Source organism: Phyllobates terribilis, unplaced genomic scaffold (genome assembly GCF_046119375.1).
Source record: "Phyllobates terribilis strain yellow unplaced genomic scaffold, ASM4611937v1 Scaffold_5__5_contigs__length_657084704, whole genome shotgun sequence".
Classification (NCBI taxonomy): domain Eukaryota; kingdom Metazoa; phylum Chordata; class Amphibia; order Anura; family Dendrobatidae; genus Phyllobates; species Phyllobates terribilis.
Genome location: NW_027362765.1, coordinates 623,403,052 through 623,691,409, shown reverse-complemented (window position 1 = coordinate 623,691,409; position 288,358 = coordinate 623,403,052).

Here is a 288,358-nt window from a genome sequence, read left to right as displayed (position 1 = left end):
GTGGTCAGGCTGGTAGTTTTGTCACCCCTGCTGATGCGGGCATGGCAGGTGGTACAAATGGCCTTTTTGGGGTTATCAGCAGAGTCTTTAAAAAAATTCCAGACTCTGGAAGACCTACCGGTTGTACTGGCAACGTCCCTCATGTTGGTGTTACGGGGAACTGTTGCCTGCCTTCTGTGTGCGGCCACCACACTGCTTCTTCCTGCCTGTTGGGGTACTCTGCCTCCCTCACCCTGTGTGCTGCTGGCCTCGCTCTGCAAGTCCTCCTGCCACATTAGGTCAGTTACTAGATCATCCACCACCTCCTCCTCTTCCACTTGCTCACTACGATCCTCCTCCTCACTTCCTGGCAATTGTGTCTCGTCATCGTCCACCTCTTGTGACAAATTGCCAGCGTCGACTTCCTGTGGCCGTGGCTGTTCAAATATTTGGGCATCGCTACATGGGATCTCCTCTTCCACCACTTCAAGCGAAGTAGGCGAGGGACACAAATCTGGAAATGGACCAGTGAACAGCTCTTCAGAGTGTCCAAGTGTGGGATCAGTTGCTGTCTGACGACACTCGGCATGGTGGGAGGAAGGAGCATCAGGGTGAGGAGGAGTATGCGGTTGAGACTCACGGCTGCTAAGATTTGACCATGTGGAAGACAGACCGGAGGTGGTGGTGCCCAGGTAACTGGAAGTATTATCTGCTATCCAATTAATAACCTGTTCACACAGATCAGTTCGCAATACTGGTGTTGTTCTGTGCTTCCCTAGTAATTCGGTCAAGAAGAGGGAGCGAGAAGATGTGGCTGTTGGTTGAGGCACATTTTCACTTTGGCCACAGCCCCGTCCTCTGCACGCACCATCACCAGAACGTCCAGTTCCACGTCCCTTGCCATGCGCCTTGCCCATTGTAAAGGAAGTAAAATAGCTTACACTCGCACTATCAATGGAAAAAGGGTAACAAAAAGTAGATTAGAACCGTGGAAGAGGAAAACCACAGTTCTATTTCTCTGGCCTACACCCGACTCTTTTAAACAATCTGAACAATCAGGGAGAAACTATTACTGTTTTTCTTTACGGAAAAAATACCAAAAGCTGAATAATAGAACGGCAAAACCACAGTTATAATTTACTGGTGTATACCAGACTTTTTTAAATAGATATATTTGCGGCTGAACAGTGAGTGACACACTCAAACAGTTTTTTTTTTAGGTAAAAATGGCCCAAAAGTGGATAATACAGAGGTTTGAACCGTGGAACTGCAAAACCACATTTCTATTTCTCTGGCCTACACCAGACTCTTTTAAAAAAAATATATTTGTATCTGAACTGTCACAGACACACTTTTTTTTTTGGGGGGGTGGGGGGACCAAAAAGTTAATAAGATGGGTATTTGTACAGTGTGAAGGAGGAAAAAAAAAAAAGAGGATTTACAGTAGATGAAAAAAAAAGGATTTTTCTTGGCCCCCGAGACCTGGAGCTAAGTCCAGCAATTTCAGCAACAGGAGCACACAGGACTGTAATGCAGCGTTTGCTGGTATAACCACTGCGTCTCCTATACAGCTTGCCTACCTGCCTGCCTGACATCTGGGATGGATATTAGTCCTGAGAAGGACTGTTTGTTTGATCTGACAGCCTTTACAGACCCTACTCTAACTATTTCGCAGTATATATCTCTCCCTAAATCAGCAGCGCTGTCCCTACACTGTCTGATCCCAGCCGTCTGTGTCCAAGATGGCGGTGCCTGGTTTTAAATACTCGAGGTGACGCTGTGCGGCCAGCCAATCAATGTAATGCCCACAACCAACATGGCTGCGGCATTACAGTGACTGGCTGGCAATCCCTGCATGTTCATTGGCTCTGTAAAAAGCGCCAAACATGCAGGGCGGAGACCCGAGCTCCCGCCCGAGTAACCCGGAAATGCTCGGTGCTCGCCAAACATCCCGAGTAGCGTGATGCTCGGGCGAGTACCGAGCAGTGTCGAGCATGTTCGCTCAACACTAATTATAACCAATAGATGCATCCGCCTGTCAACTGAAAATGCTGACAGGCTGACTTTTATAAAAACTAACAAGGGCTGGATTGGGCCAGACTTCTCAACACCACTGAATGATAGCAGCGTAACATAAACTCAAATACAGTTTTTTTTTTTTGGGGGGGGGGTCTAACTCTTTTCCCATGCACCTCTGCCTTCACAACCAGACATGGGTATACGCTTGAGGATTTTGTCTATTTGCTCTTGTCCTCCTTCTCCTCATCCTCATCCTCCACCACCGTATCACCTCCATATCTACCATATCACCATATCTACATCTCTTGCAAGGGGCATTGGAGTTCCTCCAAGTTTTTGGCAGCCGTTGCTTCACTGCATAGGCAAACAGTATGGGAGATAAACTCCTTTTTAATGAGAACATGTCGTACTTGTTACTGTAGCCCAGCTCTATATGTCTTTAAATTGTTAGTAGGGTTTTTCCTAAATTTTGGCAGCCGTTGGACTCACTGCATACCCTATAACTGGATAGCAGAGCCTCTCCTTTCTAATGGGAACATGTCATTACTATGGCCCAGCTATATGTGTCTTTAAATTGTTAGTAGGGTTTTGCCTATATTTTGGCAGTCATTGGACTCGCTGCAAACCCTATAACTGTATAGCAGACGCAGTCCTTTCTAATGGGAACATGCTGTTACTGTGGCAAAGCTCTATGTGTCTTTAAATTGTTAGTAGGTTTTCCATAAATTTTGGCAGCCTTTGGACTCACTTCATATCCTTTAACTGTATAGCATACCCTCTCCTTTCAAATGGGAGCATGTCATTACTGTGGCCCAGTTCTATGTGTCTTTAAATTGTTATTAGAGTTTTTCCTAAATTTTGGCAGCCATTGGACTCATTGCATACCCTATAACTGGATAGCAGACCCTCTCCTTTCTACTGGGAAAATGTGTTACTGTAGTCCAGCTCTACGTGCCTTTAAATTGTTAGTAGGGTTTTCCCTAAATTTTGACAGCCGTTGGACTCACTGCATACCCTATAACTGGATAGCACACCTTCTCTTTTCTAATGGGAACATATCGTTACTATGGCCCAGCTCTATGTGTCTTTAAATTGTTAGTAGGGTTTTTCCTACATTTTGGCAGCCTTTGGACTCACTGCATTCCCTATAACTGGATAACAGACCCTATCCTTTCTAATGGGAACATGCCGTTACTATGGCCCAGCTCTATATATCTTTAAATTTTTATTGTGGTTTTCCACAAAATTTGGGTAGCCTTTGCAGTCACTGAAAGGGCATTACCACTATAGGAGACCCTCTCTTTTGTAATGGGAACATTTTTTACGGAGACCCTCCTCTATGTCTCTTCAAAGAGGTATTGAGGTGCATCCAAATTTTTGGCAGGTCTTGCAGTCACTGCATACACAATAACAGTATAGGAGACCCACTCTTTAATAATGGGAACAACAAAGCATAGCAGACTGCTGGCACTTTAAGAATAGTAAGACTGTAAAAATAGGCTTTGTGACTTTCAGAGTCCCTCCTTCATAAATGAAACAGGATGTTTCTGATGATGTTTCACACACCACATGGCCAGACAAGGTTGTTAAATGTTAAAATGACATTTCCCAGTGAATGCATTTTTCACCATTGAAAGCAATGCAAAAGTGCAAAAATGCATCAAAAGCGCTACGTGTAGTGATTAGTGATGAGCGAGCACTAAAATGCTTGGGTGCTCTATTCTCAGGTCGAGCACCCGAGTATTCCAATGTGCTCGAGCAACGAGCCCAATGTAAGTCTATGGGAAACTCGAGCATTTTTCAGGTAGCTCCCTCCCCCCCGGCGGTCTGCAGAGGGCCTAAAAATTGCTCAAATCGATGGGAACAGTGCTCAAATGACATGGGAACAGCAAGGGGGAAGACCCTTGGAAGCATTTCTGACTCCCAGGTCACTTCTGTCAGCAAGGTTGTCAGAGGTATTACGGCACTTTTACAGACTCACAATAAAACATACCAAAACAAAGCCAAAATGGATTTTCCTGGGAAATATGTTAAGGAACATCCTTTCCAGGGTAATGACTTGTATATAAAGCAAAATAAATAACCAAAAACAAAAATGCTCCTCCACAGCTTGGGCTATGTTCACATGTAGCGTTTTTGATGTGTTTTTTTCACTTTTGCATTGCTTTCAACAGTGACAAATGCATTCACCAGGAAATGTCATTTTAACATTTTACAACCTTATCTCACACACAACAAGGCCAGATATCAGACACATCATGTTTCATTTATAAAGGTAGGACTCTGAAAGTCGCAAAGCCTATTTTTATAGGGCCATAAGGCGGCCTTTACTATTCTCAAAGGACCAGCAGTCGGCCCTCATTATTCTTAGAGAGCCATCAGCCGGCTATGTTTTATTGTTCCCATTACTAAAGAGTGGGTCTCCTATACTGTTCTTGCATATGCAGTGAGTGCCAGGGCTGCCCAAAATTTGGATGCACCCCAATACCCCTTTGACGAGACTTAGAGGAGGGCCTCTTGAAAACAATATTGCCATTATTAGGAAGTAGGTCTCCCATTGTGTTTGGCCAAGCAGTGAATGCAAGGGTTGCCAAAAATTTGGAGGCACTCCAATGCCCCTTGGAAGAGAAGTTGAGGGCCTTATGAAAAAATGTTCCCATTATTAGGAAGTGGGTCTCCCATAGTGTTGACCTATGCAGTGAATGCAAGGGTTGCAAAAAAATTGGAGGCACTTCAATGCCCCTTGGAAGAGACATGGAGGTCAGAGGGCCTCCTTAAAACAATGTTCCCATTATTAGGAAGTGGGTCTCCCATAGTGCTGGCCTATGCAGTGAATGCAAGGGTTGCCAAAAATTTGGAGGCACAATGCCCCTTGGAGGAGACAGAGGGCCTCATGAAAAATGTTCCCATTATTAGAAAGTGGGTCTCCCATTGTGTTTGCCTATGCAGTGAATGCAAGGGCTGCCAAAAATTTGGAGGCACTCCAATGCCCCTTGGAAGAGACGTGAAGGAGGGCCTCATAAAAAAATGTTCTTATTAGAAAGGAGCGGGTTTCCTATACTTGTAATGCCCATGCACTAAGTGTATGGGCTGACAAACATTTACCCCTGGGGGGTATACATGAATATACTGTATAAAAAATTTTTTTACTAACATCATAAACACCCTTTAAAAAAATTATGTGGGTGTTGCATCACGGACCATGCTCACGCTGGTGATATAGTGGGGGAGGATGAGGAGAAGGAGGAGGACAAGAGCAAATAGCCAAAATCAGGAAGCGTATACACATGTCTGGGTGTGAAAAGGTGCATGGGAATACACCGCCCAAGAAAAGACACTGGATTTCAGTTTATGTTACGCTGCTATCATTCAGTGGTGTTGAGAAGTCTGGCACAATCCAGCCCTTGATCATTTTTATAAGAGTCAGCCTGTCAGCATTTTCAGTTGACAGGTGGATGCGCTTATCAGTTATAATTCCACTAGCGGCACTAAAAACCACTCTGATTAAACGCTAGCGGCAGGGCAAGCAAGGACCTCTAAGGCGAAGAGAGCCAGTTCATTCCACGTATCCACCTTGGGTACCCAATAATTATAAGGCACAGAGGAATCACGAAGGACGTTGGTACGGTCAGCAAGGTACTCCCTCAGCATCTTCCCAAACTTTTCACTCCTTGTGAGAGTACCCCGCGCCTCAGGGCCTGTGTGATGGGAGGGGCTGAGAAAACTCTCCCAGAAATTTGACAGTGTTCTCCTGCCTCTGCTGGATTGAAGTTGTGTCTCTCTCGCCTGTACTCCTTGGTTGTCCACCGAAGTGTGTCCTCTGCCGCCAGCGTTTTCAGATGGGAATTCTTTTAATAATTCCTCAACAAGGGCCTTCTGGTACAGCCTCATTTTTGTAGACCTGTCCTCCTCAGGAATAAGAGATATAAAGTTCTCCTTGTAGCGAGGGTCTAGAAGTGTCACCAACCAGCAATGACTATCACCCAAAATTGAGAACGCGAGGGTCATGGGAAAGACAGCGTAACATAGTAGTCTGGCACACATGGCTGAGTTTAACAAGCAAGACTTCCGTGTCCTCACCAAGAGGATGACTGACCATGCTCTCCTCCTCCTCCTCTCTGTCCTCTGGCCATCCACGCTGAACAGATGGTATGACAGCTGTGCAGGTAGTACCGTCTATAGCGCATGGAACTAGCTCCTGTTCTTCCTCCTCCTCTTCCTCATTGTCACCCAATCCATGATGGGATGAGATGAGGTCGGGTTGTGTGTAAACACCCTGTATGGTTCTTTTCTCCATCTCATCGTGCTCCGTCTGCATTGCATCCTCTTTGATTGTGAGCAGAGAGCGTTTCAGAAGACAGAGAAGCGGGATGGTGACGCTAACTATGGCGTCATCGCCGCTCACCATCTTGGTGGAGTCCGCAAAGTTTTGGAGGATGGTACATATGTCTGACATCCATGTCCACTCCTGAGGTCTTATGTGTGGAGTCTGAACTGAGTACCGAAGGTCTTGTTGATGCTGGTACTCAACAACTGCCCTCTTCTGATCACAAATCCTTCCCAACATCTGCAGTGTAGAGTTCCAATGTGTGGGGACATCACACACCAGTCTGTGAGCTGGAAGCTGCAAACGCTGCTGAAACATGGCAAGGGCGGCGCAAGATGTAGGTGACTTTCTAAAATGGGCACGCAGGCGGCATACTTTAACAAGCACATCCGGCAGCTCCGGGTAGGATTTTAGAAACCGCTGAACCACGATGTTAAGCACATGGGCCAGGCATGGTACGTGTGTGAGCTCGCCTCGCCTCAGAGCCGCCACCAGGTTCCGGCCATTGTCACCCACGACCATGCCTGGCTATAGGTTCAGCGGTGTGAGCCACAGCTCTGCCTGCTCTTTCAGAGCTGTCCACAACTCTTCAGCATTGTGCGGTTTGTCACCTAAGCATATTGGCTTCAGCACAGCCTGCTGCCTCTTGGCCGAGGCAGTGCTGCAGTGTTTCAAGCTTGTGACTGATCCGACTGGGTCCCGGCTTCCACTATGTTAAACCAGTGTGCTGTCAGCGAGATGTACCATCCCTGCCCACAAGCACTTGTCCACGTGTCCGTAGTTAGGTGGACTTTCCCGGTAACTGCATTGTTGAGGGCACGGCTAATGTTTTGGGACACGTGCTTGTGTAATGCGGGGACGGCACACCGGGAGAAATAGTGGCAGCTGGGGACCGAGTACTGAGGGATGGCTGCTGCCATCAGGTTGTGGAATGCTTCCGTCTCCACGAGCCTAAAAGGCAACATTTCGAGCGCAAGCAGTAGTGAAATGTGAGAATTTAGTAGTGTGGCCTGGGGGGCGTTGGCTGCGTATTTGCGCTTGCGTTCCAAGGACTGGGGTATGGACAACTGAACTCTGTTCTGGGACAAGGACATGGACGTGCTTCCTGATGCTGCTACTTGGAGAGTGTGCAATGACAGGTGCAGGGCAGGAGGCATCTTTGCATGCACCATGGACAGGGGATTGGCTTGCATGCACAACAGTGGAAGAAGCAATGGTGCCACTCGCAGACACTGTTCCTGGACCCTGGGGTTCGGCCCACAAAGTTCGGGTGCTTTGCTGCCATGTGCCTGATCATGCTGGTGGTGGCCAGGATGGTCGTTTTGCCACCCCTGCTGATGCTGGCCTGGCAGGCGGTGCAAATGGCCTATTTGGGGTTATCGACAGTCTTTAAAAAACAACCAGACTCGGGAAGACCTAACAGTTGTACTGGCAACTTCTTCATGTTGGTGTTACGGGGAACAGTTGCCTGCCTTCTGTCTGCGGCCACCACACTGCTTCTTCTTGCCTGTTGGGGTGCTCTGCCTTCCTCCCCCTGTGTGCTGCTGTCCTCGATCTGCATGTCCTCCTGCCAGGTTGGGTCAGTTACTATATCATCCACCACCTTGTCTTCCACTTCCATACCCTGGTCCTCCTCCTGACTTTCTGGCAATTGTGTCTCATCATCGTCCACCTCTTGTGACATTTTCCCACCATCACCTTCGTGTGACTGTGGCTGCTCAAATATTTGGCCATCACTACATGTGATCTCCTCTTGCCCCGCTTCAAGTGGACTGGGCAAGAGGCCCGAATCTATAAACAGAAAATTGAACAGCTCTTCAGAGTGTCCAAGTGTGGGATCAGTTTTCTCCGGGCACTCGGCATGGTGGGAGGAAGGAGGATCAGGGTGAGGAATATGCGGTCCAGACTCATGGCTACTGAGACTTGACCATGTGGAAGATAGGGTGGTGGTGGTGGCGGCTAAGTGACTGGAAGAATTATCCGCTATCCAACCAACAACCTTTTGACACTGCTCTGGGTTCAATAGTGGTGTGCTGCGGTCCCCTAGGAATTGGGACAGGAAGGTTGGGCGAGAAGATGTGGGTGTTTGTTGTGGCACAATTTTAGCTTGCCCATGCCTTGTCCTCGGCCTCTGCATGCACCATCACCATCACGTCCAGTTCCCTGTCCCTTCCACGTGCCTTGCCCATTTTAAATGGAGGATAATATCTTCCACGCTGTGTGACGTGATTTGTGTGACGGAGAAAACCCAGTTTTAAATACCAGGCCTGTAGGTAACAGCAAACTGGTGTCAATTGCTTCACTGACACACTGAAACAAATTTTTAATGGAGGCCATAAATGGCAGGATTTTCTGACAACGTATACGTGATCCGTTTGACGAGGAAAACACAGTTTTAAATAGCTGGATTTCTAGCGCTGTAATATGGAAAGGACCTGGCCGTATTCTGCAGTGCCAAGAAGCAAGTGGCGCAGAAAAACAGTGTTCTCTGGATTGCTTTTTAAGCAAATAATTAGGATTAAGATCCAAAAAAAAGTATTCCTGGCCCCTGAGACCTGGGCCTTTGTCTAGAAATATCTAACAGCAGCAGAAGGCAGAATTGGAATGGAGCCTCTTGTGCTATATGCACTGCAGTCTGCTATATACACTGCCTGCCTGATATCTCTGCCGATGGATTAGTCCTCAGAAGGACTGTTTGTTAAGATGGATATGTGCAATGTACAGTTTTTCTCCCTACACTACCTAATACACAAGCAAATCTCTCCCTAGCTCAGCAGCACCTCTCCCTACTCTGCCTGATTCCAGAGTGACTGACGAGCACAGCGGCGCCAGGTCTGATATAGACCTGATGACGCTGTGCAGCCAGCCAATCACTGTAATGCCACAACCACCATGGCTGCGGCATTACAATGACTGACGAGCACAGCGGCGCCAGGTCTGATATAGACCTGATGACGCTGTGCGGCCAGCCAATCACTGTAATGCCACAACCACCATGGCTGCGGCATTACAATGAGTGGCAGGCAATACCTGCATGTTGATTGGAGCTCTAAAGAGTGCCAAACATGCAGGGAGGGGTCCTGACCATCCGCCCGAGCATCTTGCATGTACTCGGCAAGCTCCGAGCATCTTGAGTACTGAGATGCTCGGGCGAGTACCGAGTACTTGCAAGTATGCTCGCTCATCACTAGCTACATGTGAACATAGCCCAAGGTGTGGAGAAGCATTTTTGTTTTTGTATATTTATTTTGCCTTATATACAAGTCATTACCCTAGAAAGGATGTTCCTTAACATATTTCTCAGGAAAACCCATTTTGGTTTAATTTTTATATGTTTTATTGTGAGTCCGTAAAAGTGGCGTAATACCTCTGACAACGTTGATGACATCAGTGACCTGGGAGTCAGAAATGCTTCCAGGGGTCTTCCCCATGCTGTCCCCATGTCATATGAGCATTGTTCCCATAGTTTTGGGCAATTTTTAGATGCTCTGCAGACTGCCGGGGGATATTGGGGGGCCACCTGAAAAATGATCGAGTTTCCCATAGACTTACATTGGGCTCGTTACTCGGACAGAGCACTCGAGCATTCCAATTTGCTGGACTCGAGCAACGAATACCCGAGCATTTTAATGCTCGCTCATCACTAATACTGACAGCTTCAGCACGCCCCTCTGCCAGATTGGACGGCTGAACTGTCAGTAACTGCATCCCAGACACACTGAAGGGTTGAACCGTGACATATATTTTATGTAGTTACTTATCATTAATCCTATAATGATGTTATAATATGATTAAAGATTTTGATTGTTATTAGTGATGAGCGAGCATGCTCGCTACTGCTTGGTACTCGCCCGAGCATCTCAGTACTCGAGATGCTCGGAGCTCGCCGAGTACTTGCTCGATGCTCGGATGGGAGCTCGGGTCCCCGTCCTGCATGTTTGGCGCTATTTACAGCACCAATCATGCAGGGATTGTCTGCCACTCACTGTATTGCCACAGCCATTGTGGTTGTGCCATTACAGTGATTGCCCAAATCGATGGGAACAGTGCTCACAGTGAAACGTGAAAAGCCGGCAATTCATCAGCGACATACAGTAGAGACCAAAAGTTTGGACACACCTTCTCATTTAAAGATTTTTCTGTATTTTCATGACTATGAAAATTGTACATTCACACTGAAGACATCAACACTATAAATTAACACATGTGGAATTATATACTTAACAAAAAAGTGTGAAACAACTGAAAATATGTCTTATATTCTAGGTTCTTCAAAGTAGCCACCTTTTGCTTTGATGAATGCTTTGCACACTCTTGGCATTCTCTTGATGAGCTTCAAGAGGTAGTCACCGGAAATGGTTTTCACTTCACAGGTGTGCCCTCTCAGGTTTAATAAGTGGAATTTCTTGCCTTATAAATGGGGTTGGGACCATCAGTTGTGTTGTGCAGAAGTCTGGTGGATACACAGTTGATAGTCCTACTGAATGGACTGTTAGAATTTGTATTATGGCAAGAAAAAAGCAGCTAAGTAAAGAAAAACGAGTGGCCATCATTACTTTAAGAAATGAAGGTCAGTCAGTCCGAAAAATTGAGCAAACTTTGAAAGTGTCCCCAAGTGCAGTTGCAAAACCATCAAGGGCTACAAAGAAACTGGCTCACATGAGGACCACCCCAGGAAAGGAAGACGAAGAGTCACCTCTGCTTCTGAGGATAAGTTTATCTGAGTCACCAGCCTCAGAAATCGCAGGTTAACAGCAGCTCAGATTAGAGACCAGGTCACTGCCACATAGAGTTCTAGCAGCAGACACATCTCTTCAACAATTGTTAAGAGGAGACTTTGTGCAGCAGGCCTTCATGGTAAAATAGCTGCTAGGAAACCACTGCTAAGGACAGGTAACAAGCAGAAGAGACTTGTTTTGGCTAAAGAACACAAAGAATGGACATTAGACCAGTGGAAATCTGTGCTTTGGTCTGATGAGTCCAAATTTGAGATGTTTGGTTTCAACCACCGTGTCTTTGTGCAATGCAGAAAAGGTGAACGGATGGACTCTACATGCCTGGTTCCCACCGTGAAGCATGGAGGAGGAGGTGTGATGGTGTGAGGGTGCTTTGCTGGTGACCCTGTTGGGGATTTTTTAAAAATTGAAGGCATACTGAACCAGCATGGCTACCACTGTTATGATGTGCTACAAGCACTAAGGAAAGACATGAGATCTGTCCCTACAATAGAACTAAGCTAGATCCCTACGATGTAACGGGGAACCTGATCCTGCGATCAGACCCGCTAAAGTCCTCAGCTAGTCTGAACGAAGACCTATAGATGTGAGGGAGGGATCCCTACAAGAACTAGGGACTGGGAGAAAGATGGACACCTCCTAGCAGAAATTGTAGCAGTAAAAAGACAAACAAACAACATAGAACATAGAGGTCAAAAGATCTAGCTAAACTGACTGAGTAAGGTAACAAAGCACCTGGCTAGCTTAAGAGTAGAAATTAAAATGAAGTCCAGCAAGGCCAGAAGGGCGGAGCAGGATTAAATAGGCAAAAACGGTCATGTGACCAGCATAATAGAAAAAACCTAACAGGAGAGTTCTAACAACCACAGCATCTTGCAGCGGCATGCTATTCCATCCGGTTTGCGTTTAGTTGGACCATCATTTATTTTTCAACAGGACAATGACCCCAAACACATCTCAAGGCTTTGTAAGGGCTATTTCACCAAGAAGGAGAGTGATGGGGTGCTACGCCAGGTGACCTGGCCTCCACAGTCACCAGACGTGAACCCAATCGAGATGGTTTGGGGTGAGCTGGACCGCAGAGTGAAGGCAAAAGGGCCAACAAGTGCTAAGCATCTCTGGGAACTCCTTCAAGATTGTTGGAAGACCATTTCCGGTGACTACCTCTTGAAGCTCATCAAGAGAATGCCAAGAGTGTGCAAAGCAGTCATCAAAGCAAAAGGTGGCTACTTTGAAGAACCTAGAATATAAGACATATTTTCAGTTGTTTCACACTTTTTTGTTAAGTATATAATTCCACATGTGTTAATTCATAGTTTTGATGCCTTCAGTGTGAATGTACAATTTTCATAGTCATGAAAATACAGAAAAATCTTTAAATGAGAAGGTGTGTCCAAACTTTTGATCTGTACTGTACATCGGTACCCGACAATTTAGAACAAAAAGAATAGAGCATCACACCTAGATTAGATAGATAGAAACATGTCAGTCACATACATAAGTACAGTGACATTGTTGGTTACTGTACTTGTCATTTAGTGTTAAAATAAAGGATTTATTAAAAAAAAAATTGGCGTGGGGTTCCCCGTAAATTTAGTCTCTAGCGGAGGTTAAGCAGATGGCTGGGGCAGATGTTTGAAGCCTGGAAAGGGGGTAATACCCACGGAGATTCCCAGGCTACTAATATCAGCCCCCAGCTGAATACCTAGCCTTTACTTGCTATTAAAATGGGGGACCCCCCAAAAAATGACATGGGGTCGCCCCTAATTCAATATCTAGCAAAGGCTAGGCAGACAGCTGGGGGCTGATATTAATAGCCCAGGAAGGGTGTCATGAATATTGGCCCCCTCTCAGGCTAGAAACACCAGCCGTCAGCCGCCCCAGAAATGGCGCATCCATAGGATGTGCCAATTCTGGCACTTAGCCTCGCTCTTCCCACTGCCCTGTAGCGGTGGCAGTGGGGTAATAGGGTTGGGGTTGATGTTAGCTTATAATGCCAGCTGACATCAAGCCCAGGTTAGTAATGGAGAGGCGTCTATAAGACACCCCCATTACTAACCCCATAGTGAAAGTTAAAAAAAACACAAACACCCAGAATAAAGTCCTTTAATTGAAATAAACACACAATACTTTAATGTTCTAAATTAAACACTACTTACCTTATCGCCCATTCCAGCTGAAATCAACGATCTCCTGCAATAAAAGTAAAATAATAAACCAACCTCATCCTTACCTTTCCATGGTTCCCAGGACGGCTTCAGCTCTGCTACATTGACATGACAGGCTGGATCGCAGCAGGACACTGCCATCCAGCTTGCCAAGCCGCAGACACTGAGAAGCGCAGGCATGCTTGCGCTCCTCAGTGTCTCACTGTGACAGCATCCAGATGAGACGAGTTCATGTCCAATGAACTCAGCTCACCTCATGCACGTCACTGACAGCGTGGGAGAATTCTCCTGCACATGCGGTGCCGGCAAATGACGTCACCGCTTGAGCAGGAGAATTCTCCCACGCTGGGATGGCATTGAGATGGATGGCTGGATGGTAGCAGAACGCTGCCATCCAGCTTGTCATCCTTCAGAGACACTGTGGAGTGCAATACCTGCTCTCCGCAATGTCTCTGAAGGATGACAAGCTGGATGGCAGCATTCTGCTACCATCCAGCCTGCCATCTCAATGCCATCCCAGCGTGGGAGAATTCTCCTGCTCAAGCGGTGACGTCATTTGCCGGCACCGCATGCTCAGGAGAATTCTCCCACGCTGTCAGTGACGTGCATGAGGTGAGCTGAGTTCATTGGACGTGAACTCGGCTCATCTGGATGCCATTACAGCGAGACACTGAGGAGCGCAAGCATGCCTGCGCTTCTCAGTGTCTGCAGCATGGCAAGCTGGATGGCAGTGTTCTGCTACGATCCAGCCTGTCATGTCAATGTAGCAGAGCTGAAGCCGTCCTGGGTAGTGTTGAGCCACCCCCGTAGAGTTCGAGTTCGGTTCGGTTCGTCGAACACCCGTGTGTTCGCCGAACTGTTCGTCGAACTGTTCGTCGAACACCTTCGAATACCGTTAAAACCAATGGCAGGCAAACAAAAACACATAGAAACACATAGAAAACACCTTCAAAGGTGACCAAAAGCTGACAAACTGCTCAGAAGACACAGCTAACACATGGAAAAGTGACAAGTACATATAGTCATGCGAAAAGAAAAGAGGTGGAGGAGTAAAAGGAGGGGGAGACACAGATATAGGCATGTCATGCCCTTCTAAAATCCAAAAAGTGAGAAGCCGACACGGCCAGTCCGCTCCTGCCCGTGCCACCTCCATGTCGCCGGGTTTGTGCCAGAGCCGCGGTGAACCCTGACGGCCAGCCCCCCTCTCCCAATACTGGTGCCTGTCCGCTGGTGGGTCGAGCGAGCCCCCCTGTGGTGGAGGCAGCTCTAAGCTTTTTAAATTTAAATTGTCTCTCTAATTTGAATGAATACACTTTAAATCCATTTACAAGGATCTATTGGAGGGCAAGTCTCATGCCAGCAGCCGCGTAATTCCAGCTCCAGTAGCGTCCACTAAAGCTGCTGCAGTTAAAAAGCTTTTATAAGTATCGAGCTCGGCTGTCCACCGCAAGGCATCCTACTGCCAGTCCCAGCCCCTATGCCTTGGGGTGCCTCCTGAGGCTCTTCACTGAGTATCCCGTGGTCCCGAAGCATTTCCTTTGAAAAAATTAAGTGTCCAAACTACAGGTGGTGTAGCTTGCTTAACAGCTGGGATAATCCGCTGACTAGCAGACACTGCTACTAGGCACAAAGTATTTCCTGGGCTAGATGCAGTTAAAAATTTGTAATTAGATACTCTCGTTGGATGCTGAGAAAGCATTCCATAGAGTCTCCTGGCACGCCATATATGATTCTCTTAAAAAGCTTTGGGTAGGGGTCTACGGAACCCTTTTATAGCCAAAATCACGGCCCTGTATTGCAATACGTCACCTAGGCTGAAGATAAATGGAACTGTAGCACCCTGAGGGCTCGGTTGCTACAGAGGTATTGCACCTCACCCAGAGGTGTGATATCTCACTCTCAAGTAAGGATGGAGTGTGGATCAGGACCCGACACCTGCATGCATTACACCACATTGCCGTGGGGCAGGGCGACCAATATGCCCCTGAGATGGGCACGACAGTCCCTGTCCCTGGCTGGAGTGGGGGGAGGGAACACTGAGGAAGGGGAACCCTGTAGTGCAGGAGCAGGGAGGAAGCAGTTCCTGGGTGCATTGAGAAGGGAGTATAAAATGTGGGCACCATCTTAGTTCAGTGCAGAGAAGTCTGAGCAGAAGTGACAGGGAGCAGGGGCTCTGCATGAGCTCTGCTCCGGAGGCGGGCCTAGTAACAGAGGCCCAGGCCTGGAAGAGGGAGAAGGAAGGAAGAGGAGCGGAGAAGGCTCCAGGAACGAGGAACGAAGGGATCCCAGGGGTGCGGACGGGCGAGTCGCCACCGCACGCCCGAATCCACCTGCGTGGAGGGGTCAGGCCAAAGGGGGAGACCGGTCCCCGAAACTAGTGGAGGCAGGAAACGACCCTCAGCTAGAAACCGGAGGCTGTGACATATTATGTGGCGCAGCCCCTCACTACACCCGCTAGGAAGGCACCACATAGGGTCAGGGAAACTGGCGCCAAGTTTACCAAGAGGAGGCCCGAGGCAGCCGGACAGAAGGGTTGGTAAGAAAGGCCAGACAAAGGACACACAAAGGGGGTCCTGTGAAGTGCTCCAAAGTTATCTGGGAGTTGTCTGAGCCCCTCACCTGGTGAGCACAGTACGACGTGGGCAGCCGTTACCTGCAGACGTGGTCTGGATAATAAGAACTGTGAGTAAAGGCCCTGGACTGCATCACTGACTCCGTGTCGTTACTGCTGCTGCCCTGCACCATCACCCCCATCCTCCGCATACACTGCCCTGAGGCTATACTCCTCCCGTGGGGAGTTATGCTATGCTCTGCTGCACCCACAACACCAGCCTCAGCGGTCTGCCCTGCAGCGGCGGTTCACTCTGACCGCAATCCACGGGTGGCGTAGTCGGACATTTAAACATCAAAACCACATAAATAGTTCCGCCACTGGTTTGACCGACCTGAGCCACGGAACCGGGTCGCCGCCACGGAGACTACAACCACCAGCGTCCACCAAAAAGGGTCCGGCTCCGGGTGTCCCAAGGCCCAGGGGGTGCATCAGAACATTTTCATCACCTTTCACAATCACCAATGGGACAAGGCAGGGATGTCCTCTGTCCCCTCTCTTATACATCCTAGTGACAGAGCACCTGCTCTCATCAATTCGCCATAACCCCAATATTAGGTGGATTGAGGTGGGAGGCACCGAGTACAAGTGCTCTCTATTTACTGATGATGTCCTAGTATATATCACTCAATCACATATATCCATCCATGCTGTTATGGCTGAAATAGATCACTTTGTTACATGGTCAAATTTTAAAATCAATGCAGCGAAGTCTGAGGCCCTTGATGTCTCCCTCCCCAAATCCATACAGGATTCCATCCAGTCCAACTTTCCCTTTGCCTGGCCCTCACAGGTTATCAAATACTTAGGAATTCCTATTCATAGAGACCTCTCCCATCTATGTTATCTTAATTTTGGTCCCTTTATGGAACAACTCCATACAGACCACGGATGGCAAGTTAGAACTGTAAGATTCACTACGTGAACCACTGGTGTTTTGTGGAAAAGCACATGTACACTGTGTTCCAAATTATTATGCAAAAAGTGGTTAGGAGTGATAAGGGAAGAATTTGTTTGTTTGTCAGTTAAACTCATTGATGGTGACGTGAGTCAGGGCTCTTTATATCACTGTAAGCAATTGCAGACACCTGTGCTAATTAGTTTGGCAGGTGTGTCCAATGAAAGGCAAGACTACTTAAGAAGGCTGTCCCACATTATTAAGCAGCCTACATTTTCTGCCAAAATGGGAAAGAAAAAGGATGTGTCGGCTGCTGAGAAGCAACAAATTGTGGAGTGTTTAGGTCAAAGCATGGCTACAATCAACATTGTGCGATGATCAGGATGAAGTGTCTTGGCAATCAAGAAGTATGTAGCTGATTCACAGTACACACGTGTGCGTGCTGATAAGGGCAAATTGAGGACTCTTTCCTACAGGCAATTACGTCAGGTTAAAAGAGCAGCGGCAAAAAAGCCTTGTCATAGCAGCAGACAAGTTTTTGAAGCTGCTGGTGCCTCCAATGTCCCCCGAACAACAAGATGCAGGGTCCTTCAGAGGTTTGCAGCTGTGCATACGCCATCCTGTCGACCTCCTCTATCCACTTCACACAAGCAGAAATGGCTCCAGTGGGCCAAACATTACATGAAGACTGATTTCAAAACTGTTTTGTTCACGGATGAGTGCAGTGCAACGCTCGATGGTCCAGATGGATGGAGTGGAGGATGGCTGGTTGATGGACACCCCACGCAAACACGGCTACAGCGCCAACAAGGAGGAGGTGGAGTAATGTTTTGGGCTGGAATCATGGGGAGAGAGATTGTCGGCCCCTTTAGGATCCCTGAAGGGGTAAAGATAAACTCCATAATGTATGTGGAGTCTCTCAAACAGCACTTCCTGCCATGGTTCAAGAAGAAGAACCGTGTATTCCACAGCTAGATCATTTTTATGCATGATAATGCACCATCTCATGCTGCACATAAAACATCTGCATCTCTGGCTGATATGGGCATAAAAGGGGACAAACTTATGGTGTGACCCCCATGCTCCCCTGACCTCTACCCCATTCAGAACCTCTGGAGCATCATCAAAAGGAGTGTCTATGATGGCGGGAGGCAGTTCACAACAGCTCTGGGAGGGTATTCTGTCCTCATGCAAAACAATTGAAGCAGAAACCATCCAAAACCTGACAAATTCAATGGACGAGAGAGTTCAGAAGCTCCTTTCGAACAAGGGGTCCTATGTGAAAATGTAACATCACCTAGAATAAAGTTTTGAGTTGAAAACTGTTTGATTTCAGTTTCTAATAACCTGCTAATGCTTATAATTTCAAAAATGACCATTTTTTTGGTCTTTATTAAAATGAAAAGGTTGATCGAAAAGTTTGGGGGATCTAAGAGTGTGGCAACCCAGTAGTCAGGATTACTTTGAATTCTGACAATATGAGGGTCATGTTGCAGGTAGTGCAGCAAGAAGGCACTTATGTGTCTTGCGCATCTCGGAGCCCCAAAATTATTTTCCGGGCTAGATGCAGCTAAAAATTATTATTAATTTTAAATCTGGTGGAGCTTAGTATAGATGGCCTAACAGAATCAGTGCTGCACACTGCTACAAAGCCCAAATTATTTTCCAGCCAAGATACAGATAAACATGATTAGTAATTTTAAATCTGGTGGAGCTTATTATAGATGGCCTAATAGAATCAGTGCTGCACACTGCTACGAAGCCCAAATTATTTTCCAGCCAAGATACAGATAAACATGATTAGTAATTTGAAAGCTTAAAACGTTTGGTGAGGTGATTTTAACCAATCATCAAGCTTTTACTCTCCCCAGGATGACACAGGGGTAGAAAAGTCATTTCGGATCCATGATTTGTTCATCTTTATGAACATGAGTCTGTCTACATTATCAGTGGAGAGCCGCGTGCGCTTATCTGTCAGCACACCACCAGCAGCGCTGAACACACGTTCAGACAGAACGCTGGCTGCGGGGCATGACAAGATCTCCAAGGCGTAAGTGGCTAGCTCCGGCCATTTATCCAGATTGGAAGCCCAAAAAGAGCAAGGGTCCAGTGACACAGTCATGGCTTCAATGTTTACTTGGAGATACTCCTGTACCATCGTCTCTAGGCGTTGACTATGTGTCAGACTTCTTGTCTCCTGTGGCCTTGCAAAGGATGGGCTAAAAAAGTGGTGAAATGATTCCGCAAAATTGATGTTACCAGCAGATACTGTGTTTCTGTTACGGTTTGAGTGCTGAACACTCGACGGTCCCACGGTTGGCAAGTTGGAACTGTGAGATTCACTACGTGCACCACTGGTGTTTTGTGGAAAAGCACATGTAAGATTCTGCAACAGTCTCTGCTGATACTCCTGCATGCGTGCATCCCTTTCTATGGCAGGAATAATTTCTGCAAATTTACTTTTGTACCGGGGATCTAACAGTGTGGCCACCCAGTAGTCAGGATTATTTCTAATTCTCACAATTCGAGGGTCATGTTGCAGGTAGTGCAGCAAGAAGGCACTCATGTGTGTTGCGCATCCAGGAGCACCAAGTCCCTGTTGTGTTGGTGGCGAGGTAACAATCATGCTTCCTTCCTCTGTCCTCTCCCCCCAACCTCGCACAACAGAAATGTGATCAAGGTCTCCCTCATCTGATGAGTCTTCCATCAGTTCGTCCTCCACTTCTTCCTTCTTCTTCAGTTTGGCTGCTACCATGCGCCCTGGTAAAACCATCTCCCCCACCCTCACATGCCTGCCGCCTTGGTGCTGCCGACCGTCTGGACCTTGCAGATGTTAGCCCTTCCGCATACAACTCCTCCTCCTCTACTTCCTCCACCTCCTCTTGTGCCACCACCTGACTCCGAATACTGTTTAACATGTGCTCCAGCATGTAAATCACCAGAATAGTCATGCTGACAATGGCATCGTCAGCACTAAACATCTTCGTCGCCATTTCAAAACTGTGCAGAAGGGTGCATAGGTCCCTGATCTGAGACCACTCCTCCAGCGTGATTTGCCCCACCTCTGGATCTCGTTGGCCCAGGCTATACGTCAGAACGTATTGCACCAGGGCTTGTCGGTGCTGCCACAGTCGCTGCAATATGTGCAGAGTTGAATTCCACCGGGTAGGCACATCGCATTTTAGCGGGTGAAGTGGCAGGCCCAACGACTTCTGTAGAGATGTAAGTCACTGAGCTGCGGGATGCGAACGGCGGAAGTGAGCACACAGCGACCGTGCCCTCTGCAGAAGGCCATCTAGTCCGGGATAGTGGGCTAAAAATTGCTGGACAACCAGGTTCAACACGTGAGCCATACAAGGCACGTGTGTGACATTGCCCCGGCGAAGGGCCGCACCCAGGTTTGCAGCATTGTCGCACACGGCCTTCCCTGGCTTCAGGTCCAGTGGAGACAACCATTCATGAAATTGGTTCTCCAGAGCTGACCACAACTCCTCAGCTGTGTGATTCACATTTCCCAGACATTTCAAAGTAAAAACCGCCAGATGACGTTGAGCCCTACTGCCAGCATAGTAAGGAGGTGTGCAGGATCCCTTCTGTGCAGTAAGAAAGCTTGTGGCATGACCAGACAGGCTTTGGGTGCAGGTGGAGGACCGAGAGGAGGTTGAGGAGGCAGAAGCAGTGGAGGAACATTGAGATAAAGAGGATTGACGCACAACTCGTGGGGACGGCAAGACTTGGACAGCAGCCCCTTGTCCTGCTGTCACCATAGTTACCCAGTGCCCAGTCAGCGACATGTAACGTCCCTGTCCATGCCTACTCGCCCAAGTGTCTGTGGTGAAATGCACCCTGTCAAACACAGAGTTTCTCAAAGAAGCGGTGATGTTGTGTGCGACATGCTGGTGGAGCGCAGGCACACCTTTCTTTGAGAAGTAGTGCCGACTGGGCATCTGGTACTGGGGCACTGCGATGGACATAAGGTCTCGAAAATCCTCTGTGTCCACCAGGCGGAAAGGCAGCATTTCTGTAGCCAAGAGCTTGCAGATGGTGAAATTCAACCTCTTAGCTTTCTCATGACTAGGAGGAAATGGTCTTTTACTTGTCCACATCTGATAGACCGAGGGCTGGCTATTGTGCTTAGACAGAGTTGATAAGGGTGTCCCCGGCAAACTGCCGGTCTGTCAGGAAGATGCAGGCGGACATGTTAGGTTGCCTTGATCCAAAGGTGGTGCTATCGATGTCGGACAGCGCTCAACACCAGCTGGTGTTACCACCTCCAAAGAAAATGATGACCTGCCAATCACGCTGGCTGTTGCGGGTAAAGAGGTGGCAGGTCTGCGCCCCAAAACAGGTGTGACTGCTGTCCCCCCAGTCACAGAGGATGAAGAGGCCGCGGATGCACAAGATATGGCAGACGGTGGTTGGCCCGGCCGGCTAGGCCGCATTGTAGCAAAGTCAGCTTCCCACTGCAACTTATGCTTCATGTCCATGTGCCGGTTCATGCATGAAGTACTCAAACTATGTATTTTTTGGCCTCTACTTAGCTTTTGCTGACAAATATTACAGATAACACGAGTTGGGTCATCTTTATCGATCTGAAAAAATGCCCAGGCTATGCAAGGCTTAGCACCCATGCGACCTGAAGAGCCACCACGACTTGTAGTGAGAGGCAGAGTTGTGTTTGAGGATGCAGTTGTTGACGTGCTTCCAGTACTACGTCTCTGTCCAGGAAGGCGCAACCTGACCTCGTCATCACTAGCATCCTCCTCCACCTCCTCTGCTGACCTCATCTCTTGGCTGACTGTGGGTTGACAGTAAGTGGGATCTCCAACCTCATCATCATCACCCTGTGCGTTATCACACCCGTCGTCCTCAGAGCCAACCTGTTCCTGCCCTGACAAAAAACTAAAGTTGTCGCTCCAATCAGGTATTTGAGTCTCATCATCGTCTTCCTAATTGTCTCCACCAACAGGAGATACAGTTTGGTAATGAGGGTCTACATTATGGTCAGAACCTTCTGCGTCTGGTCCTGGATCCGACTCAAAGATTCTGGGCATCAGTGCAGATCATTTCCTCGTCTGGATTCACAGAAGCGCTGGAGTCGACCTCTGATTCCCAGGCTATAGTATGAGTAAACAGCTCTGCAGACTCAACCATCTGTTCTACCTCATACTCAGATGGGCAGCTGGAGATTTGGGAGCTGTGAGGAAGCAAGTGCGATTGGGGTGACACCTTTGATGACTGGAGTATTTGTGATGTTGAAGTTGATGTGGAGGAGAGCCCACTTAAAGGAACACTTGAAATCCGTTGAAGCACCTGCTGTTTTTGTGCCTCATCTGGAATTTGTAGCGATTTGCGTGGCCGTAAGAAAGGGATCTTATCACATTGTCCGCTAAAAGAAGTAGACATTTTAGTTTGGCTGGAAGATGGTCTTTCTTCTGCAGATGTTACTGTTGCTTTAACACCTACCCCACGGACACAACCTTTTTTCCCCTTCCCAACATGCCTATTCCCCTTTCCACCAGCAGCAGGCCTTTTTCCACTTATTTTGGTGGTTAACTAATTCACAACTCTGGAGTTGTTTGCACAAAAAAACAATGGATGGGAACCGAGCAGAGCTGAGTGGCCAAACTGTGGTATTAGGCCAAAACTATTGGCTGGGTTAGATGCAGAAAAAAATTATATTCAATTTGCAACCTGATGGAGGTCAGTATAGATGGACTAATAGAACAAGTCCCACACACAGCTAGAAGCCCAAATATTTTTTCAGAGGTAGATGCAGAAAAAAAATATATTCAGTTTGCAACCTGATGGAGGTCAGTATAGATGGACTAATAGAGAAAGTCCCACACACTGCTAGAAGGCCAAATATTTTTTCAGAGCTAGATGCAGACAAAAAATTATTTTTAATTTGCAACCTGATGGAGGTCAGTATAGATGGACTAATAGAGAAAGTCCCACACACTGCTAGAAGGCCAAATATTTTTTCAGAGCTAGATGCAGATAAAAATTATTTTTAATTTGCAACCTGATGGAGGTCAGTATAGATGGACTAATAGAGAAAGTCCCACACACTGCTAGAAGGCCAAATATTTTTTCAGAGCTAGATGCAGATAAAAATTATTTTTAATTTGCAACCTGATGGAGGTCAGTATAGATGGACTAATAGAGAAAGTCCCACACACTGCTAGAAGGCCAAATATTTTTTCAGAGGTAGATGCAGAAAAAAAATTATTTTGAATTTGCAACGTGATGGAGGTCAGTATAGATGGACTAATAGAACAAGTCCCACACACTGCTAGAAGGCCAAATATTTTTTCAGAGCTAGATGCAGAAAAAAATTATATTCAATTTGCAACCTGATGGAGGTCAGTATAGATGGACTAATAGAGAAAGTCCCACACACTGCTAGAAGGCCAAATATTTTTTCAGAGCTAGATGCAGACAAAAAATTATTTTGAATTTGCAACCTGATGGAGGTCAGTATAGATGGACTAATAGAACAAGTCCCACACACTGCTAGAAGCCCAAATATTTTTTCAGAGCTAGATGCAGAAAAAAATTATATTCAATTTTCAACCTGATGGAGGTCAGTATAGATGGACTAATAGAGAAAGTCCCACACACTGCTAGAAGGCCAAATATTTTTTCAGAGCTAGATGCAGACAAAAAATTATTTTGAATTTGCAACCTGATGGAGGTCAGTATAGGTGGACTAATAGAACAAGTCCCACACACAGCTAGAAGCCCAAATATTTTTTCAGAGGTAGATGCAGAAAAAAAATATATTCAGTTTGCAACCTGATGGAGGTCAGTATAGATGGACTAATAGAACAAGTCCCACACACTGCTAGAAGGCCAAATATTTTTTCAGAGCTAGATGCGGAAAAAAATTATATTCAGTTTGCAACCTGATGGAGGTCAGTATAGATGGACTATTAGAACAAGTCCCACACACAGCTAGAAGCCCAAATATTTTTTCAGAGGTAGATGCAGAAAAAAATTATATTCAGTTTGCAACAACCTGATGGAGGTCAGTATAGATGGACTAATAGAACAAGTCCCACACACTGCTAGAAGCCCAAATATTTTTTCAGAGCTAGATGCAGAAAAAAAATATATTCAGTTTGCAACCTGATGGAGGTCAGTATAGATGGACTAATAGAGAAAGTCCCACACACTGCTAGAAGGCCAAATATTTTTTCAGAGCTAGATGCAGAAAAAAATTATATTCAATTTGCAACCTGATGGAGGTCAGTATAGTTGGACTAATAGAATGATGCTATGCCCAAAAGATTTTACTTTACTAGGTGCAGTAAAAAAATTGGTATTCTATACACAGGTGGTGTATCTTGCAACACAGATAGGCTACTCCACTGACTAACACACTCTGCAATAGGCCAAAAAGGATTAGCTTTGCTAGATTCAGCCAAATGCTGTGAAAAAAACTTGCACAGCACTGGCACAGACCTGCCTGGCAAAAACTGATAGGAACTGATGTAACCTAGTCCTGAAAAGGACAGCAATTACAATTAGTCTTTACTCCCACAACCTATCTATTTAAGAGCACAGACCTGCCTGATAAAAGTCGTAGGAAATGATGTAGCCTAGTCCTTAAAAGGACTGCAATCACAACTATTCCCTACTCCCAAGCTATCTGTAGATTTGTGCGAAAATTGGCTTGAAATAATAAGGTATAGCGCGCACAGCAACAGCGGTGCCGTCTAACACGTAGCTGCAGCAGTGAGAAAATGGTGGCGACGGGGAAAATGGCTTGGTCTTATAGGGCAAGGACTTGTGACATACACTGCCAATGACACATGCCCTTGCTTGTGTGAAAAAAAGCAGTTTGCTCCATGTGTGCGCTGCTGATAGGCTGATAGATTGCACCTCCCCACTGTAAATGCGGGAAAGAGAAAAAAAAATGGAGATCTTCATTATTCCTGCAGAGATCAATCCCCTGCAACTCGCCCCGCCCCGCTGTACACTCAAACTGTGTATTAACATTAATTTTCATCATTACTGAGAAAAAATCCAGTTATGATTTTGGTGCACGAACAGTTATCGAACATAACCTCGAACAGCCGAATTTTTCTCAAATCGTTCGTGTTCGCCGAACGGCTCGAACACCGCCCAAAACAGCTCGAATTTGAGATTGGCGAACAGTTCGAGTCGAACAACGCTCATCTCTAGTCCTGGGAACCATGGAAAGGTAAGGATGAGGTTGATTTATTATTTTACTTTTATTGCAGAAGACTTTGGCTTCAGCTGGAATGGGTTATACGGTAAGTAGAGTTTAATTTAGAACATTAAAGGAATGTGTGTTTATTTCAATTAAAGGACTATATTCTGGGTGTTGTGTTTTTTTTAAATACTTTACTAGAAATTCATGGTGGTCATGTCTAACATTGGCGTGACCCCATGAATTTCGGGCTTAGGGCCAGCTGATAATACCAAGCTGGCCCAAACCCCTTTATTACCCAGTGAGCCACTGCACCAGGGCCCTGGATGAGTTGGGTACAGCGCCAGAAGATGGCGCTTCTATGAATGCGCCATTTTCTGGAGTGGCTTCGGACTGCAATTCGCAGTGGTGGGGGGGGGGTCAGAAAGCTTGGGCCTCCCTGCGCTGCGGATTCCAGCCCCCAGCTGCCTAGTTGTACCTGGCTGGACACAAAAATAGGGCGAAGCCCCACGTCAAATTTTTTAAAATTATTTCATGAAATAATTAAAAAAAGGCTTCCCTGTATTTTTGTTTCCAGCCAGGTACAAATAGGCATCTGGGGTTTGGGGGCAGCCCGTTCCTGCCTGCTGTACCTGGCTGGACACAAAAATATGGCGAAGGCCACGTCAAATTTTTTGGTGAAAAATTCATGAAAAAAAAAAAAAAACACATTTAGGGACTGCGTCTTTATTAACCCCTCCACTTGAGGGGTTAATAAAGATGCAGTCCCTAAATTATTATTTTTTTTATTTTTTAATTAATTTTTCCCAAAAATTTTGACATGGGCTTCGCCCCAGAAATGTGCCATTTCTGGGGTGGCTGACGGCTGGTGTTTCTAGCCTGGCAGGAGGCCAATATTCATGGCACCCTTCCTGGGCTATTAATATCAGCCCCCAGCTGTTTGCCTAGCCTTTGCTAGCTATTAAAATAGAGGGGACCCCACGTCATTTTTTTTTTTGGGTCCCCCATTTTAATAGCTAGCAAAGGCTAGGTATTCAGCTGGGGGCTGATATTAGTAGCCTGGGAAGTTCAGTGGGTATTACCCCCTTCCCAGGCTTCAAACATCTGTCCCAGCCATCTGCTTAATCTCTGCTAGAGACTAAAATTACGGGGAACCCCACGCCAATTTTTTTTTTAATAAATCCTTTATTTTAACTCTAAATGACAAGTACAGTAACCAACACTGTCACTGTACTTATTATATATGTGACTGACATGTTTCTATCTATCTAATCTATGTGTGATGCTCTATTCTTTCTGTTCTAAATTGTCGGGTACCGGTGTATGCCGCTGATGAATTGCCGACTGGCTTTTTTAAAGAGACGGGTGCATGAAAATCGGAGGGCACTAGTGTGTTCCAAGTGCCCTGCTATGTTTTTCATGTGTGTCACCCTGACCTGGATGCCACAAGTGTAATTAAAGCTGTGTCTGAGAGCAAGGGGGAGGTTCTCTAGTCAGGGGAATATTAGCATGCAATGCCTCCTGTCTCAGGCCAGTAGGGGGAGCAGGCTGCCCCTATAAAAGCTGGTACTGGGGACAGGGTTAGAGAGAACTGGATTGCCTGTCTCAGCTCTGAGACGTGTCCCAGAGTGGAGCAGGGACAGAAAGTTGATTGCACCTAAGAGGAAGTGTGGCAGTAGGAGAGAGCCACAAGCCAGAGACAAGAGGCGAAGAGAGCCTGTCTTGGCAGAGAAAGACTTAGCTTTACCAGACTTTGGTGTCTGAGGCTGGAAGGATTCCACATCCCCCAGCAGAGAACCAGTCCGCAAGGGACTGTACATTCCTTGGCCTAAGAAGCCTGGAGGCCCTGCCACAACCGAAGGGACCAGTAAAGCCGTACAAGGCTGGGAGCAGAAAGGAACCCACGTCGCAGGCCATACAGGCGAGAAAGCACGGAAAGCTCGGAAACGTGGGCTGTTATCCTATCAGGAGGAGATAGCCAGAAGGAGCGCAGAAAGCACGGTAGGCCTACACCCTCACCCTGACCAGGGCCAATTTTTCCGTTGCTCTCAGACATCCAGGTCCCCTCCTAGCTGGGACTGTTTATGGGTCAGTTTACCTGTTTCAGTAAAGACCCTGGACTGCAACCTGTTGTCTGTGTGCTCCTTGCTCCTCCAGCACTATCAGCACTGGGACTCCCACTACCATCACTCCCACCATCCACTACACTGCCCTGGGGCCGCACTCTTCCCGTGGGGAGTCACACTACCCTAGCTGCACACCTCATCAGCCCGAGCGGTCTGCATGCAGCGGCGGTTCCTAATAACCGCAATCCACGGGTGGCGTAGTCGGACATTATCAATAACACATAACGGACTACCACTGGCCTGACCACCCTGAGCCACGGAACCGGGTTGCCACTACTACTCCCATCGTTTCCCTAATTGCCCGGATCCGAGTGCCCCACGGCCCAGGGGGCGAGTCAGCTTTGGCGTAGTCGGCAGGATTTCGTGCCCGCAACCACAGGGTACTGCGTGCCTGAAAATGACTTTTGTAACTTACCTGTGGCAAAGTTTCCCGCCGTCCGGAGTCGTTTCCCGCCATCAGACGCCATCTTGGACCGTTTCCCGCCGTCTTCTGCCGTCTTCCCGCCATCGGACGCCATCTTCAGGACGCCGCGCGGGAAGAAGAGGGGCGTGGACGTCAAAACCGCGCGAGATCCGAAGCTCCGCCCCACGCACCGACGCTGCGCAAGGTCCTGGAAGGGAGAGAGAGCGACGCTGACGTCATCGGAGTGCAACGCCAGGTCCTCGTCCAGAGCAGCAGCGGAGCCGCGGCCTACAGAAGAGGATTGTCGGAAGGTAGGCCGCACTTCACTAGGGGGGGAGGAAGATGTCGGACACAGAGGCGCCCACTACCACCAACGCAGCTGCAGCAGCGGTGATGCCCTTTTCCTTGCCCTACATCCCTGGAGCGGCCTGGCTGCCCAAATACTCAGGGGAGCCCCATGCCCTAACTGACTTCAAGGAAATACTGTATAGTTTGTTCCAAGTTTACCCCCTGACAGAGGAACAGAAGGTCAGCATATTGACAGGGCAGTTAACTGGCGCAGCCCAAAGGGAGGTAAAATCATGGCCCATTGAGGAGAAAGGGACTGTGAAGGGTATTCTGGCCCGGCTGCGGGGTACCTTTGATACACGTACCTCCGCTGAAATTAAAATGAGGTTCTATGGATGTAAGCAGCGGGCACAGGACAGCATCAGAGACTATGCCCTAAATCTGCAGGAAGCCTTGAGGGCTATTCAACAAACTGACCCTGGCAGTGTGCAGGAAACCGATAAGCTGCTAACAGAACAATTCATAGAGGGTCTGCTGTCCAGCGCCCACAGGGCCCAGCTGCGCCTCATGTTCTTTCAGAACCCCGACCTGACCTTTGCCCAATTTAAGGACAGGGCCATAAGGGTGCTCCGTGAATCTGCAACCAGTGGCGCTATAAACCCCCGGCGCCCTGCTATCACCTACCACCAGGAGGCGGCGCCCTCCTCTATGGACTCCGTGGAGGCTGATGCACAGGCCCTGAACCAAGCCCCGTCGAAAGGCCTGCACCACCAAGTCCAGGAGCTGACCAGGAGCGTCGCGGCGTTGACCAGGACCGTCCAGGCGTTGCAAGTGGACCCGTCAAGACCAATCGAGCTGGCTTCAAGTCCGGAGGATGTCCCGTGGCGTCGACAGAGGAGGATCCCGTCGTTCCGAGGGAGGCCCACAGACCGCTACGCAGAGGATGGACAGCCCATTTGCCGTCGATGCAACCAGCCCGGACACATTTCCAGGTACTGTAATTTAAACGGGTCCAACCTGGGACAGAGGGCCGACCCCCAGGCATAAGATCACCAGGCCCTTATAATTGGCGTGATAAGTACGTTGGGGGGCGCCCGGTTTTACCCGTGGTGCTGGACGGTATCCCCATGAGCGCCTTGCTGGATACTGGGTCACAAGTAACCACTATCCCTTATGTACTTTTTAAGCAGTATTGGACTGATGCTGATATCACACGGTATCCAGACAGTAACTTGAGCATCATCGCCAGTAATGGCTTACCCGTGCCGCAGATGGGGTTCAAGGAGATGACCATTAAAATTGGTAAAGTTGAACTGCCGGCACAGGGAGTGATTATTGTGGACATTGACCGTCATGAAAGTCACCCTAAAATAACTGTGGGTACTAACATAATTGAAAATTGTCTTTCAAAGGTAATTGTAATTCTACAACAGGTGGCGGTGAATGCTAGTTCCAGCCAACAGAGAGTCCTCAACAAGGAGATAAAAGCCCTGATGAGACGGCAGCAGGTAGAACTGTCTGGTGGTGAGATCGGTAGCGTAAGACTCAGTGATCCATTCCCCATTTCCATGCCTCCCAAAAGTGAAATGATGATCTGGTGTCGGACTGCAATCGGGTTGAGAGGTAGAGACTACCAAGCCATGGTAGAACCCGTGTACTCAGACAGCAGGCCTACCATTTTGACAGCCCGGGGGGTGGTTGATGTCCGTCATGGGAGGGTGCCCGTCCGCATCCTCAACATTGGGGAGAGGGAAGTACACTTACCCAGGTACGCTACACTCGCCAAACTGTTTGTCGTCGAACACCAAGCTATCAGGGCCGTGGAACCCTTGCCTCCATCTTCTCAGGCGGAGGGTAATGGCTCCCAGAAGCAAAAGGAGGACTGGTGCCAGAAACTCCATGTGGGTGCTGACTCCACTCCCCTGCACCAAAAACAAGGAGTCTACTGGGTGGTACAGGAGTACGAGAGAGTCTTTAGTAAGCACCCGCTAGACTTCGGCAGAGTAAAGGGGATAGAACACCACATCCCCACCGGGAGCCACCCACCAATAAAAGAGAGGCACAGACCTGTACCCCCTGCACATTATCAGAACGCCAAGGGTATGCTAAGGGAGATGAAAGAAGCTGGGGTCATTAGAGACAGCTGTAGCCCCTGGGCAGCCCCTTTGGTTCTGGTCAAAAAGAAAGGCGGCACCATGAGAATGTGCGTGGACTATAGACAAATCAACCGTATCACCCACAAAGACGCATATCCGCTGCCTAGAATAGAGGAGTCTTTAGCCGCACTAAAATCTGCTAACTTCTTTTCTACTTTGGACCTTACTAGCGGGTACTGGCAGGTTCCTGTGGCAGAGGCTGACAAGGAGAAGACCGCCTTCACCACCCCGATGGGACTGAGTGAGTTCAACTGTATGCCTTTCGGGCTCTGCAACGCACCAGGGACCTTCCAGCGGCTGATGGAATGCTGTCTAGGGCACCGAAACTTCGAGACGGTCCTCCTTTACCTGGGCGACGTGATCGTCTATTCGAAGACCTACGAGGACCATCTCAAGCACCTGGCCGAGGTGTTCGAAGCCCTGGCAGGCTATGGCCTGAAGGTGAAACCATCGAAGTGCCACCTGCTGAAACCAAAGGTCCAGTACCTAGGGCACGTGGTAAGTGCGGAAGGAGTGGCCCCCGACCCTGACAAGGTCACGGCAATCAAGAGCTGGCCAAGCCCCTCGAACATCAAAGAGGTGAGACAGTTTCTCGGGTTGGTAGGCTACTACCGAAGGTTCATCCCCGGGTTCACCAAAATGGCAGCTCCTATGCAGGACCTCCTGATCGGACAGTCTAAGTCCAGGAGTCAAAATCCACCCTTCAAGTGGGATAAACCGGAAGAGGAGTCCTTCCGTCAGCTAAAGTTGGCCCTCACTGGGGATGAGATCCTGGCCTACCCTGATTACGGCCAGCCTTTCATTCTCCACACAGATGCCAGTAATGTGGGACTGGGAGCCGTACTGTCCCAAAACCAACAGGGCAGAGAACGGGTGATCGCATACGCCAGCCGGAAGCTGAGGCCCACCGAGAGGAACCCGGAGAATTACAGCTCCTTCAAGCTCGAATTCTTGGCGGTGGTGTGGGCCGTGACGGAACGCTTCAAGCATTACCTGGCCTCCGCAAAGTTCATCGTGTACACGGACAACAACCCGTTGACACACCTGGACAATGCAAGACTGGGTGCCCTGGAACAGCGGTGGATGGCCCGTCTCTCCAACTATGACTTCGTGATCAAGTACCGGGCAGGCAAAACCAACGCCAACGCGGACGCCCTATCAAGAATGCCTCACTTACCTGAAGGTGACGAAGACCCAGAAGAGCTGGAAGAGGTAGAACTCCCCGCGTTTCACCGGTATGGAGCCGCTCAACACTCTCACCGCGTGAAGGAGGAGGATCTAATAACTGTGATGATGAATCCCCTACCTCACCACAGCTGGGCCGAGACCCAAGATAGTGACCCTGCAGTCCGCCTGGTGAAAGATCTGCTGACCCAGGAAGACGCCCGCCTAGATCCAGATGCCCCAGAGGAAGCCAAGCAGCTATGGAAGGAGAAGAGCAAGCTGTTCCTCTACGAAGGCAAGTTGTGCAGAAGGATTGTCAACCACCGGACGCATGAGCTGACCTGGCAAGTCGTGGTCCCAAGGCGAGATGCAGCTATGGTCCTGGGAGCTTACCATGACAGAGCGGGACACTTCGGTTGGAAGAAACTGGAGTTCCTACTAAGAGGAAGGTCCTTTTGGGTCGGCATGAGAGGAGCAGTAGAAAAGTGGTGCAGAGACTGTGGCCCTTGTCACCTGAAGAGGAAGGACCGCACCAGCCAGAAGACACCCTTGAGGCCCATCGTCACCACGCAGCCTCTTGAGCTGGTAGCTCTGGACCACGTCAAATTGGCACCAAGCCGGTCCGGATACATCTACGCCCTGACAATCGTGGACCACTATTCCCGTTTTCTAGTGGTGGTCCCGGTAAAGGACTTGACAGTCCAAACAGCGGCCTGAGCCTTCCAGCAATACTTCTGCCGTCCACACGGGTATCCGGAACAGGTCCTGACAGACCAGGGTCCAGCGTTTGAAGCTGAAATCTTCCAGGAGTTCTGCAACCTCTATGGCTGTAAGAAGATTCGGACAACGCCTTACCACCCCCAAACCAACGGGATGTGTGAGAAGATGAACAATATAGTCATTGATCTCCTGAAGACGTTGCCCCTGGAGGAACGCAGCCTGTGGCCAGAAAAACTGCCGGACCTGGTAGACATGTACAACAATATCCCGGTGAACGCTACAAACTGCACCCCGGCTTACCTGATGCGAGCCAGACCGGGTAAGCTGCCCGTAGACCTGGAGATGGGAGTCCTAATACCTGAGGACACCTCCCCGGATGCGGACTGGGATACGGAAAGGCAACTGCAGTACAAGAAGGTACAGGAGAGTGTGGAGAAGAGCCTGGCCCAGGTGAGAGAGAGGCAAGAAAAACTCTTCAATCAACACGCCCCTGCTGGTCCCCTAGAACCTGGTGAGCAAGTCCTAAAGCGAAAAAGAAGGCTACATAAGTTGGACGACCAGTGGGAAAGGGAACCCTACACCGTACTGCAGTCTGACCACGACAACCCAAAGGTGTGCGTAATCACCAAGGACGGAGGAGAAACCACTAGTGTCGTCTCCAGGGACCACCTCAAAAGATGCCCCGAGCAACTCCGTAGTGCAGAAGAGGATCAGAGTGACCTTGAACCCGCAAAGGACAAGGAAGAAATGATCAGCACCGTTCTCGGAGAGTTCCCTCAGTCCTGGACTCGCATAAATGATGCTATAGTGGTACCCGTCCTGCATTTCCTGCAACCGGCCCAGCAACAACCAACACCAGAGCCAGAAGGTGAAGAGGAGCAAGCGGTTCCAGAGGCAGAAGAGTCTGTTCCAGCAGCCCAGGAGAGTCAACCCTCTGCTGACAGTGAGCCTGCCATGCCTGCGGTAAGCCAAACAACCCGCAGACAGCTGCCTGCCCTACCTGTACACCCAGCTGGTAGGTGTACCCCTAACGCTAGTGGGGAAAACCAGGTTGGTCCACCACCAGACAGTGGGCTACGTAGGTCAACCAGGAGCACAAAGGGACAGATACCCGCTCGCTGGAGAATATAGTGTGCAATAAGACTGTAAATAACCCTGTTGCCAAATGTTAAAATGTTTGCCAAAGTTACCTGCATGTTTATTGATAGTGTGTTTCAGTTTCTTGCAGCTATCGTGAGGACTCACAGGTTATGGACTTTTTATAACCGGGACCTTGTGTGGACTGCATTCTGAGCCTAACGCAGGAATGAACTAAGACTGTGAAGGACTTGGGGTAGGACAGACCCCCACCTGGTTAAGGCTCCCCGTTGTGCTGGTGATATGGACACCTGGTCACAGACCACACTGTGACCTAAAGAACTCAATTTGTGCGTCGTCTGTCTATTAATGTTTTATTGTTATGCATATTGTCTTTGTTTGCTGTTTAGTCCCGGAGTACTAAATTTCACTAGGGGGAATGTGTCACCCTGACCTGGATGCCACAAGTGTAATTAAAGCTGTGTCTGAGAGCAAGGGGGAGGTTCTCTAGTCAGGGGAACATTAGCATGCAATGCCTCCTGTCTCAGGCCAGTAGGGGGAGCAGGCTGCCCCTATAAAAGCTGGTACTGGGGACAGGGTTAGAGAGAACTGGATTGCCTGTCTCAGCTCTGAGACGTGTCCCAGAGTGGAGCAGGGACAGAAAGTTGATTGCACCTAAGAGGAAGTGTGGCAGTAGGAGAGAGCCACAAGCCAGAGACAAGAGGCGAAGAGAGCCTGTCTTGGCAGAGAAAGACTTAGCTTTACCAGACTTTGGTGTCTGAGGCTGGAAGGATTCCACATCCCCCAGCAGAGAACCAGTCCGCAAGGGACTGTACATTCCTTGGCCTAAGAAGCCTGGAGGCCCTGCCACAACCGAAGGGACCAGTAAAGCCGTACAAGGCTGGGAGCAGAAAGGAACCCACGTCGCAGGCCATACAGGCGAGAAAGCACGGAAAGCTCGGAAACGTGGGCTGTTATCCTATCAGGAGGAGATAGCCAGAAGGAGTGCAGAAAGCACGGTAGGCCTACACCCTCACCCTGACCAGGGCCAATTTTCCCGTTGCTCTCAGACATCCAGGTCCCCTCCTAGCTGGGACTGTTTATGGGTCAGTTTACCTGTTTCAGTAAAGACCCTGGACTGCAACCTGTTGTCTGTGTGCTCCTTGCTCCTCCAGCACTATCAGCACTGGGACTCTCACTACCATCACTCCCACCATCCACTACACTGCCCTGGGGCCGCACTCTTCCCGTGGGGAGTCACACTACCCTAGCTGCACACCTCATCAGCCCCAGCGGTCTGCATGCAGCGGCGGTTCCTAATAACCGCAATCCACGGGTGGCGTAGTCGGACATTATCAATAACACATAACGGACTACCACTGGCCTGACCACCCTGAGCCACGGAACCGGGTTGCCACTACTACTCCCATCGTTTCCCTAATTGCCCGGATCCGAGTGCCCCACGGCCCAGGGGGCGAGTCACATGCACCCTCCTATATACCCTGCCTGCCTGTCTGCCTATATATTGTGCCTGTCTGATGTTTAGTTGAGCACTGTTCCCATCGATTTGGGCAATTTTTGACCTTCTGCAGACTGCCAGGGGGGACAGCCAGAAAAATGCTTGAGTTTTCCATAAACTTACATTGGGCTCGCTGCTTTGCCTCTGACAAGAACAGTTTTAAGATGGACACTGGATGAACACTTTAACCTCTCCCTACCCAATACACAATCTCTCCCTCCCCGTACTCTGACTTTGTTGTGTGTCTTCAGCTCTGAAAAGAGCTATTTTTTGGTGGTATTATGGAGCTAGTGAGCGGCTCCTTTAAACTGTCCCTGCTCGAGTATCTCTCCCTCCCTTCTCTACAGTGAACTAGTATACACTGCAGGTAGCACTGAAAAGGGCTTTTCTTTTATCTAGAGGCCTAAACACTCTCCCTAGCAGCTCAGCGATCTCTCCCTATGCTTGTAGAACGCAGGCTCTGGACGCAATGTGCACAAAATGGCGGCGGCAAGGCTTAAATAGACCCTATGACGCTGGGCGGCCAGCCAATCACAGTAATGCCACAACCAAGATGTCTGCGGCATTACTGTGATTGGTTAAGTAGCCCAGCATGTTTAGTGGCTGCAATGGAGGTGCCAAAACTGCAGGGCGGGACATCTGAATATAGCGAGGCGAGTACACAAATACTCACAATATAACGAGTAACCCGAATACCGTACTATCCGTGCGAATAGCAAATAGTAACGAATACACTCGCTCATCACTACTTACAAATACTGATGTAAAAAACTCACCATAGACTCAGCTAACTTACCATAATGAATGTTTGGTGAGTTTCTGATGTTGCAGATTTTCTGCTGCATTTCTGTGCCTACTAGGTAAATTAAGTCAATTGTGTATTTTCACTGCGTTTTTTTTAAAGCGTGTGTGTTCAAACATGCACTGCAGGTCATTTTACACAGTTTGAAAAAGCACAGTGGGCATGACATTTCTATAAATCCGATCCACTTTGCTCGAACTGTAAAAACTCACCAAAAATCTTTTCATGGGAACTACTGGACAACTTAACTGCAGGAGCATTGATGGTCCTGAATATAAATATATGATTTTATTTTATGGGGGAAATTAAGCAATTAGGGAGATGTCCAGTAGTGGGCAACCTATTTAACATTTTCTGGCTAATATGATTCTATGCTATTTTTTTACTGAACATCATACTCTTCACAAAATAAATGAAGTTTATAGGCATTGTCTACAGTTTGGAAAACTCATTCCTAAATATTGTATTATAAGGTGTAAAAAAAAAACCTGATTCCTCCTTCACCGGCACCTTTCCAGCAATGTCATTTGTGGATGTACTTGTTATGATCTGCAACATGAACTAAGGAAAGATAGGGGAAAGCTGTCCCTACAGAAAGACTAAGCTGAATCCCTACGATGTAGCGGGCTACCTGTTCCTAGCGAACAGACCCGCCTAAGTCCTCGGCTAGTCTGAACGAAGACCTATAGCATTAAGGGAGGGGTCCCTAAAAGAACAAGGACTGTGATAAAAAATGGGACACCTCCTAAACAGAGAAGTAGTTGCTGAACACAAAAAGACAAATTGACAAAAAGGTACTAGAGGTCCCAGAAGGACCAATCGAACTGACAGAGAAAGGCAGAGAAAGGCAGAGAAGCACCTGGCTAGAGAAACAGTCAAACACTGAAGTCCAGCACAGCCAAAAGGGCGGAGCTGGAATATAAAGGCAGATTGTCACGTGACCGCAAAACACAAGATGGAAAAAACAAACAGGAGGGTTCTAACAGTACTGGTGCTTGTGTGACATTATTATTTCTTGGAGTCATGCAGTCTATCAGCTTGCACTAATAGGATGTTTTGCTCACACTACCCTCATGTGAAACTCTAACATCCAAAGGATGTGTGAGAACTATGAATAGAATTATAGAATGTTAGAGCTGGAATGGACCTCCAGGGTCATCGTGTCCAACCCCCCCCTAAATGTAGGATTCACTAAACCATCTAAGGCAGATGTCTGTCCAGCCTCTGTTTGAAGACTTCCATTGAAGGAGAACTCACCACCTCTCGTGGCAGCCTGTTCCAATCACTGATCACCCTCGCTTTTAAAAAGTTTTTTCTAATATCTAATCTGTATCTTCTCCCATTCAGTTTCATACCATTGCTTATAGTCTTTCTTTGTGCAAATGAGAATAAAGAAGATCCCTCTACAATGTGACAGCCCTTCAGATATTTATAGACAGCTATTAAGTCTCCTCTCAGTCTTCTCTTTTGCAAGCTAAACATTCCCAAATCTTCTAACTGTTTCTCATAGGACATTATTTGCAGACCGGTCACCGGCCTGGTAGCTCTTCTCTGAACTTGCTCCAATTTTTCGGTGTCTCTTCTTTAAAATGTGGTGAGCAGAACTGGACACAGTATTCCATTGGGGCCTGACCAAAAAGGACTAGAGGGAGATAATTACTTCATGTGAGCTAGACTCTATGCTGCTGTTATTGCAACCCAAAATTTTGTTTGTCTTTTTTGCTGCTGAGTCACACTGTTGACTCATTTTCAGTCTGTGATCTATGTAAGGCGGCGGTGTTCACACCGTGCAGTAACTGAGGCAGTGACCCAAGCAAGTCCAACATAAACAGCTTTTATTTCAGCAACTCACGGGTTAACAGAAAGTCCTCCGGTTCGCAGCCGGGTTAACAGAAAGTCCATACACAATGGTTGCCGAGGGCGCCGGCCGTGCCGGCTGCTCAGAGCCTGACAGGTGCAGAGGGATCCCAGGCAGGGGTTCAGCCACCCTCTGTCCTGCTAAGGTTTCCTGCTGTGCTCCCAGCAGGTTCCAACATAGAACAACACTAATCCTTAGTGCAGGGGTTTTAAAGGACTTGTGGCAAGAGCCACTGTAAAACTCGGGTTGGAGGGAGGAGGCCGCCCCACTGCCTCCGTTGACCTCCTCCCAGAAATGAAGGCCCTGCCGGGTTTTTACTAATCTGCCTTAGCCAGATAGACTGACTAGGTCCATGCTCACCTTCATTCCTGCATTGCAGCCGCAGGTGTGTCTGTGACTGCAATGCACTCCAATGGATTTAATAGGTCTCTGTGCACATTCTGGGGGAGATATAACGTCCCTCGTATACGATCCCGGTCACTGCCTCACATCTATTAGTATACCCAAGTCTTTTTCACATGTACTGTTGCTTAGCCCTATTCCTGACATTCTGTATATGCTTTTTTATTTTTCTTGCCCAGATGTAGTACTTTTCATTTCCCCTGTTAAAAAACATTCTGTTATTTGCTGCCCACAGTTCCAGTTTATTTAGATCTTTTTGAATCCTCTCTCTCTCTTCTCTAGTATTAGCTATCTCTCCTAGCTTTGTGTCACCAGCAAATTTAATCAGTTTACCCTCAATTCCTTAATTTAAATTATTGATAAAGACGTTGAACAACGCAGGGACCAGAACAGAACCTTTTTCCCCCCACTTGAGACATTCTTCCAACTGGATGTGCAACCATTTATGACCACTCTTTAGGTCCGGTCACTAAGCCACTTATGAATCCACCTAACAGTTGCCTTTACCCTACATTTCATAGTTGCTCATTTTTTCAATAAGGATGGTGTGAGATACTTTGTCGAATGCTTTTCTGAAGTTAAGATATACTCTACCTACTGCATTTCCCTGATCCACCCAGTCATTGATTCTGTTTATAGATAGTGTGTATTCTTCTATTCCTTCAATAGTACAGTGAAGATCAGTGGATGTTATATTTACTTTCTAAGAGAAAACAGATGTAAAGTAGGAATTTAAAACTATGGTCTTCTCAACATAATTTTTTACCACTTTACCATTTTCATCCTGTAAAAATACTATAGCATCTTTGAAATTTTCTTTTACTTTTGACATACCCCAAAATCCTTATTGCTTTTAAAATCTTTTGACAGCGTTCCCCTGCCTCTGCCGCATCTGGTTTGTGTCTCCCTCACCTGTACTCCTTGGTTGTACACCGGACTGTGATCTCTGCCACCATCGTTGTCAGATTTGAATTTTTTAAATAATTCTTCAACAAGGGCCTTCTGGTACTGCAACATTTCATTAGACCTCTCTGCCATGAGAAGGAGAGATAGAAAGTTCTCCTTGTAGCGTGGGTATAGAACCATACACACAGAAATCTACGTGCCATCAATACCCAACAGTTTATGAACAATCTACAATCATCTTTAGCTCCCATCCTCTCCCTCTCCTGTCCAGAATTAGTAACACTATAAAAACACAGTCACACTATAAAAACACATTGCAGAGTGGCCTGGATGAAGCAGCACCTGCCAGAATGACCAGGCATGACATGTCTGTGGAGAAAATCACTTTTAGAAGAAGACTTCATCCACTATAAGTTCATACTCAAAACATATAATTCTGCTCTCCATCTAGCTAAACAAGTTTAATTTACCACCCTCATCACATCTCTAGCTAACAATCCTAATAGACTCTTTGAAACCTTTCACTCCCTCCTGAGTCCTAAAGTACAGACCTCCATCATCACCAACCTAAGCACTGATGATCTGGCCACTTATTTTCTACAAAAAAATCAATCATATCCGTCAAGACATTTTTGCACAATCCCCTCAGAGTTTGGATCCCCTTCTCTCCCGCACCTCAAGGTCACTTTCCATCTACGAGCCTGTCACAGAAAAAGAAGTCACCAGACTCCTCACTTCTTCTCGCACTACAATGTGCAACAGTGGCCCTATTCCCTCACATCTCCTTCAGTCCCTTTTTCCAGCTGTCAATATCCACCTAACTAAAATATTTAACCTCTCTCTTTCTTCGGGTATCTTTCCCTCTTCATTTAAACATGCAATCATAACCCCTTTTCTTAAAGCCATCTCTGGACCAGAACTGCACTGATAACTACAGACCGGTCTCTAATCTTCCTTTCATCTGTAAACTCCTGGAACTCCATCTCATCCAAAATCTTTCAGATAACACTCTTCTCGACCCTTTACAAATTTTTTTCCGCTCTTCACATTCTACTGAAACTGCCCTCAATAAAGTCTCTAATGATCTACTAACAGCTAAATCCAATTGGCAATACTTCCTGCTGTTTCTCCTGGATCTCTCTGCTGAATTTGACACTTTGGATCACCAGCTCCTCCTCATTGTGCTCCACTCCATATGCCTCAAGGACACCGTTCTATCCTCAATATCCTCCTCATTCTCCCTCTCCTCAGGCCATCCATGCTGAACAGAAGGTATGAATGTGGTCTGGGTAGTACCATCTGTAGCGCTGGAAACCAGCTCCTGTTCCTCCTCCTCCTCCTCATTATCACCGAATCCGCTTTGAGATGAGATGAGGCTGGGCTGAGTAGCATCACCCTGTATAGTTCCTTTCTCTATCTCATCTGCCTGCAATGCCTCCTCTTTAATTGTGAGCAGCGAGTGTTTCAGTAGACAGAGAAGTGGGACGGTGACACTAATTATAACTTCATTGCCATTCACCACCTTAGTGGAGCCGTCAAAGTTTTGGAGGACGGCACAGATGTCAGACATCCATGCCCACTCATCAGCTCTGATATGCAGAGGCTGACCTGAATTCCGACGGGCGTGTTGAAACTGGTACGCAACAACTGCCCTCTGCTGCTCACAAATCCTTCCCAACATCTTGTCACAGGTATGCCAGAAGTGACAGACAGTTGCCCTGCAGTTGGTTGCAGGAGATCTCTGCGTTTGGTATTACAGACATCTTTTTAGATGAGAGGCTGTCTTTAGGACCCAGCGGCTACCTCCCTCTGGCTAATTAGCTCTCTGGTCTGGATGTATAATACCTGGTGTGTCTGAGAGGGAGGTGCCAGCTATATTCATTTCTACTTGTGAAGGCTTAGCAATAGCAGTACTTCATCCTCTCTGGAGCTTGAGGCCGAGTTCGCATTTGTCTGGAGTCATCTAAAGCTAAGCCATCTCCACCTGTTTGTCTACCCTTGTTGTCTATAGAGTTTAGTGGGGATCGACTAGTGCTTATCTCCTCCCATCCCTAGCCTAGGCCATACACCAGGGAAAGACAGGGCGAGGCAGGCGTGCGGCTATTGCTGAAGAGGCAATATAGGGATGGTAGTTGAGACAGGGTGGCACTAGACCAGTCTAGGAGGTCTCCACTCCCCCTTTTCCCTAAACTCTGGGCTCCTCCCTTTCCCTCTTCCCTCTGTGTTACACTTAGTCTTTTCCACACCTAGCGTGACACATCTGCAACGTTAATTTCCAACGCGTGGTCACATCACACACCGGTTGGTGAGCTGGAAACTGCAAACGCTTCTGAAGCACTGCCAGGGCAGCGGAAGCTGAGGCTGACTTTCTGAAATGTGTACAAATGAGGCATACTTTCACAAGCAGCTCAGGCACATCTGGGTATGTTTTGAGGAACCACTAAGTTGAGCACATTGGCCAGGCATTGTACGTGTGCTAGGTTGCCAAGGTTCAGAGCTGCCACCAGGTTCTGGCCATTGTCACACACGACCATGCCTGGCTGTTGGTTCAGGGATGAGAGTCACAGATCTGCCTGTTCTGTTACAGCTTTCAACAACTCTGCAGCGGTGTGCAGTTTGTCAACTAAACATATTAGCTTCAGCACAGCCTGTTGCCGCTTGGCAAAGGCAGAGCTGCAGTGCTTCCAGCTAGCGAATGATGTGGTCATTTCAGAGATGGAGGCCGAAGAGAAGGAGGAGGTGCAGGAGCTGTAGAATGTGGGGACAACCCTGATTGAGGCAGGGCCCTCAATCCTCTGCGTTGGGAGGACGTGTTCCGTCCCAGGGTCCGACTGGGTCCCAGCTTCCACAATATTAAACCAGTGTGCCATCAGTGAGATGAACCGTCCCTGGCCACAAGCACTTGTCCATGTGTCTGTGGTTAGGTGGTTCTTCCCAGTAACTGTGTTGATGAGGCTAAGTGTTCTGGGACTCATGATTGTATAAGGCATGGATGGCACACCGGGAGAAATAGTGGCGGCTGGGGACCGAGTACCATTGCCTCCACGAGCCTAAAAGGCAACATTTCTAGTGAAAGCATTCGAAAAATGTGGCAGTTTAGTATTTTGGCCTGTGGTGGGGTGGTTGCGTATTTGCTCTTGGGTTTCAAGGACTGAGGTAGGGACAATTGAATGATGTGCTGGGACTAGGACGTGGACGTGGTTGCTGACAGTGATGGTTGCAAGTGTGCAATGACAGGTGCAGGGTGGGAGGCATCTTCACCTGCATCATGGACAGAGGCTTGGCGTGCACGTACAGCAGGGGAAGAGGCAGTGGTGTCACCCGCAGACACTCTTTCTGGACCCTGGCGTTCGTCCCAACCAGTCAGGTTCTTTGCTGTCATGTGCCTGAGTATGCTGGTAGTGGTCAGGCTGGTAGTTTTGCTGCCCCTGCTGATGCTGGCATGGCAGATGTTGCAAATGGCCTTTTTTTGGGTTAACTGGACAGTCTTTAAAATAGAGCCAGACTCAGGAAGACCTAGCAGTTGGACTGTCAACTTCTCTGGTATTGGTGTTTTGGGGAACAGTTGCCAGCCTTGTGTCTGTGGCCACCCCACTGCTTGTTCCTGCCTGTTGTGGTGCTATGCCTCCCTCCCCCTCTGCGCTGCTGTCCTCGCTATGCATGTCACATTACCAGGTTGGGTCAGTGACTTCATCGTCCACCACCATGTCTTACACTTCCGCACCCTAGTCCTCATCCTGACTTACTGTCAATTGTGTCTCATCATCATCCACCTCTTGCGACAGTAATTGTACTTTCCCACTGTCATCTTCGTGTGATCATGGCTGCTCAAATATTTGGGCATCGCTACATGCGATCTAATGTTGCCCCTGTTGAATTGGACCGAGTGAGAGGCCAGAATCTATAAATGGAAAGATGAACAAAACAGCTCTTCGGAGTGTCCAAGAGCGGGTACAGTTATCTCCGGGCACTCAGCATGGTGGGAGGAAGGAGGATCAGGGTGAGGAATATGCCGACTCGAAGTAAAAAAAATCTCCCAGATCCGCACATTCCTCAAACAAGAATCTGAAAAAACAATTGTGCATGCCCTCATCATCTCCTGCCTCGACTACTGCAACCTCCTGCTCTGTGGCCTCCCTTCAAACACTCTCACACCCCTCCAATCTATCCTAAACTCTGCTGACCGACTAATCCACCTATCCCCTAGCTATTCCCCGGCCTCTCCTCTCTGTCAATCCCTTCACTGGCTTCCCATTGCCCAGAGACTCCAGTTCAAAACCCTAACCTTGGCATACAAAACCATGCACAACCTGTCTTCTCCATACATCTGTGACCTAGTCTCTCGGTACTTACCTGCACACAACCTCCGATCCTCATAAGATCTCCTTCTCTACTCCCCTCTTATCTCCTCTTCCCAAAATCGCATACAAGATTTCTCTCATGCATCCCACCTACTCTGGAACTCTCTACCCCAACTTATCAGGCTCTCGCCTATCGTGGAAACCTTCAAAAGGAACCATAGGGTTCTGTTGCACATGGGCCGCCTCATGATTGCACGTGGTGGGACACTATATAAAGAAACATATATGAAGCATTAACACTACTACTCCACCCCCTGAGGAAGATTTGAAACATGCGTTGGGGCATGAGACTTTGATACACATGGTCTATGGGTAAGTAGGACTGCCTCTACTAAAATGCTGAGGGTGCAATTTGCACGGTACTAACATTTTATTTATACATGTAATATCCAGTGCATCTCTTCCCATGGCCTGCATACTTGAGCACTGCAAGCTGGACTATCCCTATATATATATATATTGACTACTCCTACTTTGGCTAGCGTTATTGCTCTGTGGCAGATCATGTGACTTGCTTGCACTGGTATCAGCATTTGACTACATATTAGGTTTATACCCATACTTTATCTTGTTTTCGGCCGTCATTGTTTTTTGGGCTTTTCTTTAATCACCTTGTGTCTACCTAAGGTAACTGTTCCTTTATACACTTAGGTTTAATTACCAGTGTAAATGTTTTTATCATGTTTGTCTTTTTTGTCATTAATAATATTTATATTGCTTTTTTGATAACAATTGAAGTAGTAAAGATTCATTTTCTCTTCAACTGAAACTGTATAGGCTTTGAGTCTGCTTTGTCTATAATGCAGCATGTCGTCCTGAACTTTGGGTTTCCAAACCTTCAAAAGGAACCTGAAGACCTACCTCTTCCAACAAGCCTACAACCTGCAGTAACCACCGCTCCATCATATTGCTGTACGACCAGCTCTACCCTCACCTACTGTATCCTCACCCACCCCTTGTAGACTGAGCCCTCGCGGGCAGGGTCCTCTCTCCTCCTGTACCAGTCGCCATCACGTTTTTGCTGAAGATGATTGTAATTGTTTTTGCTATGTATACCTCTTTTTCACATGTAAGGCGCTATAATAATAAATAATAATGTGGTCCAGACTCACAGCTGGAAGACAGGGTGGTGGTGGTTGCAAACTGACTGGAAGCATTATTGTTATGCTGAGTCACTTTTCACGGCCAGGCTGTGAGACGGGATAGTCAAGAAGTCCGAAGTCAAAGCCAGGAGGGTACGTCATAAACAGAGGTAAGAGGCAAAGGCTTAGTCAGGTAACGTACCCTCGGTCAGAGCAGAAGGGGTTAAACAGATGGATGGTCAGAACAAGATCCAGGCAGCAGAAGATCAATAAACAGAACGCAAGGTACAGAGCACAAACCACACACTAGTTTAATGTACAGTACAGACCAAAAGTTTGGACACACCTTCTCATTTAAAGATTTTTCTGTATTTTCATGACTTTGAAAATTGTACATTCACACTGAAGGCATCAAAACTATGAATTAACACATGTGGAATTATATACTTAACAAAAAAGTGTGAAACCATCTGAAAATATGTGTTATATTCTAGGTTCTTCAAAGTAGCCACCTTTTGCTTTGATGACTGCTTTGCACACTCTTGGCATTCTCTTGATGATTCAATGTAGGCTAGATTCTTGTGATCAGTGACCACAGCAACTGGATGAACCGCCCCCTCCAAAAAATGCCTCCATTCCTCAAAGGCTAATTTTACAGCAAGTAACTCACGATTCCCAACATCATAATTTCTTTCCGCCGGCGAAAATTTTTTAGACAAAAAAGCACATGGACGCAAGTTAGTCAGAGTTTTGGGCCCCTGTGACAAAACCGCCCCTACTCTGTCCACCGAAGCATCAATTTCTACAATGAATGTCTCTTGGAGATCAGGTTGGATCAGAATGGGGGCAGACATGAAATACTCTTTTATTTTTTTCAAAAGCCCTGTAAACACCCGGCGACCATACCTTGAGATTAGCCCCGCTACGTTGTAGGTTAGTAAGAGGTTTAGCAATCTGAGAGAAACACTTGATAAATTTCCAATAATAGTTGGTGAATCCAAGAAATCGTTGCAAATCCTTAAGATCACAGGCTGAAGCCAGTCAATTATGGCCTGTGCCTTCCCAGGGTCCATCTTAAACCCTTCTGCTGACAAGATGAACCCCAAGAATGAAATTTCCTGAACAGAAAAAACACATTTCTCTAGTTTAGCAAGCAAGGAGTTCTCCCTTAATCCTTGTACCACAACCCAGATATTTTCCTGATGAGAATCCAAGTCTGGAGAGAAAATTAGAATATCATCCAGGTAAATCACAACATATCTTCCAAGGCAATCAGAGAAAATATCATTCATAACATTTTGAAGCACAGCAGGTGCATTGGATAACCCAAATGGCATGACAAGGTTTTCAAACAGACCCTCAGACGTTAAAAACGCTGTTTTCCACTCATCACCGTCCCGGATGCGTATCAATTGTAAGCCCCTCTAATATAAAGTTTAGAGAACACCCTGTCCCTTAGAAGCTGATTATATAGATCGGGAATTAGTGGAAGTGGGTAAGTATTTTTAACCATGATATCGTTTAGTTCTCGGAAATCGAGGCAAGGATGGAGGCCCCCATCTTTTTTTTTACGAAGAAAAATCCGGCAGCTACCGGAGAGGAGGAAGGACGGATATGACCCTTCTGTAAACTTTCATTAACATATTCTTTCATGGCGGCCCATTCAGGCCCAGTCAAATTGTAAAGGTGAGCTTTAGGCAATTTTGAAACTAGGAATAAGATCAATAGCACAATCATAAGGACGGTGGGGAGGTAGTATCTCCGCCTCTTTCTCCGAGAATACATCTCCGAAGTCCTTCTGCTACCCCGGCAGACCCTTCAGACTAGCGAAGCATATTTGTACAGTTTTTAGACATTTCTTGCAACAATTAGAGCTCCATTTAACAATCTCCCTCTGACACCAATCAATCACAGGGTTGTGAATCTGCAACCATGGAAGCCCCAGTACCAACCCAGCAGGCAAATTATCCATTACAAAACATGAGATGGATTTAGAGTGGATAATGGTGTCTTGTCAAGGGCGAAGATTAGCATACGTCTTTCTAAACTAACTGTCCCTAACCCTAACTTCAGAACCAGACCCGAATCAATAAAGTTAGCAGCAGACCCACAGTCAATGAACGCCAATGTTGATAACACCTGGTTCTCAAAGGATAACACAGTATTTATCAGTACTTTAGTAGAGGAAGAAAAAGGTACCTGGGAGTCTGGGTGACCTCCTTGACCATCACCCAGACTCAGATGTTCTCCTGATGGTTTGCCAGCCTGAAGACGAGTTGGGCAATTCTTGAGAAAATGTCCAGAGAGACCACAGTATAGACAGGGTCCGAGATCTTGTCTATGTTTTTTCTCCACAACACAAACAGTGGCGACTCTAATCTACGATGGCTCCACCTCTGGTAAATGGACCTGCTACGGGAAAGTATAATGGGCAACCTGCTGTTCATCCCGTCTCTCACAGATTCTACGGTCCATTCATATTGCCTGGGTCATGACCTCCGCCAGAGAACAAGGGGCATCATGCAGGAAAAGGGCATCCTTAAGGGTTTCAGAAAGGCCTTTGTGGAACTGCCACCTGAGAGTTGCACCGTTCCACAGAACTGCAGTGGACCACTGCCGGAACTCAGTACAGTAGTCCTCAGCTGTGTGACTCCCTTGTGCCAGGTTCATGATCTTAGCCTCAGCGACCGGGATCCTGTCTGGTTCGTCATATATCAGTCCTAAACTGTCAAAGAAGGCGTCAACAGAAAACCGTTCTGGGGCTTGTGGGGACAAGGAATATGTCCAGGTCTAAGGGCCCCCTCGCAGTAGGGACATCATTATTCCCACCCGCTAGAACTTCTCCCCTGACGATCGGGGGCGCAGGGTAAAAAATAACCTACAGCTCTCCCTAAAGATTCTAAACTGGTCTTTCTCTCCAGAAAATTTATCAGGGAGGGTTATTACAGGTTCGGGAGAGACCAACTGTACATCAGAGGGTACTGATGTCACAGCCACTGCTAGCAGTGGAGGGCTATGGGAGTTCTTCATTAAATTAGTTATCTGACCCTGCAACTGACATTGTGATAACTCCAGATTCTGGCATTCTTTAGCCAGATCCTGAGTCATCTACTTCAGATTCGCCACCTGATCACAGAGAGTGTGGACAGTCTCCATACTGGCGAAAAAGAGAAGCTTATGGGCCAGATGTAATGTGACGCTGAGTCACTTTTCATGGACAGGCCGTGAGACGGGATAGTCAAGGAGTCCGAAGTCAAAGCCAAGAGGGTACGTCATAAACAGAGAGAAGAGACAAAGGCTTAGTCAGGTAACGTACCGTTGGTCAGAATACCAGGAGGATTGCAGATCAGAGCACAAGGGATTAAACAGACGGTTGGTCAGAACATGGTCCAAAGTCAGGCAACAGAAGATCAATAAACAGAACGCAAGACACAGAGCACAAACAACACACTAGCTGAATGTATGTCTGGCAGAGATCTGGGACAAACAGCTCAGTTAAGTAGCCAGGCATTCACCTGGGATAATGAACACCTGAAGATAGCCAGTGCCTCCCAGTCTCAGATTGGACAGCTGAGATGTCAATCACCACACTGACCGCTATTGCACGCCCCTGTACCAGATTGGATGGTCGAGCTGTCAATCACAGTACTGACAGCTCCAGCACACCCCTATACAAGATTGGACGGCTGAGCTGTCAGTAACTGCGTCCCAGACACAGTGAGGGGTGGAACCGTGGCAATTATCTATTTATCTGCTATCCAACCAACAACCTTTTCACACTGGTCTGGCTTCAAGAGTGATATTCCGTGGCACCTAAAATATGAGACAGAAAGCTAGGTCGATATGATGTGGGTGCTTGTTGTGTTCCCTCAGCAGGTACAGTTTTATCTTGCTCACGGCCTCGGCCTGTGCGATCGCCATCACCATTGCGTCCTCTTCCCCCTCCCTTGCCACGAGCCTTGCCCATTTTAAATGGAGTTTAATATTTGTCACATTGCCAAAAATTACTGTATTATTACCGCAGTAATATAGGATCATGTCTGATGACAACGGTTTTAAGCAGTTACCTGGGTGTCAGAGATGCTTCCAGGGGTCTTCCTCATGCTGTTCCCATGTCATTTCAGCACTGTATGTATGTATTTTATCATGTCTCATGGCGAGATAAGGTAGTAAAATGTTAAAATTTCGTTTACTGGTGAACGTATTTTTCACCGATGAAATAAATGCAAAAGTGCAAAAAAACGCATCAAAAACATTACGTGTGAACATAGCCCAAGGTGTGGATGAGCATTTTTGTTTTGTGATATTTATTTTGACTTATATACAAGTCTTTAACCTGGAAAGAATGTTTCTTAACATTTCTGCCAGGAAAATCCATTTTGGCTTAGTTTTTGTATGTTTTATTGTGAGTCTGTAAAAGTGGTGTAATACTCTGACAACATTGTTCACAGCAGTAACCTAGGAGTCAGAGATGCTTCCAGGGGTCTTCCCCATGCTGTTCCCATATAATTTGAGCACTGTTGCCATCCATTTGGACAATTTATAGACCCCTTACAGACCTCTGGGGGGGCCGCCGGAAAAATACTCGAGTTTCCCATTGACTTACATTGGGCTCATGTCGGGCACCCGAGCATTACGATTTGCTCGACCCGAGCAACAAGCACCGAAGCATTTTAGTGCTCACTCATCACTAGTGATTTCCAAAGTAATACATAGAGATCAATCAGGTTTTATGCCAGCTAGATCTACAGCGATAAACATCCGTAGGCTGCACCTTAATTTACAAATTCCAGTAGACAACTCGGGATATAGAGCAATATGTTTATTGGGTGCCGCAAAGGCGTTTGACTCCTCTGAGTGGGAATTTTTATGGGCAGTACTTGATAAAATGGGTATAGGCTCTGTTTTCCTCTCATGAAAGAAATTTCAATATTTGAGACCAGTGACTAGGCTAAGGATAAAGGAACAAATCTCATCAGCTTTTGAACTTGGCAGGGGCACTAAACAGAGATGTCCCTTGTCCGCCTCCTCTTTGCATTAGCCATTGAATCTCTTGCCACATTAGGAGACATCCGGGCATAATAGGTTTCCATTGTGGAGTAATGGATGAGAAGGTGGCCCTTTATGCTGACAATACATTATTGCTTTTTGGCAGAGGCTTCTAATACCTTACCAATGGCAATGGAAATTATTGAGAGATTTGGGGAATATTTGGATTTAAAGATTAATTGCAATAAGTCAGTCTTACTCCCACTAGATAAGAGAGATAATCTACCTTCCAATGCAAACTCCGGCCTACAAATTGGTTTATGAATTTAAATATTTAGGTATCAATATAACGGCAAAAATAAATGATTATGATAGACTAAACCTCACCCCAATCCTTATGAAATTTAAACATAAAGGGAAACTTGGCCCAAACTACCACTGTCAGTTGTAGTAGTAGTAGTGGGATAGGCAAACTCCAAGAATTAAACTAGAAACACTGCAAAGAGAGAAAACAGCAGTTTTAAATGAAGGACTTTATTATTACGGGAAAAGGAAATCCAATCCTACAGGGTCCTGTGTGATAAGTAATTGCCACTCCCCCTTAAAAACAAAAAATTAACCATGGTTTATCACATCTTTGGGAAGCTGAGTTCAATTTCTCTAGCCACACACAGGCCTGATTACTGACACCTATACTCAATCAAGAAATCACTTTAATAGGACCTGCCTGACAAAATGAAGTACATCAAAAGATCCTCAAAAGCTAAACATGCTGCGATCCAAAGAAATTCAGGAATAAATGATAAACAAAGTGATTGGGATCTCTCAGTCTGGAAAAGATGATGAAGCCATTTTTAAAGCTTTGGGACTCCAGCAAACCACAGTGAGAGCCATTATCCACAAATGGCAAACAAATGGAACAGTGGTGAACATTCCCAGGAGAGGCCGGCGGATTAAAATTACCCCCAAAGCACAGTGACGACTTATCCAAGAGGTCAAAAAATACCCCAAAACAACATCCAAAGAACTGCAGGCCTCACTTGTCTCAGTTAAGATCAGTGTTCATAACTCCACCATAAGAGAGAGACTGGCAAAAATGGTATGCGTGGCAGAGTTCCAAGATGAAAACCACTGCTGAACATAAAGGCTTGCCTCAATTTTTCCAGAAAACATCTTGATGATCACCAAGACTTTTGATAAAATTCTCTGTGGACTGATGAGACAAAAGTGGAACTTTTTGGAAGGTGTATGTTCCATTACATCTGTCATAGAAGTAATACAGCATTTTAGAAAATGAACATCATATCAACAGTAAAATATAGTGGTGGCAGTGTGATAGTGTGGGGCCTTTTTTCTACTTCAGGACCTGGAAGACTTGCTGTGGCAAATGGAGCCATGATTTCTGCTGTCTACCAAAAAGTCCTGAAGGAGAATATCCGGCCATCTGTTCGTGACCTCAAGCTGAAGCGCACTTGGGTTATGCAGCAGGAAAATGATCCAAAACACACCAGCAAGTCCATCTCTGAATGGCTTAAGAAAAACTAAATTAAGACTTTGGAGGGGGCTAGTCCTTTTAAAAGGCAGTTCATGCTTGGAAATCCTCCAATGTGGCTGAATTGCTACAATTTTGCAAAGATGAGTGAGCCAAAATTCCTCCAGAGAATTGAAAAACACTCATTTGCAGTTATCGCAAATGCGTGATAAAGACCTTCATTTAAAAAACTGCATTGTGTGTTTACTTGTGTTATCTTTGTTTAATATTTAAATTTGTTTTGTGTACTGAAACATTTAAGTGTGACAAACATGCAAAAGAATAAGAAATCAGGAAGGGGCAAACACTTTTTCACACTACTGTATACGAGTCTGGAATGATCCTGGGGGTGGGGGAGCTTCACACTGCATATAACAACATCACTTTAACTCACCTAGACTATATTAAGTTTTAGATGCATCCAAGTTTTAGATGCTCACTTGGGTTCACTCCCTACTAGTGATGGGAGAGCACTAAAATGCTCAGGTGCTCGATGCTCGGGTCGAGCACATTGGAATACTCGGGTGCTCGACCCGAGCAACGAGCCCAATGTAAGTCTATGGGAAACTCGAGCATTTTTCAGGCAGTTTCCCCCGGCGGTCTGCAGAGGGCCTAAAAATTGCCCAAATCGATGGGAACAGTGCTCAAATGACATGGGAACAGCATGGGGAAGACCCCTGGAAGCATTTCTGACTCCCAGGTCACTGCTGTCAACAACGTTGTCAGAGGTATTATGCCTCTTTTACGGACTCACAATAAAATATACAAAAACTAAACCAAAATGGATTTTCCTGGGAAATATGTTAAGGAACATCCTTTCCAGGGTAATGACTTGTATATAAGGCAAAATAAATAACCAAAACCAAAAATACTCCTCCACATCTTGGGCTATGTTCCCACGTAGCGTTTTTGATGCTTTTTAACACTTTTGCATTGCTTTCAACCGTGACAAATGCATTCACTGGTAAATGTCATTTTAACATTTTACAACCATATCTGGCCATGTGGTGTGTGAGACATAATCAGACACATCCTGTTTCATTTATGAAGGAGGGACTCTGAAAGTCACAAAACCTATTTTTATAGGGCCATCAGGCGGCCTTAACTATTCTTAAAGGGCCAGCAGTCGGTCCTCGCTATTCTTAGAGAGCCATCAGCCGGCTATGCTTTGTTGTTGCCATTACTAAAGAGTGGGTCTCCTATACTGTTATTGCGTATGCAATGAGTGGCAGGGCTGGCCAAAATTGGAAGCACCCTAATACCCCCTTGAAGAGACTTAGAGGAGGGCCTCCTGAAAACAATGTTCCCATTATTAGGAAGTGGGTCTTCCATACTGTTTGCCTATGCAGTGAATGCAAGGGCTGCCAAAAATTGGGAGGCACTCCAATGCACCTTGGAAAAGACGTGGAGGAGGGCCTCATAAAAAAATGTTCCCACTAGAAAGGAGCGGGTCTCCTATACTTGTAATGCCCATGCACCAAGTGTATGGGCTGACAAACATTTAACCCTGGGGGGTATACATGAACATACTGTATAAAACATTCGTTTTACGGGCATCATATACACCCTTTAAAAAAAATGATGTGGGTGTTGCATCACGGACCACGGTCACCCTGGTGATATGGTGGTGGAGGATGAGGATGAGGAGAAGGAGGAGGACAAGAGCAAATAGCAAAAATCAGGAAGCATGTGAAAAGGTGCATGGGAATACACCTCCCAAAAAAAGACACAGGATTTGAGTTTATGTTACGCTGCTATCATTCGGTGGTGTTGAGAAGCCTGGCCCAATCCAGCCCTTGTCCATTTTTAGAACAGTCAGCCTGTCAGCATTTTCAGTTGACTGGCGGATGCGCTTATCAGTTATAATTCCACCAGCGGCACTAAAAACCCGCTCTGATAAAACGCTGGCGGCAGGGCAGGCCAGGATCTCCAAGGCATAGAGATCCAGTTCATTCCACGTGTCCAGCTTGGATACCCAATAATTAGAAGGCACAGAGGAATCACGGAGGACGTTGGTACGGTCGGCAAGGTACTCCCTCAGCATCTTCCCAAACTTTACACTCCTTGTGAGAGTACCGCTCAGGGCCTGTACGATGAGAAGGACTGAGAAAACTCTCCCAGAACTTTGACAGTGTTCCCCTGCCTCTGCTGGATTGGAGTTGTGTTTCTCTCTGCTGTACTCCTTGGTTGTCCAACAAGGGCCTTCTGGCACTGCCCCATTTTTGTAGACCTGTCCGCCTCAGGAATAAGAGGTATAAAGTTCTCCTTGTAGCGTGGGTCTAGAAGTGTCACCAACCAATAATGACTGTCACTCAAAATTTTGAGAACACGAGGGTCACGGGAAAGGCAGCGTAACATAAACTCAGCCATGCATGCCAGACTCCTAACAGGCAAGACTTCTGTGTCCTCACCTCCTCCTCCCTGTCCTTATGCCATCCACGATGAACAGACGTTATGACAGTTGTGCAGGTAGTACCATCTATAGCGCATGAAACTAGCTCCTGTTCTTCATCCTCATCCTCTTCCTCATTGTCACCCAATCCACGTTGGGATGAGATGAGTCTGGGCTGTGTGTAATCACCCTGTATGGTTCCTTGCTCCATCTCATCGTGCTCCGCCTGAAATGCATCCTCTGTGTGAGCAGAGAAAGTTTCAGAAGACAGAGAAGCAGGATGGTAACGCTAATTATGGCATCATCGCTGCTCACCATCCTGGTGGAGTCCTCAAAGTTTTGGAGGATGGTACAGATGTCTGACATCCATGTCCACTACTGAGGTCTTATGTGTGGAGTCTTAACTGAATTCCGACGGCCTTGTTGATGCTGGTAGTCAACAACTGCCCTCTTCTGCTCACAAATCCTTCCGAACATCTGCAGCGTAGAGTTCCAATGCGTGGGGACATCACACAACAGGTAAGCCGGAAGCTGCAAAGCTGCTGAAGCACGTCAAGGGCGGTGGAAGCTGTAGCTGACTTTCTAAAATGGGCACACAGCCGGTGTACTTTGACAAGCAGATCCGGCAGCTCCGGGTAGCTTTTGAGAAACCGCTGAACCACGAGGTTAAGCACAAGGGCCAGGCATGGTACATGTGTGAGCTCGCCTCGTCTCAGAGCCACCACCAGGATCCGGTCATTGTCACACACGACCATGTCTGGCTGTAGGTTCAGTGGTGTCAGCCACAGATCTGCCTGCTCTTTCAGAGCTGTCCACAACTCTTCAACATTGTGCGGTTTGTCACATAGGGATACTAACTTCAGCACAGCCTGTTGCCGCTTGGCTGAGGCAGTGCTGCAGTGCTTCCAGCTTGTGACTGATGTGGTCATTTCGGAGATGGAGGCTGAAAGGAGGAGGAGGCTGAGGAGGATGACGTGCAGGAGCTGTAGATTGTGGGGGCCACCCTGATTTACCTAGGGCCCACAACCCTCAGAATCGGGGGGATGTGTTCCGTCCCAAGGTCCGACTGGATCCCGGCTTCAACTATGTTAACCCAGTGTGCCGTCAGCAAGATGTACCATTCATGCCCACAAGTACTTATCCACGTGTCCGTGGTTAGGTGGACCTTCCCTGTAACTGCATTGTTGAGTGTACGTGTACTAATGTTGTGGGACACGTGCTTCTGTAATGTGGGGATGGCACACCGGGAGAAAAAGTGGCGGCTGGGGACCGAGTACAGAGGGACGGCCAACGCCATCAGGTTACGGAAAGCTTCCATCTCCACGAGCCTGAAAGGCAACATTTTGAGCGCACGCAGTTGCGAAATGTGGGAATTTAGTAGTGTGGCCTGTGGGGCGTTGGCTGCGTATTTGCTCTTGCGTTCCAAGGGCTGGGGTATGGACAATTGAACGCTGGGCTGGGACAAACACGTGCTTGCTAATGGTGCTAGTTGAGAGTGTGTAATGACAGGAGCAGGGCGGGAGGCATCTTTGCATGCACTATGGACAGGAGAATGGCTTGCACATACATCAGCGGAAGAAGTAGTGGTGTCACCCGCAGACACTGTTGCTGGACCCTGGGGTTCGGCCCACAAAGTCGGGTGCTTTGCTGCCATATGCCTGATCATGTTGGTGGTGGTCAGGCTGGTAGTTTTGCTACCCCTGCTGATGCTGGCCTGGCAGGTGGTGCAAATGGCCTTTTTGGGATTATCAGCAGAGTCTTTAAAAAACAACCAGACTCGGAAAGACCTAACAGTTGTACTGGCAACTTCTGTCATGTTGGTGTTACGGGGAACGGTTGCCCGCCTTCTGTCTGCGGCCACCACACTGCTTCTTCCTGCCTGTTGGGGTGCTCTGCCTCCCTACCCCTGTGTGCTGCTATCCTCACTCTGCATGTCCTCCTGCCAGGTTGGGTCAGTTATTATATCATCCACCACCTCATCTTCCACTTCCGCACCCTGGTCTTCCTGACTTTCTGGCAATTGTGTCTCATCATCGTCCACCTCTTGTGACACTTTCCCACTGTCACCTTCATATTTCCGTGGCTGCTCAAATATTTGGGCATCGCTACCCATGTTCTCCTCTTCACCCGCTTGAAGCTGGCCAGGCAAGAGGTCCGAATCTATAAATGGAAAAGTGAACAGCTCCTCTGAGTGTTCAAGTGTGGGATCAGTTGACTCCAGGCACTCGGCATGGTGGGAGGAAGGAGGATCAGATTGAGGAATATGTGGTCCATACTCACGGCTACTGAGACTTGACTGTGTGGAAGACAGGGTGGTGGTGGTTGTGGCAAAGTGACTGGAAGCATTATCTTCTATCCAACCAACAACCTTTTGACACTGCTCTGTGTTCAATAGTGGTGTTCTGTGGTCCCCTAGTAATTGGGACAGGAAGGTCGAGCGACAATATGTGGGTGTTTGTTGTGGCACAATTTCAGCTTGCCCATGGCCACTGCCTCGGCCTCTGCATGCACCATCACGTCCAGTTCCCCGTTCCTTGCCACGTGCCTTGCCCATTTTAAATGGAGGACAATATCTTCCACACTCACTACAAATGGCTGAATTTGGAGTGAACTTATATGTGATCCATGTGATGGAAAAAACACAGTTTTAAATAGCTGGACTGTAGGTAACTATTTTTAACAGCGCCGACCTCGTGTCAATAAGTTCACTGACACATTGCAACAAAATTTAAATGGAGGCCAGAAATGGCAATATTTTCAGCGCAATTATATATGATCCATGTGACGGACAAACCACAGTTTTAAATAGCTGGCCTGTAGGTAACTATTTTTAACAGCAAACTGGTGTCTATAACTTCACTGACACACTGAAACCAAATTTTAATGGAGGCCAGAATTGGCAGAATTTTCAGCGCAATAATGGAGGCCAGAAATGGAAATATTTTCAGCTACCGCCGAGCAACCCCGAAAATACTCGGCGAGCGCCAAGCATCTCGAGCAGTGAGATGTTCAGGCGAGCACCAAGCAGTAGTGAGCATGCTCTTTCATCACTGCTCTCTACAGTTCTGTTAATTTATCGGTTTTGGTAGAAAGTAAGAGAGATGTCAGATATACAAGGGAAAACTCAGTTTACCTCCCTTTGAGAAACCCCACGGAGGCTGCAAGGATTTGGGACTTCAAAATTGAGAGGGATACTCAGACTATCCCAAATTTTAACAGACAACCTATTCAATGAATTTTCTCAACTACAAACAGAGTTTGGGCTACCTCTTTCTGAATATTATAAACATCTTCAATTAAGACACATATATCAAGCCGAAGGGTTTAATCAAGACACATCCCTATCTAAAAACATGATTACACACAGAATAGCCATTTCACACTACTCTGGTGGGTTGATATAAGTACTGAAGAGTGCCCTTTTGAATCTAGTATTAGTGAATTACTCTATACATTCTAAAGTAAAATGAGAAGGCATAATTGAAGATGAGAACTGGCAGGATATTTTGGACAGGACTCCCCAATAGAGATGAGCGTTGTTCTACTTGAACTGTTCGCCAATCTCAAATTCGAGCTGTTTTGGGCGGTGTTCGAGCCGGTCGGCGAACACGAACAATTTGAGAAAAATTCGGCTGTTCGAGGTTATGTTCGATAACTGTTCGTGCACCAAAATCATAACTGGATTTTTTCTCAGTAATGATGAAAATTAATGTTAATACGCAGTTTGAGTGTACAGCGGGGCGGGGGGAGGGGCAGGGGATGGATCTCTGCAGGAACAATGAAGATCTCCATTTTTTTTTCTCTTTCCCGCATTTGCAGTGGGGAGGTGCAATCTGTCAGCCTATCAGCAGCGCACACACGGAGCGAAGTGCTTTTTTTCACACAAGCAAGGGCATGTGTGATTGGCAGTGTATGTCACATGTCCTTGCCCTATAAGACCAAGCCATTTTCCCCGTCGCCACCATTTTCTCACTGCTGCAGCTGCGTGTTAGACGGCACCGCTGTTGCTGTGTGCGCTATACCTTGTTAATTTCAAGCCAATTTTCGCACAAATATACAGATAGCTTGGGAGTAGGGAATAGTTGTGATTGCAGTCCTTTTAAGGACTAGGTTACAGCATTTCCTACGACTTTTATCAAGCAGGTCTGTGCTCTTAAATAGATAGATTGTGGGAGTAAAGACTAATTGTAATTGGAGTCCTTTTCAGGACTAGGTTACATCAGTTCCTATCAGTTTTTGCCAGGCAGGTCTGTGCCAGTGCTGTGCAAGTTTTTTTCACAGCATTTGGCTGAATCTAGCAAAGCTAATCCTTTTTGGCCTATTGCAGAGTGTGTTAGTCAGTGGAGTAGCCTATCTGTGTTGCAAGATATACCACCTGTGTATAGAATACCAATTTTTTTACTGCACCTAGTGAAGTAAAATCTTTTGGGCATAGCATCATTCTATTAGTCCATCTATACTGACCTCCATCAGGTTGCAAACTGAATATAATTTTTTTCCGCATCTAGCTCTGAAAAAATATTTGGGCTTCTAGCAGTGTGTGGGACTTGGTCTATTAGTCCATCTATACTGACCTCCATCAGGTTGCAAATTAAAAATAATTTTTTTCTTCATTTAGCTCTGAAAAAATATTTGGGCTTCTAGCAGTGTGTGGGACTTGTTCTATTAGTCCTTCTATACTGACCTCCAGCAGGTTGCAAATTGAATATAATTTTTTTCTGCATCTAGCTCTGAAAAAATATTTGGGCTTCTAGCGGTGTGTGGGACTTGGTCTATTAGTCCATCTATACTGACCTCCATCAGGTTGCAAATTAAAAATAATTTTTTTCTGCATCTAGCTCTGAAAAAATATTTGGGCTTCTAGCAGTGTGTGGGACTTGGTCTATTAGTCCATCTATACTGACCTCCATCAGGTTGCAAATTAAAAATAATTTTTTTTTTCATTTATCTCTGAAAAAATATTTGGGCTTCTAGCAGCGTGTGGGACTTGTTCTATTAGTCCATCTATACTGACCTCCATCAGGTTGCAAATTAAAAATAATTTTTTTCTGCATCTAGCTCTGAAAAAATATTTGGGCTTCTAGCAGTGTGTGGGACTTGGTCTATTAGTCCATCTATACTGACCTCCATCAGGTTGCAAATTAAAAATAATTTTTTTCTGCATCTAGCTCTGAAAAAATATTTGGGCTTCTAGCAGTGTGTGGGACTTGGTCTATTAGTCCATCTATACTGACCTCCATCAGGTTGCAAATTGAATAAAAAAGATTTCTGCATCTAGCTCTGAAAAAATATTTGGGCTTCTAGCGGTGTGTGGGACTTGGTCTATTAGTCCATCTATACTGACCTCCATCAGGTTGCAAATTAAAAATAATTTTTCTCTGCATCTAGCTCTGAAAAAATATTTGGGCTTCTAGCAGTGTGTGGGACTTGGTCTATTAGTCCATCTATACTGACCTCCATCAGGTTGCAAATTAAAAATAATTTTTTTCTTCATTTAGCTCTGAAAAAATATTTGGGCTTCTAGCAGTGTGTGGGACTTGTTCTATTAGTCCTTCTATACTGACCTCCAGCAGGTTGCAAATTGAATATAATTTTTTTCTGCATCTAGCTCTGAAAAAATATTTGGGCTTCTAGCGGTGTGTGGGACTTGGTCTATTAGTCCATCTATACTGACCTCCATCAGGTTGCAAATTAAAAATAATTTTTTTCTGCATCTAGCTCTGAAAAAATATTTGGGCTTCTAGCAGTGTGTGGGACTTGGTCTATTAGTCCATCTATACTGACCTCCATCAGGTTGCAAATTAAAAATAATTTTTTTCTGCATCTAGCTCTGAAAAAATATTTGGGCTTCTAGCAGTGTGTGGGACTTGGTCTATTAGTCCATCTATACTGACCTCCATCAGGTTGCAAATTGAATAAAAAAATTTTCTGCATCTAGCTCTGAAAAAATATTTGGGCTTCTAGCGGTGTGTGGGACTTGGTCTATTAGTCCATCTATACTGACCTCCATCAGGTTGCAAATTAAAAATAATTTTTTTCTGCATCTAGCTCTGAAAAAATATTTGGGCTTCTAGCAGTGTGTGGGACTTGGTCTATTAGTCCATCTATACTGACCTCCATCAGGTTGCAAATTAAAAATAATTTTTTTCTGCATCTAGCTCTGAAAAAATATTTGGGCTTCTAGCAGTGTGTGGGACTTTCTCTATTAGTCCATCTATACTGACCTCCATCAGGTTGCAAACTGAATATAATTTTTTTCTGCATCTAGCTCTGAAAAAATATTTGGGCTTCTAGCAGTGTGTGGGACTTGGTCTATTAGTCCATCTATACTGACCTCCATCAGGTTGCAAATTAAAAATAATTTTTTTCTTCATTTAGCTCTGAAAAAATATTTGGGCTTCTAGCAGTGTGTGGGACTTGTTCTATTAGTCCTTCTATACTGACCTCCAGCAGGTTGCAAATTGAATATAATTTTTTTCTGCATCTAGCTCTGAAAAAATATTTGGGCTTCTAGCGGTGTGTGGGACTTGGTCTATTAGTCCATCTATACTGACCTCCATCAGGTTGCAAATTAAAAATAATTTTTTTCTGCATCTAGCTCTGAAAAAATATTTGGGCTTCTAGCGGTGTGTGGGACTTGGTCTATTAGTCCATCTATACTGACCTCCATCAGGTTGCAAATTAAAAATAATTTTTTTCTGCATCTAGCTCTGAAAAAATATTTGGGCTTCTAGCAGTGTGTGGGACTTGGTCTATTAGTCCATCTATACTGACCTCCATCAGGTTGCAAATTAAAAATAATTTTTTTCTGCATCTAGCTCTGAAAAAATATTTGGGCTTCTAGCAGTGTGTGGGACTTTCTCTATTAGTCCATCTATACTGACCTCCATCAGGTTGCAAACTGAATAAAATTTTTTTCTGCATCTAGCTCTGAAAAAATATTTGGGCTTCTAGCAGTGTGTGGGACTTGGTCTATTAGTCCATCTATACTGACCTCCATCAGGTTGCAAATTAAAAATAATTTTTTTCTTCATTTAGCTCTGAAAAAATATTTGGGCTTCTAGCAGTGTGTGGGACTTGTTCTATTAGTCCTTCTATACTGACCTCCAGCAGGTTGCAAATTGAATATAATTTTTTTCTGCATCTAGCTCTGAAAAAATATTTGGGCTTCTAGCGGTGTGTGGGACTTGGTCTATTAGTCCATCTATACTGACCTCCATCAGGTTGCAAATTAAAAATAATTTTTTTCTGCATCTAGCTCTGAAAAAATATTTGGGCTTCTAGCAGTGTGTGGGACTTGGTCTATTAGTCCATCTATACTGACCTCCATCAGGTTGCAAATTAAAAATAATTTTTTTCTGCATCTAGCTCTGAAAAAATATTTGGGCTTCTAGCAGTGTGTGGGACTTGGTCTATTAGTCCATCTATACTGACCTCCATCAGGTTGCAAATTAAATAAAAAAAATTTCTGCATCTAGCTCTGAAAAAATATTTGGGCTTCTAGCGGTGTGTGGGACTTGGTCTATTAGTCCATCTATACTGACCTCCATCAGGTTGCAAATTAAAAATAATTTTTTTCTGCATCTAGCTCTGAAAAAATATTTGGGCTTCTAGCAGTGTGTGGGACTTGGTCTATTAGTCCATCTATACTGACCTCCATCAGGTTGCAAATTAAAAATAATTTTTTTCTTCATTTAGCTCTGAAAAAATATTTGGGCTTCTAGCAGTGTGTGGGACTTGTTCTATTAGTCCTTCTATACTGACCTCCAGCAGGTTGCAAATTGAATATAATTTTTTTCTGCATCTAACTCTGAAAAAATATTTGGGCTTCTAGCGGTGTGTGGGACTTGGTCTATTAGTCCATCTATACTGACCTCCATCAGGTTGCAAATTAAAAATAATTTTTTTCTGCATCTAGCTCTGAAAAAATATTTGGGCTTCTAGCAGTGTGTGGGACTTGGTCTATTAGTCCATCTATACTGACCTCCATCAGGTTGCAAATTAAAAATAATTTTTTTCTGCATCTAACCCAGCCAATAGTTTTGGCCTAATACCACAGTTTGGCCACTCAGCTCTGCTCGGTTACCATCCATTGTTTTTTTGTGCAAACAACTCCAGAGTTGTGAATTAGTTAACCACCAAAATGAGTGGAAAAAGGCCTGCTGCTGGTGGAAAGGGGAATAGGCGTGTTGGGAAGGGGAAAAAAGGTTGTGTCCGTGGGGTAGGTGCAGAAGAAAGACCATCTTCCAGCCAAACTAAAATGTCTACTTCTTTTAGCGGACAATGTGATAAGATCCCTTTCTTACGGCCACGCCAATCGCTACAAATTCCAGATGAGGCACAAAAACAGCAGGTGCTTCAACGGATATCAAGTGCTCCTTTAAGTGGGCTCTCCTCCACATCAACTTCAACATCACAAATACTCCAGTCCTCAAAGGTGTCACCCAAATCGCACTTGCTTCCTCACAGCTCCCAAATCTCCAGCTGCCCGTCTGAGTATGAGGTAGAACAGATGGTTGAGTCTGCAGAGCTGTTTACTCATACTATAGCCTGGGAATCAGAGGTCGACTCCAGCGCTTCTGTGAATCCAGACGAGGAAATGATCTGCACTGATGCCCAGAATCTTTATGAGTCGGATCCAGGACCAGACGCAGAAGGTTCTGACCATAATGTAGACCCTCATTCCCAAACTGTAACTCCTGTTGGTGGAGACAATGAGGAAGACGATGATAAGACTCAAATACCTGATTGGAGCGACAACTTTAGTTTTTTGTCAGGGCAGGAACAGGTTGGCTCTGAGGACGACGGGTGTGATAACGCACAGGGTGATGATGATGAGGTCGGAGATCCCACTTACTGTCAACCCACAGTCAGCCAAGAGATGAGGTCAGCAGAGGAGGTGGAGGAAGATGCTAGTGACGACGAGGTCAGGTTGCGCCTTCCTGGACAGAGACGTAGTACTGGAAGCACGTCAACAACTGCATCCTCAAACACAACTCTGCCTCTCACCACAAGTCGTGGTGGCTCTTCAGGTCGCATGGGTGCTAAGCCTTGCATAGCCTGGGCATTTTTTCAGATCGATAAAGATGACCCAACTCGTGTTATCTGTAACATTTGTCAGCAAAAGCTAAGTAGAGGCCAAAAAATACATAGTTTGAGTACTTCATGCATGAACCGGCACATGGACATGAAGCATAAGTTGCAGTGGGAAGCTCAGTGTGCTACAATGCGGCCTAGCCGGCCGGGCCAACCACCGTCTGCCATATCTTGTGCATCCGCGGCCTCTTCATCCTCTGTGACTGGGGGGACAGCAGTCACACCTGTTTTGGGGCGCAGACCTGCCACCTCTTTACCCGCAACAGCCAGCGTGATTGGCAGGTCATCATTTTCTTTGGAGGTGGTAACACCAGCTGGTCTTGAGCGCTGTCCGACATCGATAGCACCACCTTTGGATCAAGGCAACCTAACATGTCCGCCTGCATCTTCCTCACAGACCGGCAGTTTGCCGGGGACACCCTTATCAACCCCGTCTAAGCACAATAGCCAGCCCTCGGTCCCTCAGATGTGGACAAGTAAAAGACCATTTCCTCCTAGCCATGAGAAAGCTAAGAGGTTGAATTTCACCATCTGCAAGCTCTTGGCTACAGAAATGCTGCCTTTCCGCCTGGTGGACACAGAGGATTTTCGAGACCTTATGTCCGTCGCAGTGCCCCAGTACCAGATGCCCAGTCGGCACTACTTCTCAAAGAAAGGTGTGCCTGCGCTCCACCAGCATGTCGCACACAACATCACCGCTTCTTTGAGAAACTCTGTGTGTGACAGGGTGCATTTCACCACAGACACTTGGACGAGTAGGCATGGACAGGGGCGTTACATGTCGCTGACTGGGCACTGGGTAACTATGGTGACAGCAGGACAAGGGGCTGCTGTCCAAGTCTTGCCGTCCCCACGAGTTGTGCGTCAATCCTCTTTATGTCAAAGTTCCTCCACTGCTTCTGCCTCCTCAACCTCCTCTCGGTCTTCCACCTGCACCCAAAGCCTGTCTGGTCATGCCACAAGCTTTCTAACTGCGCAGAAAGGATCCTGCACACCTCCTTACTATGCTGGCAGTAGGGCTCAACGTCATCAGGCGGTTTTTACATTGAAATGTCTGGGAAATGTGAGTCACACAGCTGAGGAGTTGTGGTCAGCTCTGGAGAACCAATTTCATGAATGGTTGTCTCCACTGGACCTGAAACCAGGGAAGGCCGTGTGCGACAATGCTGCAAACCTGGGTGCGGCCCTTCGCCGGGGCAATGTCACACACGTGCCTTGTATGGCTCACGTGTTGAACCTGGTTGTCCAGCAATTTTTAGCCCACTATCCCAGACTAGATGGCCTTCTGCAGAGGGCACGGTCGCTGTGTGCTCACTTCCGCCGTTCGCATCCCGCAGCTCAGCGACTTACATCTCTACAGAAGTCGTTGGGCCTGCCACTTCACCGGCTAAAATGTGATGTGCCTACCCGGTGGAATTCAACTCTGCACATGTTGCAGCGACTGTGGCAGCACCGACAAGCCCTGGTGCAATACGTTCTGACGTATAGCCTGGGCCAACGAGATTCAGAGGTGGGGCAAATCACGCTGGAGGAGTGGTCTCAGATCAGGGACCTATGCACCCTTCTGCACAGTTTTGAAATGGCGACGAAGATGTTTAGTGCTGACGATGCCATTATCAGCATGACTATTCCGGTGATTTACATGCTGGAGCACATGTTAAACAGAATTCGGAGTCAGGTGGTGGCACAAGAGGAGGTGGAGGAAGTAGAGGAGGAGGAGTTGTATGCGGAAGGGCTAACATCTGCAAGGTCCAGACGGTCGGCAGCACCAAGGCGGCAGGCATGTGAGGGTGGGGGAGATGATTTTACCAGGGTGCATGGTAGCAGCCAAACTAGTGAGGAAGGTGCAGGAGCCCAGGAAGAAGTGGAGGACGAACTGATGGAAGACTCATCAGATGAGGGAGACCTTGATCACATTTCTGTTGTGCGAGGTTGGGGGGAGAGGACAGAGGAAGGAAGCATGATTGTTACCTCGCCACCAACACAACAGGGACTTGGTGCTCCTGGATGCGCAACACACATGAGTGCCTTCTTGCTGCACTACCTGCAACATGACCCTCGAATTGTGAGAATTAGAAATAATCCTGACTACTGGGTTGCCACACTGTTAGATCCCCGGTACAAAAGTAAATTTGCAGAAATTATTCCTGCCATAGAAAGGGATGCACGCATGCAGGAGTATCAGCAGAGACTGTTGCAGAATCTTACATGTGCTTTTCCACAAAATACCAGTGGTGCACGTAGTGAATCTCACAGTTCCAACTTGCCAACCGTGGGACCGTCAAGTGTTCAGCACTCAAACCGTAACAGAACCACAGTATCTGCTGGTAACATCAATTTTGCGGAATCATTTCACCACTTTTTTAGCCCATCCTTTGCAAGGCCACAGGAGACAAGAAGTCTGACACATAGTCAACGCCTAGAGACGATGGTACAGGAGTATCTCCAAGTAAACATTGAAGCCACGACTGTGTCACTGGACCCTTGCTCTTTTTGGGCTTCCAATCTGGATAAATGGCCGGAGCTAGCCACTTACGCCTTGGAGATCTTGTCATGCCCCGCAGCCAGCGTTCTGTCTGAACGTGTGTTCAGCGCTGCTGGTGGTGTGCTGACAGATAAGCGCACGCGGCTCTCCACTGATAATGTAGACAGACTCACGTTCATAAAGATGAACAAATCATGGATCCGAAACGACTTTTCTACCCCTGTGTCATCCTGGGGAGAGTAAAAGCTTGATGATTGGTTAAAATCACCCTACCAACCGTTTTAAGCTTTCAAATTACTAATCATGTTTATCTGTATCTTGACTGGAAAATAATTTGGGCTTTGTAGCAGTGTGCAGCACTGATCCTATTAGGCCATCTATAATAAGCTTCACCAGATTTAAAATTAAAAATAATTTTTAGCTGCATCTAGCCCGGAAAATAATTTTGGGGCTCCGAGATGCGCAAGACACATAAGTGCCTTCTTGCTGCACTACCTGCAGCATGACCCTCATATTGTCAGAATTCGAAGTAATCATGACTACTGGGTTGCCACACTCTTAGATCCCCCAAACTTTTCGATCAACCTTTTCATTTTAATAAAGACCAAAAAAATGGTCATTTTTGAAATTATAAGCATTAGCAGGTTGTTAGAAACTGAAATCAAACAGTTTTCAACTCAAAACTTTATTCTAGGTGATGTTACATTTTCACATAGGACCCCTTGTTCGAAAGGAGCTTCTGAACTCTCTCGTCCATTGAATTTGTCAGGTTTTGGATGGTTTCTGCTTCAATTGTTTTGCATGAGGACAGAATACCCTCCCAGAGCTGTTGCTTAGATGTGAACTGCCTCCCGCCATCATAGACACTCCTTTTAATGATGCTCCAAAGGTTCTGAATGGGGTAGAGGTCAGGGGAGCATGGGGGTCACACCATAAGTTTGTCCCCTTTTATGCCCATATCAGCCAGAGATGCAGATGTTTTATGTGCAGCATGAGATGGTGCATTATCATGCAGAAAAATGATCTTGCTGTGAAATACACGGTTCTTCTTCTTGAACCATGCCAGGAAGTGCTGTTTGAGAAAATCCACATACATTATGGAGTTCATCTTTAGCGCCTTCAGGGATCCTAAAGGGGCCGACAATCTCTCTCCCCATGATTCCAGCCCAAAACATTACTCCACCTCCTCCTTGTTGGCGCTGTAGCCGTGTTTGCGTGGGGTGTCCATCAACCAGCCATCCTCCACTCCATTCATCTGGACCATCGAGCGCTGCACGGCACTCATCCGTGAACAAAACAGTTTTGAAATCAGTCTTCATGTAATGTTTGGCCCACTGGAGCCGTTTCTGCTTGTGTGAAGTGGATAGAGGAGGTCGACAGGATGGCGTATGCACAGCTGCAAACCTCTGAAGCACCCTGCATCTTGTTGTTCGGGGGACGTTGGAGGCACAAGCAGCTTCAAAAACTTGTCTGCTGCTATGACAAGGCTTTTTTGCCGCTGCTCTTTCAACCTGACGTAATTGCCTGTAGGAAAGAGTCCTCAATTTGCCCTTATCAGCACGCACACGTGTGTACTGTGAATCAGCTACATACTTCTTGATTGCCAAGACACTTCATCCTGATCATCGCACAATGTTGATTGTAGTCATGCCTTGACCTAAACACTCCACAATTTGTTGCTTCTCAGCAGCCGACACATCCTTTTTCTTTCCCATTTTGGCAGAAAATGTAGGCTGCTTAATAATGTGAGAGAGCCTTCTTAAGTAGTCTTGCCTTTCATTGGACACACCTGCCAAACTAATTAGCACAGGTGTCTGCAATTGCTTACAGTGATATAAAGAGCCCTGACACACATCACCATCAATGAGTTTAACTGACAAACAAACAAATTCTTCCCTTATCACTCCTAAACACTTTTTGCATAATAATTTGGAACGCGGTGTACATGTGCTTTTCCACAAAACACCAGTGGTTCACGTAGTGAATCTTACAGTTCTAACTTGCCAACCGTGGTCTGTATGGAATTGTTCAATAAAGGGCCCAAAATTAAGATAACATAGATGGGAGAGGTCTCTATGAATAGGAATTCCTAAGTATTTGATACCCTGTGAGGGCCAGGCAAAGGGAAAGTTGGACTGGATGGAATCCTATATGGATTTAGGGAGGGAGACATCGAGGGCCTCAGACTTCGCTGCATTGATTTTAAAATTTTACCATGTAACAAAGTGATCTATTTCAGCCATAACAGCAGGGATGGATATATGTGATTGAGTGATATATACTAGGACATCATCAGCAAATAGAGAGCACTTGTACTCGGTGCCTCCCACCTCAATCCACCTAATATTGGGGTTATGGCGAATTGATGAGAGCAGGTGCTCCGTCACTAGGATGTATAAGAGAGGGGACAGAGGACATCCCTGCCTTGTCCCATTGGTGATTGTGAAAGGTGATGAAAATGTTCTGACGCACCCCCTGGGCCTTGGGACACCCGGAGCCGGACCCTTTTTGGTGGATGCTGGTGGTTGTTGTCTTCGTGGCGGCGATCCGGTTCCGTGGCTCAGGGCGGTCAAACCAGTGGCGGAACTATTTATGTGGTTTTGATGTTTAAATGTCCGACTACGCCACCCGTGGATTGCAGTCAGAGTGAACCGCCGCTACAGGGCAGACCGCTAAGGCTGGTGTTGTGGGTGCAGCAGAGCGTAGCATAACTCCCCACGGGAGGAGTATAGCCTCAGGGCAGTGTATGCGGAGGATGGGGGTGATGGTGCAGGGCAGCAGCAGTAACGACACGGAGTCAGTGATGCAGTTCAGGGCCTTTACTCACAGTTCTTATTATCCAGACCACGTCTGCAGGTAACGGCTGCCCACGTCATACTGTGCTCACCAGGTGAGGGGCTCAGACAACTCCCAGATAACTTTGGAGCGCTTCACAGGACCCCCTTTGTGTGTCCTTTGTCTGGCCTTTCTTACCAACACTTCTGTCTGGCTGCCTCGGGCCTCCTCTTGGTAAACTTGGCGCCAGTTTCCCTGACCCTATGTGGTGCCTTCCTAGCGGGTGGAGCAAGGGGCTGCGCCACATAAAATGTCAGAGCCTCCGGTTTCTAGCTGAGGGTCGTTTCCTGCCTCCACTAGTTCGGGGACCGGTCTCCCCCTTTGGCCTGACCCCTCCACGCAGGTGGATTCGGGCGTGCGGTGGCGACTCGCCCGTCCGCACCCCTGGGATCCCTTCATTCCTCGTTCCTGGAGCCTTCTCCGCTCCTCTTCCTTCCTTCTCCCTCTTGCAGGCCTGGGCCTCTGTTACTAGGCCCGCCTCCGGAGCAGAGCTCATGCAGAGCCCCTGCTCCCTGCCACTTCTGCTCAGACTTCTCTGCACTGAACTAAGATGGTGCCCACCTTTTATACTCCCTTCTCAATGCACCCAGGAACTGCTTCCTCCCTGCTCCTGCACTGCAGGGTTCCCCTTCCTCAGTGTTCCCTCCCCCCACTCCAGCCAGGGACAGGGACTGTCGTGCCCATCTCAGGGGCATATTGGTCGCCCTGCCCCATGGCAATGTGGTGTAATGCATGCAGGTGTCGGGTCCTGATCCACACTCCATCCTTATCTGAGAGTGAGATATCACACCTCTGGGTGAGGTGCAATACGTCTGTAGCAACCGAGCCCTCGGTGCTACAGTTCCATTTATCTTCAGCCTAGGTGACGTATTGTGATACAGGGCCGTGATTTTGGCTATAAAAGGGTCCCCTAGACCCCTACCCCAAGCTTTTTAAGAGAATCATATATGGCGTGCCAGGAGACTCTATGGAATGCTTTCTCAGCATCCAATGAGAGTATCTACTTACAAATTTTTAACTGCATCTAGCCCAGGAAATACTTTGTGCCTAGTAGCAGTGTCTGCTAGTCAGTGGATTATCCCGGCTGTTAAGCAAGCTACACCACCTGTAGTTTGGACACTTAATTTTTTCAAAGGAAATGCTTCGGGACCACGGGATACTCAGTGAAGAGCATCAGGAGGCACCCCAAGGCATAGGGGCTGGGACTGGCACTAGGATGCCTTGCGGTGGACAGCCGAGCTCGATCCTTATAAAAGCTTTTTAACTGCAGCAGCTTTAGTGGACGCTACTGGAGCTGGAATTACGCGGCTGCTGGCATGAGACTTGCCCTCCAATAGATCCTTGTAAATGGATTTAAAGTGTATTCATTCAAATTAGAGGGACAATTTAAATTAAAAAGCTTAGAGCTGCCTCCACCACAGGGGGGCTCTCTCGACCCACCAGCGGACAGGCACCAGTATTGGGAGAGGGGGGCTGGCCGTCAGGGTTCACCGCGGCTCTGGCACAAACCCGGCGACACGGAGGTGGCACGGGCAGGAGCGGACTGGCCGTCTCGGCTTCTCACTTTTTGGATTTTAGAAGGGCATGACATGCCTATATCTGTGTCTCCCCCTCCTTTTACTCCTCCACCTCTTTTCTTTTCGCATGACTATATGTACTTGTCACTTTTCCATGTGTTAGTTGTGTCTTCTGAGCAGTTTGTCAGCTTTTGGACACCTTTGAAGGTGTTTTCTATGTGTTTCTATGTGTTTTTGTTTGCCTGCCATTGGTTTTAACGGTGTTCGAAGGTGTTCGACGAACAGTTCGACGAACAGTTCGGCGAACACACGGGTGTTCGACGAACCGAACCGAACTCGAACACTACGGGGGTGGCTCAACACTACTCCCCAATTATCCTTAAAGCGCATCTGTCAGCACGATTGTGCTCAGTAAACCACATACACTGTCAGGTGGACGCCGTTACCCTGAGTAAAATGGTACCTTTGTTGATGAAATCCGTGCTGTGGTTCTTTTAGAATCTTTATTTTCATTTCTGACATGATGATATGCTTGTGCTTTGTAATGGCCTTTGGGGAGGGGCTGTAACTGTTGCTCTGCTTATGTATTCATATTTCTGCCTTCTGACAGGTCACTGTGATTTCAGTTACCTGCCTACTATTTTAAATACTGCCTGTGTAATTTATGTGGCATACACATGCACCAAAATGGCTCCCACTGCCCGCGCATATACAGTAGCATCTCTCGGTTGCCGAGAGTTGCTAGTGCGCACACACGGGTGCCATTTTGCTAGAGTAACAAGTATTTGCCTGCAGCAATATGGCGCCATGCAGTACCATCTCTCGGCAACTGAAAAATGCTACTGCGCAAGCGCGGGCGGCGGGGGCCATATTGCTGCAGGCAAATGTAATTTTCCTCCAGCAAAATGGTGCCCACTTGTGCGCAATAGCATCTATCGCTTGCTTGACATAGGGCTTAGACCACATCCGCTGTGTGCCAGATGTAAGACACACTCAGCAGATATATGCTTTGGTCCTGCCCTAAGTTGGAGTCTTTTGGAATGGCATACTGGACATTATTTAAAATGTCACAGTACAAATGGACAAGACAGCTTTGGTATGTATACCGGGGTACAGTGAAGATTTAGCTACTGGTGAATACAGTAAAATTGCTGTTTCTCGAATGTTGTATATGGCAAGGAAATTAATAGTTCTATATTGGATAACTGATTAGAGCTCTACAGTTCCAGAATTCATAAATAAGATTAACTGGTTATTGAATTTGGAAAGAGGCAATTATTTAAGGAAAAATGCAACAACTAAATTAGAAAAACTTTGGGCCTCTTGGATTGATGGATCCGGTTTGGCATTGCAAGAATTACAGAGCTACCACCTTGGGTCTATTTTAAATTCATAAAACCTGTAATACAATAATACTTGTGATTGCATACGTAGTGGTATTCATCCTCACATTACTTCAGCAACTGTCAAACCTCATTATACATTCTGTTAAGCTGAATATATTTAACCAAATAAGTTATTCTTTTCTTTACTGAACCGTATTTTAAATCTTCATTCCATTACTATGCTACGTTTTGTTGAACTTTGTTGGGATGGGATTGTTTGTACCATAAACCATGAATACAAATGTATGAAAGGCCAAAAAGCATCAAAAACAGTTGTATGTATGTATGACTGAAGTGATGTCAAGCTTATGACCAGCCTTAGCCTGTTGATGAAAGGGAAGATATTTTCTTTCTGTTACTATTCAAAACTACAGGCCAACTATTGTACCTCTGTTATGTACACCTTTTTATTCTATAAATTGCAATATACAAATTATATAGTACAATATAATACCGCTGAAATGTATTCATATATTCTATATCATAAATTCTGCTCCACATAACAGTGCAGTGGATTTTTTTATATGTTTTATCAATTGCTATGTAGAATGTACTATGACATTAGGCAGATTTCATGGTTTGTCAATTCCATCCTAACACAACAAGACAGACCGTAAATCCTTCCTTTAATGCTATCATAGGTGACTTTTGTACTTGCAGTCTGGACATAAATTTCACTTATTCAGGTCATTTGTATATTTAAAATCCCCAAATCCTACTCCCAACTCCACGCTCAGAGTGATATGATTAATTGTTGCCATCCATCATGCCTCTCTAAAGTATTAATCATTTCTCAAATGTGACATCTCATTCCCCACAATATACTGCCAGCACAATGTGTGGCACAACTTACAAACAGGTCAGGGCCCAGGGGAGCAGATAGTAGATACGCCCAAATCCTTATTCATTGCAGCTGTCAGAATCTCTACTCACTCAATAAAGCACTCTTAAGCCTCACTACATTGGACATTTCAATCTGTTAACATTAAATAAAATCAGCATATGTTCAAACATGATAAAATGCACTTATTATCTTTCATATTTAAGGTAACATAAATGTATTTAAGTGGGCCACATAAAAAATATGTTATAGTATACATTCTAATACCTTTATTCACTTAGGATCTTTATTAAGGCTATGTGCCCACGTAGCAGATTTGATGCAGAGTGTTTTTGCCTCTCTCTGGCAAATTTACATGCGTTTTTCTGCCAGAGAGAAGCGTTTTTACATGCGTTTTCGCATGCGTTTTTTCAAGCACTTTTCCAAGCGATTTTGAGCATCACTTGGAAAGTGCTTGACAAGTTGATCAAACAATATATATCCATGCAACCGGCATGGATTTATAATGTGTGAACAACTTAGATGCTTTAAATGCAGCATCTATAGTAAAAAAAAAAGAATTAAAACGTTAAAAATAAACAAAACCTGTATACTCACCTCTCCGGCAGCCCCCGGTCTGCTCTTCGGTCTCCTCCAGTCTGCTCCTGGCCGCGTCTTCTCTCTTAAGCGTCCCGCAGTGTACTGTCAGGACCTGCGGTGACGTCATTTAGTCAGCTGATGGTCATGCGACCATCACCTGAACGTCGACGTCAGCGGTCGCGCGACCATCAGGTGACTAAATGACGTCACCGTAGGTCCTGACAGTACACTGCGGGACGCTTAAGAGAGAAGACGCGGCCGGGAGCAGACTGGAGGAGACGGGGGCTGCCGGAGAGGTGAGTATACAGGTTTTGTTTATCTTTAACTTTTTTATTTCTTTTTTTCACCGCGTGGTAGCCGGGAAGAAGAGGAGTTGTAGTCTCCTCTTCATCCCAGGTACCACACGCACCGCGATTACGCTGCAGCGTAATCGCGGTACAAATGGTCATGCTGCGTTTTGCAAACCAATGCGAATTTGGCGCGCAAATTAGCGCATCATGTGCACAGCACATCCGAATTCACATTGCTTTGCATGGCAGACTGTTTTACAAGCGTTTTCGCGGCCGTAAATACGCCGTAAAAACGCTACAAAAACGCTACATGGGCACATAGCCTAAAGGTCATCATGTTTTTTGCTAACTCATTTGTGAGCAGCATAATGTAAGGACAGAGAACCCTCATTTGAGCGATGTGTCACTTATTAGGCTGCTTACTATCATTTTGATAAAATACCTGGTGTTATTTGCTGCATATAAGCCAGCTCTCTGAATGCTGAGATGTATATAACCCCGTCCACACCACTGATTGGCAGCTTTCTGCTTACACTATGCATATGCAGAAAACTGCTAATCAGTGGTGAGGGAGGGGTTATACAGAGCTCATGAATATGGAGGACTACATGGCAGCAGGTTTACTAGTCCTCTTGTGATAATCTCCTGCTGATAAAACAGTGATTTTATCAAAACTATAGCAAACTGCACAATAAATGACACACTGCTGGAATCAGAGTTTCTGCCTCTACATTATGCTGCTCTCAGAATAGAGGTGGCAAAACCTGGTAACAGATTCCCTTTAAAAGTAGGCAAGTGTTTAAACACTACCTATCATGAAATTGTGGCTGTCATTATGATTCTACTAAAAAAAATATCTAGCCAATTAATCAATATTTTTTCTAAATAGGTTTAAATAAAGAAATCAACCTCTGGTTGCTACATAATGACAGGTAATTTCCAAAATGCTGAGATTGGAATACCCCTTTAATCACCTAGTGATTCATATTGATCTACCATACGTTTGAGAAGAACAGTTTTGTTGTATCCAAAGGTTGCAAGTGAAGTTTATTTTTAGTCTAATTAAAATTTTGGAGGATAAAATTCAGAATGGTGTACTGTTCTAACATATTTTTGCTATGGCCAGAACTTTTTCAGTAATGCAGTGTTGTAAATTAATTCCTAAATTTGGATTAATGCTACTTTTGGGGAAGGACATTTGGAGCTTTTTTACACGTTTATTTAGCAGCCATATTTTCTAGCATGTTTTAAGCTCACTCATAACACAAATTGGAAAATAGTATGCTATGTGGTCAGGTAAATAAGCCCTCAACATTTGTTTTTTTTGGTTCACTGATATCTGTGAGATTTCTGTGCAATATTAGACAGCTTGTGCAATCTCACAGATTTTAAATGGGTTTACACAGATAGTGTTTGAAAAAGAAACTAGCTTACCTAAATCGGCTGTCGGCATGCAGAAACCAGGAAGCGTGCAACCTCGCGTGGTTAGTAAAAAGGAAATGTTACGTGCACGCCGATAGGTTCAGATAGGGGTGAGATAGGTTTCATGAATTCTTTGGAATGCTGGGGGAACCATATACTGTAGCTCTCTCAGACACAAAGGGAGGTATTGACTCCCAGACACACAATGGATTTACTTGCTGACCAGACACACTTGACAGAGTCCTCATAACAGTTGAGCAGTAGAGTTTAATTGCAACAGTACGGTCGGTCCAAAACACTAATCTCTTAAAGCAACAGGCTTCGATAACAGTAACAGCTTCTTCTTGCCAGGGCACAATAATTCACAGTCTCTTTACAGCACAATGATACTCTCAGTCTTTTAATTTCACTACAACAGTGCTCCCTCCAGCAGTCCTGGTCCACAGTGCCACACGCTTTACCTTCTAGTGCAGTGAGGTACGGGGGGGTTAGAATGGAAGGATGAGTCCAGTCCTCAGATGTGGTGTTCCATCCTTGTTTCTGTTAAACAACAGTTAACTCCTGCTTCTGCTTCTTTCTCCTGTAGATACTACTAGCAACTAAATGGCAGTCACAGTGAGAGAGTTCCAGAACCTTCATCACCCTGGTGAAGAGGTCAGCATCCTTTAAGCTCGCTCTCCAGCTCAGAACTGACACTGCTCAGTCTCTCTGAGGTAGGTCTGACCACTCCCCCTAGCTGCACTCTACTAATCCCTCTAGTTGCTGGATGCTTAACAACATCATGTGTAGTATCTACCCGTCACATTCTTCCCTTCTATTTGAATGTCGTCCTCGACATTGGCCTTCGACCTGGTTACCCTGAACCAGCCCCTTCGAGTTGTTCTCCTCTACTATCATAGACAGTGTACCCCAATACTGCCCCTTTAAATAAAGGTGAGGTGGGGGCTGGACACTGTGGACACTTAGTTACCCATCTTAGCACTTTACACATGCAACACATGTTTATCACAGTTATTCTATCTATCTCACTTGTTGGTTGGTCTCACGCAAGAAATAAGTACTGAAACAACAATATGAACCAACAGGCACTTCTTCAGCCGGAGCTTTTCGTTCATCTTCAACCGGCTTTTCCTAACTATCGCTAACATTTCTATCAAATTCAAGTATAAAACATTTGAGGACTGCAACAGTTTACAAATTAGGTGGCAGTCAACTAACACATATCATCAATACATTCAATGTTCCTGAGAAGGTTTGTGCCACTTAAGAACACAGTCCTTTGTTTCCTAAGGCACGGGGTCCTCAGTCCTTCTAGGTAAGGACCCTGAAACAGGCAAGGGAGACAGTCCTTTAAAACAGGGGCAGAAGCAATGTCAGTTTCTTGTAAACTATCAAGGCACAGTCCATAAAGTGCAAGCTCCTGGACACAATATGGCATAGTCCATAAGTTGAGAGTGAAGGCTCCCCAACTTGCTTGAGGTGCCCGCATATCCAGCAGAAAAGGGCACAACATGTCAAATAAAAAGAATGAAAAACAAAATAAATGGCAGCTTGTCCAGCTACTTAAGTAGTGTAGTTCACTTCACACAAGGGCCTATCCAGCCCACAGGGAAAAGTTCAGCAACATAGTCCTGTTATCGCAATTGAAACAACAGCTTGTCCAGCATTGACAAATAACACATGTAGATTTGTGACCTGGTCACTCTTTGGGATGGGGAACTATCCCATCAACATTATGTGCAACTAGCACAAGTTTAGTAATACACAGGTGAAGTCCCACACTACAGTCCATTTTCTCCTTCCCTTTGACCGGGGTTGGCATCACTTCACAGCAATTTAACACCTGACTGTGGGTGGCGTTGAGAGTAGGGAGCTGCACTGAAGTTGGAGGGGATTCCTCTTTAACTCCACCGGCCGACTCATGTGGTGTTGCCTGCGGGGTCGACTCACCTTCCCAGTTAGGTCGGAATCCGAATCCCTTTAGTTGGTCAAAGTTAATGACCGTTCCTTGGATCATCTAGTCCTCCAGGCTGTCCCTCCCCAGACTCTCTCTCCAGTCCCGGGACCACTCCACCCATTTCTTCTTCTGAATTATCTTCTCTTTCCACGATGGCAGGCGTTGTTGGAAGCGGTGTTCCCCCTCTTTCCGATAAACAGGATAATCAGAGGCTGACTCAGCCTTGCCAGGCTGAGCGACAACAGTAGCAGGTGGGGCAGGGAAGGTGCTACAGGCCGAGTAGATGGCAAGACAGGTGCTGTTTTCCCAGTTTTGACTGATATAGTAAACACATAGGACTCCTGTTCCTTCCAGGCCCCCATCCTCTCACCTGCTCTGGCAATCCAGTTGACATCATTCATTTCTCTTATCCATCCCCTAACCCCTCATACTGTGGGTTAATAAAATATGCACTAGGGGTGGGAATGGTCCTCCTGGGTGTGGTACTATGGTCACCCACTGCTCTGTGGATAATGCCAGGAAGGAATAGTCCAGCTCCTCCTGGTCCAGCAGTGACTCTGCAGTGGGTCCCGGACAGGTGGTAGTGGACATAGGACAGGGGGACAGGGCAGGTGGTTTTCTTGCCCTCTGCGATGGTAGCGCTACAATCTCTGAATGGACCGGTACTAGCGGTATGGTTGGGAATGCTGGGGCCAGCGACTCATCGTCCTGAGAGCTGGGCTCCGCCATCCTGTTTCTGGTACCGCCATGCATGCTGGTCGCGACCTGAAGCCCCGCCCCTCTCACAAGTGCTGCGGTTGGGACGGGCATCGCGGCCGCAAAGGTGACTTCTGGTGCGGTAGGCGGAGTCGCGGTCAGGGTACCTTTGTGTTGCGGTCCCTCTGGTAAGTCTTTTAATTGTACAACATGTGCCAAGTCTTGCATTTTGTAGGTGTCTGATTTTCTGTACTTTATCTCCTATTTCTTCCTTTGCCCTTTTCACTGGTGCAGCAGAGTTGAGTTGAGGTACTGTGCTGCTGTGTTTTCTAGACACTTCTTTCTAGCCTCTTCTCCCTCTACACCTTAATTCCCACTCAGGATTCCCCGTATGGGCCACCAATGGGCTATGCTGCTAGGTTTATATAGGTGCGAGACAGGTTTCATGAATTCTTTTGAATCCTGGGCGAACTGTTACTCGGGGCAACAATATACTGGTGTTCTCTCAGACACAAAGGAGGGTATCGATTCCCAGACACACGATGGATTTACTAGCTGACCAGACACACTTGACAGAGTCCTCATAACAGTTGAACAGTAAAGTTTAATGAAACAGCATGGCCAAAACATCATTAATCTCTTAAATCAACAGGCTTCAATAACAGCAACAGCTTCTTCTTGCCAGGGCACATTAATTCACAGTCTCTTTACAGCTAAACAGCATTCGCAGTGAGAGAGGTCCAGAACCCTCATCAGTCTGCATCCTTTTAGCTCGCTCTCCAGCTCAGAACTGAAACTACTCAGTCTCTCTGAGGCAGATCTGACCACTCCCCCCTAGCTGCACCCTGTTAACCCCTCTAGTTGCTGGATGCTTAACAACATCATGTGCAGTATCTACTCATCACAGGTTCTTAAAATTTCAAACATTTATTGAATTACATCTTTAAAATTTGAATACATAAATGCAAACATGATCAAGAGCAACGCGTTTGAAACGCTCTCCGGCATTCTTTCTCAAAGCTAACAATAGTAGCTCACAATGGAATTAAATGCACAGGTATAACCAATGACAACTAACTTTTGAATTAGTTTTAATTGGTCATACCTGTGTATTTAATTTAATTGTGAGCTACTATTGTTTGAGAAAGAACGCCAGAGAGAATTTGAAACGCGTTGTACTTGATCATGTATGGATTTATGTACTAAAATTTTATAGATATAATTCAATACATTTTTGAAATTTTAAGAAGCTGGAAAAATTCCTTTCCTTTAGTCCTTGAACTACCCACTCTGCTTAAGATCATGCTTACATGTTGCATATTTGCAGTAGATTTTTTTGCATAAAATTCTGCAATTTTCCCACTCTGACACAACCCCATTGTGACAAATGGAGCTTCAAGAAAAGTCGTAAAATTATGGAAATCACAGGATCAATAGACATGTTAATGATATGTAAATGATGAAAAAATTAAAAAAATTAAAACAAACAAACCTTCACAAAAGAACTTGACATTGGTCCAACTTTAGGAATTATTATGTGGAGTAATAATGAGGAGGCATAATAAACAGTATCCTGACCTTTTTAGGCCACGTGCACACGTTTAGTATTTGGTGAGTTTTTTACCTCAGTATGTGTAAGTCAAATCAGGAATGGTTAAAAAAATTCAGAAATGATGCACGTGTTTCTATTATACTTTTCCTTAATACCCAATGTGTGCACATTCCACTAGCTCAACGTTACATTGATTTGGCCATGGAACCAATGTTATGGCCATTTCTACAAAGTGTCCCAGGAGCCGTTTTTCAACACAACAGCACCAAGCCATAAGATCATTTTGTTACTGTGAGCAGCCTGCATGGCCTAAATGTGCTACCATAATGCCAGCATTTCCTTACTTATTGAGCACATCTGGGATGTCATTGGTCGGTGATTACACAGGCAGCTGCGAGAAGCGGATCTTGATCATTTGCCTAAGTACATTCAGCATTGCAGAACATTCCTGAGACAACCATTAATAACCTCACTGATACCAACCCGAAAGTAAGTGGGGGATTTTTATCCATACTGCTCATACATTCATGCTGAAAAGAGAGATGTTTGGAAAACATTATTTCTATTTTTTTTCATCATTAACATGTCTATCTGTAAGATGCACAGGATAGTAGCCATGGGCGAGCTGCTGCTCCATAGCGCCCTGGCACTTTACAAACATATTGTGTTCCATTCCATAAGTGTTGTACTGTGTACATTGAATTGTACTCACAGGCTGCAGGCCTTCGAGGTCTCCACGTCCTCAGTTCTATGACCAGTAACACACACATTAGGGGACACCCTGTTAGTTTTAAAAAGTTCAACTTTACTGGACAGTTCAAGTACATCAGTATGTCTTTAACACGCAGTATCGGACACAGCACCCTCCAGTTCTTGTTCCATCAACACAGTACATTTCAATCATTTTCTTATGTTCTGCTCGGACTGTCCCTACTTTAACAGATCCTGTTATCCATATGGTTTCCACATCTGGCACCCCAGTAATCCTGAGATCCACTATGCTTCCCTCTTGCGGTTTCATGTCCTTCTTTCTCTGCACGTAAGGTTTGTCGGTGCTTTCCATAGCCCCCAACTTGAGCCTTGAGCTCTGGACATTAGAGGAACATCCGCTGGACGTTTTGTATGACCTCATACTACCAGAACGTTTTGTCCACAATGTGCTTCCAGCCCAATACACCTTGAACTTCACCTTGCCTTCAACAAACACTTTCACTATCACTTTCTCTAATCGAATAAACCAGGAATTCATTCCCTTTTCTACTTGTCCTAGCCTCCTCCCAATCGAGGCTAGTCTCAAATTTGGAACTGTATCTTGCCCTACTGTATCTACAATCACAATCTATCTATAACCTAAGCTCTAAGCTATATCCTATACTTTCCCTACACCTGAGCTGAAGTGTATATTACTCACACTAGGCATTTCTTTACAGTATTCACACAGCAGCATCAGTACCTACAACACTACACATTAGTTACACTATATTAGTAAAAACTGCAAAAAAAACTACACAGTACACACTTGACATGGCAATATAAAATGCAATAAAATTTCATAACACTATTCTCGTGGTTCTACGCTGTCTTCAGGGGCAGGGACAGGGCAGTCCTTACCCTTACATATCTGTCATGTGATTTCCAGAATTTTACGTTTTGATGATGCAATTTCAATGTTGACGAGTGTATTTAAGTTTAATTATTGGAATTGGACAACTTGGTATGGTCATAACTCACATTGATTATTACTATTTCTAACAAGTAAGAAGAATACACGTGTGTGAGATTCCTTTATATAGGAACAAATTGATATATTGAACACATTTCTATTTTGTAAAATGTATTCTGTCCTCAGTTCCCCACCTTATTGCACATATGTGAAATCTTTCCCTTTTGGCATTAGTTTTCAAGGAGTGTCTATGTTGATGGTGCTTATGACAGGGTAATCAGAAGGGAGTGCTCATACTGGACTGGTGCCTGAAAAATAATCACTTTTTAATGCAGTTATATGTATGATATGCTGAGTAGTCACAGGCCACCAGGGAAGTGAATGACCATCCCACGCTCCCCATAAACTATTACATTTCTAGATCAGGAATTCTGTAAGGATTCAATATCCAGTGTTTGTAATTTATATTTCCAGCAAAAAGCATCTAGTAGAAGTTAAGGTTTCTGTTTTCTCAAAATATGGACATACAAGAAAAAACTTTGTAAACACATCTGCTTATTAGTGAATTCCGCGCTTAAATGAGGGTTAATTAATGGAGCATTGCTCGAATGTAGGAGATAAAAATTGGGTGAATGGACAGAAGTGTGGGGTTACTCCTGACTGGAAGAATCCTGAAAGAATTTGCTACAATCTTTGCAAGCAGATGGGGGGTTTATTTTATGTCTTGTGTTAACCCCTATTTCTTCATACATTGCAATCTCTAGAGAGAAGGACAATCATTCTTCGTCTGAATTGTTAATTTGCCTATTACTCAGTAATTTCTGCAGTTTATTATAATGTTAAGCACTGCAGAATCTGCTGTAATGTAAGAAACCATTATAGTTATATTTAATACAGTCTTTTATGTGTTTGTACAGTTATGAGATTTGTGAATAAATTCATGTCAAAAGTTCAAGAGCGTTGATTAATTAAAAATCCTGTCTACATAGATGGTCTCTGTCTGTGTATAGACCCCTGACATTCAGGACAGGCCAAGTGCAGAGAAATATGGTTTACCTTAACATTCCGAGAGTAAAACAGACCCCTCTAATGATTTTTTTTAAAACAAAAATAATGCTTAAGCTGGAAAAATAAAGCTTGTTTGGGCTTTCAGATTAATATTTCAAAGGAAATTCATTGCTTGTCTGCCTGCTGTATCTTTCTAATGTACCAAACTTTTGCACTGATACTTTAAACATTAATATTATTTTAGGATGATGTTTGGGACAATGAGACATTGTGATTTGGCTTTTGCTTATTCTACAAAAGGCAAATGATCCTTTTTTAAATAAATATCCTAAGTATATTCAGCCTTTTGTCTTTATATAATAGAAACAACTACATATTGCTCTGTTCTATAGTGATTACAACTTAAAGCTAAATTTCTCATTACCTTTACTTTTATTCCACCTAGTTCCATCGGATCATTCAAAAGTACACTGCTAGTCAAAGAATGAACATACTAAATTAATTCCCAGTGCATTTTACAAAAGCTTTAACTCTTTAGCTTAATGGGCAAGGAAACAGTTATATTCAGCACTGTGGTTAATTATTTAGATGTATAGCACAGATACATCCTAACACATTCACATAGCCACACAATGAATCTTCTGCATATTTTTTTGCCACATTCATGAAAATATCCATTAGAAGAAAAAAAGGAAAAAATGTTCCTAGTTTCCTGTAATGAGAGCCATTACTATTTCTCACAAAAGTTATGTGGATGAAATGTAAACAAAAAATATGATTGCATGAATACTGATTTAAAGGAACGTTATATCTAGAAATTCATGTTTTCATTAAAGAAGAAATATAGTTGTCCTCTCTCTTGTCTGGACCATTTACGTCATGATCCTGAATAATTAATTTCTGCAAAGAATAAAGGTTCAGGATAAGATACACCAAAATCCTTTCAAGGCATAAATCACTCATTGAATTTGGCACAACTTATCAGACTTCCCAGAAATGATGGTGACTGGATTAGCATTTCTGGCATAATGAACACCACCACTTTGAAAGAAATTGTGAGACGGCTAGTATCTTGTTCCACCCAGTTTGGCAAATCTGACTGAAAAAGATGTAAAAATGCCAAAAGTCTCATTTTTTTGCGCAATATTACAATGCGCAAATTTTTTTTGCGCCTTTTCAAAGTGTTTATGCCAGAATTCTGGTATAAACACTTTTGATCAGTCTTAGTCTTTTACTGATAAGTTCCATTTTCAAATGATGGCCAGCTTAAGATCCATCCACCTTAGCCAAGAGGGTGGGTTTAAAGATTTATTATCAAACAACATATGGGGCACAACAGTGAAGCTTCTGTTGCAGTTAGTTGTTTTACACTGAGAAAAGAAGAAGGGAGGCATAGCTAAGCCCCAGAGCCACACAGAAATATCTTATATTTTTCTTTTACAAGTTTCTCAGATTTCATTATAATATTAGACAAAATAGGATTAAAGTATTTTTTCCATGAGCAAAGTACATTTTAATCACTAGATCTTGGAACAAAAATACGTTCCACAATTGGATATGTTAACATCAAATGTCCCTGGTCCCTGTGCTGAGATAATCTTATAAATGTGCCCCTGATACATACTGTGTAATGGCTGTGTCTCACCCAGGGCCGCCATCAGGGCATTACTGCCCTTACTGACGTATGGCGCCCGGTGAGCAGAGGGGACCCAGTCTTCTGCTCACCAGACCACAGCAGGAGGATCTATTGCCACCAGCCAATCACAGCCGCCAGTCAATCACAGGCCGGTAGCTGACATCAGCGCACACGTTGCTGACGTATAATGTCACTGTCATACACCGGTAACCGTGCTTCTGGTGATGGGAGAGCTGGGTGCCGCTGGAGCACTGCAAGGTAGGAAGAAACTCTTTTTTTTTGTAAAGACGCATTATGGGGACAGGATGGAGAGACATGGGGACGGAATTGAGAGACATTTGGGGCAGAATATAAAGACTTTGGGGGCAGGATGGAGAGACATGGAGGCAGGATGGAGACATTGGGGGCGGAATGGAGAGACATTGGGGGCAGAATGGAGAGACATTGGGGCAGAATGGAGAGACATTGGGGGCAGAATGGAGAGATATTGGGGGCAGAATGGAGAGACATTGGTGGCAGAATGGAGAGACATTGGGGGCAGAATGGAGTCAAATGGGACAGGATGGAGACATGGGTGCAGGATGGAGACATGGGTGCAGGATGAAGACAATTGGGGACAGAATGGAGTCAAATGGAGACATGGGGCCATTTTTTTTTGTATGCGATTTTTTTTTTTTTATATCACATTTTATTCTATGTTTCAGTATGACGAAAAGCTATATTTTTGGAGTGTTTTTTATTTATTTATTTTACGGTGTTCACCAAAGAGGTTAAATAGTATAACAGTTATATAGATTGTTTCATTTACAGATATGACGATACCAAAGTGTACTTTTTTCTTTTGCTTTTGTTTTTATTGAAAAACAGCAATTTTACTTAAAAAATTTGTTTTCCTTTTAATTGTTCTTTACCTTTTATTTTTTAACATTTTTAAAAACTTTATTTCACTTACTGTACTTTTTTACCTAGTCCCAGTATGAGACCGCAACTTTTCCTGGTCTGATCGCTGATCTAATACTCTGCAATGCTTTTGCATTAAATGCCAGTAATCGGTGCTAGCACCAATTGTAGGTATTACTGCAGGGTGTCAGCTATGATCAGGGGCGGATTAAGAGTAGCAAGAGCCCAGGGCAGTTTAGAAGGTATCCCATCCCGCACCCGATTAGTCATATGACTCATCACATGATTCCCTTGATAGATCATATGATTTTTTCCCCTAAGGTACAGTGCTTTACATGATAGAGAAGGGTTGGGAAATTAATTTTCCTGAGGGGACACATGAGACCATGACTGTTGTGGAGGGCCGAACCAATAGGCTGAAATGAATGCTCAGTATTAATATTTACATATTAATTGTAATTATTTTATATTAATTGTGTCACTTAACATTAAGAAGTATGGTGATACCTCCATATACCATATTAGCCCACACAGCCACCCTATAAACAACATGAGCCCTAACATAACCCCAATATACAGTATGAGCCCCAACATAACCCCCTATATACAGTATGAGCCCAAAATAACCCCTACATACAGGATGAGCCCTCATATAGCCTCCTATATAAAGTATGAACCCTCACATAGCCCTTTATATACAAGAAGAGCCCTCACATAGCCTCCTATATACAGGATGAACCCTCACATAGCCCCCTACATACAGGATGAGCCCTCGCATAGCCTCCTTATAAACAGTTTGAGTCCTCACATAGCTCTATATATACTGGAAGAGCCCTCACATAGCCCCCTATAAACAGGATGAACCCTCACATAGACTCCTATATACAGGATGAGCCATCACATAGCCTCCTATATACAACATGAGTCCCACATAGCTTCATATATACATTATGAGCTCTAACAAGCTTCCTATATACAGGCTGAGCCATGACATAGCCCCTTATATACAGGATGAGCCTCAACATAGCTCCATATATACAGTATGAACCCTCACATAGCCCCTTATATACAGTATGAGCCCTAACATAGTCCCCTATGTACAGAATGAGCCCTCACATAGCCTCCTATATATAAGATGAGCCCTCACAAAGCTTCCTATACAAAAGATGAACCCTCACAAAGCTTCCTATATAAAGGATTAGCCTCTACATAGTCTCCTATACACAGTATGAGCAACATAGCTCCCTATATGCAGCATGAGCTTTCACATAGCTCCATATAAACAGTATGAACCCTCACAAAGCTCCCTATATACAGGATGAGCCCTCACATAGCTCTCTATTTCCAGTATTAGCCCTCACAAAGCCCCCTATATACAGGATGAAGTCTAACATAGCTCTTTATATACAGTATGAGTTCCCATATAACCCCCTATATGCAGGTTGAGCCGTCACATAGCCATCTATATACAGTATGAGCCATCGTATAGCCCCCTACATACAGTATGAGCCCTCACATAGCCTCCCATATACAGGATGAGCACTCATGTATCTTCCTATATAGAGGATGATCCTCCACATAGCATCCTATATACAGTATGAGCCCTCACATAGCTCCCTATATGCAGCATGAACTTTCACATAGCTCACTATAAACAGAATGAACCCTCAAATAGCCCTCTATATACATGATGAGCCCTCAAATAGACCTCTATATTCAGTATGAGCCCTCACATAGCCACCTATATACAGTATGAGCTATCATGTAGCCCCCCTATGTAAGTATGAGCCCTCACATAGTCCCCTCTATATACAGGATGAGCCCTCACGTAGCTTCCTAAATATAGTATGAGCCCCCACATAGCCTTTTATATACAGGATAAGCCTTCACATAGCTCTTCATATACAGTATGAGCCCCCACATAACCTCCTATATGCAGTATGATCCACATATAGCCTCCATTATGCAGGATGATAACCCATATAGCTCCTTTTATACACTATAAGCTCTCTTTATATAGTATGAGCCCTCACAGAGCCCCCTATATAGAGAATGGGCCCTCACATAGCCTCCTATATAGAGGATGAGCCCTCATATAGCCCGCTATGTACAGTATTAGATCTCAAATAGCCCTTGTATATACAGGATAAACCCTCACATAGCCCCCTATATACACATAGCCTCCTATATACAGGATGAGAACCCACATAGACTTATGTATACAGTATGAGTCCTCACATAACTTCTTTTATAAACTATGAGCCCTCAAATAGGCCCCAATACACAGTATGAGCCTTCACATAGCCCCTATATACAGGATGGGCCCTCATATAGCATCCTATTTACAGGATGAGCCTTCACACAGCCCCTATATACAGAATGAGCCCCAACATAGCTCCATCAATACAGTATGAACCCTCACATAACCCCCTATATACAGAATGAACTCTCACATAGCCCGCTAAATACAGTGTGAGCCTTCACATAGCCCCCTATATACAGTATGAGTTCTCGCATAGCACCCCTACATACAGGATGAGCTCTCACATAGCTTTCTATATACACATAATTCTCTATATACAGTATGAGCCTCCACATAGCCTCCTATATACAGTATGAGAACCCACATAGTCTTATATATACAGTATGAGTCTTCACATAGCCCCACCTATATACAGGATGAGCCCTCATGTAGTTTTCTATATATAGCATGAGCACCCACATAACTGCCTATATAAAGTATGAGCCCTCACATAGCCTCCTATATACAGGATGAGCCCCAACATAGCTCCCTATAAACAGTATAAACCTTCACATAGCCTACTATATACAGTATGTTCCTACACATAGCCTCCTATATACAGGATGAGAACCCACAAAGTCTTATGTATACAGTATGATTCTGTGACGGGTGTGTCAGATGTGACAGACAGTCGCCCTGCAGTTGGTTGCAGAAGATCTCTTCGTTTGGCATTACAGACACCTTCTTAGTAGTGATGAGCGAGCACTAAAATGCTCTGGTACTCATTGCTCGGGTTGAGCAAATTGGAACGCTTGAGTGCTCCGTCTAAGTAATGAGCCCAATGTAAGTCTATGGGAAACTTGAGCATTTTTCTGGTGGCTCGCCCGGGCGGTCTGCAGAGGGCCTAAAAATTGCCCAAATCGATTGGAAAAGTGCTCAAAAGACATGGCAACAGCATGGCGCAGACCCCTGTGTTAGGCGTCGGTCTGTGGCTGGATTTGAAATGGGTCCAGGACCTTCTGTGGTCTCCCATTTCAGTCCAGCTGGGGCTGATGCTGCTCAGGATCGTCACCAGCCCCAACACCTAGCTGGTCCACGAGACGTACAGATTGTCTCCTGTGTATTGGTACCTAGCAATGTTAAGCATAGGTCGCAGAGGGAGACAGGGTGCTTGGAATCTAAGTACAGGATTCGCCGCACTGAGCATGCCCGTGACCTGGCGGATCGTGATTGGTGGTTTGGCACCCACCTGACCCGGTGACCTGACACCGCCTGATTGGTCCACGGGTGGCATCATCAATGGCGCGTCGGTGGGCAGGGCTTAGTCTTTAAAAGGCCCGCCCACAAACATGGCGGCGCACTCTGATCATTTGAGCAAGTGATGCTGCTGTGTGGACAACTGTGTTCCACGTGCTCCCTAGCTGTTCGCTCCGTGACCTGCCGATGCCAGAGTTCGCTCGGCTAATTAGCACAGGTCGCTTAGGCAGGCTAGTTCCATAAAGGCAGGCTAGTTCCATAGAGGCAGGTAGTTTCGTCTAGCAGTCTGGCTCTGCCAAAGGGGTCGCCTAACACCCTGAGCAGCCTGCAGACGTCCTATCCTCGGCTATCGCCTGTCAGCCACGTGGAGTAATACCCTTCAGTCCGGTAGCACGCTGGCTGGAGGCACGTGTACCTGTTGGCGTAGTCGCACACGCATCCTAGCGCCGCCACTGTAGTCCCTGTGCTGTAACAGGACTACAGATAGTTTTTCTCCGCCTATCTCCCGTGCTGTTTACGGAGATAGTGCGATTTGCTATACCCATTCCAGTGTGCAGAAACACGGATGGGTTTTACATTTAAGTTAGTTGCTTTCCTTTCCACCCAGAAAGTGTTCGCAGCAGTCCACCAGGCTGCACCGCGGACCCCGGGGTCGGTTGCGTTCCATTATATTAAAGTTGTCTGCAACCGCCCTCCTCACAGTATCAGAGCGCCAGGGTCTTGCCGAACATGGCCGACAACCAGCAACTGCAGCATTACATACAGCAAATGGAGACCAGACTTAGGTCTCTGGAACAAGCTCCGGCCGCTGATATCACTGCAGTAGCTACCCAGGCGGCTTCGCAAGCAGCCAATCTGGTTAACTCGGCTGCGATAAATGCTGCGACAGCTGCAACTGCCCCATTACCCTGTTTTGCTCTCCCGGAAAAATTTTCTGGGGACAGTAAATCCTGCAGGGGTTTTATTAATTTATGCTCCATTCACTTGGAGATGATGGAGGCACGGTTCCCCTCCGAAAGAGCCAAAGTGGGATATGTCATCTCGTTACTCTCCCACAGAGCTCTGGAGTGGGCTACTCCCCTGTGGGAGCGCAATGACCCGGTAGTGACTAATGCGGGTCTCTTTCTCAGAACCCTAAAAAGTGTATTCCTAGGTCCTCAGGTCATGCATGATACAGCTCTTAAGCTTCTTGCTTTGATTCAGGGTTCGGCCACAGCCAGCCACTATGCCATCCAGTTTAGAACCCTAGCGGCTGAACTGGATTGGTCTGAGCGGTCGCTTATCCCGGTGTTCTGGAAGTTTCTGGCTGGTCATGTTAAAAATGCTCTATCTACCAGAGAAATCCCAACCTCCCTGGAGGAGTTAATATCTCTCGCTAACCGTATAGACTTGCGTCATGCAGAACACAAGTTAGAGCTGGAGGTCGCCAGACCTCAGTATCAGTTGGCACCATCCTTCTCTAGACCCATTTCCAAACCCGAGACTCCCGACCCGGAGCCTGAGGCTATGGATGTATCTCGAACTGAGTCTAACTCTTCTCGTTCCCGACCTGCTCATCTCTTGGAGTCCCCCGTTAATAAGGGTTCCAAGCAGTCGGGTAAACGAGTTGGTCTTACCACCGTTGGAGGAGGTGTATTAAATTCTGGGACTTCTTCCTCCAAATTATTATATAATGTGTCATTGTCCTTTGGTACATCTGCAGTTACTGCCAAGGCGTGGGTGGACTCTGGTGCTGATGGCAATTTTTTATCATCTACGTTTGCCCAGAGGCATGCCATCCCTTTAGAGTTACTGGTAAGACCCATGAACATTAATGTTGTCAATGGTTCACTCCTGGATGCGCAAATCACCCACCAGTCGATTCCCCTCACCATGTCATTTCCTCAGGGCCACCGGGAGGTCATCTCATTTCTTATTATTCCCGGTGGATTAGACGAGGTGTTATTGGGTCTCCCCTGGTTACGTTGTCATACTCCACACATTGACTTGAATACGGGGGAGATTTCTTCCTGGAGTGAGAATTTTGCGTCTCAGTGTATGGTCGCTGTCACCCGGAGGGTAGTCTCTGATCCCTCTACCGTTGTGGCTTCCGGTACAGATTCTTTGTCTGTCCCCAGGACCCGGGTCTTGTCAGACTATGTCAAAAGGAACTCTCAGGTAGAGAGGGTGGCTGCTGTGTCCTCTAACCAGGTTCCATCGGGGAGGACGTTTGTTTCCCCTAATCTACAGAATATGGTGCTCTCCTGGGCTCATGTCCCTAAGATCGGAGCGAATGAATGCAATTAATTGAACAATTTGAAATTCTATTTATTATTATCCTTTTAGCAATCCTCACTTACCCTCCTCAGTGAATCAGTGCAATGGGTTTTTAAATTTCCGGTCTCCCATACTGTTTGCCTATGCAGTGAATGCAATAGCTGCCAAAAATTTGGAGGCACTCCAATGCCTCTTGCAAGAAACGTAGAGGAGGGTCTGCTGAAAAAAATGTTCCCATTATTAGCAAGTGGGTCTCCCATACTGTTTGCCTATGCGGTGAATGCAATGGCTGCCAAAAATTTGGAGGCAGTCCAATGCCCCTTGCAAGAGATGTAGAGGTCAGAGGGCCTCCTGAAAACAATGCTCCCATTATAAGATAGTGTGTCTCCCATACTGTTTGCCTATGCAGTGAATGCAACGGCTACCAAAAATTTGGAGGAACTCCAATGCCCCTTGCAAGAGATGTAGACATGGTAGATATGGTGGTGGAGGATGAGGATCAGGACAAGGAGGAGGACAAGAGCAAATAGACAAAATCAGGAAGCGCATAATCATGTCTGGGTGTGAATACAGAGGTGCATGGGAATAGAGTTAGACCTCCCAAAAAAAGACACTGTATTTGAGTTTGTCACGCTCCTATCATTCGGTGGTGTTGATGTTGAGAAGTCTGGCCCAATCCAGCCCTTGTTCATTTTTATAAGAGTAAGCCTGTCAGCATTTTCAGTTGACAGGCAGATGCGCCTATCGGTTATAATTCCACCAGCGGCACTAAAAGCCAACTCTAACAAAATGCTTGCGACAGGGCCAGGACCTCCAAGGCGTAGAGAGCCAGTTCATGCCACGTGTCCAGCTTGGATACCCAATAATTATAAGACACAAAGGAATCACGGAGGACGTTGGTATCGTCAGCAAGATACTCCCTCAGCATCTTCCCAAACTTTGCACTCCTTGTGAGAGTACCCCCCGCCACAGGGCTTGTGCGATGGGAGGGTCAGAGAAAAATGTCCCAGAACTTTGACAGTGTTCCCCTGCCTCTGCTGGATTGGATTTGTGTCTCTCTCACTTGTACTCCTTGGTAGTGATGATCGACTTTGCTCAACGAATGTTCTAATGTTTCAAATTCGTCATGAATATGGCACATTCGGATTCGTAATCGGAAAGGCGAGCAAAATTTCTTAAAATCGGAAATTGTTCGACGAATAAGAGAGGGAACGCGAATATGGGGCAACCACAGCATTTTGAACAGTTTTTGTAGCATAGTGCAAGAGTATGTTGAGCAGGGAGATGTGGTAGCTTAGTGTGGGGGCTGTGGAGAGCTCAGAACAATATGTAGAAAACCGTAGCACTGCCGGGTGGGTGCTCAAATAGGGTCCAAAACCAGTCATTTAGTAAGCAAAACTTGTCACTCCAATTGAGTAATTTAAATACATTTTTTATTCTTCAGTGCAGCACTGGTGAGAAAAACAAAGACGTTTTGGTCGGCAAGACCTTCATCCACTGCTTGTCCAGGAGCTGCCATGGCAGCTCCTGGATAAGCGGTGGATACCGCATTCTATGCCTCCTTGCCTCCTGTACTACTTTCTTTAAGGGGCATCTCCCTCTTTGACTGAGACACTGTGTCCTCACTCTTCTTTATCTATACAATCTGCACATGCTGATGAAGGTCTCGCCGACTGAAACGTCTTTGTTTTTCTCACCTATGCTGCACTGAAGAATAAAAGATGTATTTAAATTACTCAATTGGAGTACCAAGTTTTGCTTCTAAATGAGAGCTCAGAACAAGCCAGATCAGCGGCTTGTTTTTTTTTTTTTTCCGGTAGGCGGTAGCTTTAAGCTAGGAGAGCGCGGCCAGCCAATCAGAGCGCAGGAAGCATCCACACTGTCCAGACAAAAGGGCTTGTGCAATTGGCTGCTGAAATCACACGTCCTCCCTATATAAAAACCGCCCATGTTCCCTCAGCGCCATTTTATGCATGTCAGTGAAGGAGATAGACCCTGCTGAGTGTGCTCTGTCCTGTGTAATGAGAGATATTAGCTAGCTAGATGGGCGCTTGTGTGGAAGTCAGATAGTGTAGATAATTCCTGGCCTGTGTATCTGTGCAATCGATGGTGCAGCCCTTTTTTTTTTCTTGTGCAAGTACTGCGATTTATGCAGAAAGAGAGCGCCCATGCCATACAATAGCGTTCTGCACCGCTTATATTGAGCTCCACGCATGAGTATACCTTCAATCTATGTTTGCACTTGCTAATGTGATCAAGCAAGCAAGTCCAGCTCACCTTTTCATTTTGTGGGATTGAAATTCTGCTCTATGCAGAGCACAAAAACCTTTTTTTTTCTGTTGCTAATGTGATAGTAGAAGCTGTGTGAGGCTATGTGCCCACAATGTAGAAATGCTCCGGATTTTTCCTGAGCGTTTCTGCATCTCCCCTGACAGAAAAAAACGCATGCGGATTGTACATGCGGATTGTACATGCGGATTGTCCATGCGTTTTTCCTGCCAGGGACATGCGGATGTGAAGCGTTCTTCACATGCATTTCCGCATGCGGGTTGACAAGCGCTTTCCAAGCGATTTTAGCATCACTTGGAAAGTGCTTGACAACTTGGTCACACTATATAAATCCATGCAACCGGCATGGGTTTATATAGTGTGATCCGAGAGAATGTCAAAAAATAAAAAATAAATCTATACTTTCCTTCCTGTGGCCCCCGCAGTCTTTCTTCGCTCCTTCCTGGCTGCCGGCAGATCGCGGTACACTGAAGGACCTGCCGACATCAGCGTCGCTGACTATGACGTCAGCGAAGGTCCTCCAGTCCATCGCGATCTGCCGGCAAGGGAGGAGCGCACCGGGGGCCGTCAGAAGGTAAATATGATATTTATTTTTTATTTTATTCTTTTTTTTTTTACAGTTTCTATGGTACCTGGGTTCGGAGGAGAGTCCCCTCTCCTCTAGACCTGGGTACCATCCGCACATTGAATGCATGTATTCCGCGTGTGCTTATCTAGTGAAGCGGAATACATGCGTTCTAATGCAAGTCAATGGCGGCGAAAATGCAACACTTCCGCAAAATAATTGTAGTGCTGCATTTTTTTCCGCAATGACAATCCGCAGCGGAAATTTCTGCAGTATGTGCACAGCACATGCGGATTATCATTGGGGAACATGGCAGGCCTTCTACCATGCGTTTTTTAAGCGTTTCTGCCGCTGCAGAAATGCTTAAAAAACGCATCGTGGGCACACATCCTTAGCCCAGTTTTTCCTTTTTTGGCTGGGTGAAATGCAGCTGTATGCACAGTAAAACAAATCTATTTTTTTGGTTGGCAGGCACAGTCCACAAAAGTTTTGTTTGTGTCGTAAATGTGATCCAGTCTGCTAAAAGCCAGATACTATTTTAGTGGAGTTGAACTTCAGCTAGTTCAGAGTAAAAAAATACATTTTTTCTCCTGCTAGGCACAGTCCAAAAAATATTTTTTTTGTGTGACAAATGTGATACACTGTGCTATAAGCCAGCTACTATGTCAGAGGCGGTCAAATTCAGCTGTACGCACAGTCAAACAAATATATTTTTTTGTTGGCAGGCAGAGTCTACAAAAGTTTTTTTTAGTGTGGCAAAGGTGATCCAGTCTGCTAAAAGTCAGATACTATTTTAGTGGCGTTGAACTTCAGCTGGTTTCAGAGTAAAAAAATATTTTTTCATGTGAAAAACGTGAAACACTGTGATTTTTGGTCTGAGTAACGTCATACAGCAGGCTAGATCAGAGTTTGAAATATTTTGGAGCATATATTCTATGTCATACTGGGCTCATCCACAGTAAAAAAAAAAATTGTTCTATTCCTAATGTGATACAACAGGGGACATCTTAGTTTGAAATAGTTTGGATAATATTTCCTGTTATTCAGGCCTCATCCTTACTAAAAAAAAATACTTTCTTCTGTTCCTAACGTTATACAGCAGGCGACATCTCAGTTTGAAAGTGATCGCTTCATATCTTTTATATATCATAAGGCCTCATCCACAGTAAAATATATACTTTCTTCTGTTACTAATGTGATAGAACAGGGGACATCTCAGTTTGAAATTGTTTGGAGAATATCTCTCATCTGTTAGTAACGTTATACGCAGGCCATATCTTACCTTGTCATTTAGTGTCGCTGAAATTCAGGTGTGTGCAGAGCTGTTGCAGAGGAAAAAATCTAATTTTTGTTTAGTTAATAGCATGCTCCTACCACAGTATCTGAGCAACATGACCGGGAAAAAGAGAGATCGTGGTGGAAGGGGGAATAGGCTTGGTGTTCAAGGTATACGTGGGGTAGGTGGTAATCTTAGTGAAAGCACTAGTGAAGCAACACAAACAGATCCCATCCAAAGACAACTGATTACTTCTGTTACTGGACGGCCTACTCCACTCCCTTTCTTTGGCAGCCGTACAGCGATACGCCTTGTTGATAAGGGCCAGAAAAAGCAGGTGCTCCAGTGGATGGCTAGCTCTGCTTCCAGTGCCCTCTCCTCCTCTTCCTCCACCTCAAAATCACACACAGTACAGTCCACAGAGGTGGCACCCCAATTACCCATGCTTTCCCCCCGCGTCACAGCAGTCCAACTGCCCAACTGACTGTAGCAAACCACAGATGGGCAAGTCTGTAGAACTGTTCACCCATTCTATACCATGGGCATCAGAAGTGTACTCCATACAGTCACAGAGTCAAGAGGAGGAAAGCATCTTCACCGATGCCCAAAATTTTTTTAGCTTGGATTCGGGGCAGGACGAAGTAGGGTCTGAGCAGGTTCCTGACCCTCGTCACCAGACATTAACTGCAGGGGAGGGAGGTGATCCCAATGAGACTCAGATACCTGAGGCTGATGCGAACTGTACTGTGCTGTCAGGGCAACAAGAGGAGAAGGGTCACTGTGAGGGCGAGGAATGGGATAACACAATGGATGATGACGAGGTTGAAGATCCTAATAGGTGTGAACCCAGAGTCATGCAGCCGAGTAGCTCATCTGAGGAGGTGGAGGAGGAAGACGAGTGTAATGCACACGCCCGGGCTGAGCGCCGTGTGCGAGTATATGTAGTGATTCCACTGGACCGTGCCGGAGAGTGAATGCCTGGAGGGGCGTAACTAAGTATTCACCTGATCCAGGGTCGCACGACGGCATACGACGCCAGTGCACCAAGGAGGAATCGAGCAGAGGGACCAGGTGCTACTCCAGGACAGACCCCGGACATGGCTGTTGACCCACACCGGGGAATACAGGAACAGACAGGTTAGGCTGGCACACAGACTGGTGGGTATAGGCAGGCACGACTGGTATGCAGGCAGGCGGGTATGCAGGCAGGGGGTACAGGCAAGCATGGTTAGAGTGCAGACAGGGAGGCACTAGCAGGGTGGAACACAGGCGGGATAGGACCCAGTACACACTGGGACTCAGGAACAGAACCACAGATGTGGCGGACAAACACAGTAGAGTGAGGCCGCCCAGAGTGGTGAGTGAGAGCAGGGCAAGACGAGACCGCCTAGAGAGGTGAGCAAGAGAAGAGCAGGACGAGACCGCCTGGAGCGGTGAGCAAGAGTAGAGCAGGACGAGACCGCCTGGAGTGGTGAGCAAGAGTAGAGCAGGACAAGGCCGCCAGGAGCGGTGAGCAAGAGTAGAGCAGGACGAGACCGCCTGGAGCGGTGAGCAAGAGTACAGCAGGACGAGGCCACCTGGAGCGGTGAGCAAGAGTCAGAGCAGAGCGAGACTGCTGGAGCAGCGAGCAAAGGGTCAGAGCAGAGCGAGTCTGCCGGAGCAGCGAGCAAAGGGTCAGAGCAGAGCGAGACTGCCGGAGCAGCGAGCAAAGGGTCAGAGCAGAGCGAGACTGCCTGAGCAGCGAGCAAAGGGTCAGAGCAGAGCGAGACTGCCGGAGCAGCGAGCAAAGGGTCAGAGCAGAGCGAGACTGCCGGAGCAGCGAGCAAAGGGTCAGAGCAGAGCGGACAGTGCTCTGTTCACACGGAACAGACAGGAAGGGAAAGGCAGAACCAGATACCCACAGGGTACTTGCAGTGAAGTAGCGAGTGGACCACAAACTCACAAACGGAAGTACAGTGACAACGAGCAGGAGTTAGGTACGAGTTCAGACTCTGCAGAAAAAGGAAAGGTACGGACATAAAGAAAAACAGGAAACAGGCTAGAAGAGTATTCAGACAAGAACAGACACAGTAGCAAGATACAGGAGCGGGTCTAGGTATGCAGCCCCTAGAAGGCGGAAGGAACAGGCTAGGAGCGTGTTCAGACAGGACAGACGAGATACAGGAGCGGGTCTAGGTATGCAGCCCCTAGAAGGCGGAAGGAACAGGCTAGGAGCGTGTTCAGACAGGACAGACAAGATACAGGAGCGGGTCTAGGTATGCGGCCCCTAGAAGGCGGAAAGAACAGGCAAGGAGCGAGTTCAGACAGGCCTGGAAATACAGCCTCCAGTAAAGGCAGGCAAGCAAACACAGAAAGGGACCTGGCACATTCAGAGTGAAAGAGCACACTGAGTGAAACACAATGCTCAGGCAGGGTTTCCTGGGAGGAGCTGGGTTAAATACCAGGTGACAGACAGCAATAGGCTGAGGACGCACAAGGGGTGTGCCCGCAGCAGGTACAAGAAACAGGAAGTGATCGGGCGCCACCCTTAAGCAGCAGAAACAGAGGCAAGCAAACAGCATGGAGGGAAGCCAGGCTAGCAGACTGTACTGGAGATCAAGTGCGCGCTCGTGCACAGTGGGAGATGGACCACTATGCAAGGACGCCGCCAGGTATGTTACAACGAGGAGGTTACATTTCGCCATACGGTGAAGACACGGAATGATGCAAGCACGAGGAGCACTGCATCCTTAGCCACAACCGTGGCTGTGGCCAACAGCTGTCACGCATCTGCAGTTCGCAGGGGCGGCAAGGGTTGCCTAGCATGGGCCTTTTTGTCACCGCAAAGGATGAGCCAACTCATGTTATCTGCAAACTTTGCAATAAAAACTCAGTAGACCCAAAAACTGCAATAATTTGATTACTACATGCATGAATGTTCACATGATCAAACAACATGCGTTACGCTGGGAATCTCAACGTGCTGAAATGTGGACCAGCGGGCCTCAATGACCATCAGCTGCCCCATCAAACGCATCAGCTGCTTCTTCCTTCTCCTCTGTTACCGTGCCAAGTAATGTTACGCAGGTCTCCCATTGCAGAAACTCTGGTTCTTTACCTGCTCCAGTCAGGCTGAGTGACAGCCCGTCAGCTGTAATGGAAGCAGACATGCCTACTGTGTTTGTTTCACCAAGCACACCGCATGTTTCTCAATCCACCGTATCATCTGCACCTGCACCCCACTCGCGGTCCAGCAGTTTGTCCGGTTCACCATACCCAGTCCTCTCTCAGAACAGCAGCCAGCCCTCGGTCCCGCAGTTGTGGTCAAGTAAAAGATTGTTTCATCCTACGCATGACACGCATGACACAGCTAAGAGGCTGAACTCCACCATCTCCAATCTGTTGGCCATGGAAATGCTGCCTCTCCACCAGGTAGATACAGATTGTTTCCGAAAGCTGATTGTCGTCGCAGTCCCCCAGTACCAGTTGCAAATTGCCTTTTCTTCTCTAAGAAAGTTATGCCTGCGCTACACCAGCAGGTCGCAGACAACATCACCCGTGCCTTGCCTAAATATACGTCTGCTAGGTTGTATTTCACCATGGATGCATGGCCAAGGGTGTTACATCTCACTAACTGGGCACTGGGTGACTCTGGTGGCTGTGGGGGAAGGCGGTGAAGGGGCTGCTCCACAAATCTTGGAATCCCCAAGGATTGCACAAGAAACATCTATATTTCCCACTTCCTCCACTGCTTCTGCGACCTCCACCTCCTCTAGGGCCTCCACCTGCGCACTCAACCTCTGCCTTAACGAGAAACGCATTCCAAGGGTACAAAGCGAATCCACACCACCACCTAATTTTGGGAAATGTGGAGAATCCTGACTGGGTCTCCATCCATTGAGTTGGCTGTAGGGGGAGAGGTTTGGGTCTCTGTTAAACTACTTGTAGTCTGATGAAATTGATGCCACTTCAGGGGTGTTAGGCTCTCATTTAGGGAAATGTGAACACTCCTGGTTAGGTTTCCATCTCCTGGGTTGTCTGTACTGGAAGATGTGTGGGTCTTATTACACTATTTCTACTGTAGTGAAATTGATTACACTTTACTGGCGTCTGCCACTATATTTTGGAAATGTGGAGAATCCAGGTGGGTCTCCATCCATTGGGTTGGCTGTAGTGAGAGAGGTGTCCGTCTCCTTTACAATAGTTATACTGTAGTGAAATTGATGCAACATCGGTGGTGTTAGGCCCTCATTTAGAGAAATGTGAACACTCCAGACTGAGTCTTCTTCATCTCCTGGGTAGGCTGTACTGGAAGAGGTGTCGGTCCTAATTACACTATTTCTACTGTAGTAAAATTGATGCCACTTTGCTCGTGTCTGCCACTAATTATTGGAAATGTGGAGAATACAGATTGGGTCTCCATCTATTGGATTTGGCTGTAGTGGAAGAGGTTTTGGTCTCCTTTGCAATACTCATACTCTAGCGAAATTGATGCCACTTTGTTGGTCTTAGATCCTAATTTAGGGAAATGTGAACACTCAAGGTTAAGTCTCCATCTCCTGGGTTGGTCGCAGTGGAAGAGGTTTTGGTCTCCATCCATTTGTATAGTTATACTGTAGTGAAATTAATTATTTGGTGCAGATATTGTTCTCCACAAAGGGGTACACAAACATGATAAACTCAAAATTGGTTTTCAATAAACAACCATCAGCTGCTCCATCAAATGCATCTGCCGCTTCCTCCTCCTCCTCTGTTACCGCGCCAAGTATTGTCACGCAGGTCTCCGACCGCAGAAGCTACAGTTGTATACTCGCTCCAGTCAGAGTGAGTGAGAGTCCGTCAGCTGTAACAGAAGCGGACATGCCTGCTGTGTTTGGGTCACTGAGCACACCACATGTTTCTTAATCCACCGAAAAATCTCCACCTGCACCTCACTCACGGTCTAGCAGTTTGTCCGTTTCACCGTACTCCGCCCTCTCTCAGCACTGCAGCCAGCCCTCGGTCCTGCAGTTGCGGTCATGTAAAAGATTGTTTACTCCTCCACATGACAAAGCTAAAAGGTTGAACTGCACCAACTCCAATCTGTAGGCCATGGAAAGGTCTTCTTAAGCCCTAATTTTCTTAAATGTGAAGAGTCCTGATTGTGTCTCCATCGACTGGGTTGGCTGTAGTGGAAGAGGTGTCGGTCTTAATTATACTATTTGTACTGTAGTGAAATTGATGTCACTTTGCTAGTGTCTACCACTAATTTTTGGACATGTGGAGAATCCTGATTTTGTCTCCATCTATTGGGTTTAGCTGTAGTGGAAGATGTTTCTGTCTCCTGTAAGGTAGCGCTATTCTTCACGCTGGGGGTACTCGCTTCACCGGATCAATTAAAGCACACATGCAACGTTTTCCGGTAATATGTAGTCCAGCAGTTTATTACACATCATAAACTGCACATAACATAGTCCATCTCAGTGGCTCGCAGGAATGTTACACATGTATCCTAGAGACTTTTCAGAGGCAGCTATGCCCACTTGGCTCCAGATACAGCTGTCAGCAAGGTAACAATATCAATGTCCACATCAAGCAGTCTTTTTACCTTTGCCGGGTCTTAGCTGCTTCTCTCAGCTCTGTTCTGCCAAAGCTGTCGTTTAAGGCTCACCAGATGTGGCCTCCCGGCCTCGTACCTTCCAGGGCTAGTGGTGTCCCAGACCCAGGGATCAGCCTCTGCCTTCCAGGCTTCACCAGGCCTCACCAGGCCTCTCTCTCTATTTTCAAAAACCACAAGGATTTATATATCCTTTTGTGCACACAGGACCAGTGATGATGTCACAGTCACCTGAGGGGGAGGTATATGGTCAGCCAGAACACACTCCCTGGACATTTTAGCAATGCAGCAAGCCACTGCATTACACTCCATTAAAATACTTCTACTCTGGTAAAATCGATGCCACTTGGATGGTGTCTGCCACTAATTTTTGTAAATGTGGAATATCCTGATTGGGTTTCCATTGGGTTTGGCTGTAGTGGAAGATTTGTCAGTCACCATTATACTAGTTCTACTCTAGTGAAATTAATTCTTTGGTGCAGATATTTTTGTCACAGGGGTACACAAGATAGAATCGAAATTGGTTTTGTTAGTATCATGGTATATAAAGCAGGATATATTTCATCTTTCAATTTTTTGGTGCTGATATTATTCTCCATACTGAGTGTAAGGTAGCACTATTCATCACTCTGGGGTACTCGCTTCACCGGGTCAATTAAAGCACACTTGCAACGTTTTCCGGTAATATGTAGTCCAGCAGTTTATTACACATCATAAACCGCACATAACATAGTCCATCTCAGTGGCTCGCAGGAATGTTACACATGTATCCTAGAGCCTTTTCAGTGGCAGCTATGCCTGCTTGGCTTCAAATACAGACTTTGGCAAGGTACAGCAGCAATATTCACCTATAGCGCCGATTTACCTTTGCCGGGTCTCAGCTGCTTCTGTCAGCTCAGTTCTGCCACAGCTGTGGCTTTAAGGCTTCCCAGACGTAGTCTCCAAGCCACGTGCCTTTCAAGGCTACTGGTATCTCAAACGCTGGGATCAAGCCTCTCCCTTCCCGGCTAGTGGAGTCCCACACAGGGACCAGGCCTCCTGCCTCCCAAGGCTAGAGGAGTCCCACACAGGGACCAGGCCTCCTGCCTTCCAAGGCTACTGGTATCTCAAACACAGGGATCCAGCCTCTGCCTTCCAGGCTTCACCAGGCCTCCCAAGGCCTCTCTCTCCCCGACTCTGTTTCAGAACCACCAGGATTTATATATCCTTCTGTGCACACATGACCTGTGATGATGTCACAGTCATGTGATCAGTCACCTGAGGGGGAGGTAAATGGTCAGCCAGAACACACCCCCTGGACATTTTAGCAATGCAGCAAGCCGCTGCATTACAAGGGTTACACATTAGTAATGAGAGAGCACTAAATGTGCTCAACTTAGTGGTTCTATTTCTCAAAACCTACCCAGATCTGCCGCAGCTGCTTGTGAAAGTACAATGCGTGTGTGCCGATTTGAGAAAGTCAGTTATAGCTTCCGCCACCCTGGCAGTGCTTCAGAAGCATTTGCATCTTCCAGCTCATTGACTGTTGTGCGATGTCACTACATGTTGGAAATCAATGTTGCAGATGTTGGGAAGGATTTGTGAGCAGCAGAGGGCAGTTGTTGAGTACCAGCTTCAACACACCCATCGGCATTCAGGTCAGCATAGGCACATAAGGGCTGATGAGTGGGCATGGATATCTGTGCAATTCTCCAAAAGTTTGAGGACTCCACCAAGATGGTGAGTGGCGATAATGCCATAACTAGCATCATCATCACGCTTCTCTGTCTACTGAAACGCTTGCTGCTCCCAATTAAAGACGAGGCATTGCAGGCGGAGCAAGGAACTATGCAGCCCAGCCTCATCTCATCTCAATGCGGATTGGGTGATAATGAGGAGGAGGAGGAGAACATGGACAGTTGTCCTCTTGGGGAGGACAGCGAAGTCTTGCCTGTCTTACCTGTCTTGCCTGTCTTGGAACCCCTCTTTCAGTCTGTGGTAAAGCTGTATGTGTTTCGCTTAATGACCTTCAGTGGCCTTTGCTTATGCACGTTATTTCTCAAAACGCATTGCAGATCAGGCCATTGTCGAACTCTGTAGTGATTAAATTCAAGGCGTAAAGAAAGATCTTTGTCTGTGGCTAAGCACCAACGAGAAGTGTGAGCTGATGTTGGAAGGGCTGCCATTGCTTATTCAAGAAGATACATTAGATGACTTCCTGGGGGAAATGACAGCTGGAGTAGATACGGTTTCTCAAGTCCTTTCACCGAGCTAAAGAATATGGCTGTGGTGAAATACAACTCTCACCGACAAGCTGTGGACTGGCTCCGTACCGCGCCTGGCCACATTCACTTGTCCACGTGTTTGTGGTTAGGCAGTCCTTCCTAGTGAGTTCACTTGGGAGGGTACGGGTAATGTTCTGGGACACAGGCTTTTCTCCATCTACACCGTCGGCCTGGGACAGCTCATGGTCTCACGGCTTTCAGTATCACCTCTATGCTGATAACACACAGATCTACATCTCTGGACCTGATATCACCTCCTTACTAACCAGAATCCCACAATGTGTGTCCTGTATTTCATCTTTCTTCTCTGCTAGATTTGTGAAAAACTTAAAATGTATAAAACGGAATGTATCATCTTTCCACCATCTTATTCAACCCCCCCCCAACTGACGTATCCATCAAAGTGAATGGCTGCCCACTCTCCCTAGTCCCGCAAGCTTGACTCTGATCTGTCCTTCAAAAGTCAGATCCAAGCCCTTTCCACTTGCTGTTGACTCCAACTCAAAAGTATCTCGAGGATCCACACATTCCTCAACTATGCATCTAAACAAACACTACCTATTTTACTACAAGCTCCTGCTCTGTGGCCTCCCTTCTACCACTCTCGCACCCCTCCAATCTATCCTAAGGTGTACTGGCCGATTCATCCACCTGTCACTCCGTTATTCCCAGGCTTCTCCCCTCTGTCAATCGCTGCACGGGATCCCTGTTGCCCAGACACTCCAGTTGAAAAGCCTAACTTTGGCATACCAAGCCATCGAAAACCTGTTTCCTCCATAGATGTGTGACCTAGTCTCCCTGTACTAGTTACCTGCATGCAACCTCCCATCCTTCCAAGATCTCATCCTCTACTTCCCTCTTATCTCTTCTTGTCACAATCGCATACAAGATTTGTCCGGTGCATCTCCGCTACTGTGTAACTTTGTACACTAACATATCAGACAGTCGCCTACCGTGGAAACCTTGAAAAGGAAGCTAAACACCTACTTCCTGTGACAAGCGTACAATCTGCGGTAACCCTCGCTCCAGCATACCGCTGAACGACTAGCTGTACCCTGACCTACTGTATCCTCCCCCATCCCTTGCAGATTGTTTGTGCGCCCTCTCAGGCAGGATCCTCTCTCCTCTTATACCAGTCGGTGACCCCTTTCGACTGGTAAAGCGCCATGGAAAAAATGTGGCTGTCATAGTAATAATAATTATAGTACTTGTCAATTAATGGCACTTCCCTGGTGTCTACACCTAATTTGATGTGTTTTGACAGCTTTTGGGCCCATTTGTAGGTGTTGTATATGCATTTTTGGTCCTCCAATTGACTCCTATGGGGTTTGGGAATGTTCGTTGAATGTTCGACGAATAAATTCGGCATATGTCTATTTGTTTGCCTAGCTTATCTGAACCGAACATTGAAATCTTCACTCATCTCTACTGCTTGATTGCCCAACGAACTGCGACCTCCACCACCAGCGTTTCAGATGGGAATTTTTTTAATAATTCCTCAGCATGGGCCATCTGGTACTGCCCCATTTGATTAGGCCTGTTCGGCATGGGAATAAGAGACAAAAAGTTCTCCTTGTAGGGTCGGTCTAGAAGTGTCACCAACCAGTAATGACTGTCACACAAAATTTGGACAACGCGAGGGCCACGGGAAAGGCAGCGTAACATAACCATGTGTGCCAGGCTGCTAACAGGCAAGACTTCCATGTCCTCACCAAGAGGACAACTGACCATGCTCTCCTCCTCATCCTCCTACTCCTCTTCCTCCTCCTTCCTGTCCTCAGGCCATCCTCGCTGAATAGACGGTAAGACAGTTGTGCAGGTATTACCATCCATAGCGCAGTAAACTAGCTCCCGTTCTTCCTCCTCCTTCTCTTCCTCATTGCCACCCATGAGATGAGATGAGTCTAGGCTGTGTGGAATCACCCTGTATGGTTCCTTGCTCCATCTCGTCATGCTCCGCCTACAATGCATCCTCTTTAATTGCGAACAGAGAACGTTTCAGGCGAGAGAGAAGCGGGATGGTGACACTGATTATGACATCATCGCTGCTCACCATCTTGGTAGAGTCCTCACAGTTTTGGAGGATGGTACAGATGTCTGACATCCATGTCCACTTCTGAGGTCTTATGTGCGAAGTCTGACTTGAATACCGACAGTTTTATTTATGCTGTGTAAGGCAGCGCTAGACATCATAATGGGGGATACTCGCTTCGCTGCGACAATCAATGCACACGTGCAATGTCTTTCCGTTTTTTCCACAATGCTGCAGTTTATTACTTCATAAACCGCATATGACCGGGTCCAACTCAGTGGCACGCCGACACACATATATACAATATTCATGAGCCAAGTGACACACAGGCCCACTTGCTCCAGGTACAGCCTTCAGCAAGGTAATCATATAGCAATGTCCATAGCAATGTCCATATAACACAGGGTATTACCTTTGCCGGGTTTAGCTGCTGCAGTCCATTAGGCTTGCCACCACTGAGGCTTTGCGGCTTCCCAGGTAGGGGTCTCCAGCCATCGTTCCCTCAAAGGCCACTGACATCCACACAGGATCCAGGTGCTGCCTTTCAGGACTCTTCTTCAATAATCCGCCACGACTGTGGCTTTGCGGCTTCCCAGGTGGGGGTCTCTAGCCGTCGTTCCCTCAAAGGCCACTGACATCCACACAGGATCCAGGCTCTGCCTTTCAGGACTCTTCCTCAAACCTCTGCCTTCCAAGGCCACTAGCATCCACACAGGATCCAGTCTCGACCTTTCAGGCACCAGGCTTCACACGGCCTCACTAGGCCTCACAAGGTCGGTGTCCCACACACACGGGAACAGGCCTTACGCCTCTCTCACAGAACACACCTGTCTCCCATCAAGCAGGGTTTATATATGCATCCTGTGCACACACACACATACTGACAGGACCTTGCTGATGTCACAGTCATGTGATCAGACAGACATTCTGTGCGCGCAGGACCTGTGCTATGTCACAGTTATGTGACCAGTCACCTGAGGGGGAAGGTACATGGTCAGGTAAAACACATCCTTGACCATTACCGTAATGCCAGCAAGTCGCTGCATTACATATCCCCCCCCTCTGTTCAAACTTGTGGGGTTGAACACATAATATACACAATCACTATAACCCCCAGCTCTGTTCAAACTTGTGGGGTTGAACACATAATATACAGAATGACATTATAACTCCCAGTTCACATAGAGACCATGTACTTTACAATTGTGCTACTCAGCCCCTGGAACATTAGTCAACGACATTAGCCCATTCCTTAGGGACCTACTATTTGTCACTGTCACTGACTTCGTCAGGTCACCTTTCCGGGTCGTAACCTTGTCAGGTCTCCCCGCTCCCAGTGGTCAGTCGTAACCTTGTCAGGTCTCCCCCGCTCCCAGCGGTCAGTCGTAGCCTTGTCAGGTCTCCCCCGCTCCCAGCGGTCAGTCATACAGCGGTGTGACTCACATGCCCTGGTATCTAAGGTCCGGTTCGACTCCGTACTGTCCCGTCCTCTATTGGGTCGTTTGTATGGGCTGCTCAAACCTGAGTTACTGGAGGTCTCACTACCTCTAAACCCACGCCCACTACTCTCAGGACATCTTGAAAGGTCCCTAACTCCAGCTATAGCTGTTCTGTTATTTAGGGGGCCCTTTCTCTGTCTGGTCTCATAATTTCTAGACGGCTGCCATCTTCTGCTACTCAGATGATGCTGTCTATCCACTCGCAGTCTAGCGAGATTCAACTGTTCTACCTCTCACAGGTAGGTCACTCGGTACTCCAACAGCATGCGCATATATCCCAGGCTTTCTTCTGTTCCTACAACGGAGAATGATACCATGCCGTCTTCGTCTGGTATCCAGTCCTGACGATCACGTGGACTGCTTATTTTCACCACACCAGACTTCTTGACCATCATCTGCATGGCTCGACCATTTCTCCCAACGAGCTTCCTCACCAGAACATGAGGCACCCGGATGACCTCTTCACGCATACTGTGAGCTTTCCTCATCCACTCCAGTTGTCTAACGGCTTGTTCCGTCTTCAACCGGAGAAACCGCTTCATGCGAATACATCGCCAGTGCATGTCACTTAGGATAGCCACCCTCTTCACTGTGACTTCGGTCGTGGACAGGACCACCAGCTGTTTAGCTTCTGAGGTCAAGTACGCCTTGCAGGCTCCCACGGTCTTCTTAAATTCCTCATGCACAGACTCACTGGTGCATTCTTCCCTCAAATCCTCGGGTACATCTACAAGGCACTTGTACCGAGACGTTTCGGTCTCACCAGTGGTTTCCAGACGATCAACCAGCTCAGGTTTCAGGGGCAACTGACCTCCAGCTTCTTCACCCTGTATGCTTCCCCTGAGCTGACTCACAGCTACAAATTCACGAATTTTCGTCTTGACCACTTCCATCTCATATTTATCTGTGGTTAACACTCTCTTAGCTCTCCTTAGGTCCACCTTCTCATGGTATAAGGGAGTGACTGCAACGTGTTCGCTCTTTTCCTTCTCCAAGAAGGCCTCGTTCACTGAGTGATACTTTGTCAGGCGACTTTTGAGCCCGGAAACTTCTTCCTCTAGCTCCGCCACTTGCCTCTCAGCGGCCCGTCTCTGAAGCTCTTCCTCCTTCAACTGCTCTTCCAGCAGCAGAGCTCTCTCAGACCTCTCCATCTCCAATGCGCCCACTCGGCTCTCAATAGCCAGTCTCTCACGCTTCTCTTGCGTCCCCTGGGTTTGTACCAACTCCTTGAGCTGCTTGATCTCGGCTTCGACATCCACCGAACCCTCCGAGCCCACATCACTCGTGGAGGTATCTGCTTCATACCTCCCATCACCAGCGGTCAACTCCTGGCCCTGGTCTGTGGCTTTTCCGATGGACTCCTACATCCTCTCTCGCTCAGCTTCCATCTTGCTGTTTCCTTAAGGTACGTCTCCGCCTTCTGGAGAGTATCACAGGACATCTGTAGCTCCTTCACCTGAGCTTCCAGATCTAGGGTCTTTCCCCGGAGATCATCATTCTCCTCACGGGTGTCTTGCAGAGTGGTCTCAACCACTTGGCGCACTTGCTCTGCACCCGCCTTATCCTCCTATAGTTTTTTCTTCACCTTGAGGAGATCCTCATAATCTCTCTTACTCTGTTGCAGTTCCCTACTGCATTCACCACACTCCTTTTTGGAGTCACACAGCTCCTGGTTGAGCTGTTTGCGCAGTCGTTCTAGGATTTGTTCGCGTCCAGAAACACCATCCTGCCGCGCCTCCTTCTCAAGCTTCAACTGCAAAACCTCTTCCTTGATTTTGCGGCGGTCCTCCTTAATTGCGTAGAACATTTCCTTCCAGTTCTTCACAAGCTGGTGTATTTTCTGCTGTTCAGACTCCAGGATCAACTGGTCTGAGGACACGTTCCCCAGGTTTTCACATAATTGCTGCACGTCACTCTGACCCTGCTGGCCGATAGGCTCCAGCTCTTGGTCACGACTGGCCGCATCCTCTTCTACCTCTAATGGAGGATCCACACTTGAAGCAAAGGCACACAGTACTACATTCTCTTTATTTTCATATTCAGCCAAGTCTACAGGAGCAACCTTTTTGTGGCCCTTGCGCCGTCTACGAGATGGGGACTTTCTCACCTCGTCTAGCCCCTCCTGACTGACCTCTCCTTCTACTTTCGTAGTGTCACCGTCAGTTACGGGGTCTGTGTCACTCCCCATGGTGTTGTGGACTAACAGGTCACCTCCCACTTTGAAGTCACCCCCTTCTACTGGAGCTACCCCGTTATCAACGGTCACATTGTCATTTTTAGGAGGTACCAACCCACCACCAGTAATTTTTTTTGATTTTCTATCCTCCACGTTGTTTTGAACAACCGCCCCTTTTTTAGACTCCGCCCCCTTTTTAACAACCACACCGGCAGGGAAATTTTACAAGAAAAATCAATAATAGCCTTAGGACTCAGTTCACAACAGCTCTTACCACCTCCCCGGGCACTCTGGGACAACACTGGCACCCCCGGTGATTTCATAGAATGGTCCACTATCGCCATTCCATATGGTGCCCACCGCTCCTGTGGTTCCCGCACCATGTCCAGTTTCATGTCCAGTAGACGTTTCTCAAATACCTGCTCCAGTTTTAACAGGCACTTTAATCGCTCTAATCGCTCAATAGCTTCAGACTCAGTTGCTGCTCCTTTCAGAGCCATTTTTATCTGCTCCTGCATTTCCTCAGGACACTACTCACACATCGCTCTCCCCGGAAAAATTTTCGTGGCCCCGCCGAGCCACAGCAAAACCGGATTTGAGTGCGACGACAACCTTCACAACCCCGCCGAGTTGCAGCCAGATGCTTTAAACTTCGGGAGCCCCACCGAGCCACAGCAAACCAGGTTTGAGTGCGACGTCAATCTTTGCAACCCCACCGAGTTGCAGCCAGATGCTTTAATCCACACTCGTCCTGTGCCGTTGCCCCTAGCAACCGGGCTGCAGTTGCCTCAAGCAACCAGACTGCAGTTGCCCGCATTCTCCACCATATGTAAGGCAGCACTAGACATCATAATGGGGGATACTCGCTTCGCTGCGACAATCAATGCACACGTGCAATGTCTTTCCGTTTTTTCCACAATGCTGCAGTTTATTACTTCATAAACCGCATATGACCGGGTCCAACTCAGTGGCACGCCGACACACATATATACAATATTCATGAGCCAAGTGACACACAGGCCCACTTGCTCCAGGTACAGCCTTCAGCAAGGTAATCATATAGCAATGTCCATAGCAATGTCCATATAACACAGGGTATTACCTTTGCCGGGTTTAGCTGCTGCAGTCCATTAGGCTTGCCACCACTGTGGCTTTGCGGCTTCCCAGGTAGGGGTCTCCAGCCATCATTCCCTCAAAGGCCACTGACATCCACACAGGATCCAGGCTCTGCCTTTCAGGACTCTTCCTCAATAATCCGCCACCACTGTGACTTTGTGGCTTCCCAGGTGTGGGTCTCTAGCCATCATTCCCTCAAAGGCCACTGACATCCACACAGGATCCAGGCTCTGCCTTTCAGGACTCTTCCTCAAACCTCTGCCTTCCAAGGCCACTAGCATCCACACAGGATCCAGTCTCGACCTTTCAGGCACCAGGCTTCACTCGGCCTCACTAGGCCTCACATGGTCTGTGTCCCACACACACGGGAACATGTTAGAACTCTCCTGTTAGTTTTTTTTTAGTTTGCTGGTCACATGACCATTTTTGCCTATTTAATCCGGCTCCGCCCTCCTGGTCTTGCTGGACTTCATTGTATTTACTACTCTTGAGCTAGCTTGGTGCTCTGTTGCCGTTCTCTGTTAGTTTTGCTAGGTCTTCTGACCTCTATGCTTTTTGTTGTGTGTTTGTCTTTGACTGCTACTATTTCTGCTAGGAGGTGTCCAACTTATCCCAGTCCCTAGTTCTTGTAGGGATCCCTCCCTCACATCTATAGGTCTTCGTTCAGACTAGCCGAGGACTTTAGCGGGTCTGATCGCAGGATCAGGTTCCCCGTTACATCGTAGGGATCTAGTTTAGTTCTATTGTAGGGACAGTTCTCCTGTCTTTCCTTAGTCCCTGTAGCAGATCATAACAAAACAGGCCTTATGCCTCTCTCACAGAACACACCTGTCTCCCATCAAGCAGGGTTTATATATGCATCCCGTGCACACACACACATACTGACAAGACCTTGATGATGTCACAGTCATGTGATCAGACAGACATTCTGTGCGCGCAGGACCTGTGCTATGTCACAGTCATGTGACCAGTCACCTGAGGGGGAAGGTACATGGTCAGGTAAAGCACATCCTGGACCATTACCATAATGCCAGCAAGTCGCTGCATTACAGCTGGTAGTCAACAACTGCTCTCCTCTGCTCACAAATCCTTCCCAACATCTGCAATGTAGAGTTCCAATGCTTGGGGACATCACACACCAGTCAGTGAGCTGGAAGCTGCAGATGCTGCTGAAGCACGGCAAGGGCGGCGCAAGCTGGAGCTGACTTTCTAAAACCACGAGGTTAAGTACATGGGCTGGTACATGTGTGAGCTCGCCTCACCTCAGAGTCGCCACCAGGTTCAAGCTATTTTCATACACGACCATTCCTGCCTGTAGGGTCAGCGGTGTCAGCCACAGATCTGGCTGCTTTTTCAGAGCTGTCCACAACTCTTCAGCATTGTGCGGTTTGTCACCTAAGCATATTAGCTTCAGCACAGCCTTTTGCCGTTTGGCCGATGCAGTGCTGCAGTGCTTCCAGCTTGTGACTGATGTCGTCATTTTGGAGATGGAGGCTGAAGATAAGGAGGAGGAGGTGCAAGAGATGTAGAACGTGGGTCAAACGCTGATTAACCCAGTGCCCGCAATCCTTGGCGTTGAGAGGACGTGTTCCACCCAAAGGTTTACTTGGTCCCGGCTTCCACTATATTAACCCAGTGTGCCGTCAGCGAGATTAGGTGGACTTTCCCAGTAACTGCATTGTTGAGGGCACAGCTAATGTTGTGGGACACGTGCTAATGTAATGCAGAGACGGCACACTGAGAGAAATAGTGGCGACTGGGGAACGAGTACCGAGGGACTGCCACCGCCATCAGGTTGCGGAAAGCTTCTGTCTCCATGAGCCTAAAAGGCAACATTTCGAGCACAAGCATTCGCGAAATGTATGAATTTAGTAGTGTGGCCTGTGTGGCGTTGGCTGCAATTTTGTGCTTGCGTTCCAAGGACTGGGGTTCGGACAACTGAACGCTGCGCTGGGACAAGGACTTGGACGTGCTTGCTGATGGTGATAGTTGAGACTGTGCAATGACACGTGCAGGGTGGGAGGCATCTTTGCATGTGCCATGGATAGGGGATTGATGTGCATGCACAACAGCAGAAGGAGCAGTGGTGTCACTCGCAGACACTGTTTCTGAACCCTGGAATTCGGCGCAGTTTTGCTACTCCTGCTGATGCTGGCCTGGCTGGTGGTGCAAATGGCCTTTTTAGCGTTATCTGCAGAGTCTTTAAAAAATAATCAGACTCGGGAAGACCTAACAGTTGTACTGGCAACTTCTGTCGTGTTGGTGTTACGGGGAATGCTTTTCCGCCTTGTGTCTGTGGTCACCACACTACTTCTTCCTGCCTGTTGTGGTGCTATGCCTCCCTCTCCCTGTGTGCTGCTGTCCTCGCTCTGTGTGTCCCCCTGCCAGGTTGGATCAGTTACTATATCTTCCACCACCTCATCTTCCACTTCCGCACCCTGGTCCTCCTCCTGACTTTCTGGCAATTGTGTCTCATCATCATCCACCTCTTGCATCAGTAATTGCACTTTCCCACCATTGCCTTCCTGTGACCGTGGCTGCTCAAATATTTGGGCATTGCTACACGCGTTCTCCTCTTCACCCGCTTGAAGCTGACTGGGCAAGAGGCTCGATTCTATAAATGGAAACGTGAACAGTCCCTCTGAGTTTCCAAGTGTGGGATCAGTTGTCTCCAGGCACTTAGCATAGTGGGAGGAAGGAGGATCAGGGTGAGGAATATGTGGTCCAGCCTCACGGCTACTGAGACTTGACCGTGTGGAAGACAGGGTGGTGGTGGTGGTGGCAAAGTGACTGGAAGCATAATCTGCTATCCAACCAACAACCTTTCGACACTGCTTTGTGTTCAATAGAGGTGGGCTACGATCCCCTAGTAATTGGGACAAAAAGGTCAAGCGACAAGATGTGAAGATGTAGGATTTTGTTATGGCACAATTTCAGCTAGCCCATGGCCACGGCCTCAGCCTCTGCATGCACCATCACCATCACATCCACTTCCCCGTCCCTTGCCACGCACCTTGCCCATTTTAAATGGAGGACAATATTTTCCGCGTTGGGGAGAAATGGCTGATTTTGGAACGCAGTTGCATGTGATACGTCTAAAGGAGAACCACGGTTTTAAAAAGCAGGCTTGTAGTTTACTAATACTATTATTCACAGTGACCTTGTGTGAATAGCTTGATCAACACACTGCAACAAAATGGAAACCAGAAATGGCTGATTTTGGAACGCAGTTGTATGTGATACGTCTGACAGAGAACCACTGTTTTAAAAAGCAGGCCTGTAGTTTACTAATACTATTATTCACAGCGACCTTGTGTGAATAATATGAATGACACACTGTTCCAAAATGGAAATGGAAGCCAGAAATGGCTGATTTTAGAACAGTTATATGTGATACGTCTGACAGAGAATCACAGTTTTAAATAGCAGGCCTGTAGTTTACTATTACTATTCTTCACAGCGACCTCATGTGAATAGCTTCACTGACACTCTGCAAAAAAATGGAAATGGAAGCCAGAAATGGCTGATTTTGGAATGCAGTTATATGTGATTTGTCTGACAGAGAACCACGGTTTTAAAAATGGGCCTGTAGTTTACTAATTCTATTCTTCACAGTGACCTAGTCTGAATAGCTTGACCGACACACTGCAACAAAATGGAAATGGAAATCAGAAATGGCTGATTTTGGAACAGCTATACAACCCCTGGCAAAAATTATGGAATCACTGGGCTCGGAGGATGTTCATTCAGTTGTTTAATGTTATTAAAAAAAAGTAGATCACAGACATGGCACAAAACTAAAGTAATTTCAAATGGCAACTTTAGGGCTTTAAGAAACACTAAAAGAAATCAAGATTAAAAATGTGGTACTCAGTAAGGGTAATTTTTTTCAGACCAAGCAGAGGGAAAAAATTATGGAATCACTCAATTCTGAGGAAAAAATGATGGAATCACCCTGTAAATTTTCATTTCCAAAACTAACACCTGCATCAAATTAGATCTGCTCGTTAGTCTGCATCTAAAAAGGAGTGATCACACATTGGAGAGCTGTTGCAACAAGTGGACTGACATGAATCCAGCTCCAACACGAGAGATGTCAATTGAAACAAAGGAGAGAATTATGAAACTCTTAAAAGAAGGTAAATCATCACGCAATGTTGCAAAACATGTTGGTTGTTCACAGTCAGCTGTGTCTAAAATCTGGACCAAATACAAACAACATGGGAAGGTTGTTAAAGGCAAACATAATGGTAGACCAAGGAAGACATCAAAACGTCAAGACCAGAAACTTAAAGCAATATGTCTCCTAAACAGGAAATGCACAACAAAACAAATGAGGAACGAATGGGAGGAAACTGAAGTCAATGTCTGTAAGAAACCGCCTAAAGGAAATGGGATTTACATACAGAAAAGCTAAACTTAAGCCATCATTAACACCTAAACAGAAAAAAACAAGGTTACAATGGGCTAAGGAAAAGCAATCGTGGACTGTGGATGACTGGATGAAAGTCATATTCAGTGATGAATCGCGAATCTGCATTGGGCAAAGTGGTGATGCTGGAACCTTTGAGATTTATAAAGATGACTGCATGAAGACAACATGCAAATTTCCACAGTCATTGATGATATGGGGCTGCTTATCAGGTAAAGGCACTGGGGAGATGGTTGTCATTAGATCTTCAATAAATGCCCAAGTTTACATTGATATTTTGGACAGTTTTCTTATCCCACCAATTGAAAGGATGTTTGGGGATGATGACATCATTTTTCAAGATGATAATGCATCCTGCCATAGAGCAAAAACTGTGAAAACAATCCTTGAAAGAAGACACATAAGGTCAATGTCATGGCCTGCAAATAGTCCGGATCTCAATCCAATTGAAAATCTTTGGTGGAAGTTGAAGAAAATGGTCCATGACAAGGCTCCAACCTGCAAAGCTGATCTGGCAACAGCAATCAGAGAAAGTTGGAGCCAGATTGATGAAGAGTACTGTTTGTCACTCATTAAGTCCATGCCTCAGAGACTGCAAGCTGTTATTAAAGGCAGAGGAGGTGCAACAAAATACTAGTGATGTATTGGAGTGTTCTTTTGTGTGTTTGTTTTTCATGATTCCATAATTTTTTCCTCAGAATTGAGTGATTCCATAACTTTTTCCTTCTGCTTGGTCTGAAAAAAATTTCCCTTACTGAGTACCACATTTTTTATCTTGATTTCTTTCAGTGTTTCTTAAAGCCCTAAAGTTGCCATTTGAAACTACTTTAGTTTTGTGCCATGTTTGTGATCTGCTTTTTTTCAACAACATTAAACAAATGAATGAACATCCTCTGAGCCCGATGATTCCATAATTTTTGCCAGGGGTTGTATGTGATACGTCTGACAAAGACCCATGGTCTTAAAAATTGGGCCTGTATTTTACTATTACTATTCTTCATAGCGACCTCGTGTGAATAGTTTCACTGACACATTGCAACAAAATGGAAATGGGAGCCAGAAATGGCTGATTTTGGAATGTAGTTATATGTGATACATCTGACAGAGAACCATGGTTTTAAAAAGCGGGCCGGTAGTTTACTAATGCTATTCTTCACAGCGACCTCATGTGAATAGCTTGACTGACACACTGCAACAAAATGGAAATGGAAGCCAGAAATGACTGATTTTGGAACGCAGTTATATGTGATAGATCTGACAGAGAACAACGATTTTAAGTAGCGGGCCTGTAGTTTACTAATACTATTCTTCACAGCAACCTCATGTGAATAGCTTCACCGACACACTGGAACAAATTGGAAATGGAGGCCAATATTTTCCACATTTAATTCAAATTTCTGGCTGAATTCTGCAGTGCTAACAAGCAAATGGAGCAGAAAAATGGTGTACTCTGGATTGCTTTTTAAGAAAATAATCAGGATTAAGATAAAAAAAAAATTATCCCTGGCCCCTGACATCTGGGACTATGTCTACAAATATTTGTCATAGCAGAATCAGTCAGAAGTTGAACGTGCAATGGACCCTCTTGCACTATATGCACTGTAGTCAGCCACATACACTGCCTGCCTGCCTAACTCCTGCTATCACCTCTGAATATATGCAGCTGAATTAGTCCTCAGAAAGACTATTAGTTAAGATGGATATACTGTATGTACAGTTATATGAAAAATGTGGGCACCCCTATTAATCTTAAGCTTAATGTTTTCTTAAAATTGGTGTTTTTGCAACAGCTATTTCAGTTTGGTATATGTAATAACTGTTGGACACAGTAATGTTTCTGCCTTGAAATGAGGTTTATTGTACTAACAGAAAATGTGCAATCTGCATTCAAACAAAATTTGACAGCTGCATAAGTATGGGCACCCTTATCATTTTCTTGTTTTAAATACTCCTACCTACTTTTTACTGACTTACTAAAGCACTTTTTTTGGTTTTGTAACCTCATTGAGCTTTGAACTTCATAGCCAGGTGTATGCAATCTTGAGAAAAGCTACTTAAAGTGGCCACTTGCAAGTTGTTCTCCTGTTTGAATCTCCTCTGAAGAGTGGCATCATGGGCTCCTCAAAACAACTGTCAAATGATCTGAAAACAAAGATTATTCAACATAGTTGTTCAGGGAAGGATACAAAAAGCTGTCTCAGAGATTTAACCTGTCAGTTTCCACTGTGAGGAACATAGTAAGGAAATGGAAGAACACAGGGACAGTTCTTGTTAAGGCCAGAAGTGGCAGGCCAAGAAAAACATCAGAAAGGCAGACAAGAAGAATGGTGAGATCAGTCAAGAACAATCCTCAGACCACCTCCAGAGAGCTGCAGCATCAACTTGCTGCAGATGGTGTCACTGTGCATCGGTCAACTATACAACGCACTTTGCACAAGGAGAAGCTGTATGGGAGAGTGATGCAAAAGAAGCCGTTTCTGCAAGCACGCCACAAACAGAGTCGGCTGAGGTATGCAAAAGCACATTTGGAGAAGCCAATTTCTTTTTGGAAGAAGGTCCTGTGGACTGATGAAACCAAGATTGAGTTGTTTGGTCATACAAAAAGGCGTTATGCATGGCAGCAAAAAAACACAGCATTCCAAGAAAAACACTTGCTACCCACAGTAAAATTTGGTGGAGGTTCCATCATGCTTTGGGGCTGTGTGGCCAATGCCGGCACCGGTAATCTTGTTAAAGTTGAGGGACGCATGGATTCCACTCATTATCAGCAGATTCTTGACAATAATGTTCAAGAATCAGTGATAAAGTTGAAGTTACGCAGGGGATGGATCTTTCAGCAAGACAATGATCCAAAACACCGCTACAAATCTACTCAGGCATTCATGCAGAGGAACAATTACAATGTTCTGGAATGGCTATCCCAGTCCCCAGACCTGAATATCATTTAACATCTGTGGGATCATTTGAAGAGGGCTGTCCATGCTCGGCGACCATCAAACTTAACTGAACTGGAATTGTTTTGTAAAGAGGAATGGTCAAAAATACCTTCATCCAGGATCCAGGAACTCATTAAAAGCTACAGGAAGCGACTAGAGGCTGTAATTTTTGCAAAAGGAGGATCTACTAAATATTAATGTCACTTTTCTGGTGAGGTGCCCATACTTATGCATCTGTCAAATTTTGTTTGAATGCAGATTGCACATTTTCTGTTAGTACAATAAACCTCATTTCAAGGCAGAAACATTACTGTGTCCAACAGTTATTAAATACAGTATATCAAACTAAATAGCTGTTGCAAAAACAAAAATTTTTATAAAACATTAAGCTTAAGATTAATAGGGGTGCCCAAACTTTTTCATATAACTGTATATATATGTTGTGGAATACCTATACTAACTATAAACAAGCAAATTTTTCCCAGACACAGCAGCAGCTCTCCCTACTCTTCCTATTTCCGGGGTAGACTGTGATGAGCATAGTGGCACCAGGTCTTATATAGACCTGATGACGCTGTGCGGCCAGCCAATCACTGTAATGCCCACAACCAACATGACTTCGGCATTACAGTGTGTGCCAAGCAATCCCTGCATGTTCATAGGTGCTCTAACAAGCACCAAACATGCAGGGTGGGGACCTGAGCTTCTGCCTGAGCAACCCGGAAAACTTTTGAGCACCGTGATGCTCGGGCGAATACTGAGTAGTGGAGAGAACGTTCTCTCATCACTACTTCTTAGCTGTTTCACTCTAGGACCCAGTGGCTGCCTCCCTCCTGCTTTAATTGACACCCTTCCTAGGTGTTTAAATAGTTTCACTTTGCTGCAGGGAGGTGCAGGTGATATTCACCTGTTTCCTTGTGAAAGTTTGGAGCGAGTGCTGTCTGTTTACTTCCTCTAGGGTGCTAAGAGGACGCATGTGTTATCTCTTTGAAGTCGGGTCAAGCTAAGTTATTTTCCCTCCTGTGTCTGTCTACCTTGTTGTCTTAAGTTGTTAGTGGGGATCGACTAGTGCTCATCCCGCCCTTCCATATTCAGGGCCAAGCGCTAGGGAAATAAAGAGGTAGGTTCCTGTGCGTCGATTGGTGAAGAACCAATATAGGAATGGTAGCGGAGACAGGGTGATATCAGATCAGCCTAGGAGTTCTCCACTCCTCCCTTTCCCTACAGTCTGGGCTCCCTTCCCCTCTTCCCTTTGTATTGCACTTAGTCTTTCCCACACCTTGCGTGACAGAGTCCTCACATAACTTCCTATATAAACTATTAGCTCTCAAATAGGCCCCTATATATGGTATGAGCCCTCACACTGCCTCCTATATACAGTATGAGCCCCCACATAGCTCCATTTACACACAATGAGCCCTCACACAGCCCCCTCTGTACAGAATGAGCCCCAACATAGCTCAGTATATACAGTATGAACCCTCACATAGCCCCTTATATATAGTATGAGACTTCACATATTCCCCCCATATACAGGATGACCCCTCATGTAGCTTCCTATATACATTACTCTCTTTACTCAGTGTTGGCTTTCTACTTACTTTAGTGCATCGGGAGGCAAACAGGAGGCATGTTCCTTTAAATGTCCATGTCGGTTTATTGCTTTATAAACTCGGCAAAAAGCAAAGGAAAACAAACAGCCTTTTGTGCAGGCAAAATAAAGTAAAGAATATTTAAGGCAAAGTCTCTGGTTAAGCAGTCTGGATACAGCAACACACAGGAGGCCTTCTCCCTCCAAACACAAACCATGTGAGAAACAACAGCCTCCATTTTATAGGTTAACCACACCCAGAGGTGAGGTATGTGGGTAGACAGACTCGCCCATCTCTCATGGCTACCCATAACCTGGTCCCAGGTGCACCAAACAGTCCTCTTAATGCTTATGTGCACTAGAGCAACACTTTGGGTTACATCACAGAGGAAAGCCATCTCTGTGATACATACTTTCCGTCCACTATGTGTCCGTTAGCCACCTTACAACAGTATGAGCCCCCATATAGCCTCCTATATATAGGATGAACCTCCACATAGCTCCCCATATATAGTATGTGCCCCCACAAAGCCTCCTCATATACAGGATGAGAACCCACAAAGACTTATATATGCAGTATGAGTCCTCATATAACCTCCTTTATACAGCATGAGCCCTCACGTAGCTTCCTATATATAGGATGAGCCCCCACATAACTCTCTATATACAGTATGAGCCCTATTTAGCCTCCTATATACAGGATGAGAACCCACAAAGCCTTATATATGCATTGCGTCCACTTATAACCTCCCATATACAGTATGAGTCTCAATATACTCATTGATTGTCATGTTCTCGGGTATGCAGCACGGTTTTGCTCCTCTTCTGAGTCATTTGAACGTAGTTTACACTCTCCAGATCACATTGTGTTCTGTGAGTGAGCCGTAAGCCTGTTTTACAATGAAGCTCCAGCTTCATTCTGAATCTCCATATACTTGCATTGTAAACTCCACTTCTAGGTCACACAGAGCACAGTGTGATCCAGATAGTTTGACAAGTGTTGGCTTTACTCAGAAAAGGCGCGGATACCGGAGAACACATCTAAAGGTGAGTATATTAGCACACTACACTAACACTACTCTACATTGAAGAAGTTGGCTACAACTTTTTATTATGCCCCAAATGTATCCCCACCGGGCCCATAAGTGTCTTTGCAATTACCTTCTATTGCAGGCCGCTCACAAGCATCACGTGACCCGCCACTGATGTCACGTCAAATGAGACGTGACATTAGTGACGCGGTCCCCGCGGTGGCTGCTGGGTTGTGGGCGAGGTTTCCCCATGCGTCACACCCAGCATCCACCGCACGCTTTCCCGATGAATGAGGAGAGGGAGAGCGCGCGGTGGATGCTGGGTGTGACGTGCGGGGTAACTCCACCCACAACCCAGCATCCACGGGTGGAACACAGAAGAGGGACTACCGGCTGCATCTGGAATCATGACGTGACATCAGCGGATGTCAAAGCCGGCTGCAGCCGGAGGTCACGTGATGCCGGTGAGAGGCCAGTGATAGCGCCGCTCACAGGCAGTAACTGCAACAGAAGGTAATTACAAAAACACTTATGGGCTCCAGGTAGATACATTGAGGAGGGGATAATAAGTAGTGGACAACCCCTTTAACATTTACATGGGTTAATGGAATAAAAAGGATTTCTTCTTTAAATAAAAAGAAACTTCACAAGTCTGGTATCATTATAATCATACTGACCTGTAGAATGATATTTCGAGACAATTTTACCACACAAGGAACCCCATAAAAACAAAACCCAAATATCAATGGTGGAATTGCATTTTCATTTTTTTTTATTTTTCCATTTTTACCACACTTAGAATTTTTCCCTTTATCCAGTACATTGTATGATAAAATGAATGCTGTCATCAAAAACTACAACTTATCCTACAAAAAACAAGCAAACATATGACAATGTTGATAGAAAATGTAAAAATTTATGGCTTGTGGTAGAAGAGGAGGAAAAGTTGCCCAAACATTTCATTTGTAGAAATCAGTATTGAATCATTTCCGAAGTTCAATCAAGCTAATAAATTCTCCCATGGTTATCTATGGTTTTCCACACTAGTAGAAGGGATGTTTCAAAAACATAATAGTTACACACAATTATCTAGCCTATATCTTCTGTGTATCTCATGTATAAACTTTGAAGTTTTCACAAGCTGATATATCTAGAAATAAGTTTTCTTCTTATAATTTCTACAGTTATTTTCTGCATGCTTTTAAAAACAAATACTATCTCCATCCCTCTTTTTTAAAGGTGATAGCATGTATAATGTATTTGTAGAATGCCATGTGCAGAAAACACGAGTCGAGTGCTGACTCCATAAAATGTCTCCATAAACCCTATGACAAATCCTCAGCCAGCCCTGTGGCTTCCCAGGTGTGAAGCCTCCCCGAATTAGCACCCAACCTTTTTATGGCTCAGGCATACCAGGAAGGGCAGAAGCAGGTCTAATCACCCCCTCAGGTAACAGGGCTTATCTCTACCAGGTACAAGTGTCCTGTCCAGTTGCATCCATCACCTGCTGAGACAAGCTATGCTTCAGGGTTCTATATTCACAAAGTGGCTGAGCAAGGTTATGTACAGCATTATTTTTTCATTGCGACACACATAGTTGCCTGCGCTAAATCTGTCTTTTTACCTGTGCAGATTTGTCAATCCACAAATGAGCATCTAGTCAAAATCCAGTGAAATTGTGTGAGCATTACATACTTCATTATATTACAAATTACAATGGAACAAGCAGACATTCTGACAAGAGAGCAACATTGAGGGAGCTGTTCCCCTTTATTGTCTGGTGTTTTTTCAACTATGTGGAGATGTGTACCATGGAAATCCCTGGTTACAGCCATATAAAGGACACACTGCAGCCTCAAGCAACTCCTATACCCATTTGATACTTACTAAGAGGGAAATGTGAAATCTTGTATTAAGATATCTTTAGTTTAATGAATGGGTCCATTAATGACAAGACTCAGTGTGCTGTCTGTTTGCCATTGGATTTAAAATCAGATAGCACACATCTGATTTATACACTCATCTGCAGGTACCCTAAAAGTCAATACCATTACAAACAATGATACCAATATTTTACAGTTATTTAATATTTAAGTAATTAAAAAAGATTCAAAATTTTGTAAGCAAATTTTCTGTTTGTATTTCCATTTTCCTGTAATTTTTTTTATAGATGCTAATCAATAGATCTTGGAATAATAAGTTCCACAATTGGATGTTTTTAAATAAAATGTTCCTGTGATGAATGTTATAAATGTTCTCCTGTGTAATGGCTGTGTCTGACCATGTACGGAACATGGTCTGATCATACCACATCTCCTGGGCAGGGGAGGAAGCAAAAGACTATACAGACATTACAGCACAGGATCACAGCTGATTCTTTTTGTGAGGTAAAACTTTTTCACTGTATGATTTTTAAACAATGTTTTACTTCAAAGAAAGAATCAGCTGTGATCCTGTGCTGTAATGTCTGTATCCTCTTTTGCTTCCTCTCCTGTCCAGGAGATGTGGTATGATCAGACCATGTTGCTGCACGGTGAGACACAGCCATTACACAGCACACAGCAGGGGCACATTTATAAGATTATCTCAGCATAGGAACATTTTATTTAACACATCCAATTACGGAATTTATTATTATTCCAAGATCTATTGATGAAAATCAAATTTTGTTTGTGGGAAAACCCCTATAAGTTTTTATTTTCACAGATCAGACTTTTACGGACTTGGAAATATCATATATGTGTATTTTTTATTTCTTTATTTTTGATCTAAGAGAAAAAAACAGGGTGATTGCAGCATTTAGATTATTTCATTTTTAACACCTTAATGCCATAATCAGTTTTCACCTTCCTGACCAGCCTACATTTTTCAAATCTGACGTGTCACTTTATGCAGTAATATTTCTGGAAAGTTTCCACATATCTCAGTGATGTTTTTTAGTGACATATCACTTCATGATAAGATGAAATGTAGGGCAATATGTTTGTGTTCATTTATGAAAATATCTAAAATTTGACAAATTTTGAAAAATTTACAATTTTCTAAGTTTCAATTTTTATGCCCTTAAAAACAAACAGTCAAAACCAAACAAAATTGTTAAGAAATAACACTTACCACATACTTACGTTACATCAGCTTCATTCTTGAAACAAACTTTTATTTTCTTAGATTGTTACAAGGGTTAATGTTTAGCAGCATCTTTTCATTTTTTCAATGCAATTTATAAAACCTACAGTGGGTACAGAAAGTATTCAGACCCCTTTAAATTTTTCACTCTTTGTTTCATTGCAGCCATTTGGTAAATTCAAAAAGTTCATTTTTTTTCTCATTAAAAGTACACTCTGCACCCCATCTTGACTGACAAAAAACAGAAATGTAGAAATTAGCTTCAGCACAGCCTGTTGACGCCTGGCTGAGACAGCTCTCTTTTCCTGGCGTCACGAACGGGATTTTGTGCCCATTGCCACCGGGTACTGTGCCGTAATTGAACTGTGTTTTTACTGTGGTGAACATCGCCGCCATTACCGCATTGCCGCGTGGGAAGAAGAGGGGGGTAACCGTGGGAATCGGAGAGGCGTGACTGCTAGAAGTGCGCGAAGCTCAAGCCCCACCTTGCGCTCTGACACAGCCCCAGGAAACATCAGGTCCTGGAAGGAGACCGTCGTCTGCGGAGCTGCGGCCTACCCGAAAAAGAAACAGGAGGTAGGCTACAGTTTAATAGGGGGGCGCAACCATGGCCGACGACCAGCAAAATGCCGGAGCACCGGTTAACGCTCCTGATGCTCAACTTGCGCCCGGTGCTGCTCACGCCGGAGCAGCCGCCCCACCAGCAGGGGTCGTGTCTCCATTAATACCCATGGCCCTGCCGTATATCCCTGGAGCAAATTGACTTCCCCAGTATGACGGCTGTAATGCACACGCCCGGGCTGAGCGGCGTGTGCGTGTGATTGTAGTGATTCCACTGGACCGTGCCGGAGAGTGAATGCCTGGAGCGGCGTAACTAGGTATTCACCCGATCCGACCAGGGTCGCACGACGGCATACAACGCCAGTGCACCAAGGAGGAACCGAGCAGAGGGACCAGGTGCTACTCCAGGACAGACCCCGGACACGGCTGTTGACCCACACAGGGGAATACAGGAACAGACTGGTAGGCTGGCATACAGACTGGTGGGTATAGGCTGGCTCGACTGGGATGCAGGCAGGCGGGTATGCAGGCAGGGGGGTACAGGCAAGCACAGCTAGAGTGCAGACAGGGAGGCACTAGCAGGTAGGAACACAGGCGGGATAGGACCCAGTACACACTGGGACTCAGGAACAATACAGACAGAGGGGTACAGGCAAGCACAGCTAGAGTGCAGACAGGGAGGCACTAGCAGGTAGGGACACTGGCGGGATAGGACCCAGTACACATTGGGACTCAGGAACAGAACCACAGATGTGGCGGACAAACACAGCAGAGTGAGGCCGCCCAGAGAGGTGAGCGAGAGCAGGGCAGGACGAGGCCGCCTGGAGCGGTGAGCAAGAGTAGAGCAGGACAAGGCCGCCAGGAGCGGTGAGCAAAGGGTCAGAGCTGAGCGAGACTGCCGGAGCAGTGAGCAAGAGTAAAGCAGGACGAGGCCGCCTGGAGCGGTGAGCAAGAGTGGAGCAAGACTGCCGGAGCAGTGAGCAAAAGGATAAGAATGGAGCGAGACTGCCGGAGCAGTGAGCAAAAGGGTCAGAGCGGAGCAAGGCTGCCGGAGCAGCGAGCAAAGGAGCCAGAGCAGGCTAGAACCGCCGGAGCGGTGAGCAAAGGAGTCAGAGCAGGCTAGAACCGCCGGAGCGGTGAGCAAAGGAGTCAGAGCAGGCTAGAACCGCCGGAGCGGTGAGCAAAGGAGTCAGAGCAGGCTAGAACCGCCGGAGCGGTGAGCAAAGGAGGCAGAGCAGGCTAGAACCGCCGGAGCGGTGAGCAAAGGAGCCAGAGCAGGCTAGAACCGCCGGAGCGGTGAGCAAAGGAGCCAGAGCAGGGGGGACAGGGCTCTGTTCACACGGAACAGACAGGAAGAGAAAGGCAGAGCCAGATACCCACAGGGTACTTGCAGTGAAGTAGCGAGTGGACCACAAACTCACAAACGGGAGTACAGAGACAACAAGCAGGAGTTAGGTACGAGTTCAGACTCTGCAGAAAAAGGAAGGGAACAGACATAGAGGCAAAACAGGTAAAGGATAGGAGAGAGTTCAGACTGGAACTGAGTGTACGGAGAGACTGACACTGCAGCGGGATACAGGAGCGGGTCTGGGAATACTGCCCCCAGAGAGGCAGGACGAACAGGCAAGGAGCGTGTTCAGACAGGACAGACAAGATACAGGAGCGGGTCTAGGTAATCGGCCCCTAGAAGGCGGGAGGAACAGGCTAGGAGCGTGTTCAGACAGGACAGACAAGATACAGGAGCGGGTCTAGGTAATCGGCCCCTAGAAGGCGGGAGGAACAGGCTAGGAGCGTGTTCAGACAGGCCTGGAAATACAGCCTCCAGGATAGGCAGACAAGAGAACACAGAACGGGACCTGGCACCTTCAGAGTGCAAGCACACACTGAATGAAACACTATGCTCAGGCAGGGATAGATGGGAGCAGCTGAGCTATATACCAGGTGACAGACAGCAATAGGCTGAGGACGCACAATTGGTGTGACCCACAGCAGGTACAAAAAGCAGGAAGTGATCGGGCGCCGCCCTTAAGCAGCAGAAACAGACACAAACAGACAGCATGGAGGGAAGCCAGAGAGACATTCTGGACTGGAGATCAAGTGCGCGCTCTTGCACAGTGGGAGATGGACCACCATGCAAGGACGCCGCCAGGTATGTTACAGTACCCCCCCCTTACGCCCCCTCTTCTTCAGGCCTGCCAGAATCTTCCGCAGGGAATTCGAGGACCAGTCGTTCACTTCAAGGAGATCACTTCCACTGTCCACAGGAAAAACTGATCTCATCTGGTTAGCTAGGATGCTACCTCCTATCCAGCCATCCTCAGCAACAGATGAAACGGGTGGAGTACCAGGAACAGCACACAAGGAAGTCTCTCTCCACATATTTTCAGGTGGCACCCCAGAGGGTACAGGAGACAACTGGAAGTCCTTCACCGGGTTGGAGGGGGACAGAGACTTGGGGTAATCTCTGCTTCGAGGTACATCTTGTCAAGCTCACAGGAAGAAATAGACGGGTTATCAGGTACATAATGAGGAAAAGTCACTGTCTCTTTGTTAGCTGGTGGTACCCCGGAGGATTCAGGAAACAACTGGAGGTCCTCCGCCGGGTCAGAAGAGTGCAGAGGCTCAGAGAAAACATCTGCTTCAGAGTACACTAGGTCGGACTCACTGGACGAAGCAGGCGAGGTATCGGGTACCGAGTATAGGAAAGTCTCTGTCCATTCACCACCAGGTGGCACCCCGAAGGGTTCTGGAGACAACTGGCGGTCCTCCGCCTGGTCAGAGGGGTGTAGAGACTCACGGGTAACCTCTGCTTCAGAGTACACTAGGTCGGACTCACTGGACGAAGCAAGCGAGGTATCAGATCTAGGATATAGGAAAGTCTCTGTCCATTCACCACCAGGTGGCACCCAGAAGGGTTCTGGAGACAACTGGAGGTCCTCCGCCTGGTCGGAGGGGTGTAGAGACTCGGGAGTAACCACTGCTTCGGAGTACACTAGGTTGGACTCAGTGGACGAAGCGAGCGAGGTATCAGGTACAGAGTATAGGAGAGTGTCTGTCCTTTCGCTACCAGGTGGCACCCCGAAGGGTTCTGGAGACAACTGGAGGTCCTCCGCCTGGTCGGAGGGGTGTAGAGACTCGGGGGTAACTACCACTTTGGGGTACCCATTGTCAGGCTCACAGGACGAAGCGGACAAAGTATCGAGTACCGGGTGTAGAGAAGTCTCTCTCCATTTGTCATCGAGTGGTATCCCGGAGGATTCAGGAGGCAACAGGGGGTCCTCCACCAGGTAGTAGAGGTGCACAGACTCTGAGGTAACCACAGCTTTGGAGCATCCTTGGTCATGCACACCGGTTAAAGTGGGTGAAGCATCTGATGCCGGGTGCAGGAAGTTCTCCTGTGTGGAGTCTGGATGGGCAGAAGTCTCTTCGGGCAGGAGAACTGGTGCACTACCCACGCACATTACCCGTTGGGGCTTCTCCGGGATACAGGGAGATGAAGCTTCAGTAGGGACTTCAAGGTTGGGGTCAGGAGGTCTCAGGGAGGACAGACCCTGGCGTGACGGCTTGCCTCTACGTCTAGCACGTCTGGACTGCCTCTTGAGGTTGGGAGAAGTATTCCGGAAAGCGTAGTCACCCTGTGAGGATTCTGGGTGGGCAGTAGTCTCATTGGGCTGGAGGACTATTGCGCTACCCACACACATTACCCGTCGGGGCTGCTCCGGGATATTGGGAAGTGAAGCTTCAGCAGGGGCTTCAGGGTTAGGGTCCTCGAAGACCATACGGAAGGCCACCAGGAAGGCCTGCAGGTCAAGGACGACAGGATCCCATGCTTCCCATAGGGGGGTGACCCATTTCAAGGCATCACCCGCTAGGTAGTCAATCATAAAGGCCACTTTAGCCCAATCGGAAGGAAAATAGAGAGGGTAGGCCTTAAAGTGTAGCATGCATTGCTCCACAAATGCACGACACTGTCTTGGATCCCCATAGTAACGTGGCGGATCCGCAGGAACGAGAGCTGATAGATCCATCTGGACGGTGCGTAATTCGCCTGGAACTCAGCTAAGGAAAAAAAAAAAATTTATTTATTTATTTTAATGCATGTATTCGCTGGAAAACTTCTCAGAGAGCGAAGGCTGTGGGGCTCAACGGGAACCATGGCCTGAGCATGCTGTAATGCACACGCCCGGGCTGAGCGGCGTGTGCGTGTGATTGTAGTGATTCCACTGGACCGTGCCGGAGAGTGAATGCCTGGAGGGGCGTAACTAGGTATTCACCCGATCCGACCAGGGTCGCACGACGGCATACGACGCCAGTGCACCAAGGAGGAACCGAGCAGAGGGACCAGGTGCTACTCCAGGACAGACCCCGGACACGGCTGTTGACCCACACAGGGGAATACAGGAACAGACTGGTAGGCTGGCATACAGACTGGTGGGTATAGGCTGGCTTGACTGGGATGCAGGCAGGCGGGTATGCAGGCAGGGGGGTACAGGCAAGCACAGCTAGAGTGCAGACAGGGAGGCACTAGCAGGTAGGAACACAGGCGGGATAGGACCCAGTACACACTGGGACTCAGGAACAATACAGACAGAGGGGTACAGGCAAGCACAGCTAGAGTGCAGACAGGGAGGCACTAGCAGGTAGGGACACTGGCGGGATAGGACCCAGTACACATTGGGACTCAGGAACAGAACCACAGATGTGGCGGACAAACACAGCAGAGTGAGGCCGCCCAGAGAGGTGAGCGAGAGCAGGGCAGGACGAGGCCGCCTGGAGCGGTGAGCAAGAGTAGAGCAGGACAAGGCCGCCAGGAGCGGTGAGCAAAGGGTCAGAGCTGAGCGAGACTGCCGGAGCAGTGAGCAAGAGTAAAGCAGGACGAGGCCGCCTGGAGCGGTGAGCAAGAGTGGAGCAAGACTGCCGGAGCAGTGAGCAAAAGGATAAGAGCGGAGCGAGACTGCCGGAGCAGTGAGCAAAAGGGTCAGAGCGGAGCAAGGCTGCCGGAGCAGCGAGCAAAGGAGCCAGAGCAGGCTAGAACCGCCGGAGCGGTGAGCAAAGGAGTCAGAGCAGGCTAGAACCGCCGGAGCGGTGAGCAAAGGAGTCAGAGCAGGCTAGAACCGCCGGAGCGGTGAGCAAAGGAGTCAGAGCAGGCTAGAACCGCCGGAGCGGTGAGCAAAGGAGGCAGAGCAGGCTAGAACCGCCGGAGCGGTGAGCAAAGGAGCCAGAGCAGGCTAGAACCGCCGGAGCGGTGAGCAAAGGAGCCAGAGCAGGGGGGACAGGGCTCTGTTCACACGGAACAGACAGGAAGAGAAAGGCAGAGCCAGATACCCACAGGGTACTTGCAGTGAAGTAGCGAGTGGACCACAAACTCACAAACGGGAGTACAGAGACAACAAGCAGGAGTTAGGTATGAGTTCAGACTCTGCAGAAAAAGGAAGGGAACAGACATAGAGGTGTAGCACCCTGAGGATTCGGCTGCTACAGGGGTATTACACCTCAAGCCAGAGGTGTGGTATTGCACTCCCGGGTAAGGATGGAGTGTGGAACTGAGCTCAGTAGGCTGCATGCACTACATACATCCCATTTCCGGGGGACAGACCAATGGTACTCCCACTAGAGAAATGTGCAGGTACGACAGCGTCTGTCCCTGGCTGGAGTGGGAGGGGGGTGGAACATCCCAGTAGTGTAGGGGCAGATAGGGGGAGCAGTCTGGGTAATGCTAGGAGCTCATTGGGTGCTGGTCACCTGAGCTCACACATAGAGGGAGTATATAAGGTGGGAACCATCTTAGAACAGGGTCTTTTGTAGAGGTTTGGTCAGACAAGCAGAGCAGCTCAGCCAGCTCCAAGGCCAAGAGAGTGAGAGAGAGGAGAAAAGAAGGACCCAGAGGGGGAGAAGAGGGAACTCCAAGAACCCAAAATTAGACCAGAGGGTGAAGAGTTGGCACAAGGGTACCGGATCCCAAGCTGGTGGAGGGCACTAATCCTTAGCCAGAGACCGGAGGTCGTGGGCAGGATCTGCCACGACCACCCACTAAATCCACCCGGAAGGCAAACCAAGAATAGGGTCAGGGAACCCAGAGACAAGGGTTTTACCAACAAGAGGCCCGAGGGAACCGGACTTAGGTGGATCCCTGGTGGGGAAGGCCAGAGAGAAGGACAAGTCAGAAAGGGAGCTCAGGAACACGCTCCAGAATCACCTGGGGGTTGGCCGAGTCCAGGACCTGGTGGACGCAGCACGGCTCGGGCGGTCACTCAAGGCCGGAGTGACCAATACAAAAGCAGTAAGTAAAAACCCTGAACTGCACAGCCCGACTCTGAGTTTCATTACCATCCTCACTGCACCTCCACAACCACCATCCTCTGCAACTGACCCCCTGAGGCTATACCCCTCCCGTTGGGGGTTATACTACCTGAGCTGCACACACACCACCAGCCTCAGCGGACCCTGCTGCAGCGGCGGCCGTAGTGACCGCAAATCAACGGGTGGCGTAGTCGACACTAAAGAACATCCAGTAACACCTGTAGGACTGCCACACACTGAGCTTGACACCCTGGGCACGGACCGGGTCACCGCCACTCGGAGACTACAACCCCCATCTGATCCGGCTCCGGGTATCCCCCAAACAACACTGGCCCAGGGGGCGCGTCAGAGGCAAAACAGGTAAAGGATAGGAGAGAGTTCAGACTGGAACTGAGTGTACGGAGAGACCGACACTGCAGTGGGATACAGGAGCGGGTCTGGGAATACTGCCCCCAGAGAGGCAGGACGAACAGGCAAGGAGCGTGTTCAGACAGGACAGACAAGATACAGGAGCGGGTCTAGGTAATCGGCCCCTAGAAGGCGGGAGGAACAGGCTAGGAGCGTGTTCAGACAGGACAGACAAGATACAGGAGCGGGTCTAGGTAATCGGCCCCTAGAAGGCGGGAGGAACAGGCTAGGAGCGTGTTCAGACAGGCCTGGAAATACAGCCTCCAGGATAGGCAGACAAGAGAACACAGAACGGGACCTGGCACCTTCAGAGTGCAAGCACACACTGAATGAAACACTATGCTCAGGCAGGGATAGATGGGAGCAGCTGAGCTATATACCAGGTGACAGACAGCAATAGGCTGAGGACACACAAGGGGTGTGACCCACAGCAGGTACAAAAAGCAGGAAGTGATCGGGCGCCGCCCTTAAGCAGCAGAAACAGACACAAACAGACAGCATGGAGGGAAGCCAGAGAGACATTCTGGACTGGAGATCAAGTGCGCGCTCTTGCACAGTGGGAGATGGACCACCATGCAAGGACGCCGCCAGGTATGTTACAACGGCAAACCAGACACCCTGTCTGGATTCAAAAGGAAAATATGCGGTGTACTGGATATGTACTCAATGACTGGTAAGCAGGGAGCCGCTGTTGTGCTGGGACAATTGACTGGTGCCACAGGGCGGGAAGTTGAAAACTGGCCATCCGCAGACCAGGAATCAGTATCCATTATCTTTAAGAGACTGCAAACTGTGTTTGAAAACTGCACTGAGACAGATCTCCAGATGAGGTTCTACCACTGTACCCAGAAACCTGAGGACAGTATCCGGGACTATGCCTGGCGTCTACAAGAGGCACTGCGGGCCCTGAAACAGGTTAGTCCAGCCAGCATACAAGATGAGAACAAAATGCTGACAGAACAATTCATCCAGGGGTTGAGGTCCCAGGAGGAGGGCAGAACTGTACGGTGGTGGTCTTTAGATCATCCAAATGCCACTTTTGACGCCCTGAAGGACATGGCTACTAAGGGTCTGCAGCCCCTGGAACCATCAGATACTGCTATCCAGCGTAACCAGGGTGGGGCCACCCCAGTGCCCGCAGCACCTACTGCTCCTTCATTAACGGCTGAAACAAAAATGCAAACAGTGTCCCCTACGAGCTGGACAGCCTGCGCTCTGAAGTGCGTCAGCTGAGTAAAACCCTGGCCACTGTCCTGAGCACCCTGCAGCTACAGGCGGAGCCTGAGCCGGAAGAAAGGATCCTACTCGCCGACAGTCCTGAGGATGTCCCCTGGATGAGGAGAAGAAGGAGGACAACGCTACCCCATAGGAGGACAACGCCACCCCATGGGAGGACCAACGACCAACGTCGCCCTCCGGGAGAATTCATCTGCTACCGTTGCCACAAGGCAGGCCACACCGCGCGGAACTGTCCTTTAAACGGGCAAACCCTGGGGCCGAGGGCCAACACCCAGGAGTAGACCAACCAGGCAAATCAAGCTGGTACCACCTGTTTGTAGGAGGAAGGCCTTTCCTGTCCATCGTGCTGGACGGGATAGCAACACCTGCACTACTGGACACCGGGTCACAGGTAATCATCATACCTGACATCCTCTACCAAAGCTACTGGTCCCTAAATGAACTCCATTAGCCAGCCCCAAATCTCTCTGTGTATGCATCCAATGGCCTTCCTCTTAACCTAGTAGGGGTTAAGGACGTGACAGTGAAGGTGAGGAGAGTGGAACTAAAGGACCAAGGGCTGATTGTAGTGGAGTCTAACCCTGGTGATACAGACTTGTATATGATACTTGGTACAAATGTTGTTGGTAACTGTTTGGGAGAAGTGTTGTTCTTACTCCAACAGATGGCTGACACTGCCAAACCGGGGCAGAGGAAGGTGCTCCAGAAGGAAATTCGAGCCCTCATGTACCAGCAACAGGTAAAACTAACAGGTGGTGAGATTGGTAATGTACGGGTAACAGACCCAATAACCATTGTGATTCCCCCAATGAGTGAAATGCTGATTTGCTGAAGGGCTGCAATAGGTCTCAAGGGACTGAACTACCAGGCGGTAGTGGAGCCCATTAGCTCAGAGCAAAGACCTACACTCCTAACTGGTAGAGGGGTAGTTGATGTACGCAATGGGAGGGTACCTGTACATCTCCTAAATTGTGGGGAGGAGGAAGTCAAATTGCCAAGATACGCCACTGTTGCCAGACTGTATACTGTGAATAATGATGCCATACACACAGTGGAATCCTTGACCGCACCAGATACAGTGGAGGACAATGACTCCGAAGCTCAGCTGGAGGATTGGTGTCAACAGCTCCATGTTGGAACTGACGCCACTCCTGTCCATCAAAAACACGGTGTGTACAGAGTGGTTCAGGAATATGAACAAGTGTTTAGTAAACACCCACTTGATTTTGGAAGGGTTAAAGGGGTACAACACCACATACCCACCGGTAACCATCTACCCATTAAAGAGCGTTACAGACCCATGCCACCAGCACATTACCAAAAAGCCAAAGAAATGTTACATGACATGAAAAAGGCTGGGGTAATAAGGGATAGCTGTAGCCCCTGGGCAGCTCCCCTGGTCCTCGTCAGGAAAAAGGACGGTAGCATGAGGATGTGTGTACATTATAGACAAATTAATCGAATAACACATAAAGATGCATACCCTTTGCCCCGTATAGAGGAATCCCTGGCTGCACTAAAATCCAACAATTACTTCTTTACATTGGATCTCACTAGCGGGTACTGGCAAGTCTCTGTTGCTGAGGAAGACCGGGAGGAGACAGCCTTCACCACCCCGATGGGACTGTGCGAATTCAAAATCATGCAGTTTAGACTCTGCAACGCACCCAGAACGTTCAGGGGTTGATGAAGTGTTGCTTGGGACACCGGAACTTTGAGACAGTGCTGCTGTACCTGGATGACATTATCGTGTACTCGAGGACGTATGAAGACCATCTGAAGCACCTGGCAGAGGTATTTGAAGCATTGTCTCGGTATGGGATGAAACTAAAACCTTCTAAATACCACTTGCTCAAGCAGAAGGTTCAGTACCTGGGACACGTGGTCAGCTCAGAGGGAGTAGCACCAGACCCGGAGAAGGTCACTGCCATCCAGAAGTGGCCTGAACCGAGAAGTATCAAAGAAGTACGGCAATTCCTGGGACTGGTCGGGTACTACAGGAGGCTCATAAAGGACTATACCAAAAAGGTAGCACCTCTACAAGATCTCCTGGTAGGACAGTCCAAAAGAGGGAAAAGTCCCCCATTCCAGTGGGGCAAAGAGGAGACTGAGTCCTTTGCATCAATGAAGGAAGTCCTAACCGGTGAAGAAATCCTGGCTTACCCTGACTACAGCCAGCCTTTCCTGTTGTATACCGACGCCAGAAACGAGGGACTGGGAACTGTGTTGTCCCAGAAGCAAAACGGCAGAGAAAAGGTAATTGTGTATGCCAGCAGGAAGCTTCATCCTACTGAGAGGAACCCGGAGAATAACAGTTCCTTCAAGCTGGAGTTCCTGGCCTTGGTCTGGGCTATCACTGAAAGATTCAAGCATTACCTAGCCTCAACTAAGTTCACAGCCTTTACCGACAATAATCCCTTGACACACCTGGAGACAGCCAGGTTGGGAGCCATGGAACAGCGTTGGGTGGCCAGACTGTCGAATTATCAGTTCACAATCAAGTACCGGGCAGGTCACAAGAATACCAATGCTGATGCCTTGTCGAGAATGCCCCACCAGTCGGACACCAAGGATGAAGTGGATGATCTCGAAGAAATTGAACTACCTGCTTTCCACAGAAATGGAATGGTCCACTAGCAGCACGCCTTCAGAAGATGTCACGGTAGGACGCCAAACCTTCTACATCATCACAGCTGGAAGGAGACCCAGGACAGTGACCCGGTTGTCAGCCTCATCAAAAGACTGATAACCCAAGAAGGTTCTCACCTGGAGAAGGATGCTCCCCCACAAGCCAACCACCTGTGGAATGAGAGAAGCTGGCTGTTCATCTACAGAGAGAAGCTGTGCAGAAGGTATGTCAACCCCAAGACCCATAAAATGGTGTGGCAGATTGTTGTACCCAGGACAGATATCCAGATGGTGTTAGAGGCCTACCACGACCAAGCAGGTCACTTTGGCTGGAAGAAGCTGGAAACCCTGCTGAAGGACCGGTTCTATTGGGTTGGAATGCGGAGTAAGGTGGTGCCGGAATTGTGGACCCTGTAGCCTCAGAAGGAAAGACTACGGAAGCCAGAAAGCATCAAAACAACCCGACCCCTGGAGATTGTTGGTCTGGATCACGTCAAACTGTCACCCAGCAGATCAGGCTACTCCTATGCTCTGACCATGGTGGATCACTATTCCCGGTTCCTGGTGGTAGCCCTTGTCAAGGACCTGACAGCAAAAAACTGCAGCAAGAACGTTCCAAGACTACTTCTGCAGACCCCATGGATATCCGGAAAAGGTGCTCACAGATCAAGGCCCTGCCTTCGAAGCTGAGCTATTCAAGGAATTCTGCCACCTGTACTGGATGCAAGAAGATCCGAACTACGCCATATCATCCGCAAACCAACGGTATGTGCGAGAAAATGAACAACATCGTTATAGACCTGTTGAAAACCCTACCTTTAGAAGAAAGGAACTAGTGGCCAGAAAAGCTACCTGACCAAGTGGACCTGTATAACCACATACCTGTGAGTTCTACTAATTGTACCCCAGCGTACCTCATGAGAGCAAGACCTGGAAAATTGCCCATGGACCTGGAGCTCGGAGTGGTAGAACTTGCTGCAGATACATCCACTGAAGATTGGGACACAAGTTGGCAAGAGCAGTACAGGAAGGTACAGGCCTGTGTCGAAGACAGTCTAAACAAGGTGAGGGAAAGACAGGAAGAGCAGTATAACAAAAATGCACCAGCAGAACCCTTGGCACCTGGAGAAATAGTGCTAAAGCGGAAAAGAAGAGGTCACAAGCTCGATGACCAGTGGGAAAAGAGAGCCCAACACTGTGCTAAACTCCAGATTTGACAACAGTAAAACCTGCCTGATTAGTAAGGATGGAGGTAAGACAACCGCAACAGTCTCAAAAGACCACTTGAAGGTGTGCCCAGGTCTACTGAAGACAACAGAGGAAGAAGTACCTCCTATAGCACCGGAAGAACCCAAGAAAGATGTGCGTCACACAGTTCTACAAGATTTCCCTGCGGACTGGCCTCAACTTGATGGAGCAGTTATTATACCAGTAATACACTTCTATCAACCACAAGAAGAACCTGTAAGCGCCATAGAGGAACCTGCTCAGGAACAGGAAGAGTCCCCAGTCAGAGGAGGATCACCCATTGAAGCAGAGCCTGAAGGCCCAGTAATCAGTGCACTTGCCAGTCCCATAGAGAAATTGAGGCAGTTTTATAATCTACCAGCATGTACACCAGATAGATTAGCAGAGAGTGCATGCACAGACACCAGTATCACCCCAGTGCTACGAAGGTCCACACGCAGCACACAAGGACAAATCCCTGCCAGGTTTAGGGAATAAGCACAAAGTGCCTACATTATAAATAGTTACCCAGTTGGGTGTTGCCTACTATTGTTTATTGTATGAACTGAAATAATATGTTTTCATTTAGCTACCCGTCAGGGTACAAAGACTTGTAGGCTGAGGACTGTGAGCAGCCAAAAACTGTCCCTGTAAATAGTTGCACTCCTTAAAGTGCCCCTTGACTTTATTCAACAAAAGACCACTGAACAAAAACTCGTTTGGCGTGGCCGAAGACGTGGTCCAACACCTGGATCACCTATGCCCTGCAGCCACGTCCAGGGCCTACGTTGAGGGTTTTCAGACGGGTCCCTCATGTTGCATCTTCACCAGTGAGATGGACACCTGGTTATGGGACTCACTGTAATTTATATGTGTTAATGATATTATTATTGTTATTGTAACCTGTTACAAAATGCTTCAGTCCAGGAGTACTGAATTGTACTAGGGGGGAATGTGGCACCCTGCTGTTCACAGGTACCACAGGACCCAAAAGGGTGCATGGATGGACTTCTCCACAAGAGGCCGTCGTTACAAACAAACACCTCCACCCTTCCACCTCATACCACCAGAGGGAGCCCGTTAGGGACATATATATATGGAGGGTGGAGTCAGGCAGTTCAGTTAAGTCAGAGGAGAGCGTGCTGACACTGAGAGCAGTGAAGACGCAGTACTTCTGCTGCTGAATTGAGGGCCCTGAGTGTGGCCGGTGGCAGTAAGGAGAGGAGAAAGGAGTTGAGGGGGCAGAGGAGCATCATAGGCTCACCCCAAGACACGAACCGGACACTGGGTCGCCGCCTACAGGGTCCTTTATACCCAATAGGGATCACTGGCATACCAGGAAGACTACAAGTCCCAGGTCGACCTGAAGCTAAACCCTTGACAGGACTAGGAACTACGAAGGCCCCGGCGTCCAGGGATAGTGGTTGCCAGAAAAAGGTCCTACTACCAAGCGACAGGTGAAGGAACAGCACGACACAGAAGCTAGGCCCAGTTGCAGGCTGGCCAGGAGCTTAGAGAGAGGGAGACATGGACCAGGAGGCCTTATACCCGCTCACTGGGGAGAAGTCCTGAAGTGCACCCTTCCTACCGAGTACCCTGGACTGTACCTGATGTCCGCACCAGTAAAGGTACAGAAGTGAATCCCCTGTCTCTGTCAGTTACTCCTGCTGGACCATCTCTCCTGCACTACAAGCCCCAGCATCACCACCATCTGCACCTACACTAACCCGGGGGCCCGCTCCACCTGTGGGGAGCAGAAACATGCCAGCTTCTATCCCATCACTGCTGGAGGTCTGCAGCAGCGCCGGTAACCATTACCGGAAACCACAGGTGGCGTCACGAGACAAACTGTATACTAAAACCCCTTTTTAAAGAGAGACCCACAGTACGGGCCAGGGAGCCGAATGCCGTAACCTCTTAAACAAGGTAACTGGCCCGGGTACCGAGTCCCCTATATCCTCCCTGGGTGACACACTGGCAGGGGGACATACAGAGCGAGGACAGCAGCACACAGGGGGAGGGAGGCGTAGCACCACAACACGCAGGAAGAAGCAGTGTGGTGGCCGCAGACAGAAGGCAGGCAAGCGCTCTCCGTAACACCAACACGACGGAAGTTGCCAGTACAACTGTTAGGTCTTCCCGAGTCTAGTTGTTTTTTAAAGACTCCAGCGATAACCCTAAAAACGCCATTTGCACCACCTGCTAGGCCAGCATCAGCATGGTTAGCAAAACTAGCAGCCTGTCCACCACCAGAATGATCAGGCACATAACAGCAAAGCACCTGACTAAGTGGACCAAATCTCAGGGTTCAGCAACAGTGTATGCGGGTGACACCACCATTACATTGCTCCCACATTCTACAGCTCCTGCACCTCCTCAGCCTCCTCTTCAGCCTTCATCTCTGAAATGACCACATCAGTCGCAAGCAGGAAGCACTGCAGCACTGCCTCCGCCAAGCGGCAACAGGCTGTGCTGAAGCTAATATGCTTAGGTGACAAAGTGCACACAACTGCAGAGTTGTTGACAGCTGTAACAGAGCAGGCAGATCTGTGGCTGTCACCGCTGGACCTAGAGCCAGGCACCTGGTGGCGGCTCTGAGGCGAGGCGAGCTCACACACGTACCATGCCTGGCCCATGTGCTTAACCTCGTGGTTCAGCGGTTTCTCAAAACCTACCCGGATCTGCAAGATCTGATTGTCAAAGTATACCACCTGTGTACCCATTTAAGAAAGCCAGCTACAGCTTCCGTCACCCTTGTCGTGCTTCAGCAGCGTTTGCAATTTCCATTTCACTGATCTGAGAAGTCCCCACTAGTGTTGAGCCACCCCCGTAGTGTTCGAGTTCGGTTCGGTTCGTCGAACACCCGTGTGTTCGCCGAACTGTTCGTCGAACTGTTCGTCGAACACCTTCGAACACCGTTAAAACCAATGGCAGGCAAACAAAAACACATAGAAACACATAGAAAACACCTTCAAAGGTGTCCAAAAGCTGACAAACTGCTCATAAGACATAACTAACACATGGAAAAGTGACAAGTACATATAGTCATGCGAAAATAAAAGAGGTGGAGGAGTAAAAGGAGGGGGAGACACAGATATAGGCATGTCATGCCCTTCTAAAATCCAAAAAGTGAGAAGCCGACACGGCCAGTCCGCTCCTGCCCGTGCCACCTCCGTGTCGCCGGGTTTGTGCCAGAGCCGCGGTGAACCCTGACGGCCAGCCCCCCTCTCCCAATACTGGTGCCTGTACGATGGTGGGTCGAGCGAGCCCCCCTGTGGTGGAGGCAGCTCTAAGCTTTTTAATTTAAATTGTCTCTCTAATTTGAATGAATACACTTTAAATCCATTTACAAGGATCTATTGGAGGGCAAGTCTCATGCCAGCAGCCGCGGTAATTCCAGCTCCAGTAGCGTCCACTAAAGCTGCTGCAGTTAAAAAGCTTTTATAAGGATCGAGCTCGGCTGTCCACCGCAAGGCATCCTACTGCCAGTCCCAGCCCCTATGCCTTGGGGTGCCTCCTGATGCTCTTCACTAAGTATCCCATGGTCCCGAAGCATTTCCTTTGAAAAAATTAAGTGTCTAAACTACAGGTGGTGCAGCTTGCTTAACAGCCGGGATAATCCGCTCACTAGCAGACACTGCTACTAGGCACAAAGTATTTCCTGGGCTAGATGCAGTTAAAAATTTGTAATTAGATACTCTCGTTGGATGCTGAGAAAGCATTCCATAGAGTCTCCTGGCACGCCATATATGATTCTCTTAAAAAGCTTGGGGTAGGGGTCTAGGGGACCCTTTTATAGCCAAAATCAGGGCCCTGTATCGCAATACGTCACCTAGGCTGAAGATAAATGGAACTGTAGCACCCTGAGGGCTTGGTTGCTACAGACGTATTGCACCTCACCCAGAGGTGTGATATCTCACTCTCAGGTAAGGATGGAGTGTGGATCAGGACCCGACACCTGCATGCATTACACCACATTGCCGTGGGGCAGGGCGACCAATATGCCCCTGAGATGGGCACGACAGTCCCTGTCCCTGGCTGGAGTGGGGGGAGGGAACACTGAGGAAGGGGAACCCTGTAGTGCAGGAGCAGGGAGGAAGCAGTTCCTGGGTGCATTGAGAAGGGAGTATAAAAGGTGGGCACCATCTTAGTTCAGTGCAGAGAAGTCTGAGCAGAAGTGGCAGGGAGCATGGGCTCTGCATGAGCTCTGCTCCGGAGGCGGGCCTAGTAACAGAGGCCCAGGCCTGGAAGAGGGAGAAGGAAGGAAGAGGAGCGGAGAAGGCTCCAGGAACGAGGAATGAAGGGATCCCAGGGGTGCGGACGGGCGAATCGCCACCGCACGCCCGAATCCACCTGCGTGGAGGGGTCAGGCCAAAGGGGGAGACCGGTCCCCGAACTAGTGGAGGCAGGAAACGACCCTCAGCTAGAAACCGGAGGCTCTGACATTTCGCTACACCCGCTAGGAAGGCACCACATAGGGTCAGGGAAACTGGCGCCAAGTTTACCAAGAGGAGGCCCGAGGCAGCCGGACAGAAGTGTTGGTAAGAAAGGCCAGACAAAGGACACACAAAGGGGGTCCTGTGAAGTGCTCCAAAGTTATCTGGGAGTTGTCTGAGCCCCTCACCTGGTGAGCACAGTACGACGTGGGCAGCCGTTACCTGCAGACGTGGTCTGGATAATAAGAACTGTGAGTAAAGGCCCTGAACTGCATCACTGACTCCGTGTCGTTACTGCTGCTGCCCTGCACCATCACCCCCATCCTCCGCATACACTGCCCTGAGGCTATACTCCTCCCGTGGGGAGTTATGCTACGCTCTGCTGCACCCACAACACCAGCCTCAGTGGTCTGCCCTGTAGCGGCGGTTCACTCTGACCGCAATCCACGGGTGGCGTAGTCGGACATTTAAACATGAAAACCACATAAATAGTTCCGCCACTGGTTTGACCGCCCTGAGCCACGGAACTGGGTCGCCGCCACGAAGACTACAACCACCAGCATCCACCAAAAAGGGTCCGGCTCCGGGTGTCCGAAGGCCCAGGGGGTGCGTCAGAACATTTTCATCACCTTTCACAATCACCAATGGGACAAGGCAGTGATGTCCTCTGTCCCCTCTCTTATACATCCTAGTGACGGAGCACCTGCTCTCATCAATTCGCCATAACCCCAATATTAGGTGGATTGAGGTGGGAGGCACCGAGTACAAGTGCTCTCTATTTGCTGATGATGTCCTAGTATATATCACTCAATCACATATATCCATCCATGCTGTTATGGCTGAAATAGACCACTTTGTTACATGGTAAAATTTTAAAATCAATGCAGCGAAGTCTGAGGCCCTCGATGTCTCCCTCCCCAAATCCATATAGGATTCCATCCAGTCCAACTTTCCCTTTGCCTGGCCCTCACAGGGTATCAAATACTTAGGAATTCCTATTCATAGAGACCTCTCCCATCTATGTTATCTTAATTTTGGGCCCTTTATTGAACAACTCCATACAGACCACGGTTGGCAAGTTAGAACTGTAAGATTCACTACGTGAACCACTGGTGTTTTGTGGAAAAGCACATGTACACTGCGTTCCAAATTATTATACAAAAAGTGTTTAGGAGTGATAAGGGAAGAATTTGTTTGTTTGTCAGTTAAACTCATTGATGGTGATGTGTGTCAGGGCTCTTTATATCACTGTAAGCAATTGCAGACACCTGTGCTAATTAGTTTGGCAGGTGTGTCCAATGAAAGGCAAGACTACTTAAGAAGGCTCTCTCACATTATTAAGCAGCCTACATTTTCTGCCAAAATGGGAAAGAAAAAGGATGTGTCGGCTGCTGAGAAGCAACAAATTGTGGAGTGTTTAGGTCAAGGCATGACTACAATCAACATTGTGCGATGATCAGGATGAAGTGTCTTGGCAATCAAGAAGTATGTAGCTGATTCACAGTACACACGTGTGCGTGCTGATAAGGGCAAATTGAGGACTCTTTCCTACAGGCAATTACGTCAGGTTGAAAGAGCAGCGGCAAAAAAGCCTTGTCATAGCAGCAGACAAGTTTTTGAAGCTGCTTGTGCCTCCAACGTCCCCCGAACAACAAGATGCAGGGTCCTTCAGAGGTTTGCAGCTGTGCATGCGCCATCCTGTCGACCTCCTCTATCCACTTCACACAAGCAGAAACGGCTCCAGTGGGCCAAACATTACATGAAGACTGATTTCAAAACTGTTTTGTTCACGGATGAGTGCCGTGCAGCGCTCGATGGTCCAGATGGATGGAGTGGAGGATGGCTGGTTGATGGACACCCCACGCAAACACAGCTACAGCGCCAACAAGGAGGAGGTGGAGTAATGTTTTGGGCTGGAATCATGGGGAGAGAGATTGTCGGCCCCTTTAGGATCCCTGAAGGCGCTAAAGATGAACTCCATAATGTATGTGGATTTTTCTCAAACAGCACTTCCTGCCATGGTTCAAGAAGAAGAACCTTGTATTTCACAGCAAGATCATTTTTCTGCATGATAATGCACCATCTCATGCTGCACATAAAACATCTGCATCTCTGGCTGATATGGGCATAAAAGGGGACAAACTTATGGTGTGACCCCCATGCTCCCCTGACCTCTACCCCATTCAGAACCTTTGGAGCATCATTAAAAGGAGTGTCTATGATGGCGGGAGGCAGTTCACATCTAAGCAACAGCTCTGGGAGGGTATTCTGTCCTCATGCAAAACAATTGAAGCAGAAACCATCCAAAACCTGACAAATTCAATGGACGAGAGAGTTCAGAAGCTCCTTTCGAACAAGGGGTCCTATGTGAAAATGTAACATCACCTAGAATAAAGTTTTGAGTTGAAAACTGTTTGATTTCAGTTTCTAACAACCTGCTAATGCTTATAATTTCAAAAATGACCATTTTTTTGGTCTTTATTAAAATGAAAAGGTTGATCGAAAAGTTTGGGGGATCTAAGAGTGTGGCAACCCAGTAGTCATGATTACTTCGAATTCTGACAATATGAGGGTCATGCTGCAGGTAGTGCAGCAAGAAGGCACTTATGTGCCTTGCGCATCTCGGAGCCCCAAAATTATTTTCCGGGCTAGATGCAGCTAAAAATTATTTTTAATTTTAAATCTGGTGAAGCTTTAGTATAGATGGCCTAATAGGATCAGTGCTGCACACTGCTACAAAGCCCAAATTATTTTCCAGTCAAGATACAGATAAACATGATTAGTAATTTGAAAGCTTAAAACGGTTGGTAGGGTGATTTTAACCAATCATCAAGCTTTTACTCTCCCCAGGATGACACAGGGGTAGAAAAGTCGTTTCGGATCCATGATTTGTTCATCTTTATGAACGTGAGTCTGTCTACATTATCAGTGGAGAGCCGCGTGCGCTTATCTGTCAGCACACCACCAGCAGCGCTGAACACACGTTCAGACAGAACGCTGGCTGCGGGGCATGACAAGATCTCCAAGGCGTAAGTGGCTAGCTCCCGCCATTTATCCAGATTGGAAGCCCAAAAAGAGCAAGGGTCCAGTGACACAGTCGTGGCTTCAATGTTTACTTGGAGATACTCCTGTACCATCGTCTCTAGGCGTTGACTATGTGTCAGACTTCTTGTCTCCTGTGGCCTTGCAAAGGATGGGCTAAAAAAGTGGTGAAATGATTCCGCAAAATTGATGTTACCAGCAGATACTGTGGTTCTGTTACGGTTTGAGTGCTGAACACTTGACGGTCCCACGGTTGGCAAGTTGGAACTGTGAGATTCACTACGTGCACCACTGGTATTTTGTGGAAAAGCACATGTAAGATTCTGCAACAGTCTCTGCTGATACTCCTGCATGCGTGCATCCCTTTCTATGGCAGGAATAATTTCTGCAAATTTACTTTTGTACCGGGGATCTAACAGTGTGGCAACCCAGTAGTCAGGATTATTTCTAATTCTCACAATTCGAGGGTCATGTTGCAGGTAGTGCAGCAAGAAGGCACTCATGTGTGTTGCGCATCCAGGAGCACCAAGTCCCTGTTGTGTTGGTGGCGAGGTAACAATCATGCTTCCTTCCTCTGTCCTCTCCCCCCAACCTCGCACAACAGAAATGTGATCAAGGTCTCCCTCATCTGATGAGTCTTCCATCAGTTCGTCCTCCACTTCTTCCTGGGCTCCTGCACCTTCCTCACTAGTTTGGCTGCTACCATGCGCCCTGGTAAAACCATCTCCCCCACCCTCTCATACCTGCCGCCTTGGTGCTGCCGACCGTCTGGACCTTGCAGATGTTAGCCCTTCCGCATACAACTCCTCCTCCTCTACTTCCTCCACCTCCTCTTGTGCCACCACCTGACTCCGAATTCTGTTTAACATGTGCTCCAGCATGTAAATCACCGGAATAGTCATGCTGATAATGGCATCGTCAGCACTAAACATCTTCGTCGCCATTTCAAAACTGTGCAGAAGGGTGCATAGGTCCCTGATCTGAGACCACTCCTCCAGCGTGATTTGCCCCACCTCTGAATCTCGTTGGCCCAGGCTATACGTCAGAACGTATTGCACCAGGGCTTGTCGGTGCTGCCACAGTCGCTGCAACATGTGCAGAGTTGAATTCCACCGGGTAGGCACATCGCATTTTAGCCGGTGAAGTGGCAGGCCCAACGACTTCTGTAGAGATGTAAGTCGCTGAGCTGCGGGATGCGAACGGCGGAAGTGAGCACACAGCGACCGTGCCCTCTGCAGAAGGCCATCTAGTCTGGGATAGTGGGCTAAAAATTGCTGGACAACCAGGTTCAACACGTGAGCCATACAAGGCACGTGTGTGACATTGCCCCGGCGAAGGGCCGCACCCAGGTTTGCAGCATTGTCGCACACGGCCTTCCCTGGTTTCAGGTCCAGTGGAGACAACCATTCATGAAATTGGTTCTCCAGAGCTGACCACAACTCCTCAGCTGTGTGACTCACATTTCCCAGACATTTCAATGTAAAAACCGCCTGATGACGTTGAGCCCTACTGCCAGCATAGTAAGGAGGTGTGCAGGATCCCTTCTGCGCAGTTAGAAAGCTTGTGGCATGACCAGACAGGCTTTGGGTGCAGGTGGAAGACCGAGAGGAGGTTGAGGAGGCAGAAGCAGTGGAGGAACTTTGACATAAAGAGGATTGACGCACAACTCGTGGGGACGGCAAGACTTGGACAGCAGCCCCTTGTCCTGCTGTCACCATAGTTACCCAGTGCCCAGTCAGCGACATGTAACGCCCCTGTCCATGCCTACTCGTTCAAGTGTCTGTAGTGAAATGCACCCTGTCACACACAGAGTTTCTCAAAGAAGCGGTGATGTTGTGTGCGACATGCTGGTGGAGCGCAGGCACACCTTTCTTTGAGAAGTAGTGCCGACTGGGCATCTGGTACTGGGGCACTGCGACGGACATAAGGTCTCGAAAATCCTCTGTGTCCACCAGGCGGAAAGGCAGCATTTCTGTAGCCAAGAGCTTGCAGATGGTGAAATTCAACCTCTTAGCTTTCTCATGGCTAGGAGGAAATGGTCTTTTACTTGTCCACATCTGAGGGACCGAGGGCTGGCTATTGTGCTTAGACGGGGTTGATAAGGGTGTCCCCGGCAAACTGCCGGTCTGTGAGGAAGATGCAGGCGGACATGTTAGGTTGCCTTGATCCAAAGGTGGTGCTATCGATGTCGGACAGCGCTCAACACCAGCTGGTGTTACCACCTCCAAAGAAAATGATGACCTGCCAATCACGCTGGCTGTTGCGGGTAAAGAGGTGGCAGGTCTGCGCCCCAAAACAGGTGTGACTGCTGTCCCCCCAGTCACAGAGGATGAAGAGGCCGCGGATGCACAAGATTTGGCAGACGGTGATTGGCCCGGCCGGCTAGGCCGCATTGTAGCACACTGAGCTTCCCACTGCAACTTATGCTTCATGTCCATGTGCCGGTTCATGCATGAAGTACTCAAACTATGTATTTTTTGGCCTCTAATTAGCTTTTGCTGACAAATGTTACAGATAACACGAGTTGGGTCATCTTTATCGATCTGAAAAAATGCCCAGGCTATGCAAGGCTTAGCACCCATGCGACCTGAAGAGCCACCACGACTTGTGGTGAGAGGCAGAGTTGTGTTTGAGGATGCAGTTGTTGACGTGCTTCCAGTACTACGTCTCTGTCCAGGAAGGCGCAACCTGACCTCGTCGTCACTAGCATCTTCCTCCACCTCCTCTGCTGACCTCATCTCTTGGCTGACTGTGGGTTGACAGTAAGTGGGATCTCCGACCTCATCATCATCACCCTGTGCGTTATCACACCCGTCGTCCTCAGAGCCAACCTGTTCCTGCCCTGACAAAAAACTAAAGTTGTCGCTCCAATCAGGAATTTGAGTGTTATCATCGTCTTCCTCATTGTCTCCACCAACAGGAGTTACAGTTTGGGAATGAGGGTCTACATTATGGTCAGAACCTTCTGCGTCTGGTCCTGGATCCGACTCATAAAGATTCTGGGCATCAGTGCAGATCATTTCCTCGTCTGGATTCACAGAAGCGCTGGAGTCGACCTCTGATTCCCAGGCTATAGTATGAGTAAACAGCTCTGCAGACTCAACCATCTGTTCTACCTCATACTCAGACGGGCAGCTGGAGATTTGGGAGCTGTGAGGAAGCAAGTGCGATTTGGGTGACACCTTTGAGGACTGGAGTATTTGTGATGTTGAAGTTGATGTGGAGGAGAGCCCACTTAAAGGAGCACTTGATATCCGTTGAAGCACCTGCTGTTTTTGTGCCTCATCTGGAATTTGTAGCGATTGGCGTGGCCGTAAGAAAGGGATCTTATCACATTGTCCGCTAAAAGAAGTAGACATTTTAGTTTGGCTGGAAGATGGTCTTTCTTCTGCAGATGTTACTGTTGCTTTAACACCTACCCCACGGACACAACCTTTTTTCCCCTTCCCAACACGCCTATTCCCCTTTCCACCAGCAGCAGGCCTTTTTCCACTCATTTTGGTGGTTAACTAATTCACAACTCTGGAGTTGTTTGCACAAAAAAACAATGGATGGTAACCGAGCAGAGCTGAGTGGCCAAACTGTGGTATTAGGCCAAAACTATTGGCTGGGTTAGATGCAGAAAAAAATTATTTTGAATTTGCAACCTGATGGAGGTCAGTATAGATGGACTAATACAAATAGTCCCACACACTGCTAGAAGCCCAAATATTTTTTCAGAGGTACTGTAGATGCAGATAAAAATTATTTTTAATTTGCAACCTGATGGAGGTCAGTATAGATGGACTAATAGACCAAGTCCCACACACTGCTAGAAGCCCAAATATTTTTTCAGAGCTAGATGCAGAAAAAAATTATTTTTAATTTGCAACCTGATGGAGGTCAGTATAGATGGACTAATAGACCAAGTCCCACACACCGCTAGAAGCCCAACTATTTTTTCAGAGCTAGATGCAGAAAAAAATTATATTCAATTTGCAACCTGCTGGAGGTCAGTATAGAAGGACTAATAGAACAAGTCCCACACACTGCTAGAAGCCCAAATATTTTTTCAGAGCTAAATGAAGAAAAAAATTATTTTTAATTTGCAACCTGATGGAGGTCAGTATAGATGGACTAATAGACCAAGTCCCACACACTGCTAGAAGCCCAAATATTTTTTCAGAGCTAGATGCAGAAAAAAATTATATTCAGTTTGCAACCTGATGGAGGTCAGTATAGATGGACTAATAGAATGATGCTGTGCCCAAAAGATTTTACTTCACTAGGTGCAGTAAAAAAATTGGTATTCTATACACAGGTGTTATATCTTGCAACACAGATAGGCTACTCCACTGACTAACACACTCTGCAATAGGCCAAAAAGGATTAGCTTTGCTAGATTCAGCCAAATGCTGTGAAAAAAACTTGCACAGCACTGGCACAGACCTGCCTGGCAAAAACTGATAGGAACTCATGTAACCTAGTCCTGAAAAGGACTCCAATTACAATTAGTCTTTACTCCCACAACCTATCTATTTAAGAGCACAGACCTCCCTGATAAAAGTCGTAGGAAATGCTGTAACCTAGTCCTTAAAAGGACTGCAATCACAACTATTCCCTACTCCCAAGCTATCTGTATATTTGTGCGAAAATTGGCTTGAAATTAACAAGGTATAGCGCACACAGCAACAGCGGTGCCGTCTAACATGCAGCTGCAGCAGTGAGAAAATGGTGGCGACGGGGAAAATGGCTTGGTCTTATAGGGCAAGGACATGTGACATACACTGCCAATGACACATGCCCTTGCTTGTGTGAAAAAAAGCACTTCGCTCCGTGTGTGCGCTGCTGATAGGCTGACAGATTGCACCTCCCCACTGGAAATGCGGGAAAGAGAAAAAAAAATGGAGATCTTCATTGTTCCTGCAGAGATCCATCCCCTGCCCCTCCCCCCACCCCGCTGTACACTCAAACTGCGTATTAACATTAATTTTCATCATTACTGAGAAAAAATCCAGTTATGATTTTGGTGCACGAACAGTTATCGAACATAACCTCGAACAGCCGAATTTTTCTCAAATTGTTCGTGTTCGCCGAACGGCTCGAACACCGCCCAAAACAGCTCGAATTTGAGATTGGCGAACAGTTCGAGTAGAACAACGTTCATCTCTAGTCCCCACGCGTTGAAACTCTACATTGCACATGTTGGGAAGGATTTGTAAGCAGAAGAGGGCAGCTGTTGACTACCAACATGAACAAGGCCGTCAGTATTCAGGTCAGACTCCACACATAAGACCTCAGGAGTGGACACGGATGTCAGACATATGTACCATCCTCCAAAATTTTGCGGATTCCACCAAGATGGTGAGCGGCGATGACGCCATAATTAGCGTCACCATCCCTCTTCTCTGTTTTCTGAAATGCTCTCTGCTCATAATTAAAGAGGATGTATTACAGCCGGAGCACTATGAGATTGAGCAAGGAACCATACAGGGTGATTCCACACAGTCCAGCCTCATCTCATCCCAACGTTTATTGGGTGACAATGAGGAAGAGGAGGAGGAGGAGAAGGAAAAACAGGAGCTAGTTTCCAGCGCTATAGACGGTACTACCTGCACAACTGTCATACCGCCTTTTCAGAGTGGATGGCCTGAGGACAGGGAGGAGGAGGAACAGGAGAAGGATGAGGAGGAGAGCCTGGTCAGTCGTCCTCTTGGTGAGGACACGGAAGTCTTGCCTGTTTGCAGTCTGACACACATGGCTGAGTTTATGTTACCCTGCCTTTCCAGTGACCCTCGCGTTGTCCAAATTTTGGGTGAAAGTCATTATTAGTTGGTGACACTTCTAGACCCACACTACAAGGAGAATTTTCTGTTTCTTATTCCCACTCAGGACAGGCCTAGTAAAATGGGGCAGTACGAGAAGGCCCTTGTTGCAGAATTATTAAAAAAATTCCCATTTGAAAATGCTGGCGGCAGAGGTCACAGTTCATGGGACAACCAAGGAGTACAGGTGAGAGAGACACAAATGCAATCCAGCAGAGGCAGAGGAACACTGTCAAAGTTCTGGGAGTTTTCTCAGATGCTCTCATCGCACAAGCCCTGATGCACGAGGTACTCTCCCAAGGAGGGAAAAGTTGCGGAAGATGCTGAGGGAGTACCTTGCCGACAGGAACTACATCCTCCATGATTCGTCTGTGCCTTATAATTATTGGGTATCCAAGCTGGATACATGGCGTGAATTGTCTCTTTATACTGTACCTTGGAGGTCCTGGCCTGCCCTGCCACTAGCGTTTTGTCAGTGTGGGCTTTTAGTGCCGCTAGTGGAATTTTAACCGATAGGCGCATCCGCCTGTCAACTGAAAATGCTGACGGGCTGACTCTTATAAAAATGAACAAAGGCTGGATTGGGCCAGACTTCTCAACACCACTGAATGATAGCAGCGTAACATAACCTCAAATACAGTGTCTTTTTTTGGGAGGTCTAACTCTATTCCCATGCACCTCTGTCTTCACACAAAGAAAAGCATTCTGATTTTGTCTATTTGCTCTTGTCCTCCTCCTTCTCCCCATCCTCATGATCCACCACCATATCACCACATGTAGCATATCACATATCTACGTCTCTTGCATGGGATATTGGAGTTCCTCCAAATTTTTGGCAGCCTTTGCTTCACTGCATAGGCAAACAGTATGGGAGACCCACTTCCTAATAATGGGGACATTGTTTTCAGGAGGCCCTCTGACATCTACATCTCTTGCAAGGGGCATTGGAGTTCCTCCAAATTTTTAGCAGCCTTTGCTTCACTGCATAGGCAACCAGTATGGGAGACCCACTTCCTAATAATGGGAAAATTGTTTTCAGGAGGCCCTCCGACCTCTACATCTCTTGCAAGGGGTATTGGAGTTCTTCCAAATTTTTAGCAGCCGTTGCTTCACTTCATAGGCAAACAGTATGGGAGACCCACTTCCTAATAATGGGAACATTGTTTTCAGGATGCCCTTTGACCTCTATGTCTCTTGCAAGGGGCATTGGAGTTCCTCCAAATTTTTGGTAGCCGTTGCATTCACTGCATTGGCAAACATTATGGGAGGCTCACTTCCTAATAATGGGAAAATTGTATTCAGCAGGCCCTCCTACCTGTGTGTCTCTTGCAAGGGGCATTGGAGTTCCTCCAAATTTTTGGCAGCCGTTGCTTGAACGCATAGGCGAACAGTATGGGAGACCACTTCCTAATAATGGGAACATTGTTTTCAGGAGGCCCTCAGACCTCTACATCTCTTGCAAGGGGATTTGGAGTTCTTCCCAATTGTTGGCAGCTGTTGCTTCACTGCATAGGCAAACAGTATGGGAGACCCACTTCCTAATAATGGGAACATTGTTTTCAGGAGGCCCTCTGACCTCTATGTCTCTTGCAAGGAGCATTTGAGTACTTCCAAATTTTTGACAGCCATTGCAGTCACTGCATAGGCAAACAGTATGGGAGACCCTCTACTTTCTAATGGGAATATGTCGTTACTGAGGCCCATCTCTATGTGTCTTTAAATTGTTATTGTGATTTTTCCTAAATTTTGGTAGCCATTGGACTCACTGAATACCCTAACTGAATAGCAGACCCTCTCCTTTCTAATGGGAACATGTCATTACTATGGCCCAGCTCTATGTGTCTTTAAATTGTTAGTAGGGTTTTTCCTAAATTTTAGCAGCCGTTGCACTCGCTGCATACTCTGTAACTGAATAGCAGACACTCTCCTTTCTAATGCAAACATGTTGTACTCATTACTGTGGCCCTGATCTATGTGTCTTTAAATTGTTTGTGTTTTTTTTCCTAAATTTTGGCAGCTGTTGGACTCACTGCATACCGTATAACTGAATTGCAGACCCTCTCCTTTCTAATGGGAACATGTCATGCTCGTTATTGTGGCCCAGCTTTATGTGTCTTTAAATTGTTAATGGGGTTTTTCTCAAATTTTGGCAGGCCCTGCAGTCACAGCATGGGCATTACCACTATAGGAGACCCGCTCCTTTATAATGGGAACATTTTTTTACTGAGACTCTCCTCTATGTCTCTTCAAAGGGGTATTGGGTTGCGTCAAAATCTTTGGCAGCCCTTGTAGTCACTGCATACGCAATAACAGTATAGGAAACCAACTCGTTAATAATGGGAACAATAAAGCATAGCCGGCTGATGGCTCTCTAACAATAGCGATGGCCGACTGCGGGCCCTTTAAGAATAGTAAGGGCCGCTGATGGACATAAAAATAGGCTTTGTGACTTTCAGAGTCCCTCCATCATAAATGAAACAGGATGTATCTGATGATGTGTCACATACCACATGGCCAGATAAGGTTGTAAAATGTTAAAATGACATTTCCTGGTGAATGCATGCATTTGTCTTGGTTGAAAGCAGTGCAAAAGTGCAAAAACGCATCAAAAACACTACGTGTGAGCATAGCCCAAAGTGTGGAGGAGAATTTTTGTTTTTGTATATTTATTTTGCCTTATATACAAGTCATTACCCTAGAAAGGATGTTCCTTAACATATTGTCCAGGAAAATCCATTTTGGTTTCGCTTTTGTATGCTTTATTGTGAATCCGTAAAAGTGGCGTAATGCCTCTGACAACGTTTTTGACAGCATTGACATGGGACTCAGAAATGCTTCCAGGGGTCTTCTCCATGCTATTTCCACGTCATTTGAGCACTATTCCCATTTTTCCGCCGAGGGCAGCCGCCGGAAAAATGTTCAATTTTCCCATAGACTTACATTGGGCTCGTTACTCGGTCCAAGCACTCGAGCATTCCAATTTGCTTGACTCGAACAATGAGTACCTGAGCATTTTAGTGGTCGCTCATCACTAACCGTAACACCAACACAACGGAAGTTGCCAGTACAACTGTCTGGTTCTTTTTTAAAGACTCTGCAGATAACCTCAAAAAGGCTATTTGCACCATCTGCCAGGCCAACATCAGCAGGGGTAGCAAAACTACCAGCCATACCACCACGAGAATTATCAAGCACATGACAGCAAAGCACTCGTCTAGGTGGGCCGAACGTCAGGGTCTAGAAACAGTGTCTGTTGGCGACAACACTGATTCATCCGCTGTTGTGCGAGCATGCCAATCCCTTGTCCATGGAGCATGCGAAGATGACTCCTACCCTGCACCTGTCGTTGCACACTCTCAACTAGCACCATCAACAACCACGTCCACATCCTTGTCCCAGCGCAGCGTTCAGTTGTCCCTTCCCCAGTCCTTTGAGCACAAGCGTTAATACGCAGCCATCGCCCCACAGGCCACACTACTAAATTCACACATTTCACGAATGCTTGCTCTCGAAATGTTGCCTTTTAGGCTCATGTAGATGGAAGCCTTCCGCAACCTGATGGCAGAGGCCGTCCCTCGGTACTCAGTCCCCAGCCGCCAGTATTTCTCCCTGTGTGCAATCCCCACATTACACAAGCACATGTCTCACAACATTAGTCGTGCCCTCAACAACGCAGTTACTGGGCAAGTTCACCTAAATACAGACACTGTGTCATCGTCCAAAACTTTGAGAACTCCACCAAGATGGTGAGCGGCGATGATGCCATAATTAGTGTCTCCATCCTGCTTCTCTGTCTGCAGGCGGAGCACGATGAGATGGAGCAAGGAACCTTGTTTGCTTTTTTGTGGCACAATAAGATCCTGCTGCAATTAAAATAGCCTGTGGCAGAGAGGCGGAGTGATCAGTCAAAGCTTATACATAGAAACAGAAAAAAATGGCCAGCCCTTCCAAAACAAGAAATAGGCGTGAACAGGTGCTTACTAGGAGCAGCAACCTCCATACACAACTAAAAAACAAACAGCACACTGTAACGCTAAGTATGCAAACATAAAATATATGAAATTTTTGGCAGCCGTTGCATTCACTGCATAGGCAAACAGTATGGGAGACCCACATCCTAATAATGGGAGCATTTGTTTCATGAGGCCCTCCGACCTCTACGTCTCTTGCAAGGCGCATTGAAGTGCCTCCACATTTTCGGCAGCCGTTGCATTCACTGAATAGGCAAACAGAATTGGAGATCCACTTCCTAATAATGGGAACATTTTTTTCATGAAGCCCTACTCTACGTCTCTTCCAAGGGGCATTGTAATGTATCCAAATTTTGGGCAACTGTTGCAGTTACTGCATGCCCTATAAATGTACAGCAGAAACACTCCTTTCTAGGATCATGTCGTTACTGAGGCCCATCTCTATATGTCTTTAAATTGGTATTGGTGTTTTTCCTCAATTTTGTCAGCGTGTAATTACAGCATACCCTATAACTGAACAGCAGAACCGCTCCTTTCTAGGAACATGTCATTACTGACGCCCACTTCTATGTGTCTTTAAATTGGCATTGGGGTTTTTCCCAAATTTTGTCAGCCGTTGTACTCACTGCATACCCTATAACTGTATAGCAGAACCGCTCCTTTCTAATGGGAACATGTCGTTACTGAGGCCCACCTCCATGTGTCTTTAAATTGATATTGAGGTTTTTCCTAAATTTTATCAACCATTGTACTCACTGCATACCCTATAATTATATAGCAGAACCGATCCTTTCTAGGAACATGTCGTTACAGAGGCCCACCTCTATGTGTCTTTAAATTGGTATTGGGGTTTTTCCTAAATTTTGACAGCCGTTGTACTCACTGCAAACCCTAAAACTGTATAGCAGAACCACTCCTTTCTAAGAACATGTAGTTACTGAGGCCCACATCTAGTTGTCCTTAAATTGGTATTGGGGTTTTACCCAAATTTTCGCAGAAGTTGTACTCACTGCATGCCCTATAACTGTACAGCAGAACCACTCCGTTCTAGGAAAATGTTGTTACTGAGGCCCACCTCTACGTGTCTTTAAATTGATATTGAGGTTTTTCCTAAATTTTGTCAACCATTGTACTCACTGCATACCCTATAACTATATAGCAGAACTGCTCCTTTCTAGGAACTTGTCGTTACAGAGGCCCACCTCTATGTGTCTTTAACCCCTTTACCCCCGAGGGTGGTTTGCACGTTAATGACCGGGCCAGTTTTTACAATTCTGACCACTGTCACTTTATGCGGTACTCTGGAACGCTTCAATGGATCCCCCTGATTCTGAGACTGTTTTTCGTGACATATTGTACCTCATGATTGTGGTAAAATTTCTTATATATCACTCGCGTTTATTTGTGAAAAAAGCGGAAATTTGGAGAAAATTTATAAAATTTCGCAATTTTCAAACGTTGAATTTTCATGCCCTTAAATCACAGAGATATGTCACACAAAATAGTTAATAAATATCATTTCCCATACAGTCATATGAAAAAGTTTGGGCACCCCTATTAATCTTAAGCTTAATGTTTTATAAAAATTGGTGTTTTTGCAACTGCTATTTCAGTTTGATATATGTAATAACTGTTGGACACAGTAATGTTTCTGCCTTGAAATGAGGTTTATTGTACTAACAGAAAATGTGCAATCTGCATTCAAACAAAATTTGACAGGTGCATAAGTATGGGCACCCTTATCATTTTCTTGTTTTAAATACTCCTACCTACTTTTTACTGACTTACTAAAGCACTTTTTTTGGTTTTGTAACTTCATTGAGCTTTGAACTTCATAGCCAGGTGTATGCAATCATGAGAAAAGCTACTTAAAGTGGCCACTTGCAAGTTGTTCTCCTGTTTGAATCGCCTCTGAAGAGTGGCATCATGGGCTCCTCAAAACAACTGTCAAATGATCTGAAAACAAAGATTATTCAACATAGTTGTTCAGGGGAAGGATACAAAAAGCTGTCTCAGAGATTTAACCTGTCAGTTTCCACTGTGAGGAACATAGTAAGGAAATGGAAAAACACAGGGACAGTTCCTGTTAAGGCCAGAAGTGGCAGGCCAAGAAAAACATCAGAAAGGCAGAGTAGAAGAATGGTGAGATCAGTCAAGGACAATCCTCAGACCACCTCCAGAGAGCTGCAGCATCAACTTGCTGCAGATGGTGTCACTGTGCATCGGTCAACTATACAACGCACTTTGCACAAGGAGAAGCTGTATGGGAGAGTGATGCGAAAGAAGCCGTTTCTGAAAGCACGCCACAAACAGAGTCGGCTGAGGTATGCAAAAGCACATTTGGAGAAGCCAATTTCTTTTTGGAAGAAGGTCCTGTGGACTGATGAAACCAAGATTGAGTTGTTTGGTCATACAAAAAGGCGTTATGCATGGTGGCAAAAAAACACAGCATTCCAAAAAAAACACTTGCTACCCACAGTAAAATTTGGTGGAGGTTCCATCATGCTTTGGGGCTGTGTGGCCAATGCCGGCACTGGGAATCTTGTTAAAGTTGAGGGACGCATGGATTCCACTCAGTATCAGCAGATTCTTGACAATAATGTTCAAGAATCAGTGATAAAGTTGAAGTTACGCAGGGGATGGATCTTTCAGCAAGACAATGATCCAAAACACCGCTACAAATCTACTCAGGCATTCATGCAGAGGAGCAATTACAATGTTCTGGAAAGGCCATCCCAGTCCCCAGACCTGAATATCATTGAACATCTGTGGGATCATTTGAAGAGGGCTGTCCATGCTCGGCGACCATCAAACTTAACTCTACTGGAATTGTTTTGTAAAGAGGAATGGTCAAAAATACCTTCATCCAGGATCCAGAAACTCATTAAAAGCTACAGGAAGCGACTAGAGGCTGTTATTTTTGCAAAAGGAGGATCTACTAAATATTAATGTCACTTTTCTGGTGAGGTGCCCATACTTATGCACCTGTGAAATTTAGTTTGAATGCAGATTGCACATTTTCTGTTAGTACAATAAACCTCATTTCAAGGCAGAAACATTACTGTGTCCAACAGTTATTACATATATCAAACTGAAATAGCTGTTGCAAAAACACCAATTTTTATAAAACATTAAGCTTAAGATTAATAGGGGTGCCCAAACTTTTTCATATGACTGTATGTCATCAGTACAATTTTGGAACCAAAATTTATTTTTATTATTATAAGGGTTAAAATTTGACTAGTGATTTCTCATTTTTCCAACAAAATTTACAAAACCATTTGTTTAGGGACCACATCACATTTGAAGTCACTTTGAGGGGTCTTTATGGCAGAAAATACCCAAAAGTGACACCATTCTAAAAACTTCACCCCTCAAGGTGATCAAAACCACATTGAAGAACTTTATTAACCCTTCAGGTGCTTCACAGGAATTTTTGGAATGTGGAAGAAAAAAATTAACATTTAACTTTTTTCACAAAAATGTTACTTTAGAGCCAATTTTTTTACTTTTGCAGGGGTAACAGGAAAAAATGGACCCCAAAATTTGTTGTGTAATTTCCCTGAGCACGCAGATACCCATACGTGGGAAAAAACTACTGTTTGGGCGCACGGCAGGGTTCGGAAGGTAAGGAGCATCATTTGACTTTTTGATTGTAAAATTTGCTTGAATAATTAGCAGACGCCATGTTGCGTTTGGAGAGCCCCTGATGTGCCTAAATAGTGGAAACACCCAACAAGTGACCCCATTTTGGAAACTAGACCACTCAGGGAACTTATCTAGATGTGTGGTGAGCACCTTGAACCCCAGGTGCTTCACAGAAGTTTATAACATTTAGCCATAAAAATAAAATTTTCACATTTTTGCAACAAAAATGTTTTTCAGCCTCCAATTTTGCATTTTCATGAGGCTAACAGGAGAAATTGCACCATGCAGCTTGTTGTGCAGATTCTCCTGAGTAAGCATATACCCCATATGTGGGGAAAAAACACTGTTTGGGCGCACGGCTGGGTTCGGAAGGGAAAGAGCGCCATTTGACTTTTTGAATGTAAAATTTGCTTGAATAATTAGCGGATGTGCCCCTGATGTGCCTAAACAGTAGAAACCCCCCACAAGTGACACCATTTTGGAAACTAGACCCCTCAAGGAACTTATCTAGATATGTGGTGAGCACCCTGAACCCCCAAGTGCTTTACAGAAGTTTATAACATGGAGCCGTGAAAATAAAAACATCTAATTTTTCCACAAAAATGATGTTTTAGCCCCAATTTTTTTATTTTCACAAGCGTAAGAGGAGAAAATGGACCCCAAAAACTGTTGTGCAATTTCTCCTGAGTACGCCAATACCCCATAGGTGGGGAAAATACAGTGTTTGTGCGCACGGTAGAGTTCAGAAGGGAAGGAGCACTGTGCGACTTTTTGAACAGAAAATTGGCTGGAATTGAGAGCGGACGCCATGTCGCATTTGGAGAGCCCCTGATGTGCCTAAATAGTGGAAACCCCCCACAAGTGACCCCATTTTGGAAACTAGAACCCCGAGTGACATGCTCGAGTCCCCACCCTGCATGTTTCATAGTTATTAGACACCCAAGAAAAACATGCAGGGATCGCTTGTGCATGGCAGGCAATCCCCGCAAGGTTTTTTTGGCCAGGAAGAATATGGGGTGGAGACTCAAGCATGTCACTAGAGTACCCGCGATACTCAGTGCATACCCGAGCACCCGATGCAAACTCAAGTAGCGAGCACTTGCGCTCAACATTAGTCGCCATATCGTCATCTTTTTTTTGCTTTTGAAAAGAGTCCCAACCCTTACCCCAACCCTAACCTTAGCTCAACCCTTACCCTAGCCCAACCCTAACCCCAACCCCAACCCTAACCGTAGCCCAACCCCAACCCCAACCCTAACCGTAGCCCAACCCCAACCCTAACCCTAGCCCAACCCTAACCCTAGCCCAACCCCAATCCTAACCCTAGCCCAACCCTAACCCCAACCCCAACCCCAACCCTAACCCAACTCTAACCCTAACACAACCCTAACCCTAGAGTTTATTTTTTACGCCGTTCCTCGTGCGGTATAAGAGATTAGACGACTTTATTCTTTGGGTCGGTGCGATTATAGCGATACCAGAATCATATCGGGTTTTTATGACTGACAGCTGTCACACAATAAAAGACGCATTTTTTTGTAAAATCTAGTTTTTGCATCGCCATATTTTGAGAGCTATAATTTTTCCATATTTTGGCTGACAGAGTAATGTGGTGGCTTGTTTTTTGCGGGATGAGTTGACGTTTTTATTGGTACCATTTTCAGCCACATGACATTTTTTGATCGCTTTCTATTCCGATTTTCGGAAGGCAGAATAAACAAAAACCAGCAATTCCGGAATTGTTTTTATGGGTCGTCATGGCAACATCCGAGAAGCTGTGGCAGACAGTGCTGGAGGCCGGGAGAGGAGGTGAGTATTACGATCACCTCCCCTTGTCCTCGCAATGTTGCGATCGACTTCGATCGCAGCATTGCAGGGGTTAATGTGTCGGGAGTGGTGCTGGAGCGCTCCCAGCACATAGCACTGGGTGTCAGTTGTAACTATCAGCTTACACCCGGCGGCGATTTCCCCACACCTCTTGTGTGCGGGCGCGATCGCCATATGACCTAAGAGTACATCATCGGTCCAATTGGCCCAGGTCACCATGACGTACTATTAGGTCACACGTCAGAAAGGGGTTAAATTGGTATTGGGGATTTTCCCCAATTTTAGCAGAACCTCTCATTTCTAATGGGAACATATCGTTACTGAGGCCCACCTCTATGTGTCTTTAAATTGATATTGAGTTTTTTTTTAAAGTTTGTCAACCGTTCTACTCACTGCATACCCTATAACTGTACAGCAGAACCGCTCCTTTCTAGGAAAATGTCGTTACAGAGACCCACCTCAATGTGTCTTTTAATTGGTATTGGGATTTTTCCTAAATTTTATCAGCCGTTGTACTCACTGCATACACTATAACTGTATAGCAGAACCACTCCTTTCTAAGAACGTGTCGTTACTGAGGCCCACATATATGTGTCCTTAAATTGGTATTGGGGTTTTCCCAAATTTTGGCAGCCATTGTACTCACTGCATACCCTATAACTGTACAGCAGAACCACTCCTTTCTAAGAACATGTCGTTACTGAGGCCCACATATATGTGTCTTTAAATTGGTATTGGGGTTTTTCCTAAATTTTGCTAGTCGTTGTACTCACTGCATACCCTATAACTGTATAGAAGAACTGCTCCTTTCTAGGAACAAGTCGTTACTGAGGCCCACCTCTATATGTGTTTAAATTGGTATTGGGGATTTTCCCAAATTTTGGCAGCCGTTGTACTCACTGCATACCCTATAACTGTATAGCAGAGCCGATCCTTTCTAGGAACATGTCGTTACTGAGGCCCACCTCTATGTGACTTTAAATTGGTATTGGGGTTTTTCCTAAATTTTGACAGCCGTTGTACTCACTGCATACCCTAAGGCTACGTGCCCACTATGCGTTTTTCAAGCATTTTTGCGGCGGAATTTTCGCAGCGAAAACGCTTAAAAAATGCTTGGTAATACACGCCCCTGGTCCCCAATGATAATCCACATGTGTTGTGCACATGCTGGCGAAATTTCCGCTGTTGATTATCATTGCGGAAAAATACACAGCATGTCCATTAATTTTGCGGACACGCAGCGTAATTGCCGCCATTGACTTGCATTGAATCGCATAATATCTGTATGAGCACATGTGCACATGCGGATATTTTGCGATTCAATGTGCGGATGGTGCCCGGGTCTGGAGAAGAGGAGACTCTCCTCCAGACTCGGGTACCATAGAACCTGTTAAAAAATAATTTAAAATAAAAAATAAAGATTATACTTACCTTCTGATGGCCCCCCGGTGTTTTCTCCGCTGCGTCCGGTCTCTTGTATGGGTCGCGGTGGTGTGAATAGACCTGCCATGACGTCATTTAGTCATGTGACAGGTCACGCGACTGCCGACGTCAGCAGTCGTGTGACCTGTCACATGACTAAATGATGTCATGGCAGGTCCTTTCACACCACCGCGACCCATACAACAGACCGGACGCAGCGGGGAAAACACTGGGGGCCATCAGAAGGTAAGTATAATCTTTATTTTTTACCATTTTTATTCTTTTTTTTAACTATTAACTTGGTCACACTATATAAATCCATGCCGGTTGCAAGGATTTATATAGTGTGACCAAGTTGTCAAGCACTTTTCCAAGCAATGCTAAAATTGCTTGGAAAAGCGCTTGATAAGCCGCATGCAGAAATGCATGCAAAAACGCTTGACAAACGCTACCTGGCAGGAAAAACGCATATAAAATCCGCATGCGTTTTTCCTGCCAGGGAGATGTGGAAAAAATCTGCAGCATTTCTGCATCGTGGGCACTTTGCATATAACTGTATAACAGAACTACTCCTTTCTAGGAACATGTCGTTACTGAGGCCCACATCTACAGAGTGTGCCGAGAGTGTGCAAAGCAGTCATCAAAGCAAAAGGTAGCTACTTTGAAGAACCTAGAATATAAGACATATTTTCAGTTATTTCACACTTTTTTGTTAAGTATATAATTCCACATGTGTTAATTCATAGTTTTGATGCCTTCAGTGTGAATGTACAATTTTCATAGTCATGAAAATACAGAAAAATCTTTAAATGAGAAGGTGTGTCCAAACTTTTGGTCTGTACTGTATATCACCACCCTCGACCTGACGAAGGGCTAATGGCAGATCCCCATGTCTCAGACGGCTAAGGAGAAGACTGCTTTCTCGACACCTGATGGGTGTTTCTAATACACTCGGATGCAGTTCGGACTGCAGGGGGCCCCAGTCAACTTCCAGAGGGCTATGGATCGGATCCTAGCCCCACATAAGAAATATGCAGCAGCCTACCTTGACGACATTGTGATCTTTAGCCCGGACTGGGCTAGTCAGCTGCCTAAGGTACAGGCGATTCTGGATGCCCTAAGGAAGGCGGGATTTACAGTAAGTCCGAAAAAATGCACCGTTGGAAAGAAAGAAACTAAGTACTTGGGCTATGTCGTTGGGAGAGGCGAGATAAAGCCACAAGTCAATAAAATGGAAGCAATCCAGAAGTGGCCGCAACCGCTCTCCAAAAAGCAAGTGAGAGTGTTCCTGGGAATGGTGGGATATTACCGGCGGTTTATCCAAAATTTTGCCATGATGGCCACTCCACTTATGCATCTCCTCAAAGGCAGCAAATCAACAATGTTGAAATGGACGGAGAAAACAGATATGGCGTTCCAACGGTTGAAGCTAGCACTATGTAAGCAGCTGGTCCTGGTCGCACCAGACTTTGAGAAAGAGTTTGTGGTCCAGACAGACGCATCAAAAGTTGGTCTACAGATAAATGGGGAAGAACATCCTATTCTCTGTCTGAGCCTGAAGCTCTCGCCCTGCAACAAAAACTATGCGATAGTAGAAAAAGAGTGTCTAGTAGTGTTGAGCGAGCACTAAAATGCTGGGGTGCTCGAAGCTCGGGCCGAGCTCACCATGATACTCAGGTGCTCGATCCAAGCAACGAGCCCAATGTTAGTCTATGGGTGACCCGAGCATTTTTGCGGCGGCATCCCCTGTAGAATTCCTAAAAATTGTCCAAAACGATAGTGACAGTGCTCAAATGACATGGGGACAGCATGGGGATCGCCCCAGGAAGCATTTATGACCCCCAGGTCACTGCTGTCAACAACATGGTCAGAGGTATTAAGCCACTTTTACGGACTCACAATAAAACGTTCAAAAACGAAACTGAAATTGTTTTCCTGTGAAATATGTTAAAGAACATCCTTTCCAGGGTAAAGACTTGTGTATAAGGTAAAATAGATAACCAAAAACAAAAATACTCCTCCACACCTTAGGCTATGTTCACAAGTAGCATTTTTTATGCATTTTTGCACTTTTGTATTGCTTTCAACCGTGACAAATGCATTCACCGGGAAATGTCATTTTAACATTTTACAACCTTATCTGGCCATGTGCTGTGTGACACATGCATACAGTGCTGAAAAGACATGGGAACAGCATGGGGAAGACCCCTGGAAGCATCTCTGACACCCAGGTCACTGTCTAAAAGTGTGCCCATCAGAAGTGATCCTTGCCGCATCAGAAGATGCAGACTTGCAACTATCCCCGTGCAAGCCCTTGTCCCAGGGCAGTGTTCAATTGTACCTCCCCAATTCCTTGCAATGCAAGCGCAAATATGCAGCCAACCACCCACCCACCTGCAGGCTGTAATACCATACCACTATCTTTCACTTGAAATGGGGCCTTTTAGTTTGGAGGAAGCCGAAGCTGGCCACTACCTCATGGCTGCGTTGGCAGCGAGGCCTCGATACTCAGTCCCCAGCCACCACTATTTGTCCCGGGAAGCTTCCCCACACTTTTCTTAGCCTGGCCTGCTTTAGGGCAGCATTGGACGAGCCCACCAGACAACCAGAGACTCCTCCGGTGGGCCCTGGCTTCTCCATCAGGGGAGTTGAGAGTGCCAAGGTGAGGAGCATGATGATGATGATAGAAGTTAGCATCTGCTTTGTTTTCTTGGAATGCAAGCGTAAGTGTGCAGCCTGCCACCCACCCACCCACCCCCAGGCTGCAATACCATACTGCTAGCTTGCGTGCACTTGAAATGAGGCCTTTTAGGCTTGTGGAGGCAGATGCCGGCCACCATGTCATGACTGCGTCGTCGGCCTGGTATCCATACTCAGTCCCAAGCCGCCCGGCGGCAGGGTGTCCATACTCGGTCCCCGGCCACACTATTTGTCCCGGTGCGCCTTATACACAAGCGCACATACCAAAACATTACCTGTGCCCTCCCCAGTGCATTTATTGGGAAGGACAGCCTATTCCGCTGTAGTGTGTGCACGCCAACCCCCTGTTCATGGCACATGCGAAGAAGCCTCCTGCCCTGCACCTGTCGTTGCAGACTTGCAACTATCCCCGTTCAAGTCCTTGTCCCAGGGCAGTGTTCAATTGTACCTCTTCCATTCCTTGCATTGCAAGCGCAAGTATGCAGCCTGCCACCCACCCACCCCCAGGCTGCAATACCATACTGCTTGCTTGCTTGCACTTGAAATTGGGCCTTTCGGCATGTGGAGGCGGAATCTTGCCACCACGTCATGGCTGCGTCGTTTGCCTGGTATCCATACTCAGTCCCCAGCCGCCCAGCGGCCGGGGGTTCACGCTTGGTCCCCAGCCACCATGGGGCGGCCGGGTGTCCATACTCGGTCCCCAGCTGACCCGCGGCCGGGTGCCCACACACGGTCCCCAGCCGCCTGGGGGCGGCCGGGTGTCCATAAACGGTCCCCAGCCGCCACTATTTCTCCTGGTGTGCCTTATAAATAAGCGCGCATACCAAAACATTACCTGTGCCCTCCCCAGTACATTTAGTGGGAAGGACAGCCTAACCACAAACACGCGGACAAGTGAATGTGGCCAGGGATGGTCCATATCACTGACGCCTTCACACTGGGTTAATATTGTAGAAGCCGGGACACAGTTGGACACTGGAGTTGAACGTGGAGTTCAGAGTCGTTTAACAAGACGGTTTTAATGCCCCTTGGAAGAAACGTGGAGTTCAGAGTGGTTTAACAAGACAGTTTTAATGCCCCCTGCAAGAAACGTGGAGTTCAGAGTGGTTTAACAAGACGGTTTTAATGCTTCTTGGAAGAGACGTGGAGGTCCCAGTGGAATAAAAAGACAATATCAATGCCCCTTGGAAGAGTGGTGGAGGTCCCAGTGGAATAAAAAGACAATATCAATGCCCCTTGGAAGAGACGTGGAGGTCCCAGTGGAAAAAAAAGACAATATTAATGACCCTTGGAAGAGACGTGGAGGTCACAGTAGCTTAACAAAATGATTTTAATGCCCCTTGGAAGAGACGTGGAGTTCAAAGTGGTTTAACAAGACGGTTTTAATGCCTCTTGGAAGAGACGTGGAGGTCACAGTGGAATAAAAAGACAATATCAACGCCCCTTGGAAGAGACGTGGAGGTCCCAATGGAATAAAAAGACAATATCATTGCCCCTTGGAAGAGTGGTTGAGGTCCCAGTGGAATAAAAAGACAATATCAATGACCCTTGGAAGAGACGTGGAGGTCACAGTAGCTTAACAAGATGATTTTAATGCCCCTTGGAAGAGACGTGGAGTTCAGAATGGTTTAACAAGACGGTTTTAATACCCCTTGGAAGAGACGTGGAGGTCACAGTGGAATAAAAAGACAATATCAATGCCCCTTGGAAGAGACGTGGAGGTCACAGTAGCTTAACAAGATGATTTTAATGCCCCTTACAAGAGCCATGCAGTACAGCATATTAAAAACATTATTCCCATTATTGGGGAGTGGGTCTCCCATAGTCTTTGCCTATGCCTTCCAAGCAAAAGCTGCCAAAAATTAGGACGGAGGAACTTGCAATGCCCCTTACAAGAGCTATGCAGTACAGCATATTAAAAACATTATTCCCATTATTGGGGAGAGGGTCTCCCATAGTCTTTGCCTATGCCTTCGAAGCAAAAGCTGCCAAAAATTAGGACGGAGGAACTTGCAATGCCCCTTACAAGAGCCATGAAGTAGAGCATATTAGAAACATTATTTCTAGAGATGAGCGTTGTTCGACTCGAACTGTTCGCCAATCTCAAATTCGAGCTGTTTTGGGCGGTGTTCGAGCCGTTCGGCGAACACGAACGATTTGAGAAAAATTCGGCTGTTCGAGGTTATGTTCGATAACTGTTTGTGCACCAAAATCATAACTGGATTTTTTCTCAGTAATGATGAAAATTAATGTTAATACGCAGTTTGAGTGTACAGCGGGGCGGGGGGAGGGGCAGGGGATGGATCTCTGCAGGAATAATGAAGATCTCCATTTTTTTTTCTCTTTCCCGCATTTACAGTGGGGAGGTGCAATCTGTCAGCCTATCAGCAGCGCACACACGGAGCGAAGTGATTTTTTTCACACAAGCAAGGGCATGTGTCATTGGCAGTGTATGTCACATATCCTTGCCCTATAAGACCCAGCCATTTTCCCCGTCGCCACCATTTCCTCACTGCTGCAGCTGCGTGTTAGACCGCACCGTTGTTGCTGTGTGCACTATACCTTGTTAATTTCAAGCCAATTTTCGCACAAATCTACAGATAGCTTGGTAGTAGGGAATAGTTGTGATTGCAGTCCTTTTAAGGACTAGGTTACAGCATTTCCTACGACTTTTATCAGGCAGGTCTGTACTCTTAAATAGATAGGTTGGGAGTAAAGACTAATTGTAATTGCAGTCCTTTTCAGGACTAAGTTAGATCAGTTCCTTTCAGTTTTTGCCAGGCAGGTCTGTGCCAGTGCTGTGCAAGTTTTTTTCACAGCATTTGGCTAAATCTAGCAAAGCTAATCCTTTTTGGCCTATTGCAGAGTGTGTTAGTCAGTGGAGTAGCCTATCTGTGTTGCAAGCTATACCACCTGTGTATAGAATACCAATTTTTTTACTGCACCTAGTGAAGTAAAACCTTTTGGGCATAGCATCATTCTATTAGTCCATCTATACTGACCTCCATCAGGTTGCAAATTGAATATAATTTTTTTCTGCATCTAGCTCTGAAAAAATATTTGGGCTTCTAGCAGTGTGTGGGACTTGTTCTATTAGTCCATCTATACTGACCTCCATCAGGTTGCAAACTAAAAATAATTTTTATCTGCATCTAGCTCTGAAAAAATATTTGGGCTTCTAGCAGTGTGGGGGACTTGGTCTATTAGTCCATCTATACTGACCTCCATCAGGTTGCAAATTGAATATAATTTTTTTCTGCATCTAGCACTGAAAAAATATTTGGGCTTCTAGCAGTGTGTGGGACTTGTTCTATTAGTCCATCTATACTGACCTCCATCAGGTTGCAAATTGAATATAATTTTTTTCTGCATCTAGCTCTGAAAAAAATATTTGGGCTTCTAGCAGTGTGTGGGACTTGTTCTAATAGTCCATCTATACTGATCTCCATCAGGTTGCAAATTGTATATAATTTTTTTCTGCATCTAGCTCTGAAAAAATATTTCGGCTTCTAGCAGTGTGTGGGACTTGGTCTATTAGTCCATCTATACTGACCTCCATCAGGTTGCAAATTGAATATAATTTCTTCTGCATCTAGCTCTGAAAAAATATTTGGGCTTCTAGCAGTGTGTGGGACTTGTTCTATTAGTCCATCTATACTGACCTCCATCAGGTTGAAAATTGAATATAATTTTTTTCTGCATCTAGCTCTGAAAAAATATTTGGGCTTCTAGCAGTGTGTGGGACTTGTTCTAATAGTCCATCTATACTGACCTCCATCAGGTTGCAAATTGAATATAATTTTTTCTGCATCTAGCTCTGAAAAAATATTTGGGCTTCTAGCAGTGTGTGGGACTTGTTCTAATAGTCCAACTATACTGACCTCCATCAGGTTGCAAATTGAATATAATTTTTTACTGCATCTAGCTCAGAAAAAATATTTGGGCTTCTAGCAGTGTGTGTGACTTGGTCTATTAGTCCATCTATACTGACCTCCATCAGGTTGCAAATTGAATATAATTTTTTTCTGCAGCTAACCCAGCCAATAGTTTTGGCCTAATACCACAGTTTGGCCACTCAGCTCTGCTCGGTTCCCATCCATTGTTTTTTTGTGCAAACAACTCCAGAGTTGTGAATTAATAAACCACCAAAATGAGTGGAAAAAGGCCTGCTGCTGGTGGAAAGGGGAATAGGCGTGTTGGGAAGGGGAAAAAAGGTTGTGTCCGTGGGGTAGGTGTTAAAGCAACAGTAACACGTGCAGAAGAAAGACCATCTTCCAGCCAAACTAAAATGTCTACTTCTTTTAGCGGACAATGTGATAAGATCTCTTTCTTACGGCCACGCCAATCGCTACAAATTCCAGATGAGGCACAAAAACAGCAGGTGCTTCAACGGATATCAAGTGCTCCTTTAAGTGGGCTCTCCTCCACATCAACTTCAACATCACAAATACTCCAGTCCTCAGAGGTGTCACCCCAATCGCACTTGCTTCCTCACAGCTCCCAAATCTCCAGCTGCCCGTCTGAGTATGAGGTAGAACAGATAGTTGAGTCTGCAGAGCTGTTTACTCATACTATAGCCTGGGAATCAGAGGTCGGCTCCAGCGCTTCTGAGAATCCAGACGAGGAAATGATCTGCACTGATGCCCAGAATCTTTATGAGTCGGATCCAGGACCAGACGCAGAAGGTTCTGACCATAATGTAGACCCTCATTCCCAAACTGTAACTCCTGTTGGTGGAGACAATGAGGAAGGCGATGATGAGACTCAAATACCTGATTGGAGCGACAACTTTAGTTTTTTGTCAGGGCAGGAACAGGTTGGCTCTGAGGACGACGGGTGTGATAACACACAGGGTGATGATGATGAGGTTGGAGATCCCACTTACTGTCAACCCACAGTCAGCCAAGAGATGAGGTCAGCAGAGGAGGTGGAGGAGAATGCTAGTGACGACGAGGTCAGGTTGCGCCTTCCTGGACAGAGACGTAGTACTGGAAGCACGTCAACAACTGCATCCTCAAACACAACTCTGCCTCTCACCACAAGTCGTGGTGGCTCTTCAGGTCGCATGGGTGCTAAGCCTTGCATAGCCTGGGAATTTTTTCAGATCGATAAAGATGACCCAACTCGTGTTATTTGTAACATTTGTCAGCAAAAGCTAAGTAGAGGCCAAAAAATACATAGTTTGAGTACATCATGCATGAACCGACACATGGACATGAAGCATAAGTTGCAGTGGGAAGCTCACTGTGCTACAATGCGGCCTAGCCGGCCGGGCCAACCGCCGTCTGCCACATCTTGTGCATCCGCGGCCTCTTCATGCTCTGTGACTGGGGGGACAGCAGTCACACCTGTTTTGGGACGCAGACCTGCCACCTCTTTACCCGCAACAGCCAGGGTGATTGGCAGGTCATCATTTTCTTTGGAGGTGGTAACACCAGCTGGTGTTGAGCGCTGTCCGACATCGATAGCACCACCTTTGGATCAAGGCAACCTAACATGTCCGCCTGCATCTTCCTCACAGACCGGCAGTTTGCCGGGGACACCCTTATCAACCCCGTCTAAGCACAACAGCCAGCCCTCGGTCCCTCAGATGTGGACAAGTAAAAGACCATTTCCTCCTAGCCATGAGAAAGCTAAGAGGTTGAATTTCACCATCTGCGAGCTCTTGGCTACAGAAATGCTGCCTTTCCGCCTGGTGGACACAGAGGATTTTCGAGACCTTATGTCCGTCGCAGTGCCCCAGTACCAGATGCCCAGTCGGCACTACTTCTCAAAGAAAGGTGTGCCTGCGCTCCACCAGCATGTCGCACACAACATCACCGCTTCTTTGAGAAACTCTGTGTGTGACAGGGTGCATTTCACCACAGACACTTGGACGAGTAGGCATGGACAGGGGCGTTACATGTGGCTGACTGGGCACTGGGTAACTAAGGTGACAGCAGGACAAGCGGCTGCTGTCCAAGTCTTGCCGTCCCCACGAGTTGTGCGTCAATCCTCTTTATCTCAAAGTTCCTCCACTGCTTCTGCCTCCTCAACCTCCTCTCGGTCCTCCACCTGCACCCAAAGCCTGTCTGGTCATGCCACAAGCTTTCTAACTGCGCAGAAGGGATCCTGCACACCTCCTTACTATGCTGGCAGTAGGGCTCAACGTCATCAGGCGGTTTTTACTTTGAAATGTCTGGGAAATGTGAGTCACACAGCTGAGGAGTTGTGGTCAGCTCTGGAGAACCAATTTCATGAATGGTTGTCTCCACTGGACCTGAAACCAGGGAAGGCCGTGTGCGACAATGCTGCAAACCTGGGTGCAGCCCTTCACCGGGGCAATGTCACACACGTGCCTTGTATGGCTCACGTGTTGAACCTGGTTGTCCAGCAATTTTTAGCCCACTATCCCGGACTAGATGGCCTTCTGCAGAGGGCACGGTCGCTGTGTGCTCACTTCCGCCGTTCGCATCCCGCAGCTCAGCGACTTACATCTCTACAGAAGTCGTTGGGCCTGCCACTTCACCGGCTAAAATGCGATGTGCCTACCCGGTGGAATTCAACTCTGCACATGTTGCAGCGACTGTGGCAGCACCGACAAGCCCTGGTGCAATACGTTCTGATGTATAGCCTAGGCTAACGAGATCCAGAGTTGGGGCAAATCACGCTGTAGGAGTAGTCTCAGATCAGGGACCTATGCACCCTTCTGCACAGTTTTGAAATGGCGACGAAGATGTTTAGTGCTGACGATGCCATTATCAGCATGACTATTCCGTTCCGGTGATTTACATGCTGGAGCACATGTTAAACAGAATTCGGAGTCAGGTGGTGGCACAAGAGGAGGTGGAGGAAGTAGAGGAGGAGGAGTTGTATGCGGAAGGGCTAACATCTGCAAGGTCCAGACGGTCGGCAGCACCAAGGCGGCAGGCATGTGAGGGTGGGGGAGATGGTTTTACCAGGGCGCATAGTAGCAGCCAAACTAGTGAGAAAGGTGCAGGAGCCCAGGAAGAAGTGGAGAACGAACTGATGGAAGACTCATCAGATGAGGCAGACCTTGATCACATTTCTGTTGTGCGAGGTTGGGGGGAGAGGACAGAGGAAGGAAGCATGATTGTTACCTCGCCACCAACACAACAGGGACTTGGTGCTCCTGGATGCGCAAGACACATGAGTGCCTTCTTGCTGCACTACCTGCAACATGACCCTCAAATTGTGAGAATTAGGAATAATCCTGACTAGAGATGAGCGTTGCTCTACTCGAACTGTTCGCCAATCTCAAATTCGAGCTGTTTTGGGCGGTGTTCGAGCCGGTCGGCGAACACGAACAATTTGAGAAAAATTTGGCTGTTCTAGGTTATGTTCGATAACTGTTCGTGCACCAAAATCATAACTGGATTTTTTCTCAGTAATGATGAAAATTAATGTTAATACGCAGTTTGAGTGTACAGCGGGGCGGGGGGAGGGGCAGGGGATGGATCTCTGCAGGAACAATGAAGATCTCCATTTTTTTTTCTCTTTCCCGCATTTGCAGTGGGGAGGTGCAATCTGTCAGCCTATCAGCAGCGCACACACGGAGCGAAGTGCTTTTTTTCACACAAGCAAGGGCATGTGTGATTGGCAGTGTATGTCACATGTCCTTGCCCTATAAGACCAAGCCATTTTCCCCGTCGCCACCATTTTCTCACTGCTGCAGCTGCGTGTTAGACGGCACCGCTGTTGCTGTGTGCGCTATACCTTGTTAATTTCAAGCCAATTTTCGCACAAATATACAGATAGCTTGGGAGTAGGGAATAGTTGTGATTGCAGTCCTTTTAAGGACTAGGTTACAGCATTTCCTACGACTTTTATCAGGCAGGTCTGTGCTCTTAAATAGATAGATTGTGGGAGTAAAGACTAATTGTAATTGGAGTCCTTTTCAGGACTAGGTTACATCAGTTCCTATCAGTTTTTGCCAGGCAGGTCTGTGCCAGTGCTGTGCAAGTTTTTTTCACAGCATTTGGCTGAATCTAGCAAAGCTAATCCTTTTTGGCCTATTGCAGAGTGTGTTAGTCAGTGGAGTAGCCTATCTGTGTTGCAAGATATACCACCTGTGTATAGAATACCAATTTTTTTACTGCACCTAGTGAAGTAAAATCTTTTGGGCATAACATCATTCTATTAGTCCATCTATACTGACCTCCATCAGGTTGCAAACTGAATATAATTTTTTTCTGCATCTAGCTCTGAAAAAATATTTGGGCTTCTAGCAGTGTGTGGGACTTGGTCTATTAGTCCATCTATACTGACCTCCATCAGGTTGCAAATTAAAAATAATTTTTTTCTTCATTTAGCTCTGAAAAAATATTTGGGCTTCTAGCAGTGTGTGGGACTTGTTCTATTAGTCCTTCTATACTGACCTCCAGCAGGTTGCAAATTGAATATAATTTTTTTCTGCATCTAGCTCTGAAAAAATATTTGGGCTTCTAGCGGTGTGTGGGACTTGGTCTATTAGTCCATCTATACTGACCTCCATCAGGTTGCAAATTAAAAATAATTTTTTTCTGCATCTAGCTCTGAAAAAATATTTGGGCTTCTAGCAGTGTGTGGGACTTGGTCTATTAGTCCATCTATACTGACCTCCATCAGGTTGCAAATTAAAAATAATTTTTTTCTTCATTTATCTCTGAAAAAATATTTGGGCTTCTAGCAGCGTGTGGGACTTGTTCTATTAGTCCATCTATACTGACCTCCATCAGGTTGCAAATTAAAAATAATTTTTTTCTGCATCTAGCTCTGAAAAAATATTTGGGCTTCTAGCAGTGTGTGGGACTTGGTCTATTAGTCCATCTATACTGACCTCCATCAGGTTGCAAATGAAAAATAATTTTTTTCTGCATCTAGCTCTGAAAAAATATTTGGGCTTCTAGCAGTGTGTGGGACTTGGTCTATTAGTCCATCTATACTGACCTCCATCAGGTTGCAAATTGAATAAAAAAAATTTCTGCATCTAGCACTGAAAAAATATTTGGGCTTCTAGCGGTGTGTGGGACTTGGTCTATTAGTCCATCTATACTGACCTCCATCAGGTTGCAAATTAAAAATAATTTTTTTCTGCATCTAGCTCTGAAAAAATATTTGGGCTTCTAGCGGTGTGTGGGACTTGGTCTATTAGTCCATCTATACTGACCTCCATCAGGTTGCAAATTAAAAATAATTTTTTTCTGCATCTAACCCAGCCAATAGTTTTGGCCTAATACCACAGTTTGGCCACTCAGCTCTGCTCGGTTACCATCCATTGTTTTTTTGTGCAAACAACTCCAGAGTTGTGAATTAGTTAACCACCAAAATGAGTGGAAAAAGGCCTGCTGCTGGTGGAAAGGGGAATAGGCGTGTTGGGAAGGGGAAAAAAGGTTGTGTCCGTGGGGTAGGTGCAGAAGAAAGACCATCTTCCAGCCAAACTAAAATGTCTACTTCTTTTAGCGGACAATGTGATAAGATCCCTTTCTTACGGCCACGCCAATCGCTACAAATTCCAGATGAGGCACAAAAACAGCAGGTGCTTCAACGGATATCAAGTGCTCCTTTAAGTGGGCTCTCCTCCACATCAACTTCAACATCACAAATACTCCAGTCCTCAAAGGTGTCACCCAAATCGCACTTGCTTCCTCACAGCTCCCAAATCTCCAGCTGCCCGTCTGAGTATGAGGTAGAACAGATGGTTGAGTCTGCAGAGCTGTTTACTCATACTATAGCCTGGGAATCAGAGGTCGACTCCAGCGCTTCTGTGAATCCAGACGAGGAAATGATCTGCACTGATGCCCAGAATCTTTATGAGTCGGATCCAGGACTAGACGCAGAAGGTTCTGACCATAATGTAGACCCTCATTCCCAAACTGTAACTCCTGTTGGTGGAGACAATGAGGAAGACGATGATAAGACTCAAATACCTGATTGGAGCGACAACTTTAGTTTTTTGTCAGGGCAGGAACAGGTTGGCTCTGAGGACGACGGGTGTGATAACGCACAGGGTGATGATGATGAGGTTGGAGATCCCACTTACTGTCAACCCACAGTCAGCCAAGAGATGAGGTCAGCAGAGGAGGTGGAGGAAGATGCTAGTGACGACGAGGTCAGGTTGCGCCTTCCTGGACAGAGACGTAGTACTGGAAGCACGTCAACAACTGCATCCTCAAACACAACTCTGCCTCTCACCACAAGTCGTGGTGGCTCTTCAGGTCGCATGGGTGCTAAGCCTTGCATAGCCTGGGCATTTTTTCAGATCGATAAAGATGACCCAACTCGTGTTATCTGTAACATTTGTCAGCAAAAGCTAAGTAGAGGCCAAAAAATACATAGTTTGAGTACTTCATGCATGAACCGGCACATGGACATGAAGCATAAGTTGCAGTGGGAAGCTCAGTGTGCTACAATGCGGCCTAGCCGGCCGGGCCAACCACCGTCTGCCATATCTTGTGCATCCGCAGCCTCTTCATCCTCTGTGACTGGGGGGACAGCAGTCACACCTGTTTTGGGGCGCAGACCTGCCACCTCTTTACCCGCAACAGCCAGCGTGATTGGCAGGTCATCATTTTCTTTGGAGGTGGTAACACCAGCTGGTGTTGAGCGCTGTCCGACATCGATAGCACCACCTTTGGATCAAGGCAACCTAACATGTCTGCCTGCATCTTCCTCACAGACCGGCAGTTTGCCGGGGACACCCTTATCAACCCCGTCTAAGCACAATAGCCAGCCCTCGGTCCCTCAGATGTGGACAAGTAAAAGACCATTTCCTCCTAGCCATGAGAAAGCTAAGAGGTTGAATTTCACCATCTGCAAGCTCTTGGCTACAGAAATGCTGCCTTTCCGCATGGTGGACACAGAGGATTTTCGAGACCTTATGTCCGTCGCAGTGCCCCAGTACCAGATGCCCAGTCGGCACTACTTCTCAAAGAAAGGTGTGCCTGCGCTCCACCAGCATGTCGCACACAACATCACCGCTTCTTTGAGAAACTCTGTGTGTGACAGGGTGCATTTCACCACAGACACTTGGACGAGTAGGCATGGACAGGGGTGTTACATGTCGCTGACTGGGCACTGGGTAACTATGGTGACAGCAGGACAAGGGGCTGCTGTCCAAGTCTTGCCGTCCCCACGAGTTGTGCGTCAATCCTCTTTATGTCAAAGTTCCTCCACTGCTTCTGCCTCCTCAACCTCCTCTCGGTCTTCCACCTGCACCCAAAGCCTGTCTGGTCATGCCACAAGCTTTCTAGCTGTGCAGAAGGGATCCTGCACACCTCCTTACTATGCTGGCAGTAGGGCTCAACGTCATCAGGCGGTTTTTACTTTGAAATGTCTGGGAAATGTGAGTCACACAGCTGAGGAGTTGTGGTCAGCTCTGGAGAACCAATTTCATGAATGGTTGTCTCCACTGGACCTGAAACCAGGGAAGGCCATGTGCGACAATGCTGCAAACCTGGGTGCGGCCCTTCGCCGGGGCAATGTCACACACGTGCCTTGTATGGCTCACGTGTTGAACCTGGTTGTCCAGCAATTTTTAGCCCACTATCCCAGACTAGATGGCCTTCTGCAGAGGGCACAGTCGCTGTGTGCTCACTTCCGCCGTTCGCATCCCGCAGCTCAGCGACTTACATCTCTACAGAAGTCGTTGGGCCTGCCACTTCACCGGCTAAAATGCGATGTGCCTACCCGGTGGAATTCAACTCTGCACATGTTGCAGCGACTGTGGCAGCACCGACAAGCCCTGGTGCAGTACGTTCTGACGTATAGCCTGGGCCAACGAGATCCGGAGGTGGGGCAAATCACGCTGGAGGAGTGGTCTCAGATCAGGGACCTATGCACCCTTCTGCACAGTTTTGAAATGGCGACGAAGATGTTTAGTGCTGACGATGCCATTATCAGCATGACTATTCCGGTGATTTACATGCTGGAGCACATATTAAACAGAATTCGGAGTCAGGTGGTGGCACAAGAGGAGGTGGAGGAAGTAGAGGAGGAGGAGTTGTATGCGGAAGGGCTAACATCTGCAAGGTCCAGACGGTCGGCAGCACCAAGGCGGCAGGCATGTGAGGGTGGGGGAGATGGTTTTTCCATGGTGCATGGTAGCAGCCAAACTAGTGAGGAAGGTGCAGGAGCCCAGGAAGAAGTGGAGGACGAACTGATGGAAGACTCATCAGATGAGGGAGACCTTGATCACATTTCTGTTGTGCGAGGTTGGGGGGAGAGGACAGAGGAAGGAAGCATGATTGTTACCTCGCCACCAACACAACAGGGACTTGGTGCTCCTGGATGCGCAACACACATGAGTGCCTTCTTGCTGCACTACCTGCAACATGACCCTCGAATTGTGAGAATTAGAAGTAATCCTGACTACTGGGTTGCCACACTGTTAGATCCCCGGTACAAAAGTAAATTTGCAGAAATTATTCCTGCCATAGAAAGGGATGCACGCATGCAGGAGTATCAGCAGAGACTGTTGCAGAATCTTACATGTGCTTTTCCACAAAACCCCAGTGGTGCACGTAGTGAATCTCACAGTTCCAACTTGCCAACCGTGGGACCGTCAAGTGTTCAGCACTCAAACCGTAACAGAACCACAGTATCTGCTGGTAACATCAATTTTGCGGAATCATTTCACCACTTTTTTAGCCCATCCTTTGCAAGGCCACAGGAGACAAGAAGTCTGACACATAGTCAACGCCTAGAGACGATGGTACAGGAGTATCTCCAAGTAAACATTGAAGCCATGACTGTGTCACTGGACCCTTTCTCTTTTTGGGCTTCCAATCTGGATAAATGGCCGGAGCTAGCCACTTACGCCTTGGAGATCTTGTCATGCCCCGCAGCCAGCGTTCTGTCTGAACGTGTGTTCAGCGCTGCTGGTGGTGTGCTGACAGATAAGCGCACGCGGCTCTCCACTGATAATGTAGACAGACTCACGTTCATAAAGATGAACAAATCATGGATCCGAAACGACTTTTCTACCCCTGTGTCATCCTGGGGAGAGTAAAAGCTTGATGATTGGTTAAAATCACCCTACCAACCGTTTTAAGCTTTCAAATTACTAATCATGTTTATCTGTATCTTGACTGGAAAATAATTTGGGCTTTGTAGCAGTGTGCAGCACTGATCCTATTAGCCCATCTATACTAAGCTCCACCAGATTTAAAATTAATAATAATTTGTAGCTGCATCTAGCCCGGAAAATAATTTTGGGGCTCCGAGATGCGCAAGACACATAAGTGCCTTCTTGCTGCACTACCTGCAACATGACCCTCATATTGTCAGAAATCGAAGTAATCATGACTACTGGGTTGCCACACTCTTAGATCCCCCAAACTTTTCGATCAACCTTTTCATTTTAATAAAGACCAAAAAAATGTTCATTTTTGAAATTATAAGCATTAGCAGGTTATTAGAAACTGAAATCAACCAGTTTTCAACTCAAAACTTTATTCTAGGTGATGCTACATTTTCACATAGGACCCCTTGTTCGAAAGGAGCTTCTGAACTCTCTCGTCCATTGAATTTGTCAGGTTTTGGATGATTTCTGCTTCAATTGTTTTGCATGAGGACAGAATACCCTCCCAGAGCTGTTGCTTAGATGTGAACTGCCTCCCGCCATCATAGACACTCCTTTTGATGGTGCTCCAGAGGTTCTGAATGGGGTAGAGGTCAGGGGAGCATGGGAGTCACACCATAAGTTTGTCCCCTTTTATGCCCATATCAGCCAGAGATGCAGATGTTTTATGTGCAGCATGAGATGGTGCATTATCATGCAAAAAAATGATCTTGCTGTGAAATACATGGTTCTTCTTCTTGAACTATGGCAGGAAGTGCTGTTTGAGAAAATCCACATACATTATGGAGTTCATCTTTAGCGCCTTCAGGGATCCTAAAGGGGCCGACAATCTCTCTCCCCATGATTCCAGCCCAAAACATTACTCCACCTCCTCCTTGTTGGCGCTGTAGCCGTGTTTGCGTGGGGTGTCCATCAACCAGCCATCCTCCACTCCATCCATCTGGACCATCGAGCGCTGCACGACACTCATCCGTGAACAAAACAGTTTTGAAATCAGTCTTCATGTAATGTTTGGCCCACTGGAGCCGTTTCTGCTTGTGTGAAGTGGATAGAGGAGGTCGACAGGATGGCATATGCACAGCTGCAAACCTCTGAAGGACCCTGCATCTTGTTGTTCGGGGGACGTTGGAGGCACCAGCAGCTTCAAAAACTTGTCTGCTGCTATGACAAGGCTTTTTTGCCGCTGCTCTTTTAACCTGACGTAATTGCCTGTAGGAAAGAGTCCTCAATTTGCCCTTATCAGCACGCACACGTGTGTACTGTGAATCAGCTACATACTTCTTGATTGCCAAGACACTTCATCCTGATCATCGCACAATGTTGATTGTAGTCATGCCTTGACCTAAACACTCCACAATTTGTTGCTTCTCAGCAGCCGACACATCCTTTTTCTTTCCCATTTTGGCAGAAAATGTAGGCTGCTTAATAATGTGAGACAGCCTTCTTAAGTAGTCTTGCCTTTCATTGGACACACCTGCCAAACTTATTAGCACAGGTGTCTGCAATTGCTTACAGTGATATAAAGAGCCCTGACACACATCACCATCAATGAGTTTAACTGACAAACAAACATATTCTTCCCTTATCACTCCTAAACACTTTTTGCATAATAATTTGGAACACAGTGTACATGTGCTTTTCCACAAAACACCAGTGGTTCACGTAGTGAATCTTACAGTTCTAACTTACCAACCGTGGTCTGTATGGAGTTGTTCAATAAAGGGCCCAAAATTAAGATAACATAGATGGGAGAGGTCTCTATGAATAGGAATTCCTAAGTATTTGATACCCTGTGAGGGCCAGGCAAAGGGAAAGTTGGACTGGATGGAATCCTATATGGATTTGGGGAGGGAGACATCGAGGGCCTCAGACTTCGCTGCATTGATTTTAAAATTTGACCATGTAACAAAGTGATCTATTTCAGCCATAACAGCATGGATGGATATATGTGATTGAGTGATATATACTAGTACATCATCAGCAAATAGAGAGCACTTGTACTCGGTGCCTCCCACCTCAATCCACCTAATATTGGGGTTATGGCGAATTGATGAGAGCAGGTGCTCCGTCACTAGGATGTATAAGAGAGGGGACAGAGGACATACCTGCCTTGTCCCATTGGTGATTGTGAAAGGTGATGAAAATGTTCTGATGCACCCCCTGGGCCTTGGGACACCCGGAGCCGGACCCTTTTTGGTGGATGCTGGTGGTTGTAGTCTTCGTGGCGGCGACCCGGTTCCGTGGCTCAGGGTGGTCAAACCAGTGGCGGAACTATTTATGTGGTTTTGATGTTTAAATGTCCGACTACGCCACCCATGGATTGCCGTCAGAGTGAACCGCCGCTGCAGGGCAGACCGCTGAGGCTGGTGTTGTGGGTGCAGCAGAGCGTAGCATAACTCCCCACGGGAGGAGTATAGCCTCAGGGCAGTGTATGGGGAGGATGGGGGTGATGGTGCAGGGCAGCAGCAGTAACGACACGGAGTCAGTGATGCAGTCCAGGGCCTTTACTCACAGTTCTTATTATCCAGACCACGTCTGCAGGTAACGGCTGCCCGTGTCGTACTGTGCTCACCAGGTGAGGGGCTCAGACAACTCCCAGATAACTTTGGAGCGCTTCACAGGACCCCCTTTGTGTGTCCTTTGTCTGGCCTTTCTTACCAACCCTTCTGTCCGGCTGCCTCGGGCCTCCTCTTGGTAAACTTGGCGCCAGTTTCCCTGACCCTATGTGCTGCCCTCCTAGCGGGTGTAGCGAGGGGCTGCGCCACATAAAATGTCACAGCCTCCGGTTTCTAGCTGAGGGTCGTTTCCTGCCTCCACTAGTTTCGGGGACCGGTCTCCCCCTTTGGCCTGACCCCTCCATGCAGGTGGATTCGGGCGTGCGGTGGCGACTCGCCCGTCCGCACCCGTGGGATCCCTTCGTTCCTCTTTCCTGGAGCCTTCTCCACTCCTCTTCCTTCCTTCTCCCTCTTCCAGGCCTGGGCCTCTGTTACTAGGCCCGCCTCCGGAGCAGAGCTCATGCAGAGCCCCTGCTCCCTGCCACTTCTGCTCAGACTTCTCTGCACTGAACTAAGATGGTGCCCACCTTTTATACTCCCTTCTCAATGCACCCAGGAACTGCTTCCTCCCTCCTCCTGCACTACAGGGTTCCCCTTCCTCAGTGTTCCCTCCCCCCACTCCAGCCAGGGACAAGGACTGTCGTGCCCATCTCAGGGGCATATTGGTCGCCCTGCCCCACGGCAATGTGGTGTAATGCATGCAGGTGTCGGGTCCTGATCCACACTCCATCCTTACCTGAGAGTGAGATATCACACCTCTGGGTGAGGTGCAATACCTCTGTAGCAACCGAGCCCTCAGGGTGCTACAGTTCCATTTATCTTCAGCCTAGGTGACGTATTGCGATACAGGGCCGTGATTTTGGCTATAAAAGGGTCCCCTAAACCCCTACCCCAAGCTTTTTAAGAGAATCATATATGGCGTGCCAGGAGACTCTATGGAATGCTTTCTCAGCATCCAACGAGAGTATCTAATTACAAATTTTTAACTGCATCTAGCCCAGGAAATACTTTGTTCCTAGTAGCAGTGTCTGCTAGTCAGCGGATTATCCTGGCTGTTAAGCAAGCTACACCACCTGTAGTTTGGACACTTAATTTTTTCAAAGGAAATGCTTCGGAACCACGGGATACTCAGTGAAGAGCATCAGGAGGCACCCCAAGGCATAGGGGCTGGGACTGGCAGTAGGATGCCTTGCGGTGGACAGCCGAGCTCGATCCTTATAAAAGCTTTTTAACTGCAGCAGCTTTAGTGGACGCTACTGGAGCTGGAATTACGCGGCTGCTGGCATGAGACTTGCCCTCCAATAGATCCTTGTAAATGGATTTAAAGTGTATTCATTCAAATTAGAGAGACAATTTAAATTAAAAAGCTTAGAGCTGCCTCCACCACAGGGGGGCTCGCTCGACCCACCAGCGGACAGGCACCAGTATTGGGAGAGGGGGGCTGGCCGTCAGGGTTCACCGCTGCTCTGGCACAAACCCGGCGACACGGAGGTGGCACGGGCAGGAGCGGACTGAACGTGTCGGCTTCTCACTTTTTGGATTTTAGAAGGGCATGACATGCCTATATCTGTGTCTCCCCCTCCTTTTACTCCTCCACCTCTTTTCTTTTCGCATGACTATATGTACTTGTCACTTTTCCATGTGTTAGTTGTGTCTTCTGAGCAGTTTGTCAGCTTTTGGACACCTTTGAAGGTGTTTTCTATGTGTTTCTATGTGTTTTTGTTTGCCTGCCATTGGTTTTAACGGTGTTTGAAGGTGTTCGACGAACAGTTCGACGAACAGTTCGGCGAACACACGGGTGTTCGACGAACCGAACTCAAACACTACGGGGGTGGCTCAACACTAGTGATTAGGGCCACACTCACCCTGTAAGTCACACGGTGCATGAATATTGTTATATGCACTAATGTCTATTATATGTTCACCGGTAACCACAATATATAATTTATGAGAGGGGATGCCATGCTATATTGTAATCAACCAAGCTATAAAATTAATAATACACATTTATGTATGTATGGGCAACAGAAACCATCATAAATAAAAGTAAATGAAGGCACACCATAAAGGTTCCATTTATAAGACCTAGCAGAACTGGCTGTGTGCATGATGTTATGACTTACGCCATGACCAGCTCGCATACTCAGAACTGTGTAAAGAGTCATGACAACTCGAAATTTAACACAGTGTGAGAATATTCTAACACAAGCAACAGGGAATCATATGGTGTAGCAAGGACTGAACCAGGTAGCGGTGAGTAGCGGAGGAGACCGAGATGTGAGTGGTGAGGTGAGGGTAAGGATTTTTTTAGTTATTTCTTTTTTTACACATTTAGATGGCCTTTTGCAGTTCAGCAAAATGGCGCCTAGCGGTCATAATTTTGCCGAATACACTCGGAAGTGAATTGCAAAAAAATCCACATTTTAGCAGATGTGGATTTTTGTAAAATTCAAGGAAGGATTCAATTCTGCTTAAATTTATTAGCTTATCTCTAGTATATATTTCAATCAACTGTTATGAGCTGCTTTTCCAAGATTCAAAGCTACACACATCATAAACATTTTAATCCATGAGTTTATGTTTAGATTGTCACAGTCACATGGATTTTGTACATAATTTAGTCATGAACTGCGATGCTGCTTTATTTTCGGCCCCACCAATATCACGCAGGGGCATTATGATTAGCTGAAGGCAGGAAGTTTGCAGGGGATGTCCATGAGGAGAAAAGAAAAGAAAAAATGCTGATGTGAAAGGTAACACTACAGGCCCCCAGACAAAGAAGGAGCCCTGAGTCCATGAATTTAATCTAGTAGCTGCAGGCTATTGATTTTGTCTTGGGCTTTTTACATAAGTCTATATTAATGTAAATTAGAAGCCTTTTTGGAGCAAATTGTATGTAAGAATTGAACCATGTATATGCAATTAATAAACAAAGTAATGATTTTTCTCTTTCTCCAGAATGGAGTATGTCTGAAATAAGATTTTGCTGCAAACACTTCTAGAGGGATACTTTGTTTTGGTAAATCTGCATTTCCACAGATCATGTGTCACAAAGTGGTGGAGCCTGTTTTTGTCATAACATGATGGGATCACATAAACAAAATGTTGGAAGCCAAAAGACGGCAGTGACACTAGTCCTTAATCACTTACAGACTATCTAGAAGCAATCCTTGGCCAAAATGGAAAATAAAGATCTGTTTTTGCACTCGAGGTGTCTCTATTGTACTTATAGATAAGACATCTCAATTTATTTTGGCAAAGTGACTGTTTTAAGAAATGTGTGGGAGAAATTCCCCCTAAAAATTCTATACAACTGTTTCTTGGGTATAGATTGTGGTAAGCCAGGAGCCACATATTTAGTTATGAAGTAGATGGAGATCATGGAATGCATAACTATACTTATATATACTTTATACTAATATACACTTTATTTAGTTTTTCAGGGTTGAAGCAAAACACATATCCATCAAGTTTAACCTGTAATCCTAATGTATTGTTTCAGATGAAGGCACAAACCCTATTAGAAAAATTTACCATATACAGTGGGGAAAATAAGTATTTGATACACTGCTGATTTTGCAAGTTTTCCACCTACAAAGAATGGAAAGATCTGTAATTTTTATCGTAGGTACTAGTGATGAGCGAGCGTGCTCGCTACTGCTCGGTACTTGCCCAAGCATATCACTGTTTGTGATTCTTGGCACTCGGCGATTACTTCCGGAACGCTCAGGTGGGAGCTCGAGTCCCCGCCCCTCATGTTTGGCGCTGTTTAGACAGCGAATAAACATGATCGCCTGCCACTCACAGTAATGCCGCAGCCATGTTGGTTGCGGCATTGCAATGATTGGCGGGCCGCATAGCATCATCGGGTCTATATCAGACCCGGTGACCCTATGCTCGTCACAGTCTACCCTTCAGAAAGGCAGAGTAGGGAGAGGTGCTGCAGAGCTAGGGAGAGAATTGGCGGTTTATTAGTTAAATATTAGATATTCCACAGCAATATATACACGTTTGAACTAACAGTCCTTCTAAGTAAAATCCAGCTGCATATATTATTCCTGGTGATAGCAGGAGTTGTTCAGGCAGGCACAGTTTGTGGACACTGTATACAGCACAATAGGGTCCATTGCACGTTCTGTCTGCGGCTGTTACTCATATCCATAGCCCTAGATATCGGGGCTAATTTTTTTATCTTAATTGTGATTATTTGCTTAAAAAGCAATATAGTACACCATTTTTACTGCTCGATTCGCTTGTTAGCAGAATACAGCCAGATTTGTTTAATTTTATTAACATTGCTATATTGTGGAAGCAGGGAAACTTGTCCCTCATCAGATGTGAGCCGATATTACTGCAGTAATAATCCTGACATTTTTTGGAGTGTGCCAAATATTACACTCCAGTTAAAGTCTGCCAGTTGTGTGTTGTTCAACCTATTCACACAAGGTCGCTGACCAATTACATATCTATAAGGCCACTACCTAAAACCGTGGTCATCAAACGAGATCCAATATTACTGCGGTAATAATCATGACATTTTTCGGAGCATTCCAAATATTACACTGCATTTAAAAAGGGCAAGGCGCTTGGCAATGGACGGGGAAGTGGACGTGATGGTGATGGTGCATGCAGAGGCCATGGGCAAGCTGAAATTGTGCCTGTAAAGAGAGCACAACAAGCACCCACATCATGTCGACCTACCTTCCTGTCCCACTTTGTAGGGGGCCACAAAACGCCACTATTGAAACCATAGCAGTGTGATAAGGTTGTTGGTTGGATAGCAGATAATGCTTCCAGTCAGTTTGCCACCGTCACCACCCTGTCTTCCAAACTGTCCAGTCTCAATAGCCGTGAGTCTGGACACTCCGACGAGCTATTCACTTTCCCATTTATAGATTCGGGCCTCTCGCCCGGCACGCTTCAAGAGGGGGCAAGATCAGATCGCATGTAGTGATGCCCAAATATTTGAGCAGGTCACACAAAGGTGACGGTGGGAAAGTGCAATTACTGTTGCAAGAGGTAGACGATGATGATGAGACACAATTGCAAGCAAGTCCGGAGGAGGCCCAGGGTGCGTACGTGGAAATCGGGGTGGTGGACGATGAAGTCACTGACCCAACCTGGCAAGGTGACATGCATAGTGAGGACAGCAGCAAAGAGGCGGAGGGAGGCGTAGAACCACAAGAGGCAGGAACAAGCAGTGGGGTAGCCACAGACACAAGCTGGGCAACTGATTCCCAGAACACCAACACGAGGGAGGTTGCCAGTCCAACTGTTAGGTCTTCCAGAGTCTGGCTCTTTTTTAAAGACTGCCCAGTTAACCCTAAAAAGGCCATTTGAAACATCTGCGATGCCAGCATCAGCAAGGGCAGCAAAACTACCAGCCTGACCATCACCAGTATGCTCAGGCATGTGACAGCAAAGCACCCAATTAGTTGGGCCAAACGCCAGGATCCAGAAACAGTGTCTGCAGGTGACACCATTGCCTGTTCTGCTGGTGTGCATGCACGCCAATCCCCTGTCCATGGCTCAGGCAAAGATGCCTCCTGTCCTGCATCTGACATTGCACACTCGCAACCACCACTATCAACAACCACATCCATGTCCTTGTACCAGCGCAGCATTCAGTTGTCTCTACCCCAGTCCTTTTAACGCAAGCGCAAATACGCTGCCAACCACCCACACTTTGTGAGCAGCAGAGGGCAGTTGTTGAGTACAAGCTTCAATACGCCCATCGGTATTCAGGTCAGCCTCCGCACATAAGAGCTGATGAGTGGGCATGCATGTCTGACATCTGTGACATCCTCCAAAACTTTGAGGACTCCACCAAGATGGTGAGCGGCGATGATGCCATAATTACCGTCACCATTCTGCTTTTCTATCTAGTGAAACACTCACTGGTCACAATTAAAGAGGAGGCATTGCAGGAGCATGATGAGATGGCGCAAGGAACTATGCAGGGTGATGCCACACAGCCCAGCCTCATCTCATCTCAACTCAGATTGGGTAATAATGAGGAGGAAGAGGAGGTGGAGGAGGAGCAGCAGCTTTCCTGCGCTACAGAAGCTACTAACCATACAACAGTCATACCGTTTGTTCAATGTGGATGGCCTGAGGAGAGGGAGAACAAGGAGGAGGACCAGGAGGAGGAGGAGAGCATGGACAGTCTTCCTCTTTGTCATGGCAAGGAAGTCTTGGCCGTTGGCAGTCTGGAACACATGTGTCAGGAGTGTATCAGAGGTGACAAACAGTCACCCTGCAGTTGGTTGCAGGAGATTTCTACGTTTGGCATTACAGACATCTTCTTAGATGAGAGGCTGTATCTAGAACCTAGCTGCTACCTCCCTCTGGTAATTAGTTCCCTGGCCTGGGTGTATATATATCTGGTGTGTCTGCCGGCTATATTCATTTCTACTTGGGAAGGCTTAGCAAGAGCAGTACTTCGTCCTCTCTTGAGCTTGAGGCCGAGTTTGCATTTGTCTGGAGTCGTCTAAAGCTAAGCATTCTCCCCCTGTTTGTCTACCCTTGTTGTCTATAGAGTTTAGTGGAGATCGACTAGTGCTCATCTCCGCCCATCCCTAGCCTTAGCCATATGCCAGGGAAAGACATGGCGAGGCACAAGTGCGGCAATTGCTGAAGAGGCAATATGAGGACAGTAGTTGAGACAGGGTGACACTAGACCAGACTAGGAGGTCTCCACTTCCCCCTTTCCCTAGTGTCTGGGCTCCCTTTGCCTCTTCCCCCTGTGTTTTGCTAAGTCTTTCCCACTCCTGGCGTGACAACATGGCTGACTTTATGTTCCTGCGCCTATTCCATGACCCTCGAGTTGTACATATTTTGGGCAACAGTAATTACTGGTTGGTCTCACTTCTAGACCCACGCTACAAGGAGAACTTTCTGTCTCTCCTTTCCGTGGCTGAAAGGTCTAATAAAATGTTGCAGTACCAGAAGGCCCTTGTTGAATTATTTAAAAAATTCCCATCTGAACACGTTGGCGGCAGAGGTCACATGTGTTGGACAACCAAGGAGTACAGGCAATGGAGACAAAAATACGATGCAGCAGAGGCAGAGGAACACTGTCAAAGGTGTAGGACAGTTTTCTCAGACCTTCACAGCACTCAAGCACTGATGCGTGGGGTACTCTGAGAAGGAGGGAAACGTTTTGAAAGATGCTGAAAGAGTACCTTGCCGACCGTACCAACGTCCTCCGTGATTCCTCTGTGCCTTATAACTATTGGGTATCCAAGCTAGACATGTGGCATGAACTGGCTCTCTACACCTTGGAGGTCCTGGCCTGCCCTGCCGCTAGCGTTTTGTCAGAGCTGTTTTTTAGTGCCGCTGGAGGTATTATAACTTAGAGGTGCATCCGCCTGTTAACTGAAAATGCTGACAGACTGACTCTTATCAAAATGAACAAGGGCTGGATTGGGCCAGACTTCTCAACACCATCGGATGATAGCAGCGGAACATAAAGTCAAATCCAGTGTTGTTTTTGGGGAGGTCCTATTCCCATGCACCTCTTCACACCCAGACATGGGTATACTCTTCCTGATTTTATCTATTTTCTGTTGTCCTCCTCCTTCTCCTCATCCTCCACCACCAGATCACCAGGGTGACCATGATGCAACACCCACATAATTTTTTTTAAGATTTTTATGATGCCAATAGGAAATTTTTTTTAGAGGCCTACCTCATGTATACCCCCTTGGGGTAAATGTATTTCAGCACATGCAGGTAGTGCATGAGCATTGCCACAATAGGAGACCCGCTCCCTAACAATGGTAACAATTTTTTTTAATGAGGATCTCCTCTTTGTCTCTTCACAGGGGTATTGGAGTGAATCCAATCTTTTGGCAGCCCTTGCAGTCACTGCATAGGCATTACCACTATTGGAGACCCACTCCTTAATAATGGGAACAGTTTTTTAAATGAGGCCCCCCTCTATCTCTTCAAAGGGATATGTGAGTGCGTCCTAATTTTTGGCAGCCCTTGCAGTCACTGCATACGTAGTGATGGGCGAACCCATGACTGTTCAGGTTCGGCTAATATAGCTGAACACCGAACAGTTTTTAAAAGTTCGGGTTCGGGTCCCAGAACAGTACCCGAACCCTAAACCCGAATACGGACCCCATTCATTTGAATGGGGGACCCGAATTTACCTGGTTTCTCGCGCTGTCATTTGGGCACAGCACAGGAAACACAGGCTCTGATCTGCATTACCGAGATCAGAGAGCTGTGGCATCTTGCTGACAGGTGTCAGCATGGTGCCACAGCTGTGACAGTGACCCGGCGATAAAAAGCATACCGTGGGTCATGGGGCATCTATAATGGGGGCATCTTATAAACGCCTCTCCATTACTAATCTGGGCTTGATGTCAGCTGGCATTATAAGCTGACATCAACTATAACCCCACTGCCACCGCTACAGGGCAGTGGGTAGAGCAAGGCTAAGTGCCAGAATTGGCGCATCCTATGGATGTGCCATTTCTGGGGAGGCTGAGGGCTCCTGTTTATAGCCTCGGTGGGGGCCAATATTCATGGCCCCTTCCTAGGCTATTAATATCAGCCCCCAGCTGTCTGCATAGTCTTTCCTAGCTGTTAAAATATGGGACCCCACGTCACTTTTTTTGGGGTCCCCCATTTTAATAGCCAGTAAAGGCTATGTATACAGCTGGGGTTGATATTAGTAGCCTGGAGGCTCCATGGGTATTACCCCCTTCCCAGGCTAAAAACATCTGCCCCAGCTGTCTGCTTTCCCTCTGCTGGTTAATAAAATTACAGGTGACCCCCACGCCAGGTTTTTTCCAGAAATGTACTCATTTGTTAATAAATGACATGAACAAATGCAAAGCACGAATTATATATATCACATATGTATATCTATCTATTACCTATCTATCTATTATCTACAGTATATATCTAGCTATCCATATATCTATCTATTGATCTATTATCTATTTATCTATCTATCCATATATCTATATATTATCTCTTGACCTATCTAATTATTTATTTTAAGATAGATAGATATATGGACACAGAAATAGATATATATAATTAAATATATGGATATATAGATGTATTGATAAATAGATAATAAATATATGGATAGATAGATAAATAGATTAATAGATATATCGATAGATAATAGATATATGGATAGATAGATGATAGATAGATAGATAATAGATCAATGGGTAGATAGATATATGGGTAGATAAACAGATTTATAGATAGATAATAAATAGTTAGATATATGGATATATAGATATATTGATATATATCAAAAAATTGAAGACAGCACTCCTGTGGAAATTCAAGTGATTTATTAGCTCAAAGGAGCTAAGATAACGTTGCGGCTCTGTGTTTGAGCCTTTCTCAAGCCTCAAGAATTTCCACACGAGTGCTGTCTTCAATTTTTTTATATACAGTATATCTATTGGTTTGGTCTATACCTGGAGGACGTGCACCCGTTTGAAGTTAGTGTGTTTGCTGGTGCTGTTCAGCGCCATTTTACTGAAGACATATTTGCAGTGTGTCTTCAGCAAAATGGCGCCAGACAGCGCAGTGCTCCGGCACTGCACTCCCCGGCCTCCGGCAGAACAGGACACCGCAGCGCTGGAGCATAGGGAAGAAACGTGAGTAGAAGTGTTTATTTTTTTTGTATGTGTGTACAGCATGAATGGGATGAGGGGGGCCACACATACCAGGATTGTGGGATGAGGAGTACCACAAATACCAGGATTGGAGAGGTGAGGGGACCATGCATACCAGGATTGGAGGGTGAGGGGACCATGCATACCAGGATTAGGGGGTGAGAGGACCATGCATATCAGGAGGGGGGTGAGGGGACCATGCATACCAGGATTGGGGGGTGAGGGGACCATGCATACCAGGATTGGGGGGTGAGGGGACCATGCATACCAGGATTGGGGGGTGAGGGGACTATGCATACCTGGATTGGGGGGTGAGGGGACCATGCATACCAGGATTGGGGATGAGAGAGCCATGCATACCAGGATTGTGGATGAGGGGTGCCATGCATACCACGATTGGGGATGAGGGGTGCCATGCATACCGGGATTGGGGATGAGGGGTGCCATGCATACCGGGATTGGGGATGAGGGGTGCCATGCATACCGGGATTGGGGATGAGGGGTGCCATGCATACCGGTATTGGGGATGAGGGGTGCCATACATACCAGAATTGGGGGTGAGGGGTGCCATGCATACCGAGATTGGGGGTGCGGGGTGCCATGCATACCAGGATAGGGATAAGGGGTGCCATGCATACCAGGATGGGGATGAGGGGTGTCATGCATACCAGAATAGGATGGTGGGGACAGGATGGGGGCAGCACATACCAGCATGGGAGACCATATACCAATAAAAATGCTCGCCACCCGGGTGTAGAACAGGTTCAATAGCTAGTAATAGATAGATAGATAGATAGATAATACAGTGGGAGAAAAAGTATTTAGTCAGCCACCAATTGTGCAAGTTCTCCAACTTAAAAAGATGAGAGAGGCTTATAATTAACATCATAGGTAGACCTCAACTATGAGAGACAAAATGAGAAAACAAATCCTGAAAATCACATTGTCTAATTTGGAAAGAAATTGTTTTTAATATTTTGGTGAAAAATAAGTATTTGGTCAATTACAAAAGTTCATCTCAATACTTTGTTATATATCCTTTGTTGGCAATGACAGAGGTCAAACATTTTCTGTAAGTCTTCACAAGGTTGGCACATTCCTCAATGCAGATCTCCTCTAGAGCAGTGATGTTTTGGGGCTGTCACTGGGCAACACGGACTTTCAACTCCCTCCAAAGGTTTTCTATAGGGTTTAGATCTGGAGACTGGCTAGGCCACTCCAGGACCTTGAAATGCTTCTTACCCTTGCTTCTTCGTTGCACTGGCAGTGTGCTTGGGATCATTGTCATGCTGAAAGACCCAGCCACGTTTCATCTTCAATGCCCTTGATGACGGAAGGAGGTTTGCACTCAAAATCTCACGATACATGGCCCCCTTCATTCTTTCATGTACACGGATCCGTCGTCCTTATCCCTTGGCAGAGAAACAGCCCCAAAGCATGATGTTGCCACCCCCATGCTTCACAGTAGGTATGGTGTTTTTTAGATGCAACTCAGCATTCTTTCTCCTCCAAACACGACAAGTTGTGTTTCTACCAAACAGTTCTACTTTAGTTTCATCTGACCAAATGAAATTTTTCCAATACTCTTCTGGACTATCCAAATGCTCTCTAGCAAACCTGACGGGCCCGGATATGTAATGGCTTAAGCAGGGGGACACATCTGGCACTGCAGGGTCTGAGTCCCTGGTGGCATAATATGTTACTGATGGTAGCCTATGTAACATTGGTCCCAGCTCTCTGCAGGTCATTCACTAGGTCCACCCGTGTGGTTCTGGGATTTTTTTCTCACCATTCTTGAGATTATTTTGACTCCACAGGTTGAAATCTTGTGTGGAGCCCCAGATCGAGGGAGATTATCAGTGGTCTTGTATGTCTTCCATTTTCTAATTATTGCTCCCACAGTTGATTTCTTCACACCAAGCTGCTTGCCTATTGCAGATTCAGTCTTCCCAGCTTGGTGCAGGGCTACAATTTTGTTTCTGGTGTCCTTCAACAGCTCTTTGGTCTTCACCATAGTGGAGTTTGAAGTGTGACTGTTTGACGTTGTGTACAGGTGTCTTTTATACTGATAACAAGTTCAAACAGGTGCCAATACTACAGGTAACGAGTGGAGGACAGAGGAGCCTCTTAAAGAAGTTACAGGTCTATGAGAGCCAGAAATCTTGCGTGTTTGTAATTGACCAAATACTTATTTTCCACCAAAATTTGAAAAAAAATTATTTCCAAATCAGACAATGTGATTTTCAGGATTTCTCATTTTGTCTCTCATACTAGAGGTCTACCTATGATGTCAATTACAGGCCTCTCTAATCTTTTTAAGTGGGAGAACTTGCACAATTGGTGGCTGATTAAAAACTTTTTTTCCCCACTGTAGATATGTGGATATATGCACAGTTGTGCTCAAAAGTTTACATACCCCGGCAGAATTTTTCCTTTCTTGGCCTTGTTTCAGGGAAAAAGAATGATAACAAAAAACTTTTTCTCCACTCATGGTTATTTGATTGAATGAAGCCATTTATTGTCAAAATACTGTGTATTCTCTCTTTAAATCTTAATGACAACCAAAAACTTCCAAATAACCCTGATCAAAAGTTCACATACCCAGGTGATTTTGGCCTGATAACATGCACAAAATTTGACACAAATGGATTTCAATGGCTACTAAAGGTAACATCTAGTGATGAGCGAGCACTAAAATGCTTGGGTACTTGTTCAAGTCGAGCAAATTGGAATGCTCGAGTGCTTGGACCGAGTAACGAGCCCAATGTAAGTCTATGGGAAAATCGAACATTTTCCGGCGGCTGCCCTCGGCGGTCTGCAGAGGGCCTAAAAATGGCCTACATAGATGGAAACAGTGCTCAAATGACATGGGAACAGCATGGGGAAGACCCCTGGAAGAATTTCTGACACCCAGGTCACTGCTATCAACAATGTTGTCAGAGGTATTATGCCACTTTTACGGACTCACAATAAAGCATGCAAAAACGAAACCAAAATGGATTTTCCTGGTAAATACAGTATGTTAAGGAACATCCTTTCCAGGGTAATGACTTGTATATAATGCAAAATAAATATACAAAAACAAAAATGCTCCTCCACACCTTGGGCTATGTTCACACTTAGCGTTTTTGATGCGTTTTTGCACTTTTGCATTGCTTTCAACCAAGACAAATGCATTCACCGTGAAATGTAATTTTAATATTTTACAATCTTATCTGGCCATGTGGTGTGTGACACATCATCAGACACATGCATATAGTGCTGAAAAGACATGGGAACAGCATGGGGAAGACCTTTGGAAGCATCTCTGACTCCCAGGACACTGCCTAAAGTGTGCCCATCATAAGTGATCCTTGGAGCATGCAAAGATGCCTCCCGCCATGCACCTGTCATTGCAGACTTGCAACAATCACCGTCTACGTCCATGTCCCAGTGCAGCGTTCAGTTGTCCTTACCCCATTCCTTGGAATGCAGGCGCAAGTATGTAGCCAAACACCCACCCACCCAACAGGCCATAATAGTAAACTGCCAGATTTCTGGGCAGCTGCTTGCACTTGAAATGTGGCCTTTTAGGCTCGTGCAGGCGCAACCTCATGGCGGCGGCCGGGTGTCCATACTGGGTCCCCAGACGTCATTATTTCTCCCGGTATCGTCTGCGCCTTCCACAAATGCGGGTCCCAGAACATTACTCGTACTCTCCCCAGTGCACTTACTGGGAAGGACCGCCTAACCACAAACACGTGGACAGGTGAATGTGGCCAGGGATGGTATGGAAGCAGTCCACAGTAAAACAGTCATAGTGTGTCCGGGAACCTTCCCACACACTTTTCTTAGCCAGGGCTGCTTCTCGGCAGGGTTGGACGGGCCCACCAGAGAATCCTCGGGTGGGCCCTGGCTTCTCCATCAGGAGAGTTCATGATAGCGCAAACATTCCAGTTGCTGTGGGGGAGAAAGGTGGGCCCTCAGAATCAAATCCTCTGGTGGGCCCAATGTTTTCAGTCTGAGACTGCTTCTCAGTGGGAGTTGTATTTCACCACAGCCATATATGTAGAGTTCCAATGCGTGGGGACATAGCAGATCAGTCGATGAACTGGAAGCTGTAGCTGACTTTCTAAAATGGGAACACATGCGACGTACTTTGACAAGCAGATCTGGCAGATCCGGGTAGGTTTTGAGAAATCGTTGAACCACGAAGTTAAGCACATGGGCCAGGCATGGTATGTGTGTGAGCTTGCCTCGCCTCAGAGTCGCCACCAGGTTTCGGCCATTATCACACACGACCATGCCAGGCTGTAGGGTCAGCGGTGAAAGCAACAGATCTGCCTGCTCTTTCAGACCTGTCCACAACTCTTCAGCATTGTGTAGTTTGTCACCTAAGCATATTAGCTTCAGCATAGCTTGTTGCCGCATGGCTGAGGCAGTGCTGCAATGCTTCCAGCTTGCGACTAATGTGGTCATTTCGGAGATGGATGATGAAGAGGAGGAGGTGCAAGAGCTGTAGAATGTGGGGGCAACTCAGGGCCCGCAATCCTCGGCATCAGGAGGACGTGTTCCTTTCCAAGGTCCGACTGGGCCTCAGCTTCCACTATATTAACCCACTGTGCCATCAGCTAGATGTACCATCCCTGCCCACAAGCACTTGTCCACGTGTCCATTTGTTAGGTGGACTTTCCCAGTAACTGCGTTGTTGAGGGCATGTCAACAACGCAAGGGGATGGCACATCAGGAGAAATAGTGACAGCTGGGGACCGAGTACCAAGGGATGGCCGCCGCCATCAGCTTGCGGAAAGCTTCCGTCTCAACGAGCCTAAAAGGCAACATTTCGAGTGCAAGCATTCGCGAAATCTGTGAATTTAATAGTGTGGCCTGTGGGGCGTTGGCTGCGTATTTGCACTTGCCTTCCAAAGGACTGGGGTAGGGACAACTGAACGCTGCTCTGGGAAAGGATAGTGCTACTTGAAAGTGTGCAACGACAGGTGCAGGGCGGGAGGCATCTTGGCACGCGCCATGGACAGGGGATTGGTGAGCACGCACAACAGCAGAAGAAGCAGTGGTGTCACCTGCAGACCCTGTTGCTGGACCCTTGGGTTCGGCCCACTTAGTCGGGTGCTTTGCTGCCATGTGCCTGATCACGCTTGTGGTGGTCAGGCTGCTAGTTTTTCTACCCCTGCTGATGCTGGCCTGGAAGGAGGTGTAAATGGCCCTTTTTGTGGTTATCTGCAGAGTCTTTAAAAAACAACCAGACTTGGGAAGACCTAACAGTTGTACTGACAACTTCCGTCATGTTGGCGTTACGAGGAAAACTTTCCCGCCTTGTGTCTGCGGCCACCACACTGCTTCTTCCTGCCTGATGTGGTGCTACACCTCCCTCCTCCTGTGTGCTGCTGTCCTCACTTTGTATGTCCCCTTGCCAGTTTGGGTCAGTTACTATATCATCCACCACCTCTTCGTCGACTTCCGCACCCTGGTCCTCCTCCTTACTTTCTGGCAATTGTGTCTCATCATCGTCCACCTCTTCCACCTCTTGTGACACTTTCCCACTGTCGCCTTCGTTTGACTGTGGCTGCTCAAATATTTGTGCATCGCTGCATGCGATCTCCTCTTCCCCTGCTTCAAGTGGACCGGGCGAGAGGTAAAAGTAGATGTAAACAGCTCTTCTGAGTGTCCAATTGTGGGATCAGTTATCTCCGGGCACTCGGCATGGTGGGAGGAACGAGGATCAGGGTGAGGAATATGCGGTCCAGACTCACTGCTACTGAGATTTGACCATGTGGAAGATAGGGTGGAGGTGGTGGTGGCAGAATGACTGGAAGCATTATCTGCTATCCAACCAACAACCTTTTGACACTGCTCTGTGTTCAATAGTGGTGTTGTGCTGTCCCCTAGAAATTGGGACAGGATGGTCGAGAGAAAAGATGTGGGTGTTTTTGTGGCACAATTTCACCTTTCTCACGGACACGTCCTCGGCCTCTGCATGCACCATCACCATCACATCCACTTCCCCATCCCTTGCCACGTACCTTGCCCATTTTAAATGGAAAACAATATTTTCCACGTTCACGAGAAATGGCAGTTTTATGTGATATGTCTGACAGAAAACCACGATTTTAAATAGCTGGCCTGTAATTTGCTAATAATATTCTACACAGTGACCTAGTGTGAATAGCTTGACCGACACGCTGCAACAGAAAGGAAAAGGAGGCCAATATTTTCCACATTCAGTTCAAATTTCTGGATTTTTATCGCTGAAATATGGAACATATCTGGTTTTATTCTGCAGTGAGAACAAGCAAATGGAGTGGAAAAATGGTGTACTCTGGATTGCTTTTTAAGCAAATAACCAGGATTAGGATAACAAAAAAAAAATTTGCCCTGGCCCCTGATATCTGGAGCTATGTCTAGAAATATCTGTAATTATTACAGCAGCAGCAGACAGGACGTTCATTGGACCCTCTTGTGCTGTATCATACACTGCAGTATGCCACATACACTGCCTGCCTGCCTAGCACTGATTATATGCAGCTGGATTAGTCCTCAGAAGGACTGTTAGTGCAGATGGATATATATATATATATATATATGTTGTGGAATACCTATACTAACAGGACGTTCAATGGACCCTCTTGATATGTTGTGGAATACCTATACTAACAGGACGTTCAATGGACCCTCTTGATATGTTGTGGAATACCTATACTAACAGGACGTTCAATGGACCCTCTTGTGCTGTATCATGCACTGCAGTTTGCCACATACCCTGCCTGCCTAACTCCTGCTATCACCACTGAATATATGCAGCTGGATTAGTCCTCAGGACTGTTAGTTCAGCTGGTTTTATATATATATATATATATATATATATATATATATATATATACAGTATGTGTGTGTATATATATATATATATATATATATATGCACTGCTCCAAAAAATAAAGGGAACACTCAAACAGCAGAATGTAACTCCAAGTAAATCAAACTTCTGTGAAATCAAACTGTCCACTTAGGAAGCAACATTAATTGACAATCAATTTCACATGCTGTTGTGCAAATGGAATAGACAATAGATGGAAATTATTGGCAATTATCAAGACACCCTCAATAAAGGAGTGGTTCTGCACGTGGGGACCACAGACCACATGTCAGTACCAATGCTTTCTGGCTGATGTTTTGGTCACTTTTGAATGTTGGTTGTGCTTTCACACTCGTGGTAGCATGAGACGGACTCTAAAACCCACAGAAGTTTCTCAGGTAGTGCAGCTCATCCAGGATGGCACATCAATGCGAGCTGTGGCAAGAAGGTTTGCTGTGTCTGTCAGCGTAGTGTCCAGAGGCTGGAGGCACTACCAGGAGACAGGCCAGTACACCAGGAGACGTGAAGGGGGCCGTAGTAGGGCAACAACCCAGCAGTAGGACCGCTACCTCCGCCTTTGTAGAAGGAGGAACAGGAGGAGCACTGCCAGAGCCTTGCAAAATTACCTCTAGCAGGCCACAAATGTGCATGTGTCTGCACAAACGGTTAGAAACCGACTCCATGAGGGTGGTATGAGGGCCCAACGTCCACAGATGGGAGTTGTGCTCACAGCCCAACACCGTGCAGGATGCTTGGCATTTGCCACAGAACACAAGGATTGGCAAAGTCGCCACTGGCGCCCTGTGATCTTCACAGATGAAAGCAGGTTCACACTGAGCACATGTGGCAGACGTGACAGAGTCTGGAGACCCCGTAGAGAGTGATTTGCTGCCTGCAACATCCTTCAGCATGACCGGTTTGGCAGTGGATCAGTAATGGTGTGGGGTGGCATTTCTTTGGAGGTCCGCACAGCCATCCATGTGCTCGCCAGAGGTAGCCTGACTGCCATTAGGTACCGAGATGAGATCCTCAGACCCCTTGTGAGACCATATGCTGGTGCGGTTGGCCCTGGGTTCCTCCTAATGCAGGACAATGCCAGACCTCATGTGGCTGGAGTGTGTCAGCAGTTTCTGCAAGATGAAGGCATTGAAGCTATGAACTGGCCTGCCCATTCCCCAGACCTGAATCCAATTGAGCACATCTGGGACATCATGTCTTGCTCCATCCACCAACGTCATGTTGCACCACTGACTTTCCAGGACTTGGCGGATGCTTTAGTCCAGGTCTGGGAGGCGTACCCACAGGAGATCATCCGCAACCTCATCAGGAGCATGCCCAGGCATTGTAGGGAGGTCATACATGCACGTGGAGGCCACACACAATACTGAGCCTCATTTTGACTTGTTTTAAGGACATTACATCAAAGTTGGTTCAGCCTGTAGTGTATTTTTCCACTTTAATTTTGGGGGTGACTCCAAATCCAGGCCTCCATTGGTTAATAAATTTGATTTCCATTGATGATTTTTGTGTGTTTTTGTTGTCAGCACATTCAACTTTGTACAGAACAAAGTATTCAATGATAATATTTCATTCATTCACATCTAGGATGTGTTATTTGAGTGATCCCTTTATTTTTTTGAGCAGTGTATATAAATGTTGTGGAATACCTATACTAACTGTAAACAAGCAAATCTCTCCCTGACTCAGCAGCAGCTCTCCCTACTCTGCCTGATTCCGGGGTAGACTGTGATGAGCATAGCGGCGCTAGGTCTTGTATAAACCTGATGATGCTGTGCGGCCAGCCAATCGCTGTAATGGCCACAACCAACATGGCTACGGCATTACAGTGCGTGGCAGGCAATCCCTGCATGTTCATTGGCTCTCTAAAGAGTGGCAAACATGCAGGGAAGAAACCAGAGTTCCTGCCCGAGCAACCCGGAAATACTCGCCGAGCTTGTCGAGCACAGTGATGCTCGGGCGAGCACCAAGCAGTGGCGAGCACTTTCTCTCATCAAAGTAACATCATCACATGTGACCTGTTTGCTTGTAATCATTTTGTGTGCATAAAAGCTGAGTGAGTTTCTGGGATCCAGACAGACTCTTGCATCTTTCATCCAGCTGTGGCGCCCCTGAGGGTTCGACTGCCACAGGGATGCTGCACTTCTCTAATGGAGTGTAGTGTTCCTCCTCTGAGGTAAGAACAGCGTGATGGTCGGGGCTCAACCCTTACATCCAACACCACATTTCTCCACCAGAGGGGGCTAGAATGCACTAGGTGCTGCTCTCCTGGTTACAGGGAGACTGGGGAACCAAGAGTTAGGGGGAACCAGTTAGTTGGTGAGGGTGGAGGACTCACATTTTAGTGACACTTTAAATTTCATATTTAATAAATAGAGCCATCTTGGTTTGGGTTCTTTGACTGTTCTCTGGCACTGTGATCTCCCACCCTGAACGTGGATCCTGTGTGGGCCTGCAGCGGATGGAGACACAGCCCTCGTATCTTGGCCTAGGGACGAGGGGCAGGTTGTAGACAAAGACTGTCTCAACCCAGTCGAGGACCAGGACCAAGAAGGCCCGGAGCTTAGGAGTGTGGCTCCACAGCAAATGGATCCCAGGGAGGATGCAGACGGAACGGTATACGCCACCTGTCCTCGCCAACCTGATATATTCAGAGGGAGTCCGGTTGCAAGAGGGGTACCGGCCCCCGACACCCGACCTTGCTACTCCATGTCCTGGTCGGGAAAGCCCGGTAGGCCCTGAGGATCCCACCGGGAATTGGAAGGAGCGGAGCTGCCACCCGTGCCCTTGTTCTGAGAGGAGTTCAGAGGGAGACCTGGCCTATCTACACATACAGACAGGAAAGGATACGGTCTGTAGTTCAGGAACACTCTGGTGCGGGGTCCCGATTGAACGCTGGACTTGCTCAGAGGTAGTCGGATCCCCGTCCCCGGTGACCGCAGGACTCCGCGGGGAGCAGGGAGTCGCCTTCCTTCTGTCATTTCTAATGTGAGTAAAGCCTTGGAAGTTCACCCAGGGCCGGCGTCAGCACCAGGCGCACCCGGGCAAGTGGGGGGGCCCTGAGCAGGAGGAGGGGCCCACTGCCATTGGGCACCCGCCGCGCTATGGGACCCGTGAGCGGTACGGTGCCAGTGTCCGCACCCGCCACCCCCCCCACGCTTGCTCAGGGCCCCGGCAGCCGGCACAATACTTACCCCTCCCCGTGCCTCCGCAGCATCTTCCGCGTCCTCTGACTGTGACGTCTCAGGTCAGAGGGCGCGGTGATGTCTTTACACCGCGCGCACTCTCTTCTGACCTGTCACAGTGCAGAGCGGGAAGACGCGGGCGACGCTGGAGTCCGGAGCAGCACCAGCAGCAGGTAAGAAGTGAAGTGAGTATTGGATTTTTTTATTTTTTTCATGTATGGGGGCATGGGGCATTATATGATGGGGGTGTGTGTGACATCCTGCATGGGGCATTATAAGGTGAGGGGGGGTGCGACATCCTGCATGGGGCATTATAAGAGGGGGAGGTGGGAAGTGACATCCTGCATGGAGCATTATAAGGGGGTGTGTGACATCCTGCATGGAGCATTAGAAGGGGGGGGTGACATCCTGCATGGGGCATTATAAGGAGGGTGGGTGTGTGACATACTGCATGGGGCATTATAAGGGAGGGGGTGGTCTGACATCCTGCATGGGGCATTAAAGGGGGGGAAGTGACATCCTGCAAGGGGCATTATATGGGGGGGGGTGACATCCTGCATGGGACATTATATGGAGGGGGGGTGACATCCTGCATGGGGCATTATAAGGGTGGAACAGCCTGCAAGGAGCGTTATATGGGGGCCAGTATTCTGTATGGAGCGTTATATGGGGGCCAGTATTCTGTATGGAGCTTTATATGGGGACTAGTATCCTGTATGGAGCGTTATATGGGGACCAGTATCCTGTATGGAGCGTTATATGGAGACCAGTATCCTGTATGGAGCTTTATATGGGGACTAGTATCCTGTATGGAGCATTTTATGGGGGCCAGTATTCTGTATGGAGCTTTATATGGGGACCAGTATCCTGTATGGAGCATTTTATGGGGGCCAGTATTTTGTATGGAGCGTTATATGAGGACCAGTATCCTGTATGGAGCGTTATATGGAGACCAGTATCCTGTATGGAGCTTTATATGGGGACTAGTATCCTGTATGGAGCGTTATATGGGGACCAGTATCCTGTATGGAGCGTTATATGGAGACCAGTATCCTGTATGGAGCTTTATATGGGGACCAGTATCCTGTATGGAGCATTTTATGGGGCCAGTATTCTGTATGGAACTGTATATGGGGACCAGTATCCTGTATGGAGCGTTATATGGGGGTCAGTATCCTGTATGGGGCATTATATGGGGGCTAGTATCCTGTATGGAGTATTATATGGGGACCAGTATCCTGTATGGAGCATTTTATGGGGGTCAGTATCCTGTATGGAGCATGATATGGTGCCCATAATACTGTATGGAGGACTATACTGTCTGGTCTGCACTGTGAGCTGTGAGGATTCGCTGGTTTCTGAGCTATTGTAGAATTTACAATAGATATCGCTCATGTAATGTAGTAAGTGAAATCTTTGCATTGTACTATATATATATTTCTCTGTGGTATCTGTGCATCATGAATCGTGGTATGTGCTAAAGGGGCCCACTGAGACTCTTTCGCCCAGGGCCCACAAAAACCTGGAGCCGGCCCTGAGTTCACCCCTATGGCTTCCGGACTGTTTATTCTGTGCTACACCACACGACGCGGCACCCGTTCTCCTCTACTACTACCCCCTCCATCCTGTCTCTCTGCTCTGAGGCCTTGCTCCGCCTGTGGGGAGTAGTAATAACGACGGCCGCCAGAACACCATGCCTCAGCGGACTGCAGCGGCGCTGGTGGCCCTTCACCAAGCACCACAGGTGGCGTAGTCGTAACCAGCCACTCAACCCGGATAAGCCCACACCATCCTTTTAATGTAATGGCCCTGAGCACGGGTAAGGTCCGGTCATGGCTGCACCCCATCTCTCCATCACAGGACCCGACTCCGAGTCCCCCATCTCCCAGGGTAAAGAAAAGGGCTTCCAAGAAGAGGCGTCTCAACTTGGCATAGTCGGCAGGATCGCGTGCCCGCAGCAAAGGAAGGAATTACCCATTGCTACCGGGTACTGTGTGCCTTACACCTTGAACTGTCATTTTCCACTTAAAATGGCGCCCACCCAAGAAGAACAGGCGCCATAATGCTGTGAAAAGACGGACTTCAAATACCTCCCATCGTGGGCTGGGCTCCCGCTTGGCGCCAAAATTGTGGACTGCCCCTTCCATCAGAGACTGTTCGCGGGGTAATGCCCATCAAATCGGATGGGCTGAACGAAGGCGGGCCTGTCAACATGCCACCCAGGAACCGCCCCGAAAGAGGAGGAAGAAGAAAAGCAACAAGGTGTGGCCATTGCAGTCGGAGGTTGGCAATCTTCAGAGGCAGACATGGACGCTTCTGGAGCGCAACCTACCGAACCTTCTGAACCCGGTTCAGGCCCTTCACCCGGCAGGGAGCGAGGCGGTAGCGTTTTAACAACGGGATATTTGGAGTTTCTCCGACAGGAAGCCCCGGGTCTCATGCGGAGACAGAGAGAGGCCCAGGAGGCAGCGATGGCTGCGTGGCGGGAAGAAATGTTGCTGCGCATCCGGGCCCGCCACCAAGGAGTTGAAGCCCAAGGAGATAAGGTGACAGAGGTCGTGAGCAGCCCAACGGCGGGTGAGGGTGCTATCCCTGCCCCGGCTGCAGAGCCTACCGTTCCTATCCTGGACCTCAAGGCCGAATATCTCATACCCGGCGCGGCCACCTGGGAGCAGGTCTTGGCTCCGGAGCTGCAAGCGGCAGCTATAGGTGGGGACCTGCGATGCCGCCCTACTCCCAAACCCAAAGTGCCTGAAGCTGCAGAGGTGTCCACAGGCTCCAACCCGGACTGGTCCGAGCTTGCAGAGGACCCGCAGCAGCCCTTGATGACACCGCTACCCACACCAACAGTCACCTGTCCGGAGGCTGAAGAGTGGGCCTGGGACAACCAGGGGGGGGACCTGATGGGCTTCCCCCGGGAAACCCGGGCTGAAGCACAGAGGAGGAGTCAGCGGTGCAGTGACCAGATACTCCAGCTCGCTCGGGAGCAGCATCAGAGGGAGCTCCGCTGCGAACGCCTTGAGGTATGGGCCAAAGCTGCTAAATCCCGGGCTCGTCAGGAAGAGGCCACCCGTCCCGGTCCCCATGTGGAAGGGCAAGTAGTCTGCTTTCACCATGAGGCGGGTGGGGGTTCATCAGAAGTCCCCAGCACGAGGACGACGTGTTTGTCAGCAGGCGGGATGTCGAGCCGCGGATGAAGAAGGGACACCCTGGCCGGAACCTCTTCCCTGGCAATATAGTGACTTATTCTCGCCACCAGGGGGTGCGGGGGTGGTACGCCCTGGATGTACACAAAGTGTCCGGGAGTGACGCCCCCTCGTGCTCAGCCTCAGGGGACCGGTCAGCCTCCGTCAGGAGGAACGAGCCTTTTCCCAGGAGGGAACCCGAGGTTTAAGCAGCACCGGCGGTTGCAACTTGTTTAAAGTTAAAATGTTAACATTTAAGTTTTGGTTTTTTCTAACCCCGGTTTCTAGAGACATGTGTCCCTGCGGACTAGCAGCAGACAGACTCCTTTCTTGTAAATAGTTTGCATCTTCTTAGGTGCTCCATATTGGTTTTATATAAAACCGCGGACATTTCTACCTCAAGACCTCAGAAGGAAAACCTGTCAGGGTGGCTCTTTGGGAGGTCCAACTTGGGATCTTCATGCCCTGCAGCCACACCAGGGCCCACGTTGAGGGTTTGGGACAGGTCCCTCGCACTTCAGATCTGACTCTACGTCTTTGCACCATAACCCGTCTGTCTGTACATAATGTCTCTGGAAAATGCTAGCACTTTTATAATTTTATACTTTTGTATTTTTTGTACTGTATATTGTGTTTTGCAACGTTTAAGAAGATGTGCCTCCCATAAAGGGAAGATAGTTTATGGTTGTATAAAAATAAAATTTCCTGGGTGTTACTCTTTTGCAGCCCGCGGACGTGCTGTGATTCACCAGGGGGGAATGTGGCGCCCCTGAGGGTTCGACCGCCACAGGGATGCTGCACTTCTCTAATGGAGTGTAGTGTTCCTCCTCTGAGGTAAGAATAGCGTGATGGTCGGGACCCAACCCTTACATCCAACACCACATTTCTCCACCAGAGGGGGCTAGAATGCACTAGGTGCTGCCCTCCTGGTTACAGGGAGACTGGGGAACCAAGAGTTAGGGGGAACCAGTTAGTGGGTGAGGGTGGAGGACTCACATTTTAGTGACACTTTAAATTTCATATTTAATAAATAGAGCCATCTTGGTTTGGGTTCTTTGACTGTTCTCTGGCACTGTGATCTCCCACCCTGAACGTGGATCCTGTGTGGGCCTGCAGCGGATGGAGACACAGCCCTCGTACCTTGGCCTAGGGACGAGGGGCAGGTTGTAGACAAAGAATGTCTCAACCCAGTCGAGGACCAGGACCAAGAAGGCCCGGAGCTTAGGAGTGTAGCTCCACAGCAAATGGATCCCAGGGAGGATGCAGACGGAGCGGTATACGCCACCTGTCCTCGCCAACCTGATATATTCAGAGGGAGTCCGGCTGCAAGAGGGGTACCGGCCCCCGACACCCGACCTTGCTACTCTATGTCCTGGTCGGGAAAGCCCGGTAGGCCCTGATGATCCCAACGGGGATCGGAAGGAGCGGAGCTGCCACCCGTGCCCTTGTTCTGAGAGGAGTTCAGAGGGAGACCTGGCCTAGCTACACGTACAGGCAGGAAAGGAAACGGTCTGTAGTTCAGGAACACTCTGGTGCGGGGTCCCAATTGAACGCTGGACTTGCTCGGAGGTAGTTGGATCCCCGTCCCCGGTGACCACAGGACTCCGCGGGGAGCTGGGAGTCACCTTCCTTCTGCCATCTCTAATGTGAGTAAAGCCTTGGAAGTTCACCCCTATGGCCTCCGGACTGTTTATTCTGCGCTACACCGCACGACGCGGCACCCGTTCTCCTCTACTACTACCCCCTCCATCCTGTCTCTCTGCCCTGAAGCCTTGCTCCACCTGTGGGGAGTAGTAATAACGACGGCCACCAGAACACCATGCCTCAGCGGACTGCAGCGGCGCTGGTGGCGTAATCGTAACCAGCCACTCAACCCGGATAAGCCCACACCATCCTTTTAATGTGATGGTCCTGAGCACGGGTCGGGTCCCGGCCACGGCTGCACCCCATCTCTCCATCACAGGACCCGACTCCGAGTCCCCCATCTCCCAGGGTAAAGAAAAGGGCTTCAAAGAAGAGGCGTCACACAGCCACTGACGCTTCTGTCTTGTGAGTCATGGAGAAAGCAAAAGAATTGTCAACGGATCTACGGGAAAAGGTAGTTGAACTGTATAACACAGGAAAGGGATACAAAAAAATATCCAAGGAATTGATAATGCCAGTCAGCAGCTGTGATTAACAAATGGAAATTCAGGGGCTCTGTAAAAACCAAACCATGCTCAGGTAGACCAACAAAAATTTCAGCCACAACTGCCAGGAAAATTATTTGGGAAGCAGAGAAAAACCCACAAATAACATCAGATGAAATTCAGGACTCTCTGAAAACTAGCGGTGTGGCTGTTTCAAGATGCACAATAAGGAGGCACTTGAAGAAAAATGGGCTGCATGGTCGAGTCACTAGAAGACAGCCATGACTGCGCAAATTCCACAAAGTATCTCGCCTACAATATGCCAAACAGCACAGAGACAAGCCTCAAAACTTCTGAAATAAGGCAATTTGGAGTGATGAGACCAAAATTTAACTTTTTGGCCACAACCATAAACGTTACATTTGGAGAGAGGTCAACAAGGCCTATGATGAAAGGAACACCATTCCTACTGTAAAGCAGGAGGTGGATCTCTGATTTTTTGGGGATGTGTGACCTACAAAGGCACAAGAAACTTGGTAAAAGTTGAAGGAAAGATGAATGCAGCACATTATCAGCAAATACTGGAGGCAAATTTGCACTCATCAGCCCGGAAGCTGCGCATGGTACGTACTGGGACGTTCCAACATGACAACGATCCAAAACAGAAAGCCAAGTCGACCTGTCATTGGCTACAGCAGTACAAAGTGAAGGTTCTGGAGTGGCCAACTCAGTCTCCTGACCTCAATATCATTGAGTCACTCTGGGGAGAAATCAAGCACGCAGTTCATGCTAGACAGCCCAGGAATTTACAGTAACTTTAGGCTTTATGCCAAGAAGAATGGGCAGCTTTACTATCTGAGAAAATAAAGAATCTCATCCACAACTACCACAAAGGATTTCAAGCTGTCATTGATGTTAGAGGGGGCAAAACACGGTATTAAGAACTGGGGTATGGGAACTTTGGATCAGGGTCATTTGGATGCTTTTGGTTGTCATTAAAATTTAAAAATAGAAAACAGTAGTTTGACAATAAATGGCTTCACCCAACCAATAACCATGAGTGGAGAAAAAGTTTTTATGTTATCATTCATATTCTCTGAAACAAGGCCAAGAAAGGAAAAATTCTGCCGGGGTATGTAAACTTTTGAGTACAACTGTATAAATAGATAGATAATACATATATGGATATATAGATAGATAGTTAGACAGACAGACAGATAACAGATATATGGACAAATAGATAAATAGATTAATAGATATATGGGTAGATAGATATATACACTGCTCAAAAAAAATAAATGGAACACTCAAATAACACATCCTAGATCTGAATTAATGAAATATTCTCATTGAATACTTTGTTCTGTACAAAGTTGAATGTGCTGACAACAAAATCACACAAAAATCACCAATGGAAATCAAATTTATTAACCAATTGAGGCCTGGATTTGGAGTCACCCCCAAAATTAAAGTGGAAAAACACACCACAGGCTGATCCAACTTTGATGTAATGTCCTTAAACCAAGTCAAAATGAGGCTCAGTATTGTGTGTGGCCTCCACGTTAGTGTTGAGGGAGCACTAAAATGCTCGGGTGCTCGAAGCTCGGGCCGAGCTCACCGTGATACTCGGGTGCTCGACCCGAGCAACGAGCCCAATGTTAGTCTATGGGAGACCTGAGCATTTTTGCGGCGGCACCCCCGGCAGTCTGTAGAAAGCCTAAAAAGTGCCCAAAACGATAGTGACAGTGCTCAAATGACATGGGGACAGCATGGGGATCACCCCAGGAAGCATTTCTGACCCCCAGGTCACTGCTGTCAACAATGTGGTCAGAGGTATTAAGCCACTTTTACGGACTCACAATAAAACGTTCAAAAACTAAACTAAAACTGTTTTGATGTGAAATATGTTAAGGAACATCCTTTCCAGGGTAAATACTTGTGTATAAGGTAAAATAAATAACCAAAAACAAAAATACTCCTCAACACCTTGGGCTATGTTCACAAGTAGCATTTTTTATGCGTTTTTGCACTTTTGTATTGCTTTCGACCATGACAAATGCATTCACCGGGAAATGTCATTTTAACATTTTACAACCTTATCTGGCCATGTGCTGTGTGACACATGCATACAGTGCTGAACAGACATGGCAACAGCATGGGGTAGACCCCTGGAAGCATCTCTGACACCCAGGTCACTGCCTAAAAGTGTGCCCATCAGAAGTCATCCTTGCCGCATCAGAAGATGCAGACTTGCCACTATACCCGTGCAAGTCCTTGTCCCAGGGCAGTGTTCAATTGTACCTCCCCCATTCCTTGCAATGCAAGCGCAAGTATGCAGCCTGCCACCCACCCACCCCCAGGCTGCAATACCATACTGCTTGCTTGCTTGCACTTGAAATTGGGCCTGTTAGGCATGTGGAGGTGGAATCTGGCCATCACGTCATGGCTGCGTCGGCGGCCTGGTATCCATACTCAGTCCCCAGCCGCCCGGCGGCCGGGTGTCCACGCTCTGTCCCCAGCCGCCAGGGGGCGGCCGAGTGTCCATACTCGGTCCCCAGCCGTCCCCTATTTGTCCCGGTAACCTTCCCCACACTTTTCTTAGCTTGGCCTGCTTTAGGGCAGCATTGGCCGAGCCCACCAGACAACCAGACTCCTTCGGTGGGCCCTGGCTTCTCCATCAGGCGAGTTGAGAGTGCCAAGGTGAGGAGCATGATGATGATGATAGAAGTTAGCATCTGCTTTGTTTTCTTGGAATGCAAGCGTCAGTGTGCAGCCTGCCACCCACCCACCCCCAGGCTGCAATACCATACTGCTAGCTTGCTTGCACTTGAAATGAGACCTTTTAGGCTTGTGGAGGCAGATGCCGGCCACCATGTCATGGCTGCGTCGTCGGCCTGGTATCCATACTCAGTCCTCAGCAGCCTGGCGGCCGGGTGTCCACACTCGGTCCCCAGCCGCCAGGGGGTGGCCGGGTGTCCATATTTGGTCCCCAGCCACCCCTATTTGTCCCGGTAACCTTCCCCACACTTTTCTTAGCCTGGCCTGCTTTAGGGCAGCATTGGCCGAGCCCACCAGACAACCAGACTCCTTCGGTGGGCCCTGGCTTCTCCATCAGGGGAGTTGAGAGTGCCAAGGTGAGGAGCATGATGATGATGATAGAAGTTAGCATCTGCTTTGTTTTCTTGGAATGCAAGCGTAAGTGTGCAGCCTGCCACCCAACCACCCCCAGACTGCAATACCATACTGCCAGCTTGCTTGCACTTGAACTGAGGCCTTTTAGGCTTGTGGAGGCAGACGCCGGCCACCATGTCATGGCTGCGTCGGCGGCCTGGTATCCATACTCAGTCCCCAGCCGCCCGGCCGCCAGGTGTCCACGCTCGGGCCCCAGCCGCCAGGGGGCGGCCGGGTGTCCATACTTGGTTCCCAGCCGCCCCGCGGCCGGGTGCCCACACACGGTCCACAGCCGCCTAGGTGCGGCCGGGTGTCCATAAACGGTCCACAGCTGCCCCTATTTGTCCCGGTGCGCCTTATACACAAGCGCACTTACCAAAACATTACCTGTGACCTCCCCAGTGCATTTAGTGGGAAGGACAGCCTAACCACAAACACGTGGACAAGTGAATGTGGCCAGGGAAGGTCCATCTCACTGACGCCTTCACAATGGGTTAATATTGTGGAAGCCGGGACACAGTTGGAGACTGGGATGCAACACGTCGTCCAAACATAGAGGATTGCGGGTCCTGGGTCAATCATGCTTCAACACAAAGTTCAGAAGGTAGACAGCAGCAGTGGTCGGCCTCCTACACAACGAGTAAATTATTCATGATCATGAGGCCATCCATCTCCTTAGCTTTCTGTTCCTTGGAATGCAAGCGCATGTATGTAGTAGCAGCAAGGCCTGAGGTGGTCAGCGTTTTTGCGCATATCCTACCTCCTCCGAGGATTGCTGTATGTTTTCCTGCTACTTTCCCAGTTCTATGACTCCCGTTAAAACAAAGCTTCAGGTGATGAATGATGGATGAGGTGGTGGCAAAGGAGAAAGAGCAGGGACCATTCACATCAATATCAGGCCAGTCAACCACACATGTCTTGTAGGATATGTTTCTGTACCAAAAGGAGCGGTTCGGCTACACAGTTATAGGGCATACAGTGAGTGCAATGCCTACCAAAAATTTCAAAGCACTCCAATGCCCCTTGGAAGTGACATGGAGGTCAGAGGGCCTTAACTAGACTGTTTTTTCCATTTATAGCAACTGGGTCTCCTGTACACTGTTGGCCTAAGCAGTGAATGGAAGGCTTTCCAAAAATTATGAGGAACTGCAATGCCCCTTGAAACAGATGTGGATTACAGTGTACTAAAAACCTTCTACCCATTATTGGGGAGTGGGTCTCCCTTAGTGTTCGCCTATGCATTGAAAAGAAAAAGCTGACTAAAATTAGAAGGAAATGCAATGCCCATTGGAAGAGTCGTGGAGGTTAGAGGTAATTAAAAACAACATTTCAATGCCCCTTGGAAGAGCTGTGGAGTTCAGAGTGGTTTAACAAGACGGTTTTAATGCCCCTTGGAAGAGACATGGAGGTCACAGTAGCTTAACAAGACGGTTTTATTGCCCCTTGGAAGAGACGTGGAGTTCAGAATGGTTTAACAAGATGGTTTTAATGCCCCTTGGAAGAGATGTGGAGGTCCCAGTGGAATAAAAAGATAATATCAATGCCCCTTGGAAGAGTGGTGGAGGTCCCAGTGGAATAAAAAGACAATATCAATGCCCCTTGGAAGAGTGGTGGAGGTCGCAGTGGAATAAAAAGACAATATCAATGCCCCTTGGAAGAGTGGTGGAGGTCGCAGTGGAATAAAAAGACAATATCAATGCCCCGTGGAAGAGACGTGGAGGTCACAGTAGCTTAACAAGACGGTTTTAATGCCCCTTGGAAGAGACGTGGAGGTCACAATAGCTTAACAAGATGGTTTTAATGCCCCTTGGAAGAGTGGTGGAGGTCGCAGTGGAATAAAAAGACAATATCAATGCCCCTTGGAAGAGACGTGGAGGGCACAGTAGCTTAACAAGACGGTTTTAATGCCCCTTGGAAGAGTGGTGGAGGTCGCAGTGGAATAAAAAGACAATATCAATGCCCCTTGGAAGAGTGGTGGAGGTCGCAGTGGAATAAAAAGACAATATCAATGCTCCGTGGAAGAGATGTGGAGGTCACAGTATCCTAACAAGACGGTTTTAATGCCCCTTGAAAGAGTGGTGGAGGTCGCAGTGGAATAAAAAGACAATATCAATGCCCCTTGGAAGAGTGGTGGAGGTCAAAGTGGAATAAAAAGACAATATTAATGCCCCGTGGAAGAGACGTGGAGGTCACAGTAGCTTAACAAGACGGTTTTAATGCCCCTTGGAAGAGACGTGGAGGTCACAGTAGCTTAACAAGATGGTTTTAATGCCCCTTGGAAGAGTGGTGGAGGTCGCAGTGGAATAAAAAGACAATATCAATGCCCCTTGGAAGAGACGTGGAGGTCACAGTAGCTTAACAAGACGATTTTAATGCCCCTTGGAAGAGATGTGGAGGTCACAGTAGCTTAACAAGACCGTTTTAATGCCCTTTGGAAGAGATGTGGAGGTCAGAGTGGTTTAACAAGACGATTTTAATGCCCCTTGGAAGAGACGTGGAGGTCAGAGTCATTTAACGAGACGGTTTTAATGCCCCTTGGAAGAGACGTGGAGGTCAAAGTAGCTTAGCAAGATGATTTTAATGCCCCTTACAAGAGCCATGCAGTACAGCATATTAAAAACATTATTTCCATTATTGGGGAGTGGGTCTCCCATAGTCTTTGCCTATGCCTTCCAAACCAAAGCTGCCAAAAATTAAGACGGAGGAACTTGCATTGCTGGCAACACTGACCACGGTCACCCTGGTGGTATAGTGGTGGTGGAGGCCGAGGATAAGGAGGAGACCAAAAAACAGCCAAAATGAGGAAGCGTATACCCATGTGTGGGTGTGAAGTGGTGCATGGGAATACACCTCCCGAAACAACACAGTGGATTTGACTTTATGTTACTCTACTGTCATTTGGTGGTGATGAGAAGTCTGGCCCAATCCAGCCCTTGCTTATTTTGATAAGGGTCAGCTTGTCAGCATTGTCAGTTGACAGGCGAGTGCGCTTATCAGTTATAATTCCCCCAGTGGCACTAAAAACACGCTCCGATAACACGCTAGCGGCAGGGCAGGCCAGGACCTCCAAGGCATACAGAGCGAGTTCATTCCAAGTGTCCAGCTTGGATACCCAATAATTAAAAGGCACAGAGGAATCACGGAGGATGCTGGTACGGTCGGCAAGGTACTCCTTCACCATATTTTGAAACTTTCCACTCCTTGTGACAGTACCCCGCGCCTCAGGGCCTGTAAGCTGGGCGGGTCTCAGAAAACTGTCCCAGAACGTTGACAGTGTTCTCCTGCCTCTGCTGGATTGGAGTTGCGTCTCTCTCGCCAGTACGCCTTGGTTGGTCAACGAACTGTGACCTCTGCCGCTAGCGGTGCCAGACTGGTAACGGGCAAGACTTCCGTGTCCTCACCAAGATGACGACTGACCATGCTCTCCTCCTCCTCCTCCTCCCCCCTGCCTTCAGGCCACCCACGCTGAACCGACGGTATGACAGTTGTACAGGTACTACCGTCTACAGCGCATGATACCAGCTCCTATTCTTCCTCCTCCTCTCCCTCATTATCCCCCAATGCACGTTGGGATGAGATGAGGCTGCGCTGTATGTAATCGCCCGCTACGGCTTCTTGATCCATCTCATCATACTCTGACTGCAATGCCTCCTCTTTAATTCTCTGCAGAGAGCGTTGCAAAAGACAGACAAGTGGGATGCTAACGCTAATGACGGCGTCATCACCACTTACCATCTTGGTGGACTCCTCAAAGTTTGTCAGGATGGTACATATGTCAGACATCCAGGTCCACTCCTGAGGTCTTATGTGTGGAGTCTGACCTGAATATCGACGGCCTTGTTGCAGCTGGTACTCCACAACTGCTCTCTTCTGCTCACAAAAACTTTGCAACATGTGGAGGGTAGAGTTCCAACGTGTGGGGACATCACACACCAGTCGGTGTGCCGGAAGCTGCAAACACTGCTGCAACACAGCAAGGGCGGCGGAAGCTGTAGCCGACTTCCGAAAATGAGCTGACAGGCGACGTACTTTGACGAGCTGATCTGGCAACTCGGGGTACGATTTAAGAAACCGCTGAACCACGAGGTTAAGCACATGCCTGGATGTAGGTTCAGCGGTCTCAGCCACAGATCTGCCTTGCTCTTTCACAGCTGTCCACAACTCACAAGCAGTGTGAGGTTTCTCACCTAAGCTTATGAGTTTCAGCACAGCCTGTTGCCGCTTGGCTGAGGCAGTACTGCAGTGCTTCCAGCTTGTAACTGATGTGGTGATATCTGAGATGGAGGCTGAACAAGAGGAGGAGGAGGAGGATGATGTGCAGGAGCTGTACACTGTGGGGGCAACTATGACTGACATAGGGCCCGCAATCCTCGGTGTGGGGAGGATGTGTTCCGTCCCAAGGTCCGACTGGGTCCCGGCTTCCACTATGTTTGCCCAGTGTGCCTTCAGGGAGATGTACCATCCCTGGCCACAAGCACTTGTCCACGTGTCCGTTGTCAGGTGGACTCTCCCAGTAACTGCGTTGTTGAGGGCACGGCAGATGTTTTGGGACACGTGCTTGTGTAGTGCAGGGATGGCACACCGGGCAAAATAGTGTCGGCTGGGGACCGAGTAACGAAGGACCGCCACCGCCATAAGGTTGCGGAAGGATTCCATCTCCACCAGCCTAAAAGGCAGCATTTCCAACGCAAGCAGTCGTGAAATGTGCGAATATAGGACTGTGGCCAGTGGGGTGTTGGCTGCGAATTTGCGCTTTTGTTCAAAGGTCTGGGATATGGACAATTGAACGCTGCGGTGGGACGTGGACGTGGACGTTGATGCTGTTTCTTGAGAAACTGCCATACCAAGTGAAGACTGAGAGGAGGGGTCATCTTTGCATGTAGTATGGACAGGGGATTGCCTTGCACGCACAACAGGGGGTTCTCTTACATGCACAACAGTGGAAGAAGCAGTGGTGACACCCGCTGACACTGGTCGTGGACCCTGGGGTTTGCCCCACAAAGTCGGGTGCTTTGCTGACTTGTGCCTGATCATGCTGGTGGTGGTCAGGCTGGTAGTTTTGTCACCCCTGCTGATGCTGGCATGGCAGGTGGTACAAATGGTCTTTTTGGGGTTATCAGCAGAGTCTTTAAAAAAGTTACAGACTCTGGAAGACCTACCGGTTGTACTGGCATCGTCCCTTGTGTTGGTGTTACGGGGAACGGTTGCCCGCCTTCTGTCTGCGGCCACCACATTGCTTCTTCTTGCCTGTTGGGGTACTCTGCCTCCTTCCCCCTGTGTGCTGCTGGCCTCGCTCTGTGTGCCCTCCTGCCACGTTGGGTCAGTTACTAGAACATCCACCACCTCCTCCTCTTCCACTTCCGCACCACGGTCCTCCTCCTCACTTCGTGCCAATTGTGTCTCGTCATCGTCCACCTCTTGTGACAAATTGCCAGCATCGTCTTCCTGTGGCCGTGGCTGTTCAAATATTTGGCCATCGCTACATAGGATCTCCTCTTCCACCACTTCAAGCAGAGCAGGCGAGGGGCCCAAATATGGAAATGGAACAGTGAACAGCTCTTCAAAGTGTCCAAGTGTGGGATCAATTGCTGTCTGACGACACTCGGCATGGTGGGAGGAAGGAGCATCAGGGTGAGGAGGAGTATGCGGTCGAGACTCACGGCTACTAACACTTGACCGTGTGGAAGACAGGCCGGAGGTGGTGGTGCCCAGGTGACTGGAAGTATTATCTGCTATCCAATTAATAACCTGTTCACACTGATCAGTTCGCAATAGTGGTCTTGTTGTTGTGTGCTTCCCTAGTAATTATTTTAAGAACTGGGAGCTAGAAGATGTGGCTGTTGGTTGTGGTACATTTTCACCTTGGCCAGATTTGAACCGTGGAAAAGGAAAGACACAGTTCTATTTCTCTGGCCTACACCAGAATCTTTTAAACAGATATATTTGTGTCTGAACAGTCAGTGACACACTCAAACTGTTTTTTTTTTTATGGAAAAATGGCAAGCAGGTTGATAACACCCAGATTTGAACCGTGGAAGAGGAAAACCACAGTTCTATTTCTCTGGCCTACACCAGAATCTTTTAAACAGATATATTTGTGTCTGAACAGTCAGCGACACACTCAAACTGTTTTTTTTATGGAAAAAAGACAAAAAAGTGGATAATACAGAGATTTGAACCGTGGAACTGCAAAACCACAGTTATAATTTCCTGGTGTATACAAGACTGGTTAAAATAGATATATTTGTGTCTGAACAGTCAGCGACACACTCAAACTGTTTTTTTTTTATGGAAACAAGGCAAGCAGGTTGATAACACCCAGATTTGAACCGTGGAAGAGGAAACACACAGTTCTATTTCTCTGGTCTACACCAGAATCTTTTAAACAGATATATTTGTGTCTGAACAGTCAGCGACATACTCAGACTGTTTTTTTTTATAGAAAAAAGGCAAGCAGGTTGATAACACCCAGATTTGAACCGTGGAAGAGGAAAAACACAGTTCTATTTCTATGGCCTACACCAGAATCTTTTAAACAGATATATTGGTGTCTGAACAGTCAGCGAGACACTGAAAATGTTTTTTTTATGGAAAAAAGACAAAACAAATGGATAATACAGAGATTTGAACCGTGGAACTGCAAAACCACAGTTAAGATTTCCTGGTGTATACCAGACTTGTTAAAATAGATATATTTGTGTCTGAACAGTCAGCGACACACTCAAACAGTTTTTTTTTATGGAGAAAAGGCAAGCAGGTTGATAAAACCCAGATTTGAACCATGGAAGAGGAGAAACACAGTTCTAATTCTCTGGCCTACACCAGAATCTTTTAAACAGATATATTTGTGTCTGAACACTCACAGACACACTCAATTTTTTTGGGGGTGGGGGGGGATACCAAAAGGTTAATAAGACGTGTATTTGTACAGTCTGACTGAGGAAAAGCAAAACAGGATTTAGATGAAGAAAAAGGATTTTTCCTGGCCCCTGAGACCTGGGGATAAGTCTAGCAATTTGACCAGCAGGAGCACACAGGACTGTAATGCAGTGTTTGTTGGTATCACCACTTCGTCTCCTATACAGCCTGCCTGCCTGCATGCCTGATATCTGGGATGGATATTAGTCCTGAGAAGGACTGTTTGTTTGATTTGGCAGGCTTTAGAGACCCTACACTAACTATTTCGCACTATATATCTCTCCCTAGCTCTGCAGCACTGACCCTACACTGTCTGATCCGGAGCGACTGTGTCCAAGATGGCGGCGCCCGGTTTTAAATACTCGAGGTGACGCTGTGCGGCCAGCCAATCATTGTAATGCCCACAAACAACATGCCTGCGGCATTACAGTGACTGGCTGGCAATCCCTGCATGTTCATTGGCTCTGTAAAGAGCGCCAAACATGCAAGGCGGAGACCCGAGCTCCCGCCCGAGTAACCCGGAAATGTTCGGTGTTCGCCGAACATCCCAAGTAGTGGGATGCTCGGGCGAGTACCGAGCAGTGTCGAGCATGCTTGCTCAACACTACTCCACGTGCCTGTATGACCTCCCTACAATGCCTGGGAATGCTCCTGATGAGGTTGTGGATGGTCTCTTGTGGGATCTCCTCCCAGACATGGACTAAAGCATCTGCCAACTCCTGGACAGTCTGTGGTGCAACGTGACGTTGGTGGATCGAGCGAGACATGATGTCCCAGATGTGCTCAATCGGATTCAGGTCTGGGGAACAGGCGGGCCAGTCCATAGCTTCAATGCCTTCATCTTGCAGGAACTGCTGACACACTCCAGCCACATGAGGTCTGGCATTGTCCTGCATTAGGAGGAACCCAGGACCATCCACACCAGCATATGGTCTCACAAGGGGTCTGAGCATCTCATCTCGGTACCTAATGGCAGTCAGGCTACCTCTGGCGAGCACATGGAGGGCTGTGCGGCACTCCAAAGAAATGCCACACCAAACCATTACTAACCCATTGCCAAACAGGTCATGCTGAAGGATGTTGCAGGCAGCAGATCGCTCTCTATGGCATCTCCAGACTCTGTCACGTCTGTCACACGTGCTCAGTGTGAACCTGCTTTCATCTGTGAAGATCACAGGGCGCCAGTGGCGACTTTGCCAATCCTGGTGTTCTGTGGCAAATGCCAAGGGTCCTGCACGGTGTTGGGCTGTGAGCACAACTCCCATCTGTGGACGTCGGGCCCTCATACCACCCTCATGGAGTCGGTTTCCAACCGTTTGTGCAGACACATGCACATTTGTGGCCTGCTGGAGGTAATTTTGCAGGGCTCTGGCAGTGCTCCTCCTGTTCCTCCTTGCACAAAGGCGGAGGTAGCGGTCCTGGTGCTGGGTTGTTGCCCTCCTATGGCCCCCTCCACGTCTCCTGGTGTACTGGCCTGTCTATTGGTAGCGCCTCCAGCCTCTGGACACTATGCTGACAGACACAGCAAACCTTCTTGCCACAGCTCGCATTGATGTGCCATCCTGGATGAGCTGCACTACCTGAGCAACTTCTGTGGGTTGTAGAGCCGTCTCGTGCTACCATGAGTGTAAAAGCACAACCAACATTCAAAAGTGACCAAAACATCAGCCAGAAAGCATTGGTACTGAGATGTGGTTTGTGGTCCCCACGTGCAGAACCACTCCTTTATTGAGGGTGTCTTGATAATTGCCAATAATTTCCATCTATTATCTATTCCATTTGCACAACAGCATGTGAAATTGATTGTCAATCAGTGTTGCTTCCTAAGTGGACAGCTTGATTTCACAGAACTTTGATTTACTTGGAGTTATATTCTGTTATTTAAGTGTTCCCTTTTATTTTTTTAAGCAGTGTAGATAACTAGCTATTGAACCCGTTCTACGTCCGGGTGGCGAGCATTTTTATTGGTACATGGTCTCCCATGCTGGTATGTGCTGCTCCGCTCCTGGTATTTGTGCTGCCCCCATCCTGTCCCCACCATCCTATCCTGGTATGCATGGCACCCCTCATCCCCATCTTAGTATGCATGGCACCCCTCATCCCTATCCTGGTATGCATGGCACCCCTCACCCCCAATCCTGGTATGCATGGCACCCCTCATCCCTATCCTAGTATGCATGCATGGCACCCCTCATCCCCAATCCTGGTATGCATGGCACCCCTCACCCCCTATCCTGGTATGCATGGCACCTCTCACCCCCAATCCTGGTATGCATGGCACCCCTCATGCCCAATCCTGATATGCATGGCACCCCTCACCCCCAATCCTGGTATGCGTGGCACCCCTCATCCCCAATCTTGGTATGTGTGGTACTCCTCATCCCTATCTTGGTATGCATGGTAGCCCATCCCTCATCCCTATCATGGTATGTATGGTATCCCTCATCCTGGTATGCATGGGCCCCTCACCCACATCCTGGTATGCATGGCACCCCTCATCCCCATCCTGGTATGCATGGCCCCTCATCTGAATCCTGGTATGCATGGCACCCCTCATCTGAATCCTGGTATGCATGGCACTCCTCATCCCAATCATGGTATGCATGGCACCCCTCATCCCCAATCCCGGTATGTATGGCACCCCTCATCCCCAATCCCGGTATGCATGGCACCCCTCATCCCCAATCCCGGTATGCATGGCACCCCTCATGCCCAATCCTGGTATGCATGGCACCCCTCATGCCCAATCCAGGTATGCATGGCACCCCTCACCCCCAATCCTGGTATGCGTGGCACCCCTCATCCCCAATCCTGGTATGTGTGGTACTCCTCATTCCTATCTTGGTATGCATGGTAGCCCATCCCTCATCCCTATCATGGTATGTATGGTATCCCTCATCCTGGTATGCATGGGCCCCTCACCCACATCCTGGTATGCATGGCACCCCTCATCCCCATCCTGGTATGCATGGCCCCTCATCTGAATCCTGGTATGCATGGCACTCCTCATCCCTATCCTGGTATGCATGGCACCACTCATCCCCAATCCCGGTATGTATGGCACCCCTCATCCCCAATCCCAGTATGCATGGCACCCCTCATCCCCAATCCCAGTATGCATGGCACCCCTCATGCCCAATCCAGGTATGCCTGGCACCCCTCATGCCCAATCCTGGAATTCATGGCACCCCTCATGCCCAATCCTGGTATGCATGGCACCCCTCATGCCCAATCCTGGTATGTGTGGTACCCCTCATCCTGGTATGCATGGTCCCCCAATCCTGGTATGTGTGGTACCCCTCACCCCCCAATCCTGGTAAGTGTGGTACCCCTCACCCCACAATCCTGGTATGCATGGCCCCCTCACCCCGCAATCCTGGTATGTATGGTCCCCTCACCCCCCAATCCTGGTATGTGTGGCACCCCTCACCCCCCAATCCTGGTATGCATGGTCCTCTCACCCCGCAATCCTGATATGTGTGGTACCCCTCATCCTGGTATGTATGATCCCCTCACCCCACAATCCTGGTATGCATGGTCCCCTCACCCCACAATCCTGGTATGTGTGGCCCCCTCACCCTCCAATCCTGGTATGTGTGGCCCCCTCATCCCTTTCACACTGTACACAAATACAAAAAAATAAACACTTATATTCACCTTTCTTCTCTGTGCTCCAGCGCTGCTGCGTCCTGTTCTGCCGGAGGCCGGGGGAGGAGTGTGGCGCCGGAGCACTGCGCTGTCCAGCGCCATTTTTCTGAAGACACACTGCAAATGTGTCTTCAGTAAAATGGCACCGGATAGCTCTATGCGTATGCGCCGATCCGACGCCTCACTCCTGCCCCGGTCTCCGGTGAGGAGAGGCACCGGGGCAACGCTCCTCCCGGTCAAGAAAGTATGTAAGTATGGCGCCGGAGATCGCGGTATGCGTTCAGTGCCTACACATACTGCGATCTCCAGCGCCATACACTCCTCTTACCTGTAACGGCTGGATGCGTGATTCTGTCTGGAGCCAGACTGCGCGTCGCGCATGCGCAGTCTATAGAGGCTTCAGACAGAGACATGCATTCCCCAGTTATATTATAGATAGATAGGTATACAGATAGATATAAATATGTGATATATATAATCCATGCTTTGAGTGTGTACCTTACTATTTATGTTATTTATTAATATATGATTAAATTTATGGAAAAAATATGGCGTGGGGTCCCCTGTAATTGTATTAACTATCAGAGGGAAAGCGGACAATTGGGGCTGATGTTTTTAGGGGGTAATACACATGGAGCTTCCCAGGCTACTAATATCAGCCCCCAGCTGAATACTTAGCCTTTACTGGCTATTAAAATGGGGGACCCCCAAAAAAATGACATAGGGTCCCCCTATTTTAACAGCTAGCAAATGCTATGCAGACAGCTGGGGGCTCATATTAATAGCCTAAGAAGGGGCCATGAATATTGACCCCCTCCGAGGCTAGAAACAGGAGCCCTCATCGGCCCCAGAAATGGTGCATACATAGGATTTGCCAATTCTGGCACTTAACCTCGCTCTACCCTCTGTGGGTTATAGGGTTAGGGTTGATGTCAGCTTATAATGCCAGCTGACATCAAGCCCAAGTTAGTAATGGAGAGTTGTCAATAAGACGCCCACATTACTAATCCAATGTTGTAAGGCAAATGTAAAATAAAAACACCCACACCCAGAATAAAATATTTTATTTGAAATAAAGACAGACACATTTATTGTTCTAAATTAAACCATACTTACCATCACGCCCATTCCACCTGAAGCTAATGTCCCCTGTAATAAAAATAAAATAATAAACCAACCTCATCCTTATCTTTCCGATGCAGTCCAAATAACGAGGGTCCCATAATGATCCCATGAACAGAACAGCCACATTGTAAAATGTTACTGCTCTGTTAATTTGCCGGCAATACACTGACACTTAGTGTATTGCCGGCAAATGAGGTCAGCGCCTGTGCAGTGGGTATTTTCCCACGCTTGCCAACGAGTTCAACTGAATAGCAAATGAGCAGAGCAGTATCAGCAACCAATATAACCTCCCATTCTTTTCAATAACAGTCATAAGCCTTCCAAGCAATGAGTTTCCTAATCTGTTAACTTTTTCAGCTTTTTGGGCAGCATCAATCACAGCCTACCAGACACTGTTCAGAGTGGTGTAGTAATTTTCTTCACAGTAAATCTCCTGTTTAAGAAGGGCACACAAGTTCTCAACATGGTTTAGGTCAGGTGAGGAAGAGGGCCATGTAGTGGAGGACTTTGATGCATGCGATGGAGCATTATCCTGCCTAAACATCATGATTTTCTTGAAACAAGTAGACTTTTTCCTTTCCACTGTTTGAAGAAAGTGTCTTCTAATAACTGTCAAAAGATTTGAAACTTGATTTTGAATCTATCTTCAAGCCAAAAAGATCCAACTAGCTCATCTTTAATAATACCAGCTCTTTGCAGTAACCTATCATCACCTTGCTGGCATCTGAGTTGAAGTGGAGGTCTATGCCAATTACTGATCCTGCTATGGGCCATCCATCTGGTCTGTCAAGCCTCACTCTCATCTCATCAGTCCTTAAAACCTTTTAAAAATTTGTCTTTTAGATATTTCTTGGCCCAGTCATGAAATTTCAACTTATGTGTCTTGTTCAATGGTGGTCGGGTTTCAGCCTTCCTTACCTAGGCCATGTGTCTGAACACTGAAGACATTGTACTTCTGGGCATTCCAGGGAGGTTGTAGTTCTGGAATATGAGTCAGCACTGCAGGATAATGGGTTCCTGGTCACTTGGTCTTCTCAAATCTTTGGCAGTTAATATGCATCTTTTTTTCTCAATATGTTTTTGTGACCCTGTTGACTATTTCCAACAAAACTTTGATGGTTCTGTGATCACGCTCCAATATCTTAGAAATTTCAAGAGTGTTGAATCTCTCTGTAAGACTTTTAACAGTTTTTGACTTTTCTAAGTTAACTAAATCTTTTTTTTGGCCCATTTTGCCTGAGGAAAACAAGTTGCCCAATAATTCTGCACTCTTTAATAAAGAGTGTTATATCCTTAGGTCACACCACCATTACACAAATACACATATCCTGATCTGTTTTATCCAAAAAGCATTCAAGTTTATACAGCTTGAAGTTGAAAAATCTGCATAAAATGAGAATATGGTGAAAATACTAATAAATTATGCTCACAATGTAGACTGAAAAGGTTCTTGGCTGTGTGGAAAATCGGCATAAAATGAGGAAATAGTGAAAATACTCACTTGCCTAATAAATTATGCTCACAGTGTAGACTGCAAAGGTTCTTGGCTGTGAGAGTCCTGTTTACACAGGACAATATACTGTGTTTTTTCTTGTTCACTGGATGATCGGAAGCCTGTTTACACAGAAAGATAACTATGAAAGGACTCTTGTTCTTAAGGACTCTTGTTCCTTATTACTGTGGGGTTTGGTACTCACTCGGCAGCGTTCTCATTGAAATCCAGCCTGGTTTATTAAACAGCATAAACCGTGCAGGAAGCAAAACAAAAAATCAGTCTTTTCCACAACAAAGTGGTAACACAAAGTAAAATGCCTACTCAGGTTAGTGTCCAGTCCTTAGGCCCTAACATAGACCAACACCCTGGAGATCCACACATCTCCAGACACAGAACCAGAATGAGACGTTTGGTCTCCATTTTATCTGGAAAACCACGCTTCTCGGGGTGGGGATATGTGAGCAGCCATTCCCACCCATCTCTTATGACTGCTCGTAAAACCCGGCCCTGATACGCCCTATGAACCCTCTCAACACTATACGTGCTGGAGCATGCTTTTCCGGGCTTATATCACTGAAGCTATCAACCTCGATGACATATATCTTCCCTCAAGGACCTGTCCGGCAGCCATCTTACCTTACCTTTCAGGGTAAATGCAACTTTAGGCATTATTCACACATCTTTGTTTGCAATGGACAGCACACAGATGCTACACGGATGACATCATTGTGCTATCCCTTCACGTCACATATCCATTCATTGAAGTGTAAGAGATTGGTTCATGAATAAAAAAACTTGGAAATGACTGCAAAAAATAGATTTAAAAGCAATCATAGGCTACCATGTTTTCAGGTTCCATTAATAAGATGGGTAACACACGTCTGACTAAATTTGGAGGATAAAGAAGGCCTAAGTTAAATTATAATTGCTAGCAGCTCCTGAAAAGTTTGCAGATGTTAGGGCATGCTGTGACTTGTAGCCAAATAGTGCAACATTTTTTAGGTGTTTTGGCTAATAGGAATGCAAACCTGCACCCCTACTATACTACAAAAAGGAGGGGAGCATAGTATGATGACAGATCTGTTTAAATGCATCATCTGTGCATAAAAAAAATAAGGATTAGCAGTAGGAAAGATAATAAATGAAATATAAAAGCAGCAATAAGTCGCAGGCCATTTCATTGTCATTGCTCTGGTTGTTACTAGTGTTGAGCCACCCCCCCCCGTAGTGTTCCGGCATGTTCGTCGAACAGTTCGTCGAACACCGTTAAAACCAATGGCAGGCAAACAAAAACAATAGAAAACACATAGAAAACACCTTCAAAGGTGGAGGAGTAAAAGGAGGAGGAGACACAGTTCAATTCACAATTCACAATTCATCAGCGGCATACACCGGTACCCGACAATTTAGAACAGAAAGAATAGAGCATCACACATAGATTAGATAGATAGAAACATGTCAGTCACATATATATGAAGTACAGTGACAGTGTTGGTTACTGTACTTGTCATTTAGTGTTAAAATAAAGGATTTATTTAAAAAAAAAATTGGCGTGGGGTTCCCCGTAATTTTAGTCTCTAGCGCAGGTTAAGCAGACGGCTGGGGCAGATGTTTGAAGCCTGGGAAGGGGGTAAAACACATTTAAGGACTGCATCTTTATTAACCCCTCCACTTGAGGGGTTAATAAAGATGCAGTCCCTAAATTATTATTTATTTATTTATTTTTTAATTAATTTTTCTCAAAAATTTTGACATGGGCTTCGCCCTATTTTTGTGTGCAGCCAGGTACAACTAAGCAGCTGGGGGCTGGAATCCGCAGCGTAGGGAGGCCCAAGCTTTCTGCCCCCCCGCTGCAAATTGCAGTCCGCAGCCACCCCGGAAAATGGCACGTTCATAGAAGCGCCACCTTCTGGCGCTGTACCCAATTCATCCAGGGCCCCGGTGCAGTGGCTCACTGGGTAATAAAGGGGTTAGGGCCAGCTTGGCATTATCAGCTGGCCCTAAGCCCGAAATTCATCGGGTCACGCCAATATTAGGCATGACTGCCATGAATTTCTAGTAAAGTATTTACAAAAAAACACAACACCCTGAATAAAGTCCTTTAATTGAAATAAACACACAATTCTTTATTGTTCTAAATTAAACCATACTTACCGTCACGCCCATTCCAGCTGAAGCCAACGATCTCCTGCAATAAAAGAAAAATAATAAACCAACATCATCCTTACCTTTCCATGCGGATTATCATTGGGGACCATGGGGCACGTATTGCCAAGCGTTTTTAAGCGTTTTCGCTGCGGAAATTCCGCGGCAGAAACACTTGAAAAACGCATAGTGGACACGCAGCCTTAGTGACAGTGAGCTTAGAGCTCTGTGTTGGGGATCAGGTTTCTCATTCACAGACAGAAGCCATCCAAAAGCACAGAGCTCACAATAAATCACTGCTTGTTTGTTCTAATAGGGCTGTCATTACACACATGAATTATCATGACTGCTTAGGTTATCCAAACTATGTTTCCTCTGATCTATTAGTGACCTCCCAAGAAAAATAAAACACCCAGGACACAGCCCAATCTACATATGAAGTTACTGCCTTGCACTAAACACACCATCAGCCTCAGCTCCCTCCCTCTTCAAGTTGACTGCATAATAGGACAGGAGCCGACATTCAGTGAGGTGGATGCGCATGTCTGCCCCTTAATAAGGCTTTCTTCTCTTCTCTTCTCTTCTCTTATCGTCTCTTCTTGCATATACATATATTTACATAGATTGAAAAAAGACCTAAATCCATAAAGTTCAACCTTTCTCCACCAGTTATACATTTCCTATCGCTAGATTATTTATAACCCACAATGCCATTTGTTGTGTGAAAAGCATCCAACTCTTTTTTAAATACTGTTATAGTATCTGCAATTACTACCTCTTGTGGTAGGGCATTTTTCAGACTGATTGCTCTAACTGTAAAGAATCCTTTAGTATTTAGCTTGCGGAATAATCTTTTCTCTGCACATAATGAATGGCCCCTTGTCCTTTGGAAGGTCTTTGGTAGGAATAACCACATGTGCCAATCCTTTGTATTGACCACATATGTATTTATAAATATAAATGAGATCTCCTCTGAAACTTCTTTTTCTAAGCTAAACAAGCCTAACTTTTCCAGCCTCTCATCATACGAGAAGCCTTCCATGCAATGTAATAATGTAATAATCTAGTTACCGCCTTTGAACTGACTGTAACATCCGAATATCCTTTTTAAAATGTTGGGCCCGAAACTGGATCCCAGTTGATGCATTCTTCAACATTTTTTTAACATTAAACCTCATATGTCATGTGTTTACCCATGCAGACATCTTATCCAGATCATTTTGTAATATTATACAATCTCACTGTCACGCTGGTGTTGGGACTATGAGCGCTAACCAGGTCTCTAGAATTGGGCATGCCCTAGCCTATTCCTGTCCCCTGGATTATTCCTGAAGGTGAAGACGCCGGGTACACGTGCCTTACTATTCTCTTATATCAACCCTGATCTGTCCCTTCCCCCACCCAGGGTAGTGGGAAGTTGAAGTGTATAGGAACACACTAACCAGACAAACAAGGGAAGATGGACAGGAATAAATGAAAATACCAACCATATAAAATACACACAGAAACAATAGAGTGAGACACAAGGGAGTTAAAGGAAGGAGAAACCAAACAAGAGAGGATGAGGATGTGCACACATACAAAACTCCAAGCAGCAATCTCCTGAATAAATCTCCAAATGCCACCTCCAACCATGAACTACACCTCCAACTCCAGAACCAGGCAGTAAAAAGTAACACTGGCAATCAGTGATGAGCGAGCATGCTCGTTACTCGAGATTTACAAGCATGTTCGGGTGTTTCCCTAAGTATCTTCAGCGTGCTCGGTTGTTATGTTTGCATCACTCCCGTGTGCATGATTTGCGACTGTTTGACAGCTTTATTACATGTGAGGAATGCCAATTTCTTAGGCATTCTTCACATGTAATAAAGCTGTCAAACAGTCGCAAATCATGCCCATGGGAGTGATTCAAACATAACACCCAGCACACTGTAAATACTAGCCGAGCACTCGAGCATGCTCACTGAAAGGGTTAACAGAACATACTCGCTCATCACTACTGGCAATCCCTAAGTGCCAGAAGTGACCATGTATAGCAGAGGGAAGTTGCGAACACTGAATGGCTGAGACAATCTTGCTATGAAAGCTCCAAGAGCTTCTACTGAACACATTAACCCGTGTACTGCTGGAAGGAAAAAACCTGCACTGTTTAATAAGATGGTGAAGTACTTCTAATGCAGTAGTTTGTGAAACCAGACACCACGGTCTTTTGGCCCCTCTCTGTTGCGATTTACTCTCTCAAATTTTATTATCCTTCATAGTTTGGTGTCATCAGCAAAGATTGATGCTTTACTCTTAATCTCATCCACAAGGTCATTAACCCATTTCTGACACTGGTGTAATAATACGTACCTGCTCCCTGGTCCTATTGGATCAGGAACGTATTATTACGCCCTGGCGATCGCACCCGCATAGAGGCTGTGCGGGTGCGATCGCAGCCGGGAGTCAGCTGATTCTAACAGCTGACACCCGGTACTATGTGCCAGGAGTGGTGCCGCACTGATCCTGGTACATTAACCCTGGAAATGCTGCGATTGAGAGGTAAGAGCGCCTCTCTTAATTTGGATCGATAACCCCGTGCTGTGAACACGGGGTCCTGATCATTGCCAAGGTGACTAGTGATGAGCGAACTTGCTCGCCACTGCTCGGTACTCGCCTGAGCATCACGGTACTGGACAAGCTTGGCACTCGGCGAGTATTTCCAGGTTGCTCGGGCGGGAACTCGGGTCCCCTCCCTGCATGTTTGGCATGCTTTAGAGAGCCAATGAACATGCAGGGATTGCCTGCCATGCACTGTAATGCCGTAGCCATGTTGGTTGTGGGCATTACAGTGATTGGCTGGCCGCACAGCGTCATCAGGTCTATATCAGACCTGGTGCCGCCATGCTCGTCACAGTCACTCCGGATCAGACAGTGTAGGGAGAGCTGATTGTGTATTAGGTAGTGTAGGGAGAAAAAACGTACATTACACATATCCATCTTAACAAACAGTCCTTCTGAGGACTAATCCATCTGCAGAGATATCAGGCAGGCAGGGTGTATAGGCAGGCAGTGTATATAGCAGACTACAGTGCATATAGCATAAGAGGCTCCATTCCAATTCTGCCTTCTGCTGCTGTTAGATATTTCTATACAAAGGCCCAGGTCTCAGGGGCCAGGAATACTTTTCTTTGGATCTTAATCCTCATTATTTGCTTAAAAAGCAATCCAGAGAACACCATATTTTCTGTGCCATTTGCTTGTTGGCACTGCAGAATACAGCCAGGTCCTTTCCATATTACAGCGCTAAAAATCCGGCTATTTAAAACTGTGTTTTCTCCGTCAAATGGATCACATATACGTTGTAAGAAAATACTGCCATTTCTGGCCTACATTAAAAATTTCCTTTAGTGTGTCATTGAACCAATTCACCGCAGTTTCCTGTTCAAACTACTTACCGACTGGCCAGGTATTTAAAACTCTATTTTCTCCACCACACGGGTAACATATACGTTGTCAGAAAATACTGCCATTTCTGGCCTCCATTAAAAATTTCCTTTAGTGTGTCATTGAAGCACTTCACTGCAGTTTGCTGTTCAAACTACTTACCTACAGGTCAGGTATTTAAAACTCTGTTTTCTCCATCACAAGGATCACACATAAGTTTGTTCCAAACTCAGTCATTTGTAGTGAGTGTGGAAGATACTATCCTCCATTTAAAATGGACAAGGGACAGGGAACTGGACGTGATGGTAATGGTGCATGCAGAAGCCGAGGACAAGGCCGTGGGCAAGCCGAAATTGTGCCAGAACAAACACCCACATCTTCTTGCCTGACCTTCCTGTCCCAATTTCTAGGGGACCGCAGCACACTACTATTGAACCCAGAGCAGTGTCAAAAGGTTGTTGGTTGGATAGCGGATAATGCTTCCAGTCACTTAGCCACCACCACCACCACCCTGTCTTCCACACGGTCAAGTCTCAGTAGCCGTGAGTCTGGACCGCATATTCCTCACCCTGATCCTCCTTCCTCGCACCATGCCGAGTACCCAGAGACAACTGATCCCAGACTTGGACACTCTGAAGATCTGTTCACTTTTCCATTTATAGATTCTGGCCTCTCGCCCGTTCAACTTGAAGCGGGGCAAGAGGAGATCGCGTGTAGTGATGCCTAAATATTTGAGCAGCCACGGTCACATGAAGGCGACGGTGGGAAAGTGTCACAAGAGGTGGACGATTATGAGACACAATTGCCAGAAAGTCAGGAGGAGGATCAGGGTGCAGAAGTGGAAGACGAGGTGGTGGATGATATAGTAACTGACCCAACCTGGCACGAGGACATGCAGAGCGAGGACAGCAGCACACAGGGGGAGGGAGGCAGAGCACCCCAACAGGCAGGAAGAAGCGGTGTGGTGGCCGCAGACAGAAGGCAGGCAACCATTGCCCGTAGCACCAACATGAAGGAAGTTGCCAGTACAACTGTTAGGCCTTCCCGAGTCTAGTTGTTTTTTAAAGACTCTGCCGATAACCCCAAAAGGGCCATTTGCACCACCTGCCAGGCCAGCATCAGCAGGGGTGGCAAAACGACCATCCTGACCACCACAAGCATAATCAGGCATATGGCAGCAAAGCACCCGACTTTGTGGGCCGAACTCCAGGGTCCAGGAACAGTGTCTGCGAGTGGCACCATTACTTGTTCCGCTGTTGTGCATGCAAGCCAATCCCCTGTCCATGGTACATGCGAAGACTCCTACTGCCCTGCACCTGTCGTTGCACACGCTCAAGTAGCAACATCAGGAAGCACATCCATGTCCTTGTCCCAGCGCAGCGTTCAGTTGTCCATACCCCAGTCCTTGGAACGCATGCGCAAATATGCAGCCAATGCCCCACAGGCCACACTACTAAATTCTCACATTTCACGACTGCTTGCGCTCGAAATGTTGCCTTTTAGGCTCGTGGAGATGGAAGCATTCTGCAACCTGATGGCGGCGGCCGTCCCTCGGTACTCTGTCCCCAGCCGCCACTATTTCTCCCGGTGTGCTGTCCCCGCATTACACAAGCATGTGTCCCAAAACATTATATGTGTTCTCAACAACACAGTTACCGGTAAAGTCCACCTAACCCTGGACATGTGGACAAGTGGTACATCTCGCTGACGGCACACTGGGTTAACATAGTGGAAGTCGGGACCCAGTCGGACCTTGGGACGAAACACGTCCTCCCGACGCCAAGGATTGCGGGCCCTAGGTCAATCAGGGTTGCCCCCACGGTCTACAGCTCCTGCACCTCCTCCTCCTCAGCTTCCTCCTCCTCTTCAGCCTCCATCTCTGAAATGACCACATCAGTCACAAGCTGGAAGCACTGCAGCTTTGCCTCGGCCAAGCGTCAACAGGCTGTGCTGAAGCTAATATGCTAAGCTGAAAAACTGAATAATGCTGAAGAGTTGTGGATAGCTCTGAAAGAGCAGGCAGATCTGTGTCTCACACCACTGAACTTACAGCCAGGCATGGTCGTGTTTGACAATGGCCGGAACCTGGTGGCGGCTCTTAGGCGAGACAAGCTCACACACGTACCATGCCTGGCGCATGTGCTTAACTTCGTGGTTCAGCAGTTTCTCAAATCCTACCCGGAGCTGTTGGATCTGCTTGTTAAAGTACGCCGCCTGTGTGCCCATTTTAGAAAGTCAGCTACAGCTTTCGCCGCCCTTGCCGTGCTTCAGCAGCATTTGCAGCTTCCGGCTCACAGACTGGTGTGTGATGTCCCCACGCGTTGGAACTCTACACTGCATATGTTGGGAAGGATTGGGAGCAGAAGAGGGCAGTTGTTGAGTACCAGCATCAACAAGGCCATCGGTATTCAGTTCAGACTCCACACATAAGACCTCAGGAGTAGTGTTGAGCCACCCCCGTAGTGTTCGAGTTCAGTTCAGTTCGTCGATCACCCTTGTGTTCACCGAACTGTTCGTCGAACTGTTCGTCGAACACCTTCGAACACCGTTAAAACCAATGGCAGGCAAACAAAAACACATAGAAACACATAGAAAACACCTTCAAAGGTGTCCAAAAGCTGACAAACTGCTCAGAAGACATAACTAACACATGGAAAAGTGACAAGTACATATAGTCATGCGAAAAGAAAAGAGGTGGACGAGTAAAAGGAGGGGGAGACACAGATATAGGTGTAACGGGTCTGGGAGGTGGAACCTCTGAGCAACTATACAAGGGGGCAGTCCTTGTAAGGAAGCGGGTGGCTCCCAGGGAAGGCGGGCAGGTAGTCACGGCTAGTGACGGGGACAGTAACGGGTCTGGGAGGTGGAACCTCTGAGCAACTATACAAGGGGGCAGTCCTTGTAAGGAAGCGGGTGGCTCCCAGGGAAGGCGAGAAGGGCAGGAGGTCACGGCAAGTGACGGGGACAGTCTCTAGACAGGCGGGTGGTCACGGCAAGTGACGGCAGAGCCTCCAGGTAGGCTGGCAGGCAGGTAGCAGGTGGACGCTCCCAGGTGAGCGGGCAAGAGTCTCTGGACAGGCAGGTGGTCACAGCACGTGACGGCGGAGCCTCCAGGTAGGATAGCAGGCAGGTAGCAGGTGAGTGCTCCCAGGTGAGCGGGCAAGAGTCTCTGGACAGGCAGGTGGTCACAGCACGTGACGGCGGAGCCTCCAGGTAGGCTAGCAGACAGGTAGTAGGTGAGCGCTCCCAGGTGAGCGGGCAGGCTGGTCTATAGACAGACTGACAGGTGTCGGAAGGCAGACCGTCGGACCGCAGGCTTGCAAGCAGGTAAGCGGATATCAGGCAGGTATCAAGCAGGAATCTGGCAGGTGACTGGCAGGTAACAAGCAGGTATCTGGCAGGTGACTGGCAGGTAACAAGCAGGAATCTGGCAGGTGACTGGCAGGTAACTGGTAACGGGACCTGAGGGCTGAAGCAGAGAGAAGGCTTTGCAACAACATTGCTCGGGCACCTCCATTTTGGAGGAGGTGCCTTATATATGGGAGGTCCACCGGCAATTGGCCAGGGACTCCTTAGGACGGCGCGCGCGGTCCCTTTAAGAGAGGGGGAGCGCGCACGCGCGCGCCCTAAGCACGCTGCCGGGGAAGGAGCGCGTGCCGGAAGCAGCGGGGAGAGAAGCACTGGAGGACGCCGCGCCTGGAGCGGGGAGGTGAGAGGGACGGCGTCTCTGCCTAGTACGGGGCAGAGACGCCGATGCTACAGTACCCCCCCTTTTAGGCCCCCTCTTTTTTTGGCCAGAAAGAAATTTTTCAAGGAGAAGCGGGGCGTTGATGTTCTCCCTGGGTTCCCAAGTTCTCTCCTCAGGACCAAACCCCCTCCAATCCACCAGAAAAAAGGTTTTTCCTCTTACCCTCTTGGAGGCCAGAATACTCTCTACCTCAAAGACGTCATCAGCGGAAACCGGAGCAGGAGGGGCACCTGGATTATTGGAAAAAGAGTTAAAGACAACGGGTTTGAGGAGAGATACGTGGAAGGAGTTGGGAATCCGTAGGGTGGCCTGGAGTTTTAATTTGTAGGCCACAGGGTTAATTTGCCTGAGGACTTCGAAGGGACCGATGAATCGAGGGCCCAACTTGAAGGAAGGTACTTTGAGCCGCACATGTTTGGACGAGAGCCAAACCTTGTCTCCCGGACGGAATTGAGGCGGATCCAGACGTCTCTTATCAGCATATCTCTTCATCCGCTCAGAGGACAGAAGAAGAGCGGACCTGGTACTCTCCCAAATAGTAGAAAATTCGCTGACAAGAGACTCCGCAGCAGGGTTGTCCACAGAAACGGAGACAGGAAGTGGAATCCGGGGATGTTGGCCACCGACTATAAAGAACGGGGATTTGGAAGAGGATTCGCTCTCATGGTTATTGTAAGAGAACTCGGCCCATGGTAGGAGATCCACCCAGTCTGAATGGTGTGCATTAACGAAGTGCCGGAGGCAACTGGTCAGGATCTGATTGATCCGCTCCACTTGACCATTGGACTGTGGGTGGTAAGCGGAGGAGAAGAATCCTCCTGGATGGAGAAAGAAGAATGTTGTGAAGAAAAAACGGAGAGTGGTGGTCATGGGGGATTCCCTGTTAAGAGGAACAGAGGCCGCTATCTGCAGACCAGACATAACCTCAAGAGAAATGTGCTGTCTTCCAGGAGCAAAAATTAAAGATGTGTCGGACAGGATATCAAGACTCTTCAGACCTACAGATCACTACCCATTCCTGCTAATACATGTGGGGACAAATGACACCGCAAGAAAGGACCTGGAAACCATCTGCAGTGACTTTGAAGACTTAGGCAAGAAAGTGAAAGAATTGGGAGCGCAGGTGGTCTTCTCATCCATCCTCCCAGTGGATGGCCATGGAACAATGAGGTGGAATAAGATTCTACAGGTGAACAACTGGCTACGTCGATGGTGCCGTCAACAAGGATTTGGATTTCTGGATCACGGAATGAATTACCTATACGATGGACTACTTGCTAGAGATGGGGTGCACCTTACGAAGACTGGAAAACATGTATTTGGAAGTCGCCTTGCTACACTCATCAGAAGAGCTTTAAACTAGAACAATGTGGGAAGGGAAGCAAAAGGCCAGAAAAAGCCATACAGCTGACAAATACTATTGAGATCTCTGCTACTGGAAGTGGAAAGGAAGAACAAAGACAAAACAATTTAAATAATAAAAATATGGGAGGAAGAGAAACCAATCACAAACTAAAATGTTTTTATACAAATGCACAAAGCATGGGCAACAAACAAGGAGAATTGGAACTACTAATGCAGGAAAAGGAATATGATGTCATTGGAATCACTGAAACTTGGTGGGACGATACACATGATTGGAATAAAAGGCTAAAAGGATACAACTTATTTGCAAGAAACAGACTTGATAAACGAGGAGGAGGTGTTGCATTGTATGTTAGAAAAGCGTATATCTGCACAGAGATTGAAGCTTCAGAGACTGGGAGTTCTGTGGAAACTGTTTGGGTAAGAATACAAGGAGAGAACAACGGAAAGGACACCATTGTAGGCATTTACTACAGGCCACCTGGGCAAGCTGAAGATATGGATGAACTCTTTATGTATCAAATGACCAAGTTCTCCAAAAAATATGACGTAGTGGTCATGGGAGATTTCAACTATCCAGACATTTGTTGGGAATCTCTCTCAAGTAAAACTAACAGGTCAAGCAAATTCTTATCCTCTCTTGCTGACAACTTTATCTTCCAAAAGGTAGGGGAGAAAACAAGGGGATCTGCTACTTTGGATCTAATCCTTATAAACAGGGAGGAAATGGTTGAGGAGGTAAAGGTGGCTGGGACCCTAGGAGGCAGCGATCATGCTATTATAGAATTTTGGATAACTAGAGGAGGAAGACATGTGAAGACTCAAACTTCAAGGTTAGATTTTAGAAAGGCAGATTTTAAGAGACTCAGAAAGAGAATAGGAGGGATCCAATGGCTGGATGTCCTTAAGGACAAAAATGTCCAGGAAGGATGGGAAATTTTTAAAAATGAGATTCTCAAAGCACAATCGTTAACAATCCCGAAAAGTAGGAAGAATGGGAAGCATTTAAGGAAACCAGGATGGATGAACACAGAACTTAAACACATGCTAAAAAGAAAGAAAGAAATGTTTATTAAATGGAAAGAGGGAGGCATATCTAAAGAAGATTATAATGCAGTCTGCAGTTCCTGCAGGGCACGTATCAGGGTAGCTAAAGCTGACAATGAATTAAGGCTTGCAAGAGATGTCAAAAGCAATAAAAAAGGATTTTGGGGGTATGTCAAAAGTAAAAGAAAAGTCAAAGATGCTATAGGATTTTTACAGGATGAAAATGGAGAAATGGTAAGAGAGGATGTTGAGAAGGCCGAACTTTTTAATTCCTATTTTGCATCTGTTTTCTCTCAGAAAGAAAATGTAACATCAACTGATCTTCACTGTCCTTTTAAAGGAATAGAGGAATCCAAGTTATCTGTAAACAGAAAGATTGTGAGGGAATATTTAGCTAACATAAATGAGTTCAAGTCTCCAGGTCCAGATGAATTACACCCCAGAGTACTGAAGGAGATCGTAGAAGAAATTTTAGAACCACTCTCCATAATCTTTGAAAATTCTTGGAGAACAGGAGAAGTCCCAGAAGACTGGAGAAGAGCAAATGTTGTTCCTATCTTCAAAAAGGGGAAGAAGGTGGACCCAGGGAACTATAGGCCGGTGAGTCTGACTTCTATACCAGGAAAGATCTTTGAACAAATTATTAAACAACATGTATGTAAGTACATGGATAAGAATGAAGTGATTAACCAGAGTCAGCATGGTTTTGTAACTAACAAGTCATGTCAGACTAACTTAATTTCCTTCTATGACAGAATCACTGACTGGGTGGATCAGGGAAATGCTGTAGATATAGTATATCTTGACTTCAGCAAAGCATTTGACAAAGTATCTCACACCATCCTTATTGAAAAAATGACCAAGTATGCAATGGACCAGGCAACTGTTAGGTGGATTCATAACTGGCTTAGTGATCGGACTCAAAGGGTGGTTGTAAATGGCTTCACATCCAGCTGGATGAATGTCTCAAGTGGGGTACCACAGGGCTCCGTCCTGGGACCTGTATTGTTCAACATCTTTATCAATGATTTAGATGAAGGAATTGAGGGTAAACTGATTAAATTTGCTGATGACACAAAGCTAGGAGGGATAGCTAATACTAGAGAAGAGAGAGAGAGGATTCAAAAAGACCTAAATAAACTGGAGCAGTGGGCAGCAACCAACAGAATGGTTTTTAACAGAGAAAAATGCAAAGTACTACATCTGGGCAATAAAAATGAAAAAAGCATATACAGAATGGGAGGAAAAGAGCTAAGCAACAGTACATGTGAAAAAGACTTAGGTATACTAATAGATCATAGACTGAACATGAGTCAACAGTGTGATGCAGCAGCAAAAAAGGCAAATACAATTCTGGGATGTATTAACAGAAGCATACAGTCTAGATCACGTGAAGTCATTATCGGTCTTTACTCCTCTTTGGTCAGACCTCATCTGGAATACTGTGTACAGTTTTGGGCACCACATTTTAAAAAAGACATAGACAAACTGGAGCAAGTTCAGAGAAGAGCGACCAGAATGGTGACTGGTCTGCAAACCATGTCCTATGAGGAACGGTTGCAGGATTTGGGAATGTTTAGCTTGCAAAAAAGAAGACTGAGAGGAGACTTAATAGCTGTCTACAAATATGTCAAGGGCTGTCACATTGTAGAAGGATCATCTTTATTCTCATTTGCACAAGGAAAGACTAGAAGCAATGGGATGAAACTAAATGGAAGGAGACACAGATTAGATATTAGAAAAAACTTTTTGACAGTTAGGGTGATTAATGAGTGGAACAGGCTGCCACGAGAGGTGGTGAGTTCCCCTTCAATGGACGTCTTCAAACAGAGGCTGGACAGACATCTGTCTGAGATGATCTAGTGAATCCTGCTTTGAGCAGGGGGTTGGACCAGATGACCCAGGAGGTCCCTTCCAACTCTACCATTCTATGATTCTATGATTCTATGATTCTATGTCAAGCAGCTTACATGTGGCTCTCCAGAAGCATGAGGTGAACTGAACCCCACGATCCAACACGATGTGGAGGGGCAGGCCATGGAGACGGAAGATGTGGCGGATAAAGTCTTTAGCCAGCTCGGGTGCAGATGGGAGACCAGGCAGGGGAATGAAGTGGGCCATCTTAGAAAAGCGGTCAGCGACAACCCAAATGACTGTACAACCGGCAGAAATAGGAAGATCGGTGATAAAGTCCATAGGAATGTGCTGCCAAGGAGCAGCAGGTACGGGAAGGGGCAGGAGATGGCCGGCTGGAAGATGTCTGGGAACTTTGTTACGGGCACAGGATGAGCAGGCCGCGACGAAGTCTACCATGTCCTTACGCAGGGTAGGCCACCAGTAATGCCGGGTAATGAGTTGCAAGGTCTTCTTTTGGCGAGCATGGCCAGCTAGTTTAGAAGAATGTCCCCAGCGAAGAACCCTCTCCCGATCTGGTACAGCTACAAACGTCTTACCGGGTGGGAGACGAGTCAGATCCAAGGGGGCCACATTCATCACCTTGGAGGAGTCGATGATGTGCGTAGGCTCCTCCTCTTGATCAGAGGACAGGAAGGACCGGGACAAGGCATCAGCTTAACTTTCTTGTCCGCCGGACAGAAATGAAGAATGAAGTCGAAGCGGGCAAAAAACAACGACCACCGGGCCTGGCGAGGATTGAGTCTCTGGGCATTTTGGAGATATGCCAGGTTTTTGTGATCCGTGTAGATAATTACCAGGTAGAGAGCCCCTTCAAGCAGATAGCGCCACTCCCCCAGTGCCAATTTGATGGCTAGCAATTCACGGTCTCCTATGGAGTAGTTGCGCTCAGACGAGGAGAAGATTTTGGAGAAGAAGCCGCAGGTTACCATTTTCCCGGTAGAAGATTTTTGGGTGAGTACCGCTCCGGCTCCGGAGGAGGAGGCATCAACCTCCAGGTAGAATTGTTTATTACAGTCCGGACGGTGCAGGACGGGAGCAGAGGCGAAGGCTTTCTTTAAGGAAAGGAAGGCCTCCTCGGCTTCAGGCGACCATGTCCTGGGATTAGCCCCCTTACGGGTGAGTGCAGATATGGGAGCAGTCCGAGACGAGAAGTGTGGGATGAAAAGACGATAGTAATTAGCGAAGCCCAGGAATCGCTGTATCGCCTTCAAACCTTCAGGACGAGGCCATTTTAGAACGGAAGAGTGCTTCTCTGGATCCATTTGCAGACCTGTCTGGGAGATGACATAGCCCAAGAACGGTAGGGAGGTCTGGTCGAAGAGGCACTTCTCGTATTTGGAATAGAGGTGGTTCTGCCGAAGCCTAAGCAGGACCTGACGAACATCCCTTCGGTGTGTGGGGAGATCCGGAGAGAAGACCAAGATATCGTCCAGGTATACCACTACGCAGGAGTACAGGAGGTCACGGAAGATGTCGTTGACTAGTTCTTGAAAGACAGCGGGAGCATTACAGAGACCGAAGGGCATCACAAGGTACTCATAGTGACCGTCCCGGGTATTGAATGCCATCTTCCACTCGTCTCCTTGACGAATACGGACCAGGTTATATGCTCCTCGTAGATCCAGCTTGGAGAAGATCCTGGCGCCCTTGAGACGGTCAAACAATTCGGAGATGAGCGGCAGGGGGTATTTGTTTTTTACTGTGATGAGATTGAGTCCTCTGTAGTCAATACAGGGACGTAGCGAGCCGTCTTTCTTTTTGACAAAGAAGAATCCGGCTCCAGCCGGGGAGGTAGATTTTCGGATAAATCCCCTAGCCAGATTCTCTTCAATGTACTCAGACATGGACCGGGTCTCGGCTGCAGACAACGGGTAGATACGCCCACGGGGAGGAGTGGTGCCAGGTACCAGGTCGATCGGGCAGTCATATGGCCTATGGGGTGGCAACGTCTCTGCTTCCTTCTTACCGAAGACGTCCGCATAGGGCCAGTAAGGAGCCGGAAGACCTGGTAAATTAGCTGGAGTAAGCGGAGGGCGAGCTGGGCGGACCGGAACCAGGCAGGTCCTATGGCAGTCTGGACCCCATCGGAGTACTTCACCGGATCGCCAGTTCAATACGGGTTCGTGTGTCTGGAGCCAAGGTAGACCTAGCAACAGGGAGTGAGAAAGTCCGGACAGCACATGGAATGAGATTTCCTCAGAGTGCAGCATTCCCACCTGCAGGGTTATGGGTTCAGTGACGAGCAGGATGGTCTCCGAGACAAGTCTTCCATCCACGGAGGCGACTGACAATGGTTCAGCCAGGGGCTTGGTGGGAATACGGTATCTCTCTCCCCAGAGACTGGGAGATGAGGTTTCCAGCAGCTCCAGAATCCAGATGGGCGAGTTCAAAGTGACGGTTTTCTCCCCAAGCAATAGAGACCGGTAAAGTCAGAGACGGAGAGGGCTTACTTTTGTCTAGGATGACCTCTCCGAGCGGTCCTAGACACTGGCATTTCCCGGCTTTTCCGGGCAGGAACGGATGAAGTGCTCCATACTGCCACAATAGAAACAGCTTCCCTCGGCTCGGCGAGATTCTTGGCGAGATCTGACCATCTTGGTCTGGTCGATCTGCATAGGTTCAGGCGAGGGCGCCCGCGGAGTGACTGGTTGAGAGGCAGGTCTCAGGGAAGTAGGAGCAGAGCAAGAAAAGTCTTTCTCCCAGGCAGTCTCTTTGGCACGTTCTTGGAACCGGATGCCAATCCGGGTAGCTAGTGACACCAGGTCATCCAGAGTGGTAGGAATGTCCCGACCAGCTAACTCGTCCTTAATCCGACCGGAAAGACCCTCCCAGAAGACGGACACCAGAGCCTCATTTTCCCAGGTAAGCTCAGAAGCGAGGGTGCGGAACCGTATGGCATATTGGCCCACGGTGAGACTCCCTTGGCGGAGACGTAGCAGAGAGGAGGCAGAAGAGGTTTTCCGTCCAGGTTCATCGAAGACTTTCCGGAAAGCAGCGAGGAAAGACGGCAGGTCGGACACCAGGGGATCCCCTCTCTCCAACAGGGGATTTAGCCATGCCAGTGCCTCCCCAGTGAGATGGGACATGATGAAGGCCACCTTGGCCCGGTCGGAGATGAACTGGTATGCCAATAGCTCAAAGTGCAGGGTGCACTGGTTTATGAAACCCCGAGCTAAAGTAGGTTCGCCGGCAAAGCGTGGAGGTGCCAGAAGGCGAGGTCCATAGTCGGGTACCATGAAGGGACTGGATTGCGGTACCGCAGGAATGGGCACGGCTGGACCAGAGGTAGACAAAGACGAGTCACACAATGCGCCTAGACGAGAGTTAACGGACCGTAGATAGGACAGTACCACCTCCTGCTGAGTTTTCTGACGTAAGACTTCCTGGTGCAAATCAGAGATCTGTGGAACACCGGGTTCCATGGCCCAAGCAAACTGTAACGGGTCTGGGAGGTGGAACCTCTGAGCAACTATACAAGGGGGCAGTCCTTGTAAGGAAGCGGGTGGCTCCCAGGGAAGGCGGGCAGGTAGTCACGGCTAGTGACGGGGACAGTAACGGGTCTGGGAGGTGGAACCTCTGAGCAACTATACAAGGGGGCAGTCCTTGTAAGGAAGCAGGTGGCTCCCAGGGAAGGCGAGAAGGGCAGGAGGTCACGGCAAGTGACGGGGACAGTCTCTAGACAGGCGGGTGGTCACGGCAAGTGACGGCAGAGCCTCCAGGTAGGCTGGCAGGCAGGTAGCAGGTGGACGCTCCCAGGTGAGCGGGCAAGAGTCTCTGGACAGGCAGGTGGTCACAGCACGTGACGGCGGAGCCTCCAGGTAGGATAGCAGGCAGGTAGCAGGTGAGCGCTCCCAGGTGAGCGGGCAAGAGTCTCTGGACAGGCAGGTGGTCACAGCACGTGACGGCGGAGCCTCCAGGTAGGCTAGCAGACAGGTAGTAGGTGAGCGCTCCCAGGTGAGCGGGCAGGCTGGTCCATAGACAGACTGACAGGTGTCGGAAGGCAGACCGTCGGACCGCAGGCTTGCAAGCAGTTAAGCGGATATCAGGCAGGTATCAAGCAGGAATCTGGCAGGTGACTGGCAGGTAACAAGCAGGAATCTGGCAGGTGACTGGCAGGAAACAAGCAGGAATCTGGCAGGTGACTGGCAGGTAACTGGTAACGGGACCTGAGGGCTGAAGCAGAGTGAAGGCTTTGCAACAACATTGCTTGGGTACCTCTATTTTGGAGGAGGTGCCTTATATATGGGAGGTCCTCCGGCAATTGGCCGGGGCTCCTTAGGATGGCGCGCGCGGTCCCTTTAAGAGAGGGGAGCGCGCGCGCGCCCTAAGCACACTGCCGGGGAAGGAGCGCGTGCCGGAAGCAGCGGGGAGAGAAGCGCTGGAGGACGCCGCGCCTGGAGCGGGGAGGTGAGAGGGACGGCGTCTCTGCCTAGTACGGGGCAGAGACGCCGATGCTACAATAGGCATGTCATGCCCTTCTAAAATCCAAAAAGTGAGAAGCCGACACGGCCAGTCCGTTCCTGCCAGTGCCACTGACACTGCTACTAGGCACAAAGTATTTCCTGGGCTAGATGCAGTTAAAAATTTGTAATTAGATACTCTCATTGGATGCTGAGAAAGCATTCCATAGAGTCTCCTGGCACGCCATATATTATTCTCTTAAAAAGCTTGGGGTAGGGGTCTAGGGGACCCTTTTATAGCCAAAATCACGGCCCTGTATCGCAATACGTCACCTAGGCTGAAGATAAATGGAACTGTAGCACCCTGAGGGCTTGGTTGCTACAGAGGAATTGCACCTCACCCAGAGGTGTGATATCTCACTCTCAGGTAAGGATGGAGTGTGGATCAGGACCCCGACACCTGCATGCATTACGCCACATTGCCGTGGGGCAGGGCGACCAATATGCCTCTGAGATGGGCATGACAGTCCCTGTCCCTGGCTGGAGTGGGGGGAGGGAACACTGAGGAAGGGGAACCCTGTAGTGCAGGAGCAGGGAGGAAGCAGTTCCTGGGTGCATTGAGAAGGAAGTATCAAAGGTGGGCACCATCTTAGTTCAGCGCAGAGAAGTCTGAGCAGAAGTGACAGGGAACAGGGGCTCTGCATGAGCTCTGCTCCGGAGGCGGGCCTAGTAACTAGTGTTGAGCCACCCCCGTAGTGTTCGGGTTCGGTTCGGTTCGTCGAACACCGGGATGTTCGAGGAACTGTTCGTCGAACTGTTCGTCGAACACCTTAGAACACCGTCGAACACCGTTAAAACCAATGGCAGGCAAGCAAAAACACATAGGAACACATAGAAAACACCTTCAAAGGTGTCCAAAAGCTGACAAACTGCTCAGAAGACGCTTTCTTTAAAAAAGCCGGCCGGCAATTCAGCAGCGGCATACACCGGTACCCGACAATTTAGACATGAAGGAATAGAGCATCACACATAGATTAGATAGATAGAAACATGTCAGTCACATATATATGAAGTACTGTGACAGTGTTGCTTACTGTACTTGTCATTTACTGCAAAGGATTTATTAAAAAAAATAATAGTGTTTTCATGCACCGTCTCTTTAAAAAAGCCGGCCGGCAATTCAGCATCTGTACCCGACAATTTATAACAGACAGAATAGAGCTTCACACATAGATTAGATAGATAGAAACATGTCAGTCACATATATAATAAGTACAGTGACAGTGTTGGTTACTGTACTTGTCATTTAGTATTAAAATAAAGGATTTATTATTAAAAAAAATTGGCGTTGGGTTCCCCGTAATTTTAGTCTCTAGCGGAGGTTAAGCAGACATCTGGGGCAGATGTTTGAAGCCTGGGAAGGGGGTAATACCCACGGAGCTTCCCAGGCTACTAATATCAGCCCCCAGCTGAATACCTAGCCTTTACTAGCTATTAAAATGGAGGACCCCCCCAAAAAAATGACGTGGGGTCCCCCCTAATTTAATAGCTAGCAAAGGCTAGGCAGACAGCTGGGGGCTGATATTAATAGCCCAGGAAGGGAGCCATGAATATTGGCCCCCTCCCAGGCTAGAAACACCAGCCCTCAGCCGCCCCAGAAATGGCGCATCCATAGGATGCGCCAATTCTGGCACTTAGCCTCGCTCTTCCACACTGCCCTGGTGCGGTGGCAGGGGGTAATAGGGTTGGGGTTGATGTCAGCTTATAATGCCAGCTGACATCAAGCCCAGGTTAGTAATGGAGAGGCGTCTATAAGACACCCCCATTACTAACCCCATAGTCAAAGTTAAAAAGAAAACACAAACACCCAGAATAAAGTCCTTTAATTGAAATAAAGACACAATTCTTTATTGTTCTAAATTAAACCATACTTACCATCACGCCCATTCCAGCTGAAGCCAACGATCTCCTGCAATAAAAGAAAAATAATAAAGCAACCTCATCCTTACCTTTCCATGGTTCCCAGGACAGCTCCAGCTCTGCTACATCGAGATGACAGGCTGGACCGCAGCAGAACGCTGCCATCCAGCTTGCCATGCCGCACACACTGAGAAGCGCAGGCATGCTTGCGCTCCTCAGTGTCTGACTGTGACGGCATCCAGATGAGCCGACAATGAACTCGGCTCACCTCATGTACGTCACTGACAGCGTGGGAAAATTCTCCTGCACTCAGCGCTTCAGCGTGAGAATTTTCCCACGCTGTCAGTGACGTGCATGAGGTGAGCCGAGTTCATTGGACATGACCTCGGCTCATCTGGATGCCGTCACAGCCAGACACTGAGTAGCGCAAGCATGCCTGCGCTTCTCAGTGTCTGCGGGATGACAGGCTGGATGGCAGCGTTCTGCTGCGGTCCAGCCTGTCATCTCGATGTAGCAGAGCTAAAGCTGTCGTGGGAGCCATGGAAAGGTAAGGATGATGTTGCTTTATTATTTTACTTTTATTGCAGGAGATCATTGGCTTCAGCTGGAATGGGCGTGGCGGTAAGTATGGTTTAATTTAGAACAATAAAGAATTGTGTGTTTATTTCAATTAAAGGACTTTTTTCTGGGTGTTTGTGTTTTTTTTAAATACTTTACTAGAAATTCATGGTGGTCATGTCTAATATTGGCATGACCCCATGAATTTCGGGCTTAGGGCCAGCTGATAATGCCAAGCTGGCCTTAACCCCTTTATTACCCAGTGAGCCACCGCACCAGGGCCCTGGATGAGTTGGGTACAGCGCCAGAAGATGGCACTTCTATGAACGCGCCATTTTCCGGGTCGGCTGCGGACTGCAATTTGCAGCGGGTGGGGCCCAGAAAGCTTGGGCCTCCCTGCGCTGCAGATTCCAGCCCCCAGCTGCCTAGTTGAACCTGGCTGGACACAAAAATAGGGCGAAGCTCCACGTATTTTTTTTTTAAATTCATGAAATTCATGGAATAATTAAGAAAAAAAGGGCTTCCCTATATTGTTGTGTCCGGCTAGGTACAAATAGGCAGCTGGTGGTTGGGAGCAGCCCGTTCCTGCCTGCTGTACCTGACTGGACACAAATATAGGGCGAAGCCCCACATCAATTTTTTTTTCATTATTTCATGAATTTCCTGAAATAATTTTAAAAAAATTCACGTGGGGCTTCGCCCTATATTTGTGTCCAGTCAGGTACAGCAGGCAGGAACGGGCTGCCCCCAACCACCAGCTGCCTATTTGTACCTGGCCAGACACAACAATATAGGGAAGCCCTTTTTTAAAAAAATTATTTCATGAAATAATTAAAAAAAATTGACGTGGGGCTTCGCACTATATTTGTGTCCAGCCAGGTACAGCAGGCAGGGAAGGGCTGCCCCCAACCACCAGCTGCCTATTTGTACCTGGTTGGACACAACAATATAGGGAAGCCCTTTTTTTCTTAATTATTCCATGAATTTCATGAAATAATTTAAAAAAAAAATGCGTGGGGCTTCGCCCTATTTTTGTGCCCAGCCAGGTACAACTAGGCAGCTGGGGGCTGGAATCTGCAGCGCAGGGAGGCCCAAGCTTTCTGGACCCCACCCGCTGCATATTGCAGTCCGCAGCCGCCCCGGAAAATGGCGCGTTCATAGAAGCGCCATCTTCTGGCGCTATACCCAACTCATCCAGGGCCCTGGTGCGGTGGCTCACTGGGTAATAAAGGGGTTAAGGCCAGCTTGGCATTATCAGCTGGCCCTAAGCCCGAAATTCATGGGGTCACGCCAATATTAGACATGACCACCATGAATTTCTAGTAAAGTATTTAAAAAAACACAACACCCAGAATAAAGTCCTTTAATTGAAATAAACACACAATTCTTTATTGTTCTAAATTAAACCATACTTACCGTCACGCCCATTCCAGCTGAAGCCAATGTCTTCTGCAATAAAAGTAAAATAATAAAGCAACCTCATCCTTACCTTTCCATGGTTCCCACGACAGCTTCAGCTCTGCTACATCGAGATGACAGGCTGGACCGCAGCAGAACGCTGCCATCCAGCCTGTCATCCCGCGGACACTCAGAAGCGCAGGCATGCTTGCGCTCCTCAGTGTCTCGCTGTGACGGCATAAAGATGAGACAAGCTCATGTCCAATGAACTCGGCGCACCTCATGCACGTCACTGACAGCGTGGGAGAATTCTCCTGCACTCAGCACTTCAGCGTGAAAATTCTCCCACGCTGTCAGTGACGTACATGAGGTCAGCTGAGTTCATTGGAAATGAATGAGCTCACCTCATGCACGTCACTGACAGCGTGGGAAAATTCTCACGCTGAAGCGCTGAGTGCAGGAGAATTTTCCCACGCTGTCAGTGACGTGCATGAGGTGAGCTCATTCATGTCCAATGATCTCAGCTCACCTCATGCACGTCACTGACAGCGTGGGAAAATTCTCCTGCACTCAGCGCTACAGCGTGAGAATTCTCCCACGCTGTCAGTGACGTGCATGAGGTGAGCTCATTCATGTCCAATGAACTCAGCTGACCTTATGCACGTCACTGACAGCGTGGGAGAATTCTCACGCTGAAGTGCTGAGTGCAGGAGAATTCTCCCACGCTGTCAGTGACGTGCATGAGGTGCGCCGAGTTCATTGGACATGAACTCGTCTCATCTTTATGCCGTCACAGCCAGACACTGCAGAGCGCAAGCATGCCTGCGCTTCTCAGTGTCTGCGGGATGACAGGCTGGATGGCAGCGTTCTGCTGCGGTCCAGCCTGTTATCTCGATGTAGCGGAGCTGAAGCTGTCGTGGGAACCATGGAAAGGTAAGGATGAGGTTGCTTTATTATTTTTCTTTTATTGCAGGAGATCGTTGGCTTCAGCTGGAATGGGCGTGACGGTAAGTATGGTTTAATTTAGAACAATAAAGGAATGTGTCTTTATTTCAATTAAAGGACTTTATTCTGGGTGTTTGTGTTTTCTTTTAACTTTGACTATGGGGTTAGTAATGGGGGTGTCTTATAGACGCCTCTCCATTACTAACTTGGGCTTGATGTCAGCTGGCATTATAAGCTGACATCAACCCCAACCCTATTACCCCCTGCCACCGCACCAGGGCAGCGTGGAAGAGCGAGGCTAAGTGCCAGAATTGGCGCATCCTATGGATGCGCCATTTCTGGGGCGGCTGACGGCTGGTGTTTCTAGCCTGGGAGGGGGCCAATATTCATGGTTCCCTTCCTGGGCTATTAATATCAGCCCCCAGCTGTCTGCCTAGCCTTTGCTAGCTATTAAATTAGGGGGGACCCCACGTCATTTTTTTGGGGGGTCCCCCATTTTAATAGCTAGTAAAGGCTAGGTATTCAGCTGGGGGCTGATATTAGTAGTCTGGGAAGCTCCGTGGGTATTACCCCCTTCCCAGGCTTCAAACATCTGCCCCAGCTGTCTGCTTAACCTCCGCTAGAGACTAAAATTACGGGGAACCCCACGCCAATTTTTTTTAATAATAAATCCTTTATTTTAATACTAAATGACAAGTACAGTAACCAACACTGTCACTGTACTTCATATATATGTGACTGACATGTTTCTATCTATCTAATCTATGTGTGAAGCTCTATTCTGTCTGTTATAAATTGTCGGGTACAGATGCTGAATTGCCGGCCGGCTTTTTTAAAGAGACGGTGCATGAAAACACTATTATTTTTTTTAATAAATCCTTTGCAGTAAATGACAAGTACAGTAAGCAACACTGTCACAGTACTTCATATATATGTGACTGACATGTTTCTATCTATCTAATCTATGTGTGAAGCTCTATTCTGTCTGTTATAAATTGTCGGGTACCGCTGCTGAATTGCCGGCCGGCTTTTTTAAAGAGACGGTGCACGAAAACACTATTATATTTTTTAATAAATCCTTTACACTAAATGACAAGTACAGTAAGCAACACTGTCACTGTACTTCGTATATATGTGGCTGACATGTTTCTATCTATCTAATCTATGTGTGATTCTCTATTCCTTCTATTGTAAATTGTCGGGTACAGATGCTGAATTGCCGGCAGGCTTTTTTAAAGAGACGGTGCATGAAAACACTATTATTTTTTTTGATAAATCCTTTACACTAAATGACAAGTACAGTAAGCAACACTGTCACTGTGCTTCATATATATGTGACTGACATGTTTCTATCTATCTAATCTATGTGTGATTCTCTATTCTTTCTGTTCTAAATTGTCGGGTACCGGTGTATGCCGCTGCTGAATTGCCGGCTTTTCATGTTTCACTGTGAGCACTGTTCCCATCGATTTGGGCAATCACTGTAATGCCACAACCACCATGGCTGTGGCATTACAGTGAGTGGCAGACAATCCCTGCATGATTGGTGCTCTAAATAGCGCCAGACATGCAGGACACGCTTTTGGTGCACGAACAGTTATCGAACATAACCTCGAACAGCCGAATTTTTTGCAAATCGTTCGGGTTCGTCGAACAACTTGAACACCGCCCAAAACAGCTCGAATTTGAGATTGGCGAACAGTTCTAGTCGAACACCGCTCATCTCTACTAGTAACAGAGGCCCAGGCTTGGAAGAGGGAGAAGGAAGGAAGAGGAGCGGAGAAGGCTCCAGGAACGGGGAATGAAGGGATCCCAGGGATGCGGACGGGCGAGTCGCCACCGCACGCCCGAATCCACCTGCGTGGAGGGGTCAGGCCAAAGGAGGAGACCGGTCCCCGAAACTAGTGGAGGCGGGAAACGACCCTCAGCTAGAAACCGGAGGCTGTGACATTTTATGTGGCACAGCCCCTCGCTACACCCGCTAGGAAGGCACCACATAGGGTCAGGGAAACTGGCGCCAAGTTTACCAAGAGGAGGCCCAAGGCAGCCGGACAGAAGCGTTGGTAAGAAAGGCCAGACAAAGGACACACAAAGGGGGTCCTGTGAAGCGCTCCAAAGTTATCTGGGAGTTGTCTGAGCCCCTCACCTGGTAAGCACAGTACGACGTGGGCAGCCGTTACCTGCAGAAGTGGTCTGGATAATAAGAACTGTGAGTAAAGGCCCTGGACTGCATCACTGACTCCGTGTCGTTACTTCTGCTGCCCTGCACCATCACCCCCATCCTCCGCATACACTGCCCTGAGACTATACTCCTCCCGTGCGGAGTTATGTTACGCTCTGCTGCACCCACAACACCAGCCTCAGCGGTCTGCCCTGCAGTGGCGGTTCACTCTGACCGCAATCCACGGGTGGCGTAGTCGGACATTTAAACATCAAAACCACATAAATAGTTCCGCCACTGGTTTGACCGCCCTGAGCCACGGAACCGGGTCGCCGCCACGAAGACTACAACCACCAGCATCCACCAAAAAGGGTCCGGCTCCGGGTGTCCCAAGGCCCAGGGGGCGCGTCAGAACATTTTCATCACCTTTCATAATCACCAATGGGACAAGGCAGGGATGTCCTCTGTCCCCTGTCGTATACATCCTAGTGACGGAGCACCTGCTCTCATCAATTCGCCATAACCCCAATATTAGGTGGATTGAGGTGGGAGGCAATGAGTACAAGTGCTCTCTATTTGCTGATGATGTCCTAGTATATATCACTCAATCACATATATCCATCCCTGCTGTTATGGCTGAAATAGATCACTTTGTTACATGGTCAAATTTTAAAATCAATGCAGCGAAGTCTGAGGCCCTCGATGTCTCCCTCCCAAAATCCATACAGGATTCCATCCAGTCCAACTTTCCCTTTGCCTGGCCCTCACAGGGTATCAAATACTTAGGAATTCCTATTCATAGAGACCTCTCCCGTCTATGTTATCTTAATTTTGGGCCCTTTATTGAACAACTCCATACAGACCACGGTTGGCAAGTTAGAACTGTAAGATTCACTACATGAACCACTGGTGTTTTGTGTAAAAGCACATGTACACTGTGTTCCAAATTATTATGCAAAAAGTGTTTAGGAGTGATAAGGGAAGAATTTGTTTGTTTGTCAGTTAAACTCATTGATGGTGATGTGTGTCAGGGCTCTTTATATCACTGTAAGCAATTGCAGACACCTGTGCTAATTAGTTTGGCAGGTGTGTCCAATGAAAGGCAAGACTACTTAAGAAGGCTGTCCCACATTATTAAGCAGCCTACATTTTCTGCCAAAATGGGAAAGAAAAAGGATGTGTCGGCTGCTGAGAAGCAACAAATTGTGGAGTGTTTAGGTCAAGGCATGACTACAATCAACATTGTGCGATAATCAGGATGAAGTGTCTTGGCAATCAAGAAGTATGTAGCTGATTCACAGTACACACGTGTGCGTGCTGATAAGGGCAAATTGAGAACTCTTTCCTACAGGCAATTACGTCAGGTTAAAAGAGCAGCGGCAAAAAAGCCTTGTCAGAGCAGCAGACAAGTTTTTGAAGCTGCTGGTGCCTCCAACGTCCCCCGAACAACACGATGCAGGGACCTTCAGAGGTTTGCAGCTGTGCGTACGCCATTCTGTCGACCTCCTCTATCCACTTCACACAAGCAGAAACGGCTCCAGTGGGCCAAACATTAGATGAAGACTGATTTCAAAACTGTTTTGTTCACGGATGAGTGCCGTGCAACGCTCGATGGTCCAGATGGATGGAGTGGAGGAAGGCTGGTTGATGGACACCCCACGCAAACACAGCTACAGCGCCAACAAGGAGGAGGTGGAGTAATGTTTTGGGCTGGAATCATGGGGAGAGAGATTGTCGGCCCCTTTAGGATCCCTGAAGGGGTAAAGATGAACTCCATAATGTATGTGGATTTTCTCAAACAGCACTTTCTGCCATGGTTCAAGAAGAAGAACCGTGTATTCCAAAGCAAGATCATTTTTATGCATGATAATGCACCGTCTCATGCTGCACATAACACATCTGCATCTCTGGCTGATATGGGCATAAAAGGGGACAAACTTATGCTGTGACCCCCATGCTCCCCTGACCTCTACCCCATTCGGAACCTCTGGAGCATCATCAAAAGTAGTGTCTATGATGGCGGGAGGCAGTTCACATCTAAGCAACAGCTCTGGGAGGGTATTGTGTCCTCATGCAAAACAATTGAAGCAGAAACCATCCAAAACCTGACAAATTCAGTGGACGAGAGAGTTCAGAAGCTCCTTTCGAACAAGGGGTCCTATGTGCAAATGTAACATCACCTAGAATAAAGTTTTGAGTTGAAAACTGTTTGATTTCAGTTTCTAATAACCTGCTAATGCTTATAATTTCAAAAATGACCATTTTTTTGGTCTTTATTAAAATGAAAAGGTTGATCGAAGAGTGTGGGGGATCTAAGAGTGTGGCAATCCAGTAGTCAGGATTACTTCGAATTCTAACAATCTGAGTGTCATGTTGCAGGTAGTGCAGCAAGAAGGCACTTATGTGTCTTGCGCATCTCGGAGCCCCAAAATTATTTTCCGGGCTAGATGCAGCTAAAAATTATTATTCATTTTAAATCTGGTGGAGCTTAGTATAGCTGGCCTAATAGAATCAGTACTGCACACTGCTACAAAGCCCAAATTATTTTCCAGCCAAGATACAGATAAACATGATTAGTAATTTTAAATCTGGTGGAGCTTAGTATAGATGGCCTATTAGAATCTGTGCTGCACACTGCTACAAAGCCCAAATTATTTTCCAGCCAAGATACAGATAAACATGATTAGTAATTTGAAAGCTTAAAATGGTTGGTGATGTGATTTTAACCAATCATCAAGCTTTTACTCTCCCCAGGATGACACAGGGGTAGAAAAGTCGTTTCGGATCCATGATTTGTTCATCTTTATGAACGTGAGTCTGTCTACATTATCAGTGGAGAGCCGCGTGCGCTTATCTGTCAGCACACCACCAGCAGCGCTCAACACATGTTCAAACAGAACGCTGGCTGCGGGGCATGACAAGATCTCCAAGGCGTAAGTGGCTAGCTCCGGCCATTTATCCAGATTGGAAGCCCAAAAAGAGCAAGGGTCCAGTGACACAGTCATGGCTTCAATGTTTACTTGGAGATACTCCTGTACCATCGTCTCTAGGCGTTGACTATGTGTCAGACTTCTTGTCTCCTGTGGCCTTGCAAAGGATGGGCTAAAAAAGTGGTGAAATGATTCCGCAAAATTGATGTTACCAGCAGATACTGTGTTTGTGTTACGGTTTGAGAGCTGAACACTCGACGGTCCAATGGTTGGCAAGTTGGAACTGTGAGATTCACTACGTGCACCACTGGTGTTTTGTGGAAAAGCACATGTAAGATTCTGCAACAGTCTCTGCTCATACTCCTGCATGCGTGCATCCCTTTCTATGGCAGGAATAATTTCTGCAAATTTACTTTTGTACCGGGGATCTAGCAGTGTGGCAACCCAGTAGTCAGGATTATTTCTAATTCTCACAATTCGAGGGTCATGTTGCAGGTAGTGCAGCAAGAAGGCACTCATGTGTCTTGCGCATCCAGGAGCACCAAGTCCCTGTTGTGTTGGTGGCGAGGTAACAATCATGCTTCCTTCCTCTGTCCTCTCCCCCCAACCTCGCACAACAGGAATGTGATCAAAGTCTCCCTCATCTGATGAGTCTTCCATCAGTTCGTCCTCCACTTCTTCCTGGGCTCCTGCACCTTCCTCACTAGTTTGGCTGCTACCATGCGCCCTGGTAAAACCATCTCCCACACCCTCACATGCCTGCCGCCTTGGTGCTGCCAACCATCTGAACCTTGCAGATGTTAGCCCTTCCGCATACAACTCCTCCTCCTCTACTTCCTCCACCTCCTCTTGTGCCACCACCTGACTCCGAATTCTGTTTAACATGTGCTCCAGCATGTAAATCACTGGAATAGTCATGATGATAATGGCATCGTCTGCACTAAACATCTTCGTCGCCATTTCAAAACTGTGCAGAAGGGTGCATAAGTCCCTGATCTGAGACCACTCCTCCAGCGTGATTTGCCCCACCTCTGGATCTCGTTGGCCCAGGCTACACGTCAGAACATATTGCACCAGGGCTTGTCGGTGCTGCCACAGTCGCTGCAACATGTGCAGAGTTGAATTCCACCGGGTAGGCACATCGCATTTTAGCCGGTGAAGTGGCAGGCCCAACGACTTCTGTAGAGATGTAAGTCGCTGAGCTGCGGGATTCGAACGGTGGAAGTGAGCACACAGCGACCGTGCCCTCTGCAGAAGGCCATCTAGTCCGGGATAGTGGGCTAAAAATTGCTGGACAACCAGGTTCAACACGTGAGCCATAAAAGGCATGTGTGTGACATTGCCCCGGCGAAGGGCCGCACCCAGGTTTGCAGCATTGTCGCACACGGCCTTCCCTGGTTTCAGGTCCAGTGGAGACAACCATTCATGAAATTGGTTCTCCAGAGCTGACCACAACTCCTCAGCTGTGTGACTCACATTTCCCAGACATTTCAAAGTAAAAACCGCCTGATGACATTGAGCCCTACTGCCAGCATAGTAAGGAGGTGTGCAGGATCCCTTCTGCGCAGTTAGAAAGCTTGTGGCATGACCAGACAGGCTTTGGGTGCAGGTGGAGGACCGAGAGGAGGTTGAGGAGGCAGAAGCAGTGGAGGAACTTTGAGATAAAGAGGATTGACGCGCAACTCGTGGGGACGGCAAGATTTGGACAGCAGCCCCTTGTCCTGCTGTCACCATAGTAACCCAGTGCCCAGTCAGCGACATGTAACGCCCCTGTCCATGCCTACTCATCCAAGTGTCTGTGGTGAAATGCACCCTGTCACACACAGAGTTTCTCAAAGAAACGGTGATGTTGTGTGCGACATGCTGGTGGAGCGCAGGCACACCTTTCTTTGAGAAGAAGTGCCGAATGGGCATCTGGTACTGGGGCACTGCGACGGACATAAGGTCTCGAAAATCCTCTGTGTCCACCAGGCGGAAAGGCAGCATTTCTGTAGCCAAGAGCTTGCAGATGGTGAAATTCAACCTCTTAGCTTTCTCATGGCTAGGAGGAAATGGTCTTTTACTTGTCCACATCTGAGGGACCGAGGGCTGGCTATTGTGGTTAGACGGGGTTGATAAGGGTGTCCCCGGCAAACTGCCGGTCTGTGAGGAAGATGCAGGCGGACATGATAGGTTGCCTTGATCAAAAGGTGGTGCTATGGAGGTCGGACAGCGCTCAACACCAGCTGGTGTTACCACCTCCAAAGAAAATGATGACCTGCCAATCACGCTGGCTGTTGCGGGTAAAGAGGTGGCAGGTCTGCGTCACAAAACAGGTGTGACTGCTGTCCCCCCAGTCACAGAGGATGAAGAGGCCGCGGATATACAAGATATGGCAGATGGTTGTTGGCCCGGCCGGCTAGGCCGCATTGTAGCACAGTGAGCTTCCCACTGCAACTTATGCTTCATATCCATGTGCCGGTTCATGCATGAAGTACTCAAACTATGTATTTTTTGGCCTCTACTTAGCTTTTACTGACAAATGTTACAGATAACACGAGTTGGGTCATCTTTATCGATCTGAAAAAATGCCCAGGCTATGCAAGGCTTAGCACCCATGCGACCTGAAGAGCCACCACGACTTGTGGTGAGAGGCAGAGTTGTGTTTGAGGATGCAGTTGTTGACGTGCTTCCAGTACTACGTCTCTGTCCAGGAAAGCGCAACCTGACCTCGTCGTCACTAGCATTCTCCTCCACCTCCTCTGCTGACCTCATCTCTTGGCTGACTGTGGGTTGACAGTAAGTGGGATCTCCAACCTCATCATCATCACCCTGTGCGTTATCACACCTGTCGTCCTCAGAGCCAACCTGTTCCTGCCCTGACAAAAAACTAAAGTTGTCGCTCCAATCAGGTATTTGAGTCTCATCATCGTCTTCCTCATTGTCTCCACCAACAGGAGTTACAGTTTGGGAATGAGGGTCTACATTATGGTCAGAACCTTCAGCGTCTGGTCCTGGATCCGACTCATAAAGATTCTGGCCATCAGTGCAGATCATTTCCTCGTCTGGATTCACAGAAGCACTGGAGCCGACCTCTGATTCCCAGGCTATAGTATGAGTAAACAGCTCTGCAAACTCAACCATCTGTTCTACCTCATACTCAGACGGGCAGCTGGAGATTTGGGAGCTGTGAGGAAGCAAGTGCGATTGGGGTGACACCTTTGAGGACTGGAGTATTTGTGATGTTGAAGTTGATGTGGAGGAGAGCCCACTTAAAGAGCACTTGATATCCGTTGAAGCACCTGCTGTTTTTGTGCCTCATCTGGAATTTGTAGCGATTGGCGTGGCCGTAAGAAAGGGATCTTATCACATTGTCCGCTAAAAGAAGTAGACATTTTAGTTTGGCTGGAAGATGGTCTTTCTTCTGCAGATGTTACTGTTGCTTTAACACCTACCCCACGGACACAACCTTTTTTCCCCTTCCCAACACGCCTATTCCCCTTTCCACCAGCAGCAGGCCTTTTTCCACTCATTTTGGTGGTTAACTAATTCACAACTCTGGAGTTGTTTGCACAAAAAACAATGGATAGGAACCGAGCAGAGCTGAGTGGCCAAACTGTGGTATTAGGCCAAAACTATTGGCTGGGTTAGATGCAGAAAAAAATTATATTCAATTTGCAACCTGATGGAGGTCAGTATAGATGGACTAATAGAACAAGTCCCACACACTGCTAGAAGCCCAAATATTTTTTCAGAGCTAGATGAAGAAAAAAATTATTTTTAATTTGCAACCTGATGGAGGTCAGTATAGATGGACTAATAGACCAAGTCCCACACACTGCTAGAAGCCCAAATATTTTTTCAGAGCTAGATGCAGAAAAAAATTATTTTTAATTTGCAACCTGATGGAGGTCAGTATAGATGGACTAATAGAACAATTCCCACTCAGTGCTAGAAGCCCAAATATTTTTTTCAGAGCTAGATGCAGAAAAAAATTATATTCAATTTGCAACCTGATGGAGGTCAGTATAGATGGACTAATAGACCAAGTCCCACACACTGCTAGAAGCCCAAATATTTTTTCAGAGCTAGATGCAGAAAAAAAATATTTTTAATTTGCAACCTGATGGAGGTCAGTATAGATGGACTAATAGACCAAGTTCCCCACACTGCTAGAAGCCCAAATATTTTTTCAGAGCTAGATGCAGAAAAAAATTATATTCAATTTGCAACCTGATGGAGGTCAGTATAGATGGACTAATAGAACAAGTCCCACACAATGCTAGAAGCCCAAATATTTTTTCAGAGCTAGATGCAGAAAAAAAATATATTCAATTTGCAACCTGATGGAGGTCAGTATAGATGGACTAATAGACCAAGTCCCACACACTGCTAGAAGCCCAAATATTTTTTCAGAGCTAGATGCAGAAAAAAAAAATATTCAATTTGCAACCTTATGGAGGTCAGTATAGATGGACTAATAGAATGATGCTATGCCCAAAAGGTTTTACTTCACTAGGTGCAGTAAAAAAATTGGTATTCTATATACAGGTGGTGTAGCTTGCAACACAGATAGGCTACTCCACTGACTAACACACTCTGCAATAGGCCAAAAAGGATTAGCTTTGCTAGATTTAGCCAAATGCTGTGAAAAAAACTTGCACAGCACTGGCACAGACCTCCCTGGCAAAAACTGATAGGAACTGATGTAACTTAGTCCTGAAAAGGACTGCAATTACAATTAGTCTTTACTCGCAACCTATCTATTTAAGAGCACAGACCTGCCTGATAAAAGTCGTAGGAAATGCTGTAACCTAGTCCTTAAAAGGACTGCAATCACAACTCTTCCCTACTCCCAAGCTATCTGTAGATTTGTGCGAAAATTGGCTTGAAATTAACAAGGTATAGCGCACACAGCAACAGCGGTGCCGTCTAACACGCAGCTGCAGCAGTGAGAAAATGGTGGCGACGGGGAGAATGGCTGGGTCTTATAGGGCAAGTACATGTGACATACACTGCCAATGACACATGCCCTTGCTTGTGTGAAAAAAAGCAGTTCGCTCCGTGTGTGCTCTGCTGATAGGCTGACAGATTGCACTTCCCAACTGTAAATGCGGGAAAGAGAAAAAAAAATGGAGATCTTCATTATTCCTGCAGAGATCCATCCCCTGCCCCTCCCCCCGCCCCGCTGAACACTCAAACTGCGTATTAACATTAATTTTCAGCATTACTGAGAAAAAATCCAGTTATGATTTTGGTGCACGAACAGTTATCGAAAAAAACCTCGAACAGCCAAATTTTTTTCAAATTGTTCGTGTTCGCCGAACGTCTCGAACACCGCCCAAAACAGCTCGAATTTGAGATTGGCGAACAGTTCGAGTCGAACAACGCTCATCTCTACTCAGGAGTCGACATGGATATCAGACATATGTACCATCCTCCAAAACTTTGAGGACTCCACCAAGATGGTGAGCGGTGATGACGCCATAATTAGCGTCACCATCCCGCTTCTCTGTCTTCTGAAACGCTCTCTGCTCACAATCTAAGAGGATGCATTGCAGCCGGAGCACGATGAGTAGGAGCAAGGAACCATACAGGGTGATTACACATAGCCAAGGCTCATCTCATCCCAACGTGGATTGGGTGACAGTGAGGAAGAGAAGGAGGAGGAGGAAGGACAGGAGCTAGTTTCATGCACTATAGACGGTACTACCTGCACAGCTGTCATACCGTCTGTTCAGCGTGGATGGCCAGAGGACAGAGAGGAGGAGGAGGAGAGCATGGTCAGTCATCCTCTTGGTGAGCACACGGAAGTCTTGCCTGTTAGTAGTCTGGCACGCATGGCTGAGTTTATGTTACGCTGCCTTTCCCATGACCCTCACGTTCTCTAAATTTTGGGTGACAGTCATTACTTGTTGGTGACACTTCTAGACCCACGCTACAAGGAGAACTTTCTATCTCTTATTCCTGAGGTGGACAGGTCTACAGAAATGGGGCTGTACCAGAAGGCCCTTGTTGCGGAACTATTAAAGAAATTTCCATCTGAAAACGCTGGCGGCAGAGGGCACACTTCGTTGGACAACCAAGGAGTACAAGGCGAGAGAGACACAACTTCAATCCAGCAGAGGCAGGGGAACACTGTCAAAGTTCTGGGAGAGTTTTCTCAGACCCTCCCATCACACAGGCCCTGAGGCGCGGGGTACTCTCACAAGGAGTGCAAAGTTTGGGAAGATGCTGAGGGAGTACCTTGCAGACCATACCAACATCCTCAGTGATTCCGCTGTGCCTTATAATTATTGGGTATCCAAGCTGTATACGTGGAATGAACTGGCTCTCTATGCCTTGGAGGTCCTGGCCTGCCCTGCCGCCAGCGTTTTATCAGAGTGGGTTTTTAGTGCCGCTGGGGGAATTATAACTGATAAGCGCATCCGCCTGTCAACTGAAAATGCTGACAGGCTGACTCTTATAAAAATGAACAAGGGCTGGATTTGGCCAGTCTACTCAACACCACCGAATGATAGCAGCTTAACATAAACTCAAATCCAGTGTCTTTTCCTGGGAGGTGTATTCTCATGCACCTTTTCACACCCACACATGGGTATATGTGGCGCCCCTGAGGGTTCAGTCGCCACAGGGGTACCGCACCTCAGACCGAGGTGTTGTATCTCCTCTCCGAGGTAAGGAAGGAGCACCTCTCAGGACTCAGCCATCCATTCAACACTACACCACTCTTGTCCTGAGGGGGGCTTTAAGGCACCATAGTACTGCCCCAGCCAGTATAAGAGGAGATGGGGGGAACCAAAGATAGGGGGAACCATGTAGTGGGTGAGGGTGGAGGATGCGTTTAGAGGTTACACCCCAAAATTCATATTTAATAAACGACCATCTTGGGCTTAAGGTCTTTGATTGTGATCTTCTTCACTGAACGTGGCTTTCTGTGTGAACCTGCAGCTGATTGAAGATACACGGTCCTCGTGCTCTGGCCTTGAGGCGAGGAGCGGGCTAGAGTTAACGGCTGTCTCTACCCGGTCAAGGTCCCTACCTAAGAAGGCCCGGAGGGGAGCAGAGGAGACAAGCTCCACAAGCAAAGGGATCCCAGGGGGATGCAGACGGAGCGGCATACGCCACCTGTCCTCACTATTCTGGCTAGTCAGAGGGATTCCTGCTGCAAAAGGGGTACCGGCCCCCGATATCTGGCTTTGCTACTTCATGTCCTAGTCAGAAAAGCCCGGAGGCTTGGAGGATCCCACCGGGTAACGGACGGAGCGGAGTCGCCACCTGTACCCTTGTTCTGTGTGTAGCCAGAGGGAGACCCAGCCTTGTAACACGCACCACATACGGACAGGAGAGGACCTAGTGGAAAGTCTAGGAACACTCTGGTGCAGGGGGTCCTGATTGATGCACCCGAACTACACGGAGTGTGCTGAACCCCTTCCTGGTGGCCACAGCGCGCCGTGAGGAGCAAGGAGAAGCCTTGCAGCTGACACCTAACAACGTGAGTAAAGCTTGGAAGACTGCATCCATTGCCTCCGGTCCCTTATTTCAGCGCGACACCACACCGCACCACCCACTACGACTCCCCTGATCCGTCTTCTCTGCCCTGAGGCCCTGCTCCACCTGTGGGGAGTAGTACCATCTTCTGCTGCCGCTACATCCCGCCTCAGAGGACTGCCGCAGCGCTGGTGGCGTATCACCAGGCATCACAGGTGGCGTAGTCATTTATTCCACTCGATTAACACAAACCCTGAAAGCCCATTAAATCTTTTATGTGACAGCCCTGGGCACGGAACGGGTCCAGGCCACGGCTGCAACCCCCAACATCTGACCCGGCTCCGAGTACCCCCATCCCCCAGGGAGGGCTGAGAGCGTCACATATACGCTTCCTGATTTTGGCTATTTGCTCTTGTCCTCCTCATCCTCCACCACCATATCACCAGGGTGACAGTGGTCCGTGATGCAACACCCACATAATTTTTTTAAAGGGTGTTTATGATGCCCGTAAAAAAAAAATTTTTATACAGTATGTTCATGTATACCCCCCAGGGGTAAATGTTTGTCAGCCCATACACTTAGTGCATTGGCATTACAAGTATAGGAGGCCCGCTCCTTTCTAATGGGAACATTTTTTTATGAGGCTCTCCTCCACGTCTCTTCCAAGGGTCATTGAAGTGCCTCCAAATTTTTGGCAGCCCTTGCATTCACTGCATAGACCAACAATATGGGAGACTCTCACCATTCTAATGGGAATTTGTCGTTACTGTGGCCCTGCTCTGTGTCTTTAAATTCTTAGTGGGGTTTTTCCTAAAATTGGTCATTCATTGGACTCACTCCATACCCTATAACTGTATAGCAGACCCTCTCCTTTCTAATGGGAACATGTCGTACCTTGTTACTGTGGTCCTGCTCTATGTGTCTTTAAATTCATAGTGGGATTTTTCCTAAAATTGGTCACCCGTTGGACTCACTGCATACCTTATAACTGTATAACAGACAGTCTCCCTTCTAATGGGAACATGTCGACTTGTTACTGTGGCCCTGCTCTGTGTGTCTTTAAATTCTTAGCGGGATTTCTCCTAAAATTGGTCAGCCGTTGGACTCACTGCATACCCTATAATTGTATAGCAGACCCTCTCCTTTCTAATGGGAATTTGTTGTTACTGTAGCCCTGCTCTATGAGTCTTTAATTTCTTAGTGCGGTTTTTCCTAAAATTGGTCAGCCGTTGGACTCACTGCATACCCTATAACTGTATAGCAGACTCTCTCCTTTCTAAATGGAATTTGTCGTTACTGTGGCCCTGCTCTGTGTCTTTAAATTCTTAGTAGGGTTTTTCCTAAAATTGGTCAGCCGTTGGACTCACTGCATACCCTATAACTGTATAGCAGACTCTCTCCTTTCTAAATGGAATTTGTCGTTACTGTGGCCCTGCTCTATGTGTCTTTAAATTCTTAGTGGGGTTTTTCCCAAATTTTGGCAGCCCTTGCAGTCACAGCATGGGCATTACCACCCGCTCCTTTATAATTGGAACATTTTTTTTTACTGAGACCCTCCTCTATGTCTCTTCATAGGGGTATTGGGTTGCGTCCAAATTTTTGGCAGCCCTTGCAGTCACTGGATACGCAATAACAGTATAGGAGACCCACTTGTTAATAATGGGAAGAACAAAGCATAGCCGGCAGATGGCTCTCTAACAATAGCGAGGGCCGATCACTGGCCTTCTAAGAATAGTAAGGGCCATCTGATGGCCCTATAAAAATAGGCTTTATGACTTTCAGAGTCCCTCCATCATAAATAAAACAGGATGTGTCTGATGATGTGTCACACACCACATTGCCAGATAAGGTTGTAAAATGTGGGTGGGTGGCTGCCTGCATACTTGTGCTTGCATTCCAAGGAATGGGGTACGGACAACTGAACGCTGCAGTGGGACAAGGACATGGATGGTGATTGTTGCAAGTCTGCAATGACAGGCGCATGGCGGGAGGCATCTTCGCATGCGCTAAGGATCCCTTATGATGGGCACACTTTTAGGCAGTGACCTGGGAGTCAGAGATGCTTCCAGAGCAGGGCCGGCTCCAGGTTTTTCTGGGCCCCGGGCGAAAGAGTCTCAGTGGGCCCCTTTAACACATACCATGATTCATGATGCAGAGATACGGCGGAGAAATATAAATATATGTATGTATATATATATATATATATATATATTTATATATATATATATAGTACAATGCAAAGATTTCACTTCTTACATTACATGAGTGATATCTATTGTAAATTCCACAATAGCTCAGAAACCGGTGAATCGCTCCACACAGAATACTGTCCCCCATATAACGCTCCATACAGAATACTGGCCCCCATATAACGCTCCATACAGAATACTGGACCCCATATAAGGCCCCATACGGAATACTGGCCCCCATATAAGGCCCCATACGGAATACTGGCCCCCATATAAGGCTCCATACGGAATACTGGCCCCCATATAAGGCCCCATAAGGAATACTGGCCCCCATATAAGGCCCCATACGGAATACTGGCCCCCATATAAGGCTCCATGCGGAATACTGACCCCCATATAAGGCTCCATGCGGAATACTGGCCCCCATATAAGGCTCCATGCGGACTACTGGCCCCCATATAAGGCTCCATGCGGAATACTGGCCCCCCTATAAGGCTCCATACGGAATATTGGCCCCCATATAAGGCTCCATACGAAATACTGGCCCCCATATAAGGCTCCGTACAGAATACTGGCCCCCATATAACGCTCCATACAGGATACTGGTCCCCTTATAAAGCTCCATACAGGATACTGGCCCCCATATAACGCTCCATACAGGATACTGGTCCCCTTATAAAACTCCATACAGGATACTGGCCCCCATATAACGCTCCATACAGGATACCGGTCCCCTTATAACGCTCCATACAGGATACCGGTCCCCTTATAACGCTCCATACAGGATACTGGCCCCCATATAATGCTGCATGCAGGCTGTTACCCCCCACATAGTGCCCCATACAGGCTGTCCCCCCCTTATAATGCTCCATGCAGGCTGTTACCCCCCACATAATGCCCCATACAGGCTGCCCCCCCCTTATAATGCACTATGCAGGTTGCCCCCCCCTTTATAATGCCCCATGCAGGCTGTTCCCCACCTTATAATGCCCCATGCAGGATGTCACCCCCCCTCTTTATAATGCCCCATGCAGGATGCCCCCCCTCTCTTTATAATGCTCCATGGAGGATGCCACCCCCCTTTCTCTTTATACTGCCCCATGCCTCCATACATTAAAAAAAAAAAATCAAATACTCACCTCCCTTCTCCTCACCTGCTACCTGCTGCCCGCTGCTCGGGTCCGAACTCCAGCATTGTCAGCGTCTTCCCGCTCAGCGCTCCCTGTGATGGCTCAGGGGAGGGCGCGGTGTAAAGACGTCACCGCGCCCTCTGACCTGAGACGTCACAGGGAGCGCAGAGCAGGAAGACAGCTGATCTGCGGAGGCACGGGGAGAGGTAAGTATCCAGCTGCCGGGGCCCTGAGCAAGCGACGGAGAAGGGCGGGCGCTGACACCGCTCTCCTCCGCCCATAGCCCAGCGGGGTGCGCGACCGCCAGTGGGCCCCTCTGCCTGCACAGGGCCCCGGCATTTGCCCGGGTGCGCCGGGTGCTCACGCCGGCCCTGCTCCAGAGGTCTTCCCCATGCTGTTCCCATGTCTTTTCAGCACTGTATGCATGCATCTGATGATGTGTCACACACCACATGGCCAGATAAGGTTGTAAAATGTTAAAATGACATTTCCTGGTGAGTGCATTTGTCTTGGTTGAAAGCAATGCAAAAGTACATCAAAAACGCTACGTGTGAACATAGCCCAAGTTGTGGAGGAGTGTTTTTGTTTTTGGTTATTTATTTTGCCTTATATACAAGTCATTACCCTGGAAAGGATGTTCCTTAACATATTTCCCAGAAAAATCCATTTTGGTTTCGTTTTTGTATGTTTTATTGTGAGTCCGTAAAAGTGGTGTAATACTCTGACCACGTTGCTGACAGCAGTGATCTGGGAGTCAGAGATGCTTCCAGGGGTCTTCCCCATGCTGTTCCCATGTCATTTGAGCACTGTTCCCATCGATTTGTGCAATTTTTAGGCCCTCTGCAGACCGCCGGGGGGAGCCGCCTGAAAAATGCTCGAGTTTCCCATAGACTTACATTGGGCTCGTTGCTCGGGTCGAGCACCCGAGTATTCCAATTTGCTCGACCCGAGCAACGAGAACCCGAGCATTTTAGTACTCGCTCATCACTAGTTAGTATAGGTAGGTATTCCATAACACACACACACACATATATATATGTCTGCTGCTGCTGTAATAATTACAGATATTTGTAGACATAGCCCTAGATATCAGGGGCCAGGGCAAATTTTATTTTGATCTTAATCCTGGTTATTTGCTTAAAAAGCAATCCAGAGTACACCATTTTTCTGCTCCATTTGCTTGTTAGCACTGCAGAATACAGCCAAATCTGTTCTATATTTCAGCGATAAAAATCCAGAAATTTGAACTGAACGTGGAAAATATTTGCCTCCTTTTCCATTTCGTAGCAGTGTGTTAATCAAGCTATTAACACTAGGTCTCTGTGTACAGTAGTAGTGTTGAGCCACCCCCGTAGTGTTCGAGTTCTGTTCGGTTCATCGAACACCCGTATGTTCGCCGAACTGTTCGACGAACACCTTCGAACACCGTTAAAACCAATGGCAGGCAAACAAAAACACATAGAAACACATAGAAAACACCTTCAAAGGTGTCCAAAAGCTGACAAACTGCTCAGAAGACATAACTAACACATGGAAAAGTGACAAGCACATATAGTCATGCGAAAAGAAAAGAGGTGGAGGAGTAAAAGGAGGGGGAGACAAAGATATAGGCATGTCATGCCCTTCTAAAACCAAAAAAGTGCGAAGCCGACACGGCCAGTCCGTTCCTGCCCGTGCCACCTCCGTGTCGCCGGGTTTGTGCCAGAGCCACGGTGGACCCTGACGGCCAGCCCCCCTCTCCCAATACTGATGCCTGTCCGCTGGTGGGTCGAGCCCCCCCGCGGTGGGGGGAGAGTAACATCTGCAGAAGAAAGACCATCTTCCAGCCAAACTAAGATGTCGACTTCTTTTCGTGGACAATGTGATACGATCCCTTTCTTACGGACACGCCCATCGCTACAAATTCCAGATGAGGCACAAAAACAGCAGGTGCTTCAACGGATATCAAGTGCTCCTTCAAGTGGGCTCTCCTCCACCTCAACTTCAACATTACAAATACTCCAGTCCTCAGAGGTGTCACCCCAATCGCACTTGCTTCCTCACAGCTCCCAAGTCTCCAGCTGCCCGTCTGAGTATGGGGTAACACAGATGGTTGAGTCTGCACAGCTGTTTACTCATACTATAGCCTGGGAAACGGAGGTCTGCTCCAGAGCTTCTGTTAATCCAGACGAGGAAATGATCTGCACTGATGCCCAGAATCTTTATAAGTCGGATCCAGGACCAGATGAAGAAGGTTCTTAGCATAATGTAGACCCTCGTTCCCAAACTATAACTCCTGTTGGTGGAGACAATGATGAAGACGATGATGAGACTCAAATACCTGATTGGAGCGACAACTTGACTTTTCGGTCAGGGCAGGAAGAGGTTGGCTCTGAGGACGACGGGTGTGAGAACACACAGGGTGATGTTGACGAGGTTGGAGATCCCACTTACTGTCAACCCACAGTCAGCTAGTCGATGAGGTCAGCAGAGGAGGTGGAGGAGGATGTGACTAGCCCAGGGGATGGGGATCACTCGGTACCTGGGCCTTTGCCTGGCCTTGGGGATGTCGCGGTGGTCGGCTCCCTGGCCCGTACCCTGGGGTCACTCTTTAAAAGGGAGGATAATTGTTAATTTTATAAGAGCTCGTGAAGCCACCTGTGGTATCTGGTGAGAAGCACCAGCGCTGCAGCAGTCCACTGAGGCCCGTGATAAGGCAGCTCGATGGTATAGCTCCCCACAGGTGGAGCTAGGTCTCAGGGCAGCGTATTCAGGGGGAATGCAGGACAGGCAAGACCCAGCTGGGTCAGAGCAAGAACGGGAACGGACACGGGAGTCACTTCAGTACCTTTTACTGGTGGAAATTCAGGCACATCCCGGAGCACTGTAGGGTGAAGGGTGCATATCAGGATCCTCCCCAATGAGCGGGTGTAGGGCCTCCTGTTTCTTGCCTCTGCGTAGTAAGTTTCCGACCTGCCTGGAGCTAGGCCTAACTTTGTCTCTGTCCTGCGCTGGCTGACCTTGTGGTAGGGCCTTCTCTTGGAGTTCACGCTCCCAGTATGCGGGGCCTAAGCGTCTCCTGGCTCTGTTATTTATCAGCACCTTAGCGATCCTGGGACTTGTAGTTCTCCAGGGATTCCGGTTATGCCTTACTGGGTCATAGAGATCCCGGTAAGCTCGGATCCGTGTCCGGTAAATGCTTCGGGGTGAGCTGGTTAAGCTCCTCTGCCCCTTATGTACTAACTCTCCACTCGCCTTTGGCCTACTTGGGCCCTCACTAGGCTATACACACTAACGGCAGCTTGCCGCGCTTCACCGATCTTATGGCGCCGGCACACCTTAAGCTCTAACTGGGCTCCCTGAATCTAGCTAGCAGGAGCCTTGTGCTCCACTGCTGAACTATTAACTGAGTTCTCTAGACTAGACTGAGCTCCACTGCAGACTGACCTCTCTTAGGCTTCTCTACTGCAGGAACTCTTCAGAGGAACTGAACTGCCTAGCTCCACCTTCCCTATTTATATCCCTAACGGGCTCCCTCTGGTGGTCTGAGGTGGAACGTGGAGATGTGTGATTGTTTATGGGGGCCTCTTGTGGAGGGTTCCATCAATGCACTCTTCTAGGATCTGTGATACCAAGCGCAGCGGGGCGTCACAGATGCTATTGACGATGAGGTTAGGTTGCGCCTTCCTGGACAGAGACGGAGTACTGGAAGCACGTCAACAACTGCATCCTCAACCACAACTCTGCCTCTGACCACAAGTCGTAGTGGCTCTTCAGGTCGCATGGGCTCTAAGCCTTGCATAGCCTGGGCATTTTTTCAGATCGATAAGGATGACCCAACTCGTGTTATCTGTAATATTTGTCACCAAAAGCTAAGTAGAGGCCAAAAAATCCAAAGTTTGAGTGCTTCATGCATGTACCGTCACATGGATATGAAGCATAAGTTGCAGTGGGAAGCTCACTGTGCTACAATGCGGCCTAGCGGGCCGGGCCAACCACTGTCTGCCCCATCTTGTGCATCCGCAGCCTCTTCATCCTCTGTGACTGGGGGGACAGCAGTCACACATGTTTTTGGACGCAGACCTGCCACCTCTTTACCCGCAACAGCCAGTGTGATTGGCAGGTCGTCAGTTCATTGGGAAGTGGAAACACCTGCTGGTGTTGAGCGCTCTCTGACATCGAGAGCACCACCTTTGGATCAAGGCAACCTAACATGTCCGCCTGCATCTTCCTCACAGACCGGCAGTTTGCCAGGGACACCCTTATCAACCCCGTCTAAGCACAACAGCCAGCCCTCGGTCCCTCAGATGTGGAAAAGTAAAAGACCATTTCCTCCTAGCCATGACAAAGCTAAGAGGTTGAATTTCACCATCTGCAAGCTGTTGGCTACAGATATGCTGCCTTTCCACCTGGAGGACACAGAGGATTTTCGAGACCTTATGTCCATCGCAGTGCCCCAGTACCAGATGCCCAGTCGGCACTACTTCTCAAAGAAAGGTGTGCCTGCTCTCCACCAGCATGTCGCACACAACATCACCACTTATTTGAGAAACTCTGTGTGTGACAGGGTGCATTTCACCACAGACACTTGGACGAGTAGGCATGGACAGGGGCGTTACATGTCGCTGACTGGGCACTGGGTAACTATGGTGACAGCAGGACAAGGGGCTGCTGTCCAAGTCTTGCCGTCCCCACGAGTTGTGCGTCAATCCTCTTTATCTCGAAGTTCCTCCACTGCTTCTGCCTCCTCAACCTCCTCTCAGTCCTCCACCTGCACCCAAAGCCTGTCTGGTAATGCTACCTGCTTTCTAACTGCGCAGAAAGAATCCTGCACACCTCCTTACTATGCTGGCAGCAGGGCTCAACGGCATCAGTGTTTACTTTGAAATGTCTGGGAAATGTGAGTCACACAGCTGAGGAGTTGTGGTCAGCTCTGGAGACCCAGTTTCATGAATGGTTGTCTCCACTGGACCTGAAACCAGGGAAGGCCGTGTGTGACAATGCTGCAAACCTGGGTGCGGCCCTTCGCCGGGGCAATGTCACACACGTGCCTTGTATGGCTCACGTGTTGAACCTGGTTGTCCATCAATTTTTAGCCCACTATCCCGGACTAGATGGCCTTCGGCAGACGGCACGGTCGCTGTGTGCTCACTTCCGCCGTTCGCATCCCGCAGCTCAATGACTTACATCTCTACAGAAGTCGTTGGGCCTGCCAGTTCACCGGCTGAAATGCGATGTGCCGACACGATGGAATTCAACTCTGCACATGTTGCAGCGACTGTGGCAGCACCGACAAGCCCTGGTGCAATACGTTCTGACGTATAGCCTGGGCCAACGAGATCTCGAGGTGGGGCAAATCACGCTGCAGGAGTGGTCTCAGATCAGGGACCTATGAAGCTGATGCGCCCCCTGGGCCGTGGGGTACCTGGAGCCGGGCCTGTAGACGCTGGGGGTTGTAGTCACTGTGGCGGTGACCCGGTCCGTGACCCAGGGCGGTCAATCCAAGGATAATTTGTATATATGGGTTTTATAATGTCCGACTACGCCACCTCTGGAGTGCGGCAAAAGGGGCCGCCGCTGCGGAACAGTCCTCTGAAGCTGGTGGTTTTGCAGCAATGGTATTATTACTCCCCACAGGAAGAGTGTAGCTTCAGGGCAGTGTGGGTGGATGATGGTGGTTGTAGTGCAGGGAGTCAGTAATGAGCACAGAGTCCGTGTGATGCAGTCCCAAGATCTTTACTCACAGTTGTTGCAGTCCAGATTACAGGTACCAGAGCAATCTCCCCCGTCGTGCTGTACGTACTCAGTGAAGGGCTCAGTCCACCCCCAGATAGCTCAGGAGTACTTAGCAGGACCCCCTTCTGTGTGTCCTTTCTCTGGCCTTCTCCCTGCACCTCACACCCAGTGACACTTCTATCCAGTATCCTCGGGCCTTGGCGGGCGACGTGTGTTCCATCCCCTGGGTCCTATGTGGCTACCTTCTTAGTGAGACTGATGAGGACTTTGGCCTGCAGTACATGAAATGCTGCAGCCTCCGGTTTCTAGTTGAGCCTTGCTGTTTCTCCACTAGTTGAGGGACCGGTTCCCCTTATCTGGCCTGACCCTTCTACCTCCTGGTAGCAGCGGGAGTACAGGTGGCCTTCTGCACGGCCCGTACCCCTAGGGTCCGTTCGGTTCCTGGAGCCTTCCTGCTCCCACTCCTCTCTTCTCTCCTTCAGTCCTGGGCCTCCCAGGCTAGGCCCGCCTCCAGAGCAGAGCTCATGCAGAGCCTCTGCTCCTGTCACTTTTCCTCCTCAGACTGGCTTGCTTTTTCTAAGATGGCTTCCTATTTATACTCTCCCTGTCATGTGCTCCCCTAAGCTGCTCCCCTAAGCACCCACTACATAGGACCCTCCTGCCAGCTAGGGACCTGAGACTGTGCTCTCCCTTAGGAGTAATCTCGCCCTACCCCCACTGCGGGTATGTGTTGGATGCAGGTGTTAGGGTCCCGAGCCATACGCCTTCCTTACCTGAGGGTGAGATACCACACCTCTGGGTGAGATGCAGTAACTCTGTGGCGACTGAACCCTCAGGGGCGCCACACACCCTTCTGCACAGTTTTGAAATGGCGACGAAGATGTTTAGTGCTGACGACGATGCCATTATCAGCATGACTATTCCGGTGCATTGCATGGTGGAGCACACAATAAACAGAATTCAGAGTCAGGTGGTGGGACAAGAGGAGGTGGAGGAAGTAGAGGAGGAGTCGTATGCGGAAGGGATAACATCTCCAAGGTCCAGACGGTTGGCAGCACCAAGGCGGCAGGCATGGGAGGGTGGGGAGAGGGATTAACCATGGCGCATGGTAGCAGCCAAACTGTTGAGGAAGGTGCAGGAGCCGAGGAAGAAGTGGAGGACGAACTGGGCATGGAAGACTCATCAGATGAGGGAGACCTTGATCACATTTCTGTTGTGCGAGGTTGGGGGGAGAGGGCAGAGGAAGGAAGCATGATTCTTTCCTCGCTACCAACACAACAAGGACTTGGTCCTCCTGGATGCGCAAGACACATGAGTGCCTTCTTGCTGCACTACCTGCAACATGACCCCCGGATTGTCAGAATTCAAAGTAATCCTGACTACTGGGTTGCCACACTCTTAGATCCCCGGTACAAAAGTAAATTTGCCGAAATAATTCCTGCCATAGAAAGGGATTCACGCATGCAGGAGTATCAGCAGAGGCTGTTGCAGAATCTTGCATGTGCTTTACCACAAAACACCAGTGGTGCACATAGTGAATCTCACAGTTCTAACTTGCCAACCGTGGGACTGTCGAGTCTTCATCACTCAAACCGTAACAGTAACACAGTATCTGCTGGTAACAGCAATTTTGTGGAATCGTTTCACCACTTTTTTAGACCATCCTTTGCAAGGCCACAGGAGACAAGAAGTCTGACACATAGTCAACGCCTAGAGAGGATGGTACAGGAGTATTTCCAAGTGAACATCGAAGCCATGACTGTGTCACTGGACCCTTGCTCATTTTGGGATTCCAATCTGGAAAAATGGCCGGAGCTCGCCACTCATGCCTTGGAGATCTTGTCATGCCCTGCAGCCAGCGTTCTCTCTGAACGTGTGTTCAGCGCTGCTGGTGGTGTGCTGACAGATAAGCACACGCGGCTGTCCACTGAGAATGCAGACAGACTCACGTTCATAAATATGAACAAATCATGGATTCGCCAGGACTTTTCTACCCCTGTGTCATCCTGGGGAGACTAAAAGCTTGAGGATTTCGTAAAATCACCTCACCAACCGTTTTAAGCAACTGTGGGGCAATTGATGCCACTTAACCCTAGAACGCATGACCATAAAAATCAACACTTTCACATACCTGGGACCTTTTAGGCCCGTGTGCAAATAACATGGAATAACTCAAACTCAAATGACAAACAACTATATACATGAAGAATACCCAGAGTTTCAAAATTCTAACTAAAGTAATCTTGCAGAAAATAGAAAACAATTAACAGGGCGGGCCTGCGAGGCCCCAGGTATGCGTTCTAGGGTTAAGTGGTGTCTGTGTCACAATTTTGGGAAAAATTGGAGACTCTTTTTGGAGTCCCCTTGCTGTGTCTTACGTGATGTTGGCATCGTCAATTCCAGGTGGGTTGGGTCGTTCCCCCCCCCTTTTAACTGTAAGAAACTACATACACTATGGCTTGGGGTAACACAGATGGTTGAGTGTGAAGAGCTGTTTACTCAGAGGTCTGCTAAAAAGCTTCAGTGTCTGCTAGTCAGCGTAGAAATTTTAACTGCATCTAGCCTAGGCAATACTTTGGGCGTAGTAGCCCAGCTGCGAAGCAAGCTGCACCGCCTGTGTATCTAATAAGAATTTTTAAATGCATCTAGCCTAGGCAGACTGTGGAGACCCCCAACCAAACCCAGACGCTCAGCCCCCCTACCGCCCCCCTTTCCTTGACAATACAATAATGTAACTCTTACAACTGGATGGGTGAGGATCGGTCACAGCTTTATTAAATCTTTATACTCATTCCATTAGAAAGGCATTTTATTTATAAAATAATTCAGCTTGTTGCAGCATGCCCTGGGTCTCCACTCCGGCAAGTTGTTCAACAAGTGTAACTCTCCAACATGTCCTTTCTATTTCCAGGCCACGGAGGATCCTGCGTACTCGTATGAAGGACTCTGACCCCCACCCATCACTCTTAACGCTTGTTCCACTCCGTCCTGGAGTCGTGACAGGAATATGTCCAGTCCAATATACATTAAGTGAACACCGTCGGGCCGTATGAGGCCTGCTTTATCTCCTTCCAGTTGTCGGTGTCTTATCACTATACCGCCTCTGTCTCTTCTAAATTTTGCCATCCGAATATTTATTACCCGCCTTGTCCGTTCGATGGCCGTGATGTCTCGCGCACCTTGCCATACCGCTATCGGCACAATCTCTGACCATACTATAGCTAGTTTTGTGAAAAATTCTCTGAAGCGCTCAGTGTCTAGTTTATTATTGCCATTAGTTATGCGCTCTTGTGATGACCTAGGTCGTTTTCCCCGGCCTGTATAACTAAGATGACCAGATCTCTTGCCTCTCTCCCTACCTTGATTACCTTCATTAGTACCTGTGGCCATAGCAGGCCTCTAATACCTCTCCAGTTGAAATATGTGTTATGAAACTCTAATTTCCTCCCGCCTGGGCGGACTTTCGCCCTTTTTTCTGCCCAATATATATACGAGTGGCCTATCACCCACACTGTTGGCTTAGCGTCACCTGTAAAAGAAACAAACCACGTTAGGATAACAAGTCCGGTCTTATGTATCTCGCCCAACACGTGGATCACCATCTCCCTATCCTCTGAACTTCCGTTTCTGACAGTCCTGCTCTTGTTGCTTCCGTGGCCGCGCCTATGTGGAATGAGTGTGTCTCGTAATCTTTGGGGTGGTTCCCTGCCGATGTTATGCATTTATTAAATATAGCTTGGAACTGGTATCTTGATAATGGCGTTCCATCATTGTGTGATAGGAAGAAATTACTTTGTGATCTGATGGTTATATATGTTTTTACTATTGTTATCCGACTCAGTGTACCGTTTGTGGGTTGTAGAAGTACCCAAGTGCCCCTGCCCGCTGGAACCGTTTTCGATTGGCGTATGCGTAGACGTATTGCATTATTGGCTATGACTACGTCCTGGTGTAATAAGCCTCCACTGGTGGTAATTTTGGATTGAGGGACTAATGAGCTTATGCATAGCGCCCCGAAGAAGGCGATCACAAATGCAGTAGACAGTAGTGTTGCCTCAAATTGTGAGTGTCATGTTAATGGTGTTAGGGATATGATGTGAGAAATCAGTTTTAGTGACACGGGACGGGACGTCTACACTCCTGACTTGGCTGACCCCTTTTCCACCCTTTTATGGATTGTCTGATGATGAATCTTTGTCACATCTCCCCAATTCAGTAGTTGGAAGTGAAATGCTACTCCGGTCAGACACCGCTGCGCTGACGCCCCTGATATGCCCCTCATCATTAGCTGGTGAAGAAATTCTATGGTGACTTGTGATCTGGCTTGTTCACATTGGTCAACCCATCTGCCTGCTACTAGTCGTGTCCACTCTTCCCATGCCTTACCGTATGCTTGCCACGTCGACAGGGCAACTGACGCTCTGATTAATGGCATCAACTATTCGCCACTAGATCCCAAAGGGAGGGTGGGTAACTGCTGCCCGATGGGTGGGCGTTGGGGAAGAGCTCTGTGAAAATCTGCCAATTGAATTGTTATAAAGCGTTAGCAGCAGCTTTACACCCCTCAGCATAGTGGCTAGCGCGGACCCACACATTGCGTTTTAGGCACAGGAATGCTAGCCGGCGTAGTAGGCCTAGCACTGGGAGAGACGATGATGCCATCTTATTAATGCAATGCGCTAGCCTGGTGTTTTTGATTATGAAGCGTATATTTTTGTTAGCCAGGCGCACACCCCATATTTCTATTGCTACCACTATTGGGAAGAAAAAATATTTTCAGGGCTAGATGCAGCTAAAAATTATTATTAATTTCAAAGCTGGTGGAGCTTGGTATAGATGGCCTAATACAATGAGTACCACACACTGCTACAAACCAAAATATTTTTTCAGAGCTAAATGCAGAAAAAAATTATATTGAATTTGCAACCTGATGGAGGTCAGAATTGATGGACTAATAGAACAAGTCCCACACACTGCTAGAAGCCCAAATATTTTTTCAGAGCTAGATGCAGATAAAAATTATTTTTAATTTGCAACCTGGTGGAGGTTAGTATAGATGTAGATGGACTAATAGAACAAGTCCCACACACTGCTTGAAGCCAAAATATTTTTTCAGAGCTACATGCAGAAAAAAATTATATTGAATTTGCAACCTGATGGAGGTCAGTATAGATGGACTAATAGAACAAGTCCCACACACTGCTAGAAGCCAAAATATTTTTTCAGAGCTAGATGCAGAAAATAATTATATTGAATTTGCAACCTGATGGAGGTCAGTATAGATGGACTAATAGAACAAGTCCCACACACTGCTAGAAGCCCAAATATTTTTTCAGAGCTAGATGCAGATAAAAATTATTTTTAATTTGCAACCTGGTGGAGATTAGTATAGATGTACTAATAGACCAAGTCCCACACACTGCTAGAAGCCTAAATATTTTTCCAGAGCTAGATGCAGAAAAAAATTATATTGAATTTGCAACCTGATGGAGGTCAGTATAGATGTACTAATAGAACAAGTCCCACACACTGCTAGAAGCTGAAATATTTTTTCAGAGCTAGATACAGAAAAAAATTATATTGAATTTGCAACCTGATGGAGGTCAGTATAGATGGACAAATAGAGCAAGTCCCACACACTGCTAGAAGCCCAAATATTTTTTCAGAGCTAGATGCAGCTAAAAATTATTTTTAATTTGCAACCTGGTGGAGGTTAGTATAGATGGACTAATAGACCAAGTCCCACACCCTGCTAGAAGCCTAATTATTTTTTCAGAGCTAGATGCAGAAAAAAATTATATTGAATTTGCAACCTGATGGAGGTCAGTATAGATGGACTAATAGAACAAGTCCCACACACTGCTAGAAGCCCAAATATTTTTTCAGAACTAGATGCAGAAAAAAATTATATTGAATTTGCAACCTGATGGAGGTCAGTATAGATGGACTAATAGAACAAGTCCCACACACTGCTAGAAGCCCAAATATTTTTTCAGAACTAGATGCAGAAAAAAATTATATTGAATTTGCAACCTGATGGAGGATAGTATAGATGGACTAATAGAACAAGTCCCACACACTGCTAGAAGCCAAAATATTTTTTCAGAGCTAGATGCAGAAAAAAATTATATTGAATTTGCAACCTGATGGAGGTCAGTATAGATGGACTAATAGAACAAGTCCCACACACTGCTAGAAGGCCAAATATTTTTTCAGAGCTAGATGCAGAAAAAAATTATATTGAATTTGCAACCTGATGGAGGTTAGTATAGATGGACTAATAGAACAAGTCCCACACACTGCTAGAAGCCGAAATACTTTTTCAGAGCTAGATGCAGAATAAAATTATATTGAATTTGCAACCTGATGGAGGTCAGTATAGATGGACTAATAGAACAAGTCCCACACCCTGCTAGAAGCCCAAATATTATTTCAGAGCTAGATGCAGATAAAAATTATTTTTAATTTGCAACCTGCTGGAGGTTAGTATAGATGGACTAATAGACCAAGTCCCACACCCTGCTAGAAGCCGCAATATTTTTTCAGAGCTAGATGCAGAAAAAAATTATATTGAATTTGCAACCTGATGGAGGTCAGTATAGATGGACGAATTGAACAAGTCCAACACACTGCTAGAAGCCCAAATATTTTTTCAGAGCTAGATGCAGAAAAAAATTATATTGAATTTGCAACTTGATGGAGGTTAGTATAGATGGACTAATAGAACAAATCCCACACTCTGCTAGAAGCCGAAATATTTTTTCAGAGCTAAATGCAGAAAAAAATTATATTGAATTTGCAACCTGATGGAGGTCAGTATAGATGGACTAATAGAACAAGTCCCACACACTGCTAGATGCCCAAATATTTTTTCAGAGCTAGATGCAGAAAAAAATTATATTGAATTTGCAACCTGATGGAGGTCAGTATAGATGGACTAATAGAACAAGTCCCACACACTGCTAGAAGCCCAAATATTTTTTCAGAGCTAGATGCAGATAAAAATTATTTTTAATTTGCAACCTGGTGGAGGTTAGTATATATGGACTAATAGACCAAGTCCCACACCCTGCTAGAAGCCTAAATATTTTTTCAGAGCTAGATGCAGATAAAAATTATTTTTAATTTGCAACCTGGTGGAGGTTAGTATAGATGGACTAATAGACCAACTCCCAAACACTGCTAGAAACCTAAATATTTTTTCAGAGCTAGATGCAGAAAAAAATTATATTGAATTTGCAACCTGATGGAGGTCAGTAGAGATGGACTAATAGAACAAGTCCCACACACTGCTAGAAGCCCAAATATTTTTTCAGAACTAGATGCAGAAAAAAATTATATTGAATTTGCAACCTGATGGAGGATAGTATAGATGGACTAATAGAACAAGTCCCACACACTGCTAGAAGCCGAAATATTTTTTCAGAGCTAGATGCAGAAAAAAATTATATTGAATTTGCAACCTGATGGAGGTCAGTATAGATGGACTAATAGAACAAGTCCCACACACTGCTAGAAGCCGAAATATTTTTTCAGAGCTAGATGCAGATAAAAATTATTTTTAATTTGCAACCTGGTGGAGGTTAGTATAGATGGACTTATAGACCAAGTACCACACCGTGCTAGAAGCCGAAATATTTTTTCAGAGCTAGATGCAGAAAAAAATTATATTGAATTTGCAACCTGATGGAGGTTAGTATAGATGGACTAATCGAACAAGTCCCACACACTGCTAGAAGCCAAAATATTTTTTCAGAGCTAGATGCACAAAACAAATTATATTGAATTTGCAACCTGATGGAGGTCAGTGTAGATGGACTAATAGAACAAGTCCCACACACTGCTAGAAGCCCAAATATTTTTTCAGAGCTAGATGCAGATAAAAATTATTTTTAATTTGCAACCTGGTGGAGATTAGTATAGATGGACTAATAGACCAAGTCCCACACACTGCTAGAAGCCTAAATATTCTTTCAGAGCTAGTTGCAGAAAAAAACTATACTGAATTTGCAACCTGATGGAGGTCAGTATAGATGGACGAATTGAACAAGTCCCACACACTGCTAGAAGCCCAAATATTTTTTCAGAGCTGGATGCAGAAAAAAATTATATTGAATTTGCAACCTGATGGAGGTTAGTATAGATGGACTAATAGAACAAGTCCCACACTCTGCTAGAAGCCGAAATATTTTTTCAGAGCTAGATGCAGAAAAAAATTACATTGAATTTGCAACCTGATGGAGGTCAGTATAGATGGACTAATAGAACAAGTCCCACACACTGCTAGATGCCCAAATATTTTTTCAGAGCTAGATGCAGAAAAAAATTATATTGAATTTGCAACCTGATGGAGGTCAGTATAGATGGACTAATATAACAAGTCCCACACACTGCTAGAAGCCCAAATATTTTTTCAGAGCTAGATGCAGAAAAAAATTATATTGAATTTGCAACCTGATGGAGGTTAGTATAGATGGACTAATAGAACAAGTCCCACACACTGCTAGAAGCCAAAATATTTTTTCAGAGCTAGATGCAGAGAAAAATTATATTGAATTTGCAACCTGATGGAGGTCAGTATAGATGGACTAATAGAACAAGTCCCACACACTGCTAGAAGCCCAAGTATTTTTTCAGAGCTAGATGCAGATAAACATTATTTTTAATTTGCAACCTGGTGGAGATTAGTATAGATGGACTAATAGACCAAGTCCCACACCCTGCTAGAAGCCTAAATATTTTTTCAGAGCTAGACGCAGAAAAAAATTATATTGAATTTGCAACCTGATGGAGGTCAGTATAGATGGACTAATAGAACAAGTCCCACACACTGCTAGAAGCCGAAATATTTTTTCAGAGCTACATGGAGAAAAAAATTATATTGAATTTGCAACCTGATGGAGGTTAGTATAAATGGACTAATAGAACAAGTCCCACACACTGCTAGAAGCCCAAATATATTTTCAGAGCTAGATGCAGATAAAAATTATTTTTAATTTGCAACCTGGTGGAGGTTAGTATAGATGGACTAATAGACCAAGTCCCACATACTGCTAGAAGCCGAAATATTTTTTCAGAGCTAGATGCAGAAAAAAATTATATTGAATTTGCAACCTGATGGAGGTTAGTATAGATGGTCTAATAGAACAAGTCCCACACACTGCTAGCAGTCAAAATATTTTTTCAGAGCTAGATGCAGAAAAAAATTATATTGAATTTGCAACCTGATGGAGGTTAGTATAGATGGACTAATCGAACAAGTCCCACACACTGCTAGAAGCCAAAATATTTTTTCAGAGCTAGATGCACAAAACAAATTATATTGAATTTGCAACCTGATGGAGGTCAGTGTAGATGGACTAATAGAACAAGTCCCACACACTGCTAGAAGCCCAAATATTTTTTCAGAGCTAGATGCAGATAAAAATTATTTTTAATTTGCAACCTGGTGGAGATTAGTATAGATGGACTAATAGACCAAGTCCCACACACTGCTAGAAGCCTAAATATTCTTTCAGAGCTAGTTGCAGAAAAAAACTATACTGAATTTGCAAACTGATGGAGGTCAGTATAGATGGACGAATTGAACAAGTCCCACACACTGCTAGAAGCCCAAATATTTTTTCAGAGCTGGATGCAGAAAAAAATTATATTGAATTTGCAACCTGATGGAGGTTAGTATAGATGGACTAATAGAACAAGTCCCACACTCTGCTAGAAGCCGAAATATTTTTTCAGAGCTAGATGCAGAAAAAAATTACATTGAATTTGCAACCTGATGGAGGTCAGTATAGATGGACTAATAGAACAAGTCCCACACACTGCTAGATGCCCAAATATTTTTTCAGAGCTAGATGCAGAAAAAAATTATATTGAATTTGCAACCTGATGGAGGTCAGTATAGATGGACTAATATAACAAGTCCCACACACTGCTAGAAGCCCAAATATTTTTTCAGAGCTAGATGCAGAAAAAAATTATATTGAATTTGCAACCTGATGGAGGTTAGTATAGATGGACTAATAGAACAAGTCCCACACACTGCTAGAAGCCAAAATATTTTTTCAGAGCTAGATGCAGAGAAAAATTATATTGAATTTGCAACCTGATGGAGGTCAGTATAGATGGACTAATAGAACAAGTCCCACACACTGCTAGAAGCCCAAGTATTTTTTCAGAGCTAGATGAAGATAAACATTATTTTTAATTTGCAACCTGGTGGAGATTAGTATAGATGGACTAATAGACCAAGTCCCACACCCTGCTAGAAGCCTAAATATTTTTTCAGAGCTAGACGCAGAAAAAAATTATATTGAATTTGCAACCTGATGGAGGTCAGTATAGATGGACTAATAGAACAAGTCCCACACACTGCTAGAAGCCGAAATATTTTTTCAGAGCTACATGGAGAAAAAAATTATATTGAATTTGCAACCTGATGGAGGTTAGTATAAATGGACTAATAGAACAAGTCCCACACACTGCTAGAAGCCCAAATATATTTTCAGAGCTAGATGCAGATAAAAATTATTTTTAATTTGCAACCTGGTGGAGGTTAGTATAGATGGACTAATAGACCAAGTCCCACATACTGCTAGAAGCCGAAATATTTTTTCAGAGCTAGATGCAGAAAAAAATTATATTGAATTTGCAACCTGATGGAGGTTAGTATAGATGGTCTAATAGAACAAGTCCCACACACTGCTAGCAGTCGAAATATTTTTTCAGAGCTAGATGCAGAAAAAAATTATATTGAATTTGCAACTTGATGGAGGTCAGTATAGATGGACTAATATAACAAGTCCCACACACTGCTAGAAGCCCAAATATTTTTTCAGAGCTAGATGCAGAAAAAAATTATATTGAATTTGCAACCTGATGGAGGTTAGTATAGATGGACTAATAGAACAAGTCCCACACACTACTAGAAGCCCAAATATATTTTCAGAGCTAGATGCAGATAAAAATTATTTTTAATTTGCAACCTGGTGGAGGTTAGTATAGATGGACTAATAGACCAAGTCCCACATACTGCTAGAAGCCGAAATATTTTTTCAGAGCTAGATGCAGAAAAAAATTATATTGAATTTGCAACCTGATGGAGGTTAGTATAGATGGACTAATAGAACAAGTCCCACACACTGCTAGCAGCCGAAATATTTTTTCAGAGCTAGATGCAGAAAAAAATTATATTGAATTTGCAACCTGATGGAGGTCAGTATAGATGGACTAATAGAACAAGTCCCACACACTGCTAGAAGCCCAAATATTTTTTCAGAGCTAGATGCAGAAAAAAATTATATTGAATTTGCAACCTGATGGAGGTTAGTATAGATGGACTAATAGAACAAGTCCCACACACAGCTAGAAGCCAAAATATTTTTTCAGAGCTAGATGCAGAGAAAAATTATATTGAATTTGCAACCTGATGGAGGTCAGTATAGATGGACTAATAGAAAAAGTCCGACACACTGCTAGAAGCCCAAATATTTTTTCAGAGCTAGATGCAGATAAAAATTATTTTTAATTTGCAACCTGGTGGAGATTAGTATAGATGGACTAATAGACCAAGTCCCACACCCTGCTAGAAGCCTAAATATTTTTTCAGAGCTAGACGCAGAAAAAAATTATATTGAATTTGCAACCTGATGGAGGTCAGTATAGATGGACTAATAGAAAAAGTCCCACACACTACTAGAAGCCCAAATATATTTTCAGAGCTAGATAAAGATAAAATTTATTTTTAATTTGCAACCTGGTGGAGGTTAGTATAGATGGACTAATAGACCAAGTCCCACATACTGCTAGAAGCCGAAATATTTTTTCAGAGCTAGATGCAGAAAAAAATTATATTGAATTTGCAACCTGATGGAGGTCAGTATAGATGGACTAATAGAACAAGTCCCACACACTGCTAGAAGCCCAAATATTTTTTCAGAGCTAGATGCAGAAAAAAATTATATTGAATTTGCAACCTGATGGAGGTTAGTATAGATGGTCTAATAGAACAAGGCCCACACACTGCTAGAAGCCGAAATATTTTTTCAGAGCTAGATGCAGAAAAAAATTATATTGAATTTGCAACCTGATGGAGGTCAGTATAGATGGACTAATAGAACAAGTCCCACACACTGCTAGAAGCCCAAATATTTTTTCAGAGCTAGATGCAGAAAAAAATTATATTGAATTTGCAACCTGATGGAGGTTAGTATAGATGGACTAATAGAACAAGTCCCACACAATGCTGGCAGTGAAAATATTTTTTCAGAGCTAGATGCAGAAAAAAATTATATTGAATTTGCAACCTGATGGAGGTCAGTATAGATGGACTAATAGAACAAGTCCCACACACTGCTAGAAGCCCAAACATTTTTTCAGAGCTAGATGCAGATAAAAATTATTTTTAATTTGCTACCTGGTGGAGCTTAGTATAGACGGACCCATAGACCAAGTCCCACACACTGCTAGAAGCCTAAATACTTTTTCAGAGCTAGATGCAGAAAAAAATTATATTGAATTTGCATCCTGATGGAGGTTAGTATAGATGGACTAATAGAACAAGTCCCACACACTGCTAGAAGCCAAAATAATTTTTCAGAGCTAGATGCAGAAAAAAATTATACTGAATTTGCAACCTGATGGAGGTCCGTATAGATGGACTAATAGAACAAGTCCCACACACTGCTAGAAGCCCAAATATTTTTTCAGAGCTAGATGCATATAAAAATTATTTTTAATTTGCAACCTGGTGGAGGTTAGTATAGATGGACTAATAGACCAAGTCCTACACACTGCTAGAAGCCGAAATATTTTTTCAGAGCTAGATGCAGAAAAAAATGATATTGAATTTGCAACCTGATGGAGGTCAGTATAGATGGCCTAATAGAACAAGTCCCACACATTGCTAGAAGCCGAAATATTTTTTCAGAGCTAGATGCAGAAAAAAATTATATTGAATTTGCAACCTGATGGAGGTTTGTATAAATGGACTAATAGAACAAGTCCCACACACTGCTAGAAGCCAAAATATTTTTTCTGAGCTAGATGCAGAAAAAAATTATATTGAATTTGCAACCTGATGGAGGTCAGTATAGATGGACTAATAGCACAAGTCCCACACACTACTAGAAGCCCAAATATATTTTCAGAGCTAGATGCAGATAAAAATTATTTTTAATTTGCAACCTGGTGGAGGTTAGTATAGATGGACTAATAGACCAAGTCCCACATACTGCTAGAAGCAGAAATATTTTTTCAGAGCTAGATGCAGAAAAAAATTATATTGAATTTGCAACCTGGTGGAGGTTAGTATAGATGGACTAATAGACCAAGTCCCACATACTGCTAGAAGCAGAAATATTTTTTCAGAGCTAGATGCAGAAAAAAATTATATTGAATTTGCAACCTGATGGAGGTCATTATAGATGGACTAATAGAACAAGTCCCACACACTGCTAGAAGCCCAAATATTTTTTCAGAGCTAGATGCAGAAAAAAATTATATTGAATTTGCAACCTGATGGAGGTTAGTATAGATGGACTAATAGAACAAGTCCCACACAATGCTAGTAGTGAAAATATTTTTTCAGAGCTAGATGCAGAAAAAAATTATATTGAATTTGCAACCTGATGGAGGTCAGTATAGATGGACTAATAGAACAAGTCCCACACACTGCTAGAAGCCCAAATATTTTTTCAGAGCTAGATGCAGATAAAAATTATTTTTAATTTGCTACCTGGTGGAGCTTAGTATAGATGGACCCATAGACCAAGTCCCACACACTGCTAGAAGCCTAAATACTTTTTCAGAGCTAGATGCAGAAAAAAATTATATTGAATTTGCATCCTGATGGAGGTTAGTATAGATGGACTAATAGAACAAGTCCCACACACTGCTAGAAGCCGAAATAATTTTTCAGAGCTAGATGCAGAAAAAAATTATACTGAATTTGCAACCTGATGGAGGTCCGTATAGATGGACTAATAGAACAAGTCCCACACACTGCTAGAAGCCCAAATATTTTTTCAGAGCTAGATGCATATAAAAATTATTTTTAATTTGCAACCTGGTGGAGGTTAGTATAGATGGACTAATAGACCAAGTCCTACACACTGCTAGAAGCCGAAATATTTTTTCAGAGCTAGATGCAGAAAAAAATGATATTGAATTTGCAACCTGATGGAGGTCAGTATAGATGGACTAATAGAACAAGTCCCACACACTGCTAGAAGCCGAAATATTTTTTCAGAGCTAGATGCAGAAAAAAATTATATTGAATTTGCAACCTGATGGAGGTTTGTATAAATGGACTAATAGAACAAGTCCCACACACTGCTAGAAGCCAAAATATTTTTTCAGAGCTAGATGCAGAAAAAAATTATATTGAATTTGCAACCTGATGGAGGTCAGTATAGATGGACTAATAGCACAAGTCCCACACACTACTAGAAGCCCAAATATATTTTCAGAGCTAGATGCAGATAAAAATTATTTTTAATTTGCAACCTGGTGGAGGTTAGTATAGATGGACTAATAGACCAAGTCCCACATACTGCTAGAAGCAGAAATATTTTTTCAGAGCTAGATGCAGAAAAAAATTATATTGAATTTGCAACCTGGTGGAGGTTAGTATAGATGGACTAATAGACCAAGTCCCACATACTGCTAGAAGCAGAAATATTTTTTCAGAGCTAGATGCAGAAAAAAATTATATTGAATTTGCAACCTGATGGAGGTCATTATAGATGGACTAATAGAACAAGTCCCACACACTGCTAGAAGCCCGAATATTTTTTCAGAGCTAGATGCAGAAAAAAATTATATTGAATTTGCAACCTGATGGAGGTTAGTATAGATGGACTAATAGAACAAGTCCCACACACAGCTAGAAGCCAAAATATTTTTTCAGAGCTAGATGCAGAGAAAAATTATATTGAAATTGCAACCTGATGGAGGTCAGTATAGATGGACTAATAGAAAAAGTCCGACACACTGCTAGAAGCCCAAATATTTTTTCAGAGCTAGATGCAGATAAAAATTATTTTTAATTTGCAACCTGGTGGAGATTCGTATAGATGGACTAATAGACCAAGTCCCACACCCTGCTAGAAGCCTAAATATTTTTTCAGAGCTAGACGCAGAAAAAAATTATATTGAATTTGCAACCTGATGGAGGTCAGTATAGATGGACTAATAGAACAAGTCCCACACACTGATAGAAGCCTAAATATTTTTTCAGAGCTAGATGCAGAAAAAAATTATATTGAATTTGCAACCTGATGGAGGTTAGTATAAATGGACTAATAGAACAAGTCCCACACACTGCTCGAAGCCGAAATATTTTTTCAGAGCTAGATGCAGAAATAAATTATATTGAATTTACAACCTGATGGAGGTCAGTATAGATGGACTAATAGAACAAGTCCCACACACTGCTAGAAGCCCAAATATTTTTTCAGAGCTAGATGCAGAAAAAAATTATTTTTAATTTGCAACCTGGTGAAGGTTAGTATAGATGGACTAAAAGACCAAGTCCCACATACTGCTAGAAGCCGAAATATTTTTTCAGAGCTAGATGCAGAAAAAAATTATATTGAATTTGCAACCTGATGGAGGTCAGTATAGATGGACTAATAGAACAAGTCCCACACACTGCTAGAAGCCGAAATATTTTTTCAGAGCTAGATGCAGATAAAAATTATATTGAATTTGCAACTTGATGGAGGTCAGTATAGATGGACTAATAGAACAAGTCCCACACACTGCTAGAAGCCGAAATATTTTTTCAGAGCTAGATGCAGAAAAAAATTATATTGAATTTGCAACCTGATGGAGGTCAGTATAGATGGACTAATAGAACAAGTCCCACACACTGCTAGAAGCCGAAATATTTTTTCAGAGCTAGATGCAGATAAAAATTATTTTTAATTTGCAACCTGGTGGAGGTTAGTATAGATGGACTAATAGACCAAGTACCACACCGTGCTAGAAGCCGAAATATTTTTTCAGAGCTAGATGCAGAAAAAAATTATATTGAATTTGCAACCTGATGGAGGTTAGTATAGATGGACTAATCGAACAAGTCCCACACACTGCTAGAAGCCAAAATATTTTTTCAGAGCTAGATGCACAAAACAAATTATATTGAATTTGCAACCTGATGGAGGTCAGTGTAGATGGACTAATAGAACAAGTCCCACACACTGCTAGAAGCCCAAATATTTTTTCAGAGCTAGATGCAGATAAAAATTATTTTTAATTTGCAACCTGGTGGAGATTAGTATAGATGGACTAATAGACCAAGTCCCACACACTGCTAGAAGCCTAAATATTCTTTCAGAGCTAGTTGCAGAAAAAAACTATACTGAATTTGCAACCTGATGGAGGTCAGTATAGATGGACGAATTGAACAAGTCCCACACACTGCTAGAAGCCCAAATGTTTTTTCAGAGCTGGATGCAGAAAAAAATTATATTGAATTTGCAACCTGATGGAGGTTAGTATAGATGGACTAATAGAACAAGTCCCACACTCTGCTAGAAGCCGAAATATTTTTTCAGAGCTAGATGCAGAAAAAAATTACATTGAATTTGCAACCTGATGGAGGTCAGTATAGATGGACTAATAGAACAAGTCCCACACACTGCTAGATGCCCAAATATTTTTTCAGAGCTAGATGCAGAAAAAAATTATATTGAATTTGCAACCTGATGGAGGTCAGTATAGATGGACTAATATAACAAGTCCCACACACGGCTAGAAGCCCAAATATTTTTTCAGAGCTAGATGCAGAAAAAAATTATATTGAATTTGCAACCTGATGGAGGTTAGTATAGATGGACTAATAGAACAAGTCCCACACACTGCTAGAAGCCAAAATATTTTTTCAGAGCTAGATGCAGAGAAAAATTATATTGAATTTGCAACCTGATGGAGGTCAGTATAGATGGACTAATAGAACAAGTCCCACACACTGCTAGAAGCCCAAGTATTTTTTCAGAGCTAGATGCAGATAAACATTATTTTTAATTTGCAACCTGGTGGAGATTAGTATAGATGGACTAATAGACCAAGTCCCACACCCTGCTAGAAGCCTAAATATTTTTTCAGAGCTAGACGCAGAAAAAAATTATATTGAATTTGCAACCTGATGGAGGTCAGTATAGATGGACTAATAGAACAAGTCCCACACACTGCTAGAAGCCGAAATATTTTTTCAGAGCTACATGGAGAAAAAAATTATATTGAATTTGCAACCTGATGGAGGTTAGTATAAATGGTCTAATAGAACAAGTCCCACACACTGCTAGAAGCCCAAATATATTTTCAGAGCTAGATGCAGATAAAAATTATTTTTAATTTGCAACCTGGTGGAGGTTAGTATAGATGGTCTAATAGAACAAGTCCCACACACTGCTAGCAGTCGAAATATTTTTTCAGAGCTAGATGCAGAAAAAAATTATATTGAATTTGCAACCTGATGGAGGTTAGTATAGATGGACTAATCGAACAAGTCCCACACACTGCTAGAAGCCAAAATATTTTTTCAGAGCTAGATGCACAAAACAAATTATATTGAATTTGCAACCTGATGGAGGTCAGTGTAGATGGACTAATAGAACAAGTCCCACACACTGCTAGAAGCCCAAATATTTTTTCAGAGCTAGATGCAGATAAAAATTATTTTTAATTTGCAACCTGGTGGAGATTAGTATAGATGGACTAATAGACCAAGTCCCACACACTGCTAGAAGCCTAAATATTCTTTCAGAGCTAGTTGCAGAAAAAAACTATACTGAATTTGCAACCTGATGGAGGTCAGTATAGATGGACGAATTGAACAAGTCCCACACACTGCTAGAAGCCCAAATATTTTTTCAGAGCTGGATGCAGAAAAAAATTATATTGAATTTGCAACCTGATGGAGGTTAGTATAGATGGACTAATAGAACAAGTCCCACACTCTGCTAGAAGCCGAAATATTTTTTCAGAGCTAGATGCAGAAAAAAATTACATTGAATTTGCAACCTGATGGAGGTCAGTATAGATGGACTAATAGAACAAGTCCCACACACTGCTAGATGCCCAAATATTTTTTCAGAGCTAGATGCAGAAAAAAATTATATTGAATTTGCAACCTGATGGAGGTCAGTATAGATGGACTAATATAACAAGTCCCACACACTGCTAGAAGCCCAAATATTTTTTCAGAGCTAGATGCAGAAAAAAATTATATTGAATTTGCAACCTGATGGAGGTTAGTATAGATGGACTAATAGAACAAGTCCCACACACTGCTAGAAGCCAAAATATTTTTTCAGAGCTAGATGCAGAGAAAAATTATATTGAATTTGCAACCTGATGGAGGTCAGTATAGATGGACTAATAGAACAAGTCCCACACACTGCTAGAAGCCCAAGTATTTTTTCAGAGCTAGATGCAGATAAACATTATTTTTAATTTGCAACCTGGTGGAGATTAGTATAGATGGACTAATAGACCAAGTCCCACACCCTGCTAGAAGCCGAAATATTTTTTCAGAGCTAAATGCAGAAAAAAATTACATTGAATTTGCAACCTGATGGAGGTTAGTATAGATGGACTAATAGAACAAGTCCCACACACTGCTAGCAGCCGAAATATTTTTTCAGAGCTAGATGCAGATAAAAATTATATTGAATTTGCAACCTGATGGAGGTCAGTATAGATGGACTAATAGAACAAGTCCCACACACTGCTAGAAGCCCAAATATTTTTTCAGAGCTAGATGCAGAAAAAAATTATATTGAATTTGCAACGTGATGGAGGTTAGTATAGATGGACTAATAGAACAAGTCCCACACATTGCTAGAAGCCAAAATATTTTTTCAGAGCTAGATGCAGAAAAAAATTATATTGAATTTGCAACCTGATGGAGGTCAGTATAGATGGACTAATAGAACAAGTCCCACACACTGCTAGCAGTCGAAATATTTTTTCAGAGCTAGATGCAGAAAAAAATTATATTGAATTTGCAACTTGATGGAGGTCAGTATAGATGGACTAATATAACAAGTCCCACACACTGCTAGAAGCCCAAATATTTTTTCAGAGCTAGATGCAGAAAAAAATTATATTGAATTTGCAACCTGATGGAGGTTAGTATAGATGGACTAATAGAACAAGTCCCACACACTGCTAGAAGCCAAAATATTTTTTCAGAGCTGGGTGCAGAAAAAATTATATTGAATTTGCAACCTGATGGAGGTCAGTATAGATGGACTATTAGAACAAGTCCCACACACTACTAGAAGCCCAAATATATTTTCAGAGCTAGATGCAGATAAAAATTATTTTTAATTTGCAACCTGGTGGAGGTTAGTATAGATGGACTAATAGACCAAGTCCCACATACTGCTAGAAGCCGAAATATTTTTTCAGAGCTAGATGCAGAAAAAAATTATATTGAATTTGCAACCTGATGGAGGTTAGTATAGATGGACTAATAGAACAAGTCCCACACACTGCTAGCAGCCGAAATATTTTTTCAGAGCTAGATGCAGAAAAAAATTATATTGAATTTGCAACCTGATGGAGGTCAGTATAGATGGACTAATAGAACAAGTCCCACACACTGCTAGAAGCCCAAATATTTTTTCAGAGCTAGATGCAGAAAAAAATTATATTGAATTTGCAACCTGATGGAGGTTAGTATAGATGGACTAATAGAACAAGTCCCACACACAGCTAGAAGCCAAAATATTTTTTCAGAGCTAGATGCAGAGAAAAATTATATTGAATTTGCAACCTGATGGAGGTCAGTATAGATGGACTAATAGAAAAAGTCCGACACACTGCTAGAAGCCCAAATATTTTTTCAGAGCTAGATGCAGATAAAAATTATTTTTAATTTGCAACCTGGTGGAGATTAGTATAGATGGACTAATAGATCAAGTCCCACACCCTGCTAGAAGCCTAAATATTTTTTCAGAGCTAGACGCAGAAAAAAATTATATTGAATTTGCAACCTGATGGAGGTCAGTATAGATGGACTAATAGAAAAAGTCCCACACACTACTAGAAGCACAAATATATTTTCAGAGCTAGATAAAGATAAAAATTATTTTTAATTTGCAACCTGGTGGAGGTTAGTATAGATGGACTAATAGACCAAGTCCCACATACTGCTAGAAGCCGAAATATTTTTTCAGAGCTAGATGCAGAAAAAAATTATATTGAATTTGCAACCTGATGGAGGTCAGTATAGATGGACTAATAGAACAAGTCCCACACACTGCTAGACGCCCAAATATTTTTTCAGAGCTAGATGCAGAAAAAAATTATATTGAATTTGCAACCTGATGGAGGTTAGTATAGATGGTCTAATAGAACAAGGCCCACACACTGCTAGAAGCCGAAATATTTTTTCAGAGCTAGATGCAGAAAAAAATTATATTGAATTTGCAACCTGATGGAGGTCAGTATAGATGGACTAATAGAACAAGTCCAACACACTGCTAGAAGCCCAAATATTTTTTCAGAGCTAGATGCAGAAAAAAATTATATTGAATTTGCAACCTGATGGAGGTTAGTATAGATGGACTAATAGAACAAGTCCCACACAATGCTAGTAGTGAAAATATTTTTTCAGAGCTAGATGCAGAAAAAAATTATATTGAATTTGCAACCTGATGGAGGTCAGTATAGATGGACTAATAGAACAAGTCCCACACACTGCTAGAAGCCCAAATATTTTTTCAGAGCTAGATGCAGATAAAAATTATTTTTAATTTGCTACCTGGTGGAGCTTAGTATAGACGGACCCATAGACCAAGTCCCACACACTGCTAGAAGCCTAAATACTTTTTCAGAGCTAGATGCAGAAAAAAATTATATTGAATTTGCATCCTGATGGAGGTTAGTATAGATGGACTAATAGAACAAGTCCCACACACTGCTAGAAGCCAAAATAATTTTTCAGAGCTAGATGCAGAAAAAAATTATACTGAATTTGCAACCTGATGGAGGTCCGTATAGATGGACTAATAGAACAAGTCCCACACACTGCTAGAAGCCCAAATATTTTTTCAGAGCTAGATGCATATAAAAATTATTTTTAATTTGCAACCTGGTGGAGGTTAGTATAGATGGACTAATAGACCAAGTCCTACACACTGCTAGAAGCCGAAATATTTTTTCAGAGCTAGATGCAGAAAAAAATGATATTGAATTTGCAACCTGATGGAGGTCAGTATAGATGGCCTAATAGAACAAGTCCCACACACTGCTAGAAGCCGAAATATTTTTTCAGAGCTAGATGCAGAAAAAAATTATATTGAATTTGCAACCTGATGGAGGTTTGTATAAATGGACTAATAGAACAAGTCCCACACACTGCTAGAAGCCAAAATATTTTTTCTGAGCTAGATGCAGAAAAAAATTATATTGAATTTGCAACCTGATGGAGGTCAGTATAGATGGACTAATAGCACAAGTCCCACACACTACTAGAAGCCCAAATATATTTTCAGAGCTAGATGCAGATAAAAATTATTTTTAATTTGCAACCTGGTGGAGGTTAGTATAGATGGACTAATAGACCAAGTCCCACATACTGCTAGAAGCAGAAATATTTTTTCAGAGCTAGATGCAGAAAAAAATTATATTGAATTTGCAACCTGGTGGAGGTTAGTATAGATGGACTAATAGACCAAGTCCCACATACTGCTAGAAGCAGAAATATTTTTTCAGAGCTAGATGCAGAAAAAAATTATATTGAATTTGCAACCTGATGGAGGTCATTATAGATGGACTAATAGAACAAGTCCCACACACTGCTAGAAGCCCAAATATTTTTTCAGAGCTAGATGCAGAAAAAAATTATATTGAATTTGCAACCTGATGGAGGTTAGTATAGATGGACTAATAGAACAAGTCCCACACAATGCTAGTAGTGAAAATATTTTTTCAGAGCTAGATGCAGAAAAAAATTATATTGAATTTGCAACCTGATGGAGGTCAGTATAGATGGACTAATAGAACAAGTCCCACACACTGCTAGAAGCCCAAATATTTTTTCAGAGCTAGATGCAGATAAAAATTATTTTTAATTTGCTACCTGGTGGAGCTTAGTATAGATGGACCCATAGACCAAGTCCCACACACTGCTAGAAGCCTAAATACTTTTTCAGAGCTAGATGCAGAAAAAAATTATATTGAATTTGCATCCTGATGGAGGTTAGTATAGATGGACTAATAGAACAAGTCCCACACACTGCTAGAAGCCGAAATAATTTTTCAGAGCTAGATGCAGAAAAAAATTATACTGAATTTGCAACCTGATGGAGGTCCGTATAGATGGACTAATAGAACAAGTCCCACACACTGCTAGAAGCCCAAATATTTTTTCAGAGCTAGATGCATATAAAAATTATTTTTAATTTGCAACCTGGTGGAGGTTAGTATAGATGGACTAATAGACCAAGTCCTACACACTGCTAGAAGCCGAAATATTTTTTCAGAGCTAGATGCAGAAAAAAATGATATTGAATTTGCAACCTGATGGAGGTCAGTATAGATGGACTAATAGAACAAGTCCCACACACTGCTAGAAGCCGAAATATTTTTTCAGAGCTAGATGCAGAAAAAAATTATATTGAATTTGCAACCTGATGGAGGTTTGTATAAATGGACTAATAGAACAAGTCCCACACACTGCTAGAAGCCAAAATATTTTTTCTGAGCTAGATGCAGAAAAAAATTATATTGAATTTGCAACCTGATGGAGGTCAGTATAGATGGACTAATAGCACAAGTCCCACACACTACTAGAAGCCCAAATATATTTTCAGAGCTAGATGCAGATAAAAATTATTTTTAATTTGCAACCTGGTGGAGGTTAGTATAGATGGACTAATAGACCAAGTCCCACATACTGCTAGAAGCAGAAATATTTTTTCAGAGCTAGATGCAGAAAAAAATTATATTGAATTTGCAACCTGGTGGAGGTTAGTATAGATGGACTAATAGACCAAGTCCCACATACTGCTAGAAGCAGAAATATTTTTTCAGAGCTAGATGCAGAAAAAAATTATATTGAATTTGCAACCTGATGGAGGTCATTATAGATGGACTAATAGAACAAGTCCCACACACTGCTAGAAGCCCAAATATTTTTTCAGAGCTAGATGCAGAAAAAAATTATATTGAATTTGCAACCTGATGGAGGTTAGTATAGATGGACTAATAGAACAAGTCCCACACACAGCTAGAAGCCAAAATATTTTTTCAGCGCTAGATGCAGAGAAAAATTATATTGAATTTGCAACCTGATGGAGGTCAGTATAGATGGACTAATAGAAAAAGTCCGACACACTGCTAGAAGCCCAAATATTTTTTCAGAGCTAGATGCAGATAAAAATTATTTTTAATTTGCAACCTGGTGGAGATTCGTATAGATGGACTAATAGACCAAGTCCCACACCCTGCTAGAAGCCTAAATATTTTTTCAGAGCTAGACGCAGAAAAAAATTATATTGAATTTGCAACCTGATGGAGGTCAGTATAGATGGACTAATAGAACAAGTCCCACACACTGATAGAAGCCTAAATATTTTTTCAGAGCTAGATGCAGAAAAAAATTATATTGAATTTGCAACCTGATGGAGGTTAGTATAAATGGACTAATAGAACAAGTCCCACACACTGCTCGAAGCCGAAATATTTTTTCAGAGCTAGATGCAGAAAAAAATTATATTGAATTTACAACCTGATGGAGGTCAGTATAGATGGACTAATAGAACAAGTCCCACACACTGCTAGAAGCCCAAATATTTTTTCAGAGCTAGATGCATATAAAAATTATTTTTAATTTGCAACCTGGTGAAGGTTAGTATAGATGGACTAATAGACCAAGTCCCACATACTGCTAGAAGCCAAAATATTTTTTCAGAGCTAGATGCAGAAAAAAATTATATTGAATTTGCAACCTGATGGAGGTTAGTATAGATGGTCTAATAGAACAAGTCCCACACACTGCTAGCAGTCGAAATATTTTTTCAGAGCTAGATGCAGAAAAAAATTATATTGAATTTGCAACTTGATGGAGGTCAGTATAGATGGACTAATAGAACAAGTCCCACACACTGCTAGAAGCCCAAATATTTTTTCAGAGCTAGATGCAGAAAAAAATTATATTGAATTTGCAACCTGATGGAGGTTAGTATAGATGGACTAATAGAACAAGTCCCACACACTGCTAAAAGCAAAAATATTTTTTCAGAGCTAGATGCAGAAAAAAATTATATTGAATTTGCAACCTGATGGAGGTCAGTATAGATGGACTAATAGAACAAGTCCCACACACTACTAGAAGCCCAAATATATTTTCAGAGCTAGATGCAGATAAAAATTATTTTTAATTTGCAACCTGGTGGAGATTAGTATAGATGGACTAATAGACCAAGTCCCACATACTGCTAGAAGCCGAAATATTTTTTCAGAGCTAAATGCAGAAAAAAATTACATTGAATTTGCAACCTGATGGAGGTTAGTATAGATGGACTAATAGAACAAGTCCCACACACTGCTAGCAGCCGAAATATTTTTTCAGAGCTAGATGCAGATAAAAATTATATTGAATTTGCAACCTGATGGAGGTCAGTATAGATGGACTAATAGAACAAGTCCCACACACAGCTAGAAGCCCAAATATTTTTTCAGAGCTAGATGCAGAAAAAAATTATATTGAATTTGCAACGTGATGGAGGTTAGTATAGATGGACTAATAGAACAAGTCCCACACATTGCTAGAAGCCAAAATATTTTTTCAGAGCTAGATGCAGAAAAAAATTATATTGAATTTGCAACCTGATGGAGGTCAGTATAGATGGACTAATAGAACAAGTCCCATACACTGCTAGAAGCCAAAATATTTTTTCAGAGCTAGATGCAGATAAAAATTATTTTTAATTTGCTACCTGGTGGAGGTTAGTATAGATGGACCCATAGACCATGTCCCACACACAGCTAGAAGCCTAAATACTTTTTCAGAGCTAGATGCAGAAAAAAATTATATTGAATTTGCAACCTGATGGAGGTCAGTATAGATGGACTAATAGAACAAGTCCCACACACTGCTAAAAGCCCAAATATTTTTTCAGAGCTAGATGCAGAAAAAAATTATATTGAATTTGCAACCTGATGGAGGTTAGTATAGATGGACTAACAGAACAAGTCCCACACACTGTAGAAGCCGAAATATTTTTTCAGAGCTAGATGCAGAAAAAAATTATATTGAATTTGCAACCTGATGGAGGTCAGTATAGATGGACTAATAGAACAAGTCCCACACACTGCTAGAAGCCCAAATATTTTTTCAGAGCTAGATGCAGAAAAAAATTATATTGAATTTGCAACCTGATGGAGGTTAGTATAGATGGACTAATAGAACAAGTCCCACACAATGCTAGAAGTCAAAATATTTTTTCAGAGTTAGATGCAGAAAAAAATTATATTGAATTTGCAACCTGATCGAGGTCAGTATAGATGGACTAATAGAACAAGTCCCACACACTGCTAGAAGCCCAAATATTTTTTCAGAGCTAGATGCAGATAAAAATTATTTTTAATTTGCTACCTGGTGGAGCTTAGTATAGATGGACCGATAGACCAAGTCCCACACACTGCTAGAAGCCTAAATACTTTTTCAGAGCTAGATGCAGAAAAAAATTATATTGAATTTGCAACCTGATGGAGGTCAGTATAGATGGACTAATAGAACAAGTCCCACACACTGCTAGAAGCCGAAATATTTTTTCAGAGCTAGATGCAGAAAAAAATTATATTGAATTTGCAACCTGATGGAGGTTTGTATAAATGGACTAATAGAACAAGTCCCACACACTGCTAGAAGCCAAAATATTTTTTCTGAGCTAGATGCAGAAAAAAATTATATTGAATTTGCAACCTGATGGAGGTCAGTATAGATGGACTAATAGCACAAGTCCCACACACTACTAGAAGCCCAAATATATTTTCAGAGCTAGATGCAGATAAAAATTATTTTTAATTTGCAACCTGGTGGAGGTTAGTATAGATGGACTAATAGACCAAGTCCCACATACTGCTAGAAGCAGAAATATTTTTTCAGAGCTAGATGCAGAAAAAAATTATATTGAATTTGCAACCTGATGGAGGTCAGTATAGATGGACTAATAGAACAAGTCCCACACACTGCTAGAAGCCCAAATATTTTTTCAGAGCTAGATGCAGAAAAAAATTATATTGAATTTGCAACCTGATGGAGGTTAGTATAGATGGACTAATAGAACAAGTCCCACACACTGCTAGAAGCCAAAATATTTTTTCAGAGCTAGATGCAGAGAAAAATTATATTGAATTTGCAACCTGATGGAGGTCAGTATAGATGGACTAATAGAAAAAGTCCAAAACACTGCTAGAAGCCCAAATATTTTTTCAGAGCTAGATGCAGAAAAAAATTATATTGAATTTGCAACGTGATGGAGGTTAGTATAGATGGACTAATAGAACAAGTCCCACACATTGCTAGAAGCCAAAATATTTTTTCAGAGCTAGATGCAGAAAAAAATTATATTGAATTTGCAACCTGATGGAGGTCAGTATAGATGGACTAATAGAACAAGTCCCATACACTGCTAGAAGCCAAAATATTTTTTCAGAGCTAGATGCAGATAAAAATTATTTTTAATTTGCTACCTGGTGGAGGTTAGTATAGATGGACCCATAGACCATGTCCCACACACAGCTAGAAGCCTAAATACTTTTTCAGAGCTAGATGCAGAAAAAAATTATATTGAATTTGCAACCTGATGGAGGTTAGTATAGATGGACTAATAGAACAAGTCCCACACACTGCTAGAAGCCAAAATATTTTTTCAGAGCTAGATGCAGAGAAAAATTATATTGAATTTGCAACCTGATGGAGGTCAGTATAGATGGACTAATAGAAAAAGTCCAAAACACTGCTAGAAGCCCAAATATTTTTTCAGAGCTAGATGCAGAAAAAAATTATATTGAATTTGCAACGTGATGGAGGTTAGTATAGATGGACTAATAGAACAAGTCCCACACATTGCTAGAAGCCAAAATATTTTTTCAGAGCTAGATGCAGAAAAAAATTATATTGAATTTGCAACCTGATGGAGGTCAGTATAGATGGACTAATAGAACAAGTCCCATACACTGCTAGAAGCCAAAATATTTTTTCAGAGCTAGATGCAGATAAAAATTATTTTTAATTTGCTACCTGGTGGAGGTTAGTATAGATGGACCCATAGACCATGTCCCACACACAGCTAGAAGCCTAAATACTTTTTCAGAGCTAGATGCAGAAAAAAATTATATTGAATTTGCAACCTGATGGAGGTTAGTATAGATGGACTAATAGAACAAGTCCCACACACTGCTAGAAGCCAAAATATTTTTTCAGAGCTAGATGCAGAGAAA